This window comes from Apodemus sylvaticus, chromosome 8, assembly GCF_947179515.1.
Source record: "Apodemus sylvaticus chromosome 8, mApoSyl1.1, whole genome shotgun sequence".
Taxonomy (NCBI): Eukaryota; Metazoa; Chordata; class Mammalia; order Rodentia; family Muridae; genus Apodemus; species Apodemus sylvaticus.
In genome coordinates, this window is record NC_067479.1 from 61725873 (window position 1) to 61981339 (window position 255467).

Here is a 255467-nt window from a genome sequence, read left to right on the forward strand (position 1 = left end):
GTTGTCTATTGTTTTGTTTGGCTGAATGATTGGTTGTTTTTTATGTTTTATGTAAAAAAAAAAAAAATGGTAAAAGGCGTTATCTTGCTGGCAGTCCTGCCAATTGTGGTTTACACAGAGGAGGCTAATTTGAGGTGCCTCACATTCTAAGATAGGAGTCAAAGACAACTGGAAAAAAAGCTGCTTCTTAAAGGGCCAGGTGCCGGACAAGTGGAAATGGTTAATTCTCCTAGAAAAATTTCTATCATGATGATGATTGGGTTCAAAGTGCTTTATTCCTCTGAAGTTACAGCTAGAAAAAAAATATGTATTTGGTTTAAATTTATGAGATTTGTATGGTTGCTTCAGTTGGTCTTAAAGGTATAAATGTTTTACATATCTTGACTATAGAGTTATAAATTAATTGGTTATAATTTAAAAGGTATAGTGTTTTTAAGAAAAGGTTAGTTTAAAACTGGTGATTCAGTGTCAGAATCATCTTAACTAGCTACATGTGGCATGACGCATCCCAGGAAATACAGGCCTCTAAGATGCTTTTAAATTGACATGGTATTTTGTGTGAATCTTGGCCTGGAGATTGGATTTATAAGAAATACGATTTAAAATAATGTCTCTTCAATAAGTTGTTACAAAGTCATACATTCAAACCCAAGATGATGGACAAACTTTACAATGTAAAAATGTGTTTACCATTAATTTTAAGGAGAAAAGATTGTTTAAAACTGGGTTTTGCTTTCAACAAATTGTAGTTATGCTTTGATATTACAGGTTCCTTTTGTTATTTGACTTCTATACAATAGGGTCTGATTACTGGTTACTCTTTACAGGACCGGTGGGTGTAGGTCTGACCTTAGAGATAACAAACTCAGATCAGGAGATTTACATTTGAGTTAATACAAAGCTCAGAGCTGCCTCAAAGCTGCTCAAAGCTGCAGAGGATTGAGAGATGCAGTTTTGTCTTGCAGGCCTCACTTAGAGAGTTTCTGGCCAAAAGAACATTTTTAACAGATTCATACAGATGTGGTTCAAAATAAAGTTCAAACTTAGATCTATAAAAGAATTTCATTAGAAAGTTATTCCTCAAGAAATGGCTTGCTCTTAACATGGGCTTTTAAAGTTTTTAAGAAAATGATTTTCAAAAGGTGTTAAGATAAATATTTTGCCTAAGACACTGCTTTAAGTTTGTCATTTAAGTCTCTGATGTTCTCAAGATAGATGCAAAACAAATACTGAGAGACATAACTTGGAGAAAGCTACCATAAGTATTTGTCAACAGTTTATGATATATGCTCACTTCCATTCCTTAACAAAGAGAACATTAATGTAAAATCTCTCCAAATACGATTTTGACATCCTCCAATAAAGATTTGATATAATAATAAAATGTTACAAAATAAAATCATAAAAATATTTTTAAAAGAATGTTTTAAGAGCATGATAAAATGTTTGTTCCTTATTTTAAACAACAATCAAATTGATTATTAATTGTTAATCTATTACATGACAAGCCTTTTTGACAAAATTAATAATTGTTATCTAAAAGATAAATTGTAAAAAATTTGCCTCAATACATGTTTTTATATTGTTATAGATTTATACATGCATCCTATAAAAATGCATCTACTATGGGAGTAAAGCTCATATAATTAGATCACATGTTTATTCTTTTGAGTGTCCTCTTGCTTCAGCACAGATAATTGAATTGGGTGCTGTAGCTGTTCTTTTAAAAGGTTAAAAATCAAACTTTTGATTTTTATATTAATAATATACATATATAGCTCATGGCTTGCAATTGCTTAAAGTTGTTTCTTTTTAATGATACTAATTCTTAACTTTTACAATTGTTTGTACAAATACAATTCAAAAAATTAATCAAAAATATACATACGACTATTGACAGCTTTTCAGGCTTTCTAGTTATAACTGTTTTAACATAAGAAACAAAAATAAAATTAGTCATTACATATGTTATTTTTTATACTAAATGTTCCAAATCAGATTAAGACAAATATTATAACTGATTATTATAATCAGTCATTTGAGATGTCTTATTAACAATTTAATATTAGTCATATTACTGAGATTCCTCATAATTCGCAAAGATAAGATATTATAGAACAAGTCCATAGAACTTTACAATATTTTTATAATAAAAAAGGGGAGAATAACATCTCTATATACCATAAAAAAATTTTAAATTTTAATGCCAGGGAACTCTAAGTGTAGAGAAGAGGTATGTTTGTGTTCTTTCTACAGGATGCTGAAGGAACATGCTAGCTGCCAGAGTATGCTGATGCTAAGATTTCGCCCTGGCTTTCCACCTTGCTCTCCAGCCTTTTGGGGCCCCTCCTGGGTCTTTTGTTTCTTTTGTCATTTGTCCCCTGGTCCTTTAACAGATTAACCAGTTTTGTTAAATCACAGATTGATTCTGCCTTGACAGACATGGAGGTAGCAACCATCGGCCTTCAGTTCTCTACCCTTGCTGCAGGCACAGAGCTTTCTTGGTTCCATAAGCGGTAGAAACGTCAATGCCAGGGAGGGTGACCTCCGGCTCCTAATAGTGGCTGAGGGCCATAAGCTGTGGAGTAGCCAATGACGGGAAATATTGTGGTGCCACGAGCCAGATGCACACCGCCTCTTGGCTGCAGGGTGACTCCATGACGGGATTATTGTGAGTCTGCTACCTGGATGCCCGTCACACCCACCAAGGGCCTGATTAAGCCATTGGAGTGGGATGTGATGCCAGGAGTGGATGCAACTTACATAGCCTAAGACAGAGGCCCTGCCCTACTAGGATCTAAAAAGGCCTAGTTACTGCGGTGCTGGACGTGGGGGCAAAACCACATAGCCTAAAACAGGCTCTCCACCGACCCTCTTTCCATAGCCACCCCGTTTCTTTGTGCAGGCCTTGTCTGCCAGAAACTCCTGGAACACCTGGGCCTCCTCCCAGCAAAACACTCTCCTCTCAACAGAATAGACAACAATACTATTTACTTAGTGCTGCCATTGATAAGGACCTGGCCGAACTCAGAGTTGGTTTAGCTAATTTAAAAGATTCTGTTGCCTCCTTATCAGAAGTAGTATTAGAGAACAGGAGAGGCCTCGATCTGCTTCTCCTAAAGGAGGGAGGTCTCTGTGCAGCCCTAAGGGAAGAATGCTGTGTTTATGTAGACAAGACAGGCGTGGTAGATGATAGCCTGAGGAGAGTGAAAGAGAGTTTGGAGAAACGCAATAAAGAACGAGAACAACAAGAGTCTTGGTATAAAAATTGGTTCTCCACATCCCCATGGCTTTCCACCCTACTACCTTCTATCCTAGGACCCTTCATAGGGTTATTACTGTTAATCTCCTTTGGTCCCTGGGCTTTTTAACGATTAACCCGCTTTGTTAAATCACAAATAGACTCCACCCTACCCAAGAATTATATCTCGGTACAGTATCATCGTTTGGATGCAGCAGAAGCGGTAGGACCCGGTAAACAAGACGGCTCAGCAGAAACAACTGCAATACCTGCCCCGGAGAGGCTCGATTTCAATAAGCTCCTTTGATGAGGCTCTGCCTGGCTCCCACCCATTCATCCCTGGGCTTAGCTGAAGGGGGAGCTGACCCAAGGTAGCCGTTTTAAAGACGGGCAACTTCCTCCATCCCCTGACCAACCTAAGACATGGAGCCTTGAGGATGACAAGGTAATCCAACGACGGGTAAGGCTGCGGGATTAGAGAGGTCGATCCTAAGACAGAAACGGCTACACATTATCGGTCTGGCCCCCTTGCCCAGTATTTTCCCCGAACCTTTCCACTTCTAAAATAAGGAATAAAAGGAGGAGATGTGGGAAGCCATTAGAGAGACCCTCACTTTGGCTGACAGGGCTAAAGCCCTGAGAAAAGCAAACAAGAGCCTCTCCAATGGGTATTTGTTTAGCCATTGTCTCGAGATTACTGCAGAATGATCCTGCCTGCGTCAACATCACCGACTCCGGGTATCTTCATCAGATAACCTCCTCACCTCCTGCTGTAAATGCCAGGAATACCTCTGCCCCTCTTTGTCCTTGCCTTGGGGTACTCCCCTTCTGGAAGCCTTATAACGTGGGTACCCCAGAACATTAAACGAGGCTTTGACACAATTCAGAGTGACTCTGTCCTTCTTCGTGCTTGGCCTCCGTCTCTCTCCCCCCCTTTTGACCCGCAGGTAGCACCCCTTCGGAACCCTGGAATAACTGACCCGCGGGACGGGTTAGACATTAAAATGAAACAATAGTAAAAAGCTGTCCTAAACCAATTTTTCCCCACAAGCTTATGGTACTGGTCACCTGCATCCCCTGTCCATCACCACCACCACCGTGAGGTGACAGGATGCACGGTGAAGGGTTAATTAGGTTTTGCCCATAGCTAAATCTGTGAAATGAAGGAGAGTGGACTGTGAGTGTTTAATATGAAGATACTGGTTTTGCATAATTGAGAGCTCTCCATGGCAACCTCACCAGTTCTGTGTTCCTGGTGATGAGCCACGACAGACCATAAAGTGGCGATTGAGGGCTTCCTGTTTTCCTCGCATTACGTCTGTCTTGTGTGTGTGCTATTCCAGCACATGGTCCAGAAACGGGCCCAGAGGAAGTAGAAAGTCAACACTTGCTGGACTTCACAAGCAGCGCCCTCAGTAGAGCCCTGTGAGGAGAAGAGTGGGTCTCCAGCCAGGCAGCCTCTCCAGCTCTGCGGTTGTGGGTAAAGTCATGAAACTTCTTTGAACCCAACTTTCCTAGTCTGTGAAACCAAGCTCCTAGTTTTGGCTTTCCTGTCTCAGGGGTATTTAGGAGAGAGAGCCTCTTTAAAAACATGCTCGGGATTCCCAAAGGCAGCCGTAGCTATTACTTCTCAAAGTTGACAGCTCTTGACAAATGAGATAGTAATTGTCATGTGGGTCTCCACAGAGTCCAGCTGCTGACAGCTGGTGCTGACTCCAGGGCCCTCTGTCTTGTAGCTCTCCCTGCTCTTTACCCGTCATGAAATCTACCCAACCACCTGCTTTGTTCACTACATAGAAGGTGTTTGGATGATGAATTGCAGGAGACAGTCCATGTTTCCTGACACTGGCCCAGGGTCGTAGGCAGGGAGCATCCACCCTGGACCACCTCTGGGGACTTACGAGGTGCTCCTTGTATTGTCAAACTGAGAGATGCAGGGTACTTTCTAAGGAGCGTATCTCAGAATCAAGATGATTTAAATTTTGCTTAAGAATCAAATAATGAAATGATCATAATGCAAGCAATTTGCAGTTTGTAGCCAAACATTCAATCATAATAAACTAGTCAAAGCAGAGTGAGACACTGGGCCAAACCCTTAAGAAGAGAGAAATGGGATAAATGTAAAACAGACACCAGTGCTGGGAAGATGTACCTTCCCATGGACAGGATGTGGGATACCAGGCTTCCCAGAGCACATAAAAAAAAATTTTTTTTTAAAAAGTGTTACTTTACACGACTCTGAGTTAATGTAAGTCATTATGAGTTAAAGGTTGGTAGATGAATGGGGAGGGTCACAGAGCCCTGGAACTCTGCACTGACAAATGCATACAGGATAGCATTTGTTTACTTCTAGATTCATCTACTAGGAACTGGAAACAGGAAGCTGAAAGGTCCAGAAGTGGGCAGGAAAGAGGCAGGTGCTGCTCGAGAAGCCATTCAGAGGAGGCACTGTAATCCCAGCACTTGGGAGGCAAAGGCAGGCAGATCTCTGAGTTCAAGGCCAGCCTGGCCTACAGAGCCAGTTTCAGGACAGCCAGAGCTACACAGAGAAACCCTGTCTTGAAAAACAAAATATTTTAAAGAAAGAGAAAGCAAGTGTGATGAATTATTGTCTTTCTCTTCTTTTCTGAAGTACAAGTTAGAGTTGGCACTAATATCTAATGGAAATTTTACTTTTTTATTTAGACTGTATATTTATCAAAGGAAGGCATGCAAACATTGTACTATTTAAAAATTAAATCAGATAGTTCTTCAAGGCTTACATAATAAGCAAGAGCTCCCTAAATTCTCAACTCTTACACCAAATACAACCTATTTCCCATTAGCATTCATTCCGACCCCTTAACTGTTACTGTTTATATTTATCTCCTGTATTTCTAAAGAACAACAGCAAAAACTTCAGACAGGGCTATGATATGGGTCTTTTGGACTCTCTACATTCACAGAAATTCTTTTCAAATAAATCAGTAGAGAGACTAGAGATATGGCTCAGTAGTTAAGAGCGCATGCTGCTCTTGCAGAGGACCTGGGTTCTGATACTATCTAGTACCCACATGGTGACTCACAACTGTCTACAACCCCATGCCCAGGGAACCCATACCCAAGGGATACAACACCCTGGCTTCTGGCTCCTAGCTTCTGCAGGTGCCAGGCACACAAACAGTACATCTACACACATGCTGGCTAATTAGTTACTCCTGTACTGATGTGGCTTTATACAAGAATGTGTTTGATTGGGTTTACAGTTTCAGAGCATTAGAGTTCATGATGATAAAGCAAAGACGTGGTAGCAGGAACAACTGGGAGTTCACATGTCGATCTGCAAGCAGAGGACAGAGAGACATTGGGAATGGTGGCCTCAAAGTCTGTCACCATGGACATACCTTACCAAGTCCATACCTCCAAATCTTTCGCAAATAATTCTACCATCTAGGGAATCAAGCATTTAATATATTAGCCTATAGGGACTATTCTTAATTAAGTTCACCACAAATGCAAAAACAGTCATACACATAAAAATAAATAAATAAATAAATAAATAGGAATACAGAATCTATCAGTAGAATATTTAAGGAGCCAAGAATCCTGAGAAGACAGTACACGATTCTTAGTTCTGGAAAGAGAGGGCATGTTGCCTACAGGAGATTCTTGGCACAGATTCTTCCCTGGGGAGTCCTCTCCCTGCTACATCTCCTAAAGTTGGGCACAGATCCAGCTCCACTGCATGACTGGTCTCCAAGCTGATGTCAACATCCCAGCAAGCTATTGGTATGTTGCAGAGTTGAAACCCAAGCATCTGGGCTAACATTCCAAGCCTACAGGGATGGCCATCCTACAGGCTTCCAGGGCTAACATTCCAAGTCTCAGCTCAACCCAGGCAATCACCCAGTCTCATATTACTGTAGGAGCCTGATATTTGCTCAAAGACCACAGAGTGACTCCCAAGCTCTCCTTCCAGCCTTTATGCCCAATCCTTTATGATGAAGAGGAGACAGCACTGCCCAGGGACTGGGGTGGGGCTTTCATTAGCAAGATGCTGCAGGTCACCAAGCTCACGAGTGGAAATAAAAACAGGGCTAGAAAGGTCTGCCAGGCAGCTCTGGGCTGTTCAGCTATCAGAGTCCACAGTGGCACTGTCTTAGCATTGTCTGGGAACTGCTGGTGCAGTGTCTCTCTCTGATCTTTCCACCCCATGTTCTCATCCAGTCCCATGTTCTTTCCCAAAGAAAGTTTCTTGCCTTCAGCACATTGCAGTTGTCTCTTAGAGTGTGAAGCTGTAGGTCGAAGAGGTGGTCTGTGCAGGGGGCCAAGCAAAGGTGGGAGCTTGGTCTGGGACTCCTCCCTCTTTCCCTTTGCTGCCTGCAGTTGTGGTCATTGTTGTACTAGTTGTTGTAATTGTGGTTGTTGTTGTTGTTGTGATCAAATACCTGACAAAGAGTTTCTTTTGCTCAAGTTTTCAAGGTATAGTCCACAAAAGTGGGGAGTCATGGTGGCAGGAAAGGAGGCAGCTGGTCACTGTATCCGCAGCCAGGAAGCAGAGAGACGAATGCTAACACCCAGCTCCCTTTATCTTCTTCCTCTGTTCAGATCCCCAGCCCCTGGAACGGTGCCACCACATTTATAATGGATCCTCTTTCTTCAATTAACTCGCTCCAGAAGCTCCTTCAAGGACACAGGTTTTCTCCGGCATGTCTCTAGAGTCTGTCAAACTGACAATTAACATTTATAATTATCACACTACCCAAAGACCCAGACTGGAGACCTCAGACCAGCAGCAGGGCTGCACCTCCATGTCCTCTCAGACCTGCTGGGGTAGAGCCTGTCCTCAAGCGAGACTCCCTGACAATGTAAAGGACTGGTTAGAGGTTGATACATTAGTGATTTTCTCTTCTCTGTGACCAAGTAACTGATAAGAAACAGTTAAGGGAGAATATATTTATTTTGACTCACAGTTTGAGAGGATACAGTTCATCATATTGAGAGGGCATGAGGGCAGCTGACTGTGGGGGCCAGAGCTGGTGGCAGCTGTCTGCTCATATCTCAACCGAACAAGAAGCTGAGAAAGATCAACCAGATGTAGAGTCGGGCAATCTTCCCCAAGGGCCTGCCCCTCCCCAAGAACTTATTTCTCTCAGATAGACCCAACATCTCAAAGGTTCCATAACCTCCCCCAAAACAAACACCCCAAACTCCCCTCAAACACCAAAAGGTGTTCAATCATGTGTGCATGTGGGGGACATTTTACATCCAAACCATAACAGGGGATATCTTCACCATTACCCAAGAGTAATTGATAAAGAGCCCCTGTGTGCTTTTGTATCCAAAACAGCTCAAATTTCCTACAGTGTAGAAAATGATGAGAGAGAGAGAGAGAGAGGTACATTCACTCTCCAAAGCTAGAGCCCACCATTCCAGATAGAGGGTGAGTGGGTGGTAGGAGGTATGACAGGCATTGTTCTCTGTCTCTTCTTTTTAATTTTATTTATGTATGTGTAAGTGTTCTGTGTGCACACATGGTTCATGTCAGAAGAGGGCATCAGATCTATTCTGAATGGTTGCGAACCACCATATGGTTGCTAAGACTTGAACTCAGGACCTCTGGAAGAGCAGACAATACTCTTAACCACTGAGCTATCTCTCCAGCCCTTTTCTCTCTCTCTTACCAATGCAAACATTTGTTTTGACTCTTGATAATCACAACCTCTTCACCTCTTGACACTGAGAACATGACTGTTGCAGAGAAGAGAGACCTGAGAGGCTTCGCTTACGTACTCACCAGTGCTGAAGACAAAGTCACCCCAGCTTTCCTTCTCCAGGGATGGGATGTGGCGTCGCAGGAAAGAGGCCACAGTTCAGTTGCTCCCCGCATGTCCTCATTCCCTGCTATTCATAGATGTCATTTGGGTATGCAGACATCACCCATCTTTCCTGAAGCATTGTTTTCTCTGGCTTACCTCTGCCCATCTCATAGAGCCATCTCTTGGCCTCCATGAAAACTGAGATGCTTTCTGGACCCCAGTCTTGTGCCCTGGCTCTGCTAGCCAGCCACCCTTTACCAGAGGTTTTAGGCTAAGAAATATATTAACCTTTGAAACCAGCCACCCATATTCTGACTCCTCTGTTCCTATTTCAAAATCATCTTGATCCACTTGGCTTTAAAGGCTTTCTTTCCTTTGTCAGATCAGTCTGAAATTCTCTTAGATTTATGTCTGTAGTTTTTTGACAGGACTTGAAACTCATACCATATCTTCCTGTTTGTTCCACCCTGCTAGAGGATACAACCTTGTAGCTGATAGCTCCTTATTACATTTTTTAGGTAGATAACAGCCCCCAATGCCAGTGCCCTGTTACAATTTGAAAGTTTTGGCTAGAGTTACCCTTGACTTCTGATACTATGAGGTCATTTTAATTGAGTAGAATTAAGGTATGGAGAAGAAAGAGATAAACATAAGATTATTACACAAGCTTTACTTGACCTGTGGATTCTTGAGAAGTATATTATTTAGTTTCTAAAACATTTGGAAATTTTCCAGATTTCTGTTACTGATTTCTAATTTTTTACTGGGGTCAAAGAGTATATTGTACACACCTTCCACTCTTTACATTTTCCTGAGATGTATATATATTATCACTCCACAGATGGTCTGTCTTAGCAATGATCCATGTCTACTAGAAGGGGATGTGCTCTTTGGTGTGGAACGTGATGTTTTATGTCCTCTTTGAGCATAGCTGAGTGACGAGTTGGTCAAGCCTTATGTGTTCTTGTTGTGTTTCTCCATTTGTTCTGCCAGTTATCAAGAGGGGGTGTTGAGATTTCCAACTATAACTGTGGGTTTGTCCATTTCTCCTTTTAGTTCTATTAAGTTTTGCTTTCTGTATTTTAAAGATTTATTAGCTACATAACTGGGATTTTTATGTCCTCTTGACAGGTTACCCATTTCATCACTATGCAATAAACTTTATATGCTTAATAATATTCATGTTCTTAAATTCACTGGTTTGATATTAATAACAACCTTAATAGCAACCAGAGCAGTGACCCCAAACTACACTTAAGACAGTGACCACAAGCTAATCTCATATTGCTGTGCCTTTTACTACTATGAACTTGCAATTAAAAAAAAAAATCTCGAAATTTTATCTTTTAACTTATTTACGTCTTTACATTAAAGTGGAATTCTTGTAGACATTTTTAATTTTATCTAAAAGTCTCTGATTTTGAATAAATGTTTTATGCCATTTACATTTAATGTGAATATATAATTAGGTTTTATTGTAACTCTACCATTTGGTTACTATGATTTTACCTGTGACATTTGTTCTTTTATTTGAACATCTTATAATTTCAGCTTATTTCCTTTAATAGCTTACTAGATATATTGCTCATTTCCCCCTCATGGTTGCTTTAGGGTTTATATGCTATAAGTCTTTAACTTATCATACTCTGCCTTCAAATAATATTATATAATTGTAGTATTATGTTACTGCATATAATATAATCTGACTATACTTACAACATGCAGAAGTAAAACCATGGTCATTTTTACTATAGTAATCCTGCCAATCCATGAGTATGGGAGAGTATTCCATCTTCTTAGATCTTCTTTGATTTCTTTCTTCAGGAACTTGAATTTCTTGTCATACAGATCTTTACTTGCTTGGTTAGAGTCATACAAAGGTATTTTATATTATTTCTGACTAATGTGAAGGGTGTTGTTTCCCTAATTTCTTTCTCAGTCTATTTATCCTTTGAGTAGAGAAAGGTTAGTTTTTATTGTTTGGAATTAATTTTATATCCAGCCATATTGCTGAAGTTGTTTCTCAGCTGTAGGAGTTCTCTGGTGGAATGTTTGGGGTCACTTATGTATACTATCATATAATCTGCAAATAGTGATATTTTGACTTCTTCCTTTCCAATTTGTATCCCTTTCAACCTCCTTTTGTTGTCTAATTGCTCTGGCTAGGACATAGAGTAATATATTAAATAGGTACAGAGAGAGTGGGCAGTCTTCTTTAGTCCCTGATTGCTTCAAGTTTCTCTCCGTTTAGTTTGATGTTGGCTACTAGTTTGCTGCATATTGCTTTTACTATGTTTAGGTATGGGCCTTGAATTCCTGATCTTTCTAAGACTTTTAACATGAAGGGGTGTTGAATTTTGCCAAATGCTTTCTGAGCATCTAACTAAGTTGCAGGAAGAAAAAGGGACACCATGAAAAATGATTTTAATCTTTATTTTATTTCTAGGTTCTTCTAGGTTTCCCAATTTCTAAAAAGTTTTCTCTCCCTACTCTTTGACCTCAGCACTTATATATCTTTTAGAATACATGATCACATGGTAAAAATTCACCATGAGTTTATACATAAATTCAAATCATAAAGTGAATAAAAAGTTTGCAACAGAGATGTTTACATATGTGTCCACTAAGACTAGACATTCATTATCTGTCACTAGCTCTACAGGTTCATGGAGAATAAATGACTATAACTAAATGATCACTGAAGTTTTATATAGATAAACCCAGTCAATATTTTATCTTCTGTCCTTGTACCTACAATAAATCATTAGTTCTCTTTTTATGACCTTGGGTTAATTGTTTTATAACATCTTGATGTGTTCTAATTTGTAAATGTCTGCTTTCTATCTTAGAAAAAATTAACTCTTGACACTTGAAGACTGGCAGAGTTCTCAATGCAGTTTTAATATCAGAGAGGACTTAATAGCAGTCCTATTATAAAGGACTTACTAATTACTAGTATAATTTTAGGAAATTTTTATAAAATCACCATTAAGAATTAAAAAATCATTCATTTATCTATATAGCATCACTACAAAACAGTACATCTTCATTGTTCTACAGAAATCTGCTCAAATTCTGCAGAAATCTGCTCAAAAGGGTGGACCAATACCTAGCAATTGTTATATATATTTAATAACAACAGGAAAAGCATATTAATAGCAGGAATCTTTCCTCAAATGTAGCCTCTTCAGCCTTGCCTAGAAGAGAAAATCCACCATGGCTCTACAGCCCATGGAGAAGCCATCGTAGGAAGATCACCTAGCTTCCCCAAGATGGTTCCTGGCATTTTGCTGTAACAGAATTTGAAAACAAAGTTTAATGATTCAGTTTCAGCTCCTACACAGCAATCAGCTTTTAAGAAAGCACCATTCTTGGGTGCTGGGGATAGGGTTAAGAGGACTGGCTACTCTTGAACAGGACCCAGGTTTGATCCCCACCCTCAAATGATGGCTCACAGTCATCTGTGATTCTGACTCTAGCCTCCATAGACACCAGGCACACACATAGTGCACATAAATACATGCAGACAGAACACCCATATACATAAAAAATAGAACATGGGTTCTTATTTTTTTCAAATAAACTACCGTTCTTTGAAACCACAGAATTGAAGGATTAACACACTAGTATAAAATAGCTGTTAAAAACACTTACCTGTACTCTAGCTGTGTAGCTGTCTATGTGAAGTGGCAGTTTCTTTAAAATACCAACCAGATAGCACACATAGGTCCAACTGACTTCTGTTTAGAGGGGAACTGAGCTCCGCTGTTCACCTCTTTGACTACAGATGGTGTGAGCAGGGCTTTGCACCCCTTTGGCATGTGCTTCCTGCCGTGATGGACTGGACCCTCTAACTCTGAACCAACATAAGCCCTTCCTCCCTTCAGTTACTTGCTCCAGTGTATTGTATTGCAGCCACAGTACAGTAACTAATACCTTGGTCCTGCTTTTATTTTCGGGGGGGGGGGGGGGAGGGAGGGGGTGGGGGGGTGGGGGGGTGGGGGGGGGCAACACTGTCTATTTCTCAAAAGTAAACATTGTCTCTTTCATCACTAGTAAAATGGGATAGTTCACTAGTAAAGTTCACTCAGGATAACAGGGTTTTATTTGTTTGTTTGTTTTTGTTTATTTTTGCTTTTGGCTATAAAAAAATTATACCAGAAGTAATGATGTAGCAGTTTTGTGTTATATAGGAAGTCCAAATGATGAGGAATGTTTTTTATTCTGTTTCAAAAAATAGCAATAATTCTGGTTATTTGGCTCCAGGCCTGTTTTCATCTCTTTAGATGTAAGTCCTTCCTCCTCAAACTAAAGTTTTGTTCCATGGGGGCCTGCTTTGCTGGGGGACATTCGCAGAAGGAACTCTTGCATGCCTCTCCGCAGTTGTGCATTCTCAGCAACCTCCCTGAGGCTTCTGTGGAGTTTTTCCATCTCCTTCTGTTCATTCCGGACATCTACAGAGAATCAGACGTAAATGTGCAGTCAATGCCTTCTCAAGAATCCCTCAGGATGAAACCCTCAGCAACCCTGCTGTTTATAGAGCCTAGTCCTTTAAAAGCTCTAGGAGGCTGGAGAGCTGGCTTAGTGGTTAAAAGGGCTTACTGCTCTTACAGAAGATCCAAGTTCCACTTCTAGCATCCACACTGCTCAGGACAGAACCTCCAGGGGAATCCCATCCCTCTGGTCTCCCAGGACACCTGTACCTATGCACACACACACACACACACACACACACACACACACACACTTAAAATAAATCTTTAAAGTAAAACTCCTAGGAGCTTTCGGGGTGTTCACTTAGTCCTCTCCAGAGTCTAGTGAAAGGAGACAGAAAGCAGAACCAGGAGGACCCGCCCACATCGCCCCAGGCAGCGCTCCATCCCTCAGACCCCCTTCCTAGGCCAACCTCCATTCCCCACAAACTTGCTTTGCTCTCTTTTGGTATCTCAGATTTTCATTTCCCAACTGTATCTGGATTAAATCCTCACTGCAGTCAACTTGGTGCTTGTTTTATAGTTTTGGTTTGGTTTTAATTTGTTTGGTTAGTTTTTGTTTTGAGACAGTCCAGGAAATCCTCCAGCCTCAGCCTCCCCAGTGCAGGGATTGCCAGCAGACCACCACACTCAGCTCTGTCAGTTCATCCAGGCCTTATATCAATCAGACTTAGTCTGACTGCATCTGTGAGCCTTGAGCAGAGCCACTTCCTCCCCTTAATGTGTCGTGCCAGCAGTTGAAAGCTGCCCTCCCTCAGAGTAAGACAAGATCCTCTGGTCTCCTGGCCTTCACAGGCACTGTCAGTCCAAGGTTCTGCAGAGAGCAACTCTGGACTCCAACTGAAGCTCTTCCCAGAGTCACCAGCCTGCCATCCTCTCCCATTAAATGCTCAATACACATGACTTCCACAACAGAGGAGACCAGTTCTCCAAACACAGCCCTTTCCATATCCACGTATATCCTCTGAGTTCTGTTTTTCTGGAGAACTCTGACCAACATAGTTCTTGGAGTAGACGCTTTGGATTACTAGATCTGGCTCCAGCCATCGGTAGCTCGCCGTGTCCCAGATGGTGGCCTGGATGACCCTGCTCGGGCCTGGTCTGCTGTGGAACCCATGACCCAGAAGTGAGTTGGAACCCAAGGTTTCTGCCTTGATGGTGTTTGCAAGGCCTTTCCCCTGATTCCCTTTAGTGATGAAAAACAATGTAACACAAGCTGAATAAGCCCTTTCCTCCCCAACTTGCTTCTTGGTCATGGTGTTTGTGCAGGAATAAAAATCCTGACTAAGACAGTGACCATATAAATCAAGTCCCCACGGAGACTTCTTTCACAAATGGCTGTATGCCACACATACTCTCCCAGGCTGCTTTCTTTCCAACACAAGCTGGAGAGTGCTTCACACTGCTGTGTCCTGGGCTGGGGTGCTCCGTCGCATGCCTACGAACCACATGCCTACCATAACCTGTGCTGTGCTCCCAGAGGCTTGCTCTGTGATACTACAAACGGTGCTGCTCTCCTGGCTTTGTCTGCATCATTTTGTGCACACATGAGATGCTGAAGTGCCAAATTTCTAGATTCCCAGGATGCTGAGCCTAAGAACAGGTACTTTTTTGCTAGAAATTTCTCCATTATCCTCCCGCCGCCCCCACATGTATGCCATCGTCACAATCTCCAGTTTATACAAAGTAGCTCAGTGCAGCTGTGGGCAAGGAATGAGGATAAAGCCACATCTCCAGGGCTCTGGTGTATGAGGAGAATCTTTTCCCTCTATCACCAGGAGATGGGATCCTTTCTAAAGAGATAGTAACTTGGAGACAGGATGGGTGGGTTACCAGTTGCAAGTTGCGAGCTATGGAAACCTGGCAGTGAGCATGACCTAAGCTGAGCCTCTTTTTCTGCATCTAAGAGATGGAGCACCAGTTAGGATCTCAGAGGACTTGGGGGAGAATTACACAAGATGGCGCCCACCAACTCGGAGTACTTGCCTTTGCTGGGTGGAGTGCAACAGTTACAACCACCATCTGCATAACTTGTCCTAAACATTCTCATCTTGGTGTCTGTGTTTTTAAATTTGTATTATGCATTTTTATGTATATGTGTGTTTTGCCTGTGTGTGTGTGTGTGTGTGTGTGTGTGTGTGTGTGTGTGTGCACATGCCATGCATGGGGGTCAAAAAGAAGATATCAGATCTCCTGAGACTAGAGATACTGGTGAATATGAGGCACCATGCAGGTGCTGGGAGTTGTACCCAGAACCTCTGGAAAGCAGCGGTGCTCTTAACTGCTGAACTGCTTCTCCAGCCCCACTTTGATATCTTTAAATTCAACCAGAGGTTACCACAGGAGTTGCCCTTCATTTAACTGTTCAGTAAAACTGTTTACCTGCAAGCTCCTTGTAGAGTCCATCTCCCTGGGGTGCAGCAAGGGTTAGCATGGTAGTGATGCTGCCCCTGACCTTCTCGGTGATTCCATGCTAAGTGACAAAAACATCAGATCAGGTAGGAAGAAGAACCTTAGGGAAGGCAAGTTATATATAATGGAGCTCACTCAGTCCCTCAGCTGGAGATGATCCTGTTGCCCAAGAATAAAGTAAGGTCCAAAGAGAAAGCACTTGGAGTATGCTGTGCTTTGACCCCAGAGGGTTTGTCAGCAGGACAGCAGGACAGAAGGACAGCATTTCCACTGGCTCCCACCTGCCTCTGCAGCTCTTTTCCTACCTGTGAGAATGCATGGCAGGCCAACTGAAGGTTGGCCAACTGAATCTGAGCTAAGGAAGAGTTGTAGCATCATTACCCAATCCTCTACTGCATGAGTTGGTGTCTATTGGCAGTGCTCCCAGCAGCATCCCTTGTTTGATAGGACAGATTCTTCTTCCCTAAGGCCTGAGAAATGTCTTCCTGCCACTCTCAACCCTTTGAGCATATAGGACAAGTTTCTTCTCTCCTCTGCTTCTTGTCTCCCATAGCAAACACCAAGACTCTTTCCCCGCCGTGGTGTACTCTAGTTCTGCGCAGAGATCTCCTCGCTACCTGACCTTATGCCTCTTTTTCAATGCTGGAGCAGTAAATGAAGCTCAGCTGGCCTCAGCATCCTTGTCTGTAAGATGACAGATGGGGAGAGCTGTAGCTCCTAAAGCCACATGCAGTTACCTCACTACAGACTGGAAGCAAAGCTGCAAGCTGCCCAACTGATCAGTTTAACGGAGATTCATCCATTCAGTCAGTAGAATAGTATTTTGCTCTTCAGCTCGTAAGAACATTGTAAAGGAATCCACTTACTTTTATTTTTAGTTAGTTAACTGGTTAGTTAGTTAGTTAATGGGTGAGTTAGTGAGTTATCTAACTTACTGATGATGATCTTACTCATTATTATCAACCTGCATTTCGTGATTTAAGATGCAGGCTGTCGGGTTTCAGACCCTGGACAAATGGCTGAAGTGTCTATGTAACATACCACAGTGGACCTGGATGCCGGATTCTCCCTGAATCCCGCAGTCCTCTACTGCCTGAGTCCTGAATTGGTATCCACTGGCAATGCTCCAAGGGCCCTCCTGGCTGGTGTACTTCTCCCCTACCCTAAATTCTTCAGCCCAGGGGCCAGGTTGCCCTTCCCCAAGCTGCCCTTCCCTATATAACCCAATTATTTTACTTACCTGATCATTTGGTCTACTCTCCTTTGGGCCGCCTTGTTGTTGTACCTGGTTCCCCTCTTTCTGCTCTCCCTAACCCCCCACCCCACGGCTCAGGGTCATGCCCACTCTGGACTCTCCCAGATGTCCCTGCCTCTAGCTATGCTCTCCCACATATCTGTAATATCCTTCCTTCTAAACCATACCTAGGAGCAGTTATGTTCTTTCCTTTCTGTTTTTTTTCTTCATTCACATGTGAACATGGCTAGTGTATTAGTCCCTTTTGGCGGCACTGTTTCTTTGAGCACCTTATGATCCAATTCCGACATACTCAGTGGAGATTGGTTCTATGGAGTTCGGTACATTTCCCACATGTATTTCTGGACTGTGATACCATGTTAACTGACTGGACTCAAACAGCTGCTAATAAGCAATATAGCTCTCACCTAGTTCAAGGGAAGGAAGCTCTGTGCTTCATACAACAGAGACTGGGGGTTCTAAACCTGAGGTGGGTGGAGTCAGGAAGAAACAAGATCCAATCTCACTCAGGGAGTTCAGTAGAGGGTTAGCCTGATGCTTCCTCTGGTGGGGGGGCAGAGATCAGCCAAGCCTGAACAAAGCCAAACCTTGGGAGCCTCATATGGCCAGGGAGAGGCTAATTAGACTAAGATGAAGGTTTTCTATCACTTGGTAGGGAGAAGGTAGTAAACTAAGAGACCTAAAGCCAAGATGAAATTGCCCAAATGCACTTAGGTCCAAGAGGACTTTTAGGAACCACTGCAGAAACAAGTAGATTAAAACTTAAATCTGTGCCAGGTCCTGCTACCCACTGACCTATGGTCATACTCGACATTTGCTTATCAAAACTGTAAGCAGCCGAGCCATCTTCCTTATTAAGAAAATAATATAGCTTCAGATTATGATACTGTTGGGGATACTGGCACCACAACTCTATCCTCTCAGCTCTGCCTCTCAGTAGCTGTGCGACCTCTTGACTCATCTCTTCTGCCTGGGTTTGTTTATTCACAGAAAGGATACAACAATAGCACACACCTCACAGACTTGCTGGGGATTCGGAGTAAATGCACGCAAAGAGGAGAGCACCCACCCAGCTCTTACAGCCCCTGCTCGATGGATGGCTTTGCAAAGAGGACAGGCACAGGAGACAGCAGAAGGGGTTGCTTCTGAAGTCGCCGTCCTGTGACACAGCCAACACCAGTGCTTGGTGGTGGGGAAGAGGGGATGTTGAACCATGTGGCCATGTGCTAGGCCTGGTGCAGTGGGCGTCAGGCTCTACGTGGCCCAGCTGTCTGCCATCTGTCCTGCCCCAGCTCCCCACTTCTCTCCCCCAGGGCTGGACCTCCCCGGGCAGATGTAGAATACCTTCAGCTGTCGAAACTGGTGCCACATCCTCTCTTGAGCCCTCTCAAACATGCCTTCGGCCACCTGGCGCTCCACCCCTCTCCTGATGGCATCTTTCATTCTCTCGCATGCCTTCCTGCCAGTGATCTGAGCTGCCTCTGACCAGACAAAAATGGGGGAGGGGAGGAGCAAGCCACGATCACATGACAGCCGGGACTTGGTAAGAAATCTGTGGTATCAGAAGAAAAACCAGGCAGGCAGCAAGCAGAAAAGCACATGTGCATACGTATACACCCATCATGTAAAATAACGAAACCCAGGATTTAGATTAACTATCATTCAGAAAACCTAAGGACTGACTGAATCAAGCAGGTTGCAAAAACCACTCCCTAATTCAAGAAGGGTCCTGGGGGTTGATCCCCAAGCAGTTAAAGAAAGTGCAGGTAAAACCTTCGTCCTAAGCTGCAGCCCAGGGGCTCAGGCAACATGTAGATAATGAAGTCCCTTGATTCCTTCCACTGTGCAACTGTTTCAACATGTAGGTTGAGAATGTCACCAGAAGTTGATTGGAGAGGTGGATTCTTATAAAGAAGCCAGCAGAGCAGGAAGCTAATAGAAAATGGGAGTGTTCCAGGAACCCAAGGAGAGGAGGTGCCCCGGGAGCCACCTTCATAGCAGGGCTTCAGGTCGTTTTGGATGGAGCTGGTGACAGACTCGTAGATCTTCCTCTTTCTTCGGAGGATGTGGCTCTCCAGACCTCCCAGGATGGCACTTATCTGAGAAAGCATGTTAACACAGGGATTTGATATGGATCCTCTGACAAAGCACTCATGTGTGCCTGGCTGTGCCCCACCCCATCCCCGCCTCACATTAGGCTTGGCCATTGTCACTTGACCAGCTCTAGAATAACCAAGGAAACAAGCCTCTGGGCATATCTGTGAGGGATCATTCTGATCAGACTAGCTGATCTATATAAATCATATATCAAATGTGGGTACTGCCACTCCATTGAGTAGAGTCCCAGACTATATCAAAAAAAAGTGAGGTTAGCACCCATATTCAGCACTTACTGCTTCCTGAATGTGAGTGTAATGTGAGTAACCACCTCCACGACTTCCCCTCAGTGATGACTGGACCCTCAAACTGTGAGCCAAGCTAAGCCTTCCCTCCCTCCTTCCTTCCTTCCCTCCTTCTTCCCTCCCTCCCTCCCTTCCTCCTTCCCTCCCTTCCTCCCTTCCTCCCTCCTTCCTTCCCTCCCTCCCTCCTTCCCTCCCTTCCTCCCTCCCTCCCTTCCTCCCTCCTTCCTTCCCTCCCTCCCTCCTTCCCTCTCTTCCTCCTTCCCTCCCTTCCTCCCTCCCTCCCTCCCTTCCTTCCTTTAATTGCCTCTGTCAGAATTTGATGGGGAGAGTTAACTCACACAGCCACCCACATGTCACAGCCCAGCTGCGAGCTCGCTGTGGGCAAGGACTCTATCCAGAGGATCCCTACTCCCCAGAGGAGCCCCACAGCACCCACACCCTACAAACCAGTAGGGTGTGGCACATCTTAAGTAGAGCATAGACCCAGGAAGCCTCCTTGAGAGACCAGGGACACCAGTGTAATTCCTAGCATAGCCATGTGACGCCAGTTAGGGCTGGAAGAAAGTGAGTCACAGACGAGAGCCTGGAGTTGTTGACACTAGCAAATGCCCTAAGATAATAAAGATGATAATAGGAATAACAACGTGGTGGTGGCGGTAATAATAATAATAATAATAATTAATACTAATGGCTGACTTCTTTAAGCTTGACTCCTTTGGCTCCTTCATTAAATTGGCAGAAATGATGGAGAGATGAATGACCATCTTGTTATGGGATGCACATTTTTATACATTTAAGTCTTCTGTGAATATTCTGGGGTCTGAGTCCACTTCACTGCCTCGGGTGCTTCTGTTCATTGCTTGTCTGTGGAACAAAGCTCGCCTCCGTGTCCTCTGCCTCCACGGTGGCTTTAGGACCTCTCCCTCCATCCCTGTGCTGTCATGGCTCATCCCCTCTGTCCCTCTGAGGAACACACCTCCTGCATCAGGAAGCTTCTCTTGTATCCATCGTGTTTCCAGCCACCTCTCACCCCAATTTCTGCCATTCTCTCCTCCAGGCAATGCTTGAAAGCATCTATGTGCTGCGTGAGAGCAGGGGCAGCAGGCCTCCCGTCCCTACGGAAGACAGCAGTATAGCATGTTGAGTGACCACGGCGGTGACTGTGCAGACAGGGCAAGCATGAAGCAGGCTGATTATCCTCCAGTGCTTTAAAAAGAAAAGCCGATGCAAGGAAGCCATCGTTGGATCCCCATAGTGTGCCAGACACTGGGCTGTTCAAGGCCTTTGGCCTCAAGGCCTGTGTAGTTGGTGTGATGGTGTCTATGTTATAGATGAGAAAATTGGGGTGCAGAGGGGATGGTTGGAATGCAAGAAATCACTAGTAAGAGGCAAAGGCCAGGCTCACCTCAAAACTCGCTGTCTGCCAATTGCCAATGCCTGCATCAGGGAGGGAGATGCTTGAGCCTTCAGGGTGGGAGGGATGAAAGGGAGTGAAAAGAAGATGTTAACCCCTTCAGGATCTCTGAGGAGAGAGAAGCAGCGGCTACAGAGAAGAGAGCCTGGGCTTTGAAGCCTCAAGTTTTTCCATGATCTGGGATCCTGGAAAAGTCTCTCATAGTTCTTCACGGTCTGCTTGTGTGTGTGTGTGTGTGTGTGTGTGTGTGTGTGTGTGTGTGTGTGTGTGTGTAAAGGACCAAAGCCGTTCTGTAGAGCTCAGGAAGCATTTGACAAGCAAACACATGCCTATTAGCACAGCAGAGGTAGGTTGTATCGGATGCTGTTCTAAGTCTCTGTGATGAGGTAGGAGATGGCATGGCAAGGACTGAGCATTTACAGACTGGTAGGGACAGAGACAGAATGCTTGGGGACAGGCTGATCTGGAGAACATCTATCTGTTGATGGAGGGAAGAGTTAAAGGTCAGGGGATGAACGGGCATGGGGAAGGGGCCCTGCCCACAAATCGTCCATGAGCATGCACACACCAGAATCACACAGCATCCTCCTGGGACTGCTTTTTTATTTTCACACTCGGGGAAAGTTCTAAAAGTCTCTTGCTTGTTTTATTCCACACTCTCCAATCAAAATAGCCTACCTCGGGGCTCAGGTCCCTAAGAAAACGAATCCCCTGCTGCCCGTAGGAGATATTTGAAAAATAACGGCAATCATAATATTAGTCTGGAAGAAACCTCTCCATCTGTATGCCGGGTCACCCTGGGAAATGTTTAAGTAAACCAAACCAAGATGGCTTTTGTGTTTTGCCAGAAGCTAAGCTTTCTGTCTCAAATAACCAGCTACTCTTTACACTTCCAGAGCCAAAAAAATAAATTCCTAAATCTGAGACTCTAGCTTGATGTCCCACAGATGTGTATTAATGAGAGAGCAAGATCAAAGATTCTTTACCTAAAAATACCTCCGAATACAGGGTCGATCTGGTCATAGATAGGCTGAGACAGGGCCTCATTCAGGTCAATTCTGGCCAGAGTCCTGGAGGCATAGACACCATTTTTCAGGCAAACGGCTTTCAGAGTCTGGTGAAAACCTTGGTTTCCTCTGCTCCTCTAGATGATTAAACAAAGAATTAGCAAGTCAGTGGGGATTAACTAGAAAGTCATAGGGTCAAATTCTCATTGTCATGGGTCAAAAGTTATGCCTTACTAAGAATTATGGGGTGGAAATAGAGACAATCTGATCTTTAAACATGTCCTTAAGCCATTGTTCAATCATGATCACATCTCTAGGTTGACTGGAAGCTCTTGCTTAGGATTCCAAAGGGTCTCAGGCTCATCTCAGTCACAAATTCTGTGATGATTATTAATACTGGCCATCGATTTGATAGAATCTAGAAGTGCTAAGGATACAAAACTCTGAGCATGCTTAATATAACTCTAGATTGAGTTAACTGAGGTGGGAAGACCAGCACTAAATACAGATGACATCATGCTATCAACTGTGGTCCCAGAACGAACAAAGAGGGGAAGGCAAGCAAGGTGCCAGCATCCATCTCCCTCAGCTTGGCTGCAGACTCAATGTGACAGTGGCCTCACACTCCTGCAGCCGCGCCTTCCTACCATGATGGGCTGCTCCCTCAAACTGTGAGCCAAACGAAGCCCTTCCTTCCTTAGGTTCTTTTATTACCAGGTATTTTGTCACTAATTCACCTTTCCAGACAAATTTCGATTAGCAGTCTCCTCCCTTGCCAGTCTCAAATATTATCCTCTTATTTGCTTGTTGAGTTCAGTCCTAGCATCTCACCCATCTTTATGTCTGCATCTTATAGTGACTCAAATAGTAGTTGACAGTTATTTGTTAAATGGACAATCATGGCACAAATTGAAAAGAAAATGAACTGCCAACTAACAGTAAGTATATACCTTGACATTCCTAAGGAAGAGCACAAACTTTGTTGAATATTTAATGAAATACAATTAAATTTGCATATCTTGGGTATTTTACCCAGGATAATAAATGTTCAGACATCAGAGGGAGAAATATTTAGCATATGATTAGAACTGTAAGAAATATTAACCAATTGTACCTAGATAGTGATCAATAACAGACAATAAAAGTGTGTTTGCTAAGAGTTCAGTAGAGGACTACACGAGCTTTACGCAGTGATTTATTTGAAGAGACGAACTACACAGTATGACACAGTACACGGTATTATATTATATTAATATATTAATACCGAATATAATATTAATATCAAACTACACAGTATGACACAGTACACAGTATTATATGGTATAATATCAAATACATTCCAAAAGTGTTTTAGTCCCCATGTGTCATTCTTCGCATGTGCAACAGCCCTAACACACTCACTTGTTTGAACACTCCAGAAGGTGCTGTTGTCTGAGGAGGTTGTTCAGCCTCTCGGACATGTAGCCAAGCTAACAAAAGTGGATCACTCCAGAGGGATATCTGTTTCTGGTTCCTGATCCATCAAGGTGGGAAAAAGCCATGCTGTAAGTTCCCACCACCATCATCAAAAGAGAAGAGCTAGCTTCACGCCCTCCTTCCCACGATGAAGGACTGTGCCCTCTAAACCGTGAGCCAAGACAAGCCGCTCCTCCATTAACTTGCTCCACAGGAAAAAATAACGTATGAAGTACTACATACCATTTCAGAATAGTTTACTTTAGTAACTCCCTTAGTTTTAGACCTTTAGGTGATTTCACCGTGTTACATAAGAGACAGTGATGGAGTGTGTCTGCCCTTATTTCTGACCACAGAGGAACATTGTTTATCAGCTTGGTGCACCTCACAGAGAAGTGAGTCACAGAAGGGATAATGGAGGGGCTGCTGCTGCGGCCTACAGACGGCTGGCTACCTTTCTGTCACAAGCACTCTGTCTCAAGGAGGTGCCGCTCCGGCATGACTTTATCTGCTAGCACTACTTGGTCACTCACCATTTATGTTCTGCCTTATTCTACAAAGAAATAGAAACCCTTGCTAGGAAACAGAATGCCTGACTGTAGGGAGACAGAGGAGTTCAAACAAGAATAAGCACCCATCATCTCTCCTTTAGGGTGGTTTGGCTACCACTTCTGGTCCAGGGCTTTTCCTGGAGCTAGGTAGGTCCGATTGATGTTAGAGTTCTCCGAGTGAGGCAGGTGGCTATGTTTGCAAGGGTCCCAGCTGGCACACTATGCTGGCTTTTCACCAGAGCTGGGTGATGGAAGTTCATGGTCACATGTTGGCAGTGTTTGCTGAGGCCTCTTCACATAGGAGGCTCACAGTCCTGCCACACGTGTTCCATTGTTAATGTCCCAACATTCAAAGTCATTTTAAAAACATATACAACATGTTACCTGAGCCTTCCATCTCATCCTCCTGTGTGGATAAGTCACCACCACTCCCTCAGCTAATGGCCTGAATCATTAGTTATATCATGGCCCTTCCAGAGCCGTGCTGTTAAAGTCCTAGTAACCAATGTTACTGCATTTAGAGATGAGTTATTTAAGGAAGCCATTAAGGCTAAGTGAGGTCACAAAAGTGGAGCCCAAATTCAATAGGATGGGTACCCTTATGAGAGAGACACTAGGAGTCCATCACACACACACACACACACACACACACACACACACACACACACAGAGAGAGAGAGAGAGAGAGAGAGAGAGAGAGAGAGAGAGAGAGAGAGATTATATGTAAGGTCACCATGAGCAAGTCACTGTCTCCAGGACAAGGAAAGAGGCCTCTCAGCAAACACTGCAACATTTGACCCTGAACTTCCAGCTTTCTGAGCTGTGCCTGTGACAGCCTGTCATGGCTCCCTGAGCGATATGATAGAACCCTCAGTCTTACAGAAGTCCACCTGTACTTACAGCTCCATCTTTGAGAAGCCCCATACACCTGGTTGATATGTATAACTATTTATGCTGAGCAAGGAGCCTGCAAGGTGCTTCTCCTTCTTTCTAACATGACAATGGCATCAATGCCAGGAGATGTTTAGGCCAGACAGGTAGCATCACCAATTCTACAAAAGAGACTATCAAGAAATCTCTAAAGAGGCTTGAAGTACTGAATGCTTTGGGTCCTGCTCAGGGTGTGTAGTGGAACTGACTCTCACACTGTGAGACTAAAACCCTGAAGCCCAGCTGCCTCTGCTGAACTGCAGACCTTACTTGCCCCAAAAGCCACAGGTGAACACTCCTCACATAGAGGACTTCCTACACAGAAGTTTCACTCTTCCCTACTATCTTTTGCTTGCTTGCTTGCTTGTGTGGTTGGTTGGTTGATTGATTGATTGATTGATTGACTGACTGATTGACTTTGATTTGGGGTTTTAGAGATAGAGGCTCATTCTATAGTCCCCCAGATTAGTTAGCAATTTACTACATAGCCCAGGCTAGTCTGAAACTCACAGCCAATCCCAGAGTTATGGTAAGATTAGAGATGTAAGCAACCATGCCTAGCTTTCTTCAAGCTCTCTCTAGAAAGTGAGGAAATAGTGTGAGAGGCATTTGGAGATAATGCTGCAGAGTGCAGGCATTCCCTGGCAAAGGCTACTCACCACAAGGCATGCCCCGAGGTTGCGGCGATAGGATGTCCTGGCCACCTGGACCCCTGTCTTCAGGGGCTGTTCCATTCGAGCAAAGCACTGCTCAATGGCCTTCTCCAACAGATCCATCTTCTCCTCCACAAAATGCCGCAGGCCACCCATGTTCAGCTGTTCAGTCTAGGGACAAAGTCATAGGAGCATCAGATTCTTAAACTCTGCTCCTATGGAAACCCTTCCCCAGCACAAGCTTCAGCCCGCAATTCACCCAGAGTAGATTAACCCTTATTGTCCCCAGAAGGCACCCTTAGTGCACTGACCTCCTTAGGTTTCTTAGTATGGAAAACAGAACAAAAAAAAATGCCAGTTGCAACTTATTTGGGGTATAAGATCCAAAAGGCTATTTGAGGAAGTAAGTCTGAATAATTGTCTATACTCTGGTTTCTCTTCATACCGCAGAAATCTTTCATCTTTTATCAAACAATGATTCAGTTATTATGAGAACAAAGTTTCCAGGGCACGGGAGTAGTATAGAGACAAGACAGGGCATGGGGGTGAATATGACCATGATACATGTGTGAAAACTCATAATGAGACCATCTATAGTTAATGCATTCTAATATAAATGTAACTGTGTTTTAAAAGAAAACACGTTTTCTCAATGACATCTGAACTGACAAACATTTAATGGCCTTTGATGTCACACAAAGCAGTTTTTGAGGATAGTGTTTCTCAGACTTCAATGTGCCTTAAATCTTAAGATCTGAAGGGCTAAGATTCTGCATTCCTACTTAGCCTCCCAGTGACCTGATCCTCTGGACCGTCAGCTAACCTTTGGACCGCAGAGCTGTAAGATCACACAACGAAGGCCAGGGTCCTGTTTTCTCAGAAGAATGCTGCAGAGTGAGGAGGATGAACATGCCCACGTGTCCACTGCATGGCAATGGACTGCATAGGCAGTGCTAGGCACCTCCTAACAGGATGATAATGACAGGGCCGAGGTGTGTGGGAGCTGTCCATGTGTGTTTGTGAAGAGACACACTGCAAGGTTCATATAACAACAAGGTCGGTAAGGATGAATTTTCTGAGAACAAATCCCCGCTGTCAGGTATTAGATGTAAAGATGTAAAGAGAGCTGGGACTTTGCATGGGAGTCCAGGGCCATTCGACATTGAAATGTCATGACTAACTTCCTATTGATCCAAAAATTAATTACTTCACTTAAAATCATCAACCACCCCCACAAAATCCAGACTTTTGGTTAGAAACACAATCTTGAAAAGAATGACGGTTGGTTTTTTCTTTCTTATTCAGGAATCCAAAGGCACAGACAGAATTCTTGTCTTCCAACTTTCCATCAAAGAACTAAGACCAATATTGGAGGCCAAGGAATTTTGAGGAAAGCTGCTGTGACTCCTTTAGACCTCCCTCAGGGACAGTCTCCGCAGCCTCTGCTCCTGGGTTTTGCATGGCTTAGGTCTGGAGGTAAGAATGAGCCAAGGGGACTGTACCTCAGAGTGGGCAAAGAACAGCAAACAGGGATGGGGCGTCTCCCAAAATACCTTGTCCTTGTGCTTGTAAAACAAACCACCCACCCACAGCATTACGTTTGATTCATTTTCCACGAGCACTTCCAAAAGCAATCTTGTGTTGGGCAAAAAAGGCAGATTTCACCCCGCAGAACTTTAGCAGGAAATTGGAAGGTCAAACCCTTCCCCAGTTGTTTCAGAGGACACCAGTCAAATCAGAAGAGAAAAAGAAAAACAGTCTCAGATGCCAGGAGTTTTGCTATATTTTGTCTCATGCAGCTAAACTAAAACAAAATCTAAGAAATGTGACAAAAAACCCCACAAAAACCAAATGCAGCCGTGTTCAATACCTTTTTAGAGGGCCTTTCAAATCAGTCATTGGCCGACTTGCTGCTGTTTATCCACATATTGATGTTGGCTTTCCTCTCTCTGCCCTCTTGCCACCTGTCAGGCTCATCCCTGCCTTACTTTCTCCAGGCCGGACCAGCTCCAGAGCCTTTTCCAAAAGCCTGCTTAGGCCCTGTCTTTCCCAGTACACTAAGAAGGCAGATGCTCTGCTCCTGTAGATCTGATGGACAAAGTGTGGCAATAGACAAAAGGTCAACTGCGTGAGAAAAGTAAACACTGTCTACTCAGAACTACTATTGATTGACTGTGGGGGCGAACCCCTCTCCCCGTGTGCTTAGTTAAAGATCCATCATTAGCTTTCTCTGGCTGGTTAAGGTGAAGGAAGCTAGTCGTCAAGCCCTGGCCACTTGGAACTGCTGCAGAAGTTATTGTCCAGCTTTCCCGGATTGTTACTAGAGATAGCAGTCTGACCTCCTTGTGAGTCTTCAGACTTGGAGACAGAAGACTGGTTTCCTGGGCTGGGTATGGCAGTAAGGGGCTGCTTCAGTAGGGTGTGAGTCTGGGTTCTATTTTTCACAGTTTTTCTGATGTCTGTATACTCAATCTCTTAGGAAGAAACAGTGCAGTTAGTGACTGGGTGAAGGGACTTATTTTTCTCTCTGTGCCTCCAGTCTCTATTTTGGCCGTTAGCACTCCAGTGTTGGGGTGAGGAGAGTCATCTTATCAAAGAGAAACCTGTCCATTTCTGTGACAAAACATAATTTTAAACAGACATTCCAAAGGTCTGCATTCTAGACTGGGAACACAAATGTTTAAAATTTGCCAAAATGCCTCCTCTCCAGTCCCCTTCCCTTCATGGAGTTACTAGACTTCCTGTTATGTTCAAATGTGAAATGTTCCCTCATAGGCTCGTGTGTGTGTGTGTGTGTGTGTGTGTGTGTGTGTGTGTGTGTGTGAACCACTCATCCCCACCTGGTGGCGCTGTTTGGGAAGGCTGTGGAACCCTTTGGACATGGGGCCTAGGTGAGTCACAGAGGACCATGGGTCAGAAGTGGACCTGAAGAGTTATAGGACAGCCTCCCATCTCCTCAGAGCTCCCTGTCACCTATTTGTCCCCAAAAATGTGAGCAAGCTGAGCTGCAAGTGGCCCACCACTATGACAGACTGCACACCCTGGACCGTGAGCCAGAATAAACCTTCCTGTGTTAAGTTTTTGCTTGTTGGTTGGTTTGTTTTCCCCTGCTGGGTATTTTGTAACAACAAACAAGGAAAGTAATTAATACAGACTGAGATTCTGAGAGCAAGTTGAGGAAAGAAGCTGAGGGCCAATTAAGGTTTACACAACGTGGCACTAACGTGGATATCCTGTGCGGATTCACTAGAACCACGGACATACAGTGGGCAGAGTCAGCACAAAATGGCTGACAACCGGAGGTCCGGAGACCCTAAAACATATATAATCTGCTATATAATTATTTGGGGCCGAATTTCTCTTCTGTGTGACTCTATATGACTATGACCTTGAAGTCAGAAGCCCACAGCTTTGCCTTTGTCAGCCTGTGTTTATCAGTCGGCTGTGCCTGTGCCCTTATGTGCCTGTGTGTGACAGGGTACCTGCCTACCAGCCTTTATCTGCAGTGAATCAGTAGTTGTTATCTGCCTGTGCGTCCTCACAATCTTTCCAACCTCCGAAGCCTCCTTCCTTTTCTTGCATTGGAACGTGGACTTCACAGTGTAGCAGGACACAGAGGAAATCCATGGACACATGAAGGCATCTTTAGACTATACGGATCATCTCTGAGACAACAAAGGCTTCTCTGTAGCCCAATAGATTATCAATAAGCCAAGCCACCCAGTCATTCAAATACATCTCCTCTTGTTCAAGACTCGGGAGAAATGCCAAATATCCAAGCATTGTCATGTTTTCCGTTCAATTCATCTGACCAGGTAAAGTAATCTCTCTTTTACCTAAATATTAGGTTTTTCATCTTTTATTTATTTATTTATTTATTTATTTATTTATTTATTTATTTATTTTTGGTCATTCTCTCCTCCTAGACACTAACGGCTTTATATCTTCTCTTTGACAGAAGAAAAAAAGTATCCTAACTTAATATCCTTGTGTGGCAAGGTGATGCTCTACTGTTCAGATTTGTCATCATCTTCTGTGATAAACATCAGGACCAATTAGGGAGAGGAAAGTTTGTTTGTGTTAATAGTTACGGCCCATCGCGAGGGGCCGCCAAGGTAGGCCCTTGGAGGAATGTGGCTTCCACTGCTACCTTTCATAAACAGCCTAAGCTCACCTGCCCAGGGACAGAGATGCCCATGGTAGGCGGGTGCTCCGCTACACAACAAAATGGCCCCCCACAACATGCCGGCCAGACAATCTGATTAAGGCGCCTCCACCGCTGCGGTTTCCTCTTCCCAGGTTTCTAAAAACAGAGCTAATTATAACACAGGAAGAATATAAGCCAGGGGCCTTCCTAAAGCACACCTGTGAAGGCAGAGCGTGAGACAACCCTGGGCCCTTCCTATCTCACACCTGCGCAGGCAGAGTTTTAGACAACCCGGGGCCTTCCTAACTCACACCTGCGCAGGCAGAGTTTTAGACAACCCGGGGCCTTCCTAACTCACACCTGCGCAGGCAGAGTGTTAGACACCCCTGGGGCCTTCCTAACTCACACCTGCGCAGGCAGAGTGTTAGACACCCCTGGGCCCTTCCTAACTCACATCTGTGAAGGCAAAGTGTTAGACAACCCTGGGCCCTTCCAAACTCACACCTGCACAGGCAAAGTGTTAGACAACCCGGGGCCTTCCTAATTCACACCTGCACCTTCAAAGTGTTAGACAACCCGGGGCCTTCCTAACTCACACCTGCGAAGGCAGAGTTTTAGACAACCCAGGGCCTTCCTAACTCACACCTGCACAGGCAAAGTGTTAGACAACCCCGAGGCCTTCCTAACTCACACCTGCGCAGGCAGAGTGTTAGACAACCCGGGGCTTTCCTAACTCACACCTGTTCAGGCAAAGTGTTAGACAACCCGGGGCCTTCCTAACTCAAACCTACGCAGGCAGAGTGTTAGACAACCCGGGGCCTTCCTAACTCACACCTGCACAGGCAGAGTTTTAGACAACCCGGGGCCTTCTTAACTCAAACCTGCGAGGCAGAGTATTAGACACCCTGGGGCCTTCTTAACTCACACCTGTTCAGGCAAAGTGTTAGAAAACCCGGGGCCTTCCTAACTCACACCTGAGCAGGCAAAGTTTTAGACAACCCGGGGCCTTCCTAACTCACACCTGTTCAGGCAAAGTGTTAGACAACCCGGGGGCCTTCCTAACTCACACCTGAACAGGCAAAGTGTTAGACAACCCGGGGCCTTCCTAACTCACACCTGCGCAGGCAGAGTTTTAGACAACCCGGGGCCTTCCTAACTCACACCTGTTCAGGCAAAGTGTTAGTTAACCCGGGGCCTTCCTAACTCACACCTGCGCATTCAAAGTGTTAGACAACCCGGGGCCTTCCTAACTCACACCTGCTCATTCAAAGTGTTAGAAAACCCGGGGCCTTCCTAACTCACACCTGTGCAGGCAAAGTGTTAGACAACCGGGGCCTTCCTAACTCACACCTGTGCAGGCAAAGTGTTAGACAACCGGGGCCTCCCTAACTCACACCTGTGCAGGCAAAGTATTAGACAACCCGGGGCCTTCCTAACTCACACCTGAGCAGGCAAAGTATTAGACAACCCGGGGCCTTCCTAACTCACACCTGTTCAGGCAAAGTATTAGACAACCCGGGGCCTTCCTAACTCACACCTGTTCAGGCAAAGTTTTAGACAACCCAGGGCCTTCCTAACTCACACCTGTTCAGGCAAAGTTTTAGACAACCCGGGACCTTCCTAACTCATACCTGCGAATTCAAAGTGTTAGAAAACCCGGGGCCTTCCTAACTCACACCTGAGCAGGCAAAGTATTAGACAACCCGGGGCCTTCCTAACTCACACCTGTTCAGGCAAAGTGTTAGTTAACCCGGGGCCTTCCTAACTCACACCTGCGCATTCAAAGTGTTAGACAACCCGGGGCCTTCCTAACTCACACCTGCGAATTCAAAGTGTTAGAAAACCCGGGGCCTTCTTAACTCACACCTGTGCAGGCAAAGTGTTAGACAACCGGAGCCTTCCTAACTCACACCTGTGCAGGCAAAGTGTTAGACAACCGGGGCCTTCCTAACTCACACCTGCGAATTCAAAGTGTTAGAAAACCCGGGGCCTTCCTAACTCACACCTGAGCAGGCAAAGTATTAGACAACCCGGGGCCTTCCTAACTCACACCTGTTCAGGCAAAGTGTTAGTTAACCCGGGGCCTTCCTAACTCACACCTGCGCATTCAAAGTGTTAGACAACCCGGGGCCTTCCTAACTCACACCTGCTCATTCAAAGTGTTAGAAAACCCGGGGCCTTCCTAACTCACACCTGTGCAGGCAAAGTGTTAGACAACCGGGGCCTTCCTAACTCACACCTGTGCAGGCAAAGTGTTAGACAACCGGGGCCTTCCTAACTCACACCTGTGCAGGCAAAGTATTAGACAACCCGGGGCCTTCCTAACTCACACCTGTTCAGGCAAAGTTTTAGACAACCCGGGGCCTTCCTAACTCACACCTGTTCAGGCAAAGTATTAGACAACCCGGGGCCTTCCTAACTCACACCTGTTCAGGCAAAGTTTTAGACAACCCGGGACCTTCCTAACTCACACCTGTTCAGGCAAAGTTTTAGACAACCCGGGACCTTCCTAACTCACACCTGTTCAGGCAAAGTTTTAGACAAGCCGGGGCCTTCCTAACTCACACCTGTTCAGGCAAAGTTTTAGACAACCTGGGGCCTTCCTAACTCATACCTGCGAATTCAAAGTGTTAGAAAACCCGGGGCCTTCCTAACTCACACCTGAGCAGGCAAAGTTTTAGACAACCCGGGGCCTTCCTAACTCATACCTGCGAATTCAAAGTGTTAGAAAACCCGGGGCCTTCCTAACTCACACCTGAGCAGGCAAAGTTTTAGACAACCCGGGGCCTTCCTAACTCACACCTGTGCAGGCAAAGTGTTAGACAACCGGGGCCTTCCTAACTCACACCTGTGCAGGCAAAGTGTTAGACAACCGGGACCTTCCAAACTCACACCTGTGCAGGCAAAGTTTTAGACAACCCGGGGCCTTCCTAACTCACACCTGTTCAGGCAAAGTATTAGACAACCCGGGGCCTTCCTAACTCACACCTGTTCAGTCAAAGTGTTAGACAACGTGAGGCCTTCCTAACTCACAACTGCACAGGCAAAGTTTTAGACAACCCGGGGCCTTCCTAACTCACACCTGTGCAGGCAGAATGTTAGAGACCCCTGGGCCCTTCCTAACTCACAACTGTTCAAGCAAAGTGTTAGACAACCCGGGGCCTTCCTAACTCACACCTGTTCAGGCAGATTGTTAGACAACCCCGGGCCCTTCCAAACTCACACCTGCGCAGGCAGAATGTTAGACACCCTGGGGCTTTCCTAACTCACACCTGAACAGGCAAAGTGTTAGACAGCCTGGGGCCTTCCTAACTCACACCTGCGCAGGCAAAGTGTTAGACAACCTGGGGCCTTCCTAACTCACACCTGTGCAGGCAAAGTGTTAGACAACCCGGGGCCTTCCTAACTCACACCTGTTCAGGCAAAGTATTAGACAACCCGGGGCCTTCCTAACTCACACCTGTTCAGGCAAAGTATTAGACAACCCGGGTCGTTCCTAACTCACACCTGTGCATTCAAAGTGTTAGACAACCCAGGGCCTTCCTAACTCACACCTGTTCAGTCAAAGTGTTAGACAACGTGAGGCCTTCCTAACTCACAACTGCACAGGCAAAGTTTTAGACAACCCGGGGCCTCCCTAACTCACACCTGTGCAGGCAGAATGTTAGAGACCCCTGGGCCCTTCCTAACTCACAACTGTTCAAGCAAAGTGTTAGAACCCGGGGCCTTCCTAACTCACACCTGTTCAGGCAGATTGTTAGACAACCCCGGGCCCTTCCAAACTCACACCTGCGCAGGCAGAATGTTAGACACCCTGGGGCTTTCCTAACTCACACCTGAACAGGCAAAGTGTTAGACAGCCTGGGGCCTTCCTAACTCACACCTGCGCAGGCAAAGTGTTAGACAACCCGGGGCCTTCCTAACTCACACCTGTTCAGGCAAAGTATTAGACAACCCGGGGCCTTCCTAACTCACACCTGTTCAGGCAAAGTATTAGACAACCCGGGTCGTTCCTAACTCACACCTGCGCATTCAAAGTGTTAGACAACCCGGGCCTTCCTAACTCACACCTGCGTATTCAAAGTGTTAGACAACCCAGGGCCTTCCTAACTCACACCTGAGCAGGCAAAGTTTTAGGCAACCCGGGGCCTTCCTAACTCACACCTGTGCAGGCAAAGTGTTAGACAACCCGGGGCCTTCCTAACTCACACCTGCGCAGGCAGAGTGTTAGACACCCTGGGGCCTTCCTAACTCACACCTGAACAGGCAAAGTGTTAGACAACCCGGGGGCCTTCCTAACTCACAACTGCACAGGCAAAGTTTTAGACAACCCGGGGGCTTCCTAACTCACACCTGCGCAGGCAGAGCGTGAGACAACCCCGGGGCCTTCCTAACTCACAACTGCACAGGCAAAGTTTTAGACAACCCGGGGGCTTCCTAACTCACACCTGCGCAGGCAGAGCGTGAGACAACCCCGGGGCCTTCCTAACTCACACCTGTTCAGGCAAAGTGTTAGACAACCCGGGGCCTTCCTAACTCACACCTGAGCAGGCAAAGTTTTAGACAACCTGGGGCCTTCCTAACTCACACCTGCGCAGGCAGAGTGTTAGACACCCTGGGGCCTTCCTAACTCACACCTGCTCAGGCAAAGTGTTAGACAACCCGGGGGCCTTCCTAACTCACAACTGCACAGGCAAAGTTTTAGACAACCCGGGGGCTTCCTAACTCACACTTGCGCAGGCAGAGCGTGAGACAACCCCGGGGCCTTCCTAACTCACAACTGCACAGGCAAAGTTTTAGACAACCCGGGGGCTTCCTAACTCACACCTGCGCAGGCAGAGCGTGAGACAACCCCGGGGCCTTCCTAACTCACACCTGTTCAGGCAAAGTTTTAGACAACCCGGGGGCTTCCTAACTCACACTTGCGCAGGCAGAGCGTGAGACAACCCCGGGGCCTTCCTAACTCACACCTGTTCAGGCAAAGTTTTAGACAACCCGGGACCTTCCTAACTCATACCTGGTAAGGCAAAGTGTTAGACAACCCGGGGCCTTCCTAACTCACACCTGCGCAGGCAGAATGTTAGACACCCTGGGGCCTTCCTAACTCACACCTGAACAGGCAAAGTGTTAGACAGCCTGGGGCCTTCCTAACTCATACCTGCGCAGGCAAAGTTTTAGACAACCCGGGGCCTTCCTAACTCACACCTGTTCAGGCAAAGTGTTAGACAACCGGGGCCTTCCTAACTCACACCTGTGCAGGCAAAGTGTTAGACAACCCGGGGCCTTCCTAACTCACACCTGCGCAGGCAGAGCGTGAGACAACCCCGGGGCCTTCCTAACTCACACCTGTTCAGGCAAAGTTTTAGACAACCCGGGGCCTTCCTAACTCACACCTGCGCAGACAGAGCGTGAGACAATCCTGGGCCCTTCCTAACTCACACCTGAACAGGCAAAGTTTTAGACAACCCGGGGGCTTCCTAACTCACACCTGCGCAGGCAGAGCGTGAGACAACCCCGGGGCCTTCCTAACTCACACCTGTTCAGGCAAAGTTTTAGACAACCCGGGGCCTTCCTAACTCACACCTGCGCAGACAGAGCGTGAGACAATCCTGGGCCCTTCCTAACTCACACCTGAACAGGCAAAGTTTTAGACAACCTGGGGCCTTCCTAACTCACACCTGTTCAGGCAGATTGTTAGACAACCCCGGGCCCTTCCAAACTCACACCTCCGCAGGCAGAATGTTAGACACCCTGGGGCTTTCCTAACTCACACCTGAACAGGCAAAGTGTTAGACAGCCTGGGGCCTTCCTAACTCACACCTGCGCAGGCAAAGTGTTAGACAACCTGGGGCCTTCCTAACTCACACCTGTTCAGGCAAAGTGTTAGACAGCCCGGGGCCTTCCTAACTCACACCTGTGCAGGCAGAGTTTTAGACAACCCCGGGGCCTTCCTAACTCATACCTGCGCAGACAGAGCGTGAGACAATCCTGGGCCTTCGTAGCTCACACCTGCGCAGGCAAAGTGTTAGACAACCCGGGGCCTTCCTAACTCACACCTGCGCATTCAAAGTGTTAGACAACCCGGGGCCTTCCTAACTCACACCTGCGCAGGCAGAGTTTTAGACAACCCTGGGGCCTTCCTAAATCATACCTGCGCAGGCAGAATGTTAGACACCCTGGGGCCTTCCTAACTCACACCTGTTCAGGCAAAGTGTTAGACAACCTGGGGCCTTCCTAACTCATACCTGCGAATTCAAAGTGTTAGAAAACCCGGGGCCTTCCTAACTCACACCTGTGCAGGCAAAGTGTTAGACAACCCGGGGCCTTCCTAACTCACACCTGTGCAGGCAAAGTGTTAGAAAACCCGGGGGCCTTCCTAACTCACAACTGCACAGGCAAAGTTTTAGACAACCCGGGGGCTTCCTAACTCACACCTGTGCAGGCAGAGCGTGAGACAACCCCGGGGCCTTCCTAACTCACACCTGTTCAGGCAAAGTTTTAGACAACCCGGGACCTTCCTAACTCATACCTGGTAAGGCAAAGTGTTAGACAACCCGGGGCCTTCCTAACTCACACCTGTTCAGGCAGAGTGTTAGACACCCTGGGGCCTTCCTAACTCACACCTGTTCAGGCAAAGTGTTAGACAACCCGGGGGCCTTCCTAACTCACAACTGCACAGGCAAAGTTTTAGACAACCCGAGGACTTCCTAACTCACACCTGTGCAGGCAGAGCGTGAGACAACCCCGGGGCCTTCCTAACTCACACCTGTTCAGGCAAAGTGTTAGACAACCCGGGGCCTTCCTAACTCACACCTGTTCAGGCAAAGTATTAGACAACCCGGGGCCTTCCTAACTCACACCTGAGCAGGCAAAGTTTTAGACAGCCTGGGGCCTTCCTAACTCACACCTGCGCAGGCAGAGTGTTAGACACCCTGGGGCCTTCCTAACTCACACCTGTTCAGGCAAAGTGTTAGAAAACCCGGGGGCCTTCCTAACTCACAACTGCACAGGCAAAGTTTTAGACAACCCGGGGGCTTCCTAACTCACACCTGTGCAGGCAGAGCGTGAGACAACCCCGGGGCCTTCCTAACTCACACCTGTTCAGGCAAAGTTTTAGACAACCCGGGACCTTCCTAACTCATACCTGGTAAGGCAAAGTGTTAGACAACCCGGGGCCTTCCTAACTCACACCTGAGCAGGCAAAGTTTTAGACAGCCTGTGGCCTTCCTAACTCATACCTGCGCAGGCAAAGTTTTAGACAACCCGGGGCCTTCCTAACTCACAACTGCACAGGCAAAGTTTTAGACAACCCGAGGACTTCCTAACTCACACCTGAACAGGCAAAGTGTTAGACAGCCTGGGGCCTTCCTAACTCACACCTGTGCAGGCAAAGTGTTAGACAACCTGGGGCCTTCCTAACTCACACCTGTTCAGGCAAAGTGTTAGACAGCCCGGGGCCTTCCTAACTCACACCTGTGCAGGCAAAGTGTTAGACAACCCGGGGCCTTCCTAACTCACACCTGCGCATTCAAAGTGTTAGACAACCCGGGGCCTTCCTAACTCACACCTGCGCAGGCAGAGTTTTAGACAACCCTGGGGCCTTCCTAAATCATACCTGCGCAGGCAGAATGTTAGACACCCTGGGGCCTTCCTAACTCACACCTGTTCAGGCAAAGTTTTAGACAACCTGGGGCCTTCCTAACTCATACCTGCGAATTCAAAGTGTTAGAAAACCCGGGGCCTTCCTAACTCACACCTGTGCAGGCAAAGTGTTAGACAACCCGGGGCCTTCCTAACTCACACCTGTGCAGGCAAAGTGTTAGACAACCCGGGGCCTTCCTAACTCACACCTGCGCAGGCAGAGCGTGAGACAACCCCGGGGCCTTCCTAACTCACACCTGTTCAGGCAAAGTTTTAGACAACCCGGGGCCTTCCTAACTCACACCTGCGCAGACAGAGCGTGAGACAATCCTGGGCCCTTCCTAACTCACACCTGAACAGGCAAAGTTTTAGACAACCCGGGGGCTTCCTAACTCACACCTGCGCAGGCAGAGCGTGAGACAACCCTGGGGCCTTCCTAACTCACACCTGTTCAGGCAAAGTTTTAGACAACCCGGGGCCTTCCTAACTCACACCTGCGCAGACAGAGCGTGAGACAATCCTGGGCCCTTCCTAACTCACACCTGAACAGGCAAAGTTTTAGACAACCTGGGGCCTTCCTAACTCACACCTGTTCAGGCAGATTGTTAGACAACCCCGGGCCCTTCCAAACTCACACCTCCGCAGGCAGAATGTTAGACACCCTGGGGCTTTCCTAACTCACACCTGAACAGGCAAAGTGTTAGACAGCCTGGGGCCTTCCTAACTCACACCTGCGCAGGCAAAGTGTTAGACAACCTGGGGCCTTCCTAACTCACACCTGTTCAGGCAAAGTGTTAGACAGCCCGGGGCCTTCCTAACTCACACCTGTGCAGGCAGAGTTTTAGACAACCCCGGGGCCTTCCTAACTCATACCTGCGCAGACAGAGCGTGAGACAATCCTGGGCCTTCGTAGCTCACACCTGCGCAGGCAAAGTGTTAGACAACCCGGGGCCTTCCTAACTCACACCTGCGCATTCAAAGTGTTAGACAACCCGGGGCCTTCCTAACTCACACCTGCGCAGGCAGAGTTTTAGACAACCCTGGGGCCTTCCTAAATCATACCTGCGCAGGCAGAATGTTAGACACCCTGGGGCCTTCCTAACTCACACCTGTTCAGGCAAAGTGTTAGACAACCTGGGGCCTTCCTAACTCATACCTGCGAATTCAAAGTGTTAGAAAACCCGGGGCCTTCCTAACTCACACCTGTGCAGGCAAAGTGTTAGACAACCCGGGGCCTTCCTAACTCACACCTGTGCAGGCAAAGTGTTAGACAACCGGGGCCTTCCTAACTCACACCTGTTCAGGCAAAGTGTTAGAAAACCCGGGGGCCTTCCTAACTCACAACTGCACAGGCAAAGTTTTAGACAACCCGGGGGCTTCCTAACTCACACCTGTGCAGGCAGAGCGTGAGACAACCCCGGGGCCTTCCTAACTCACACCTGTTCAGGCAAAGTTTTAGACAACCCGGGACCTTCCTAACTCATACCTGGTAAGGCAAAGTGTTAGACAACCCGGGGCCTTCCTAACTCACACCTGTTCAGGCAGAGTGTTAGACACCCTGGGGCCTTCCTAACTCACACCTGTTCAGGCAAAGTGTTAGACAACCCGGGGGCCTTCCTAACTCACAACTGCACAGGCAAAGTTTTAGACAACCCGAGGACTTCCTAACTCACACCTGCGCAGGCAGAGCGTGAGACAACCCCGGGGCCTTCCTAACTCACACCTGTTCAGGCAAAGTGTTAGACAACCCGGGGCCTTCCTAACTCACACCTGTTCAGGCAAAGTATTAGACAACCCGGGGGCCTTCCTAACTCACAACTGCACAGGCAAAGTTTTAGACAACCCGGGGGCTTCCTAACTCACACCTGTGCAGGCAGAGCGTGAGACAACCCCGGGGCCTTCCTAACTCACACCTGTTCAGGCAAAGTTTTAGACAACCCGGGACCTTCCTAACTCATACCTGGTAAGGCAAAGTGTTAGACAACCCGGGGCCTTCCTAACTCACACCTGAGCAGGCAAAGTTTTAGACAGCCTGTGGCCTTCCTAACTCATACCTGCGCAGGCAAAGTTTTAGACAACCCGGGGCCTTCCTAACTCACAACTGCACAGGCAAAGTTTTAGACAACCCGAGGACTTCCTAACTCACACCTGAACAGGCAAAGTGTTAGACAGCCTGGGGCCTTCCTAACTCACACCTGCGCAGGCAAAGTGTTAGACAACCTGGGGCCTTCCTAACTCACACCTGTTCAGGCAAAGTGTTAGACAGCCCGGGGCCTTCCTAACTCACACCTGTGCAGGCAGAGTTTTAGACAACCCCGGGGCCTTCCTAACTCATACCTGCGCAGACAGAGCGTGAGACAATCCTGGGCCTTCGTAGCTCACACCTGCGCAGGCAAAGTGTTAGACAACCCGGGGCCTTCCTAACTCACACCTGCGCATTCAAAGTGTTAGACAACCCGGGGCCTTCCTAACTCACACCTGCGCAGGCAGAGTTTTAGACAACCCTGGGGCCTTCCTAAATCATACCTGCGCAGGCAGAATGTTAGACACCCTGGGGCCTTCCTAACTCACACCTGTTCAGGCAAAGTGTTAGACAACCCGGGGCCTTCCTAACTCACACCTGTTCAGGCAAAGTATTAGACAACCCGGGGCCTTCCTAACTCACACCTGAGCAGGCAAAGTTTTAGACAGCCTGGGGCCTTCCTAACTCACACCTGCGCAGTCAGAGTGTTAGACACCCTGGGGCCTTCCTAACTCACACCTGTTCAGGCAAAGTGTTAGAAAACCCGGGGGCCTTCCTAACTCACAACTGCACAGGCAAAGTTTTAGACAACCCGGGGGCTTCCTAACTCACACCTGTGCAGGCAGAGCGTGAGACAACCCCGGGGCCTTCCTAACTCACACCTGTTCAGGCAAAGTTTTAGACAACCCGGGACCTTCCTAACTCACACCTGAGCAGGCAAAGTTTTAGACAGCCTGTGGCCTTCCTAACTCATACCTGCGCAGGCAAAGTTTTAGACAACCCGGGGCCTTCCTAACTCACACCTGTTCAGGCAAAGTGTTAGACAACCGGGGCCTTCCTAACTCACACCTGCACAGGCAGTGCGTGAGACAACCCCGGGGCCTTCCTAACTCACACCTGTTCAGGCAAAGTGTTAGACAACCGGGGCCTTCCTAACTCACACCTGCACAGGCAGTGCGTGAGACAACCCCGGGGCCTTCCTAACTCACACCTGTTCAGGCAAAGTTTTAGACAACCCGGGGCCTTCCTAACTCACACCTGCGCAGGCAGAGTTTTAGACAACCCTGGGGCCTTCCTAAATCATACCTGCGCAGGCAGAATGTTAGACACCCTGGGGCCTTCCTAACTCACACCTGTTCAGGCAAAGTGTTAGACAACCCGGGGCCTTCCTAACTCACACCTGTTCAGGCAAAGTATTAGACAACCCGGGGCCTTCCTAACTCACACCTGAGCAGGCAAAGTTTTAGACAGCCTGGGGCCTTCCTAACTCACACCTGCGCAGTCAGAGTGTTAGACACCCTGGGGCCTTCCTAACTCACACCTGTTCAGGCAAAGTGTTAGAAAACCCGGGGGCCTTCCTAACTCACAACTGCACAGGCAAAGTTTTAGACAACCCGGGGGCTTCCTAACTCACACCTGTGCAGGCAGAGCGTGAGACAACCCCGGGGCCTTCCTAACTCACACCTGTTCAGGCAAAGTTTTAGACAACCCGGGACCTTCCTAACTCACACCTGAGCAGGCAAAGTTTTAGACAGCCTGTGGCCTTCCTAACTCATACCTGCGCAGGCAAAGTTTTAGACAACCCGGGGCCTTCCTAACTCACACCTGTTCAGGCAAAGTGTTAGACAACCGGGGCCTTCCTAACTCACACCTGCACAGGCAGTGCGTGAGACAACCCCGGGGCCTTCCTAACTCACACCTGTTCAGGCAAAGTGTTAGACAACCGGGGCCTTCCTAACTCACACCTGCACAGGCAGTGCGTGAGACAACCCCGGGGCCTTCCTAACTCACACCTGTTCAGGCAAAGTGTTAGACAACCGGGGCCTTCCTAACTCACACCTGCACAGGCAGTGCGTGAGACAACCCCGGGGCCTTCCTAACTCACACCTGTTCAGGCAAAGTTTTAGACAACCCGGGGCCTTCATAACTCACACCTTCGCAGGCAAAGTTTTAGACAACCCGGGGCCTTCCTAACTCACAACTGCACAGGCAAAGTTTTAGACAACCCGGGGCCTTCCTAACTCACACCTGTGCAGGCAAAGTGTTAGACAACCCGGGGCCTTCCTAACTCACACCTGTGCAGGCAGAATGTTAGAGATCCGTGGGCCCTTCCTAACTCACAACTGCACAGGCAAAGTTTTAGACAACCCGGGGCCTTCCTAACTCACATCTGTGAAGGCAAAGTGTTAGACAACCCTGGGCCCTTCCTAACTAACACCTGCGCAGGCAGAGTTTTAGACAACCCGGGGCCTTCCTAACTCAAACCTGCGCAGGCAGAGTTTTAGACAACCCGGGGCCTTCCTAACTCACACCTGCACAGGCAAAGTGTTAGACAACCCCGGGGCCTTCCTAACTCACACCTGTGCAGGCAAAGTGTTAGACAACTCGGGGCCTTCCTAACTCACACATGCACAGGTAGAGTGTGAGACAACCCCAGGGCCTTCATAACTCACACCTGAGCAGGCAAAATTTTAGACAACCTGGGGCCTTCCTAACTCACACCTGTTCAGGCAAAGTGTTAGACAACCCGGGCCTTCCTAACTAACACCTGTTCAGGCAAAGTGTTAGATAGCCCGGGGCCTTCCTAACTAACACCTGTGCAGGCAGAGTTTTAGACAACCCCGGGGCCTTCCTAACTCATACCTGCGCAGACAGAGCGTGAGACAATCCTGGGCCTTCCTAGCTCACACCTGAACAGGCAAAGTGTTAGACAGCCTGGGGCCTTCCTAACTCACACCTGTGCAGGCAGAATGTTAGACACCCTGGGGCCTTCCTAACTCACACCTGAACAGGCAAAGTTTTAGACAACCCGGGGCCTTCCTAACTCACACCTGTGCAGGCAAAGTGTTAGACAGCCCGGGGCCTTCCTAACTCACACCTGCGCAGGCAGAGTTTTAGACAACCCCAGGGCCTTCCTAACTCACACCTGCGCAGGCAGAATTTTAGACAACCCCGGGGCCTTCCTAACTCACACCTGCGCAGGCAAAGTGTTAGACACCCTGGGGCCTTCCTAACTCATACCTGCGCAGGCAAAGTGTTAGACAGCCTGGGGCCTTCCTAACTCACACCTGAACAGGCAAAGTGTTAGACAGCCCGGGGCCTTCCTAACTAACACCTGTGCAGGCAGAGTTTTAGACAACCCCAGGGCCTTCCTAACTCACATCTGCGCAGGCAGAGTTTTAGACAACCCTGGCGCCTTCCTAAATCATACCTGCGCAGGCAAAGTGTTAGACAACCCGGGGCCTTCCTAACTCACACCTGCACAGGTAGAGTGTGAGACAACCCCAGGGCCTTCATAACTCACACCTGAACAGGCAAAGTTGTAGACAACCCCGTGGTCTTCCTAACTCACACCTTTGCAGACAGAGCGTGAGACAATCCTGGGCCTTCCTAACTCATACCTGCGCAGGCAAAGTGTTAGACAGCCTGGGGCCTTCCTAAATCATACCTGCGCAGGCAAAGTGTTAGACACCCTGGGGCCTTCCTAACTCACACCTGAACAGGCAAAGTGTTAGACAGCCTGGGGCCTTCCTAAATCATACCTGCGCAGGCAAAGTGTTAGACACCCTGGGGCCTTCCTAACTCACACCTGTACAGGCAAAGTGTTAGACAGCCTGGGGCCTTCCTAACTCATACCTGCGCAGGCAAAGTCTTAGACAGCCCGGGGCCTTCCTATCTCACACCTGCGCAGACAGAGCGTGAGACAATCCTGGGCCCTTCCAAACTCAGACCTGTGCATTCAAAGTATTAGACAACCCCGGGCCTTCCTAACTCACACCTGCACAGGCAAAGTGTTAGACAACCCGGGGGTCTTCCTAACTCACACCTGAACAGGCAAAGCGTTAGACAACCCAGGGATCTTCCTAACTCACACCTGCGCAGGCAAAGCGTTAGACAATCTGGGGCCTTCCTAACTCACACCTGCGCAGGCAGAGTGTTAGACACCCTGGGGCCTTCCTAACTCACACCTGCACAGGCAAAGTTTTAGACAACCCGGGGCCTTCCTAACTCACACCTGCGCAGGCAGCATGTGAGACAACCCCGGGGCCTTCACAACTCACACCTGCGCAGGCAAAGTGTTAGACAACCCGGGGCCTTCCTAACTCACACCTGTTCAGGCAAAGTTTTAGACAACCCAGGGCCTTCCTAACTCACACCTGCGCAGGCAAAGTTTTAGACAACCCAGGGCCTTCCTAACTCACACCTGAACAGGCAGAGTGTGAGACAACCCCAGGGCCTTCCTAACTCACACCTGCACAGGCAAAGTGTTAGACAACCCCGGGGCTTTCCTAACTCACACCTGAACAGGCAAAGCGTTAGACAACCCGGGGCCTTCCTAACTCACACCTGCGCAGGCAGAGCATTAGACAACCCCGGGGCCTTCCTTACCAGCAGGCTTTCCTTGGAGTTGAAAGTGTCTGTGAGAAGCAACAGGCCAAAGGCTTCCATGACGTACTTGGTCACCAGCCTCCTCTTCTTGTCCAGGACCCTTTTCCTAATATATTCTCTTAACTTGGGGATCTCTGGAATTCAAAACCAGCACAAATAATATTGAAACACTTGTGCCAATAGAACTCGCGAAGGGAGTTGGTGAAGCAGGGCCTGGCTTGGGAACTTGTCGTACTTCTGCTCCTTAACACCATTCATTCACCCATGTGCACATGTGTGCAGGCACAGTCCCTGTTAGGCTTAGGCTAAAACCCACTTTAAACCTCATCTCGTTACCAAGAATCCTCAGATACACGCGGGCCTCGGGATTCTCAGCTTTCCTTTGTGCTCGGGGCCAAGACACTCTAAATCTGGTTTTCTCTTTCATCTTTGCACATGGGGGATTATTGGCTCCTCATTTAGACTCAAAATTATGCAGGGAAAGGAACCACGGCCTTCCCTTTTCTCCGCCTCACAATCATGCGATACACATTTGTTAACTATGTCTGATGCCTGTAGCTGGGTGAATGAAGAGCTGCAAGCCATACACCAAGGAACTGGCAACCCAATGCCTGGATTCTTACTAACTGGTAAAATCTGGATGAGGGTAAATGTTGGTCTCAGACACACAACGATGCAAGGAGAGAAAAAAGGATTATATATGCACACACACATACATGCACACACAGCACATAATACATGCTCATAGGTTTAGAAACTGTAGTTTAGTGGGAATGAAACTTTGCTATGGATAGAAATTTTCTAGAGAAAGGTTTTAGAGTGCCAAGCTTATTCTTTCAAATCTTAGTGGTTAAGGTTAAAAAATAGAAATTACCACTTTCTTCCTCAGTAAGGATGGCCTGCTGCCAGTACTCATGGGCGCTGACCGTGTACACCAGAGCCGAGGCTTCCAGAACCTTGGAGTCAGCTGGTAGTTTTCTCTGGAGCAAGAGAGACCATAGAGAGCAGAATAGGTCAAGTGTGGGGAAAGAAGCAACACAGAAGCCCCAAGGGAACGCTCAGCAAACTCACTGAGTGCCTCAGGAAACAGTTATGAAATTGTGTGTGTGTGTGTGTGTGTGTGTGTGTGTGTGTACACTCATGCATGGGCAAACACATGCATGTTGAGGTCAGGGGTCTACGTTAAATATTTTCCTTAATTACTCTCTACATTGTTATGATTAAGATGAGGATTATGGTTACTCTCAGTGGAGTCACAGTCTCACACTGAACCTGGAGTACACAGATTTGGGCACAGAGGTTGCCAGCAGGCCGCAGGCCACCTCCTATCTCTGCCTTCCAGCACCAGGATTTCAGGCACCCACTCCCACTCTCAGCTATTTATGTGGGTGCTGGGGGATCTGAAGCCAGGACCCCCTATTTGCAAAGTAAGGACTTTACCAAGTAAGACACCTCCCCAGCCAATATTATTCCTATGGTTAAATATTGCCAGCTGTCCACTACTGGCAAGGTCACAAGGAAACTGATATCTGGACAATATTCTCTTAACTGTGAAATTAAAATTTCAATTATAGCAGGAAATGCATAGCAAAAATTACTCAAATGTAAGCACGCAGAAGGGAATCCTGTTTAGGAAAATGAACGTTCATAAGTAATGTGGGACTGGGGGTGGGCTCAGCTGCTGGGTGTGGATTAGCATGTGTGAGGCCCTGGGCAAAGTCCCAGAACCAAACGCTGAAAGCACAAAAATATGCATTGTTGGCAGTGGTAACTGGAACCACCGGATTCCTGCTCCTGAGTGCTGGCTGTCTGTGGCTTCCCCTCTCTGCCTGAGTAGCATAGGTAGATAGACTGGCAGTGCTGGGGGTGTCCACAGCACCCCCATTAAACACATAGTGCGAATCAGAAGGGTGAGGTGCTGTTTTGTTTTGTTTTAAACAGCTGATTTTAAAACATTTCCCAGCACAAAGCCAGGCAAAGCAATGTCCCATAAAAACAAAACTTTACTCACATCCTATAAAAGTTAAAATTTCTTTTTAAAATAATTTTTTACAAATTCTTTGAGAATTTCACTCAGTGTGTTATGATCATATATACCCACAACTCCTAACTTCTCCCAGACCCACAAAAGTTTCTTACTGAATAATTGTACTCATTTTAACATGGAGTAATTTAGTTTTAATGCTGAGATATGTCCCTATCATGCTAGATTCTCTAGGATTTTATCATGAAGAGATGTTAGATTTTGTTAAAGAATGTTTCTGTGTCTGATGAGATGACCATGAGGTTTCTGTCCTTGAATCTCTTATGTGATAAATTACAATATTGATTTACATATGTGAAACCATCCCTGAGTCTCAGGGATGAAGTGACTTTGTTTGGTGGCTGATTTTTTTTTCAATGTGTTTTTGAAGAAGGTTTGTAAGAATTTTACTGGTACAGCTCTAATTAAAGTCATTTTGAATGTCTTTAAGAAGATTATGTTCTCACTTAGCACTAAAAAGACTTTTTTTGTTTACAAAAGAGTCTATAGACTTAAAACTGAAGTATAAATTTAATATTAATGAAAAAATCCATAAGTTGAAGTCAGACTCCCTGAAGTGATGGTTTTAGGAGGTAGGATTATTGTGATGTGATTAAGCCCACACTGAGGGTGGAACCCTTATGAATAGGATTAGTACCTTTACGAAACATATTCCAGACAGCCCACGTGTGGACACAGGGAGAAAATGGCCATCACACTGTGAACCAGGAAGTGAACATTCCCCAGACACTGCATATCCATCCCTGTGCCTTGGTCTTCCCAACTTTGAGACCTGTGTCTGTTGTTTCTAAAGGTGCTTCCACCATAGCATCCCAGTTAGACCAAGATGTAGGTCTCACAAAGTACCCAGTCTCCCCTTTCCCTCTAGCATTCAAAGAAAGTGAGGATCCCAGCACTTAGAAGACAGAGGCAGGCAGATCTCCATGAGTTTGAGGCCAGTCTGGTCTACAAATCAAATTCCAGGACAGCCAGAGCTACACAGAGGAACCCCCCTGTCTCAAAACAAAAGCAAACAACAAAACAGGAGGGAAATTATGCACAATCACAATAGTGTGTGTTTGTGTGTGTGTGTGTGTGTGTGTGTGAGAGAGAGAGAGAGAGAGAGAGAGAATCCAGAATCCCTCCTCTCTTCTCTTGACAGCCCAGTTTGAACAAAGAGCTGGTGTGCTGCATCATAGTCTTGCTTCTCATACTGTCTTCCCACTGAGGAAAGCTCACGGGGACCCTCTAGCCTGCCCCCTAGCACCTTCTTTTCCCTTCCTTCCTTCCGTCCTTCCTTCCTTCCTTCCTCTTTCCTTCCTTCCTTTCTTTTTCTTCATTCCTCCCTCTTTTCGTTCCCTTCTCCTTTAAATCCTTCGGTGCCATGTTGAAACTGCTCTCCTTCCCCAGCTCACTCTTCCAACCTCTCTCACACTCCCACTTCCGATGCACTCATTCCTAAGTCCTTCATCCCATTTTCTCTAGAGATTTTGGCCTAACCCTTTTCTAATTCTTGTTTCAATAACAAAATCTATTGACCTATAGCTATAACAACAACTGTCTATTAGACTTCAGCCTCATATGTTTAAAGAGTAAAATGAAATTTGCTCCAAAGACATGTAGTACAAATGAAGATTTTTACCAATGAAGGTTCAAAGTGGCTAACGCATTGGTCCAACACTTAGTCCTCATGGGGAGCTGCACGGGTTGCAGAATCAAAAGTGCTTGCATTCCAAGAACTGCAGCAAAACTGCACACCAGCGCACTGCTGCCCAGATCCCAACTCATGCAAATCAATTTGTCACATTTATTAGCAATAAACATAGTGAACTGAACACTGAAGTACTATGCCTTCCCAGTTCCCAAGATAATCTGATTAGAACCTCATAAAATGCGCGATTCTCTCTGCCAGCAAGAACAATTCGAGAAATTAACAACAGCTTTGCTGAGTTGTCACCTCATGGAAACTGGCATCCAACCCCTCAGCAGAAGACTTCCCCTCATGCAGGAGGCCTGATCACCCAGAGCTTTGGCATCTCTGGTTCTACATGGTACAACATGCATTTTCAGCTTCTATGTAATGGAAGTCAAGATATGCAAAGCTATTGGCTAAACTGGACAGAGGCCAAATGTTGCCATTGAGACTGGAATTGAAGAATTCATTTGGGCAAACCCATAACATGTGCGGGAGTATAGGTCCTCTAGCACGTCATTTATGCCTTCATGGTTAGATCTCATCTCTAAATAGGTGTCTATTTTACAACCACATGAGATTATTAGGGTAAGATTATGCTTGGACTGTTTTATTGATAAAGTAGTAAAAATAACTGAAGACAACACTGAGGTTCCCACAGGATAATTAGTGTCCCTCCAGCCCTACTTTGTCATTTGTCAGGCATGCCACCTGTAGCCATGTGCTCCATGGACTCCTCCCTGCCCTAAAGACTTTTGGTTCATGTGTGTGTGTGTGTGTGTGTGTGTGTGAGTGTGTGTGTGTGTGTGTGTGTGTGTGTGTGTGAGAGAGAGAGAGAGAGAGAGAGAGAGAGAGAGAGAGAGAGAGAGTGTGTGTTCCTGGCACACGTGTGTGTATGTAGCATACACATGTATATGGGAAGTGTGCTAGCCAGTTCATACACATATTGAGCCAGAGGGCTAGAGGTCAACATGACTTTCTCCTCTGTTGTTCTCCACCTTATTTCTTGAGACAGTCTCTCTCTGAACCTGAGATTATTGTCTCTGCTAGACTCGTTGACCAGCGTGCCCCTGAGACCTGCCAGTCTTGGCTCACATAGCTCTGTTTACAGCCTGCAGCTGTGTACAGCCACATACGCTTTTATATGGATGTCAGGGACCCAAACTCAGGCCCTTCCTCATGCGTGCAGAGTGATCATTTTATAGCTAACCCATCTTCTAGCCTAACACTATTGTTTTGTTTTCAATTATTCCCAAGAAGCTGGGAGTTTCCCCCAAACCTTTCCCTAGTATCATCTCTCCCACAAAGGTCCAAATATACATCTGTTTCTTTGTATCTGGGGACTGAGAAGCAAAAGAACACACAGCAAAACTGCAAACTCACCTTCAATTTCTCCTTGAGAGTTCTATTCCTTTGTAGTTTGATTATTTCATTTCTTTGCAAAACAGCCTCTCTCTGACTTTGAATAGCTTGCTAGATTAAGAAAGAAAACAAAGCAGCCAAAGGCTCGGGTCATCAGCGGTGGTGCAAGCACAAGTGTACCCAGAAACTCAAGTCTTTGCTCATAGGACTATGTACCGCCAGGCACAAAAGATATTATTTAAAGTTACTGATCCAGATGCTGGAGAGATGGCTCAGTGGTGGAAGGCACCTGTTGCTATTTCAGATGAACTAAACTTGGTTCCCAGCATCCACTTCTGCGGACCACATCTGCCTGTAATCCCAGCTCCAGGGATCCAATGCCTTCTCCTGGCATCCACACTTGCACACACACACACACACACACACACACACACACGCAACACACACACACATGTAAAAATGAATCTGTTTTAAAATGATTGGTCCATACTTACATTTCCCATCTTTCTTTCTCTGAAATGAAATAATAAAATATCACAATGACTAAACTTTTATTTCATGTTCTAGCAAATTTACAACTCTGCCTGAAAGCAGCATAAACAGAGGAGACGTGCCCCTTGGTTGTATAAACTCTTCTGACTCAACTCTCTCCCCTCCCTTCCTCCCCCTCCCGATCCTTTCCTAGTATCTTGGATAGGGAGACTTTATCTCGAGGTGGTAACCCATATTTTGCATTCAGAAATGTTCTGTAACGTCACTCCCTGTCCCAGGCAGAGGGTGACCCTCTCAGTCTGAGTTCATGTGGCATTGGGCTTGTCCCTCTCTAGCCTTTAGCTCTTCTTGACATGACACGGTGCTGTCAGAAACGAGGCGATCCTCAGTGCCCAGCAGATCTCATGATGTCTGGGTTTGTGTTGGTATTGGGAAAAGGTGAACTTCAGATATTCTGTGGTAGGGAGTGGGGCAGGACAGATTGTCACGGGAGAGCGATGAAGCTAGAATTCTGACCTAGACCACGGGAGAAAAAGAAGTCCTAGAGAAAGTAGCCAGGCTTGGGTTTTGGTGCAGGGGAACAGGTGAAAAAGCTCCCGGGATGATGGCTTGATGGCAGAGAGTCATCAATGACCCAATGACATTGACATGGTATCATGCGACCTCATGCTGTGTGCTCAGTACTGCCTGTTTGCCATTTGCCTCTCCCTAGTTATTGGGGGGGGGAGGGGCAGAGCTACGTGGAAACAAAGATTAATTTCCACCAAGCTCTCCAACCCAAGCTCTCTAATATACACCTCTCATCCTTAGACATTAAACAGGCACTCTAAAACCTTCCCCCTATTTATTTCAAATTTTGAGCTAAAAAATCTTTAAAGTAAATAATACTGAAGTAAAACCTGGCATTTGAAAGCTATGCCAGGCTTTTATGGTGTGGACATCCAGGTATGGCCTGTGTGATAGGTTTATGGTATGTTCCTCCTGGTGGCTGGAAACCTTCATTTCCATGTCTCTGGGGACAGGAAGCATTCCGTATTGTACATTCGAGTGGTACCTCAGAGTTGCATAGAAGATAGTGGCTTAGCACCGAACTGTCCTCAGAATGTCAGTCACATGGTTCTGACTCTTGAGCCAACCCACCCAGGCATCTTGTCACCTCAACAAGTTGTGAGGACTTCTCTTTCATCCCTAACAGTCACTTGGCAAAGCCTGTGTCACTTTCACAGCCAGAACCCAGGAAAGAAAGTCCCCAGGCTGGGTGCCCCAACGCACGCCTTGCAAGCTCATCGCCATACCTGAGATATTCCTGCAGGCAGAGTTTGTCAGTTTTGGTGACCACCAGGGCGATGTCCCTGCAGAGGCCGCGCTGGCAGGCTTTGATGCTCTCACTCAGAAGGTCTTCATGGGCCCGTCCTCCGGAAACTCGCTCTATGTCGCTGATCACCCAGAGCACGGCACACTTATCAATGGTCTGCGGGACACGCCCACAGCAAGGGTCAGAATGTGGTGGCATCTCAGTCATGGAAACTGCGGTTCAGTGACAGGTCTTCCACTTTACTTCCCCACTCCAGCCTCCACTCAGCTCCCACTCCGCTGTCTGCACCAGCCAACGTAGTGCTCGTGGGCCCTCGTGTACACCGGCCTCATAGTTAGCTTGGTCTCCATTTGTCTTTCAAGGCTCTTTACAGAATTACCACAGATGAGCAGACCATGTCTCCTGGACATCCGACACAGAGCAACTCCCCACTACAGCTCCTCTCTGACTGCTCAGGGCAGTTCTCTGTTACCTAGAGGGAAGGGCTCTCTGGGCTTTGTACTTAGAGTTCACAGAATCTCTTGACCCACCAGGACTCCTGGCTTCCTCCAGGCCCAGACCCATCAGTCATGTGGGTCACCTCGGTTACCCTCTAGGAGAGGGTTCTTCAAAGCAAGAAGCTAAATAACCTATAATTTATGCTTCCAAGGCCATTTATCATGACATTAATAGCATCAACACTACTTTATTAAATGTCTGTCTTCCCTGTGACAATTACCATGGCCCTGTGACAAGCTTCTCACTGCATTGTCTGTCTTATCTCTGAACTTGAGAAATGCTGATCTGATTCAAAAGACAAGCTGATTTTCAGTTTTCAACACAGTATGTCGCACATAAAGGAATGGCTGATTTGTCACCTGAAAATACTCTCATTATTCTGATCAAGACCAATTGTGTTAACTAGTGAAGATTCCGTACCCCAGAGGATACTTGGAAACATATGAAGATATTTTTTTAAGGATGTTGTTTAGTTGTGTACATATGCGTATGTGTGTGTGTGTGTGTGTGTGTGTGTGTGATGTGTGTATGGGTACCTACAGAGGCAAGAAGAGAGTGTCCAATGCTCTGGAGCTGCACATACAGACAGCTGTGAGCACAGTGACCATGGATGCTGACAACTGAATTCAAGTCCTTTGCAAGAGCAGCAGCAGGTGCTGAGTCATCTCTCCAACCCCTCTCAAGACATTTTTACTTGTTACAACTTGAGATACTGACCAAGGCTAAACAGTTTACAATGCCCAGAAGGCCTTCCTATAACAAAGAATGATCTGGTCTCAAATGTTACAAAGTTGAAGCACCTTGAGTTAAAGGCTTTGAGTTTCAAATTAGTTTTCCCCAAGGCTAAACAGCTGAGCGGCAGAACTTGTGGCTCGGCCAATTTCCAAACGCGCCTGCTGCAGTCCCTATGCGCTGCTCCTCACTGCTCCAAGGCGTTCCTCTATCAGCTGCCTCTGAGAAAAGGTAGCGCTGAGGACCTTCTCTTTACTCAGACTCTAGCTCATGGCAAATGGCTTGGACCGGGTCCAATGTGCTTATTTCTAAACCCAGAAGTGCTCTGACTGCATCGGGAGGGGAAGAGCTGGTGACATCCTTTGCTTGTGCCTCCCCCTCTCTCCGATCCCATGCGGTTTGTTCCACAGACTGTGGTTAGAGCGTGGTTTAAAGAATATGAACCTCGAAAGAGAAGAAGCCAGGCCCTGAGAAGAAAAGGAGCCGCCCAGAGCCGCACGTGCCAGGACTCTGACCCTTATCTGCGTGGAATGGACCAACATTTAGACAGCAACATAAAATTGCTAGCCCTCTCTCCCTCCCATTCCCAAATTAGAGTCAGCTTAGACACTTGGGACGCTTCAGTGTCCCTGGTGGGTAATGTACATTCTTTGGGGTTGGAAGCTGTAGGCCATCAGTCTGGGAGCTGCTTGAGAAGAGGCCTCTTTCACCCTTCTCTCTCCATGTCTAAGCAAGCTACAAGTGCTCATTAAACATGCAGTAAGAGGGGAAATGATATCAGACCTAAACAGTTGCTGTGCTTATATGTCAAACTCCATACTAAGGCCCTGACTGCCAGGATCTTGTTGTAGTTCCAGTCATAGAAGTCACAGAGGGGAAAAAAGCTTTTGTTAAACAAAACAAAACAAAGTCAACTAGACCTCGGAGGAGGGATGAGGTCTCACCCCTCCCAGAGATGACAATGAACATCCAAGGGTTAGGTAACAACATCTAGATGCCCAACATCTAGGTGGCAGAGCCAGGACATCTAAATTTATTGTCATCTTTTTAGGGACAGCAGAGTTGGTGGCAAGGTGCCTTGTCCTTACAGACTGATTTTCCTGTGAATAGGGTGCCTTTGGTTACTTCCTGTGAGAGGCTGTCAAAAAAAAAAAAAAAAAAAAAAAACCCTCAGGAATGCAGGGAATCAAGGCTAGGCAAAGCACTCTGGGAACCAGTTTGTCCCTGTAGACAACCTCCTCAACCTCCTCAACCTCCTCCGAGCACGATCCTGGCCAGATGGGCTGGCTTTGATAAGCTGCCCAGTACATCCACATGAGCTGCAGCCTTGGTCCACCCAGGGGAGAAGCGGCCCCTCCCGCTGTCACTCTGCTTGGCCTGAACCTGACCGAGGTTGGGCTGAAGGCCTGAGAGAAACTCAAGTTCACATGGCCAGTCCTGAGCCACTGACTGACGTGAACGGCCCAAAGGAGGAGAAAATGGGTGAGGGCAGGGGCAGGGGCAGGGAGCACCCCGCGGATCAGTTAAGAAACCTGATTATCACTGAATCTCTGTGACTTGCTGGCCTTGGACAGGTGGCTTTCCTTCTGTCAGCATTCACTGTTTCTGTTGTCAAGTCGGGCTGCAGTTTCTCCCTTAGTATGAAAGACTATATAGGCGGAGTTGCAAGAGTTCTTTATAAAGGTTGCTATGCTACTAGTAATCAGTGAGGACACTGGTCGTCCATCCCTGTCCCTGTCCTGCTGGGGGCCTGTGCTCCCACCACACCTGCCCTTTGTTCAGAGAACAGCCTAGTCCTTCTTTTCCTTCCCACTTCTCAGAAGCAGCAGGAGGAAGGCAGAAAGCCCCAGGCTTCCCTTGGCTCTTCCCTCCTGCACACGTCCGTCCGGCAACAAGGAATGTCATCCTTCCCCGCCTTGCCAGCACTGGGGCAGAGCTCTGGCTCTTCAGTGACCGACTCTGGTGCCTTGCACCCTCGGCCTCTGCTATGGTGTGAATGGGAAATGCTCTGCTCAGGCTCAGGTGTGAACACTTGGTTCCCAGCTGCTGGTGTTGATGGGGAAGCTATGGGGACCTTTCTGAGAGTCCAGCCCTCTCTCTCTCTCTCTCTCTCTCTGTGTGTGTGTGTGTGTGTGTGTGTGTATGTGTGTGTGTGATATCTCTGTGTGTGTTTGTCTCTCATATGTGTGTGTATCTGTCTGTCTGTCTGTCTGTCTGTCTCTCTCTCTCTCTCTCTCTCTCTTTCTCTCTCTCATAAACATGTAGATATATCTGTTTGTCCCTGTCTCTCTTTCCCATGTGAGGATGAATTGTGATCACTGTGCTGACTGCTAGGCAGGCCCTCATGCTCCTGACACCATGCTTTCTCCATTACTGTGGATGTATCCCCTGCCTCCGGAACTATAAGCCAAAATGAATCCTTCCTCCCCTAAACTGCTTTCTGCCAGGACACTCTATTCCAGCAACAGAGAACTCACTAATCCAGCCTCCTGGTGCTCACGGCCATGCTAGCCCTTTCCTGTTTCCCTCTGTCCTCTCTGTGGCTGCTCTTCTCATACACCATATATACTTGTCCCAGCTACACAACCTCCCCCTGCCAATTCCTCTTCCCCAGTTTCTGTGGGCATCAGTGTACAGCCCCTGCCCTGTTCAACACCAGAACACAGAACACGAAAGAGTTAAATGCCATCAAGCTCACGAAATCCCAAGTTGCTTATTTGAAGGGGTGGAGGAGTAGAGGGATGAGGGATGAGCCCCGTGAAGAAGAATCACCTTTTTCCACATCTCATCCCTCTTGCTGTTGAAGTCACCTGTGCCTGGAATGTCTACCAGGACAACCCCTTCTGGGATCAGTGCAGATCTGGGAAGAATCACTTCCACATATTTGATCAAGGGCCAGATTTGTGTCTCTGCTGATTCTCCATCCCAGTCTCTCCTCTGAGTCCTGATGTAGGGGTCCAGCTTGACAGAGAGCTCTCCTGCCTGCAGAGGAAGGACAGGTTGTGCATACCAACCATGCTGCCAGGCTCTTTATCCTGGGCTGGCTATGGTGCAGAGTCCCTGACGGAATGCTGAGGGATGGTGGGACGTCCTTAGACAATAGACATTGAGTAGCCTGGAGTGCTCTCTGCAAGGACCTAGACATTGAGAGCCTAGAAAGAGATCAGCAAGTTCAAGCTCCTTAACTTAGTCGAGGCTGGAGAGGTGTCTGAGTGGATAAAAGCACTTGCTGCTCAGTCACGAGGCCCAGAGTTCAGATCCAGCACGCACACTGGGCAGTTCTCAGCCTCCTATAACTCCTGCTCAAAGGAATCCCTCCTCCAGACTCCGTGGTTGTGCATACCCACACATAGACACACTCACACTAAAAAGTAAATATCACACACACACACACAGACAAATTAATAAATACTTAGAGCTCAGGGGCACTAGGAATGTAGCTCAGCTGATAGAGTGCTTCCCTACCATGCATGAAGCCCTGGCTTTGGTCACAGTAGTGCATAAACTGGAACCTGCTTGCAATCCTACCACTCAGGAGATGGAGACAGTAGAATCCAGAGTTCAAGACCTTCTTTGGCTATACAGTGAGTATAAGACAGTTTGGAATATTAGAAAGCTCCCTAACTTTCAGATGGTGCATTCCAACTCAGCTTGGAAGAGGACTCCAGAAAACTTATAGGATACTAAATTTATCTCCTAAATTCCATTTGCTTCTAAAATTAATTCAATTTTCTAAATTTTGCCTGGAGCATATTTTTTCCACATGGCAAAATGCAACTGTGAAGAATTTAATTACTGGAAATCTCATGGATAATTATAGAAAGGCAATCACGACATAACAATCATATTTTCCAAATTAAAAATTGATCAGAAAAATTGATCTTTTAAAAGTTTTTTTAAAAAATTTCCAAGTATATAGTATATGTGCTGCCGAAGTGAGCACCCAAGTATGTATGTATGTATGTGTATATATATATATATATATATATATATATATAGCATTTGATATATAGGCTCTTCCAGAACATTTCAACAGTAAGTGGGAGAGGGGGTAGTTTCCATCCTCCTGTTCATGCTTAGACACACTGGGAACAATGACATATTCATGCTGACAGTAAGGGCAGTAATTCGGGACACTTCAGAGAACAGAAAGGCTGGAGTGTATGGTGTCAATGCAGAATGTCCCAGAAAGAAAGCAAGGAAGAATAAAATTTTGTTTTAAAAAAATTGCTTAAAATTGTGTGTGTACGTGTACACAGGAGTATGCACACATACACACATGTAAGTTCATGCACATGCATGTCACAGGGCACCTGTAGAAGTCAGAGGACAACTTGCAGGAGTCAGTTCCCTTCTTCCACTTTGTGGGACTCAGGGATCAAAGTTAGGTTGTGGGGTTGTTGGTGACCTTAACTCCTGGGCCACTTGGCTGGCCCTAGGCCGGGGAGGGAAGCCTAGGATTTTAATGTGCAGTGTTTATAAACTGAGTGTTGGTTTCACAGATATTTTGTCTTAACACAGATTCTGAATTTCAGCTTAATGAAATGTATGCCAATTCTAAAAGTAGGATGAGCATCCCAGTCTTCATAGCAGCTGGACGTCCATCTGTTGGAACGTAAGGGAGTGAGGATGATCTAAATCACTCAGGACAAGTCAGGTTCCTGTCCTGTCTAGAGCAGCTGAGAAGAGCCACTCAGCCTGATTCTGGACAATGACACACACACACACACACACACACGCACACGCACACGCACACGCACACGCACACACACATTTATCAAGGGTGTTTCTGGGAATGTTTTCATTTCCGGAAATGGGAGTTGTTTGGTGCCAGCATTCATCGACTTCCTTCCATGAGACTAGCTGCAATGTCTGGCACTTCGGCAGAAATCACATGACTAAGAGGCAACAAGCACCATGGGAAGCCAAGGACACCACAAAGATGGTGAATTTTACATAGCAGAGTCACAAAATCAATCTAAGACCCTATTGTCTCCGAATGTCTTTTATGAGAAAATGAGTAAATTTCACTTGCTGAAGTCTTTACATATGTAACATATAATGTAATGCATAATATATAATGAAGTAATATATAATGGATATGTATAATATAATAAATATACATATATTCATTTTCAGTCAAAGCCATCCCAAATTCATTCTCAACTGTAGTCTTTTTAAGCATAAAATATCCATTTGGAAATCCAAGGTTACCGTTTATAGGCATAAATGATGAAAGATACCTTGGATGGTGGATGATGATGGATTTGGGTACCAGCTTATTTCCAATTAAAAAACAATCACTCATTGTACCTTGGACAATTCCCCTGGGTGGATTCAATTGTTATACTAAAGATGTATTTAAAAAAGAAAAATAAATCTTGACACTACCTCCTCTGCCTTCAGAGTGATGATTCTCGAGGTGGGAATCCTCCCTCTGGGCTTCACCCTTAGCAAATCCTCAAAGTGCCTCTTTTCTGCCCCGTGGCCATAGAGCATCTGTAGCTTCCGGGCAGCTTCTTCCGCTGCTTCGTCCCTGCCCCACACGTCTGCCTCTTCTTCCCCGGACCGCTCTGCTCTGTGCAGGAGTTTAGTCAAGTCCTTCAGTTCTGCTTTCCACTCCTGCCAAGGCAGAGCAAGGAGGGTCGCATCGCTTGTGGTGGAGTGAGAGAGGGAACAGTAACAAGAGAGTGGAGCACAGGCCCCAAGGAAGGTCAGAGGTTACAAGCAGAAACGCAGACCAGCTACCCCCAAATCTCTTGTCCTATAAATGAGTGTCCTAGTTGGCTTTGTCAACAGCCTGGAGTCACCCAAGACGAGGAGCTTCACCTGAGGAAGTGTGGTCTGTGAGGGACTGTCTTGATTTTCTGAACTGGCGGTAGAGGGCTAAGCCCACTGTGTGTGCTGCCATCTAGGGGCAAGTGGTCCTGAGCTGCAATAAAGGATGAGCCTGTGAGCCAGCCAGGGAGTGAGCCGACAGGCAGCAGTCCCCCATGGTTTCTGCCTTGGAGTTCCTGCCCTCACGTCCCTCAGTGACAGACTGTGACCCGGAAGTGCAAGGAAATAAACCCTTTCTGCCCCTCAGTTAGCCGTCATGATGTTTGTCACAGCAGCAGAAAGGAACCTAGAGTAACAGGAAAGCAGAGCCTTAAAAAGAGGAACTGCTGGCCCAGGGGTCTCATTAGGACTTGCCTCAGGACCCGAGCCAGAAGCCCCATCCCCTTCTGCAGAATACTCCCATTTCATTGTGTTTCATTCGATAAGCACGCTATAGTTACTTGTGCATATGTGCACATGTGTACCGCATGTGTGTTAAGGCAGGAGTTGATATCAGATGTTTTCCTCCATCATGTTTCCACACTTACTGATTGATTGATGATTGATTTATTGATTGACTGAAACAGGGTCTCTCACTGAAGCTCACCAGTTCAGCTGGGCTGGGCTGTTAGTGAGTATCTCTGTCTCCTCGTGATGGGTTACAGACACACATCCATGGATGTTGGATGTCCGCACTTGAGCCTCATGCAAGCATTTTACCAACCGAGCCATCTCTCCAACCTCTGTGCTGTACTTACAGTGTACGTGAGTGCAATCTATGGTGGCTCAAAGAGGAAAAATTCATGGAGGAAAGGAAAAGAGGGAAGAACAAGCGAAAGGAGAAGATGGAAAAGATAGGAAGGGAGAACAGGCGGGAAGGCCAGCATACCTGATCGGACAGAAGGTGGATTCTGGCCTCGTACTGCTCACAGCAGCCAGAGCTCACTTGTACGATGCATGATGTGCAAACACTCTCTCCAGACACTGGCAGAAACATCGCTTGCTGGATGAGGGCATTGATCAGAGAGCTCTTGCCAGCTCCAGTGATCCCCAAGAACCCCACATAGACCGGCTCCAGTGGGGGTTTTTCAATCAAGGCAAGAAGTCGGTTTCTGCATCCATTCCAAAAGACACATTAAGTATGAAACCGAGCACACGGGAAGAGAATGCAAAGAACCAAGCTCCAGTCCTGGGCAACTTCCGTACCCTTCCTTTATCCAAACACGGGGGAATATTACTCCCTGGGCTGGGGAGCGAATGGAACTAGACTGAAAATGCTTGGTAAAGATAGTTCTCCATAAACAGTGTATTCTCCACACAGACATGGTTGTGTCTCACAGAAGCTGCATATTCTTGTCTCTAACAACACTCATGCAGAAGTCTGAGGAGCGCTCCACAGTGCCGTGAGTGAGGTCAACAACATCCTTGACTTTCCCAGGGGCTTCCGGGCCAGCTCTGCATGAGCAGTTCATGAACTCAGAAATCATGGTTTGGCTGGGTTCGGAGCCTTTCCACTTAGCCACAGTGTGACTTGGCTGACGACTTGGCCTCCCTGAGCATCAGTTTCAGCAGAAATGGGACAATCGCATTAGCTCCTACTTTATAGGGGCATTAAGGGGATGAAATGAAACTGTGGGTTTGTAAAGTGCACAATAGAGAAGCTGTCAACAGTGACCACACAACAAATGGCTACTATCAATGTTTTAAAAAGAAAGCCTGCAGCTGTCAGGATGTTCCCCCTAGCATTCTCTGCTACTTCTAAGCACTTTCTGTTTTTCTTGGAAGAGGAAAGTAGCATCAGATTGGAAGGTGCAGATTCCAGACTCACGTGAGATATTTGAGTCCGCTGGGAATGCTGTCATCCAGGAAGACAGACTGAATCAGCTTCTGATAAGTGTTGCTCAAAACCCTCCTGGTCCGACACTCTAGTTTTTCATCTGGAATCAACAGAAATGGATTGTCTGGGACATACCTGACAGAGCAAAAGTACCAAGTCTCCAAAGGAAGCTGCTGAATACTGCACGGAAGGGAGAAAGTTCAGCGAAATGAGAAGCCTCACACCAAAAAACAAGCTGTCCGCCACTGTTGTGTCAGTTCTGACCACCTCTAGCTAACCATCTGTGGATTGTCTTAAAGGCTATTTTAATAATACCCCTTCTTCTCAGAGCAGCCTGGCGATAACCCGCCAAATTACGGAACTCTGTAGAGAGACTCTACAGAGCAAATGCATGCAGAGATGTCTCCTGGCCTTCCACAGTGAACATCTTTCCCTCTGAGCATCTGCGTGTGTCTGTAAGAGACAGGGTCATGCTGCCATGGCCACACCAGCATTTCACAACACTCACATTCCTTGAGAGCACTTTGCTCTGCAGAAGGAAACGCTTGGAATTGCCAGTCTCGATGCGACCTGCGTCTTTTCTTCACAGGTTCCTTAAACAGATGGCAGTCAACTAGGCATAAACAGAGAATATACAGAATTACAGGTTGAGGGTGGGCCAAGGATCTTTGCCTCAGATCTGCCAATGCACACAATCAAAATGCCTCAGAGCACTCCAGCCATCTCCACCTGCCTATTTGCATGTTTGGAAAGCAGCTCTGAGGCTTTGTCCCAATTTAGGACCTAATTCTCAGGTCCTTGTACTGGTTGCACTTAATTTAGTGACTTTTGTATATCTGTGCAAGGCACATGGTCTCGTTGTATCTGCGGTCAGAAAGCAAGGAGTAACTTATGCCAGGGACAGCTCACTTTTGTCATTGTATCCAGTCTGGGACCCCAGCCTAGGGAATGGTGCCACCCACATTCAGGGTGGACTTCACACCCCAATTAGCTCAGTGCAGGAGCTCCCTCAGAGCTGTGCTCATAAGTTGGTCTCCTAGGTGAATCTGGGTCTTGTCAAGTTTAGAATCAATATTAACCATCATGCATCTTGTTTCAACATTACTCTCCAGGTGCAAACTTCTATTTGCATGTTCTCAGAAACCAACGTAGCTGTTTCTGTTCACTCTGTTCATACTGTTCACCAAATGTAAGTTTTAGGAGATCCACTAACTGAGGAGGGGAAATCTCAAAGGAGGGTCTATGGGGAAACAGACAGGCCTTGCTGGTGAGGAAAGACCTTCACCAGAAACAGAACTAAGGTAAAAGCAAGCGTGCAACCAGGGCAAATGCTGCTGACCCTCAGAGCCCTCTCTTAAACTGCAAGGGTGATAACTGGAAGCACTGAAAACAGTTCCAGGATTCCCCTTCCAATGGATGCCTTCCAGCTGGGCCTGGTGGTAGCCTGACTATACTCTTAGCTACTCAAGGGGCTGAGGCAGGGGGACTGAGATTTCTAAACCAGCCTGAGATACTCGGTAAGAGCTTATCTCAAAATAAAAGGTTAAGATAGAGATTAGGGAAATGGCTCTGTCAGTAAAATGCTTGTGACACAGGATGAGGACCAGAGTTCAATCGCCAACACCTATATAAAAATTATAGTGGGCTAGCTTTAATCTCAGCACCGTGCAGACAGAGATAGGCAGATCTCTGGAGCTTCCTGGCCAGCCAGTCTGACATAATTGATAAGCTCCAGACTAGTGAGAGACCCTGTCTCAAAAAAATAAGGTGGACTGTAATCGCAGCACATTACAGGCACCTCCAAAACAATGCTCTAGAGTAGAAAGCGGTAATGGTGCCACAGGCCTCTGGGGATGCTGAACTAAAATCTGTCAAACTGCACAAACAGGCAAATTGTATATTATGTGGATTATTTATCAATTAAGATTTATAAAATCTTAAGAATAAAAAGAAGGTGGACAGCAACTGAGGAAAGCAGCCTATGTTTACATCTAACTTCCATATGTATATGCCCACATGTGCACATGTATGCATGTGCATGTGTGCACACATACAAATACATACACATGAGCACATTCAAATGCATACATCATAGATGCATACACAAGTTAAAAATAAAGGAATGAGGGTATAGCTCAGTGGTACAGTACTTTAACTAGCATGCATGAATGCATGAGGTCCTGGGCTCAGTACCTAATACCACAAAAAAATTAATAAAGATTGCAGGATCCAGAGGGGTCAAGGATACCACATGAAAACTAATCTGGACTTAAAGGGGCTCACAGAGACTGAACCACCCACCAACCAGGGACATGCATGGGGCTGGCCTAGGCCCTCTGCACATATGTTACAGTTGTGTATCTTGATCTTCTTGTGGGACTCCTAACAGCAAGCAGGGCAGGGGCTGTCTCTGACTGTTGCCTGCCTTTCCTCCTCCTGGATTGCCTCATCTATCATTAACAGGAGAGGAGATGCCTAATCTTACTGCAAGTTGATATGCCATGAGTGGCTGATATCCACGGGAGGCCTGTCTCTTTCTATAGAGGAACAGAAGAGGAGTGGGTAGGGTGGGCGTTAGAGGGGGATGGGGGAGGAGTTGGGAAGAGAAACTGCCTGTGGTTGGGATGTAGATAGATGGATGGGTGGGTGGTTGGGTGGGTGGGTGGATGGATGGAGATAGACATATAGATAGATAGACAGACAGACAGACAGACAGACAGATAGATAGATAGATAGATAGAATGGATTTTGGAGATTAAATTGGTGAAACCACCCCTGCCCCATGCTTCTTCATCCACATACATTAGCAGTTACTACTTTAAGCAGGGAAAAAAATCAAAATCAGGAGCAGTAGATCTTTGAAGTCTGCAGCAGTCATTTGCTTACTTGATGACTTGATTATGAAATGAAAGGCTGGTCAGAGCCACAAACTTACGGAAAGCTGTGCTTTAGATTTATAAACACACCATATTGGCGCTGCCTGGCTAGAAGGAGGTAATGGGTTGGTTTCTGGGGCAAAAGTGCTGGAAATTATCCTAACCCAGTGCTTGCTTGCTGTTTACCAGGGGAAAAGCCTTGGAGTGGACTGGAAAAACCAGTCCCAAGAGGTGCTCCCGAGCTCATGTAAAGGGGGTATAAGGCCCCAAAGCTTAGTGTAGCCCATGAAGGTCACATTCCTTGATGAATTAATGAGGCTTTTCAGTAGGAACCCAGGGTAGCAACCTACATCCCTGGGCTCCAGATGTGGGTCTCTTACATCTCATGCACACACAAACACCCCCCTCCTGTCACCTCTTCAATCTTGCTTCTTTTAGCATAGATTGTGCTGCCTTCTGGAGTCAGTTCATACACCTAGAAGATTCCAGTGCAGAGCCACATATGTGCCAAAGCTTGAATAGCTGACACCTCATGTTTCTGCTGTCACAGATGAAAAAGCTTGTTCACTAGATCTTTCCATCCCAGAAAATGATTGATCTCAACTGGAGAAATCCATCCTGGCTCAACTTCAGAACCGAATTAGAACTAAATACAAAGTGTTTGCTGGCTCTGTGGCTGCAGCCGGAGGGGGAGAGGCAGAGAAGAAAAGAGAATGCTACTCGAAGGCCTGGGCCAGCTGTATGCCAAACGTTGAAGACCCTGTTCCAGGAAGCAGCTCAAAATGACAGGATGCATGCACGATCATCTGTGAAATAGCATAAATGGGTGCCTACTTTGTAGCTTGGGGGACTCTTGTGTGAGAAGTGTTCGCACAGTCTCTTGGTCAGATGCATAAAACAAGGAACAAGCCCATCTTTCCAGAGCTCTTATTCAACTTTGTGTCATTCAGCAATTAATCTGATGTGAGCGGGAGCTTGGGGCAAGAATTTAGACAAAATAACAGGTTTACAATTCTTTTCTCAGTCCCCCCAAATGAAAATCCCCCCTGGAAAGAATAAAATATGCCATCTTGGATTTATACCATGATTGGGTATCATTAAACTGTAGCTGGAATGAACTGGCCTGAACTTATCAAGAGGAATGGATAGAAGCAGGAGGTGTCACTTTTGAAAACTGATTACCAGCAGATGTAACTCTATGGTCAATGGACCATGGTTAAATCAAAGTGTCTCTTTCTTAGTTCTGAGCTCAGCCCAAGGACCTGGAAGTTGTAGCTCCTTTTGTGTGTGCAGGCAGGCTTTGGGTGATGGGTGCTACCCACATAGTCCCAGAAGTGTTGATTTCATTTCCCCTAAGGGAGTTGTTTCTATAGTGATGAGGAACATTTTCTTCCTCAGTTCTGAAAACAAGGATGATTTGATACACCCCTATTCCTCTACCTGGGAGCTACCTCCCTGAGGCTTCCTCAAAGAGGCATTTGCTGTGGCCCAAGAGACCTTCCACCAGGCCCCTGAGGGAGGAGCTTTGCCTGCACTGACTCCAAAGGAACTCATCCTTCAAAGAGACACTTTTTAGGCCTGTCTCTCCACTTCTAAGAAAAGCCACCTGCTACTATTCTGACGGTCTCACGGCAGCTCCTTGGATTTCAGAGTCCAAACCCATGTTCTAGAAACTTTATTTTTAAGGTAGGAACCCTCCCATACATAACTGATAGTTAATAGGCCACTTCCTTATGAATAGACTGCTTTGTTGTTTTTGAAGATTGGCATACAGTTCTCACTAACTTGTAAGAACTAAAAGACCCAGGGATGGTAGCTGTGGATGGAGTCTTGGCCTTTGACCAGACAACAGTAGCCAGGTCCTACTTAAGGTCATTTCAGGGGTGTTACCTGAGTGTGGTATCACACCCACCAAAGCCTCCGTTTCTTCCATTTCCGGTTACCTCAGTTGCTCCTTCTGACAGCTTAGGAAAACCAGCCTGGAAAAAAAAAAAAGAACAAAGAGGAAATATATATACATTTAAAGTACAAAAGGCAGCCAGGAGTAGTATCAATTCCACTACTTGAAAGACTGAAGCAATAGAATCTCAAGTTCGAGGCCAGCCTGGCCTACACAGCAGGCCCTAGTGTCTCATTCAAAAACAAATATACAAACCTCCTAAAGTGAGAATACATAAAAATGCTTGTTTTTTTTGCATCTGCCACTAGATCTCAATGTTCTAAAGATGAGGGAGCAGTCTTGCTTCTCATCGAAACCTGCACAATGTGTCATTACATGTGCCAAAACTCACTATGTGACCATTGGGTCTCCACGCACATGTACCTAGGGAGATTTACTCTGATATCGCCTGAGATCTTTAACTCATTTGGAAATGAGAATAAGTCTCTGGTGACCTGAGCTGTGGCTGTCAAGTTCTACATGTTGGTCGTTGTGGGCAAGATCAGTGCCCTGGTCAGGTGGCCTTGAACCTATGCCAGTGACATTTATTTGCCGCAAGTATCTACATGCCATTTCTCGGGGCTGGAGTTTTGTTGCTGGATCCTGAGCAGGGAAGGATTGATGCAGCAGTTTAGTCAACAACCTTCCTCACCACACTTCAACAGGAAGGCGCCTTCCTGGGGGTTGGCTGTGTGCAGCCCAGAGGCATGGGGCATCTGCAAGGGGGACATTAGTATGTCACATCCAAAGGAAGTGTAGAAGCTGGCCTGCATCCAGGTCACTGGTAGGCAAGGCAGGGCATGCAAATGAAGAAGACCCAGGATGCTATGGAGGTTCAGACTAGAAGACACTATACAGCAGATGGACATATGCTGCCTTGAAGCCTCATTCTCTACCCACATAGATAGCAGTACGGGGAACACAAGAGGGTTACCCAGGACCCTGGGTACTGTCCATAGCCACTACTTCTGTTGGGGAGCACTCAGCTGTGCACTTCAAAAACAGAGCCACCAGCCCTTCTGAAATATGCAAAACCTTCCTGATGTGTCAACCTGCACTAGTCTCGTAGGCCTTAGAGAGACTCTGAATAAGACAGACTGTGGCTTATTTATACCTGACCCCCCCTCCCACCTAAAACCACAGCTCATCAGTTGAAATGATCTATTCTTAGTTCAGCTTGTAGCTATGACCCAACTAAATGGCTTTTGTGCCTGGTACATACTAGCCCAATGTGGCGGGGTGTTGATTGTGTGCAAGGTCAGAAGCACTTTGGCCCTCTAGTCATCTCCTGCAGTCCACTCTCAGGCCACCCACATCCTCCCTGGTTCTCCAGGGAAGGTGAGTTTCCATGAACCTGGCACATTGAGAAGCCCTGCTGCCCCTTTTCTTGCCTGGAAACAACTCTTTATTCAAGATTTTGTTCTTGGAATTTTTTCTTCAATAAGGTTCCTGTATTGCTAATCATTCCTTTCTCTGGCGCCTACTGTTCTGTAAATGGTCTGGTTATGTTGATCTTTCTTTTCTCTCTGCACTTCCCTCCCTCCTCCTCCTCTTCTTTCCACAGAATATTTCTATGCATCTTCAGCCCAGATTGGCCTCCAACTCATGACTCTCTTGCCTTGACAATCTCTGGAATGCTGAGATTATAGGTATATATGTAGCACTATGCCCAGCTCACTAGCCATGGTTTATGTATGTTTTCTCCTCCTTATTGAACTAGGAGATCTTCAAGGTTTTCTGATACTAGAGAAGTCTGGGAAATGGCACCTGTAGGTATGACCATCTGGTAATGGACTAGATAAACGGCAAGGCGCATCTGCAAATGTGAAGATTCTAGGTTCTTATTTGAAGTGCTTTGCAGAAATGCTGGAAGGGGACATGCACAAAATCACATTTCACAAGAGACATGGTGACTCCTGACTTGAAATACTTGGGGTCGGAGAGATGGCTCAGCAGTTAAGAACACTGGGTATTCTTGCAGAGGATCCAGGCAAAATTCCCAGCACCCACATAGTGGCTCACGACTACTACCTATAATTCTGGTCCTACAGGATCCAATGCCCTCTTCTGGCCTTTGTGCATAACAATCATACAGACAATGCAAAGGAATATACACAGGTAAAATACCAATTAATAATTAATTAATTAACTAAAAACCACCATTACAAACACTAAACCACATATGGCCATTCTACAGCAAGGCTTGTCAGTGACTTCAGGTATAAAATGAGGAAATCACAGAGAACTTAGTTATTTGTTGTAGAATAGTGGCCGGGTGAGTAATCATCACACAGAACATTAGCCATCTCGTCCCCACTGTGGATACTGGAGACCAAAGAAAATGTATGGTCCCACTGTTAGACAAAAGTCTGTAGTTCGCCAGGACAATCTGTATTTTAGAATTTAAATTCCAGGGGCAGAAGGAATAATGAGTCCAAGCAAAACCCAAAGAACAAATTGACCATTGAGCAAAAGCACCATTGCCTTACTGAGATTGGGCTACACAAACACTTCACAGACTCTTGGATTTGAAGGCCCTTTGGCTTCAGAGGGAGGCAGATAAAAGCACATTTTAAAAAGCACACATGGTTTAGGGAAGACAAGCAAGGACGCTCACTAGAGCCTGGAACAGTGGTTTGGGCTTCATTCAGGGTCAGGGAAAAGTTCGACTCACTTCGTTTACTACATCAACAGTACATGATGTCCAGATAGATCTGTTGGCACATATCTATGCACGGTTAGGCTGAGTTTAGCTGCATCAAAGCAGACACCAAATAGTGAGCCTCTCACCAAAACATCACAGTACCAGTACACAAGGAACTTGTGACCTCTAACTGACACGTGAGCCTCTCACCAAAACATCACAGTACAGGAACACAAGGAACTTGTGACCTCTAACTGACACGTGTAAATAAATAGGAATTCCTTGGAGTTATAGGAATTTAGGTTTCAGATTTTTTATACCAAATTCAAGGATGGTGTGGAAGGGGTGATTTGGTTGGCAAACTAAGATGCTATAAAGTGGGCAGGAATTCTGAGAGCCAACAACCTCCAAGGGCAAGATGGTCAGCTCTTGCTGTCAACCGAGCGCTGTAGTGGCAAAGGCCATTTTGCTTCTCATTCTGCTACCAACCATGGAGCTGTGGAGCTGCGGGCCGTCCCACAAGTCACCTTGCCACTCTGGGCCTTGGGCTTCCCATCTGCAAGTGTGTTCCCTGGTGTAGCAGACGCTGAAGGGATGAGCATCCTCACCTTGAAATGCCACCAGCAGCTCAACAGTGACCAGGGCTCCCAAGGAGTGGAGCAGCGTGGCTAAGAGAGCCCCAGGGCCAAGTTCATGGTCTTAAAGAGAAAACAACCTTCCTCAGCCCACACCAGAATCCGCTTACCTTCAAAGGGAGGAAATAATGGTGGAGTATGGTGGGAAAAAGAACCCAAAGCAGTCCAAAGGTAGACTGCGCAGAGCTTCTTCACGCTCGGGTTATTTCGATTGTGTTTCGGTTGCATGGTCAGCCCTCTAGTTTTGCTCTTAGGACTTATTTACATTTGCATGCCCTAAACCCAAGAATAGCATCCTTACGTGATGTTCTCAGGTTATGCTAGACATGGGATGAGTGCCCAGTGCTGACTTCCTGTTAAGTAACTGACTTCTGACAGTTACTCTTGCCTCTTTCAGCCTCCCTATCTTTCCCTTGTCTTTGCTTATGATCTTATAAATGAACAGTAAGGAAGGTGATACGAACGCTTCATCCCTCCCAGAGAACAGCTGTGGAGAGTTGAATTAAAGAAGAAACACCAGGGCCCTTATTTTATGGATATGGACTCTGAAGCACAGAGAAGGCAAGGAACTTGTCCACAGTCACACAGTAAGGTAATTGTCACTTGACATCGAGGTCAAAAGCAACTATCCTACAGAAGCTCTCAAGCCAAGTCTTCAAATTCCTGAAGGAAAAGAGGCGGTTATCATTTAACCGTCAGCCAGTATGTCCAATGTTAGGTGCCCTCCAGAGGCAGAGAGGGCATGTGGTAATGTGTTTTTCTGCCAACTTTCCACTCAGGTGAATAAGTGAGTAAGATATTATAAGTAAGATATTATAAGTAAGTAGATATTATCCAGTTCTGACAAAACAAAATTTAACCTTTTTGTTTTCTTCTCCCAAGCTTGTCACAGCAATGAGATGCAACATTTTTCCTTTCACGTGTCCGTGTGAATACAACACTTCCTGCACTAGCTGTTTTTATTTTGGGAGGAATGGCTCTGGTTTGCCTAAAATGGTGTTTCATTTTTTAAAAAAATCAAAATAATATTTATTCTTCCAATTTCTAGTATGTTGGTACTTACAGTGCCTCAAAACCCACTCACAGAAGCAGAAAGGGGAAATTCGTCTTCTCTTAAGTACTAACTCCTCTTGGGCTAAGGGCTCAGTAGGTAAAAGTGCTCTTCTGCACACAGCTGACAACAGTTCCACCCTCAGGACACATGTAAAATGTGAGCAGGAGGATGTCTCTCTTTCTGGCATGCTTGCGGAGAGGCAGGAGGCTGAGGCAGGAGAATCAACTGGAAGTTCCCAGGCTGCCCTCAGCGTGCTGAGCAAGACAACAAAGACACAACACGCCTGCCTCAACAAGGTGGGAAACAAGACACCTGTAACTCACTCTTCAAGAGTCAGTCCATAGAGAAGAGGAGGCTCCCATACAGAATTCTACTGTTTACGTGGCTACCCCATCCTCGTGGGCAGAAGCACAGTTCCCCACTCCGTGGGCACTTTTTTGTGTTCCAACTTCCTCCTGAGGAATACAATGTGGAAGCCAGAGGGAACAGAGTCATTTTCCCAATACCAGCGCAGTCAGGAGATCCAGGTCAGCCCCAACAGCACCAGCTCAAGGAGAGGCTGTTTATTCTCCCTGAGGTGTGACAAGAATCACTTTAGCTCTGTGGTCTTCTTCTCCCAACCCCTAATTCTAAGTATGAGAAAAACACCAGAAAATGCCAGTAGCTGAGAATCCTAGGAAGTGCCTGTCCAACACCCTTCCAGATTGTCAATAAGATCAAACACAAGAAACATCTCAGGTGACAGTCAAGAAGAACCACCTACAGAGTCAGAACAGCTAAGTATAATACGGTATCTTGGATAGAATCCTATACCAGATCCTGGACCCTGAATAGACACTCAGAACCACCATTCACTAAGATGCAGATATTACTTAGCACAGATGCAGCAACATGGATTCATTCATAACTAATATACACTCCAGTATAACCAAGGTAATTGAGCACAGGTTACAGGAACTATTTTCTCAAGTTTGCTGTATATCTAAAACTATTCATTTATGCCTCTATTATTTAAAAAAATCCACAAATCATAGCACGAAATACACAAGAGAAACAACTTACCAAATGTTGTTGAATGGAACATGAAAAGCAAAAGGTTGGCCCCCCAAAATCCTAGTTTTTGCTTCAGTTCCAGGAGCGAGCAGAGCCACATCTACACGGGCGGTGTAGATGCCAAGGACTAGCGGGACAGGGCCCTTGGGGGTCACATTCACAAAGCCACACTTAGAAACGCGCAGAAGTGAAACTAACCACAGTAGGTTATTCACCCCAGCCTCCTCCACCAATATGCAGATATTCTGCGTTTTATTTTCATTTAAACTCCAGTCACACATGAACTGGGGATTATGCATCCCTCCCTGCTGTCTTCCCACAATCGGGCAGGACTGGGCCATTTTTCCTTCCCAAACAGACTTCAGCATCTTTCCACAGCATGTTTCCTCTGAGGATAACTGCTATGCAGATAGATGCAGGGCAGAAGAAACAAAGGGCTGGTTCCCAGATACCCAAATGTGCATGAGGGAGGTAGAGGACTTAGAATGGCCAATATAAACCAACTTGACACAGACTCAATGCTACCCCCAAATACATTCCACTTGGATTTGGATTTTGATACAAAAAAGAAAAAAGAAAAAAGAAAAAAGAAAAATAGAAATCCAGGTTCAAATAACTTTTGGGGGAAATTAAACTTTATATTTTTAAAAAGACTTTTAAATGATTTGTTTATTTTATGTATATGTGTGCTCTATCTGCATGTATACCTGCATGCCAGAAGAGGGCATTAGAACTCATTACAGATGGTTGTGAGCCACCACGTGGTTGCTGAGAATTGAACTCAGAACCTCTGGAAGAACAGCTGCTGGTCCTAATTGCTGAGTCATCTCTCCAGCCTGATTTTTTTTTATGTTTATTTTTTTAAAATATATTTTCTTTTCTTTTAAGACAGGGTCTCAGTATGTAGCCAAGACTGGTGATGAACTTACAAAAATCCTTACATTTAAAAATAAACAAACAAACAAACAAAAAACCAAATGTTTTTAGAGTGCACCCAGTAGCAGAGAGCAGAAAATAAAACCTTCTTCCTTGCATAGGTTGGCTACCTTGTCAATCAGACTGAGCACAGAGGAAAACTGGATTCTTTCAACCTCCAGTTTCAGATTGTTATCTCTGGACATCAATTGATCATTACCAGCACAAAGCTCAGGTTCTCTCTCTCTCTCTCTCTCTCTCTCTCTCTCTCTCTCTCTCTTTCTCTCTCTCTCTCTGTGTGTGTGTGTGTGTGTGTGTGTGTGTGTGTGCGTGCGTGTAATCAGAAAGTAGCAGAATCAAAATGTGGGCAGAATTAAAGATAAATATTTACAGTACCTCAAAAACTGCTTTGAATTTTTAACAGAACGGGTCCTCCCTACATAAGCAAGATACTGAAATAGCAATATGAATTTCAGAGACCTTCCCCTTTACATGTTTTGCATTTCTTTTTATACTTTTGCCAATATACATTTCAAAAGCAAAAAACTCAACATGAATATCACAAGAGCACCACATACAGTCATACAACGCATGCTCAGCCTGCCCTCTCCTGGCGATTTTCAAGCCTCAGTGGCTAACTATATTCAGAAGTGCTGTTACACCACGTTAAAATAGGCTGGGAGCTGTTAAAGATACCTGGGTTCTTTACGGCAGTCCTTAGCACCTGAACCTCTATATGGACACTAATGCCAGGTTGGTTAAAAGTCTGGTCACTCTGCCAGGATGGATTCCCATGGAACTCAATGAACACATCAAAGCCAGTGAGAGAAATTGCATGCAGTGCCACCACACTCTACCCCGTCACTGCTCCACACTCCAGCATTCAAGTGTCCATCAAAAGATAACATGTCTTCTCTTCTGCATCAGATCCCATGAGTCTCTCCAACCATATAATTAAACAGAACACTTCCTCCTCTTAATCCATTACACTCCTATCCCCCTTGCCCACATGCAGAGCCCCTGCCATTTTGTATCACCTCCTTGTCCTCGGATCCTTTACCAGCTACCGTCCCATTGACCTGTACCTCTTTATGACAAATCTCCTCAAAATTATCTGAACTCATCCACCCCTCTCTTATGTACCTTTTATAAATTGTCCTAGTTTGCATTCTGTTGCTGTAATAAATATCCTATCCATAAAACAACTTCAGGAGAAAGGGGCTTGTTTGGCTTACACTTCTGGATCACAGTCCAGAATTGAGAAAAGTCAGGGCAGGAGTCTGCGCAGGAAGTAAAGCAGAAACTACGGAGGGATGCTGCTTATTGGCTTGCTCCCAGGTTCATGCTCAGCTAACTTTCTTATACGGCCCAGACCCATCTGCTCACGGGTGATACCTTGCAAGTGAGCTAAGCCCTTATCCATCAATGAGCAATCAAGAAAATGCCCCTCAGGCCAATATGATAGAGACAATTCTTCAGTTGAAGTTCCCTCTTCCAACTGTGTTGCTAATAACCAAGATCGGCTATTACATAAACCTGCTCCAATGAGCTGGGCCCCTTCTTGGCCCAAAACTGTTCTCATCAAGGTCTCCTAATGCTCCTGATCAATTCAATCTTCCCCTTCCTTGACTCGTCCTCAGTATATGACCCAGGTGCTTCTTGACATTGTTCCCTTGGCTTCTAGGTCTCCCACTCTCTGCTGGTTTTCCTCCCACCTCCCTAGATGTCTGGCCGGTCTTCTTGCTAGTTACTAGTCTTGTCTCAGATCTGTTAATAATGGGATATCCTGAGGCTTAGACTTCTATCACTTCTTTTACTCCATTTCACAATTTTTAAACTCCGCCATTCACCTGAAGTTCTCGACTGGGATCTCTCATGGTTTGCCACTCAACAGGCATCTCAAATACATCAGATCCAAAGCCAGCCCCTCTGAAACACTTCATACCAGATAACAGTAACTACGGGTCTACCACGACCCCTGAATGACACTTCCTACAGTGGACTTTATGGATGTCTTTTCTCAATTGTGGTTCCCTCCTTTTAGACAACTCTAGTCTGTGTGTCAAGTTGACGCAAGACTAGCTAGCACAGAGTCATACGGGACTTCTGTTTTATGTGTTGATTTTGAGATACATATTAGACATCAAATCTACCAAGATGTCAAATAGGTAAGAGGTTGGGGTTGAACTATAAATCTGAGAGCAGAAAGATGACATTAAAGACCATGGCCTCAAGAAGACCAATAGCTTGAAGTGAGACAGATATCTGTAAGAGACTGAAATGATAATGACAGTTCTAGAGTGGGGACATTTATCCAAAAATATTTTCAGGGAAGTTAACTTAGTTTTGTGGACAGCAGGGTGATATGATACTTTGGCACACTGAAAAAAGTCTCAGTCTTGACCAGGATAGTTTCAGTGTACTGGTGACACCCAAGTCAAAGCTACCTCAACTCTACTGGGTAGCTCTGGACGGTAGAAACATCACACCTTCCATCCTTTATTAGCCAAGGATTCTTAGTCTTTGGTCTGTGGACAAAGGAGATCACAGAAGGGTTTCAAGAAAAAGTTATTCCAAGTCCCATCTTCAGATGTTAAAAAGTTTTGTACATGTCGTCTCACTCAGTGTTTTCAAGATTGTCATCAAGAAAAATCAGAGACCCTGGAAACCTCTAGGGCACAAAGCCTGAAAGATCAAGTTGGTACTTGCTTCCTTTTAAGCAAATCAGAGCTCAGCTTTATCACACTGACGGTTTAATGTTCACGGTCTGTGGGATTTCTACCCAATCTCTATGTGTAGTGTATCTGAGCTCCCAAGTCCCGACATGAGGACTGCTCACTTCCAAGATTCTCGAAATAGGCATTTAGACAACTAAATGCAAGATAAAGGTCTGGTATCTGTCTTCATTTTGTGTCTATTTGTCTCCTTTATTTTGGCTGAAGGTACAAAGATAAATCATCCTAAACCTGCAGTCACCGTGAATCCAGAGAAAACAAAGTCTCAAAGACCAGGCTCCTGCCTATATAAGGACTATTATTAGTCAGGTCTGTACCTTGGAGCACTGAATGATCACCTTGTAAGAGCCAGATGGATCTCCTGAAAGGATGGCAGCGATAAAGACTCTGACCACCTTGAAAAACAGAACGGAGACAATGATCAACTAGACCACATCTTAAGCCAGGACTGCTTAAACATACCTCTTGTCTTCTGCCCTTAAATTCATCCATAACTTAAAAAACAAACACAAACAATCAAGTTTATATCAACACCCTGGGTGTCAGGGGGAGGAGGGATCTGGTCTCCTTTATCTCAACATTGTTGGCTATACTAGTGACAAGTGGTCCAGCCTCTTTTGCAGAAGCTGTGAAAGCCCAGGCTTTTGCTTAAAGAATTCTGGTTACATCCCTCTCTCGTCCCGGCTTCTCGGAGCAGCGTCTTTAGATAAACTGTCCTGTCACTACTAGCCAGACCCAGCTTTTTGGTCCCCAAGAAGTCTCCAGCTTCCCACAAAATCAAAGTGCATATCCTTTCCCAGTCTAGGAGAGCTGGGAGCCACCACCTAGGCAGGGCGGGGCTCCGCGCGCAGCCTTCTGGGAAGAGCTTTATGGTACAGTCGCTGCGTTTTCACGACAGTCCCGGGCTGCTTTACGGCTGCCAAGTTTCTCCGCCGTCTGAACCACGGTAACGTGTTGGCATCTTGCTACGCCAGCGCAGAGATGAAGCAAAAGAGGAAAGGTGCAAAAAAACGTGGGACAAGGGTGCAAGGGAGGAGGTGGATGCTCTGAGATCACGGGTTGAAGCTCACTTTTCCGTGGGAATCTGCTGCCTGGTCCGGGCCCGCGCGGCCGGGGTCGGCAGGCCTCCCTTCTTTATCTATGTGCTTTGTAAAACAGCCCCTTTCTCTCTTCCCCTTTGGAAGAGACTACTTGGTGTCTTTTGTGTAGATGGGTAAACGGCCGTTATTCCAGGATAAGTCTCAGAGGAGATAAGATGGTGAATTGCAGTTTAATTTGTGGTAATTTATTGGACGTGTTTATTTACGTTGTTTTTAAATCTTAACATAGGAAAGGCGTTGGTACCTCCTTAAAGTAGGAATTATCCGTGCAGTTTGTCCAACGGCTCTACGTGAACTTACTCCCATTTATTTCACCTCTGGAGTAGCATGGAGCAATTCTGTGCAGGTTTTATTTTTCAACACAATGAGGTCATTTTTAAAAAAAAAAATTAGTAATTTGCAATAGATTCCATCTTAACTCTGTACTGACCTTGAGCAGTTGGTCTGATAATAATACTGTTGGTTGTCAGAAAAATAGCTTGGTATTGAGCCTTTCCTGGTCATTTTGAAGACGTGTTGTCATTTCATGCTTGAAAAAGCCGAGGTTTGGTTAATTTTTTCAGCCTAAGTTTATATTTAGTGTGTGGAGCTGACTGGTCATGGTCTGCCTGTGACACCTGAAGCATCAAGTGAAAATTCAGTGTGGGGTTGGTCACTATTCTTGGCAATAACTGGAATTGCCCTTCTAGACATGTTCTATGTTGTCACATCAAACACAACGTGCGTTAGATTCATTTGATCTTACTGTAACGAGTTCCTTCTTAGGCTGGCAATCCACAAGCCCCAGCAATCCCATCATAGTCCCATGCCCTGTTCTCCATGGCCTCCGCTTTACAGGCATAAATGTGGCCATGCATAGCTCTGAACATGGTGGACAGGGATTCAAACTGAAGTCTTCATGTGTGTAGGTCTGGCTTTTGTTAGCATCTAAAATGATTTGTATCTTTCTGACATTATATTGATAATCTCACTTTCTTTTTAAAAAAAAAACCTACTTTCATTTTTTTTTAAGTTACAGAGCTGAGAATGTATAACTCTCTAGTGTTGCCTTTTTTTTTTTTTTTTGTTTTTTTTTTTTTTTTTTTTTTTTTCAAGACAGGGTTTCTCTGTGTAGCCCTTGGCTGTCCTGGAAATTACTCTGTAGGCCAGGCTGGCCTTGAACTCAGAAATCTGCCTGCCTCTGCCTCCCAAGTGCTGGGATTAAAGGCGTGCACCACCACCACCCAGCTCTACTGTTGTTTTTAATGCCTTTGCCTAGTAGCCAGTGTTACCGTCTACTTTTGGAACCCTGCTCTGTGGTTAAGTTAGACAGATCTCCTTTCACCAGAATAGGTAGTTCTTATGCCTAGCCTTGTCCCATCCTGTTGCCCCCTGGTTCACACCCTGCCCTTTCTTTAATGATACTTATTCTATTTCTTCCATAAAGCATTTCTTACCAGTTTGCTCCCCTATAACCCAAGTAGTATTGCAAATCTTTATTTTTTTGTCAGCCCAGCCTATTATTCTCTACCTGGAGTCTTATGCAGAAGTCTTTAATGTAGAAAGATGAAAGCAGAGCTATGGTGGTTTTAACACACACACACACACACACACACACACACATGTACAGATAGATGGAGATGTACGAATATGCAAATTGACAGGGTGCTATCGAATCTCCTGTGCTCACCCCATACTCCAAGCCCATCTCTGTCCAATGGCCTCTGAGGCACCGTTGTAGAACTGAGAATACTGGGAAAGCATTTAGTCTTTGACTATCCGTAGACTTCTCTCTCATTGTTTGGTGTGTATTAGTTTTGCCTCATTAAGTCAATGGGGTACACAGTGCATTGTATGGTGAAAAGACCTAGCCCTGAGGTCCAACCCTGCCCTTTACAACGACATCTGAACTTGCTTTCATCCAGTCTTACATGTATAAAATAGGATGACAATTCCAACTTTACAGTGTAATTGTGAGTTTCGAATGGGACTAAATGAAAGGTCCCTGTGACTTCATGGCTTTCTTATCCGCACTTCTGTGATGACTTTTTTTTCACACCAGCAAGCAGGAGGCGTGTTTGTTGCCATCACCCAAGTTAGCACGGCACACCACTGTTGTCAGCTGGTAAAAGATGTGCTCTCCTGACCCTTGACAAAAAGAGCTGACATTTTTCTGGCTTGGATGGGTGCCCATGCTTGGATGAGGCATTTGTGATTGACAGTGGGATGATGTAGCAATCATGTCAGCATCTCCTGTGCCTGTGGATGAAAGGAGGCTGCCAAGACAGGGTCATGCAGGTCAGCAGACGGTCTCTTCGAAATGCAGCTAGATCCTTAGATAGGCCAGGGCAGATAGGCCATTCTGAAATCTCAACACTCAAGAAGCTCCTGACTGACACACTTACAATTGTGTGTGTGTGTATGTGTCACACACACATCCAGATAAATAAATGTTAAAAAGCTGACTGGTGAGACTCTGGTTGGAATGTATCTCTGCAGGGGATCTCAGCCCGGCAGAGCTGATGATGCTGACCATAGGGGATGTTATCAAGCAACTGGTTGAAGCTCACGAGCAGGGAAAAGACGTCGATCTAAACAAGTAAGTGGATCTATAAAAGGGCAATCTTGCAGTCATGTCCTTAAGTAAGGGTCGGTCTGTCTGTCTGATATGTGGTCTCATTTTGTGTTCCAAGCTGGCCTCAGACTCAAGGCTCTTCTCTTGCCTAAGTCTCCCAAGTACTGGACTTCCTGGCATGCCCCACTGTGCCTGGCAGTAGAGCTGTTCTGTGAACTGACCTAAAGCTACCTGTTTCCTGTTGTCTTAGTGAGGGTTTCTATTCCTGCACAAACATCATGAGCAAGAAGCAAGTTGGGGAGGAAAGGGTTTATTGAGCTTATTCCAGCCTGTGTCAAGTTGACACACAAAACCAGCCTGTACAATTGACCTCTTGTCAACTTGACACACAAACACATCACTATTAAGCCTCAACCCTTACTTTCTTATTCATCCCCAAGATCTAAATAACTTTAAAAGTCCCACAGTCTTTACATATTAAAAGTTTAATCCCTTTAAAATGTCCAATATCTTTTAAAACTCAAAGTCTTTTAAAAAATTCAGAGTCTCTTAACTCTGGGCTCCACTAAAATACTTTCTTCCTTCAAGAGGGAAAAATATCAGGGCACAGTCACAATCAAAAGCAAAACTCAAACTCCAATGGTTCAATGTCTGGAATCTAACTTACGATCTTCCCTGTTCCTCCATGGGCGTGGGTCACTTCTCCAGCTTTGCCCTTTGTAGCACACAGCTTGTCTTCTAGGGTATAGCCACCTATACTCCACTGCTGCTGCTGTTCTTGGTGGTCATCGAATGGCACTGGCAATTCCAAAACACTGCTGTCTTCCTCTGTAACTAGACGTCACCAAAAGCCTCTCATAGGCTCTCTCATGATGCCAAGCCTCAACTCCTTTGCATGACCCCTCCAGTCCTGGGCCATCAATTGCAACTGAGGCTGCACCTTCACCAGTGGCCTTCCATGGCCTCTCACAGTATCGAGCCTCAGCTGCTCTTCATGACCCCTTCATGCCTTTAAAACAAGTACTGCCTGCGTGACTCTTACATATTACCAAGTCCAGCCACAGCACAAAATACAACCATGGCTATCTCTGGAACACAGCCTCTGTGCTCTCAGAAAACACTTCCCAGAAGATTTCACCTCAGTGATGCTGGTCTCTTCATAATCACCGCTAATTTCTTAGCTCCAGCTAACCAGCATCAATAGTCCCAGTAAACACAAAGGTTTGCTTTAGTGGTTCTGGTATCTTGTTAATCACAGCTGATTCTTCAGCCCCAGCTAACCAAAACCACAGTTAAAACATGGCCCTTCCCTCTGAAATTTCACAAGCCAGGCCTCCATCTTCTGCACTGTTCTTAACATTATCCTCCAAGCTCCTACAGAACTTTCCACAGAGCTCTTAACATCTTAATGGAATCCTAACATTCTAGTTCAAAGTTCCAAAGTCCTTCCACAGTCCTCCCCAAAACATGGTCAGGTTGTCACAGGAATACCCCAATATGCTGGTACCAATTTGTCTTAGTCAGGGTTTTTATTCCTGTACAAAGATCATGACCAAGAAGCAAGTTGCGGAGGAAAGAGTATATTGAGCTTACACTTCCATGTTGCAGTTCATCACTAAAGGAAGTCAGGACTGGAACTCAAGCAGGTCAGGAAGCAGGAGCTGATGCAGAGGTCATGGAGGGATGTTTCTTACTGACTTGCTTCCCCTGGCTTGCTCAGCCTGCTCTCTTATAGAACTCAAGATAGCCAGCCCAAGATGGCACCACCCACAGGGAGCCCTCCCACCTTGATCACTAATTGAGAAAATGCCCACATCTGGATCTCATGGAGGTACTTCCCCAACTGAAGCTCCTCTCTCTGATAACTCCAGCTTGTGTCAAGTTGACACACAACACCAGCCAGTACCTGTGTAGTGGTTAACAATTGTAGTTCTCCGCCTCGTCCTGTCATGTACTTCTCGATGATACAGTTGTGCTGGAGCCTCTAATTGCATCTGGCCTTAATTGGCACTTTCAGTATCCCGGGTGCTGTCAAGAGTACACTGCAGGTAGCAGAAACTGAATGAAGGGTGTCCTAGTTAGGGTTACTACTCTGATGAAACACTAAAGCAGCTTGGGGAGGAAAAGGTTTATTTCAATTTATACTTCCGGGTAACAACAATCCATCATAGAGGGAAGTCAGGGCAGGAATTCAAGCAGAAGGAACCTAGAGGCAGGAGCTGATGCAGAGGCCATGGAAGAGCGTTGCTTGCTCCATATAGCTTGCTCATCCTGCTTTCTGTTAGAACCCAAGATCACCAGCCCAGGAATGGCACCACCCACAGTGGACTAGGCCCTCCCCTCAGTCACTGATTAAGAAGATGTCCTACAGGCTTGCCTACAGCTTGATGTCATGGAGACGTTTTGTCTATTGGGGCCTCCTCTGCTCCAATTCTTACAGTTGTGTCAAATTGACGTAAAACTAACCTGCATGACTGACCCCTTGTCAACTTGACACACAAACACAGCACTTTTCAGTTAGAACCTTTCTTTTCTCATTTATTCCCCAACACGGCATATTAATATTAACATCACAGAATAAAACATAAATAACTCTAAAGTCTTTTCAACTCAAACAGATTAATAAGGTCTGTTAATAAAATATCCAGTCTCTTAAAACTCCAAAATCCCCTTTAAAAGTTCAAAGTCTCTCAACTGTGGGCTCTGGTTAAAATCAAAATTGAGTTAAATACTTTCTTATTTCAAAAGGGAAGAACCAGGGCATAGTCACAATCTGAACAAAACAAAACCAAACCCCTACAGTTTAAATAATTGAATGTTCAATGATGTGATTATGAAAAGATAAAGAGAAGGGAGATATGTCCTATGGGGGTGTGGTGAGATATGGGGGAGGGGGATGCCTCAGTGGGCCCACGAAGAGACATCCCTTCCCCCTGAGGGACCTGCCACACACCTGTATAGCGTAGAATAGAGTTTATTTAGGGCAGGGTAGTAGAGGCAGAGAAAGGTAGAGAGGAGAAAGTAGAGAAGTAGAGGCCGTCCATGACCGCGTGGAGAGGGGGGAGGGAGAAGAATGAAGAGAGAAGCAAGCAGGAAATAGGAGTAGGAGAGAGGGAGGGGCAAGCAGCCGCTTTATAGTGGGCCGGGCCTACCTGGCTGTTGCCAGGTGACTGTGGGGTGGAGCTTAGACAGAATCCTAACCTCCAGTGTTTGGGATTCATTCACAATCATCTGGGCTCCTCCAAGGTGCTTGCACCTCTTCTCCAGCTCTGCCCTCTCCAGTACACACAGGTCTTCTGGGTTCCTACTAGCCATACTCCACAGCTTCTGGGGTTTTTTGTGGTCATCCCTGGTACTGGCATCTCCAAAATGTTGGAGCTAGGCTGGACTTCTTCAGCTTCTCTGCATGACCTCTTCAATCATGGGATTTCCATTGCTCCTCTGGGTGCACATTGTCCAATGGCCTTTCTTGACCTCTCTTGACCTCACACAGTGCCACGCCTCAGTTCTCCATGACACCTCCATGGCTTCAAAACCAGTTCTACTTTGGAGACAGATGACTAGGTTTGGCTGCCAGCACAAGGCACAACCTTGACCACCTCAGAAGACAGTTTTCATGTGCTAACTCTGAGGCATTTATCCCCAGAATATTTCACCTCAGTAATGCTGGCCTCATCCTAATCACAGCCAATTCTCCAGCTGACCAGACCTCACAGATTCGTCACACAAATGGACCCAGTAGGGTTTTTGCTTTCCTCTGAAACTTCACAAACCAGGCCTCCTTCATCAGCGCTGCTGCAACACTCTTCTTAAGCTCCCACAGAACATCCCGTTCCCTCAGTGGCTTGTTTTGGCCAGAGTTCCAGAGCCCTTCCACAGTCCTCCCCAAAACACGGACAGATCTGTCACAGCAGTGCTCTACTATCCTGGTACCAACTCCTCTTAGTTTGGTTTTCTGTAGCTATGATGAAACACCATGACCAAAAACAATTATGGAGGAAAGGGTTTACTTTGTCTTACAACTCTCAGGTTACACTCATCACCCAAGGAAGTTAGGGCAGAAGCATAATGCAGGACCCTGGCGGCAGGAGCTGATGCAGATGTAGGAGGGGTGTGGCTTACTAACTTGCTCCCCATGGCTTGCTCAGCCTGCTTTCTTGTAGAACCCCGGACCATCAGCCTAGGGGTGACCCAGCTCACACTGAGCTGGGCCCTCTTACTTCAGTCACTAAGAAAATGCCCTATAGGCTTGCCTTCAGCCCCAGCATACGGAGGCAGTTTCTCAGCTGGGATTCCTCTTCCCGAAGGACTCTAGCGTGTGTCAAATTGACATAAAACTAGTCAGCACAAGGGACTGACAAGGTGGACTAGTACATAAGAGAGTAGTGGATGGAGAAAACCAACTTCCAAAGCTGTCCTCTGACCTCTATTCTACACTGCTGCAGTGGCACACGCCTACATATTTAACAAGAAACAGTGCGGGGCAGGTACTGATGTCACCCTCTTCTAACACATGGGTGGTTTGAGAAGTAGAGAGGCTAAGTAAGTCATTGGGGTTGGTAACCATTGGCACAGTGGGGGTTTGATCCTTGGCAGCACCTCTCTGCCAGGAGCACTCTGGTGCTCATATCTAATCACAGCCTCTACTGCAGGGCCTCTTCTACGTCCACGTTCACCCGTCTTTGTTACAGCCTGAATGAGTGGTCATTCATCTCTGCTTACTGCTTAACTGTATTTGCTCTTCATGTGTATTCTCTCTCTCTCTCTCTCTCTCTCTCTCTCACACACACACACACACACACACACACACACAGAGAGAGAGAGAGAGAGAGAGAGAGAGAGAGATCTCCTCACTATGTCATGTTGTCTCCACATGTGTGACCTCTTATAGACCAAGTTCTGTTTCCTAAGATGCCTGTACTCAGCCTTCCTTGAATACCGTGTTGAGAAAGCATGTGTAAAGGAGTGAGTGAGTCAGCAGTTGGTCTTTTTGGCTATGAAAGTATTGTATCGCTTTTCCTACGATGTCTTACAGTGTCATCCCTGTGACTACACTGTTTGTCTGAGACCTAAGCACTCTTCTGGGTCTGCCTTCCCTAACTATTTCCCTAGCATGTGTTCACAAAAGTACTTTCTGCATTCTGGAAGCAACTCTTGCATGTGATGTGTGTTCGGGGGGAGGAGGAGGGCGTAGCACATGTGTGGATAGTCACCTGTGCATGCTGGCTATCCAGTTAGCAGTTGAGAACCATGCAAGCAAATCATGGATGCTTCTGGGTGGGTTAATTATTAAACAGTGTGACCAGTAGGATTTGGCTAGTGGGCACAGAGAAAGATAAGACTGTTCAAATCATAGAGAAAATTAAAGGAATAATGTAGGTATGGTGGTGCATACCTGTAATATCAACATTCAGGGTTGGAGATGGGAGGCTTTTGAGTTCAAAGCTAATCTGTGTACAGTAAGATAGAAATGGGAGTGAGTGGGGTTTAGGATCAAAGTCATTATTCAAGTGAAGGGCACTCCTGGGGCTACAGATAGTATTAAAGTTGGGAGGCCACATGAAGTTTTCCTAAGGTAGATTCTACGATTTGTATTCTGACTTTTGATTTGTTGTTGTTGCTTTTGTATAGAATTTTTTATAAGAAAGTAGTTTTCGGTCAGGGTTAGTCCTTCCCAGGAGACAGATGGTAATGTCTAGTCAGCCTTCTACGCACAGTCCACACACAGTCCCAAAGGTCAGTAATGAGGCTGAGAAGTGGGAGGGGCAGAGTAGTTCCTTAGGATGGAAGCTCGCTGCAGTTTGGAATGAGACCTCCACTGTGCTTAGATCAGTCTAAGGGGTGCTGGGAGCAGGATAGGAATAGGAAAGAGGGTACAGAGGTGGGGGCGGGAGGCAGGGGGCGGCACACGAAGGGCACCACCTGTGCAAACAGAACATTCTGGGCTGGTTTACTTCCTGGTGTTTAGAGTTAAGAACAACAAGATGCTTTCTTTCCTAGTATTCACAGAGCGTTAGGCCACTCTTGTCACCTAGTGAAGTGGGAAAGGAGATCTTAGAGATAGCGCTAAATGCTTTGCTTTCAGGATGAAAACCAAGACGGCTGCCAAGTATGGCCTTTCATCCCAGCCCCGCCTGGTGGATATCATCGCCGCAGTCCCTCCTCACTATCGAAAGATCTTGGTTCCCAAGCTAAAGGCGAAGCCCGTCAGGACTGCCAGTGGGGTGAGTGAACTGGTGAGATACTGGCTCAGGTAGTGAGGCAGCGGTGGAGGACTCAGACTCAGCTAGGAAGCTTAAAGGAGTACATGGTTTTCTAGAGTCTTTAAAGATGGAGGCTTGCTCACTTACAATATGGCAAATGCCGTTGACCCTCTTAAATGGTAGCTTCCACTTGGTACCTCTGAAAGACATACAACGATGCAGGGTAGTTTTATATGTGATGATGGTGGAGCAAATCTTCTCATAGGGAGCACGGTGGGTGTTCAGAGACTGGGGCTCCTCAGCAAAAGGGAAAAGGAAAGTCCCACCAGGAAGCTTGACACTTTTCTGACCTGTGAGTAGACTCATATGCTCAGGGAGGATCTGCTTAGAGGGAGCCAGGAGCAAGAAGGGCGTAAGAAAGGGCACAGGTGGGGGGCGGGAGGGCATGAAGGGCACGGCCTGTGCAGACACAAAGTGCAACAGACTGTGATAGTTATTTTGACTAATGATTTTTTTGAGACAGACTCATTGTATCGACCACACTGGCCTTGAACTGGCACTGCCTCAGCTTCCTGCATGCTGAGTTCATTTGAGAAAACTAGGGATTAGCTTATAAACAACCGTGTGCAATTGGCAGAAAAACAAAATAGCAGGAAACTATTTCAGGTACCTGCAGAGTAGTGATATGAGCAGAATAGATTTTCCAAAAGTTATGCTAGATACAGCATGTTCGCTAGTTTAGAAACACAGAGTCCATGTTGTACACTCTTGTTCTGAACTCTGTGAAGCATTGGGTGCAGAATTGGAGTTTAGGCTCTGAGAACCAAAGGCTGAGTGAGAGGCCAAGGGAATGGACAGGCTTGGGGTCAGGATCCGATGGAAAGGGGGCTCCGGAGTTGAAGTCCATGTTCCTGATATGACGTAGCATGTTTACTCTGCTCTCTGGATCAGGATGTGATATTCCCAGGGCTTGGTTGGCTATGTTCTGATACACATGGACAGCTGAACTTCATGATTTTTATACACAATGTGCGCTAGGTCTGATATACATGCATTACTAACAGGTACTTACACCACATTAAAACTTAAACAAAAATAGGAATCTAACATGTGCAACTGCTGTCACCTAGTCACCACCTGCTATTGCAGTAAAGTCACAGTTCAGAATCACTGCTCACCTGGTTGCCGCAGTGCCTCAGACCACACCTGTCCTGGCTTTCCTTGATTTCTTTACTTCACACTGAAGAGTACCCATTGGTTTTCAGTTTGGTTTAACAAATGCATCTGTATAGCTAGAGCTGGGTCCTGTCTCTTTGGTACTCTACACACATGTGTATTTAACACATTCCCATCTGTTTTGAGGTGTCTCCATTTATCTGTTGGCAACTATTTGGAAAACAGTAGCTCAGTTTCTTTAGCCCTGGCTTCATCTGGTTTTCTCTGTCTACAACTTCCTCTCTGTCCATAAGAATCCAACTTCTGTTAGGCTTGGTGCGGATCTGTCACCTACCTCCCACGTCAGTAGCTTATATCTTTGATCTCTTTGCTACCAGCCCTTTTCTCAAGCAGGCACATTCCCTGCCCAGCCTGGACTCTGTCAGTACTCTGAGATTTTGCACATAAACTCTGAATCTGACTTCTCTTCCCACTTTGGATGTTTAAATCTAGGGTGTCTGCACAATTTGAAAAATTATATATATGATATATAATATCATATAAAGTGGGCTATTTTAGCAAAATATTTTAGAGAATGAGAATTACGATGACCTTAAAAGCTAATTCCCAGGGCTGGGCTTGTAGCTCAGGTAGAGTGCTCAAGCCCCTGGGTGCAAGGTCTACGATCATAAATTAATAGTAATAGGTCCTTATTTCATACTTACTATAAAACTAAGTACAAAACTCATATGCAATTCAGAGAAACACTTTAAGTATTAGCAGTAAAAAAAGAACATGACTTCATGATGCAGCATCATCGGTGTCTTGAGGGAGACACTCAGGTTTCTTTTCAGATCACATCAGCTCAGTACCTTGAAGACCTTTATGTGCCTTTATGTGCCCTTCAGTACCCTATATCCTTCTGATTGCATTCCTCTCCTTAACTCTTAGGGGTAACCACTCTGTAAAATTTTTGTTAATTTTTCAATGTTAGCTTTTTAATTGATCTTTCTTTTATAGATTGCTGTTGTGGCTGTGATGTGCAAACCCCACAGATGTCCACACATCAGTTTTACAGGGAATATATGTGTGTAAGTATGGTTTTGATAAGTCAGTGTATGTGTGTTTCAGTTAAACTAGTAAGTGAATTCCAACTTGGGCAGTACAGACTGATGATAATTAAGACTCTGAAAGATCCAAAGCTCAGCCTCTAATCAGCAGCCTTGGTAAGCTATTTCATCTTGGTGAAACTGATCAGATAGTGCTGCGGTGCTGAAATGCTCATAGGTTATGAATGTGTGACAGTGGACACCTGATACCTCAGAAAATTAAATTTGGAAACCTGAGCTCCTTGAGTATCAGCCTTAAATTCAGGATAGATTTGGACAAGAGAGATATTTGACATTTTGCAGCTCTTCCTATAAGCTGTTAGGGTTCTGTAACTGAGGAACTGGGAAGCGCTCGGATGCAAATGTTTGACGGGGGCAGGAGGATTAAATAGGAGGGAAACTTCCTGGGTGAAGCATGGTTCCAGGGAAGCATGGTGTCACCCACGCTGGGCAACTGGGCTCCCAGATCAGGCCTGTATGAGCCGTGGCTGCAGTGTTGTAGACCTGAGTGTTGTTCATTCCCTCACTGAGCTGTCTTGTTTGCTTGTTGGTGAACAATGCCGAGAGGTCGACTGCGGTTTGACTTGAAGGTGGCCGAAGCTGGTTTGACGGCAGGATGTCCTGTTGACCTGAACTTTCATCTGCCCTTCCTGTTCTGTCGTTGTGTCCAGATACTGCCCCGGAGGACCTGACTCAGACTTTGAGTACTCAACCCAGTCTTACACGGGCTATGAGGTAAAGCCTTGACTTGGGCCAGAGTGTGGAGTGACAAGTACTGACATTCTTATAACTTTGGGCGTTTTTTCATAACTAGAGAAGCTTTTTATCAAATAGCTGCACTGAGTCTTCAAGTGCCATCTACGTGCCAAGTCACTGGAGAAATGCTGACTCGAGCATTTCTTAGCCGTTATTTCCAATCACTGTCCCGCATGTTTGCCACTAAGCCTTTCAGCAGTATTTGGAAGGTAGATACTTTGATTCTCTCTGTATTAGGGTGAAGAAGTTGAGGCATAGAGCCTTAAACAGCTGTCAGGGAGATAAAATTATTGAGCAGCCTCTCTGACCTGTGTATCCCATGGTTCAGATTTTTTTTTTACTCTTGTTTTTCGTTTTTACATATTAAATAATGTGGTAAAATACTGTTTTGCTACACACACACACACACACACACACACACACACACACACACACGTATTTTTTTTCCAGACAGGTCTCATTGTAACTGAGATTGGCGCCAACCTTTTGATAGTCTTCCTGTCTCACCTGGGAAGCACAAGGATTAGAGGTGCTTAGGTCTGACCACTGGGGGCTCATCCCTGGTTAAACTGATCCTCCCTGTCTCAGCACCCTTGATTGCCTGTAGTTCATGATCTAGGTTTCTTAGGAAATGCCCATCCAGGTTGGCATATCAGCAGGTATTGTCATTGTGCAGAGTTTGTTTATACAGTCATTTGTTGAGATCTTGTGAGTGTCCTCTCCCTGTCATGTCTATTAGACACTGCCTGGTCCTCTGCCCCCTTTCCCTGAGCCTTAGGTGCAGTGGCTCTGCTGTAGCTGTATCAGTTAGGCATTCCATTGTCACTTAATCTCTGTGTTCTGACCAGCTGCGGATCACCATAATAGTCTCCACCTACCGGAAAAAGACAAAGAACCTTTTATGCTAGGGAACTGCGCCGCTATCTCTGTATAGTGTTCACTGTATGACAGTGGCATCAAGACCAATCACTGAGTGTTAGCAAACATGCATAGTTAAGGGCCTTGTGCAAGAGCATTGTGCTACATGACTCTTGCGTGTGCCCATCTCTGTGTGTGTACTATATTTTGTGTGCCATCATATTCCCACAGAAGGTGTTTGGGCTGCTCTGCTATGAAGGTGAGCCCAACAGCATGGGGGGCACTAGCCAGATGCTCTGTACCTTGCTAAGACTGAGACTAGAAGGTGGGACGGGAGATGTGGTTTTAGTCTTCAGAACCCTGGAGTAGTTCATTTAACAGCCCTTTGCTACTTCATACTCTTTTAAAATTTTATGTCTGGTACATAATTTTTTCTCTTTGTTTACTTAGCCAACTTCCATGCGAGCTATCCGTGCTAGATACGACCCTTATCTGCAGACAAGACACCGGATAGAGCAGGTAAAGAGGCTTTTTAAATTTTGTTTTGTTTTGTTTTTGTTTTTGTGCTTCAAAGATGTTGCAGTTGCTTGATTTGGAGTCATCATGTAGTACGATGAAAAGAGCGAGGTTTATGCTCCTCTGGAGAGACTTAGAGCAGCGTGCTGTGCGTGGGCAGACTTATGCTATGTAGAGAATGTTGTGTCCTTTCATTTTGACAGAAGTCACTTCTGAAAGTGTGTAAAAGTTCTTTAACAGTCAGCAAGGGGCTGAACTTCCAGAGCCAGACCAAGAAGTGCTGTGGCAGCGTGCTCTGTGAGAGCAGGGGATTACAGCGGTGTAAGCAGCTGACTGGGGATTGGGGACTTGTTCTGGGTCATGACTGCGGAGGGGCATAACTCCATCAAAACTCCCCAGATGTACCTTAAAGCAGGTAGATTTTATGGTACAGAAATTATGTATTAATATAGCTGGTTAAAAACCAGTACTGTACAGGTGACCTTGGACTTCTCCAGGAGTCTAGACATGACATTGCAAGTGCTGAAATGTAAGCGTTAGAAGTTGTTGCAGTAAAATATCTACAACAGAAAGGAGCGTGTAGTAAATAAGTTGCTTCTGGTCTGTGTGGTAGTTGATTGTTGAACACCACCCAGGTCTAATGATGGACGCACAAGTGGGCACAAGAGTCAGCAGTCAGAGGACCCCACATAGAGAGCCCACATAGCTTAGGAAAACATGTTCTGTGATGGTTTGTATGTGCTTGGTCCAGGGAGTGGCACTATTAGGAGGTGTGGTCTTGTTGGAGTGGGTCACTGTGGGTGTGGGCTTTAAGACCCTCATCCTAGCTGCCTGGAAGCCAGCATTCTGCTAGCAGCCTTCAGGTGAAGATGTAGAATGCTCAGCTCCTTCTGCACCATGCCTACCTGGATGCTGCCATGTTCTCACCTTGATGATAATGGACTGAACCTCTGAACCTGTAAGCCAGCCCCAATTAAAAGTTGTCCTTTATAAGACTTGCCTTGGTCAGGCCTATCACAGCCATACCCCAGTCCCTGCTACCAAGCAAATTCAAACCATCACATGTTCTAAACTGATTTTGACTTCAATTTTGTTTTTCAGGCATGGTACTCTACTCATTTAAGATGTGTATTAGTCAGGGTTCTTTAGAGAAACAGAACTTATAGAATGAGAGAAAGAGAGGGGTGTGTCCAGCCATTTGGATTTTAATTTTAGTTGTCATCAGGTTGACAACCAAGAATAGTCATCACAAAATGAAAAACTGTTTTAACAGAGTGTGAAATATTTTATTTACTAAAAAATTTTAGGTATTAGGATAGTCACATATAACAATTCTTTTCTAAGTAAGTGCAGTAAAGTTATCTGGGGAACTTAGTGATATAGTGACATAGGGGTCTCCACCTCTGCAGGTGGGGGTGGAGTTGGCTTGGAGTCCTAGCAGTTTTCATAGATGCTGCCAGAATGATTCTGATGTTCCCCTTTGTATGCAACCACGGACAGAGACATAATCCTCTAGTGTTGATGGTTTAGACATACACATGCTCACTCAGACACACAGACATACAGTATATTTTCAAAGATCTATATGGATATTCATTACATAGTATATTCTAGTTCATATTTGATCCTAGCTTCCACACGCTTAGAATACAGCAAGAAATTTAAAATTTAGATCCTGGCTTATTGTAGTTGGCACAGTGCCATTCTGCCTGTGGTAGAAGAGAAGGGATATTCCAGTTTGAGATAGTCAGTTACATACTTGGGTCTTCTAGAAGGAGTTTGAGGGCCTGTGGCCACAAACAGCTTTAAATTCCATCTTGAAGGTTCAGTCTAATCTGGTATTTTTCCTTCTCCCTGTATGTATATGAAGTCCAGGTTATGTTTCAGTCAGAATTGGGTCTTTTTACCATGAAGTCTGACATAAAATATATGTGTAATGAATATTCGCAGTATTTGATCTTATATGATGATTTTTTTAATTTATTATATTCTATGTTACCTGTTATATATGTCTTAAGTTCTTCCTGTTAAATTGCTACTTGTCAGCATTAAAGTATGGCATCTGGATTAGTTTTAATTCTGTCTCCCATCTTATTTGAGCAGGCATTGTTTTTCTTTCAGACATTTCTTTTTTAAACACATAGATTAGCAAGGTGTGTTTTACTGCTTTTCATTTATAAACTGCACTTGAGAGATTATGAAATGAAATGGAAGTTGTGCAGCACTGGACCAGTGCCCTGATGGATGTGTGCTTCTTTCAGCTAAAGCAGCTTGGTCACAGTGTGGATAAGGTGGAGTTCATCGTGATGGGTGGAACGTTCATGGCCCTTCCGGAAGAATACCGAGATTATTTTATCCGAAACTTACACGATGCTTTATCAGGCCACACTTCAAACAATATTCATGAGGCAATCAAGTAAGAAGCTCTATTTCTCACTCTGGGGAGCCATTGCCAGTTTGTGCATCCTCCTAGCAACCGCCTGTGGGGATGGGATCTGTTCTGTGTATATATTCTGAATTTCTCATACTCTTTCTTTTTCTTTTTTTTTTAAACGGGAAAGAATTCTTTTCATTGAGCTAATCCTTTAAAAAGAAACAAGTATGTTCCATTGGCATAGTCATGTTTTCTTAGTTGACTTGTCCACAGACCTTTTCAGACCCAGACTGATTAAGCTATCCAGACTCAAACTAGTTTAGATTGGCCTATTTGAGTTTCAGTTCACCTACAAAGAGGACAGGCTCTGCATTAATCCATCCATCCTTCCTTCCTTCCTTCCTTCTGTTTTTAATTTATTAGTATAGGAGAGAGACAGAAAGGGAGAGGGAGAGAGGACAGCACGTGCCATGTGTTCCCATGGAGACCAGAGGACACATTTCGGGAAGCAGTTGTCTCCTTCCACTGTGGGTTACAGGGACCGAACCCAGCCCAGCACTAGGTGTTCTTTGTCAGAGCACCTCACTGCTGTAAGAAACATTGGGGCAAATGACTATTGCATAAGCACTCACTTATTAGTGACTGATGCTTAACTATCAAGTACTTGCTGTTCAAGAATGGTCCCTGTCTTAGTCTGTTTGTACTGCAAGACAATGCCCAAGCCTGGGTAATTCGAAATGAACAGCTGTCCCGTGTTTCTGCAGGTTGGGAAGTGCAGTATCATGGGTGCAGCATTTGGCAAGAGCCTTCTGTCATCCCCTCATGGGGTGTGACCAGAGGGCGGGAAGCACAGGGGGCCTCATTTTCATAAGAACACTGTTCCACTCCTGAGGGCAGAGACCTCACCTACCCACCTCTCAGAATGACTACTCGGCACCATCCCTTGTCAGCTGTAACATGGGGCTTGAAGGAGCAGACAGCCACACCATACCACCATCCTGTTCTCAGTCGGAATTCTGATTAATAAAAAAGAAGAAAACTGTGAGCTTTGTTAGCTAGTATGTCATACTTTTTAGCAGGAGAGTGCTAAGGCTTCATATAAAGGTCAGTCGTTATAGAAAGTCTTAAAATATGCTTGTTTTCGGAAATTTGGGGATACCTGGGCAGCTACTTATGCACATTTTTAATTATTATTTACAGTCTCACTGGATCATATTTGCCTTAGTCACTGTTATATTGCTGTGAAGAAACACCAGGAGCAAGGCAACTCTTACAAAAGAAAACATTTAATTGGGGGCTTGCTTACAGTTTCGGAGGCTTAGTACGTTATTGACTCTGCAGAGAGCATAGCAGCATGTAGGAGTGCTATTGGAGAAGTAGCAGAGAGCTACATCCTGATCCACAGGCACAGAGAGGCTGGCCTTGGCATGGGCTTTTCAGACCTCAAAGCCCACCCCCAGTGATGCATTTCCTCCACTAAGGCCACATGACCTCAATCTTTATAATCCTTTAAAGAAGTTTTACAACCTGTTGACTAAGCATTCAGATCTATAAACCCACAGGAGCTATTCTTATTCAGACCACCATGCCATCTATGCAGTTACAGGTCCTGAGCACAACATGTTGAAAAGATAGAACTGTCTGTGTCTTTGTGGTACTGTCCTTTTGTAGTTCAGTGTGGTACACAGTAAAAGCTATAATTTGAAGGGACTGCTGTGATAGAGACCTGCTGTAGGAAGAGGAGTCTGAGACTTGTGCAGAGAGGGCAGAGTAAGGGCACAGAAGGGAAACAGCTCATGGCTTTCCACAGACCACTGGGTTATACTCCAGTGACCAAGAGTATGTCCTCAGGTGACGTTGAAAGGCGGAACGTGGGCCAGATGGAGTACCCTTTCAAGGAGCTGAATTCATGTGACATGCTGAAGTAGATTGTTTCAAGCCAAGGGGGTGATCATATGGTCTCATTAACAGGTGAAATCATTTGACTGCCTCAGACTAACAGGTTAGAGTCTTACAAAAGGGAGTGTGAGAGGCCCGCTATTGTCCTTATCACTGTGGCTCAGACAAGGGTGCTGCAGAGGTGATGCAGAACAGGCTGCTTAGGGAGGCAAGAGCAAGCGTGGCGCCTGCGGAGTGGGGAGGAATGACATATGCTAAGACGGAGAAGCCATGGGAAGAATAGGGCTGAGGGAGGAAGTTTGGATTTGTTGTGTTTCAAGTATCCATGATGTATGTAGACATGACTGGAAGGGTCCAGAACTGGACGTTTTGGCTGCAGGTACACAATGGTGATTTTCAATAGCCCCCGGGAGGGATGATGTTATCTAGTGGGAGAATTTTGCATCTCCAAGGTACGCTAAGACAAAAAGCAATGTTCAGAATTGTACCTTAGGTTCCATTATGTATGTGTCCATCCAAGTCTGTGTGTGTGCTGTGGTCATCACAGGCCAAGGTTAGCACTGAGGGAGAAGAGCTGGGAGGGAGGCTTACATTTGCTGTGTGTACAGTGTGCGTTGTGATTCACTCCATACAGTAAGCCTTTGATTGAACTCGTCAGAGTTCCTGTTTTACATTTGAGGAATCTGAGGCCCAGAGAACCAAAGCGGCCTGCCTAGACTTAACACAGGGCATTGATGGCAGAGTGGGAATAGAAACTCCAGACAATGTCTTTGCTATAATGCTAGCAATTGCTAGGTGTAAAGTCTGTGTGTGTGTGTGTGTGTGTGTGTGTGTGTGTGTGTGCGTGCGCGTGCACGCGCGCATGTGTATATACAGGCTCTGAACCATCAGAATGTTGAAAGGCATCTAGTCTCCTTCTGACCCCCTTAGAACTGTCAGGCTTTGGCTTCTCTTTTGGAAAGAGAAGGAGAATGTCATGCGTCTGATTACAGGGTGGGCGAGAGTGCCTTTTAGATGCCTGTGTGGTGATAAGTAGGTCAGGTCTGGAATGAGCCTGAGGGCAGCTTTGCCACCTGTAGCTAAAGCCTGAAGAACGACAGAATGGACTTTGAGTGGTCAGTCTGTGTCATCAAAGATGACCAGGGATGACCAGGAACTCCATTACCTCCTGGAGTTGAGGCCATGCCTCTATGTATGTCTCTTCCCCTGTTGCTTTACTTTGGATTTGTGAAATTAAAGACATTACATAAATTGAAATAAACGCCAAGCATAGCTTGAGGAGCTGCATAAAGGATTTATCCTCTGGAACAGGGTGTGGGGAGCAACTAATTTTGACTAATTAATGACAGGTAAATTTTCTGTTCCTGAATCTAGACTTAGGGTATGTGACTTGTTCCCACAGGGACCTCAGTAACTAGAGGAGGTGGCATCTATTTTTGCTATTCATTCAAAACCCTGATCATTCATGAGTATGAGTCATGCTTAGTAAAGCTCTGAAGTTTCCAAACTCTGAGAGGAGAAATGATGTAACCTCTTCGTACTCACAGGTCAAATTATATCTTAAATAAAGTATGATTTGGGGGAAGTAACCTTCATTACAGCTCCGAGATGTAATGGCAGCAGCAACTTAGGGTTCCCAGATGACCTCCTTCACCCCTAATATCCGAGCAGTATTATTTTCAATACCATTGAATCCCTCTTAAGAATGAGCCTGAGGTTGTCCTCTGGCTTCCTTACATATGTGCACACTCACCTGCACACACACACACACACACACACACACACACACACGTGCATGGCATGCATGCACACAGCATTGTAAACGTAGCTGGTTTATCCATGCCATGTGCCTATAACCCCAGCCCTTCTGCTGGAGACAGGTAAGAGTCATTCGGAAGCTCAAGGGCCAGCTAGCCTAGAGTGTGCGGCCCAGCAGCAGATTGGAGGGCCATTGCCTCAGTACAGTGGAAAGAGCACTGAAAGCTGTCTCCTGACTCCACACAGGTGCCATAGCATGTACACGCTCATATGCACACAATAACAAATTTAAAGTCAGTAAAGGATTTTAAAATAATTTAGGTAAATAAATCTTCCCAAGCTTATATATACATATAAGACCGCTTTTCTCAGCACAGGTTTCATATGTCATATATTGAAGGAGTGTGTGTGTGTTTATGCATATGGAGTTCAGCTATAGCTATCTTCAGTTACCTCCCCGTAAGTTTGCCCTGAGCTTTTTCTATGTGTGGTTTGACCCTGGGCATCTGTGGAGCAGGCCGACTGAGCAGATGTATAGTTTCTGTGGAGCAGCTTTCACACTGCCATCAATTCAAATGTCAACAGTCTTGCTGCAGTGCTGGTGCCCCATAGAATTTGACCGTAAATCATCTATTTTTGTTAGAACTTACTCAATTCGGATCACGATGTGTTTGTCCAAAAAGTCCCTGAGGGAAGAAAGCACCTTCTGCAGTTGTCCAGCCAGGGCCAGTGTGGGCTTATTTCTGTTCTTTGCCGCAAGAGGGCACTCTGCTTTTAGTTTAAGAAATGTTTCCCAGGCTTGCGCCTTCATTGCAGCAAATCTCATGCATGCCTCCTTAGGAAGTAATAAAAGTGCAAGCCACTGCACCGTGGTGCTCCGTTCTGCAGCCCACTGACTGCTGTCCTGCTCTCTCCTGTTCTCTGTACTTGTGAGGCAATATGAAAAATGTCGATTTGTGAGCTTTTGTTTGCTTTGTTGAGGTAAATTCTTTGTATGACTCCCTATAATAAAATGTTCAGGGGAAATTTTGTGTTGTTTGAAGTAGTAGTTTCTGAACTAAACTAGAAACAAAATTATTTTCAAATGTTAGCATGATTGTGAATTAAAAAACAGCCCAGGAAAACTGGTTTTGGTCTGATGTGCTCTTTTCAGAATGTGTAGGCAGCCTTCCTGTCTGTTATTTTGTGAGACGATGTTTTCCAGAAGAGCCACCTCCCTCTGATGGAAGCTGGTTCACGGCAGAGCCCTGACAGGTGTCTCTTTCTCCCACACAGCTGTGGCACTGACACATTTGCTCAGGACAATAGGATGTTTTTCAAGGGACCATTTTAAACTGGGCTAACAGCTTCTTGAGGTGGCAGGTGAGCCACCAGAGTTGAAGGGTAAGCGTCCTTAGGGCACGCTTTCAGTAGCTCCCTCCTTGGTCTTCCTGTGTCTAACCCAAGTGATTAAAGGTTGTTTTGTTTTGTTCTTTTTACTTAAAAGTTTAGGATTAGATTTTAAACCAGCGTGAGCCTGTTGGTTATTTGTGGCCTGTTGATACAGGAAGTCTGTGAAATCATTGCAGGCAGAAAGTGAAGGGACACAAGCCCACTCAAGGACAATGCAGGCCCGGCCACTTGGAAGGCTGTTGGGTGAAGCCAGTGCTGATCACGCAGCTCATCATCCAGACTGAGCCTTTCCAGTCTCTGGAGACTACCAATTACTGATGACTGTCATCCCATAAAAACCATCACTTTGGAGAAAGACCACAGTGGGATCTGAGTCACCCATTCACCAGAGTGCGACTGTTGCCAGACAACTCAGAGCGAGCTCTTAATGGAGTTTTATTCCTTTTTAATCAGCTCTGCGCAGAGGCAGTTTTGTATTCACTGCTCTTTGGCTGTTTTCACAAGGTGAATTTAAAAGGGTAGTTACCCAACTCGAGGCGTGAGTCACACTTTTCCCTGTGGAATTTAAACTCATTTCCGTTCCCTCCCTCCCCCCCCCCCCCCCCGCCCCCAGCCTCATCAGTGGCTTTAAATGTCCTTACACATCTTGGGAAAGCTAGAATGCTAGGTAATGCTGGGTACCAAACAGCAAAGCTAATTCTATGCTCTTGCCTGGACTGTGAAAGAAGCAAAAAGCAGCCTCCAGAGATCTGGAAGCAACAGGCAACTTCCGCGGTTTTCCCCGTGTGCATTGCCATGCGTTGTATAAACTAGCATTCAGCTTGGTGTTCTTTCCTTGATTCGTTTGGACAGACCTGTGTAACAAAAACACTTAACATTCAGAACATGGGCAGTTGTAGTGTAATTCCAACAACCGAGAGGCAGAAGCAGAAGGATCTCAAATTTGAGGCCAGCCTGGACTTAGCAAGACCCTGTGAAAGCAGATAAATAATGAAAAGGATTTCTGTCCCCAGAGTTACTTTCTTTTCCTTCAGAAAATCCTCATTCTCGCTTCTCAGAATCAACAGTTCTGGTAGTTTTTGTTTTTTTCACCCACCGCACATGAATTAATAAACCCATTAGAGAACTTCACGTAATGTTAATCATCTGATCTCCTGTGGAAGGGTTCTTTCACTGACCATTGCTTGAGGTTCACCAGGGTTGTTAGGTGAGTCCATGGTTGCGCATTTTTAATGCTAAGCAGTATCTGCTGGGTAAGACAGACCACATTGTGTATGGACCAGTTTGTGTATCCATCCTTCTGTCTGTGGACATGGGCTGCTTGCAGCTTGATTAATACAACTCTGACCAATTTTTATACAAGTCTTCTTATGCCTAAATGTATGTATTGCTCTTGGGTAGTAACGACAGTTGCTAGGCTTATGAGTGCTTCGTGAGAAACAGCCAGCCATTTTTCTGTACTCCTAGCACTCATGGGCGAGTTTCTGCATTCTTACCAGTGCATGCTTTTAATTTTAGCCATTCTGGTGGGTGTGTAATGGCATCTATTGTGGTTTTAATTTGCATTTTCCTGATGACTAATGTCATTGAATACTTGAGTGTATCCGTGTGCTGTCTGATTGTATTTCCTTTGTGAAGTGTTCAATCTTTTTCTATTTTTTCTTGGGCTATTACATGTCCTAGATTGGAGAACCCGGTCTGTACCTTGACTATTTATTCTGTTGATGATCTCTGAGGGCAGAATTAAGATGACCAGTCTTTTTCTTTCTTACCATTGCTTTCTGTATTGTAACTAATAAACCACATATTCTCAGGGCACAAGGTTAGTCACCTGTGTTGTCTTCTAATTAAAATTTCTGTTTTTACATTTAGCTTTCTGATCCCCTTTGAATTAATGTTTCTGTACCCTGTGAGTTAGGAGTCAAGGCTTATTTTTTCTAGTATGGAGAATGAATTGTTTTCAGATGATTTCTTTTAAAACTCACCTTTCCCACTTGGAGTTTATGAATCTTCTGTTAAAATTCAAAGGGTTCTATACATGGGCCACATAGTGCAATGCTGTTGTCTGTTTTGGTTTGTAGACCAGTAAGTATCATATCATTTTGAGCACTGTAGCTTTTTAGTGTGTCTTACAGACAAATGATATACATCTTCCAACTTTGTAATTGATTTGCAGGACTGCTATAGGTAGTCTGAGCCCTCTGCACATCTTTGTAAAATTGAGAATTAGCTGCTGCAGGCCGACTTATCTTACAAAGTGTGAAAGAGTTAGGATATTTGTAAATGGCAGATAGGACACAGACTCTAGGGAGAGTTGACTGGTCGTCGTGAGCACAGCCTGGCTCCTTGTTTGTTTAGACTCCCTTTACTTGTCATCAGTCTTCAGTAGAGGTGGTTATTGGTTTTACTTTTTATGACTTATTCTTTTCTTTGTATGTCTGTGTGCCTGTATATGCATGCGTGTGCTTATATGTGCATGTTTGTACCTGTATATGCATGTGTGTGCAGGTGCCTACAGAAGTCAGAAGAATATGTCAGATCTTCTGAAACTGGATTAAGGGGTGTTGGGAACTGAACTCAGGGCCTCTGGGAGAGCAGTATGTGCTTTTAACTGTTGACACATATTTCTATCTCCTGGGTTATGCTTTTCTGATGACTTAAGTTGTAAAATCTTGGCCATCATTTTTCTTTTCTTTTTATATTCAAAGTGATAAGTTTCTCTTTAGGCTCTTTTTTCTTTCTTTCTTTTTTGAGATAGAGTCTCACTATTTAGACCAGCCTGGCCTCAAACTCAGATCTACCTGCCCAGATTATGGACATTTCTTTATGCAAATGCTGTACAATTTCATGTTTTACATTTTAAATTATTATTGTATTATATTTTAATTATTCCATGTCAAGTTTTTCCTATTACCTTTTCTATTTCTTTTTCAATTCCAGGGATTGTATAAAAATTGTTTAATTTCTGCATTTCAGAACAGTGAGTTTTTGATATCTTAATGATTTCAGATCTTATTTCATTTCGTTCAGTTCAACTTCAATTTTGGTTGTTGTCTTTGTTTAATTAGTAGAGACTTGTTTATGACCAAGGTATGTGCTGTTGATGAGTATGGTGTGTGTATTGGAAAGGAAGTAGATTGTGCTGTGTCTGATGCGTCTACAACTCAGCTGAGTGTTAGCATGGCTCAGATGGTGTATTAGTGAGCTCTCCAACACTATAGCACCTGACGTAGTCAGCTTAGCCAGAAAAGGTCTTCTGTCCTTCCTCAAAGTTTTGGAGGCTCAAGACTATATTTTTAGAACTTTTTAGAATACTATGGGAGAGCAAACCTACTACCTCATGGTGGACTGAAAGAAAAAGGGAGAGAGAGAGGTCACACAGCCCTTCATGGGCAGCCCTTGGTGACCTAACAGCCTCCACTAGTCCCTATTTGATGTTAGTTCTACCATGGAGCCTCGTGTGCTTCCTGCCAACCCTGTGTGCCTTTCCATTCACTTACTTTCCAGTGTATTTGCCTTTATAGAGCAAGTGGATTCCTTGTAGGCAGAAACCTACAATACTTGTCGAGGAGGGAGTGGGCACAGTTGCCCATCTTGATAATGTGTGCCTTTTAATTGCAGTATTTAGTGCTGTTAACATTTGGTATAAGTAGTGGTAATTAGTTTATATTGGTTGAATTTATGTCTACTAGTTTAGTCACCCACCTACATTAGTTTTCACAAACCAAGAATAATTTCACTGAACTCCATTCCTTTATGATACTGTATAGCTGGTTTTCTCTGCATCCCTTGATAGAGGTCTTAGGAGGAAGTAGTAAGTATCTGATGGAATATAGTGTGTACCTGAAGGCTGTGAGGTGGGGGCAGTGTCTTCATGTGGTAAATAAAATGATAGGACACCTCTCTGTTGATAGTCAGTGACCCAGTGTCAGTCACAATGTCTTCCATCACTGAGTTTCTGCCACCCACCTCACCACCCCAGACATGATATAACCTCAGGCCAGCAGTAAGACTAATATCTCAGAGAACTTAAATCCAAGGTGGTCCTTACTATCCTGTGTCTTGACTGAGTGACTGACCGAAAAATGCTCTTTAATTTTACACATTCTTAGAAGCTAGGCATCTGGGTGCATAGAAGACGTTTCACCTGAGTGATCCCAGCATTGCTCCCCTTACCTCCCCCACCCCTTGTTGTTGTATTTAAAATGACTCTGTGATGCAGTGAGAAATAAGTAATGCAGATGGTTTTTGCTTATGTGAAATCGGTTGCTAGGTATTGGGAAATAGCTTTTCACAGTTGAAATCACTGTTTTCAAGAAGATTGTGGCTGCAGCCAACTGTGTGAATGATAATGATAATGGGACTGCGATGAGAGCGCCGCTGCAGTTGTGGCTGCTCTTTGAAGTGCAGGTACCGTTGTTACTGACGTTTGGTAGATGAAGATGCCAAGACCAGAGAGGTTAATAGAATTACTTTCTGCCTGGTGAGGGTAGTAGGAGAGCTGGGATTTGAACTTACACTATCTGGCTCTAGAGCCCACGCACTTAATTAACTGTCTCATCCTGGGAAAACTAAGAGAAGGCAGGCTAGGAAGAAGTGACCCCAGGTGTGTAATTTTACTTCTGCTCTGCAGGTATTCTGAGAGAAGCTTCACAAAATGTATTGGAATTACGATTGAGACCAGACCTGATTATTGCATGAAGCGGCACCTAAGTGACATGTTGACTTATGGCTGCACAAGGCTGGAGATTGGAGTGCAGAGTGTCTATGAAGATGTGGCCAGAGATACCAACAGGTGAGATGGTGGCGGGAGGCCTCCTCTGTCCCTACTGGCTCTTCTTTCTTCCTTGAGCCCAGTCTCAGAGAAAGGTGTGCAATCTTAGCTGTTTAACTCTCTTCTTCTGTCCTTGCTCTCGGGTCATCCACCCGTGCCTTCCATTTTCAGTATAGTCAACTGACAGTCTCTTCCACCTAGAAATGTGCCACTGAGTCATACAGGGAAGGTCAGTCTGTGAGGAAACTTGTAAATAAGAGCAAAGAAGTGAGGATTTAATTAGCAGCTGACACCGCTGACCTAGAGTGGCCCAGATTGTAAGGGGGAGCTAAGAAAACACACTCCATAGTCCATACTCAAAAGCATCTTAGAAGAATGGCAGGCCCAAAACTTTGTCCTTTGAGTGACGGAGATCTGTTAACTATTTTTAAGCACAGGGAGAAATCTGATAAGTATTGTACCTTCAAAAGAGGAATCTCAGAGCAAAGCAAAGTCTCACCCAAGGAGGCTGCTTGGAGAGTGTAGTGATCACAAGCTGTGCTGGGAGATCCCTGTGAGGATGTTCAGGGTCACTTCCTGAAAAAATAACAGCAAAGCTAAGGCTGAAAGGAGACTCCAAGTTACTTGTGTGCACTGAGGAAAGCTGTTTGAGGATGGGAACACATGACAGGCAGGCAGAAGGTTGGATTACGTCAGCTACAAGGTCCTGGGCTTTAATCAAGAGGCAGTCTGGGAGCTAAGATAGGAGCACGCCTGCATATAATAAGTCAGAGCCTCTTTGTTCCAGTATGGGAGACGGTTTAAAGGGGGGTAAGGAGACAGCTTCGACCCACAGCTATTGGAGCAATTTAAGCAGGAAACCTTGAGTCCTAGAAAGCAGTGAGTGTTGTTTGCTGACTGCTGGGAAGCAAGGCCCCGAGAGAATGGGAAGTGGGAGCCTTGGAAGGAAGAGAGACTTCACTCTGTAGACACTAAATGTTATATATTTGTGGAACTAAGGTATAGTTTAGAGCAGGGCTAGCCAGTAGAATGTTCCAGATCTGCACTGTCCATGTGACAGTACAGCTAAGGAAATGAATATTTCTTTGTAATTTAATTTATATAGCTGCATATGCATAGTTGTGGCCATATTGTACAGTAACTTTGAAGTAGAATAATTGAGTGCAGAATTCAGAACAAAGACCAAGCCTCAACCCGAACATTAGATGTCACTGGGACCATGGGAGTAAGTGGGGCATCCATGGGAAATATGACGAAACCCATAGCTTCTGAGAGCTTCTTGTGCTACGTGGGAGCATCTTAGTGGTAGAAGGAATTGTCACAAGGCTTCAAGGTTTAGTTGTCCCAGTTGTGATCAAGGCCTGTTTTCTGCTTGGATGTGGCAGGACAGCATATTATGAGGCCTGATCAGACCCCTGTGCCAGCCAAGCCTTCCTCTTGATGGACCCTTTGTCATACTAGTGACATCTGCTTGTGTAGTAGTTGCTTCCCTCTCTCTACCTGCATGTCATAGTTCTGAAAAAAGTGATCCTCAGACCAGAGCTCCTTCATGATTTAGTGTTGTTGTTGCTGTTGCTGTTGCCGTTGCCGTTGCCGTTGCCACCGCCGCCCAGTTTAGCCCCAGACCTGGTAAGGACCAAAGGATGATCTTCAATTCTTAATCTTCCTGCCTCCACTTCCTAAGTGCTCAGACTATACGTAGCTGTCAGCATGCCTGGCTTCTGCATGGTCCTTGTTTAAGAGGTTCTACAGTGATCAGCTGCATTTGCTGATGGTGCCGAGCCCTGTCGGCTGGGTACACAGTGCTCCTTATTACTTCCAGCCCTTTGAGCAGGTTCATAAGAGATGTCTGAACACTGTCTTTGAAGCTGTGATTTTCCCCCAGGCCTCCCTAGAGCTGTGTGAACGGGACTTCTGTTCCCAGCCAAGTAGCTTTTGTTCTCCTAGATTGTTTTCTTCTTCCTCCTCCTCTTGCTCCCATATGTAGTTGGTTGTTCATTTATCTGTCTAACAGGTAATGCATTTCCTCCCCAGGGGCCACACTGTGAAGGCAGTGTGTGAATCATTCCACCTGGCCAAAGATTCTGGCTTCAAAGTGGTGGCACATATGATGCCTGACCTGCCGAATGTGGGACTAGAGAGAGACATCGAGCAGTTTATAGTAAGTGTGGCCTTGAGCCTGTGGACCCCGAACACCTCCACACACTTCCGCACCTCCCTGCGCTTCGTGTTCACTGTTGTGTCTTCCATTCTTAAAGCTGTAAAGCCTTGTTCCAAAATACTCAACACACAGTAAAGAGTAGTCACCCACCTCCTCATTGTCAGACAAAAACTATATTTTAATTCATTCTTTTCAGGCTTTAAAATGCCTAGGCTTGGGGCTGGAGGAGTAGGTCAGTGTTTAAGAGTACCAGCTACTCTTCCCAAGGACCTATTATCATCACCCACATGGTGGCTCATAACTCTACTTCCAGGGGATCCACCACCTTCTAGCCTTGCTGGACACTAAGCACACATGTGGTACACAGCCATACATGTAGGCAGACATTTATATACGTACATATAAATAAATTTTAAATTATGAAATGCTTAGTGTCTTAGTTAGGGTTTCCTTTGCTGTGAAGAAACACCATGATCATTTAATTGGGGCTGGCTTACAGATTCAGAGGTTCAGTCCATCATCATCATGGCAGGAAGCAAAGCACGTCCAGGCAGGCGTGGTGCTGGGGGAGCTGAGACTTCTACATCTTGTTCTTTCCCTGGAAAACTGTCTCTTCCAGGCAGCTAGGAAAAGGGTCTGAAAGCCCACCCCACAGTGACACACTTCCTTCAGCAAGACCACACCTAATTGAACAAGGACATACCTCCCTGGGCCAAGCATATTCAAACTACCACACTTAGGCATTGAGGAACTGAGGCTGTTTTTTTTGCGCATGTAATGCAGTGAGTGATGTAGGCTTTTCTTGATGTAGTTTTTTTGTTTTTTTTGTTTTTTTGTTTTTTTTTTTTTACTAAATATTATACAAGCATTATAATATAACAAGATAATATTTCCACATGGTAGCAGGCGGCATAAATAAGGCACAGGACCCATCAATTGTGGCTTTTCCTGTTCCCAACCTTTGTGGCCAAAATCCTATAGTCCAATGTCCCCAGAGAAAGGCCAGTGCAGGGAGTACAGTCGAGTTCCTCCACGTGCAGGCTTGGATCTGCTGTCTGTTTTGCTCCATGTCTGTTCCACTCTGCCTGGCTCCTGGGCCTTTTGATGTGTGGGTTTCGTGAGACTATGGTGTGATGGTCTGGCCTTCATCAGCCCCTTAATGTGCAGCTTTCTTCCCTCTCAAAGCTGGGTACCAGTCTTCATCTGATTTCTGTTTTCCAGTCATAGTTGCCATCCCATCCCACACCCCACACCCCCCACCCCACCCCTGCATCTCCTTTCTTGTTCTTTGTTCTAAGTTTATACTGCTTTGAAAATGTCCTCTTGCCTTCTGATATTAGGGGAAAAGGAGAGAAACCCATGTTTTAGTTCTCCATATGTAATCATGGGTCCAGGATCAGTTCTCTAACTCCACCCTTACAAAGGCATGTGTCAGCCCTGTGTGTCTCCTGCAGCCAGAACTTGGCTGACATTGGGCACTCAGTGTAGATTCAGGCAAGCAGAGAAGGGCTTGCCTGCATGCTCTTTGTGGGCGTCTAGAATATTTATTAAAGACTTAATAACTCTATAAATACTACAATGGAAATCACAATTACAAAAGAATGTCTTTAAGACCACGTGGTGCAACAAGAATACAGCATTCAAGAAGGTGACAGTCAGTGAAATCTAAAACCTACAGTTACATTTGTTTGAAAAGCAAGTTAAACAATGGAAAGTTTGTGAGGATAATGTAGTCCAAGATCTTAAAGCATAATTTGCAATTTCCAGAGCTAGAGCACTGCTGGCTGGCTAGACTCTGATGAGGGTGCAGGGGTGGGAAGGACAGCACTGTGTGAGCCCACCTCATAATCAAGATTAGAGTCAGCACCATGCAAAGTCTTAGAAAGGACAAAGCCTGGTATCTGTCTGCTGCCTTCCAGATAAGAAGCAGACACTGGGAGTGTAGGATAGAAGAGGTCCGTGCCAAAATAGATGAGCTGGGTGAATCCCTCAGTGTCCAGATAACAAATGGGATTGTGTAGCCCATGTCAGGAGTGGTGCCAGTTGGCTGGAGGGTGATGGTGACATCCTGAGCACGCATTCCCTGTAAAGGACGCTATTAAAAGTGCTGTAGGAATCTGTTTGTTTGTTGTCCCTTTGTTTACATTATTCGTTTTGATGGGACTTATTTAAATGGTTTTTTTCCCTCACAGTTTTTCAGAAGTTTAAACAATAATGTCTATTATTAAAAGATGTTGTATTCTGGAAGAAAGGGTAGAATTTCTAAAAAATAATGCTCAGTGTGAGACTGACAGCCACAGACAGGGCTGTACAGGAGAGCTGTGTAGTGCAGGATAGGCTGGGGCTACTGAACACTGAGTGACATCTTGTTCCCATGTACACTTCTTGATACAAGGGACAGACAACTCCAGGCCTGCTGCAGGTGGAGAGAAGCTGGCATAGGAGTCCCCTGTAAGGACAGAACCAATGGAGTGGTAATTTTTTGCTTTCTGTCTGTAGGAATTTTTTGAGAACCCTGCTTTTCGTCCTGATGGGTTGAAGCTCTACCCTACCTTGGTGATCCGTGGAACTGGTCTGTATGAGCTGTGGAAATCAGGAAGATACAGGAGCTATTCTCCCAGTGACCTGATTGAGCTGGTGGCTCGGATTCTAGCCCTTGTACCCCCGTGGACTCGTGTGTACCGGGTACAGAGGTATGTGCTACCTCTCAGTCCCCCAGATACCTCTCTAAAGGTTTCATAGCAAACATTTTGAACTCTGTTTTTAATTTTAAAAATAGAATATCAGGAATGCCATGTATAGGAAATGGACATGAAGGATAGTGTGCCCATGCCTCCTTACCATTATCTTATATTTATTCATTGTCCATTTATTCATGAACCAGGAAAGTAAGAACAACTCCAAGGATCTCTTGGGCAAAATCTAGGACAATTTGAACATCAACATACTGAGGGGCTGGAGAGATAGTCAGTACAGTGCAAGCATGAGGGCCTGACCATGAGCCCAGTGTGGTCACATGCTGTCATCGCAGTGCTGTGGGGAGGAATGGCTAAGCCCCTGGGCTCAGGGATCAGCTAGCCTAGCCTGCTTGATGAGTTCCAGACCAGTGCGAGTCTCTGCCTCAAACAGAGGTGGACACCATAAAGAAGAACCACATCAGAGGTTGTTCTCTGCCCTTCATGTGCATGCGCATACATGCATGTACATATATGTATACACCTACACTGTAGACAGGCGTGTGTGTAAATATATGTATGTTAACAAATTATAACCAAATGAATAAAGCAGGAGTCCTTCAGTCCATATTGCTGCTCTTAATTAGATCAGTAATTTGTATGCGTCAGAAGCGTGAAGCATGGTAACGGCTGTCTTTATTAGACACACGTTCTGTATTTGCAAATTTACCTACTAGAAAAATCCTGTGACTCAAAATCTATCCTGGTAGCACATTTGCCATAAATCATTCTCGGAATGGTGAACAATTTGGGTCGTTCATGCACATGCTCTTAGCTGAGGTCAGAACAGTGCCTCTTTCCATTCCTCACGCTGTAAACAAGTGTTCTCTTTGCACTCTACTTAATGCTGCATTTTTCAGATTTTTGTGAGCTGGTTAGGAATTGGCTCTTTAAAATGACCTCCAGACACAGTGCTTAAGTGCTATCTTATTGCTCCTAAGTGCTGCAAGGCCATGAAGTGGCTTATGGAGGGGGATTAGTGTGTGGTGGGAAGCCTTTATTGAGAAGGCCCAAGAGGGAACTGCTGGCCATGAGTTCAGGGTGAATCAGTCTATTATATATGTTAAATAAGGTATCTTTAAACAGAATCGCAGAGTACAAGGTATTTACTTATTGATGGTTGGCAAACAATCTGGCCAAGAGTGGCTCACAGGAAGCCAACCCTGTGGGTTCTTCTGTAATAGCAGTGGGTCTGGCTTGGTGCCTCATTGTCAGCTGTGACCTGAAAGAATCTAATTACCTGCTGACTGCTTACCTACCAAAGATCTAGAACTGACTAGATGTAGTTGAAGCTTTCCCCACAATATACTTATTACAGCGTAGGAAAGAGTCATGCGGTGTAGAAGAAGCCTGGCCACCAGCTGGAGTGAACATTGTCAGAAGCCAATGAAATGGTTGTGGCCACCTGCGGGGGCCGACTGACACCACGGGGGTACCTCTGCCTTCAGCCAACATCTGTAACTAAGTTTAATCATGAGCCTACATTAGGCAACCCCAAGTAGATGCACATTCTAGAACATGACAGCTAAATAGAAGATTGGAACCAGGTCCTTTTCCTTGAAGTGTCTTAACAAAGACACTGGTGCAACTCAGTTGGGCCCAGAGAGCAACATCAGAGTGTCTGCTGGGTGGCAGTTCTGTGCTTGTGATAGTCTGCCCATTTGGGTGCTCCAAATGTCCCGAGCCCTGCCACATCTTACTCACTTTTTACCTTCCATTGGTCAAGAACCACAGTTGTCTGAACTTTTTCCCTGTGGCTTAGAGATTGTTTCCCAAAATGTGAATGAGTACAAGAAGAATGAAGAAAGCTACAAGAGCATTAGCAGAGGCAAGGGGCTCCGTGTGTCTGACTTGGACCACCCAATCACAAGAGAGGCCGGTCCCTCCCCCAGGAACCACGGGCTTCTCATGTGAAGGCGCTCATAAGGAAGCAGCTCTGTTTTCTTACTCCTGTAGATAAAAGTCAGGCAGCAGAGACACTTGCAAGCTTCATGTCAGGGGTCCAGGAACTAGTGTTGTGGGCCATTATCCTTCCTATACCAATAAAGCAATAAGGACTTGAGAGGTGACAGCAACCCCATCTGAGGGAGGGGACCCTGAGCATGCAGACTGCAGGCTTTGAAGGCTGCCCTCTGCTTCCCAAATCCAGGAGATGGCAAGGTTTTCAGAAGCTGTGGAGTCATGATGCCCTGGTGCGTCCAAGGACAGCGGTTTGAAGAGAGCAAGGGTCAAGGCAGAAGATGCCTGGTCTCACCTCAGTACCATTGTGGGTTCAGGTTTCCATGCTTTGAGGCTGATAACCTGCCTGGCTTTGAAAACAACCTTTTGATACGTTTAATTCAAAGACTGTTTTCTATAATGCTTTCCAATTTTCCTTTTAAAAATATTCCTTTATATTGAAGGTTTTAAAATGTAACTATAATAATTATACAAGTTTTTATTAATAGAGGTTTGAGATTGTATAGCTTACCATGGTTTGGGGAAATATGGAGTAAATATTGAATTTCTTCAAGATTTTTTTTTTTTTGAAAAGCGTGTTCTTTTATTGAAAAAGGAAGTAAAAACAGTTTATGATAAAATTGAAGATTTACATGGAAAATATTTCTGATAAAATAGAAGAGATATATAGAAAAACACTAAAATTGACAATTTTCATGGAAAATTGAAGAGTAAAGTGATAGACATAAAAAATATTACTAAATTAATTAAAAAAGGAAGTAGGAACATTTTATGATAGAATTGAAGATTTATGTAGAAAATATTTCTGATAAAATTGTAGAAAATGTAGAAAAACATGTTAAAATTGAAGATTATCATGGGAAATTTTATATAGATATAATAATGGTAGGCATAAAAGTATTACTGAGTTGATTGACAGTTGATTGGAATTATAAACATTTTCTGATAGAGTTGAAGATTTACATGGAAAGTATTTCTGATAAAATTCAAGAACTATGTAGAAAAACATGTTAAAATTGAAGATTATCATAGAAAATTATACAGATAAAATGGTAGGCATAAAAATAATTCTAAGTTGATAGAAAATGGAATTATAAACATTTTCAGGTAAAATTGAAGATTTACATGGAAAATATTTCTGATAAAATTCAAGAAATATATAGAAAGACATGTTAAAATTGACTATTTCATGGAAAATTATACAGATAAAATGGTAGACATAAAAAACTTTCTAAATTAATTGAACGTGGAATTAAAAACATTTTTGTGAGAAAATCAGAAATTTATGTGGAAAACATTTCTGATAAAATAGAAGAAATATATAGAAAAACATATTAAAATTGAATATTATCATGAAAAAATAATGCAAATAAAATGGTAGGCATAAAAAGCATTACTAAATTAACTGAAAGAGGAATTACAAACATTTTCTGATAAAATTGAAGATTTACATGAAAAATATTTCTCTTAGTCTATGCCTTTTTATTGGAGAATTGAGACCATTGATGTTAAGAGATATTAAGGAATAGTGATTGTGGCTTCCTGTTATTTTTGATGTTATTTTTATGTTTGTGTCGTTATCTTCTTTTGGATTTGTTGAAAGAACATTGCTTTCTTGCTTTTTCTAGGGTGTAGTTTCCCTCCTTGTGTTGGCATTTTCTATCTGTTATCCTTTGTAGGGCTTGATTTGTGGGAAGATATGTGTAAATTTGGTTTTATCATGGAATATCTTGGTTTCTCCATCTGTGGTGATTGAGAGTTTTGCTGGGTATAGTAGTCTGGGCTGGCATTTGTGTTCTTTTAGGATCTGTATGAGATCTTCCCAGGATCTTCTAGCTTTCATCGTCTCTGGTGAGAAGTCTGGTGTAATTCTGATCGGTCTGCCTTTATAAGTTACTTGCCCTTTTTACCTTACTGCTTTCAATATTCTTTCTTTGTTTAGTGCATTTGGTGTTTTGATTATTATGTGCTGGGAGGACTTTCTGTTCTGGTCCAGTCTGCTTGGAGTTCTGTAGGCTTCTTGTATGTTCATGGGCATCTTTTTCTTTAGGTTAGGGAAGTTTTCTTCTATAATTTTGTTAAAGATATTTATTAGCCCTTTAAGTTGCAAATCTTCGCTCTCTTCTATACCTATAATCCTTAGGTTTGGTCTTCTCATTATGTCCTGGATTTCCTGGATGTTTTGGGTTACAAGCTTTATGCATTTTGCATTTTCTTTGACTGTTGAGTCAGTGTTTTCTATGGTATCTTCAGCACCTGAGATTCTTTCTTCTATTTCGTGTATTCTGTTGTTGATGCTTGCATCTATGACTCCTGAATTCTTTCCAGGGGTTTTCTGTCTCCAGGGATGTCTCACTTTGTGATTTCTTTATTGTTTCTACTTTCACTTTTAGATCCTGGATGGTTTTGTTTAGTTCCTTCACTTGATTGTTTTGTGTTTTCCTGTAATTCTTTAAGGGATTTTTGTGTTTCCTCTTTGAGGGCTTTTACCGTTGACCCATGTTCTCCTGTATTTCTTTAAGGGAATTATTTTAAGTCCTTCTTGAAGCTCTCTATCAGCATCATGAGATATGATTTTAAGTCCAACTCTTGCTTTTCTAGTGTGTTGGGGTATTTGCTGTGTCGGGACTTGCTGAGGTGGGAGAACTGGGTTCTAATGTTGTCAAGTAGCCTTGGTTTCTGTTGGTAGGGTTCCTGTGCTTTCTTTTTGCCATCTGGTTATCTCTGGTGCTGGTTGGTCTTGCTGTCTCTGGCTGGAGCTTGTCCCTCCTGTGGGCTTGTTAAGCCTGTGTCCATACTCCTGGGAGACCAACTCTCTTCTAACAGGGTCTGTGCACAGAAGACTGTGGAGCTGCCTAGCTCCCTGATGCAAATGGCAGCCTGAAGACCTCTGTCCCAGCTGCTCCACTGATCTTATGCCCCGTGTGCTCCTATCTGTTCCCCTCCAGAGAGAAGGTGGAGATCTCACCTCCGAGTTCAGATGTGAAAGTGCTACTGGGAGATCACTCTCTCCTGGCGAGTCATGCACAGAAGGCTGTGGAGCTCCCCAGCTCCCCGGTGCAAATGAGTTCTTTAAGATATTTTTGTTTTATGTTTTTAGTTAAGTATTATTACTGAAATGTTAGTGTGATTATTTGCATTGAAATTTTTATTTTTCATATTTTGCTGTGTGTGTGTGTGTGTGTGTGTGTTGTCTATACACATATACCTCTGTATGAATATGTGGAGGTCAGAAGACAGCTTTTAGAAGTCAGTTCTCTTTTCAGAAATCCAACCCAAGTCATCAAGTGCTCTACCATTGAGCCGTTGTCTCACCATCCTACTATTTGGTTTGTGCCTGTTTTTATTTTCAGATCCTGTGTGCACATTTGGCTTTCTATGTCTCTGAGTTCTACATTCATGGCCTCAACCAACCCCAGATAAGAACTCCCCAGGTGGAAGCTACACTGAGCACAGACTTTGCTCCTTGCTGTTATTCTGTAATCATGGTGTACAGCATTGACTCCCTAGCATTTACCTTATCCCAGGATGATGGCCCATCTGGGCATGATTTAAAGCATATGTATGTGGCATTATATTCATGGAAACAGCATTTTGTGGTTCCTGCAGGTAATTCTGGAACTAACCTCTATCAGATACTCAGGAATGCTATGTACTGCATTTAAAAATGACTCACACTTCATATAGACTATAAACTACAACTTGTCCTCAGTAATCACAGGAAATTTAGTCTCCATTTGTACAATACTGAGGTAGTGTGTAAGATTGTATGTGCTGGTTTGTGTTTACATGCTGTGGTTTTTACTTCATACATTGCTCTGCAACCATGTAATGATATGCTTTGGCCACAGCAAGGTATATTTTAATTTTCAGGACATATAATCCCTTTATATCTAGCTAATAGTGCTCTGTTCACATGAAAGCAATAATGTTTTAGAATTTACTTAAAATCCCCTTTGCGTGTATGTTAACAAGGACTGTATACAAAATGTCATTGTTTGCTGGCAATTCATCTTTACAGAACTGGTAAATATGACAGTGTTTACATGAAATAAGCCAGATACAGAGAACAAGATGCCACACTATCTCATTAGTATGTGGAATCTAAACAGACTGGCCTACACGAGTGTGAGGTAGAACCAGCTATGGTTCAGTTAAAACCAAATGCCAGTAAGGAGTGATGCTGCAGTAAAGTCACACACGTCAAGGAAGTGAGGTGAAGCACTTACCCAGCAAGTGGGGACCTGGGTCCAATTCTAGCCCTGCTGCGCCCCCCCCCCCCCCAAAGACAGCAATGATGAGAAGCAAGGATTTTGAGTGTTCCTGTCACTCAGGTCAGATAGCTTTGACCATAGCAGGAAATCTGTATCCAAATAATTGTGCCTACAATTCATTTCTTGGCTCAGCAGAACTATCAACTCTTAGCTTAGCTACTATGGAGGTAAGATCTTTTGGTGATATGAGGGACATTGAAGTACAGCCTTATCACAATGAACTACAGTGTCTAAAAATTGTTCTTATTTTGGGTTTGTACCACAGTAAGAGCCAAGATTCTAAGCTCTACTAAAAACAAACAAGACTTTATCTTTTTATGTTTATTTAATAACATGTCCATCATTTTTATGATTGGTATAAAAATATATTGTGTTGAATATAATAAAAAATTAAAATTAAAAAACATATATAACAATTAAAATATTTTAGATACAAAAAATAATTAGGATCATTTTTAGAGCTATACTTTAAAGGCAGCATAACAGCCTCATTTCTATTTATCTTACACAGTAAGTGTTCCCATTGTTAAGTAGACATTTAGGTTGCTTCCAGGTTGTCTTATTTACTTTTCTGTCACTTTGATAAAATACCCCGAGGTGGGGGGACTTACAGGAGAAGGTGGTTTGAGCTCACAGTTGCAAGCTCTAGTCTGTCATTTAAGGAACCCATAACTGTGGAAGTTTGGGGCTGCAAGCAGAAAGTGACAAAGGCTCAGCTCTTCCTCCTTTGCCTGTGGTGGGAGAGTATTCCAACCTCAGTGTTCCTAAAGAGGGCCATCCCCCACTCCCCCCACCGGCATCCCCAGAGGTCTGTCTGCCGCGGTGCTCAGCTAGATCTCTTCAGGTTGACAGTTGAGATTAACCGTCACTCAGGTCTCTTTTCATCCTCATCCCCACCCCTTCCCACTCCCACCACCCTTTTTTTTTTTTAAGATGGGGTCTCTAATTAGCCCTGGCTGCCTTGGAACTCACAGAGATCCCCCTGTCTCTGCTTCTCAAGGGCTATGCTTAAAGGGATGTCCACCATGCCCAGCTCCCTTTATTATCCTAGTCTCTATTATAGCTAAAATCTATTTATATTGAAATTTTTACTTTTATTATAGTAGTATAACCTGTGGAAAGAATCGCCTATGGCAATGAATGGGTCTAGGTATCTTTTATCATTATCTTTATGTTTAAAAGTTCTTTTTGAAGAAAGAGAGCTATGTGGTGGGATTTGCAGTGCATGTGGATAAATTAATAAGGTTTTCTAAAGAGATGATGCCAGCTGATGCACATCATTGCTGCTTTCATCACATGCTCCATAACACCGAACGCTGTAGCTGACTCTGTGTACGAGGCTGTGATTTGCATGTCTCATTAGTGGAGATCGCTCGTGCTTTGTACCTGAGCATTACCTACATTCTGTGACTTGTTTGTATTGAGTTTACAAATCATGGAATCCTCTTACCTGGGCAGACAGGAAACCAGGGAACTGATAGTTCCTGCAGAGTGGGACACTCAGTACTAGAACATCCTGACAGAATCATTCCTGGTGTGAAATGGTATGAAGTGTGTTTAAAACCCTGAAGTTACATTTTGAGGTGTATTAAAATCTATATTCAGATCGAGGTAGAATTTGTTATGTCTGAACCTCAAGAACTCGTATCAAGAGCTGGATGATAAAACTGTAAATGAAAATGTAAATGAGCAACATAAACCTTATTACAGAGAATGGGCTGGAGAGATGGCTCAGCCACTAAGCAAAAGCACTGCTACTGTGGAGGACCAGAGTTCTGATACCAGCAACTACATTAGGTGCCTCACAGCCAACACTCCAATTCCAAGGAACATGACACCCTATTCTGGCCTCCATGGGCTACTCAGGGATACACAGAAATACACACAGATATATAATTTAAAATAAACTAAATCTTTTTCAAATGTATAAAGCCAGAGAGGGAAAACTAGGTGTTCGACAGTACTTGGTAACCGAGACAAGTGGTATTTCACTCAGGGAGTGTCTTCTAGCTTCAGTCTTAAAGCTTTAGGCTAGTTCTGCATGTCAGAAGACTACTGCTGGCCCAGGCATGTCTTAAGCACCTCACTCTAATGTGGAGGCTGAGGATAGGGCTGATAGAAGGACGCCCTAGTGATGAAGAAAGGCCTCCTCCTGGCTCATCCCGGACCTAAATTGTTTCTGTTTGAACTCATGGTCAAAGGAAGTCACTGGTGACCTTCTGTCCTGGTCTACTAGGAGCTCTGCCTGTTTCTATATCGTCCACCTCTTAACATCTTCCACCAGCCACAGTTGGCTAACAAAGGTGAACTTACTGGCTTTACCCAGTGAAAAAGACTTAGACACTGTGTTTTAGACACGTCTCTAAGAGGGACCATGTCAGAGGAAATAATGCAAGTGAAAGCTTCATATTTTGGGTTTTCCTTCTGCTCTTCTGCCTTTCTAAGAGAATACTGAGGTTTCCATTGGTATTTCCTATGCCCTGCCCCTCCCTGCTTCTAAACTATTGTATACTTTTTTAGCCTTCTTACCATTGAGTCAGGAGAATCTTCCTGGGTGTTTTTATGAGGCACATCCTGCTAGAAGGTTCTATATTCTAGCCCCGAGGAGTGTATTCAGTGATTAAATGTAAAATTCTGTCCAGGCACATGATGGGCTCCGCATTAGAGCGCTGCTGCCCTCGGGCTATTTGACAGCTGTCTGCCTTGATATGATATTAAATCACTGTGAGGCGGCAGACTAGGAATGCCAATTTGCAACCAAAGCATGCTTCTGACGCATGAGAAACTTCAGACAGAAACTGCTCTAAACAGCTTAGAAAGGTTTTTGATGAGCAAATTGTAAATATTAGTACCTCTAATCTTGAAATATTACCCGTTGAGCTACTACTCACATATATAGTCTCTCTTCATGCCAGGAAAGAGACTAGGTTGAATGACTTAGAGAACCCTAATAGGAATTTTAACTCCTGTCTCCATGAGGCAGCAAAGTCAACCTTAGTGGCCTGGCCCAAGTTCTGAACATGCAGAGAGGTGTAACCCATCTGAGTGGGGTTGAGCTCTGTCATGCAGTAGATCTCTGGTGGAAGAGGCCTAGCCAGTGCAGAAATCAGGGAAGGAGACGATCTCTGAGAGTTGCAGTTGCCACATTTTCTGTTCCTTAATGACCAAGAGCTTCCATCTGCTGTGCTCCCAGGCATGTCACTACCAAAGACCATTAAAGCCGGGTTTCATTTTTATAGTGACAGAAATAAATTTGGGACATTTATGAACTGGTGGCATCCTTGTAAGATCCTGTGTAGCCAGGGCCTCTCTGGTAATGAGAGCATCTGTGAGAACATACAAGCCTAGCTCCTGTCTTGCTACCCCACTGTCTCAAATCTTGAAATTGTTTGTAATTTTATGAGGCTATGTGTTCTTCCTTTGCTATAGTTCCCACCAATTACATAGCAGCCTCCTGGTAAATTATCACATAGTTATTTTAACACAAACATGAACAAAGTAAATTATCACATAGTTATTTTAACACAAACATGAACAAAGCAAGGCCAGGACCTGAGCAGTTGAAGCCTTGCCCTGCTTTTCCTGGGAGCGATTACTCTAGCTTTGTCTAGCTCACGGTTCCTAGCAACCTTATAGGACTTAACTCCCAGGAATTGCAAAGCAGGACATGCATTTGTTAGGTGTTAGGTGTTAGCATGGCCACCACTGGCCATCGCAGGTCAGTTTCAGGCCATGGAGAACAGTGTTTGGAAAATGTATTTTAAGTTCTAAAACAGTATGTTCATGAGGATAGTCATATATCATATTACTATCAGATTACTGTAAAATATTTCAACATTTAAAAGGGACACTTAGAAGACATTATATTTGGCTTATAGAAGCAGAAAGATTTAAGCAATATGTATATTTCATGCTAAATAATTTTTACTTTAATAACTATTGTGTGGGGCTGGAGAGATGGCTCAGAGGTTAAGAGCACTGACTGTTCTTCTGAAGGTCCTGAGTTCAAATCCCAGCAACCACATGGTGGCTCACAACCATCTGTAATGGGATCTAATGCTCTCTTCTGGAGTGTCTGAAGACAGCTACAGTATACTAACAAATAATAATAAATAAATCTTTTAACAAAAAATAATAACCATTATGTGATTTTATCTGATTATTAACTTTGAAGCAGGACTAAAATCCGAAAGTTAGGAATCATTGTACTAAAAAAATATATGTTAGCCATTTATGCTTACACATTAAAACATAGTCACAAGGTGAAACAAATTTCTTAGGTCACTCTCACTTTAAGCCTCCTAGTGTGCTTCTCATTATAGTATCGCCATGGAAACCATTGGGTTCCAGACCTTGGTAGATTTGTGAAATGGTCTTTGTGCTCACTGATCAGCCTTCTGGAGCCAGGACAGTACAACCCCTGGCTTCAGCTTTTTTCTGGCATCTCCTTGATGTCGAGCACTGTGCACTACACCAGTGCAGAAGATAAATCTCATTTCCTCATCCTTCGGCAAGCTGTTCTTCTCCTAAAGCAGAGCCCCTTCTTTGGGGAAACAGGGAAGGGTCTGTGGAAGCAATTAAACAGGCTTTTGACCTTCCTTGTGGTAACTTTCAGCTCCTGTGTAGAAGGGACCGTGTTTGCAAAGTGGATTCTGATTCACAATTGGCTTTTTCTCTCCACTGAGTTGAGGTTTATTTCTTTACGTTCTTGTTTCATTTAGTGCAGTGTCTCAGGAACCCCAGATTCTTCCCGATGGCGCCCAGTATTTGGGCAGATTCTGTGCTTTGTTCTCTCCGTGATGTCCATTGTATGTGCTTCACCACCCCGAGAGATGTGTAGACGTTTGCTTTACAGATGGGAGATCTGGGGTACAGGGCTGTTCTCAGCATCATCACCTCGTCTCATCCTTAGCATGCTCTGCCTCTGCCTTCTGCTCCACAGCTTTGTGGTTTCTCATTACTATACTGCTGTGGAGAATAGCGTACATTTTTCCACAGTTGATATTTTTCTCCTACAGAGACATTCCAATGCCTCTCGTCAGCTCTGGAGTGGAGCATGGCAACCTGCGGGAGCTGGCATTTGCAAGAATGAAGGATCTTGGAATACAGGTATGAGGGAATGTGGCCGCCAGCCAGGTATGCTATGAAGGAAAAAGGAATCTCCCTGCACTCATCCCCAGGGCTGTCACTCTTAGGCATTGCTGGCACCAGCTAGGTCAGAAAGCTTGTGTGTGTTAGAGCTTGCAGAATCTGTATGAGTGGTGACAAACACTGCTGCTGTCCCCTTGTCCCTTGGCCTTCGGACTTCTAAAACCTGTTGCTTTATATTAACTGAGCAGCTTCTCTCTCTTGACCGTAGTAGAATGAGGGAAGCTATTAATTTAAGTCTTTGGAGGTAGTAGTGAGTCTGAAATGAAGTATTCTAGAAACTTCTTGGGACTTCTGAAGAGAGAAGCTGGAAGCAGTGTCTGGCCAGGGCACCAGGGGTTAGACGCTGCCTTTAGAAAACCAGCGCAGTCGATCAGGAGAGGGCAGGGATCTGCTGGCTGTTTTCAGGTGTGGACTAATGACTTACTTTACACTTCCTCAAATTTAGAACATTGTCCAAAATGAAATGTTTGAATATTATTGAATTATTTGAATATTCAAGAAAAACTACTATAATAGGTATAATGAGAGCATTTAGAAGTGAGCAAGCGCGTGTGGCTGATCACCAGCACACCCAAGACTCTGCCCACCCTGCTCTCTGCTTTCCACCTGGCCTCCATCTCTGGCCTCCTAAGGACCCGCGTCTCGGGTCCAGCAGCCCTGGTTAGGTTATGGCAGTCTCCCTGTCTGTTGATCATCTTTAAACCTGCCCCCATCTAACCCTGGCTAGCCTCTGCTAAGGGGCCCAGGAATCAATCCAAAGAGCAAAATCCCATAGGCTTTCCTTACCAGAAAGTAAGTAGTTAACTCTGCCTTTAAAAAAATATCATGCTCTAGGAAAGAACAAAGAGGAAGCAGCAGGTAGGTCCCTGTTGACTGAGAGCAGGTAATCTGTAGCCACACGCACTAGTCTCCTATATAGAACTGGGCTAGAAGATAGCATCTGCTCTTAGCAGGTAAGTGTAGAAACCCGTGCCCCTTGTTTGCAGTACAGGCCACATCAGTAGAGTACCTTGCTGGGTAGGTTTCCTGAAACATGGAAATAACTTTGATTTTTGCAAAACTGAATAATGAATTCTTGTAGATAAATTGTTAGTGAAATTGCTTGCATGATACTGTTGATTTGTTTAGCATGATCCTGTCTCGCTGGTAGAAAGTGTTAGAATCCTGAAAATACATTTGTGGTTTATTCTGTAGAGGAGAACTGTGGCGAGGGTATATCATTAGATAATGCAAGGATCCTGTAATGATACGTGTCAGGCTGTATGGGATGCGCACTGGGCTGAGTGAAGGGCAGAAACATGTGCTGCTAAGATCCTGGCCGTGCATTGCATTGGCACTGTCTCCCGGCAGCTGTGCACAGGCCGGGGATGCCCAAGAGCCATCTGGAGTTGAAGTTCAACTTGTGTCATATATGAGTCTAGGTTCCTTTTACATCTTCCTTCCCTTCCTTCTTTCCTCCACAGTGCCTTTCTTTTGAAAAGGAAACATATCTTTGATATGTGCCTTTTGACATATTTAAAATGATATAACACTAAAAAGAGTAATGTCATATATATTTTAAAAACTTAATTTGCTTTTACTCTTCCTGTGATTATATTTTGGGACTATATTTACAATTATATTTTGGAGTTGTGTTTTTCATTGTTAAGTCTCTTGGGCAAAACTATTTTCTAACTTAATATTGTTTATTTTCCAAGATTATATATGATCTCTTTGAGTTCTAAATTCATTTTGAAAGGGAAACTGTACACCTTCACAAATTCCCATCATCAAATTTCATAAAGATGGCTTTTTAAAGTTTTCATTTTTCTGTTTCAGTGTAAGTTATGTTCAGACTTTATTTTGAGCCCAGGATTTGTTTTAAATGAACAATGAATGAGTCACTACTTTGATTTTTTTTTTTTTTTTTTTTTTGGCAGTGCCGAGATGTGAGAACCAGGGAGGTTGGAATCCAAGAAATTCATCACAGAGTGCGGCCATACCAGGTCAGTCTCCTTTAACTCTGCCCACGCCTAGACCCAGCCTACTTACCCCTAACTGACTGAGCAGCTCAGGCAGAACCAGCAAGTCAGGAGAGCGACCCATGAGAGAGAGGCACTGGGTTACAGAAAGCCAAGGCTGCAGTGTGGGGATGTTCTGAGGAGAAGCTGCCCCATGCTACCCCTGGTCTGTCCACAGTAACTCTGGAGGACACAGTAGGGACTCTAGAGTTCCAGTCATTTGATTTGCATACATTCAAGTGTAAGTAGCTGCTTGTGACTAGTGACTGCTTCCTTGGGACAGCCTTGCTGCTCTCTTCTGTGTAACCTGCAAGCTCTTGTCCTGACTGGCTTTCCCATATCTTTAACACAGTGCCCTAAGGCATTCTGAGTAGCTTCACTTCCATACATCTTTCCCCTCTAACTCCATGCAGCATTTTCTGTGAAGCACAATTCTTGGGAATCCCATGTGAGAAAGGCTGGATTCTGTTCTTAGCATGAACTGTTGTTAAAGGGTCTTTCAAGGGAAAAAGTAGACCTGACACATCATTTTGGCAAATTTTTAATCTAGTTACATAGATTAAACATCAAGCTGAAGGGTTGTTTATTTTGCTTTGAGTATAATAAACCCATATACAGGTTGCGTCTGTTACAGCCTTTCTAAATATGTAGAATTCTGAGTGTCCACCCTTGCTCCATACTGTTCATAGAATCATCTGTACAGCAGGCTGGAGATTCAGAATCTGTAGATTTCTACCACTGACGTCCCATCCCCCCTCTGTTGTAAACTGTGCTCTAACAATTGACCTTAACCTATCCCTGCCTCACTGGGCCTATTTCACCAGCCCTCCCAACATTACACTTTCTTACTGAGAAACACCGGAGGAGGATTACATGTGCTCGTGTGTGTGTGTGTGTGTGTGTGTGTGTGTGTGTGTGTGTGTACGTGCGCGCGTTTTAGTGGAAGAAGTAAGAACTAGACAAGGAAACCATTAACTGTCTGACACTTTGAAGGTAAAGTGGGGGAGGGGATCCTAAAAGCCACATGGGTGATTTAATCTGTAGTTTTATCTTGAGACAGTTTGTGGGACATTGTAAATTTACATAAAAGCATTCAATGCGCTGGATATCTGTAAGAATCTCAAGGTTAATTAAGTTCAAATATTTGTAAAATTGTTCTCCATTTAGAATAGTCCATGAACAAGCTGTGAACTTTTTTAATCCTGTGCTGCTTGAGAGGAGGCAAATAAAAACCATAATTACTGATGATTCATGCTTTGTTCCTGGTTGAACATTAGCCTAAACACATCCATGCAGTTATAAAAATGAACTTGGTTCTGGAGTTCACACTGAGATTTATCATGGCTCCTTATCCAACAGGTTGAGTTGGTGCGGAGAGATTATGTTGCCAATGGTGGCTGGGAAACCTTCCTGTCCTACGAAGATCCTGACCAGGACATTCTGATTGGCCTCCTAAGGCTACGGAAATGCTCCGAAGAAACCTTCCGGTTTGAATTGGGTGGAGGTGTTTCCATAGTCCGAGAGCTACACGTGTATGGAAGTGTGGTCCCTGTGAGCAGCCGGGATCCCACCAAATTTCAGCATCAGGTAGCCTGCATCCTGCTTGAATTGGGTTATATTTAAGAAATTGCCTGAAATAGGAAAAGTTAAAAGCAGCTGGTGAGGAGGGAAGGGAGAGATGGCATGGGAAAGAGGGTTAAGAGGAAAGTGGGCATGGGGAAAAATTCTTTTCCGTTGTTTTGGGGCAGTCCTTCTCCATGTTGCTCCCTTGTGGTCCCAAGGGATAACAGATACACTCTATGAATCAGGTTCAAACAAAACTGGTTCACTTCCTGTGGAGTCCAATGACAGGAAAGTGGTTCACAGGTGTAAGTTGTGCTATACAAGTGCTATATAAGTAACACCCAGCAACCTAAAGTTAGAAATCTGTATTTTTAAGTTTCAGGAAAATTTGTTAAAAGCAGTAATAACAGGTTTAGGGTAAACACCAAATGCGATGCTACAACAATTTTGCCACATTCCAAACCCTTTTAAAAGTGGAAGGTGAGTCAAATAAATAAGACTGTTACCCCAGACTCCTGTTGGCTGGGACTCCCTAGACTTCAGGCACATCACCCAAGAAGGCCACGCTGGCTCTCGCTGGAGTGGGCGTGTGCTCTGGGCGGGATGCGTGCGCTCTTCCTGACTCATCAGTCGATTTTATCCCTTTTTAGAAGGTTTGTGGACCTTTCCTAAGGGGATCCCTTCTCTTCTGCATGAACTCCTCCTTTATGCTCCTTCTAGGGCTTCGGCATGCTGCTGATGGAAGAAGCAGAACGAATCGCTCTGCAGGAGCATGGATCTGGGAAAATCGCAGTTATATCAGGTGACTGGAGGGACAGGGTTCTGACTCGTTGGTTCACACTGGGCACCACACTGAGATTCGATCTCTTGCCTCTCTGTGATTACTGTGTTCAAATTGGTCCAGGCTGACAAGTGAGAGGGACTTATGTCCAAACGTTGGGGAATGTCACAGGGCAGTTAGCTGGGGGAGTACTTCTAGAAGCACTCTGTTCCTCAGAGCAGCAGGCCAGTGAGCGGCCTGTGTGCCTTCTCCACTTATCTGACCTCGGGTCACTGTGGTCAGCCACTGTTGTGCTTTGTGGCAGCTGCTGTGTGAGGACGTGAATGGTAGAGACCGAGCTGCTGGTTTAGGATGACTGAAGGCAGAATGTAGTTCATGCTGCTGCTCTTGCATTGTCCTGAATGTCAGCATCTTCATTTGGGATGAGATGGGAGGAAGAAGGTTTCCTCTGCCCTCTTAGGGACTATGATAGATCCAAAAATTAAATATGCAAAACAAAATTTGCAGGAGGAAGATTAATATAAGATGAGTAAGACATAGGAGTATTCATGAGGAAATAGAGACTGGGAGATGCATGTAAACCTGAGAGCTTTAGAACTGAGAGTAGAGAGCCATGGGAAAATGTGCCAGGGGGGCGAGTGTGGGCCCAGAGAGATAACGTGGGGACTGAACAGGCCTGTCAGTTCGCCCTGGCTCTACTCTATCATTAGAGGTAAGGATGTTCTTCCCTCTAGCGTGGGCTCATAGCTTCTCACAGAGGAGTCTTCCACAGAGTAGTGGGGGTGGGAGGTGAGGTTCGAGCCCTTCCTGAACCTGCTGTGTTCTCAATTCCTCCAGTGTTTGCTAAGCCCAACTTCTTGGACTTGTGTTTTCTGAATCCCATAGAGGCTTCCCCTTGCTGACCAAGGACATCTAATGGTTGGGGGAGGAAACATAAAAGGGTGCCACTTTCATTCACATTCTTTGTGTGCTGCCCCCATAAGAAAATTGCTAATTACTGTAAGGAACCTAAATGGCAGAACACAGAATCAAGATTTAGGATATAATTGACCCCAGAATTTATTTTGTTTTCCTATTTGACTACCACATCCCAAAAGCTAACCTGTGACCTAAGAAAATATTTTTTTTCTGAAAATTAAAGCTGAAATAAGGGTTTTTTTAAAAAATAAACAAACAAGCAAAAAACAATAAGAAATTGCCAGTCAATAAATCAATATCAGTGGCCAGGTCTTCATGATTACCATTACAGAGATATAGTCACACCGCTCACTTAATCTTTCAGTCTGGCTTGGATGTTTAATGTTACCCAGATTAATGTTATTTCCTAGCATGGCTGCCTTTTCTTATTTTTCTCCATTACTTGAATCCCACAACAAAGTGCCTGGCTGAGACTGCCTGGCCGGCTCTGATGAGCAAGAAGGAAGGTTTCCCTCTTCAGCTTACCCTGTAGTGGGCCAGAGTACCAGGAAAGGGCAGCCTGCTTCAGAATGCCTTCTCCTGTACATCTGGGTGGGGCTGATGACTGTGCCTAGGGATCACCCGCAGAGCTGGCCACGATCATTTTAGTACATTCTAGCTCTTTAGGTCTAGTTGGGGGCGGAGAGCCCACAGTTGCTAACTAGCCAGTGTGCTGCCTCTGACTGCCCTCAGACCATATATGAGAAGCTAGACTTTAGGATTCTCTAGATGCCATCCTTTCTTCCCAGCCATTAAGGTAGTAGTAACTCTGTGGCCCATAGCCCTACACCCCCAGATGGCATTGAGTCATGTGACATTCTAGTGTCTTTGAGCGCCTAATCAGGTTTCCATTTTCCCTCACTGCCTTCCTGACATCTGCCTTCCTCAAGGCCCACCCAAGGCTCCTGACTTGTCTGAGGTCAAATCTAATTGCACATTAGAGCCTCGGTCTGTTTTTTTCTAAGCAGGGTGTCTTTCTGAGTGGGAGTCAGCATCTGTCCTCACCAGCTTTTTATCATAATCTAAATGATAGCTCAATTTCATGTCATCTGCATGGTGAATTTCTAAAATAACAAGGAGTGATTTACTTAGAGAAGCAGGCAAAAGGACCTTTCTCTGAGCTGCAATGCTGGGTCTCCTCCCCTGGCACTCCACAGAGGGTTCTCCAGCCAGAGTGCATTTCTATAGGAACAGCCTCCAGAAAGGCTTCTTGGACCTACAGTGAGTTAGTTCTTTAGGAGAAAAGTTGATGAGCATTGTTTCCTGCCCTCTGGTCTGGAGGCCCCACCATTGTCTTAAGGAAAGCTGCACATAGATTCCTTGACTTCCTGTTTGGCCCTGACCGGCCTCCATAAGGAAGCACTGAGCACATTTGCTATGTGGCAGGTGCATCTTTCTCTCAGTCCTGTATCCCTGGGCTGAGAAATCTGTGCTTCAGAACTTGGGAAATAGCAAGTGTTTGGTGCTGTGCTGTGTTGTTGATGTTGCTTTCTCCTTCCATGTGTTCACCTGGGCTTTGATTTTCTAAATTTGCTGCTGCTGCTGCTGGTGTGTGTGTGATTCCATAGATGATCCTTTAATTTCTTCAGTACTTTCTTCCATTCTCGTTCTCAGCAAGGCATTTGGTGATGAAATTGGTGATGCTGAAGCTTTCGTAGGCAGTTGACCCCAGTCATTGATGACGGATGCATAACTTTGTTCACAGCTGACAGTTTTCTCTGACGTTGTTCTCATATCATAACTCTGTTCTCTATGAGTTGTGGCTTTTTTTCTAAGTTACACGCTGTGGTGGCATGGCTTTCTGTCTCAGCATGATTTGTGAGGAGAGGAGAGACCAGGACCATTTATCATTTTGTTGGTCTGGCTGTAAGAATAATGCATTTATGTAGAACTTTGACAATCTGCTCTGATTCATTCCGACTTCTCTTCATCCTGGCAGCAGGTTTTCCCTACTACTTAGATGTATGGTCTGGGGCTCTGCCTCTAGACAGTGTTACTGACTTCACCGTAGATCAGAGACGTCCTCTATAGTCTCATTTTCCCTATTTAAAAACATTGCTTTCATCTGTTACCTCAAATATTTATTGAAAAGTACACGTGTGCCTGATAAACTAGCCTGCAGCTATAGCTGGAGGAGAAAAACTAAAACTACTTTAAGCAGTCCGTCAGGTGGAGTATTGTAAGAGGCATTCAAGCTCACTCACTTTTTAAAGTGCGTAATTGACTTAGTAAACAATCTTAAAGTTATCTGTCATCTTTAAGTGTGAAAATTATTTAAAAGCCAAAATTAAATATTGTTTCATTGCCATCAAAATCACTAGGTGTGTTGAGGGAAACAATAAAAATATAATCTCAGTACTTGGGAGCCTGAACCAGGAGGATGGCTGTGAGTTCAAGGCCAACATGGGCTACGAGTGAGACTCCTATCTCAAGAAGAGGGGTGATGTTGAGCTGCCTCCTGGAAACGAACGCTCCGATGGGCAGGAAACTGGGTCTCTACCACTGACCCCATCTGCAAGGGAGGATGAGTCTCAGGGGAGTCAAAGCTTCCTTCCTAGATCCAGGTCACTTCTCTACCAGGATTAATTGCTTCTTTCCACATACAAAAATGGGCAAATCAATGTTCTAAAACCAGCTAGTTTATAAAATAGTAGATAGGTAGGAAGTAGCTGTTAGCTGTTGCTGAATTACAAAGCAGTTAGTCCCAGCTGTGTTTGAGGGCTTTACCATCTTAGTGGTTCACCTGAACAGTTTCTGTGGATGCCCAGCTACGTAAGATGAACAAATTGTATTTACTTTTAAAATGTGATGTTTTGCCTACATATAGTGATCAGCAGTCTGTCCATCAAGAAGCAGTTTGTCTCATTCATTCATGTAATGCTGTAAGGTGCAAGGACCTCTACTGTGGAAGCTAACTAAATCTTCATCACTAATAATCACCATGGAAACCAGAATTCTGATGTCACAATGTCCATACAATTTCTACAAGGGCAAATATAACTATCAATAGCCACTGTTTAAAAAGCCACTTAGCACCTTCAACAGGATGAGGGATTTTCCCCCACTCTGGCTGTTTTGGCTGGGTATCAGATTTAATCATGTTACTGTTTCAGTTTGCCAAGCTCATTGCTGTGTGGTAAGATAGACAGCAGTCCCCAAGCTCCCGGACTACCTTCGTCATAAGCAGTATTCTATTTGTGATCTTTCAAGTAGAAAATTAATATGGCCATTGGCCAAGAGCTGTACAAGCTTGATAGATCACACAGTGATGGTGAGAGGCGAGAAAAGAAAGATCTGAGTGGCTGATGTCAGAAGTCTTCCATGTCAGAGCCTGATAGCCATTCTGTTTAAATCTTACAATGCCAGTGGGGAGGGGAGGAGAGAGGAAATGTAAAATACAGGGTGAGTAAGACAGGCAGTATGGATATGAGGTCACTCTTAATCATGTTACCTAAAGCATGTGCCCTGAAGCTGTGACTACAGTCCCCAGTAGTGAAAAATCAATGTGTCTGTGCCTTATATAATCTAATATGGCTTCCTAGGACAGAAATTAATGGTCTTGTGCCCCAGAACCCCTGATTAATAATGCCCTGTGTAGACAGAAAATAGCAGTTGTTTCTTAGGCCTTGACCAGCTGAGATTTACTTCCTGGACCTGAGAAACTTCACCTGTATCCCAGGCTCCTGCACAGCTCCCTCCATTTTGGGTGAAAGTTATTTTATTCTTTGCATTATAATCTAGTTGAAAAGCAGGGTCTATTTGTAGCCAGTTCTGCCTGATAATGGACTCATAATCCTACCAGAGTCCCCAGAAGAGCTGCTCTTCATTATGGCGGACTATTTGCTAATGGGTCAGGAAGCCTGCCAAATGCAAACCAGTTTGTGTCACGTGTACATTTGTGTTAATACAGGACTTAGCAGAAAGGAAGAGAAAGGGCTTCCTCTTTTGTGCTCTCTCCTTCACCCTTCATGTAATTTTCTTGTAAGTAAATTACTCCTCAGCATCCCCTAATTAAATGCACGTTTTCTGGTGTCCATGCGTCTTCTACTTTGGTATTCTGTGATCATACATGTTGCTTTTTTTATGTGTGCTCCAATGGGATTGTTCTTATTACTATCATCTTGCTTTTAAAGACAATAGATACAGCATAAAATCTTGTACCATCACAAGTCCTCTATTAAATTCAGCATCATTATTAATCAGACTGGTATTGATGGCATAGAATACTATTCAGCTAGATAACAAATTGACTTCATGTTTTCTAATTGATGTCTGTCATGGCTCAGCTGTGGAGGCATTATTGCCTAGCTCGTCTCGGGCACGTGTTTATTTCTTGGTTTGACACATTTCCGTTATAGATGAATCAGGTACCAGTTTGCAGCATTTTGCATTAAACCATCCCAAAGTAAGCATCACATGACCATCCTTAGTGTTCGTGGTTGCAGTGTTTCTCAGTAGGCAACCATTTTGATCTTGGGGACATTTCCTCAGCAGAAGCAGTAGCACTGGCTGTAATGGCCTTTCAGCAGTGAAGAACCACACTTTGGCATTGTGTTTGAGAAATGTCTACTTCACCATCCAAAGGCAATCCTTGCTCCCATGGCCGCACTGCAGGCTTCTTTCTCCCCAGGCCTGTACCTCCCGCTTTGTGGATTTGGGCAGTGATGGTTATATATTCTCAGCTTAGAATAAAGAATGGGTTGTACCATGTAGTCTGTGCTAACATCCCTAAAAGGTCTAGGAGCTTTGAGATCACAGGCTGCCTGCCTTCATTATAAAGACGAGCGCTTCTCCGGCTTCTTGTTGGCGAAGCAAGCCTTCTCTGAGAGACAGCCTTACTTTGGTCTTTTTTTTTTTTATTAGATATTTTATGTATTTACATTTCTACTTTAGTCTTTTTTAATGCTTTATTGCAATCTTAACTCATCTACTCTCCTGGGAAGACTGTTGGGTTTTTTCTCTATAAACATTTGATATTGTCTTAACTTATTTAATTTAATAAGGCCTTATTTTTATATCTATTACAGGCAGGTTTCTTCCCCTTACGGTGAATAGATTTTGCTGCAGCCCTGCAAGCCAAGAGTTCTTAGAGCTTTTGGTTGGGGGATCTTTGCCTCCATCATGTCTCAGAGCACAAGTTGTGGGGCTCTTCTGGCATCCTGCCTGAGCTCTGCGCTCTGACGGCCGCTCTCCTCTCTTGGAGAGGAGAGTTGGGGTTTAGGATTTGAGGTGGTAGTTGTGGAATAGTTTATGCCCACCCCTATTCTGCCTCCCTGAGCTTTGAAATGGGTGTGTAGTGTTTGCACACCACCTTAGGAATGGTTGGCATATCCATCCAGGGCCCTAGATCTGCACCTGTGAGGGCCACCCCTTCCTCCTGTGACTGGTTTGAATTATTTGACTAACACAACCCTCCCCTTGCTTCAAATCTAATGGTTTAAAACAGAAATAAATCATGTGCTTCATGATGTTTTGTGAGAACTTCAGCAGAACATAGAGATGGTTTTTCTCTGGTCTGACAGACATTAGGTGGAATGGCTTCAGAGCCTGGGTACCCTGGACAAGACTGTCAACGTGAGTGCCTTCGTTCTGACACGAAAGAGAAGAGAGTCTGTCTCTGGTGTTCCTTGGGAAGAAATGATTCTAATTCTTTTTCAGTCTGTTTGATAGAATTTACCTAAGCCATTTGACCCTGCCTTCCCGCCATGTTCTTAGCTAAGGAGGAGAGGGAAGTGTTACGTGCTCCTGAGCCTCATCCTCCTCACCGTAGTCTGGACTTTGTTCTGCATCCGCTTCTGTGTTTCTATTCCTGAAGAGTTTGTCCATTTGCTCTGGGTGGCCCAGTGTGCTTGTTTGCAGTTTTTCATAATATTCTCTTATAGTTACAAGCTGACTAATTGAACCAAATGTGTCTAAAACACGGTTTCTTTTCATTTGTCTGTTGCACTGTTTTGTTTTGTTTTTTTATTAAGTGGATGTAATAAATCATCACCTCGGACTTTTATATCTATTCTTCAAATCTCTGATTTCAGCTTCAAGGGAAGGATGAGCATGTTTTGTCTTTCTCATTTCAAGTTTGGCTGTGGGAGTGTGGTGATGTGGGATCAGTTTTCATTCAGTCCAGCTAACATTGCTAACGATAAAGGGCAGCTGTGTACCCCCAGAAAAGAAATGTCAGTGAGCAGGGGGACAGCTCAGGTTTCTGTTCCTTCCCTTGTCGGCTTGAAAATGTCCGCGTCCTGGACGAGCCGTGTGAGCACACGTCCGTTTGAGATCCCAGCATTAGTTCTACCTCTCCCATGTCTTTTTCTAGTTGAAATCCCAGCCTGGGTTTGTGTGTTTCCATCCATGTGAAGGGTTGATTGATTGACTTTCCAGTTGGAGTAATATTCATGGAGTTGAAACTGTCCCCTTTTAAATTTCATTTTAAAAGGCTTAGCTGTTAACTGTGCCAGACAGAGAGGGAGGCCTGTTCTTACAGGACTAAGTTGTCTGTCCTTGCCTGTGGACCTCGGTCTGTCTGGCTGCTGTGACAGATACTCACAGGAGCAGTTTACTTACTGCAGGTCTGGAAGTGCAAAGTCCAGGACCAAGATCTATTGATAACAGAAGGCCCATGGCGGCAGCAGGCTTGGTGACTCATGCAGGTCATTCATCTGAGTCTTCACATGACTGAAGGAAAAAGACAAAACAGGCTTCCTCTCCATCCTCTGTAAGGACCCAGGTTCCATTTATGGGACTTCCACCCCATAACTTAATAACCTTTGATTGCTCAGCTCCTATGCTGTTGCTGTGGGGAGGGCATGAGCATCTGGGTGAGGGAGCTGCATAGGACCCCTTGCAGATGAAGATTAGCGGCATGCAACAAGGAGCGCCTGCTGGCCCTTCCCATCACAGGTCCTGACTATCACACTCTTCTTTTCTCGATGGAATTAAGGTCACAGGAGTTTCTAGCTCTTGATTTATCTTGCTTTTCAAAGGAAAAGTATAGTTATTTCAGTGTTCTCAGCTGTGTAATTGATCCCCTTAGAAACAAAGAGATGTCTTGCAGTGGGTTGAAGCATCACACCAACAGGACCCTCCACTGCCTGCTCCCTCCCTCCAAAGAAAAAGATAGAACTACTGTGGGCAGTAGGTGCTCATGTACAAGCAAGCAGCGGCCGGAGGAGCACAGTCTTAGGAGCTATCCCTCAACTAGAGCAAGGCTGCCAGCCAGTCTAGCCCTTCTCCATCCCAGCCTTTAACTCGGTTACTGAGCACCTGAACCCATGTCGCTGTAGTAAGTGTAGAACTCAAACAAGTGGCTTTGTTCCATCTTTGTCTTAGCTAATTGTTTTAATTTTCCTGCATGCATGCACGTGTTCATTCTCTCTCTCTCTCTCTCTCTCTCTCTCTCTCTCTCTCTCTCTCTCACTCTCTCTCTCTCTCTCTCTCACACACACACACACACACACACAGAGAGAGAGAGAGAGAGAGAGAGAGAGAGAGAGAGAGAGCATTTCCTAAACCTCATGCAATCTGTAATTAACCTCCCATAGGCAGTGGTTGGGGCATTTAGCAAGGAATCTTGAGTCCATTCTTAGAGTAGGCAGAACTATGACTTAAGCTATGTGGTATCACACCTAGCCAGGGAGAGTGGATCAGAAAGCTGGGGTCTTCTCTCTACAGCAGGGGCTTGGAGACTATGCACATTTAGCAGAGAGGAGGGATTTAAGATGCAGTCACTGCTGATGTCCAGCTTGCAGGTGTCCTAGGAGGCTGGTGGCCCTTGGCAGCCAGATTAGAGATCCTCTGGGGACGGGCTTCCCCACTGCATGCTGAGTGGCCCCTTATCTTATGGAACGAGTCACACCTTCTCCCTTTAATTTCCACTTTGTCTGGGTCAGCATTCCCTTGAAAGAAGACTGCTGAAGCCATTTTGATAACTGCTTGTAGTATACACAGTTCAGTCTATGCAAATGTTTTTTCTTCTCCCAAAAGATGTAGGGCAGGAATGGAGGCCAAGGAGATACCATGAGGCTGGTCACGAGAGTGATGTCTGAGTGTATTGCTGTAGACAGTTTTGTAGTGGTCTTTTTCCTCTTGCCTCATTTGGCATTGTCATAGCTGGCAAAGTAGTGAACATAAACATTTTTACAGTGCCTATAATAAAAATAAAGTACTTGTGACGTGGACAAGTTCTGATGGTGGACTAAGTAACTCCGAAGATAAACAAAGCTAGACTTTAGGCTGTGTCCTTCCCCACCTTTGATACTATTCTGATACCTGGAGCTCTGCCGTGAGCACCCCAGTGACCACAGCCGAGAGCACTTGAGTCCTGCTCATTCCCAGCCTGTGGATTCGGCAGCAGCCCACAGGAGCGCTGGAGTAGAGAGCTCCTACTGGCACAGCTGTGTGGTTCTTCTGCAGGGGAGAGGCAGCAACAGTCAGGCTCATCTGCCACCAAGACAGCCTCGCACGTCAGCATGGTCCAGGAGGCTACTGACGTCAGCTCTAAAGGGTAATTGCTTTCTCCTGGCTGACTAACACAAGGAAAGTTACCGTGACGGAGGACTTTGCCTGAGATGGAGCCCCACAGAGGAGGACTTTGCCTGAGATGGAGCCCCACAGAGGCAGAAGGGAAACAGATAGGACCTTCACCCAGCCAGGTGACAGACACCACATTCTCTTTCCAGCTGGCCAAGAGCAGGCACAATACTGTGCCAGTTTGTCCTTCAGATTGGAGAAGTAGTCATGTCTCAACTACAGGAATCAGGATGCATAAGAAATGCAGGAGGAAGATGGAGTTTGGACCAGACAGAAGCTAGGCTTTCCATAGGACTTGAAGCCTCTCAGAGTCCCAGGAGCTGTCTGGGAGTATTCCTGAGAACAAAAGCTAAGCTGACCAGAGATGGCCCCAGTGTAGCCAATGCATCTCCCAACCTGGTCTCAAGAACCCAGTTCTATATGAAGGAGTAGAATTCTCAGGAGCAAGAGACTCACTTGGAATCCTTGCCGAGAAATGTTCCTGTGAGCTCCAGGAGAGCCCGTGTCTTAGCCACACACCTGGGACCCCACAGCTCTCCCCACCACTCACCTTCCTGGTTGGCCAGGCTTCTCTAGGCCTAGACTGGATGAAAACACTGGCCAGCTGCAGACCTTAAAACTAGGCCACTGTCTTGCTTTGATGGGGAACATACAAACAAGTAGGATTATGTGTGTCTGGGCCTGAACATAAGTAGATCTGGTGGATCATTTGAGACACCCCCAAGCAGAAAGTAAGGAGCCAAGCTTCAGGGTGAGTCAGCCGCTGTGGGAGCTGCATGGCTGCTTGTGGGGTCAGTAGACCTGTGCCTCCACTTCTGGATGTTTAAGACCCTTACAGCATAAACAAGTCCATGAGAAATGGCTCCTCTCAGCCAGCAAAGTGGGGGTATGTGAGGTTCCAAAGAGTTGTTGCCCTTTCTACTTTCTGTGTGTCGTCCTCCCACTCTCTGCCTCACAGTGCCAACCAGTTCTTGTTTTCTACAGTGTGTCTTGCAGGAACACACTGCTCTGTATGTACACAACATGAAAATAATGAGTGTATATGAGTCCCCAGATGTTTACTGCATTCTGATTGTGGGCTAGCCACTGTAATAACCCCAGTGACAGAGGCTTAAAGACCTGACACTCCAGGAGGGGAGGCAGAGACAGTGGAATAGAGCATTTAGTACTGAAACAATGTCACTGTGGTTAAAGTCTGTCTTTCTAGCCAGTGGGGAGCATTAATCCTGATAACTGGTGGAAGCCTCTGCCTAGAGGAGAGAAACCCCCAGGGTGGGTCTCCAGTGCCTGAGCAGGGGCTGCAGAGGCAGGGTCAGTGGGGGCAGCCTGACCAGCCAGTTCTGTCTTTTAGTATAAGGACCATAGAGACAGGTTAAAGCCAAAGTGTTGGGGTGTAAGAGACTTTGTATGACGTTTCAGACAGGAATTCAGTCTTTAGAACCTGCCTGCCATTAGTGATCCTAGGCTCTGAGTCCAGATTTCTTTCTGATGGCTTGACACGTGGAATTATCTCTCCTTGTCCTCACACACACACGTGGGTCACAAGGAAGAACACTGACTTCCTACGTAGGTCTTACCCGCTCTGGCTCTCACCGAAAGTGGTGCTGCCTTTAAAAAGCTCTTGTCTAGTGAGAGTGAGTCAGGCATAGAATTTGATGTTCAGTTTCTGGTGAATGGTGTTCTAGAAGGAACTGGGCACAGGTGACAATGTCTGTACCTGGAACACACTGAGTTGTCCTGGTCCCAACTTCTTAGCTGCCTCCTCTCTGGACCCACTGGGTCTTAGTTTCCTGAATCCTTCAGGCTGAGCTCTTGAAACACTTGAGGTTTTGTAATGAGGAAGTGTAGCCACTGGTTGGTCAGTGACAGCATCCTCAGCACTATGCGACCCTGCACCCTTAGCATCTTTCAAATGTGACCATTATCTAACCAAATTTTGGAGTCTCCTAGGCCTAAACTTGGTGTAAATGGAATGTTTTAGATCTGGCTCCATGTGCATAGTTCTGAGAGAAGTGTCTCCACTTGGATACATATACCATAGTTGCTTTTTAACTGCTGTGTTATATTCCCAAGTGAGTTTATCCACCTATAGGTGATAGATACTTGAGCTCTCATAACTAGAATATTATGTCACCTGTTGGACATAGCATTGCTCTTTTCACTAAGGTAGATAGTTGCTGGTTCTTGGAGTATGTCTACAATCCGGAACTTGGGGGAAACTGTTTCTTTGGAGGTTTGAGCCCCGTCCGTGCCTGTTAGTCATATGTTCTTCATCTCCTTGTACTGCACCTGCTCATGTCAGACAGAAGGCGTCATAATAACACGACTAGTAGAGATGTGCAAGGTGCCGGGCGGTGGTGGCGTACGCCTGTAATCCCAGCACTCTGGGAGGCAGAGGCAGGCGGATTTCTGAGTTTGAGGCCAGCCTGGTCTACAGAGTGAGTTCCAGGACTGCCAGGGCTACACAGAGAAACCCTGTCTGGGGGGGGGGGGGGGGGTAAGAAATGTGCAAGGCTCTGTGTCCCTGGTCAGACTCAGTCCTAGTGAGCTGCCTCCATCTCCCTGTCCTGATGGTCAGAGCATTCTGAAGTGGGGAGAAAACGGTGTTCCTGAGGGTGGGGTTGGAGATGGCGTACTTACAACTGATGTCTGAGGTCGAGGCAGCCTTGGGGAGCTGGCCCTCACCCTGCATCATGCAGTACCTCTCAGTGCCAGAACTGTTAAGCTGAAGGATGCCAAGTTGGCATCCACGGAGAACTGGAGAGTTGTTTGGTGGGGTTCCCTGCCAAACCTTTCTCTTCACACAGCATGTGTCCCCCCCAGGACCATTCCATCTCTTCCGTGGCTACATCTAATGAAAGCCTTCTCCTAGCACTCCCATGTACCCCCAGCACCTCAGACCACAGCCATGTGTTGCTTTACAAGCTGTGGGAGATCCCATTTCCCATCTGCCCTCTTTCACCTCCAGAAAACCAGTTGGAATACAGGCCTCCTGGATGTGAAGTCACCTCTTCTGGTCCTGTGTTCCCTGCTGCACTGCTGGACAGTATGGGTACCTGTGCTGTGCCTGCACATATACTGCATGTATATGAATGTGGGCCACATGCCCTGGCCCTGTGTTAGCTGCTAGGAAGGGCGTTTTTCCCGCAGCGGAGTCTGTTCCTAGAAGCCGGCAGAATAGACATGGGGCAAGTTTCTATGTGAGACTCAGTTGGAAATCAGTGCAGTCTCAATCAGAGACAAGGCAGGAGGCTGGGGGCTTCATGGCTGACTTCTGAGGGCTACGAAAATTGGGCTGATAGAGCTCTGGTACTTTGTTTCCCTGCAGGGGTCGGCACAAGAAATTATTACCGAAAGATTGGCTACCGACTACAAGGCCCGTACATGGTAAAGCTGCTAAAGTAATGACCACGCCCATCTCCCTTCCTGCAGCGCACTCTCTGGCAGAAGATTCCAGTGCGCTTTCCTGAATGCCCAGCAGAGGCTGAGGAGGAATGGCCGCACACTCCAGGACAGGGCTCTGCCCCCCCACCCCACCCCACCATCCTCCTCACTCCCGTGGCGGCTGCCACTCACAACTCTGACCCTGTGACAGAGACCAAACCCACCCTTTATGTGCCCAAGGAGCCGCTTCTGGCTTTAAGGCTCAAATGATTTTCCAGTTTCTAAATTCTGCATGAAGGCTGCAGGTGACCAATTTTGGCTCAGATGCTGTGACCAGAGCAAATAAGCTCCTTTAGCCGTCATCACTCCCGATTGTCATCTGAGGGGTAGCCTCGGGAGAAGATTATGTATATAGCCAAAAAACAAAAGCCAGACTGCAGCCCAGACAAGCTGTCAGACGTTGACTCTACCCTTTAACTACCTGCACATCACCCTGAAATTTAGAAAATGAGCTTTGCACTGGAAATCTCAGTGGCTGTGCCGTGTCTTGAAATGTGCTGTGTTTGGGGAAAGAAAAGCTGAGGTGGTGGGTCGTGTTAGTAAGCTTGACACCAGCTGTCCCCAGCCCATCCTGTCAGAACCCTGCCTGACCCGGGCCATCTCAGAAACCTTTCCTTTGCCTCATGTCTGTGAAAGTCTACACATCCATACCCCGACACCTTCAAGGCAGTGTGAACTACCCCCAGCATGCTGAGCTAGCTTGTGCCAGCCAGTTCACCTGTCCTGAGCAGACGTGGTCCGTCCTCAGAGGTGTCTCTGCATGTTAACTCTGTAAGGTAGGTGGTGTCCCAGTGCTGCATGAAGAAGGTAGGAGTTAGGCTAGAGTGTGAAAGCAGGCCTGTCCGACCTGCACGGACGGACAGTGGGCTTTCGAAAGCCTTCTGCACCATCCAGCGTGCCCACTGAGGAGGCCAGGCTCTGAGACAGCCTGCCTCACCTGGGCATCCGTCCTCTCCAGCAGTGTTTAGTGAAAGCTGTTCTCTAAAAGGTCTGAAGAATAAAGTCTTTAGAATAAAAGAAGAGTCGTTGTGCGGTGCTTTTTCCCTCATCCTGTAAATGTGATGGCATTTGTCAGGGATTTACAGGCTCTGCTCCCGGCCTGTGACACTGGCTGTCTCCCCCAGGTGCCATTTCCCATCTCATTACTGCTGAAGGCGAGTGGCAGCAGCTTGGAGGGCGCTGGGGCACTCCAGCCACACTCCAGAAACGTACTTCAAGGGATTCAGCTATTTCTTAATTATAGATTTCCCCATAAAATATAAAAGTATTAAGCTAATGGCGCGCACACCCCAGCCTTCACACTCCTTCCTGGAGTCGGTGCGTGCTGGGCCAGCAGAGGCCTGGACTCCCCTCCTGCAGCGTGCCTAGCACGTGTTCCTGGGTCTCCCTGGCCCATCTCTCACCCAGAGAAGGAATCATCTCACCCAAATGAATCAAAACACAAAGAAGCTCTCAGAAAGGCAAACGTGTACCTTTGTTTTTAAAGGTGGCCACTTAGAGCGAGAATTTAAAACAAGACTGCGAGGGCCTGTGACACCCCACCCTTCCCTTTTATGGGCCTCAGTGCCCAGCCTGGATGCTCAGCCCCACCATCCAAGGTTCCCCTCCTCAGCTCTCCCTCAGCCCACCTGGGCGCAAGTCCACAAAAGGTGCAGGCCTCACCAGGTGTCAGCTCCCAACCCGGCTTCTCGTGACCTCCAGGGTGCATGGCCTGTGTAGCACTCGGCATAGCTGCCATTGTGACTTGCCACTGTGACTTTCAGGGGCCTCTCTTGTCAGGCCAAGGCCACCTCCTGAGGAAGATGAGCTGGCTTGCTCCTGCCACCTTGGTGCAGGCCTGCCCAATCTGTGACTCGTTTCTCATCTGTACTGGACAGCTCGCCAACGGCTCGAGCACTCAGGTGGCTCTCCTGACTTCAACGTTGGGGTTGAAGCAAGCGGTGGACTAGGGAGATAGCCAGAGGGTAAAACATGCAAGCCTGGCATCTCTGAATAGTAAAAAAAGGTATGTCAGAAGTCAGCTGTGGAATCCTCCAGCTGTAATTCCATACTCCACTGTGTTGGGAGACAGAGATGGGAATCACCCAGAAGCTCAGGTTAGCCAGCCTGGCTTACACAGCCCAGCCGGAACCAGAGACCCTACCTCAACAAAGCGGAAGGGGAGAAACAACAACTTCAAGATATCCTCCGACCCCCACACATGTGCACGCGTGCACACACTGCACAACACACATGCTCTCATACTTTTTTAAAAAACCAAGCTGTACCAAAAGCATAAAAACACATTAAAGCTTATTGTCACAAGCCTGGTCATTGTTTCTTTATTTTGGGAAAAAGTGAATCCCTTTTCTATTTTCCATCCCCGATGAGCAAAATTACTTTTAAAAAATGCATTTTAATCAAAGGTATTCAGCCTGGCAGGACCCATCCCACTTTTCTGGGCTTTTAATAATAGATGGCCTTGCTCCATGGAAGAGGTCTGCCCACCAGCAATGTGCATGTGTGGCTATCTGCAGGGACTCTTATTGGAAACAGGGTTCCCAGAACATCAGTGTTAAGAGACATGGGCCCTGAGAGGGCTGACTGTATTGTGGGCTGTCTTTCTGATGGATTCATGTTCTGTGGCAAGAGCGGGTTAGTTCTCATACAAAAGATTCCTAATAAAACAGGCCAGTTGGTTCCCTCTCACACAGGTACTCCCCACAAGAACGCCCTCGGTGCCAGCCTTCTAACCTCAGACATATGTCTACAGAAGCAGAAGATATCTCTAGGCATGGGAGTATGACCCAGTGCTAGAGCACAGAAGTGAGGCCCTGGGTTAGATGCCTACCACCGCCCCAGAGAAGCAGACTTACAGCAGTGGTTCTCAACCTCCCTAATGCTGGAACCTTCAATGCAGTTGTAATGATTCCCACCCCGCCATCCCTCTACCCCCCAACCCCCACCTCCAGCATAAAATTATTTTGTTGCTACTTCGTAACTGTAACTTTGCTGGTATGAGTCATAATGTGAATATCTGTGTTTTCTGGTGGTCTTGCCACCACCCCACCCCGGTGAAAGGGTCATTTGACCCCCAAAGGGGTCGTGCATGGCCCACGATTGAGAATCACTGACTCATAAATTTCCCAGCCTCAGGTTCTCTTACAGAACAGAGAACAAACTGGGACGAGGTGCAGTGTTATGTAAGCAGGACTTGTGCACCTTAACTCCTTTGGATTCACACTGATACCTAGAATTGGACTTTAAAAATGGGGCTGGATGGTTCCCCCCCACCCCCAGAGGCTCTGCCACCACACTTTGCAACTGATGAGCCAGCCCATGAAGGTTACAGGGGCGGGGGAGACCTGTCTAGAGTTTGGCCTTTTTCATTCCACGGTAGCAGTATTGTGAACAATCTCATCATACAAAATGTCAGGCGGCCTGTTCGCTGGAGGCGCTGGAGCGTGAACACCCGTTATTGAGGTCGGAGGTGACCCTACCTTGTCTTTGCCACCTGACGTAAGGTGCTGCATGGAAGCAGAGTCCACACCAGCCGAGGCCCTGAAGAGACGGTCCTCCTCCTATCACAAGGCCCCCCCCCTTCTCTTGTCTGCATGATTGGAAACTGGGCTCCAAAGGACTTGACAGTACTAGCAGCCACCACTAGGGCAAGCAGGACATGGCTCTTGTCACCTGGACCCCCTCCCCAATACCTGGAAGAGCCACCTGGTGTGCAACATGGTGCCTACCCATGCCTACCTGAAAAGAGAAAATGAGACGGAGGAGGGGCCTAAGGAAGTGTGTTGGGCCGCTGACTCTGCTCAACAGGAATTGTCTCCTTACATACGGGAGCCTGCCCTTCATAACAGGAAGCAAATCACCTGAGACCCCAAAATTAGTCACTAAGGAGTTGGATATGGGGTCGACACCCACCCCTGTGAGCCATGACGGGTTTAGAATTGACAAGAGCAAGAGCTGGGGCTAGCAGCTGGGTTAGAAAGGCGCTGGTCTGGACTTTACACCGGCCTACCAGATGGCCCCCATACCCCTGGCCAAGCCGCACTCTCACACTCTGTTCTGTGAGTCCTTTGACAAACTCCTGCATAATAATTTGCACCAAGAAAGGCAGCTGAATGCAGAAGGTGGGAGGGAGGGGTGCAGAGGCCAGGCTGTGAGGAAGAGGCCTAGTCAGAGAACTGACTTAAGGCTGCCGTCTCAGGCAGTGAGGGACACTTCCGGGAATTGAACACATCTCCCTTTACTCCCTCCCAGAGCACAGCAGGTGATGGAGTCAAGAGCTTAGCCTGGGCTGAGTTTCTTTAAATAGCCGTGGCATGTTGTGGCCTCCCATCCCCTCAGCCTGCCCAGAGGATAGCACCCACGTGACTGATACCAGATTCTACTTTAAGTTGAAAAGAAATGGCACCATACTGAATTTTTGTTGTTCTAGCAATGTGTATCCCCACTTGAAGGCACACGTGTTGTTCTAGAATCAGGTTTGCATGCAGACAGAATTTAAGATTTCTTTCTCTGGAAACTAGAGGGGATGAGACCTCCAATCTTTCTTCACCTGGGATTGTGCAGTAGGTGAGGTTCTCAACCTAGGAAAGTTTGGGGAAAATGAAGAAAAATTCCCAGCAGAGCCCCACAGTACAGAGAAGGTCTGTGTCTTGGCACTGAAAGTGTCCCCCGGAGGCTGGGAAACAGCTCAGTCTGGTACGTGCCTGTCGTGCAAGCATAAGGATCCGAGTTCAAGCCTCAGGATCTACATTAAAGATGAAGAGCGGGATGGGGGGAGGGGACGTGCGTCTATCACACAGCGTGGGAAGCAGAGGGCGGGCACATGGACCCGTAAGGTGGCCAGCACACCGGCCTCCCTGGCATGCTGCAGGCCACAGTGGATCCCTGACCGAATAAGCAAGGTAGACAGCTTCTGAAGATACCAAAGGTTGACCTATGGCTTCCGCATGTATCTCACACACACACACACACACACACACACACACACACACACACACAGCTACAGCCCCACACTCGCAAACACATGCCACTAACAGAGCCCCTGGCATTTGACATGTTGGATATTCATTTGTGGGAGGTAGGCACGTGCCCCCTTCACCCGAGGAGGTCAGCTCGCATAAGCAGGAAGAGCAGACCCCCAGACTGAGGACGGCGTTCACACTTAGACCTGATGGAGGATGAACAACCATGTAGAGATGTAATCAGACTAGAGGCAGGATGTTCTGGAAGGCGTCTGGTGGGCCCCAGAAAGACTGTCCACAGATTTTTCTTGGCCTCAGTGTGGTGATCCTACTTCCTGCCTATAGCCAAGGTTCCTCTAAAACAAAAGTCTTCATGTGGTAGGAGAGACAGGCCTTAGGTTTGCTCTGGGGAAGGAAGGGTGCTGGTGCCTACGGTCTGCCTTTGGAGGCAATGCTGGCGTCTGTAATGTCTGAGTAGAGAGAGGGCTAGATGGAGAAGGCTGACTCAGAGGCCTTCAGTCTGCCAGAGCAATGTGCTTTGGGTATGGAGTTTTGAGCTCCGCCATCCCACAAATCCACCATGATTCCAATTTAAAATGCAGTCAATGCACATGCTCCACTATGTTCATAGCAGCCTTATTTATAATAATAGCCAGAAGCTAGAAAGAACCCAAATGTCCCTCAATGGAGGAATGGATGCAGAAAATGTGGTACATTTATACAATGGAGTACTACTCAGCAATTAAAAACAATGAATTCATGAACTTCTTAGGCAAATGGATGGAGCTAGAAAATATCATCCTGTGAGAGGTAACCCAATCACAAAAGAACACACACACAGTATGCACTTGCTGATAAGTGGACATTAGCCCCAAAGCTCAGAATACCCAAGATAAAACTCACAGGCCACATGAAGCTCACGATGAAGTGTGGCTACTTTGATCCTTATTGGAAAGTGGATCATAGCACCCATGGCTCACAGCCAACCAATAGAATGAGCATAGGGTCCCCAATGGAGCAGCTAGAGAAAGGATCCAAGGAGCTGAAGAGGTTTGCAGCCCTGCAGGAGGAACAATAATATGTACCAACCAATATTCCCCAGAGCTCCCAGGGACTAAATCACCAACCAAAGAGGGACCCACGGCTCCAGCTACATATGCAGCAGAAGATGATTATTTCAGACATTAACGAGAGGAGAGGCCATTGGTCCTGTGAAAACTTGATTCCCCAGAATAGAGGAATTCAAGTCAGGACTTTGGGGGGGGGGGTGAGCAGGGGGACAGGGGATGGGATGGGGGGTTTCAGATAGGGGATACCATTTGACATGTAAATAAAGCAAAATAAATAAATAAAATAAAATGCAGTCAAAAAATAAAATGCAGCCAAAAAATAAAATGCAGTCAATGTGATGGCAGATTGGACTTTTACACTGAAAAAAATCTATAAGATTTTCATATCTGTAAACAATGACTAGGTGTTAAAGAAAGGAGATTTTTGTCATATTTAGAATGCCGATATATTGATTTATAAGACTTAACTACTGAGAAACAGTTTGCTTACTGAAGTCATAAAGGCCCAGCCAAGCGTCTCAAGTGCTTGAAAACAAAACCATGTGTATAGATGGAAAGGAAACCATTAGTGTGCTTTGAAGCAGTCAAGGAAATGTGTTAACCACATTGAAAATGGGCCTGCTTTTTAACTCATGCTTAATCCCATGGCAAACCTAAGGTCTGGGAGCCGCGGCACTGTAGGTTCTGGTGATGTGTGTGCCTCGAGGGCTTTGGGAGGCAACCAGCAAGGCTAGCCGCCACCGGGTAAAGCCACAGGACATATCTGCTCCGTGAAGGCTCAGACTCCATCCTGTGTTACCAGAATTGACCTCAGCAAGAGAACGTACAGAACGGAAGTGGTACCCTCGGTGAAGGAACCCGAAGACCTCTGTGGGGAGGGCCGAGGTTGTGGGTTCCACACCCCAAAGACATGTGGCTAGATGCTTTGCATGGCCATGTGAGAGGTGACGGAGCCTCCAAGAGATGTAAAACAGGGACACGGACGGGCGAAGGGGAGGTGGGGAGAGGGGAACCCCGCAGTGGACAATGTCTTGAAGCCTGGTTTACTAGACCTCAGCACCAGAGTGTGCCATGGTGTGGCACACACACAACAGACAATGGGCCTTTTGTGGCCACTGCCCCAGCCTGGCGCTCACCTGTTCCCCTTGGTTCTGGATTCCTGAGGCACTCTTGAGAAAGCTGGAAGGAAGACCGGAAGGATCTAGAGAAACCCGGATCCCGCTGTGTTCAGATGCAGAAACACAGCGGCAGAAGCAGCACAAATGTCTGTGGACCGCGGCGCCTCCCGCCCTGCTCCGCAGTGCTAGCTTGCCTTTAATGTCCTTACCTTAAATGTCAAAACAAGAAAGTTTTCTGTACTTTAAAACTCCATTGCAACCTGATGCTTAAAAGCCCGGGGTGGGTCTCCTGGCTTTGGTTTTTGGTGGGCATCTGAGCCCAAGTATCCCAGCTTCTTCTGCCTTCCGGTTTCTGTGACATTACTCACGAGCGCCCTGCCGCCGCCTCCCCTCATCTTCTCCCTCCTCTCTTCCCTTTTCTATTCTTCCTCTCCCTCCTCCCCCTTCTCCTCCTGCCCCCCGGCTTCCTTTTTCTCCCCCCTCCATCTCCTCCTCTTCTCTTCCCTCCTCTCCCCTCTCTTCCTCTGCCTCTGTCTCCTCCTCCCCCTCCTTCCTGTTCCTCCATTTCCTCTACCCTGCTTCCTTATCATCAGGAGGTTGCCTTCCTTGCTACCTGGGTGATGCCACCCTGATGAGTCGCCCATCTGTCAGTGACAACTCTGTCCCCTCTGCATGAGTGCCAGTCACCCATTTCCAATTGCACACTTGACATTTCTACTGGAATGTCCCACTGTCACCTCAAAGTCATCTAAAATTAAGCTCTGCCCCCTCCACCCCCACAAACTCTCTGCCCTTCGTGACTCCCATCGCTGCTAATGGTTCTAACGGCCTCTTACCACCCAGTGCCCAATTCCAAGACATCTCAGATCTGCTCCCGCTTCGCCCTGCCCGAGTGGGTGGCCAGTTCCTGAACTCACATTTTCTCTGGGTTCCCTCTGGCTTCTCACTTTAGCTTTTCATTCCATTAGCTCTGCTCCTCCGCGCTGCTGATCAATTTCCTGTTTCCGCTTGCCTTTAATTGGACCTATAGGATCCATCTTCGGGTAAGGGTGGTGAATGCGGCCTCTGATATCTTTGCACGCAGCCTCACACTCAGTCCTCACTAACCCTCCCCAGCTCTCCCAGTCTCCTGTCCTGCTCTGTAAGGACAACTGAATCAACCCCGCCCAGGCCTCTTGGGGTCCCAGCTGAGCCCACCTGGACCTCTGCCTCCCTTGACTGTACAGTTGTTCTTCTTTGCAGGTGAAACTCATAGAGAAGGAAACGGGTGTAGGGCATCACTGCTGTCTGGAGCTATGGATTGCCACTATGTCAAACATGGAAATCTCAGCTTGGTTCCACACTTCATTTGGTCCCTGAGCTGCAGACAACAGCCTCCCATCTCTCATTGGTTTTCATCTTTAACACTAGTCCTTCCATGTCCTGTCCCCTCTTGGCAAGCACAGCCCAAAGCCCAAATCTCACTGGAGTGGACATAAAACCAAGTTCGGGATCATGGGAGGAATCTATGGGGATGGGATGGACTCCTATTTGCTCAACTTGATTCATAGCATCAATTTAGAGATGGTGGGCTCGATTCCTGTTTAATGCATTTGTCAGGCCCCTTTCCTGTTAGCTGACATGATGGCTACACTTGGGGTGTTCCTTTAGTGCAACCACCCAGAGGCACGTTCTTCAGCTGAATATATGTGGGTGACACCAACAGCTGCCACACCCTCAGTGCTGCCCAGGATCTCGGAGGTAACATTCAGGCATGGCTTTCTGATACAGTCATCATGGCTGTCAATACAGAAACACAGTTCTCACCTCAAAGGGGAAAAGAGAGTTATTTAGAAATTAAATATTCCAATAACATGTTCTACTCCAGAAGTGGCTACACGAGATTTTCATCAGTTATGGAACAAGATGTCATAAATCAAACTATTTTCCAAATACATGGGTAGAGGCCATAGGTAGGTGGGTTACAGCAAGGCAGGGAAACTCTGCTACAGGTCAGTGCACGGCAACAACCAGCGATCTGCTAGGAATACATCATAAGGTCTTAACAGTCATGAGGACGTTATGTCAGACACAGGTATGCAAAGTGGGGAGTGACCTGAGGTAACGCACTCTTATGTTGTGCTCTATCAACGAATCTCTAAGTTCAGTCATTTGTCCTTTAGAATCTTTGGCATGTGCTGCTTCCCTCCTCCCTCTTCCCTCCCTCCCTCTTCCCTCCCTCCCTCCTCCCTCTTCCCTCCCTTTCTCTTCCCTCCCTCCCTCTTCCCTCCCTCCCTCCCTCCCTTCCTCCTCCCTCCCTCTCTCCTCCCTCCCTTCCTCCCACCTCCCTCCTCCCTCCTCCCTCCCTCCCTCCTCCCTCCTTCCTTTCTTCCATTCACATGGCGCTGTGACACACTAGGGTGTCAGCCTGCAGTCATAGCAAAATGTAGTGCGCGCATCTTTCTTATGATTTATCTTCTTCTTAGTGGCCAAGAACTGTCCCTGCCCCTTCCTTTTCTGTGAAGGCGACTGATGCTCAGGGCGGAGCAGGTCCATGGCCCCTAGGACTTGATTTCTTTATTTCCTGGGTGATTTCTTTTACTTAGATACTGCAATTGTGTATGTCATTTGTCAACTTGGCAAGATCTAGAGTCACCTTGGACACAAATCTCTGGGCATGTCTGTGAGGAATAGTCTAGATTAGAGTAACTGAGGGAGGGAGGGAACTCACCCTAACTGTGGGCTTCCTGGCTGACGATGCGATGTGGCGATCAGCCGCCCCCACCGGTGGCCACGCCTTGCCCAGCAGGGTGGGCTTTTCTGCAAACCATAAGCCGAGACACTTTTCTTGCCTCAGCTGCTTCGGGTGGGTACTTTGTCTCCACAATCAAAAAGCGGTTAATGCCAACATACACGGTACAAAATCCCAAAGACACAACAGCTTTATCGTGGAGTGTGCCCTTATGCTCGCCCGTGTACCCTGCAGCCCCACCTGCTCATCTTCTCAGAACGGCTCAGTTGATGGGAAAACACAATCACACGCATGCTTGGCCTTGTACTGATCGACACATAAATGCTGAGGCGCGTCCTGATAGCTAAGTGGGGTGCTGCACACCTTAAAGTACAGCGCTCAGGAGGCTGAGGCTGGGGGATCTCAAGTTGGAGGCCAACCTGGGCTACATATCCAAATGCTGTGTCAACCACGTACCTAATCCTGACTAAAAGTGGCGGAGTGAATAAATGTCCCATTTGTACCCCCAAAATAATAAAAAACAAAGATCCATATCTTCTCTCTCTTCTCTCTCTCTCTCTCTCTCTCTCTCTCTCTCCCTCCTCTTTCTCTCTTTCCTCTACTCTCTCTCCCTAGGGTCCAGCCAATAGTCTAGGGTCCCAGAATCAGCACAGGTCTCCAGTTGTCTGGTCTAAGGACTGGTAAAACCTCCATCAAGATGGACTGGGGTAAAGAGGGAAAGACGAGAAAGGAGCCTACAGAGAAAAGTGGGTGTGGTGAAATAAATCAAGCTGCTTTGCTAGCCAAGGATAACCCACCATGGGACAGCCTCACGCTCTGTTCTAGGTGCCTACTCATCCAAGCCCAAGGAAGGGGCTCTACCCTGGCCCAGCTGCTCTGGGTGGCACTAGCTCTGCAGAAGTAGGCTCCTCCTGACCTTCCGGGTCCTGTTCTCTCCTGAGTCCTCTCCATCTCCTGGAGAACATTACCTCTGCTGATGACTCACAGGGAAGGAATCGTAAACTACCTGCTCACCCGCTCACCTGCTCACCCGCTCACCCGCTCACCTGCTCACCCAGCCCCGCTCCTGCAGCTGGGTGCCTCTACTTTGTAGCTGCTTTCCAGGGGACAGTTTGGGTTCTGTTTGGCCACTTACCTGGAAAGCAGCACTAATCTTTTCTCTAACCCATTGTTTACCTCCTGTGGACTGTCACTGATAAATACCATTCCTCCCCTGGCTACTAACCAAGATAAAAAGAAGAAAATTAGATTAAAAAAAAAAAAGAAACAAGAAAAACAAGAAGAAAAAAAAAAAGAAAATGAGATCTGGAGACTTGGGCGGGCTCAGCCCCTTGCTGTTTCTGCAGATAAGTGAGTGGCTCATGTCCAACAACAGATGCCAGGCAAAGAAACAGAGCCTTTCTCTGAAAACTGCTTAAGAGTTATGTCTGAACCCAGGGACTCAGAAAGGACCCACACAGGAGAAGCACAAGTCTCCTTGAAGATCTGAGTTGTTAAGAATGCCCAGCAATCTACGTGCAAACAAATCCAGACCTTCCACCCTTCACACAAAATAAAATAAGCTTTAAATGACTCACAGAACTAAACTCAAGACATGAAAGGAAGACTCCAAGGAGATAATGCAGATAACCTTCACCACGACTCTGGCTTTCCAAGTACGTCAGCAAAAACACAGTCCACACAGGAAATAATTGATAAGTTGGCCGTCGCTAAAATTAAAAACTTCTGGTCTGCAAAAGATAATGTCCAGATGATAATTCAAGACGGGAAGGAAACATTCTTGCAGAAAGCTACCAGATAAAGGACTTAGGTCCAAACTCTACAAGCAACAAGAAAAGGGAGAACCTCATTAAAATACAGGCAAAGTCCTGAACAGATACCGCACCAAACAGGATGCACGGAGGGCAGATAAGCACACGAGAGGATGCTTAGCGTCGCGGGGCCTCTGGGAGCTGCAAATTAGAGCAGCAGTGGCTGCCACCACATACCTGCGAGCATGGCCAGAATCCAAAACACGGGCAGCAGCCGAGGGGGGTGGGAATCAACAGGAGGCTTATTTAGGGCTGGTGGGAAAGAGGAGGGTACAGATCTGTGTTAGAACGTCACAACATGGACCTGGGGAGACTGCACAAGGTGGGAGTCCAACTCCATGACACTGACAAACACACACAGGTCAAGGGAGACCCTAAAAGTTACCGGCCATGAGGGTTGAAAAGAATGACCAGGGGCATTAAGGAGGGCTGGCTGTTTTTATTGATGATGATGAAGAGGAGGAGGAAGGAGGCAAGGAGGAGGGGGAGGAGGAAGAGGAGGAGGAGTGTATGATGTGTGGAGGAGGGGGACATGTACATCTGTGTGTGGCTTTGTGTGTATGTGTGTGTGCACACACGTGTGCATGTGTATTTTCAGAGAACAACTTAAAGGAGCTGCTTCCCTCATTCCACCAGGTGGGTCCTGGGAATGAAACTCAGATCGTCAGGTTTTGCAGCAGACATCTTTACCAGCTGAGTCATCTCACCTCTCCTGTTTGTCTTTCCAACAAAGATCCCAAGCGTCCACTCCTGGGGCAGGTGGCCATACAGAACTTTCCAATAGCAAGATGTTACCACACACCTGTGACTGTGGCCCAAATCCAAAACCTCAACAGTAACAATTGCTGATAGGCACGAGCAACAACAGGAAAGTAGGGGGACGATTCAGTGGTACGAAAGCTACTGAACAAGTGTTCCCGAGCAAGTGTGCAGACCTGAGTTCAAGTCCCTAACACCCATGTCAGAAATTAGCCATAGCTGTGCATGCTTGTGAGCCCAGCACTGGGGTGGAGACAAATGGGTCTCAGGGACAATGCAGCTGTTCACTACAGCTGTTCACCACACACTTAGGGCATCCTCACTATTTGGTCCCATGAGTGTGTGTGTGTGTGTGTGTGTGTGTGTGCTCTACCCTAGTCTTTCAATGCAAACCTTCAATGTGGGGCACAATCTTTGTTTCTGAAAAGCTGGTCCCTGCTCTTTGGCCAGGCTCATGAGCCCCATTCTTGGTCTCAGGGTATAAGCTTTTAACCCCAGGTTTTTTGTGGAATTAGCAAGTATATTGGTCAGACTAAGGAAACCATGTAGAAGCAGAAAATGAAGGCCAGAGGTCACAATATGCTGTGTCACAATATGCTGTGTGCATGAAGCAGGTAGGAGCCACTCCATGTTCTGGGTTATAAGAACACAGTGGTACTGCCCTTTGTGAAAAAGCACTTGCACGCACACAGTTAAGTAACCCAACACGTGTATATACCACTATTTGCCTATCCTAGGTTAACCTTTGGTTTTAATGCAATCTAAGCAGGAACTCATGAGGAATTCAGGAGGTAGCAACTGTGGTGTATGCCAAACCCCTGTACACAGAGACAGGTGACAATAATAATAATAATAATAAGCATCACTCCATGAATCTCAGAGACAAGGCCAACCACCCGACCAGAGGGGCTAAACAAGACTGCCGTGATTGACAGCCTTTGGAGCCCCTCCCAAGATAATCAGTTGGCTAAGGACAACAGACAGAGCTAGAGCAAATGAACTCCCTGACGGCTCACTGATAAAGTACAGCTTTGAGATTCATCTCGTCTCTGCTGGCCGGCTTCTGCCACAGGTAACAAGGACTGGATTCTGGTTCCAAGGCCACACGTCTTGTCTTCTTGGACACCTGGGGCCGAGGACTCCAACGCTGGAAGCTGCGTGTTTCCCTAAGGTCAGCGATCACTCACACAGCCAAGGCGAGCGATGAGAGCGAGGGCGTCCACGAGAGAGACAGAGCCCTTGGCAGCAGAGACATGCATGTGAATAAAATGCACACAGGGTCGCACGTCCTTGTGCACATCGGTATGAGTCTCAGGCTATACATGTGCACAGCACAGGTAGAAACACGCTCATAGGCACACAGGGATAGAGAAGTACAGAGATCACCCCCACCCTGGGTGTGTACCATCAGCCAGAATGCAAATACCTTACATCTCCCCATAGCTCTCAGCATATGAATATTTATGAACAGAGAGAAGCAGCACAGTGTCAGCTGCTGTTTCTTGGGTGACGGTTGCGTGCGCACCGATGCAGAGGTTTTTATTGTTCTGTTCTCTTAAAGAATTGGTTGCTTCATGTAAAATCAGACCAAGTGCTGTGCGACTAATTAGCCTGAACCTACAAATCACTCAGATTCTGGAATGTAACCTAGGACTGCATCTACATTAATTTTTAATTTTCTTTTGTAAAAAACAGTTTCATTGGGATATCACTTAGCTACAGTTCCATCACTGACTCGCACAGTCCAGTGGCTTTTAGTATATTCCAGGTGAGTGGCCTTCAGCATCATCCACTTCGGAAACCCCGTAGCCTTTAGCTCTTGTCCTAGTTTGCTTTATGTTGCTATGATAAAGACCATGACAAAAAGCAACTTGAGGAGGAGAGGGTTTATTTCACCTCACATTTCCAGGTCACAATCCATCACTGAGAGAAGTCAGCGCAGGCACCTGTAGGCAGTAATGTGGAGTAGCAACTCTATAAGGAAAGAAAACCATGGAGGAGGATGCTTACCAGCTCGCTCATTGGATCATATTCAGCTGACTTTCACATAAAGCCCAGGCCCACCTGCCTAAGGATAGTGCTACCCACAGTGGCCTGGGCCCTCTCAGATCAATCACAAGTCAAGACAACTCACAGGCGCAGGCACAGGCACACACAGACACAAACACAGGCACAGGCACAGACACAGATAAAGACACAGACACAGGCACACACAGACACAGGCACACACAGACACAGGCAAACCAAGTTGACCGAGACAACCCTCAGTTGAGGGTCCCTCTTCCCATGTAGACTCTAGGTTGTTGGAGTTAACAATAAAAACTAACGTGGAAAGTTAGTGACACACATCTCCCACATCCCCTCTGGTCCAAAGCAGACACAGATCTACTTTCTGCCTCTATAGGCTTAACTAGTCTGGACATTTCATTTGTGTGGAATATGCAGCACATGGTCTTTTGTAACTGAGGTTTATACACAGAGGGTCATGCATAGGGTACATAGGGTTAAATAATATTCCATTACATATATCGTATTGTTTATTCATTTACCCATCCGTGAGCATTTGGGTTTTGCCACCATTTAGCTATTATAAACAATGTTGCCATGAACAGAGGCATACAAGTATGTGTTTAGATCTGTGTGTTTCATTTATTCTGGGTTGCATCTAGGAGTGGAATTGCCTTACATGGAGATTCTGTAGTTGGCCTTTTGAAGAATCATCAAGCTGTTTTCCATTACGGCACATCCCCACTGGTGGCAAATTCACACTCTCCAGGTCCTCACCGTCGTTCGTTCCTTCCCTTCTTTGGAAGGATAGCTACAGCCATCTTCCTGATAGAGAGTCATATCTCCCTTTATTTTCCGTCTGGATCTCCCTATGTCTAAGACAGAGCGTCTCTTACACGCTCCTTGGCTTCTTTGGGGAAATATTTATACAAATCCTTCGCCCATTTTCAGCCAAGCCCTTTGTCTTTCTTTGGCAGAGCTCATTTTGTTTTCCTTAGTGAGCATTTTCAGCCCAATGGTCTTACACCTGTTAGTAAGGTTCGTCCATACTGGATTTTCCCGGTTAGGGTTACTACTGCCGAGATGAAACACCATGACCAAACAACTGGGGGAAGAAAGAATTTATTTGGCATACACTTCCACATTACTGCTCATCATCGGAGGAATTCAGGAACAGGACAGGAAGCTGGATGCAGGAACTGAGGCAGATGCCATTGAGAAACGCTGCTTACTGGCTTGCTCCCCATGGCCTGCTCCTCATGGCTTGCTCAGCCTGCTTTCTTATAGAACCCCAAACCACAGCCCAGGGATGGCCCCACCCACAAAGGACTGGCACCTCCCCCATCAATCATTAATTAAGAAAATGCCCTATAGGCTAGCCTGCAGCCATGTCATGGAGGCATTTTCTTAATCTAGGTTCTCTCCTCTCAGATGACTTTATCTTGTTGATATAAAACCAGCACGCACAAAGTTAAACTTCATATCCCCAATGTCATAGCTGAGTGACATGGAGTCATCGAGTTTGGACCAGTGTGCCGCACAGCTGTCCCTGACTACTCAGTGAGCATGTGTCACCTGTCATTCTTATGTCATTTGGAAACAGCATAAAGATAAATAATCACCCTGTGTGCCAGAGATAGCTGGATCTAGTCAATGCATAATCACTCCATGAATAGAGTCTGATGCAAGGGATAGTAGCATTAATTTTGCAAAATAAAAGGTCTTAAACCTCCTCTTTCAATAGAGCAAACATTGTAAAAAAAAAAAAAAAGAAAGAAAGAAAGAAAAAGAAAGAAAGAAATTAAAAACTTGCACCTACCAGAGGTGGCTAGTAATTTTTAATGTCATGTGCACTGTAATTTTGATAGAAAGTATGGGCTCCTGTGAAGTGTGTTTCTGTGGGGAAAGGTTGGATTGATTCACTCCTGGATGCTAAGGCATCAGGAGAGAACAGAATTGACCTGCCAAGTCCACACCCACTCATATGCCCCGTGTATGCAGATCACATACTCACTGGAGGCAGGTCACCGTGCATCAGTGCATCAGGCACACCTGCATGTGGACCTGGGAATGGGGATAATGACACTCACTGGTCACTCACTCCATTGACCAAATAGAGCAGGAAGGCTTTTGGAGCCTCTGAATGATTAGGCAAATTTAGCATACAGAAAGAATGACCATTCTGAAAGCCTGTGAGAAAGAAAATATAGGTGTATTGGGACTCTCGCCTTCAGACAGTCCTGGAGATATTTAGGATTGCTCTCAGGTTAGAATCATCCTGATCATTTTATTTCTGGGTGTTACCTGCTATTCCACTAAAGTGAAGCTTACCCTAACAATATCCACCAGCCCTGAAATACTATTTCCCCGAATACATCATATGCCCACAGAGAAAAACTCTTTCTGGGCCTATCTTTGCCTAAGAGGAGCAAAGAGTGTCACTGAGTAAGGACCACATTCATCTAGAATTTTCCCCTACAATTTTCACTTGTAGGAAGTGTGGCTTGCTGCAGGGCAATGGCTTTAGCGATAGCGGAGTAATAGGGCGATTCTCAGCTGTCAGGTTAACATGATGACTTATTACACATTTTCAAAATGACACGTATGAAAACTACAATAACTCATGTGCTGTTGTTGATAATGTAGTGTTGAGGGGATCATTGTGTAGAGAACTTCGTCAAGACTTTGTAATACAGGAACTAGAAATAGAAAACGCAGGACAGAAAGTCCCAAGAGCACATAGTGACTGCCCGTGCTCAGCACAGCTGTTTGAAATATTTGGCTTTAAAGATTATTTTTTATTTTCATATTGGGTTGTTCGTGGATTTTTCTAAAGAGGTGTAGGGATCTGTTTGGCTGACTAGTGCCAATGCACACCTTTAATCCCAGCATTTGGGAGGCAGAGGCAGGTGGATCTCTGAGTTTAAGACAAGCTTGGTCTACAGAATGAGTTCCAGGACAGCCAGGGGTACACAGAAACCTTGTCCTAAAAAACAAGCAAACAAAATACACACACACACACACACACACACACAAGAAGAAGAAAAGGAGGAGGACGACGAGGAGGAGGACGACGAGGAGGAGGACGACGAGGAGGAGGACGACGAGGAGGAGGACGACGAGGAGGAGGACGACGAGGAGGAGGACGACGAGGAGGAGGACGAGGAGGACGAGGACGACGAGGAGGAGGACGAGGAGGACGAGGACGACGAGGAGGAGGACGACGAGGACGAGGACGACGAGGAAGAGAAAGAGGAGGAGGAAGAAGAGGAGGAGGAGGAAAGAAAGAAGGAGGGAAAAAGAAAAAAGAAGGGGGAAAACGTTTATTTACTCTAGAGAGAGAAAGCATGGACAGACCACAGAGAGGATCCCACCCAAGCCCAGCAGCTCACGGGGTCTACTTACAGGGGCGTGAGTGACGCTTGCGTGAGTGACGCTTGCGTGAGTGACACTTGCGTGAGTGACACTTGCATGGCTGCATTACTGAAAAGTCCCTTGGGTGACTTATGGGGCCAGTTAGCATGGAGAAGTTATACCTGATCAATCCTGGGCTCTCCAGAAGGCTTCATGGGTATCTACACCTCCTCCCCTCCCCCCAATTCCTCCTCCCTCCTCCCCCTTCCTTCTTCCCCTCTCCCCTCCCTCTTCCCCCACCCCTTCCCCTTCTCCTCCCCTCTTTCCCTTCCCCCTCTCTCCTTTTTTCTCCCTCCATCTTCTCTTTTTCCTCCTCCTTCCTCCTCTCTCGGTGAAGGAATGCTAAAAGTCTCCTGAGGTCTCCAGCAGGCAATCATAGCTGCTTTGATTTAAGGTGGCAATGGTCAGGTCCAGCCTGGAAGAAATGGCTGCAAAATGTATTACCAAATCTTTGCTCCAAATAAAATGTCATGTTATTGCTGTTAGTAACCACCACTGCTACTCAGTTCATGGCTTAAATGACAACCGTCTCTCCTACATGTATGATAGTTCTTCATGTCCAAAAGTCAAGCACACACAAAACCACTGAAGTCTCCAAGTTTTGTCCTTTGTGTGTGGCAGAGTCAGCCTTCGAAGGTAAAATGCTGGGGGAGGGGTCATTGAAAAGATGTTGAATGTTAACTTTGACAAGCTGAAAGATATGGCCTGGATAAAAATGTAGAACTTGGCAGAAAAAAGATCAGCATGGAGCCAGTAGATTCCATGCATCTGAAAGCACAGACTGGAAAATTGGGTGCTGAGCCTTTCCCTTCTATCAGCTGACTGTGTTATGTTAGAACAATCAGCTCCCCTCTGGTACCTTCTGTTTATCTATAAAGAGAGGAAATTCAACAAAGCCCTAAAGGTCTTTCTACTATTCGCAAGCCGTGAACCTCATTCAAAGAGGTTGACAGCCTCAGAAGTAATTATTCTGTAGAAAGCATGTGCATGCAGTACCTGCAGGATCCAGAAGAGGGCAGTGAACTGAACTTGCAGGTGGTTGTAAGACGCCTAATGTGGGTGCTGGGAACTGAACCCAGGTCCCTCTGCAAGTGCAGCAAAGTGCTCTCAAGTGCTGAGCTATCTCTCCAACCCTGAAGGCATCCTCATCCAACTGTGAGACTGGAAGAGGGGTGCAGGAGAATGTGTCCTCAATAAATAGCAGGCATACTCACAAGGTAGTGCAAGTGAAGATGATCTACAGTGTTGTTTGTAGAAGCAAAACCACAACAATGGAGTCTTCCAAGGGGGAGGATTAAAGAAACCATGAGATTGCCCTCAAAGAAATATTCAACAGTCATTATGCAGATCTATACCTATTGATATAGCTATTCATAACATAGGTGGACCATCTGTAAAATTTTAGTGTCTGCCTCTGAGATGAGAATGAAGTTGCTCTAAGATTTTACGTTTGCTTCATTTGTGATTTTTTAAAAATAAACACTTGTTTCTTGAGAGGAGTGTGTATACACACACACACACACACACACACACACACACACACGCACACCCTGTGCATGCACACACAAAGAGAATAAACCAGATATACTAATATATGTGTTTGCATGTATATAAATATATGGCTGAGATTTATTTTAAGGAATTGGCTCTTTTGATTGTGTGGCTGATAAGTTCAAACTCCAGAAGCCAGCCCCAGTCTTCCTCCTCTTCTTCCTCTTCTTCCTCCTCCTCCTCCTCTTCCTCCTTCTCCTCCTCCTCTTCCTCCTCTTCTTCCTCTTTCTCTTCCTCCTCCTCCTCTTCTTCTTCTTCTTCCATTTTTTTTAAGATTTTACCTATTTCTATTTTGTGTGTATTAGTAGTTGGCTGCATGTATGCACATGGGTGGTTGCACATGCCCAAGACAGGACGGGAAAGTAGGATGGATGGTGGAAGACAGCTCTGCAGCCCTGGCTATGGACAGGAGTTTAGATTAGATTCAGATAGCTTTTAAGGGGTATAGGGGAGGACCCCCATGACATCTGGTCTTTAGAAGCCTGGCTTGAGATGGCCTGGCAGCCACCCTTCCCCCGGCACACTGCAGGCTGTGGAGCAGCACTAGCTGGCCCAGCATCAGTGCGGCATACTTTCCCCACGGATCCGTAGGTCATTAACGGTTTCAAATTAAACAGCTGAATGATCTCACTGCATGAAGAAGCAGCACACAGTGGGTCCCAGGTGACTGCTGGGATGTTCAGTGGAAAACATGAGGGTGGGCAAGATGGTCCAGAAGATGAGATGATAAGTGTGCCAGGGAGGACAAGCACAGCCTTGTAAAAGCCTTGTGGCTCCATTGGAGAAAAACCTCACAGCAAACCCGATCCTTGTCTCCCAAACAGTGAACAGGAGAAACACATTTTCTTTGTTTTTCATTTCCTGGTTCTGGCTGATCGGGCACTGAAAGAAATGTAGCCAGTGTTTTCAACCCTCCCCAAATCTGACAGCCGCTACACATTTTCTGTGCTTCAGACTGTTTCTGCAAGGAGTGTGCATTATTCTCATAACCAAGGAGGAAATCACAATCTAAAATCTATCCAAAGGGGCTGGAGAGATGGCTCAGTAGTGAAGATCATTGGCTTCTCTTGCAGAGGAGCGGGGTGTGTGTGTGTGGGGGGGGGGGGTCAATTCCCTCAGCAACATGGAGGCTTGCAATCATCTATAACTCCAGTCCAAAGGGTCCTTCTTGGGCACCACGCATTAAAACATTTAGGCAAAACACTCATATACACAAAATTAAAAATAAAAGCATCTATCAGGAGACCCTTGGTCTCAAGATGATATTTTTTAGAAAAAGAATTAATTATACATGTGTGTGTACATCTGAGTACAGGTGTTTGAAGATGCCAGAACAGGGTGTCAGATCCCTTGGATAGTTAGGGTTGTGGGTGCTGGAGACTAAATTTAGGTCTTCTGCAAGAGAAGAATGTGCTCTTAACCACTGAACCATCTCTTCCAGTCCCTTAAGAGGGTAACTGGAGGCCAGGTGCTTTCTTCCTCCAGTGCAAAAGGTTTTGAAATGATCTGTAAACAGTAATGCAGAGGAAATATCAGCAGCTGAGCCAGACATGGGAGAAGGACATTGTAAGTGGTAAGAAGCTCAAGAACTTCTGGGGAGCTGAAGCAGATGGGAGTGGGGAACCGGACTGGCGGGGTTTAAACAGATGTCATTTCCCCAGGGGCAATATGACATGTTATTAATTTTAAGTGTGCACACACGGATTGGCAGCCACCCATTAACAGGGATTTATCCTAAAGGAAGGAGGGACATATGGACAGAGATGCGTGCTATCACTTGCTGTATTCCTACTTGTTTATATTCCCAGTCTTAGTAAGCCTCACCCCTGTCCTTCAGCCTTTTCTAAGGCATATGATCCCTCTACAAATTGAAACTCACGAAAAAAATTTTATTACTATTTTATGCAAATTGTGTCCCATGTAGGGCCACATGTATGTTCAAGTGACATTTATTTCTCCCTGGGTCCAGTTCATTACTCCAAGGCACTTGACAGAGGGCATCTCTAAAAGGACAGACAGGTCCTTAAAAAATACATCACACTTTATGTTAACTTACACATTTCATTTCCTAGCCAAATTTTCTGTTCTAATTTCTAATGTCCTTTCCTTTTTTATTTCACCATCCATCATTCGATTTTCTGGTTTTCCAAACTTCTAGTTCTCTCTGTATTCTGTGGTCCCATCCTCCCCACCTGTCTTAGTTAGGGTTTTACTGCGGTGAACAGATACCATGACCAAGACAACTCTTATAAGGATCCATTTGGTTGGGGCTGGCTTACAGGTTCAGAGGTTCAGTAAAGGCAGGAGCATGGCAGCATCCAGGCAGGCATGGTGCAGGAGGAGCTGAGAGTTCTACATCTTCATCTGAAGGCTGCTAGCAGAATACTGGCTCCCAGGCAGCTAGGACTAGAGTATTAAAGCCCACACCCACAGTGACACAACTACTCTAACAGGGCCACACCTTCTAATAGTGCCACTCCATGAGCTGAGCATATACAAACCATCACACCATCCCTTTCTTTTTTCTGGAGAAGACATCTACTTCTCTTCTCCCTTGTGACAGGAATTTTCAGCGTTTTTAAAAGTTTTCATTATTGTTATTATTATTATTAATTTGTGTGTGTGAATTGTAGGTGTCGTGTTTGCCATGTCACAAGCATAGAGGCCACAGGACAGCTTTCAAGACAGACGTCTCCTTCAACATGTGGCTTTCAGTAATCCAACTCAGGTTGTTCATTTTTGGACGGCAAGTATTTCCTCACCCACTAAACTGGCTCAAGAAGGCCTCATAGCCATCCTGGAACTCTCCCACCCTATCACCTAGGGTTAGAATTTGTTGTTTGCATGTTTCTTTTCCTGGTTTACCCTTTCATTTTGCTGGAACATACACTGGAGCAACTTCAGGGAAAACAAAGGTAAAGGTATCATTAGAAGCAGAAAGAACACAATACAAAGGCCAGCTCAATGGCAACAAAATAACAGGGTGAACAATGTATTGTTAAACCCTCTAGTTTAAAAGCTTCATTGAAACAGATTCCTTAAAGAGAATGGGGCCCACCAAATTGATAAAAAGGAAACTGGAAGCCTCCCATGACTAGTAACCAAATCAAGAGGAATACAAAGCTTTTCCAGAAAGGTCAGATAGAATCAATTTTTAAAAAATCCACCCATAATTTTAAAAATAGATAAATTTGGGATGGAGAGATGGCTCAGTGGTTAAGAGCACTGACTGCTCTTCCTAAAGGTCCTGAGTTCAAATCCCAGCAACCACACGGTGGCTCACAACCATCTGTAAAGGAATCTGATGCCCTTTTCTGGTGTGTCTGGAAACAGCTACAGTGTACTCATATAAATAAAATATATCTTTAAAAAATAGATAAATTTTATCTTATTCAAACACCTTGAAAATGGAAAAAGGAGAAGCACACCTGAATTTATATACCTTTATCTATGATGTGATCTGGTCTAAGCTGAACATCAAATCCCAGGGAAGGAACACAGGAAGAGCAAAGCCAAAGCCTGGCTCTCATAAACACTGTGCTGGGAACGTGTGTGGCGCAGTTTACTGACTCTCCTTCTGACCAGTCGCGTTCACGTGGCTGGGGGACTGTGCTCTGACCAGTGTGGTCACAGTCTGGGGCCAGGGACCCTGGGGAGGATGTCTGTGCCTCCCTTTGGGTGTGTGGAGACCAGCGGCCGGTGCAGATGTCTTCCTCTTGCTCTCTACCTTATATTTTAACACAGGATCTCTCTCTGAATCCAGCATTCACTTGCATTTTTAAAGTGGCCAGCAAGTCTTAGGGGTCCTCCTTGACTCCGAACTCCGACCCCCGACCTCTGACCTCCGACCTCCGACACCAGGGTCATCAGCACCTGCCTAGGTTTTCACCCAGGTGCTGGGGATCCAAACTCAGCTCCTCATGCTGGTGCCTTCACCCCAACTCTCAGATCAAGGCTTTTATGAGCTTTTATTTCCTCTCCATTCTCCATCTCTGTCCATTGAACAGAATGAGGAAAGTCAAAGGCTCTGGGAAACGTGTGTGTGTGTGTGTGTGTGTGTGTGTGTGTGTGTGTAGAGCGGTGTGTGCCCCAGATGCATAAGACAGAAAGTACCTGATCACCATAAACTAGATTGTTACAGAGCAAAAACCTGAAGATATAACCGATTATGGGTGTATCTATCTCAGCAACCAGCATCATCCTTAATCCAAAACTGCAGGTTTGAAGTAGGACCTTCAATAATAAAACCAAGAATCCATGATGGCTATTCGACAGTTGAAGGGCAAACCATGAGAAAATAGATATTGTAGGCCAAGCCAATCTTTGGCAAATCATTTGGTAAAACTGTCACTTGCAGTAACTTGGAAGGTAAGGCTGTGTGCCCACTCCAGTCTGGAAAACATTGCGTGAGCCAGAGTGTCGATTCCTATTTGTTGCCTTTGGCAGGTGTGGCAGATAATTAAGCACAAGACAGAAGCGCTGGGCTGGAGCAGACACACAGAGATAAAGCACGAGGATGAGGGGTGAGAGTTCACACGGTTCACCAGCGCGTCTTAATTACTCGGGGGATCTCGAGCATCCTATTTGCCAGGCGTCTCTCAGTAAATTAAAGCAGAAGCCTTGCGGGTTAGGGCGATGGGGAAGGCAGCCTGGAAAACTGTGTATGCAGCCACGAGACCCTGTTCACCGATGACAAAGTACCAGCACTGTGGCTCCCGGGAGTTAAGATGCACACTTAGGGAAATATAAACACCAGACTTCAGAGACCTGGCTGGAAAGTGTACCCTTGAGGATTTGATAGTGGCTATCATCATTGTTGTTAATATGACAATGTTTTGGAATTGAATTGCCACTAGAAAAATAATATGGGCCTAACCTTTCTTCCTTTCTTGTTTTTATGTGCATGTGCGTGGCCCTGTGAGTTTATGTGTACAACATTCATGGAGACCAGAAGAGATATACTAACATTCACACACACACAGACAGGCACACACATAAACAAATAAATAATGTAATGACTATGGCTGGCCTGGAATTCTAAATGTAGACCAGGCTGGCTTTCAACTAAAAGACGTGCCTGCCTCTTCCTCCTAAGTATTGTGATTAAAGGCATGCACCACCATACTGGACTAAAATTTTTAATTTGAAAAAGAAATAATGTAAATTTCAGAAATCATATACTACTGTATCTGTGACAAGTGACAAATATTTTTAGGATTTATTTTTATGTATGTCTGATTGTGAGTATGTGTGCAAAAGAGGGTATTGGATAACTTGGAGTTGGAGTTACAGGTGGGTTGTGAACCGTCTGACACAACTACGGGAGTCACACCGAGGTCCGAGTTCATGTTGCTAACCACTGAGCCATCTCTCCAGCCTATCGACCATATTGTCAAAAGTATCGATGAGTCACTGATCTGGCAAGTCAGTAATGTAGCAATGTGAAAATTAAAGGGACAGCGTACCTGCGTGTGTGCTGAGCTCTTACTATTCCTGCATCCGTGCAGTCATGTTTGCCAAATCTCCACTCTAACTTTTCAACCGTAAAACTTATGATAGTAGACCAAGTGTGGAGGTTCAGCACTCTAGTCATACCTGTTCGGGAGGCTTGCGAAGACAGACTCCTGGAGCCCAGGAATCCAAGCGCAGTGTGTGTTCAGTTAGGTAAGACTCTATGGACCGGGGAGACAGCCCAGCAGGAAGGAGCACCTGAGGCTGGGCCCCAGCACTCGGGTGTGACTATCACCCAGGTGTGTCTGTGAGCACCGAGATCCCCAGAACTAGTGGGGATGGAAACTGCAGGCTCGCTGAAGCTTGCTGGCCAAGGCTTAAGGGGAAAGGGAAGGTTCAGGTCCAGTCTCCAGGGAGTAAAGTGGAGAGCTGTCGGAGACACTGGACATACTCTGGAGGCATGCTCAGAAGAAACTCTGCCTCGGAACAAATAAAAAACAAACGAACAAACAACAAAAACAGCTAACTTGCTGTCTGGCTGCAGCTCCAGTGCAGACATTTCTGAAGTCCTGCTAGGACCCTCTCTGCAACAGTTAAGCCACAGGACGCTGTTCACCTTCTTCTGGTCCAGGAGGTAGGAACACTGTGAGGTAGACCATTAGTACCATTCAACTCCGCATTCTTAAACCTATTGCCCAGAAACTGAGATATTTTGAGCATTTAATATCATTTTCTGGGCAGTTTTGAAAGCCCACGTTAAACATTTGATGATCAGGGGTGGGTGATCTCTTTGAGACCCAAGTTTGATTCCCCAGCATTGCAACAAATACATTTTTAAAAAGAGCAAGCAAATAAATGGTTTTCTGATGAACTCAGAACCCTGAAATTACAGCGCCTTCACCAGTGAAAAAAATGAGTCATGGGGGTAATTGTTGGGTTGATTAGAAAAACTATTTATATATTTCACTAAATATTTTATTTTCCAATGATTTCTAGATTTACAAAAAGATTTTAAAGAAAGAGTTTGCAGAGCCCTTGTATCCACTCGGCCTGCTCTCTCCCAGTGGTAACACTGTACTGTGCACTGAGGCACATTTATCAAAAGCAAGAAATCAGCACTGGCGCACTACAGTTAATTAAACTATAGACCCTCTGTGGATTGTGCTAATTTCTCCATCAATGTTGCTTTACAGTCTAGGGCTGTGCTTTGAATCACTCACCATCTCTCCCTGGATTCTTCCGGTGAGTACAATTATTTAACCTGTTTTTATGTTCATGACCCTGAGAGTTCTGAAGAGCAGTAAGGGATCTGTCCTGGAGAGTGTCCCTCAAGTCATGTTCAGCTGAGTTCTTTGGTGAACTGGGGTGAGCTTTACAAGAGGACCATAGAGCAAGATATGCACCCCCTGGTCATCTCCCATCAAGAGATTCGCCATATTGGCATGATTATTCCCTGATGAGGTCAACCTGAACCTTGGGGAAGCCTGTGTCTGCCAGCTTTGTCCACTGTAAAGCTATCACTCCCCAACTCTTGTTTATATTCTGATTTTAGAAACATGTCACTCAAACCAGAGAATTGGGCTGCAAACATGGATCAGCAGTAAAGGGCACTTGCTATTCCCGCAGACGACCAGGTTCAGTATCTGGCATCTCCAGGAGCAGCTCGCATCCCCAGCTCTTATTGTCTATAACTTGATTGTTGAGAGAGGTGTGCGTATCCAAGGTGGAGCTGTGGGAGTGGCCTCCATGCCATTCCTAAGAAAGATTTAAAGGCGCAGTCAAACAAAGTCTCTTTCTGAGATTGTTTTTCTTACTGTTCTATTGCTGTGAAGAGACACCATGACGAAGGCAACTCCTTTTTTTTTTTTTTTTAAAGCATTTAATTAGGGGCTTGCTTGCCATTTTAGAGGGTCAGTCCATGATCATTACAGCATGGTGGCAGGAAGGTACAGTGCTAGAGAAGTAGCTGAGAGCTTTATATCCTGATCTGCAAGCAACAGAAGGAGGGATAGACGGAAACAGAGGAGAGCCCACAATTGTGCCTAATGTGGGCTTATGAAACCTCTCAGCCCATGCCAAGTGACCCACCTGATCCAACAAAGCCCACCTCCTAGTCCTTCCCAAACAGTTCCACTGCCTCGGGGGCCAAGCATTCAAACATAAGAGCTTATGAGGGCATTCTCATTCAAACCGCCACAGGGGGGAGCCATACTGAAAATGTATTTGAGACCATGCAGTAGAGTTACCTATAAGACCTAGATCATATACATGAGCTTAGTACATAGATCATGGTGCTATGAATACCCACGGCCTCAGCCAGCCCCCACCACAATGAAACATCTCCTACAGTCACTAAATTGGAAGTTCTGTTTGTTTGACAACTTGCTGAAATTGTTATCAGGGAGAAAAAACAAAGTAATTAAGTATTTTTCCTCCTAAGAGTCTCACAAAGGAACATATCGTTAGCAGATGTCTTTCTGTTTGTTGGTTCCGAGGCAAGCACTGTCTGTGTCAGAGCAGTTTTGAGCATCAGTAGCCTTACAGCGACTGCTTTGGTACATAATGGTACTATGTGTCAGATCCAGAAGCTAGATGGTTGTTTACCTCTTAGACTTCAGCACCATCGGGGTTGTCATCAAAGTGGAAGACAAAAGATCAAGGTTTTACTGCTACCTCTGATTAAAGTACATCTTGGGTGTAGCCGCCAGCAGCCACATGTAAACCGGGTTACCTGTTGAGAGAATTTTGGGGTTATAGGGAAGAGGGGCGAAAAGAAAGTGCGGCTAAGACAATGTTCACTGATCAAAGCCGGAAACTTTAATGGCGCCAGACCTTTTAACAGTTTGGGCAAACCCTTCCCCCCCAGACTCCAGGCTGAGTTCCGGTGGAAGTTGTCTAGCTTCTCTTGGAGGTCCTCGTCTTGACTGCTCCAGCAGCTGGGTGGGTCACCTGTTTAATTCAGGAATTCCTAGACCTGGAGGAACAATGAACTTAACCTTTACTACGAGCACTCCACCCTAGGTGGAGCAGGATCCTGGCTAACTGGGAGAAGTTAACCTTGACCAAAGTCAAACTCTGACCAAGTGCAAGACTGCCCCAATATGGCTCTGTACATGTCCTCCCTTTTTTTATTAATTTGAAAATGAGGAGGTAGAAAACAAGTGGATAAATATCCTTCATAAGAAGGCGGGCCTTAACCAGGAGGGGAAGCATTGACCATAATTCCTCTTAAATATTGTATAACGTCTTTTTCAGAGGAGGGGTAATAGGCTCCCTTATTATTTTAAGGACAGCCTCTCGACGTTAACCCCTATGCAATTAGGTGTACTTCCTGGGGATTCAGAAGCAGAAATTCACCTCCCCATGCAGTGCTTCGCCTCGCACGTCTCGCTGGTACCCATGTTTGTTCATAAACAAACACACATAGATCTGAGTTCTATGTGGCTCCCTCTTTGGAGATCCACTTGTGTAAGTTTTGAAGCCAGGGGGGTCTGCAAGTGTCTTTAACAGACATGCAATCTCTCCATCCAGGTGAGCCTGGGTGGAGACAGCCAGTCTGCTTAACAGACAAGGTCAAGAGTTAAAGGTGGAATAGGATTAACTTGTCCCAGAAGTATCCAATTCAGTTGTAAATTAACAACTTTAAGGACCCAAAGCTTGACCTCTGAGGTGGGAGAGGTAGCCTTGTGTATCAAGAAATAAGCTGTTACTTCTCAGGAAAAGTGGAGACTATATGTTAAATTAACACAGCTGGCTGAAGATTGTTAGCCATCTTCAAAATTGGAATCTTCAATATTGGAATTATTTCTAGACCAGTCTATGGTTGAGTCAACTGAGCACAATAAGGAGAAGAGTCATTTTAACTCTTCTTTAGATTAATTTTTCCTAAGCTAGCTTAACAGTCTTCATGTTCTGTCCCACAAAGTCTAAAAGCTTGAAGCTAGGCAATTTATCTAACCTGGGACATTTGACAATTAAGGTAAGTCAAGAACATATACCCAATATAGCTCTTATGTTACCATGGTCTGGGCATTCAGCAAGCACAGTCAGCATATCTTCTGCAGCATTCTGTGGAAAAAACAGAGAACATGCCTTCTCCCCCAATATTAAATCAGGATCATGGCATATGTTAGTAAGTGAATTCCTTCATTTCACCTAGACATCAATATGCCTAATTACAAGATGTCATATACATTTAGCAAGGAGTTTCTAGGCATCTAAATTTTAAAATTTTTTTAAAAACATGTAAGCATAATTTAAATTATATGCACAGGGACACAATTTCCCCTCTCTTCTTTCTTCCAAGAAGATATTGTTTTATTAATTTAAGTTGGAACACAAAGTATAAACTATAACATAGGCAATAACTATGTAATTATATAAAATAAACATAGCATTTTTAGTTGTTTTTTCTGTTAGAGCAGTTGTAACTAGACAGCCTAAAAATGAATCATTAGTCACATGCACATATTTTTTTAATCTTCTAAATTAGAAATATGAATATCATTTATCTGTAATAACTAAGTCCTCTAGGATTAACACCATTACATGGTAGAGGTAGAAATTGAGGACATCAAGAACAAATCTTTACAATTTGATGTGTACAAAATATAAAATTATTTCAAATACCTAAAGGACAGTCATTTAGAGAACATATCTTTTGTTCTTAGAAATTTGAATCACATTTGTATAAACTGTAGAAATTAAGAATTAGCAGTATTAAAAATGGACCAAATTTAAGCAATTATAAACCATGAGCTATGTATATCTACTATTATTAAAAGCTTGACCTTTAACATCTTAAAAATAGCTGCTATAGCACCCAATTCAGGTATCTGTGTTGAAGCAGGGAGAAACTTAAAGGAATAAACATGTGATCTGATAGTACAAATTTTCTTTTGGATAACAATTATTAATTTTGCCTAAAAATGCTTGCCATGTAATAGACCAACCATTAATAATAAATTTGATTGTTGCTTGAAGCAAGGAACAAATGTTTCCTACCTTGAAAACAGAGGTTTAAGACCTTCTGTGGCAAGCTTAAAATGAGGTAAATAAGATAAAGCCAATTAATATATCCTAACAACTTTTGAAAGCCATTTACCTAAAAATTCTAAAAGTCCATAGGAGCAAGGGCCTGTAACAAACATTCTATGAACATTATACACTGAAAATTTTAAGATCTTAACTTCTAGTATTGAAACAGAGACAAAACACATTTTTTTTTATCTGCCCTAGGATCCACCTTTAGTCCTTGGCAAGGACTAGATCTGAGCCTTTTAACGAAGACCAGACCCAAACCTGCTAGGACGTTTTCAGGATTAAACAAAAGAAACCTGTAATTCCATGGTCAAAGGAACCTACTTGATATCAAATACATTTCCACAGAGATCTCCTTTTTAATCTTGGAGGGTTAAATTTTGCTCCTACCATTGTAGCCTATAAACTTGTGGAAAAGTGGCAATGGGCCTCTAAAACCCATAGCTGCATCACTCTCAAAATTATCATAATTACAAAATGTTAACAATTATGAGCCTGCAAACTGAAAACTGCAGCCAATGACACACTGATTTTTATTGTAACTCAATGTTTTCTTGTAATATTAGAGCACAATTGTAATTTTGGAAGCAAATCCCAATTTTAAACAATCTATTTTCTTTAAAATCAATGGCAAACACATATTTACAGCACAAGGTTTGTCTGCCAGTTCTTATGTTCAAGTGTATGACAGTGTAACTTATTAAAGAGACAATATTTTAAATCTTAATCTTCATTAAGTCCAATCTCCAGGCCAAGATTTACATGAAACACCATGCCAATTTAGGAGCGTCCCAAAGGCCTGTATTTCCTGGATTGCGTCATGCCACGTGTTGTTTAAAATGGCGACTACCCTAAACTACCAGTTTTAACCGTCATGCCACGTGTTGTTTAAAAATGGCGACTACCCTAAACTACCAGCTTTAACCATCATGCCACGTGTTGTTTAAAAATGGCGACTACCCTAAACTACCAGCTTTAACCTAACTTTTGTTAATAACATTATACCTTTTAAATCATGTCCAGTGACTTAAGCCAATACTCTATAGTCAAGACATGCAAAATATACCTTTAAATCCAATTATAAACAAGAACAAAGCATGAGTGGCATTAGGCCACGTGTAGTTAAGATGGCTCTAACACTGAATCACCCGTTTTAAACTAACCTTTTCTTAATAACACTATACCTATTACATAATACCCAATTAATTTATAACTCTTAAGTCAAGAAATGTAAAGCCTTATACCATTAAAACCAATTAGAAACAAGTATAAAGCGACTACATGAATTTCACAAGCCAAACCAAAGTCTTCCCAAATCTTGAGGTTTCTGGGCTTTTAAGAGCGGCTTTTTCCCCAGCCATGCTTGCCTCTTGGGTGAGTGAGCTACGCTGCTGCGGCACGCCTTTAAATCAATCTCCACACAAACTGTGGCTGGCTCAAGAGGTTGCCAGCAGATGAAATCCTTACCAATTTTTCTTTTTAACATGAAACAGTCATTCACACAAAGACACAGAGAGGACATAAACATACACATAGACAGTCGGTGCACCGGGACAAACACGGAAAGATACACAGAAAGTTAAGCGCACTTGTTAAGCAATTACATCCATTTTTCTCTTCAAACAGCTCTTAGAAGCTGTGGACATATGCCTATTTTTAAAAACCCCTTTCTTTTCGCCGAAATCAGCTCTTACGAGCTTTGGGCAAATGCCTACCAAATTCCTTCCCCATATTTCCCTATCTTTTCAAGCCAAGCAGTCACTGTGCCGGGCCCGCACAGTTTGCTTGAAAAACCGTATCCTTCCTACACTCACAACAATAGACACGAATTCACTAGCGCTAGTTTTGACCTCTATGTTGCTTACCGTGCGGATACTACTTCTTACCACCTTTTCTGCGAAGCTTCGCTGGATAGGGCTACCTCAGGAAATTCTCTCGTACCAGGTCGTCCCACGTTCAGGCGCCAATTATGTAGCCGCCAGCAGCCACATGTAAACCGGGTTACCTGTTGAGAGAATTTTGGGGTTATAGGGAAGAGGGGCGAAAAGAAAGTGCGGCTAAGACAATGTTCACTGATCAAAGCCGGAAACTTTAATGGCGCCAGACCTTTTAACAGTTTGGGCAAACCCTTCCCCCCCAGACTCCAGGCTGAGTTCCGGTGGAAGTTGTCTAGCTTCTCTTGGAGGTCCTCGTCTTGACTGCTCCAGCAGCTGGGTGGGTCACCTGTTTAATTCAGGAATTCCTAGACCTGGAGGAACAATGAACTTAACCTTTACTACGAGCACTCCACCCTAGGTGGAGCAGGATCCTGGCTAACTGGGAGAAGTTAACCTTGACCAAAGTCAAACTCTGACCAAGTGCAAGACTGCCCCAATATGGCTCTGTACACTTGGGGTCATCAGCTCACAGTGTCCACAGGGAACTTGTATTTAAACATCAAATTTGGAAGTAGTTACTTGGGTTAAAAGAACTCATGAGGTGTCTATGGGATATCTCACCCCAAATCACAAACTACTATCTCCTTGGGGACACAGTGCGCATAGGAAGTCACCCTGAGATGGTCAGTGCAGGACTCCCTAGTAAATCCCTGGACATCACATCTTAAATGGAAATGGATGCTAACAGATGTGGATTAGAACAGGTTGGTTCTTACCCGGTGGTTAGTTGCAGGTCACTTAGGATATTAACCAAGAGTGGTTATAATCAATATTACTGTACTCAATATTACAGAAATCATTCAGTGACTCTAGACATTTGTAAGGCTTCCCCAAATAGTACCTTTGGCCCCTAAAGTGTTATATGCAATTGAGCTGGTGCAGGCCAGAGGACAAGAGGACAGTTCACGGTGGTTGGTTCATACCTTCCACCATTGGTTCCTAGGATCAAACTTAGGTCATCAGGCTTGACAATAAACACCCTTCAGTCATCTTGCCAGGCCAGAATTTATAGCTTTATATTTTACTTTTATGCTTAATTTATATTTATATACATATATATTTCAATCATATTAATTTATATTTACATAAATATAAATTTATAACATAAATTTATACTTATGTAGTTTATATACATAAATGTGGTTTTTATATTTATATTGTATTTATTTTATTATATCTATGTCTATATCTTTTATTACATTTTCATTTTAATATATTTTTAAATATAGTTTAATATATGTAATATATGAATATAATATATATATACTTTTAGTTAAGATAGTTACAGTATCCTTACATCATCTACGCGTGTACTCAATGTGTGAACATTTTACAACTGAATATTACATTTCCTTTTGGGAATTCCAGTTGACTGTTCTCAGAAGCTCTAGATTCACCTACCTATATGTGGCCAGACAGCACGAGCACAGTTCCCAGGAAAAATCCTTCCCCTAATGAGGAAAACCACTTTCAAGTACTGTGACAACCTCTCTGTATTAGTTACTTTTGTCAAAGCTGTGACAAACGCAGGACAACAGAGACGTTTATTTCAGTTGAGGATTTTGGAGGAAACAGTTCATCATGGTGGGGCCCCAAGTTAGAGCAGCTCCAGGTCAGCAGTGTAAGGTGGCCTCTGTTTACATCTCAGAAGATCAGGAACTGAGGAACAGGAAGAGACAGGACTGGAAGCAAAGTGGACATAAAACCTCCACCATCCACCCCTAGTGGCCTAATCTACCAGCCCCGCCTCCCAAAGGCCATAACCTGTCTGTGGCGTTAATCTTGAAACTTGACATAATGAATAACCCAGGAGGGGAGCCTCTCTGAGAAAGGTTAACTGAAGTGCAAAGGCCCACCCTGAATGTGTGTGGTGTCATGCCACAGACTAGAGTCCCAGACTGAAGGAGACAAGGAACTGGGTCCAGATATTCACAGCTCTCTGCGACTATCTGCTTCTCCGGCGGCCACCATGACCTCCCCCACAACTGTGATCCTAAATAAACCTTCTCTCCCTTAAGTTGCTTTTGTCAGGGTGTTTCATCACAGCAACTAAAGGAAGGAATACTCTCCAAACAATGCTACTCGGTCAGGGATGCTTCACCTGCAATCTCTTAACACTGCCCAAGGCAATCCTAGATAAGAGCACTGCGCATGCGCTGTGGTGCAGCGACGAAAGATGCAGCAAGGCCTTCTGGGAGAAGGAAGAAGTGTCTGCAAGGGGAGGTGCATGGGCTTGGTAGCACAAGCGTCCCATCCCAGCTCTTGGGAGGGCTGATGCAGGAAATGGCAAGTTTGAGACCTTGGGGAGTGGGAAGGGGGTGGATAGATAGACTTGGAGTAAATACCGCCAAAGGAATTCCCCATCCGAAGCCTTAAAAAGCTGATAAAGTAGAATTTTCAAATTATTCATCTAAGACCTGTGATGATCAGAAACCGTGCTGGCGCAGCTTCCTAGCAGACCCTCAGTGGCACTGAGGCACACACCTGACTGTCTGCAGTTGTCCTCGCTGAGGACCTTTGACCTGCATCTGTCGCTATACAAGCTCACTACTCGGGAGTAGGATTTCACGAGTCTGGGTGTATTGTTTGCAATCTAACATTCCACTTCATCAAAACAGGTAAGAAAAAAGGCAATTAGCCACAATAAATAGTGTTTCCCATTTTTAATAATTTATTCTATTATAGCACAGAATGTGGTCGCTTAGGTACTAAAGTGGGTTTGGTTTTAAATTTCACACACACACACACACACACAGAGAGAGAGAGAGAGAGAGAGAGAGAGAGAGAGAGAGAGAGAGGGAGAGAGAGAGGGAGAGAGAGAGAGAGAGAGAGAGAGAGGCCAGGGAGGAGAGTTACTATAATGCAAAAGCTGAACTATGAACATTTTTCGCTGTGGGCTGAATTATTCATTTATGGTTTAGACTGTGGAGCAGGAGGCCTCAATCAGACCCTAATAAACCCACTGCAAGCTGATTCATAAATGAAGTACTTATTGAATTTTTAAAAATGTATTCTCCAAAACTCAATCACGTTACACACAATTGTATCTAGGTAGGAAGTATATGCATGTTTAAAGGAGGTGCCTAGCATTTTTATCTGGCCGTGCTGGAGGCAAACATAATAATACCTGTTTACTGCCATTTATAAGAGCCCAAAACTTAAATATTCAATACAATGTCAGACCTGTTCTTATAACTGGTAAACTCCTTTAATGGTGGCAGTGGGGGCTGAGGATATTGCTCGGTCGGCAGAGGAATGTTCACCCAGCCTACACAAAGTTCAATCCTAGAACTGCATAAAGCAGGCATGATGGAGCACCCCTGTAATTCCAGCATTTCAGAGCTGGGGGTAGGAGGATCAGCAATTCACAGCCATTCTTGACTACCTAGGGAATCTGAGGCTACCCTAGACTACAGGAGAGCCTGTCTCAAACAAAACAAAACAAAACAAAACACACACACACACACACACACACACACACAATCACAGGATGCTGCTGCTGGCTGGCTTTGGCTTCAGCTTGGGAAGAAGTGGGATTTTTCTCACTTTAAGCAGCATGGGCATTCGGCAGCCCCAAGGAGATCCACGCCACCAGAGCAGCCCAGAAGACAGTGAAAAGTGAAGGAAGGCAGCTGAGATTTTTACCTCTAAATAGGAGTGACACTCCAGAGCAGTCACGGACACAAGAACAGACCTAAATGCCTAATTCCCCTGAGAAGCCACAGGATTTATGGGGAGCCAGTCTGAGCATCTCCCTTCTACACCACTACAAAGATTCCTGCCTGGCTGCGTAGACCCGGAAACCCAGGCAGAACAGAACCAAGCATGGGGAATGCATTTCTGGAGAGGAAAGAGCCATTGGAGTGCTGGGTCCCCCCAGGCTGTTTTTAAAGTTGTTGAAATTGAGCAGTTCTCTTTCTCCAAAGAGCGTGTGTGTGTGTGTGTGTGTGTGTGTGTGTGTGTGGACAACTTCCTCCACCAAATAAAGCCAAGATAAATGGATTTGACCCTAACACAACCTTCTGTGTCTCTGCCTCCGTGAAGACAATAAACCTGCCCAAGATGAGAGACACTGTGTGCGTACCATGCTGGGCAGACAGGGAGGTGTAGAGCAATATTAGGCTTGAGTAATATCCCTGCTGACCTTTTCAGAGTTTGCTTTTCAGGCAAAGAAATCCCCCAGCTGGCACTAAAAAAAAAGGGTTCTGAAGAAACTAGAGAAGAATGTTCTTTTTGCAGTTGAAGTTTAGGAAACCTGAGTCAAATTCTGATTCTAAGATTTACTTTTTGTGCTAAGATTATAAGGGAAAAAAACCCAAAAACTGGACAAGGCCTAGTGAGATGACCCAGTCAGTAAAGTGCTTGTCACGCACAGCAAACACAAGACCTGAGTCTAGGAGCAGTAGCTCGCACCGCTAATCCTAGCACTGAGAAGGGAGAAATGTCAGGACCCCTAGACTGTCAGTGAGCTCCGAAAGACAAACAAGTGGATAGTTCCCGGGCAATGACCTCTGATCTCCCTGTGCCCATGAACATGTGCACCTCTGGACATGTGTGCACTGAACACACACACACACACACATGAACCGGAAGCCAAGGTCGCACAGTTACCTTGAGTGGCTGGACCGTTTGCGGGGATGGTGCAGGGCATGATGGGAAACGGGGATCTCCAGGCTCAAATTCAATGGCACACTTAATGCCGTGGGGCCAGACAATTCCACCATGATATTCCACCCCTTGTCAACTTTGACACACAAAAATATCACTTTAAGCTCTATCCTTTCCCTTTCTTGTTTCTAATATCACAGAATAAAAGACTATCTAACTTGTAAGAGTCCTACAGTCTAAGTTTTTCAACACCATAGTCCAAGATCTATTTAAAAACCCAAGCTGTAGGCTCTTATAAAATAAAAAAAAAATTTTATATGCCTTCTTACTCCAAAAGGGAAGAACCAGAGTACAGTTACATTCAGATCACAGTCAAAGCGACATCCAGCTGTGCAAATCAAAACACAACTCAACATTTGGCATCTGAGACTCATGTATGATCTTCCAGGCTCCAAAGAGCTTAGCGTACCACTTCTTTGGCTCTGCCATCCACAGCATGCCCAGTTTATCTCATAAGTCCATGTCAGCTCCACCCCACACCTACTGCTGCCTGTGACTGTCAAACCATTCTCTTGTCATCTCTAATATGTAGGAATCCTCCATGCTACAGAGGCTCCACCTTTACCAATGTCCTCCCCTGGCTCTTTGGGGACTCTGATTCTGCCACATGACACCAAACTTCAGATTCTCTCCATGACCCCTTCAATGCTGAGGTCAGTAACTGAGGCTGCACCTTCACCAGTGGCCTCACCCAGCCTGTCTTCTGGGAATCCAACACTTCCGCACAGTGCCAGGCTTCTACTGTTCTCCGATCCTTTTGTGCCTTCAAAACTGGTACCATATGGGAGATATTCACATATCAAGTTCAGCTGTAAACTTGAGATGAAGTCTTGGCCCTCTATGTGTGCTGACCCTAAGTAAATACTTCTCAAAAATTTGCCTCAATGATGCTGCTGCCTTATTAATGACAACTGATTCTTCAGCCCCATTGTTCCAGTACAGAACAAAGGGCCGTACTTCCACAGCCTTTTAATAGAAAAATCACACTGTTCCAGCAGAATCTTTGCTTCCCTCTGAAGCTTTCAAGACAGGCCTTGACTATCTGCATTGCTTTCAGTACTATTCTAAGAAATCACAGAACATCCTATTGTGCTCTGAGCACTCAGCAGATTTTCCAGCCCAAAGTTCCAAAATCCTTCGACAAGTACCACAGTCAGGCCTATCACACAAGCTCTCACTCTCTGGTACCAGTTTATATTTGACTTTTCTGTTGCTGTGATAAACACTGACCAAGACCCTCTTGGGGAGGAAAAGTTTTTATTTCAGCTTATAGGTTCCAGCCTGTCATCGAGAGAAGCCAAGGCAGAAACTCAAGGAAGGAACCGAGAAGCAGGAACTGAAACAGACCGCTCAGGGATGCTACTTACTGCCTTGCTCACGCTGGCTTGCCCAGTCACCTTTCTTATACAGCCCAGGCCCAGCTGCCTGGAGAAGGTACCACTTACCGTGGTCTGGGCCCTCCTACATCAGTTAGCAGTAAAGATAGCATCTCGCAGCTGTGCCCACACAGGTGTGATGGAAACAATGCTCCAACTGAGACTCCTTCTTCTCAGGTGTGTCTAGGTTTGAGAATGCTGTCCATCTGCTGAAAATTAGAATCAGCACAGGGGAAAGTTGAGAAGGAGAGGGAACCCTCCGCTGACCTCAAACCCAGAAGGACTGGGGAATCACTGAATAATGTGAGCCTTAAAAAAAAAAAGCAGAACAAAGCAACAACAACAAAAAACTTGACTCAGTGCTTACTTTTGGGTAAATGAAGCTTGTTACAGTTAGTACAAGGTGACAACTGGTGGTTTCTCTTTGCCCAGTTGAATGTTCGAAGTCACCCCCATTAGAAAATATTTAGAATCAGTGAGACTCCTAGGCCGACAGCAGTGATCAGAGTTAAAGCACACACAAAGCCCTGGAGGCATCTCTGCATTTCCCCAGAAACTACCTAACGTCTACAAAGATAAAGAGAAATAGCTACAAGTCACCACCCAGCACCTGCTGTCATCCTCCATGCTAGTAGGACACAGTGTCCCTGCCCAGATGTATTTACATCAACTCTCTGGAACTGTGACTGTCTTTATTTAGGGACAGATCTTTGCCGATGATGTGATTAAGATGTGAGAGGAGGATTATCCAGGTGGGCCCTGAATCCCAGGGCAAGTGTCCTTGCAAGACAGAGGCAGAGGGGGTGTGACCCAGAAAGGAGGAAGGCAGACAGAGAAGTTGGGGCAGAGGCTGAAGTGGTTACCAAAGCCCAGTCTGTAGCCCAGCCACCACAAGCCAGGAGAGGCTGGAACAGGTTGTGGAGCCCTGCTACATTTCAGATTTCCAGTTTCCAGAAAAAAATATGTGTATGTGTGTATACATACATATATAACATGTATATACATACATACATAGATACATTAAAGCTGAGTGATTTTAGAGCATTTAAGTTCACAATATTTGGCTGTAGCAGACACAGGACACTTACCCATCCTCCTGCCTTCAGCAGGAAAAGATGATTATCTTGTTGGAGGTAGTGATGCACACCTTTAATCCAGCACTTGGGGAGGCAGAGCAGGTGAATTGAAGATTAGCCTGTTCTTCACGTTGCATTCTAGGCCAGGTAGGGCTATGTAATAAGATGCCACCTGAAAAAATAAATACATAAAAATGTTTATTAAAGGATGCTTATTTATAGGGTGCATAGCCTCATCTGCCCCAACTGACCAAGGGCATAGTGGGACCAGCAGGCCCCAAGAATAAAGAGAGGCCATGTCTCCCACAGTAACGTTGCTACAGGCTGACACGAGGGAGTATTGATCTAGCCATGGGTGTGAATTACCCTGGGGAATGGGAATGCATGGATTTTTACATCTCAAGCCTGTTTCAACTGGAGCTCTGCTCAATGTCAAACAACTTTAAACCCCACAGACAGTCTTAGATTCAAAGAATTGAACTTAGTAGCACTGTGACAATAAAAATAAAACGAAAACTATTTCTTATCCCATGATATTGCACCCAGTTCTCACCGGGCTGGGCAAATCAGACCTTTTCTCAATTCCTGTTCTTCTGTAAAAGTGTTGATATCCTGGAAGGCGGAGCTCAGAATAGGAAGGGAACACTTAGAGAGTCAAGGAGACATTGTCCTCTCCACAGGAGGGAGAGATTTTGTTTCGCAATATAGCATTCTGACAGTGACATTGTGTGTGGAGCCTGTTGTCCTCCGTCTCCTCTGGGAGCAAGCAGGAAGTCTCAGCCTTATCTGTGGATGCTCAGGCTCTTCTCGGGAGGTTGTAGGAGCATCTTCTCTCCTGGGTGTTTAGGGGACAAGTAAGGTGGGAGTAAGGAAATGAATGAAGAATGGATTTTAAAATGCCTTAGAGAAATTTCCCACGTGGTGGGTAAATTACCCACTGCAAAAGCTGGAACATAAGTAGAAGCATGTAACTATGTTATTTACCCCACTTGTCCTGAGGGTCAAGTGTTATTGTCCCTATTTATGGATGGGTCACATGGGTTTCTAAGAGGTCACATGACTTAAGTCACAATAAAACATGAAGCCTAGATTAGAACCCAAACTTAGAACCCTCCTAGAGGACTGTGCCCTTCCCCAAAGTCATAGACAGAGAAGAGACATGGACATAGACAGAGAAGAGAGAAAGGGTGTGGATCTCCTCCCTTGGGAGGGGAGAGGTCAGGCGATGGGGAGTACTGTGGTTGGACATCATTTCATTACCTAATTTGAGCATCCCACAAGGGTCCATTGGAATTGAAAGCTTGGTCTACAAGATGGTATTATTTGGAGATAGAAGAAATTTACAATTGGTCTCTTGTGAAGCAGATCTTTGAATAGCTCTAGAAGCACTACTGGAAAATTATTCCATAGTCTAAAGCCTTCTAACAAAGAAGTCTCCAGGCCCAAATACTTTGTGGAGAAAAAACATGTCTAAAACATGTTTTATAAGTTTATCAATTTTCTACAAACCCTTCCAATAAATAGAAAACTTACTTTCTTATGTTGTTTTTTGTCACCATTTTTAATTAAGATAGTACAAAAGAGGAAAGTGACAAACCAGTATCCATATTGCTCAATTGTAGGTTCAAACATTTCTACCAAAGTATTCACAAATGGAGCTTGGTATGATGTAATTCCAGCACTTGGAAGACTAAGACAAGTGGACCACGTGTTTGCAATTAGCAGAGGCTACATAGTTAGCTCAAGGCTAGCCTGGACTACCCAGCAGAATCCTGCTTCCTCCCCCCACTCCACCCCACCCCCCAAAAAAATAAAGAAAAGAAGGAAGGAGAAGGTAAAAAAAAGAAATAAGAGAAGAAGAAATAGAATTTATCAATATAAAAGAAAATTCAACACTGTGACATTGTGGTTTATTCAGGGCTGACGTAAGGCTGGCTCAGTATTCAAAACTAAGTCAATATAAGTCATCTTAATTAACAGACTGGTGAAGAAAATCTGTGAGGTCAAGTCCATTTAGAAAGGACATTTGGCAAAGTACAGTACCTACTCACAAATTTGGAAGTGCTTAGAAAAACAGGAATGGGGGAGTTTCCTTAATTAATCAATCTACAGAAGAGACCCCTCCCCACCCCCATCCCCCAGCAAACATTGCCCTCAAGGATAAAAACATTCCTTTAAACTTAATGATCAATGTTGCTACCCGAGGATCCATCCAGGGAAGGGCCACAGTGCCTACCCTCTCCACTCTTATTCAGAGCGGTTCTAGAAACTCTTGCCAACACATTGAGGTAAGAAAAGGAAATAAGTCACACATATCAGAAAGGAAGAGAAGAAACCAGATGGAATGACTGTCTACAGTGTAGACCACAAAGAATATATTTAAAGAAAGAAACAGAGAAGAAATGAGTGAGTTGGGTCAGGTTATAGATCACACCATAAACAAAATAAAGATAGATTACATCTTTGCACCATGGAAATGCACACATTAAGATTAAAGATGCAGTGCTATTTACAGTCACTCAAAAATGAGATGCTAGGCTAGAGTCATGGCTCAGTGGTCAAGAGTGCTTGCTGCTCTTTCGGAGTTCTTGAGCCTAGCTCCCAGTAGGTATGTGGTATAGGCTCATTCAGACACACATGCACATGCACAAACTCACGAACACACAAACACACATTAAAAAAATGAAAGTTTACAATCCAATAAAATGTATAAAATGGTATGCTAAAGTTTTCTTCTAAATGCTGAGAAAAGATGATGCAAACAGAATGAGATGCAGGCCATGTTCCAACACCGAGGACAGCAAGAAAGTGTCAGCTCTCCCGAAACTGATGTAATTGCCACAAAAATTCCAGAAAGCCATCTCACCAATAGCGTTGTAAAGTCCACATGGAAAAGCAAAGTACAACACATGGAAAAACAACAGTAGAGTGAAGTAAGAGTAAACTGAGAAAGGGTCAGGCTGTTCTGTAGTTACCAATCAGTGCTGTGCAGTACTCGATGAAGGGGAGACACATAAATGAATGGACACACAGCATAGCCAACTTAGAAACAAACTAGCCCTGTGGATCACACTGCAGCATTGGGGGCGGGGCTGAAGCAGGACACTGGCTGTACAAGTGGGGCCAGCCTGGTTTATGGAGTCTGTCTCAAAAAGTCAAAATCAACCAGCCAACCAGAATCCAGAAGCAAACTCATATAAATGTGCACAGCTGGTTTTCAACAAGACCGTGAGTGGAATCTGACAGATGTGGAGAGCATCTTCAGCATATGGGGCTGGAGCTATTGATATCCATGGGTCTAAAAACTGAGCCCTGGCCTCAGCCTCATAGCTTACAATACAAAAATATAAAATTCCCAATGAGCCGGATGGTGGTGGCCCATGCCTGTAATCCCAGCGCTCTGGGAGGCAGAGGCAGGTGGATTTCTGAGTTCGAGGCCAGCCTGGTCTACAGAGTGAGTTCCAGGACAGCCAGGGCTACACAGAGAAACCTTGTCTCAGAAAAAAAAACAACAAAACAACAACAAAATAAAATAAAATAAAATTCCCAATGGATCACAAACTTCAGTGTGTGGCAGAAAGTATAAAACTCTTCAAAAACCTGGGAGAATATTTAGGCTCCAGACAAGGAGATCTTGGATGACACTGGAACTCACAAAAGAAAAATTATAAGTTGTATGTGACTGAAGTTAAGAATGTTTCCTTTGCCAAAGACTCAACTGAAAGGATAAATAGTTGGTAGAAAAAATGTCTGTAAGCAAACAACTGTCAAAGGGTTAATCTAAAACATATAAGTAATAGCAAACTCAAAAGTAGACGATACCCAAATGATCCAATAATTCATAGAAAAAAGATACTTCCTAGACATATATACCTACATATGCACATATATCCATGTATAATACATATGCACATACATGCACACATATACATATTTATGCCATGTATACATGTCTATGTGTGTATTTGTATATATTAATGTATGTGTTTATATATATATTCATATGTATATGCATACACTTTATGCATATGTGTACATATATATAATATATATCATATATATGCATTTGCCATATGTATTTGCATACACTATGGATATATGTACATATTTATATAATACATGTCATATATATGCATTTGCCATATGTATATGCATACACTTTATGCATATGTGTACATATTTACATAATACATATCATGTACATGCATTTGCCATATATAGAAATTGAAAAGATAATCAAAATTGTAAGCTACTAGGAAAATGCTCAGTAAAAATCACAATGAGATTATTGTTTTGAACTTAACTAAAATGACCAAAATTTTTCAATGTTATAGGGCTGGAGAGATGGCTCAGGGGATAAAAGCACTTATACCAGGCTGTGGCTCCCAGCTCCCACATGATAGCTCACAACCATCTGTAACTCCAGATCTAGGGGATCTGACAGCCTCTTCTGACCTCTGCAGGTACTGCATGCATGTGGCACATAGACTTATGTGTAGGCAAACACCATATATATATAAAATAAATAATTTCTTTAAAATAGTTACGATAAGTTTGATGATTTAAGCACAAAATGTCCCCCACAATCTCATGTGTTGAAGGTTTGGCCCCTATCTAGTGGTGCCATTTTGGGAGGTGATAGATGTCCCTCCCATCCCGTTCTCTCCCCTCTACTCCACCCTATCTTATCCTTCCTGGGTGCCATGAGTTGGGCCCACCACATGCTTCCATTGCTATGATAGTTCCAACTCAGACCCACAACATTGGACCTAGACGACCTTGGATTGAAACCAGGAACCCAAATACATCATTTCTCTCAGGTGTTTATCTCAGCCATAAAACCGAACCAGCACACCACGTGCTGGCAGCAGTGCACAGAAGCTGGATCACATGGACATTGCTGTTGTGAGTAGAGACCAACTCTAGAAGACGATTTAGCAGTTTCTAAAAGCATTAAATACCTGGGCTGGAGAGAGGACTCAGGAGTTATGAGTAGTTTTACTCGGCAGTGAACATAACAAGTTTGGTAATTGTGGATGAGTATTATTAGAGAATTATGTTGTGTGAAAAAAAAACTAAACTCAAAGTGTTTCATGATACATGATCCATTTATACAATGTTCTTAACATGATAAAATTATGGAAGAGAAGATAGACTAGTCCCCACCAGGTTAGCTCCACAAGTGCTACATAGAGGGTATTTACAGAGCTCATGAGACAGCTCAGCGTGTTAAGGCTTGACAACTTGAGTGCATGGTGGGAGGAGAAGACAGACTTCTGCAAGTTGTCCTCTACGTTCCTCATGCCCTACACACATACATACATGCACACAGACACAGAAACACACACACACACTAGATGACTATATGTAAAATTTTAAAGTGTTTTACATTATACATGACATTCTCAAAGAATTGATAAAATACATTTTAAACTTTTTTCTTTTTGAGACAGGCTTCCTCCACGTCGTTCTTGCTGTCCTGGAACTCACTCTGTAGACCAGACTGGCCTCGAACTCACGAGATCTGTTTGCCTCTGCAGCCTAAGTGCTAGGATTAAAGGCATACACCACCAAACCACGCCTGTCTAAAAATATTACTAAAACAGAGATCTTTATAGAGTGGCTGAGGAGATGGCTTTGCAGGTAAAGTGCTTGCCATGCAAGTGTGAAGGCCTGAGTTTGGAGCCCTTCTGGCCTCTGAGGGTACCAGGCAGCTGCATGGCACCCGCACATACATGCAAGCACTAACGTATATACTGTGTGTGTGTGTGTGTGTGTGTGTGTGTGTGTGTGTGTGTAGACAGACAGACAGACAGATGCCCTACGCCATGACTATGTTAATGACCATATCCTTGTTGCATTGTAGAACAATTTTATACATGGACCATGGTATTTCTTTGTATATTTTACAACTGCATATGAATCTAAAATTATATCAAAATGATAAGTAAAAAAAAAAAACCCACAGCAGAAACACATAATACAAAGAATCAAACCAACAATAAGAGCTATGCAAAAATACAAGCAAAGACCTCGAAGGAAAGCATCTCTATTTCGAGTTGACTTGTAGAGACTTATTTTTTGTAAAATGTAAAACTGTTATCAGCTCTTTGTATTCAACAGTCTTTCTGCAGTATTGGAGCAGCATTGTGCTAATGGGTCAATATTTCTTGCCATTCCACGCAAACACTGGGATTTAGTCCTTTTTGGAAGGACAGCAACAATGACACCCAAGATAATCTGTCTGTCAGTGAGTCATTTAAAGCTGTCAGGCCCCGCTTCTCCCTGAGCTCTGTGACACACCTCCCCTCTGCCTCACCACATTGTTAAATGAGGTTTAAAATGGCATGATGCCTCAAATCTACAAATCCTCCATAAAGCCAATGTCACATGTGATTGCAAGTAGTCTCTGTTTCATGTCATCAATTCACAGGACTTTATTGGCATAGACTGGCAGAGTAGGGAATTACTCAGCTGTGGTTCTGGGCTGAGTTATGGCTCCCTCACACTCATACATTCAAGTCATATCCTCCAGACTTTGGAGTGGGACTTTCATTAGAGAAGGCGTCTTTACAGAAGTAACTAATGTACGATGATGTCATGGGAATGTCTGCTAATCCAATAGGTCCCAATTCTACTTAAGAAGAGACTAGGAAAGACATTCAAAGGAAACCAGGTAAGGACATAGGAGGTGAAGGTCACCCACAAGGCAAGGACTCAAGGGGAGCCACTCCTCTGACACCTTAGCTCAGGCCCCTTTCAGGCCATAATAGGGAGAAAACAAATGCTTGCCACCTAAGCCACCCATGCTGTGGTACTAACAAACTAATTCAATTCGTTGTGTCTTCCCAGTATAAAGTCTTCATGTTAGATTGCTGGTGTCTGGAAGTCAACAAAGGTTATCCCGGGAACCTGAAGTTGGGCATAACCTGGACTGGGAGTCCAACCACATGGGCTTACAAACTGGTGCCTGCCAGACCAGGTCTAGCTATGCCTTGGAAACCGACTTCTGCTTCTAAACCATAGGTTCTTCCAGTATCAGAGGAAGACCCTGCCCCTCAGGGTGAACTAAGGCTTGCACAAGGCAGGATTAAATGAGGTAGAATTCGTGGCAAATCTGATGTGCACAAAGCAACGTGGAGTTTAGCTTCCTATCCCTTATCATAATAACATGCTATTAATAATCATAATAACTGTGTTCCCAGGCAGACTGATATCTTCATTTGTAGAGTCCTAAGTACTCTTGTATAATCTTCACATTTTTATGGGTCTTTATTATTTTCATATGAATTGTGTGTGCCTGTTTGTCTGTATTCATACTACATGTGTGCAGCATCTTCTGAGGCCAGAAGGGGCATATGGTCCCTTAGAACTGAAGTTACAGACCACTGTCAGCTGACTGATATGGGATCTGGGATCTCAGCCCAGGTCTTCTGCAAGAACAGAAAATGCTCTTAACTACTGAGCACCCCCTCTGCCTTTTCATCAAGGTTTCACTTAAGTGATGTTCAGTAGTTCTAAGAAGGGTAATCATGACCTCACTTTACAAAGGGCCTGGGATCCAAATGGTCTGGATGACATACAGAGCCCATAAGGAGGAAAGAATCTAGGTTTCTCCCTTTCTTTCTAACTATAAAGATACATGTTACCAGTGTGGAACAAGGCTGCCCCATTATAGGACAAGAAAGGGGCAAGGAAGAAAAGAGAGTGTGACAAAATCCTAGATGCTACAAAGAGCTGTGCAAATGTTTGTACATGACCTAGTAATTCCTCTTTGGGGAAGAACTTCCAAGGAAATCCAAAGAAGGAAACTGATTTGTACAGAAAGCTTCACACAGAGAAGAAGTCAAATGCTGTCCTGCACGTGTGCCATCCCTGCCCCCCAAAACTAGGGTAATGGCAAAGGAACTGAAAATAAATCAATATACTAGGTGTCGTAGTCAATGTTCTATTGCTGTGAAGAGACACCGTGACCACAGCAACTCTTACAAAGGGAAGCATGGGCTTTCGTTGGGGCTGGCTTACAGGTTCAGAAGTTTAGTCCATTGTCATCAGGGTGGGAAGCATGGCGGCGCACAGGCAGACCTGGTGCTGGAGAAATAGCTTGGGAGCTCTGCATCTGAATCCAAATGCAGTAGGAAGAGAAAAACATCGGGTCTTGAGCATTTGAAATCTCAAAGCCCACCTCTAGAGACACACTTCCTCCAACCAGGCCACACCTCCTAATAGTGTTCCCCAGTGACCAAGCATTCAAATCTATGAGCCTGTGTGGTCATTCTTATTCAGACTTTCACATTCTACTCCCTGATCCCTCCCCCCATTAGCTTTTAACTATATTATATCAAAAAAGTGCATTCAGTCCAACTTTTAAATTCTCCATAGCCTTCAACAGCCTCAACACCATTTAACGGTCCAGAGTTCAAAGTTTCTTCTAAGACTCGTGTCAACCTCTTAACTGTAACCCCCTGTAAGATCAAAATTAAAAGGAAGATCACTTATTTCCAACATGGCAAGGGAAGGGAAGGGAAGGGAAGGGGAAAGGAAGGGGACGGGGAGGGAAGGGGAAGGGAAGGGAAGGGAGGGGAGGGGAGGGGAGGGGAGGGAAAGGAAGGGAAGGGAGAAACTGGATATACATTCCTCCCTTCCAAAATGGAGGAAAGGAAACACAGTGAGGAAATACTGGACCAAAGTCCAAAATCCAGCTGTGCAAACTCCGCATCTCCATCGCTGATGCCAAAGTGCTCTTCAGATCTTCAAGTGCTTTCACCTTTGTTGACTGCAGCCCACTTGGGCTGGTATCGCTTCCTGTTAGCAGTTCTGCTTGGCAGGTATCCTATGACTCTGACATCTCTAACATCTTGGGACCAGCAAGGCAATCCAGGCTTCACTTTCGCAGCTTTACACAATGGCCTCCATGTGGGGACAAGCCACCACACCAGATCTCTCCAAGACACACAGAAATGTGTTGGAAATAACAAATCTAAAGGCTGGACCCACAACAGTGGCTACATCTATCCAAACACTGGTATCTTTTCCTGTTGATGCTTTCAGGCCCTGTCCTTTCAGTCTATTTTATTTTCCTCCCCTCCCCACCACCAACGTATGTGCAGATAGAGGTGCCCACTGAGAATCGGATCCCATGAATCTGGAGTCACAGACAGTTGTGAGCTGTTCAGCACACATGCTAGGAACCGAACTCGGGTCCTCTGGAAGTGCAGCAGGCACTCTTAAAAGGCCGAGCCATCTCTTCAGCCACAATTCCCAACACCTAAAGTTCTAGACTGAGCATCTCACTCTTTCAAAAAACATCTGAAGAGGATACATTTACACAGAGTGACTAAGTTAAGAGTGAGAATTTTCTAAAATTTGCCCCTTATGCAGACATAACTGACCATGAGAATCTGCATTCTGAATCTACATTCTCTCGGCTTGAGGCTTAGCCAGGTTTTCCTCAGTTAGCTAAGACCCAGGTGGTGAAAATTTCATTTCTTCACATGCAAAACGAGGACAGCCTTGCAGCTGATGGGTTAGGTGAATGGAAAAAAGTATTAGCACCATGGAGAAGAATATACAGTTCCCAGCCTGGTCCTGCCTCTCCCCTCCCTACTTCAACCTCCATCCTCCCTCATCCGGTTTTCAACTCCTCACTCCTCAGTTGTCTTCACTCAAATGATACTTTTCCTTTAGAAAGGGAAAGAAACCCTGGGATGAGCGGGATAGCTACCAGATTTTGCCTCTAATTCTATGAGAACTCCTCTTGAAGGGAACCATAGTCTAGAGCTAAGAGAACAATGCTCCCTCTCCACACTACCTTGCTTAGAGCAGAACTCTCTGTGTACCACGTGGGTATGCCCTTTCTAACCTTCCTACCCCTTAGAACAGAGTCCTTTGTCACACATCTGGAAAACCAGACCAGGAAAACAAGGATAGTAATATTCTAGCTTGGACAGGCCTTGGGCTTGTCACCAGAAAGGCTGGCAACTATTGTCATAGTGGCCCAACTTGGACTCCTAGAGTCTACGACAGGGAGAAAGCAAATAACTGTGTTCTGAACCTAAGCCACCCTCTCTGTGGCAGTGAAACTCACAGAATATGTAACTTCCCCGCCCTCCATAAGACTCAGCAGACCCTCTTCTTCAGCCTTCATTCTGCCTCATGGTCTCAGAACCTCCTCTTCCTCTCCTGACCCACCTTCCCCTAACCTCCAGCTTTGGTTCTGGCCCCCCTCGCTTTCTCCTCCACAGCTGGTGCACCTGCCCTGCCTGCCTCCTCTCGTCCTGCATGCCCTTGTTCTCAAGTTTCCTGATGCCACGACCATTAGGAAGTGCCTCATAAAGTTATTTTTGTTGCTGCTTCATAACTGTAGTTTTGTTACTGCCTTGAGTCATAATATAAATATTTTTGGAGATAGAGGTTTCCTAGACTGGGTCAAGACCCACAGGTTGAGAAGCATGGCCTATGCAAAACAAACTAAGTTCCCTATTCAAGACTACATTTGTTCCTCTCTGAGGCACAGAAGTACCAAGCTTCCGTACGCCTGTATGCCCCCATTTCATTGCCCAACTGGCCTTCCCCCTCTCCTCAAGTCTCTGACCCATTCCCTACCCTCCTCCCCCAGGACTGAGAAGGTTCAAGAAAGCAGAAAGGCTTGGGAAGGCCAGGTAAAGAATACCTCCCGCATGGAAAGCTTCTTTCAAAACACATTAGAAATAAGGACCCACGGGGCTTTTTAGAAAGACGGATTAGAGGATTTGTGCCAAAACTCATTTTCATTTAAAAATGTGTACCCTGTTAGCTTGAGGCTCCTTCAGAACACAGAGCAAACATAAACCTCTTCTTATGAGACAAGTGCCCCATCTGTACAGGTTTGACCTGCTCCTTGGGCTCAACACTTAATGAAAGATCTCTGTACATCTCTCTCTTTATATCAGAGGTGACTGGGTACTGGCCTCCAGCAGTACCAAAGCCCTCAGGGACAGTGACAAAAGATGGACAGGTAAATAGACTTGTCTGAGGGAGGCAGAGAATGACCTGCCTGTCCTACTGAGTGTCCCTCTGGGACCCCTAACTCAGCCTCACCTCTGGCACTGACACGTCTGAGGAGGGGAGCTACACTCAGAGGAGTCTGGAGAGCAAAGAAGCGGCAGCAAATCAGAGCTGCGACTGAGGGCATCCTCCCACCCGCCTACTCACTCCTCTAGCATCCAAAGGATGGCTCCACAGCCCGGGACACCACTCCGCCTAGACCATCAATCAACGCTTCCCTATTGACACTGTAGGAAAGAATGGGAGCACACCTGAGCAGGGTCCAGCTGCAGCCCTCTCTGATTGTGAGAAAAGACAAGAAAAGCCTTTGTTCTCCACTGTACAATGGAGGTAATGCCAACGCTAGGCTGACAGTGCTTCAAGCCCCTCCCCCAGGGACTATGCTGCATGAGTCAAATGCATGGAATGTGCATCAGCCAAATGCATGGCCGCTGCAGCCAGACACTTGCCATAACTTAGTTTTTTGGGGGTGAGGGGCTTTGTTTTGTTTTTTTTTTCAGAACATTACCTATGTCATGTCACACGGAGGAAATCATCTCCTTTAGCTATGACAACATAGGACCAATGTAGGTGCGCCCCCAAATTATGAAGATGTGGAAATCAGGTTCCCAGTGGGTAAAGCTGACTCACAAACAGTCACCATCAGTAAGGGCCCTTGGATAAAGAACAAGAAGGTCCCCACAATGCCCTCAAAACAAGGAGACCCAAAGGCCTTAGCTGCGGGAGATAGGGGACTCAGTGGGCTGCAAGAAAAGAGCAGTAACAATCTACCTCACACATACAACCCATTTGAGTCTCACAGAGACCCCCCTAGTGCATTGTTAAACGACCTTTATTATTATTTTCCATCTATACATAAAGAAATACAGAGGATTCTTCAGCATGCAGTAAGGACACATGCTCCACTATGTTCATAGCAGCCCTATTTGTAATAGCCAGAAGCTGGAAAGAACCTAGATGTCCTTCAACAGAGGAATGGATGCAAAAAATGTGGTATATTTACACAATGGAGTACTATTCAGCCATTAGGAACAATGAATTCATGAAATTCTTAGACAAATGGATGGAGCTGGAGAACATCATACTAAGTGAGGTAACCCAGTCTCAAAAGATCAATCATGGTATGCACTCACTGATAAGTGGATATTAGCCTAGAAAATTTGAATACCCAGGACATAATCTACACATTAAATGATGTCCAAAAAGAATGGAGGAGTGGGCCCTGGTTCTGGAAAGACTCAGTGCAAGAGTATAGGGGCATTCCAGAACAGGGAAGTGGGAAAGGGTAGATGGAAGAATAGGGGGACGGAAGAGGGCTTATGGGACTTGCGGGGAGTGGGGACCCAGAAAAGGGGAAATCATTTGCAATGTAAATAAAAAAATTAAATAAATAAAAATAAAAAATGAAAAAAAAAAAAAAAGAAACCAAGACTCCTAAGGTTGAAGCTTGACCCAAATACCATTGCTGGAAAGGTGCTGGGGGTCCAGCTGAGGTGACCGCCCCCCCTCACTCTTCTGGGTCTCTTGTTCACAGCATCAGAAAGTAACTGCTCCTCTCTGGGCCTGGGTTAGGTGCCAGGGGCCTGAGACCAGGGCCTAAGTAAAGAGGACAGCGAGCAGGCAATTTAACTTTGTAAAAGGATAGTTTTAAGGAATGTTCAAGAGGAATGTTCAAAATGTAATAAAACACAGTTTGGCCCTGATACCTCACAGCGTGTGAAAAATCTGCATCCATTTTGAGTTCAGTGTGAGACCCTCAAAGAAAAAGGGGTATATGTCTGCATGCGTGTGTGTGCGTGTGTGTGTGTGTGTGTGTGTGTGTGTGTGTGTGTGTGTGTGTGTGAGAATGAATGACAGCTAGACCCTGTGATGAAGTGTCCAGCCTCATATTCCCTCCCCCAAATCCTGTGAACTCAATCTAAACCAGGCCTTCAGAACAAACACGTGTCTGCTAGCTTTCAAAGCACCACACTTTTGGGCTTCATTCCTGTTGGAGACAGCCTAGAGATAGGTGCTTTCAAATATGTCCATGGGCTCAAAGGCTGACCTGCCCCTCCTCCCTATCTTAACAGAGTGTGCAGCCCCACCCTGGGGTCTGGAGCCTCAGTGAACCCAATAAGATAAGCTCCCATGAGCACCCGACATGAGGACAGAAAAGAGATAAGGGAAAACCCATACAGCGGCAGACGTCGGCGATCCAACTTCAAAGTCGGTTTTAATTCTGAGGCTGCAGAAGCCAAAGTGCATTGGATGTCAGATTGAGCTGATAGATTAAGGGTTCAATCAGAAAAGGCAAGGATTTGTCGCTGATTAAAGAAGCCCCCTACAATCACTGGAGGCAGCAATCACCAGGGAACTAGAAAAATGCAAATCAGGAGCTCCCCCCAGCTAAGCCCTCCAAGGTATACCTGTGGTAACAAGGCTCACAGCCTCCCTCCTTCTCCACAGCTGACTGTTCTCCAGACCTAAAGACCTCTCCTCACACACTGCACAATCTGCAATGTTTCCATCCTCCTGTAGAGTGCTTCTCACAACCCATAGCCTTTGCCTGCCAGCTTAGCTGACCCCTCCTCAGAGAGGGCTCCCCAGACCAGACCAGACCAGACCAGAGCAGAGCAGCCCATGCAGGCCACCTCTTCATCCACTCAGTCTTCACTGCCCCGCTGTGTGTCTCTTGTACATAGTCTGCTCAGTGTCCTTATGCTGGTCCTGTCACGCAAGCTTAAAACTGCCAGTCACCAAGACCCGGCCATCTAGTCTGCTGATACATACCTGTTAGGGACACTAGCCCCTGGACCACACTCTTTCCTGATTGTACATTTTTGGAGAGAGACACTGACAGCCCTGAACTCCAGACCTTCTTGTTGAGGCTATCCAAAGACAAAAAGTACTACCCCCAGAATAAAGTCAAAATGAAGTCATGTGTGTGTATTGGTAAGTATCAGGAAATAGGCGACACACAAGGAGAGACTCCTGCCCATCACCGATTGTACAGGCTGGTTTTGTGTGAACTTGACACAAGCTGGAGTTATCACAGAGAAAGGAGCTTCAGTTGGGGAAGTGCCTCCATGAGATCCAGATGTGGGGCATTTTCTCAATTAGTGATCAAGGTGGGAGGGCCCCTTGTAGGTGGGGCCATCCCTGAGCTGGTGGTCTTAGGTTCTATAAGAGAGCAAGCTGAGCAAGCCAGGGGAAGCAAGCTAGTAAGAAGCATCCCTCCATGGCCTCTGACTCAGCTCCTGCTTCCTGACCTGCTTGAGTTCCAGTCCTGACTTCCTTTGGTGATGAACATCAGTGTGGAAGTGTGAGCTCAATAAACCTTTTCCTCCCCAACTTGCTTCTTGGTCATGATGTTTGTGCAGGAATAGAAACCCTGACTAAGACACCGATTAAGCTCAAAACAAGCAAATCCAATCAGAAACAGTAGGTGGTATCTGGGATGCAGGTTCCATTTCACGAAGGATCAAACTATTTTTTAAAGCCAGGAGACAGCAAACACTAAAGCCATAGTGACCAATCTAAGTCATCTGACCAGAGTGACTTGGGCAGAGGGTGGGGTCCCAAGTAAGTTAGTTTGTGACTTTGATATTGTCACCAACATCTTCTGACCAGCCTTTCTGCCCCAGCTCAAACGCCATCTTCTTAAACCCCTCTTCCGTGCTCCATCCCATATTTCAGCTGCCACCAGCTTCTGTGTTGAGTGACAGCTCTGTCAAGCTTCCATCTTGATCTACACAGGTCTGACCCATCGCTGGTTTGCAGCCTTCTCTAGTCAAGGGCTGTGTCTTCTTAATCTTTGTAACCACGGCTCACGCTAGCTGAGCACCACGCACACGGTAGACTTTCAACAGGTAATTTTCAAGCTGAGTGTAATTTAAACCAGCTCATTATTCAAGTCTGTTGTTGGAGGGAAATGTGACATTTGCTTAAATAAGCTAGGGGTTATTTGCATTTTTAGCCTATCCAAACTAGAACTACCATCAGAAAATAAATCCTTTTATATTAGAGAGAAAAAGTAATGGATTTTGTTTGGAAATAAGAATAGGCATGATCATTTCTTCCCTCCTACCTCTTAATGTTTCCTTAATTGTTATAAACAAGTGTCTGATTACTTACAATAAAGTTAACTTTTAGATGCTTAGGTCAGAAAGCAGAAATAATATGCTCATCAATGGAATTCTCCTCAGCAAGTTCCTAAGGCTCACAGGCTGGTGTCTTTGACCTGAAAGAATCAGTCACTTGTTTCCTGGCACTATCAGCTAAGTATTTTATCCAAAAGAAAAGAATAATGTATTTTCTAACTCTCTGTCAGACAGAAGTCAGTGTCTAACTGTCAATCAAGGGCTGGATGAGAAGCTCAGAGGTAGAGCACTCTCTAGCATGCATCAAGTCCCAGATTCTAACCTCTCTCTCTCTCTCTCTCTCTCTCTCTCTCTCTCTCTCTCACTCACTCACACACACACACACACACACACACACAGAGGGGGGGGCAGAGAGAGACAGAGACAGAGACAGAGAGACAGAGAGACAGAGAAAGACAAAGACAGAGAGACAGAGAGACAGAGAAAGACAGAGAGACAGAGACAGAGAGGGAAAGGGAGGGAGCTAACCAGCTCACATGCCTGGCTAGTCGGCTTCCTTTTCTATAAATTTGTCTTCTAGGTTTTATCTTGGTCCCAGATTTATGCAGGAAATACTCTCATCTCGCCATTTGAATTGTCAACAGGGCTCTATTGTCATTCAAAGTTATACTTTCCCCAAATCCCTCTACTTTATTCTTGGAAGGCTTAATCTTTTCTTAAGAGAGTCTAAATTTATGTTCAGATTAAAATAAGATATTAAGTTAAGTCAGTGGAACATAAAAATCCTTCCCCTAGTTGAGTGGCCCCTGGAGTTGTTTCTCGGGAGTTTCAGTGATGTGCCCACACTTGTGTGAGCCTAGGCTCCTAGGACCATGTGCTGCTCTGGAATTGAATATGCATCTCCTGGTGACCGCGGAGCCTGGGCCTCTGCACCTCCCAGGTCACACATATGGCTCATCGTTTTACATACTATTCCCAGAATTCTCTTCTTTCCTCTTTTTTGATGGCTGTTTTGTTTGTTTGTTGTTTTTGTTTTGATTTGGGGTTTTTTGCTTGTTTGTTTGTTTTCTAGGTTTGTCACATACAAACGCCTGTCCTCTGCAGTCTTGCCCAGACTCCTCCCTAGCAGGATAAATTAATTCCTTGAGCAGCTCCAACAGTTATCACTTGAAATCATCACAGGTTGCATGTCTGTTTGCTCCTGAACTCATGTTGAGATTTAAAGCTATTGTAGCCACATTAAGGGGTGGGCCTAATGGGACCTGTTTGAAGATTGCTGCCCCTGTCACAGGTGCTGGTCAGTCATAGTAGGGATGCTATATATGAAAGACGGCATTAAGCATCCATTTCTCTCCTGCCTGTGGGATCCTCCACATGGAACTAAAGGCCTAAGACACTTAGCATCACCCATCTGGCCAGCGCGGGATAGGAGCCTCTAGAGAATGAGACCAGGAACTTTGACTTCATGGTTCAGACGATGCATGTTCCTCTTAGCAGGAGGACCCAACTCCCCCTCTCCCTCCCTTCCTCTGAAGACTGGGGATGGGTCTACCCTCTTCCAAGGTAGATAACCAGAGAGAATGCAGGCTGCGTAGTTTACGTTTTCATCCAGGCAATGCCATATTTGGAACACATTTTGAAAATTCTACTATTTATTATGAAACTCAAATGTAACTGGGCATGTTATGACTTTTCCCTAAGCCTGGCAACCATATATATTCAGGAGTGTTACAAAGGTGAAAGAAAATGAAGACAAGGTTCTGTGAATGACATGCACACAGTAGGCGCTCAGTGGTGGCACTTAACAAAACAACAGGAAATCATTAGCATGATTTCACCAAGCGTATGACAGAACCATCCATCTCCGAGGTGCTAAATTTAGCTACGGCCAAAAACAATTACTTGAGATTTCTTAACATTCCCGGAAGAAGTAGAAAGTCAAACTCATTGAAAATATATCACGTAAGTAGCTTTCAATTATAACTTTATCTTTCCCAGGTTCTGCCCCAGCAACTCTGTAATCTAGCATTTTTCAACTGTCTGGAGAATCTGAGCATAATGAATGAGGATAATCATTCTTTCCCAGAATGCTTTAGCTATGATGATACAGTGTGTCAGACATAAGGTCTGACTCGAATGGCAATTGACTAACCCATTGTTTCCGTTCAATTAACTTACAGCCCTCAGTAGCTGAGCCAGGATTCTGAGCTCAGATCTCCCGGAAAGCCCCCCTCTCATCAAGAAATCTTACAGTCATGGGTGATGTGTAAGGCAAGTTAATATTTAAAAGTATATTAACAGAGAAGTCATGAAAAAACAAAAGTATGTTTTCTTTAGCCTAATGATAAAATATTAATATGAGGTTCTGCCAGGTAAGTGCCTTCCCCAAAAACTTTCTCCCTTCTTGCCTAGATATTTGGTTGGATAACTAGGGATGGATTCCTCCAGGGGAATAGAGGATAAAGGACATACAGCTCTCAGGTGACTTTTTGAGAGTGGCACTGACAACTTAGACATCCTCAGTGAGGCCAGGATGCGGTAAACACTTCTCTACCCCAAACTAAAGCATAAGAGAATAAGCTTCTGGGCTGGTGAGATGGCTCAGCGGGTAAGAGCACTGACTGCTTTCCCAAAGGTTCTGAGTTCAAATCCCAGCAACCACATGGTGGCTCACAACCATCTGTAATGAGATCCGACTCCCTCTTCTGGTGTGTTTAAAGACAGCTACAGTGTACTTACATATGATAATAAATACATCTTTAAAAAAAAAAAGAGAGAGAGAATAAGCTTCCATGTTCTTGAAGCCATAAACGTCAGTGAATCTCTTCCATCACCCCAGCCCTGGTCTGCACAACCCAGTTTTATCAGATCAGCTGTACACAGAATGAAATCCAAACAGTTCCTGTGTGAGGTCTGTAGGACCATTGGGAATTGAATGCTCCTCTTCCAAGTCCCTATGTTGAAGTCTTCACCCCTGGTATCTTAGAGACAATAGTTAGAGATGGGGTTTTAAATTCAGGCTCAGTATTTTAGAATGAGGCTGTAGGAGTGAGTCCTAATCCAAAATGACTCTATCATCATCAGAAGAGCATAATACACATATTAGAACATAATAAGTATACTAGAACATAATATATATTTGGTATAAATGTGGAAGACAGCCAACCACCCAGAAGCCAAGGGCTCTCAGCAAAGATCCACCTGCCTATATGTGGATCTAGGATGTTCAGCTGTGAGAAAGTAATGTCAGTTACTCGAGCCACCAGATCTGTGGCGCCATGGTAGACACACGTGTGCCTCATATGATCTGCTGCCTCCCCTGCTGGGATGCTTCCTGTCACTGTTCCTTAACTGTTTCCCCAGAGGGCCTCACTCTCCAGACATTCTCATTCCTACAGCCCTCTTTACCTGCTTATCAATCTCCTTGGTACTGAGGACATTCTGTACTTAAGTGTCTTATTCCTGTCCCCATCTCCCTGGAAGCCTCCTGATGGCAGTGATCCTGTCTCTCCTACTCTTGTCTTGTCCCAAGCACCTTGCTTGACACCTGCAGCGTTGAAGTCCCCAGAGATGAAACCAATGCATTCTGAGTGACTGCGATTCAATATGTGTCAGAAGATCAGGGCAGACCTGACAGAAGGTCATCTTCAGGAAAGTGGGAAGGTCTCAGGGCCTGGAGGAGGAGAGGTTTGCATGACCAAATTTATGTTTGTTTGATGGGACCACAAGGTGCCCATATATTTGGTAAATTGCCATGCCATTTGTTTGTGGAGATTGCTGCCTTAGAGTTTTACTGCTGTGAAGAGACACCGTGACTAAGGCAACTCTTATAAGGACAACATTTAATTGGGGCTGGCTTACAAGTTTGGAGGTTCAGCCCATTATCATCAAAGAGAAAGCACGGCAGCATCCAGGCAGACATGGTGCAGGAGGAGCTGAGAGTTCTATGTCTCTATCTGAAGGCTGCTAGAAGACTGGCTTCTAGGAAGCTAAGACTAGGGTCTTAAAACCCATGCCGACCGTGACACACTTCCCCCAACAAGGTCACATGTGGTGGTTTGTATATGCTTGGTCCAGAGAGTAGCACTGTTGGGAGGTGTGGCCTTGTGAGTGTGGGCTTCAATACCTTTGTCCTAGCTGCCTGGGAGCCAGTGTTCTGCTAGCAGCCTTCAGATGAAGATGCGGAACTCTCAGCTCTTCCTGCCTAGATGCTGCCATGCTCCCACCTTGATGATAATGGACTGAACCTCTGAACCTGTAAACCAGCCCCAATTAAATGTTATTCTTATAAAACTTGCCTTGGTCATGGTGTCTGTTCACAGCAATAAAACCCTAACTAAGACACCACACATACTCCAACAAGGACACACTTCCAATTAGTGGCACTCCTTGGGACAAGCATATTCGTACCACCACAATTGCTGTGGTTTAAATTCATGTATTCCTTCAAAATTCAGTTCCCCAAGATGAGAGGTAGGTTCACTTAGGATGGAGCAATTGACTTTGTTTTGTTTGTTTGTTTGGCTGGTTGGTAGCATGACTGGCTGGCTGGCTGGTTGGTTGGTTGATTGATTGGTTGGTTGGTTGGTGGGATGGCTGGTTAGTTTGTTGGTTGGTTGGTTGGTTGGTTAGTTAGTTGACTGGTTTGTTGACTGGTTTGTTGGTTGGTTGGTTGGTTGGTTGGCTGGCTGACTGGTTTGTTGGTTGGTTGGCTGGCTGACTGGCTGGTTGCCTGGCTGGCTAGTTGGTTGGTTGGCTAGCTGGCTGGTTGGGTGAGTAGCTGACTGATTGGTTAGTTGGATGGATGGCCAGATAGTTGGCTAGCTGGCTGGTTTGTTGGTTGTCTGGCTGATTGACTGATTGGCTATTTAGCTGAATGGCTGGATGAATGGTTGGTTGATTGGTTTGTTGGTTGGTTGGTTGGTTTGGTTTTTTATTTTGTCTTCAGCCTTCCACTGTGTAGGATGGAGCAGGAATGGCCTTCACTGAACAGTGAACATCCCTCCCCAGACACTGACCCCACCAGCACCTTGACTCGAGTTTCACAACCTTCAATGGTGTGACAGCAGCACAAAGGGACTTAGACACAGATTTTTCTGAGACAGAGTAACATTTCAGTTGGTGAAGTGAATAAAGCAGTTTGTTTTCCCAGTATGGTTGGACATCATGCAATCCTTTAAGAGCCTAAATAGAACAAAAGTTAGTGCAGGGGGAGAATTCATGCTCTCCCATATTCTCATGTCTGCTTCCCTCTCTTTCTGCCTATTAATCCCCTCAATCATTTGTCAAGACCTACACCATTGGCTTTCCTGGGCCTCAGCTCCTCAGATTTAGAGTAGGATAAAACGATTGCTGTTGGTTCTCCTGGGTCTCAATCTTGCTTCTCCTTAGCTTCTATAACCACATGAGCTAATTCCAATAAATACCATATTGGTTATGTTTCTCTAGTGTTACTTTACTAATACAGAGTAGAAAGATGGGCTGAACCCAGACTAGGTTCAGGTTTGACTGGTAGAAAGGAGAGGTTGTGGTTTGTCCTCCAAGCCTCCTGAGCCCAGGCATCTTAGTATCACTTGCATCTCCTAAGAGGGTCTGTGATGAACTAAGATGGATGCATGATGAGGGAGTGGTCAGCAGTCACTCTGAGACCCTTCCACTAGCCTTCCTTTGCACTCAAAACAAGGTCTTCATAAGACAGAGGCATGAGAGCAGTATCACCTCCTCGTAAGATGGGACAGGGAGCAGCCATCTCTGGCAGAACTCAGAGTAGCATGACTAGAATCCAACAAGAAGCTACAGTGCAGTGAGCCACAATTCCACATGGTGAAACACCTCTCTGTGCACATGACAGCTTCTTATATTCTGTGGGGACACCTGAAGGGAAGAGGCCTCTGCAGAGCAAGCCAACCTGTCAAGGTTAATGAATTATATGCATTTACTCTCCTGGAGACTCAAGCCTGGTGAAAGCCCACAGGTACCTGTGAGGGAAGCTGCCAATGTAAACCCAACCACCATTTCACACAAAGCAGGAAAAATGAAACAAGTTTGCATCACAGAACATTAACCAAAATCCTGTAGAAGAGCTGGGCGGTGGTGGCACACGCCTTTAATCCCAGCGCTTGGGAGGCAGAGGCAGTATTTCTGAGTTCGAGGCCAGCCTGGTCTACAGAGTGAGTTCCAGGACAGCCAGGGCTACACAGAGAAACCCTGTCTCGAAAAACCAAAAAACCAAAAAAAAAAAAAAAAAAATCCTGTGGAAGAAAGAAAGGGAGGCAGGAAACATTGTTGGGAATCACATTCAGAGTATCCTGATAGAAAAATGTATAAATGTATATGGCATTCTAGGTGCTAATGATGCATATCAGCTGTCAGACCATGGTGCCACCAAACTATCTCCTTTAGGCGATGAAGACAAGCATTCATTAACATCATTACCCTGTACAGTCAAAATACTTCTTACTGCTATAGTGAGTGCATCTACATCATACTATAATAGTATTGAGAACATCTGTGAGGCTCAAGAAATTTCACACTTTGTTGAATCTTCAGTTGTTGGTTCCAGTTTAAAGGCAGATCAACCAAACTTTGGGAAGAGTTATTAACCCAAGCCACCGACAGTCAGATAAGAGTGAGGGTAAAATCAAGGGCTGCCTGACTCCAGAGTCCGCGCCACCCTCCTGTACACTGCCTGGGATCTTACATCCCCCCACCTCATCTCACAGATGAGAACGCTAATATCCTTGGCAGTAGATGGCTCACTCTGCTGAGTCAGTTGGCCAATAGATGCCCAAACCCACTTCCGAGCTCAAACTGTCAGCTCGACACTTTGTCCCAGGCCCTGAACTACCCACCTTAAGCTGGTTGCCTTAGTTAGGGTTTTACTGCTGTGAACAGACCCCATGACCAAGGCAACTCTTATGAAAACAACATTTAATTGGAACTGGCTTATAGGTTCAGAGGTTCAGTCCATTGTCACCAAGGCAGGAATATTGCAGCATCCAGGCAGACATGGTGCAGCAGGAGCTGAGAGTTCTGCATCTTCATCCCAAGACAATCAGGAAAAGACTAGCTTCCAGGCAGCTAGGAAGAGGGTCTTAAAGCTCATGCCCACAATGACACACCTACTCCAAGGCTACACCTCCAAACAGTGCCATTCCATGGACCAAACATATTCACACCACTACACTGGGTGTTCGTGTCCTACAGTCAGAGACCACTAGGACACACCTGTGGCTGAACAATATGAATTTGTCACATGTTACAGAGAGGAAGCACACACGCAGGGAGAATTGGGGTCATGTTGGTGTGAGGCTTTGAAAAGGACTTTGCATACAACAAGGTGGTCTGGGGAAGGTTTAAGCCAATAGGGCTTTCCTAGTTTGCTAGTAATGCATAATGTCAGGGCACCGACTCTGGTGGGGAGAATATCAATAAAGAACTAGATGAGGCTAAAGCTGTAAGCAAACCAGAAATTGATCCTTCTATGACTTTATAACTATTTGGTTTCAGACCTGGGACAAGTGACTGAGGTGTATATTTTATGTACCAAAGCAGACCTAGCCTCCAGGTTCTCCCAGCATCCCTCAGTCCCTACATGGCATACCCTGCCCCCACCCTTAAAGTTTCCAGCCCAGGGGCTGAGCTGTTCTTCTCCCAGAGGTTCCTCCCTGTATATAATCCAGACTTCTTCCTCTTTCTCTTCTTCTTTTTCTCCTCCTCCTCTCCCTCCTCCTCTTCTTCTTTGCATGCATGCACCCCTTTCTCTCTTTTTTTTCTACCCCTCTCCCCATGGTGACTTCCCTGGCCTCAGTCCTTGGGGCCAGTGAACTCAACCCAATAAACCTGCCTTTAATATAATGTAAACTGGCTTAAATTGGCTCAATTCACTGGTGGCAGAGAAACAATCTGCCAATAACAAGTTAACAAACTTAACTGTAAAATGGTCACAAACATATTATCTCTCCATCCTATAGGCCAGCAGCCCAGTACAACATGACTGACACTCTTGGGAGGGGGTCTCTCAAGCTGTTCTGGAATACTCTTCTGAGACCCTGAGACTCTTTCTAAGCACACTGACAATTGGTGGGATCATTTCAATGTAGCCAAGAGAGACTGTCATCTCCAAGAGATTCCTACCATGAGGATCACCTGGCCCATGTGGACATTTCTCAATATGTAGCTTCCTTTCTTCCAGGGTAGCCAGAGTCTGTTGTGATGGGTGACTGGATAGTCACCTAGGAAGCTAAGGTACATCACTGGGTTGGTTGGTGACAGTGTCCTCAGAAAGACTCACCCTGAATGAGTACAGCACCATCCTATGAACTGGGGGAGCTGAACAGAAGAGTGAGGAAAGGAGGAAGCTAATGGGACATCGGCATTCCCATCTCTACTCCCAGCCTGCTGGGACAGACACTGCTCTATTCCACCATGCCCTAATGCTCACAATGGAGCAAATCCTCTGAAATCATAAGCCAGGAGAATTCTCCTTCCCCTTGATGTGTTATGTCAGGTATTCTGCCACAGTCACAAGAGTCACTAATTCAGTGTCCCTCCTCCATGACTATCCAGAGAAAGCTCTGCTTCTAAAGGGCTCATGGGGTAAAACTGAGCCCACCTGGATAGTTATCCTGTGATGATGTCTCTTCATTGCCAACTTGACTGGGTTTTAAATCACCCCTTGCAGGTCCGTGAAGAAGGTTCTAGAAAAGTTCAACTGAGAAGATCCACCCTGAATGGGAGTGGAGGCATCAGGGTGGGCAGCAGGGGTCCAAGACTGAGTGAAAAGGGGGAAAGAGAGAGAAAGCAAGCTGAGCACCAATGCTCATCTTGCTCTATTCCTGACTGTAGGTACAACACCATCTCATGCTCATGCGCTGTCCCCTCCTGCTCCTGCCACCATGCCTTCTCCATGGTGATGGACCATATCCCCTCAAACTTCAACCCCCCAAATCCTTCCTTCCTTTCATCGGGTATGTTGTTATAAAATGAGAAAACTAACACACATAAATTCCTCATGGTCATAGAGTATTCCTGTCTGAAGCTGATACTCTATGGCATGCAAAGAATTTCAAAGACCAGACCTCCCTAGCAGTGTTACACCAGTTCCTGAGTGCCAAGAGCTGTTTATCTTCCTCATGGGGATGATTCCAGGGGCATAAATGGGGGGTGGGGTGGGATGGTGAGCAGATATGAAGAATATTCTCAGGAGAGAAAATTCAAGTAGCCAAGAGACACATGAAAGATGTACTGTCTCCAGGAGTGAGGAAAATACAAAGGAAATCAACACTGAGTTGTCTTCACACTCACCTGACTGACAAATACTGAAAACTGGAACAAGGAAAGCTTGGAGAGGCTGAAGCAAAACAAGAAACCACCCAGTGCAGAGGAGTGACTATTAGCTTATCAACTTGACACAACCTTGAATCAACTGGGAAGAGAGTCTCAATCTCAATGAGGGCTTGTGGGCATAGTTGTGGGGTTGTCTTTACTAATCCACTGTGGGCGGCACCATTCCCTTGTCATGGGATCCCGAACTTCATAAAGGTGGAGAAATGGAGAAGAGCACAAGCAAGAAAGTGAACCTCCACGCTCTCTTCTCTCTGCCCTTGACTGTGGCTGTTTCAAGATCCCATTGCCTTGACATCTCTGCTGTCATGTAATATGACATAAAATTGTAAGCTAAAATAAACCTTTCTCCCTGCTTCTTGTCAGATTATTTTTATCATAACAACAGAAATGAAACAGAACTAGAACATGGGTGTAAAGGGTTATGACTAGAGGGTGTTGGGGCAACCTCCCTCCAGTTCAGCTGAAAATGTGCCTTCTCTATATGCCAGTTCAAAATTTATATACCATAAGGAAATAGAGATGAAGAAATGTATCAGTCACTAAACTGTTTACCACACAAGCACAAGGACCTGAACTTGACCTTCAGGACTGTGATGGTTTGTTTATGCTTGGCCCAGAGAGTGGCACTAATAGAAGATGTGGCCCTTTTGGAGTAGGTGTGACTTTGTTGGAGTAAGTGTGTCACTGGGGGGTGTAGGCTTTAAGACCCTCATCCTAGGTGCCTGGAAGCCAGTATTCTGCTAGCAGCCTTCAGATGAAGATGTAGAACTCTCAGCTCCTACTGCACCATGCCTGCCTGGATGCTGCCATGTTGGACTGACCTATAAGCCCGCCCCAATTGAATGTTGTCCTTTGTAAGACTTGCCTTGGTCATGGGATCTGTTCACAACACAGCAGTAAAACCCTAACTGAAACAAGGCTACACATAAAAAGCTGGGCCTGGTACCATGTGAATGTAATTTCAGCCTCAGGGAGGTAGAGACAGGTGGATCTGTGGGGGCTCAGTGGTCTAATCAGCAAACTCTACTCGAATTAAAGACTTTGTTTCAACAACAACAAAAAAGATGGATGGAGCTAGGCAGTGGTGGCACACGCCTGTAATCCCAGCACACTGGGAAGCAGAAGCAGGCGAATTTCTGAGTTCAAGGCCAGCCTGGTCTACAGAGTAAGTTCCAGGACAGTCAGGGCTGTACAGAGAAACCCTGTCTCGAAAAAACCAAACCCAAAAACCCAAAAAAATAAAAAAATAAAAAAAAAGATGGCTGGCTCTTGGGGAACAATACCCAACGTCCTGTCACCTCTGCATTCCTGTGCATGTGCACCTACACATATGTGTATGAACACAAATACATATAGACACAAAAACCTCTTATACTTGAGCACAAAAAAGACATGGCCAGAATGTTGATTGTACTGTAATAAAAACAAAATTCACGTTCCCTCCTCGTGCCATAGAAGTAGCCCAATGCACATCCACAGGAGGATGGATGAGAACATTGTACCATAATCCAATGCTGGAACACCCTATGGCGTTTAAAAATAAAAGCGCAAAAGCTGCATCCATCAGCTTTACATAAATCCCCAAAACAATGATGACTGAAAGAGTGGGACATTTACAGCAAAATGCTGTTTAAACGAACATTTGAGAGAGGAAAAATAATGCTTTAGAATTTTTATGGATACATAGCATATGTAACAAGAAAACCGTACTAAAATGTGGATGGAACTGATAAGCTCTGAATGCATGAACATACTCCGCCCCGGGGAGGGAGGGACTTGGAGAGCAGGACCCATGAAGAGCACACAGGAGGCTTAGATGGTGCATCTGCAATGTGTTGCTTCTTTTAAAGAATGCTAAGCCAAGAATGCCCTAACATTGAGGTGACGAAGGCTGGTAATGTGTCTGCGGGTGGTTTTCCTTATATTATTCTTCCTTTCACAGCTGTATTCTTTGAATCAATAAAGTTTCTCTTTGGCCAAAGGGGATGAAGCAAGTTCATTTTTTCTAAGCAGGAATGATAGAAACAGCAGGGAAGGGCGAGGGGAGCTAGGTTAGATGTGGCACTGGGGGGTGGGAGGTGGGGAGGGCTGGAGGAGGGGCTAGGAGTAGATCTATTATGCTTCAGGACAACAGCCCCCACAAAGAAGTCATTTGTGACCCTAACTCAACATCTGGTCTTAGTAGCAGCTCTGTTACCTCCATTTCTCTTCAATGTGGAAGAGTCCCTTACATAAACAACTCCAAGAAGTAAGAATTTCAGAGGCTTAGTTTATTATGTAGGAGACGGTTGGGAAAAGCAGGGTGCTCAACCTATGGTGGGCAGGAAGAAAAGAAAAGGAACCCAACAAGATCGCAGGTAAAATAGAGCATCCAGGATATACCTCCTCCACGTAAGTCCCACCTCCCACCTTCCACTGCCTCCCAATATAGGCCATTGTACCATGAACCTATCACAGGTGTGGTGCAACCATTAATCAGAGCCCTCACAACCTAATCATCTCTGAAGATGCCACTGAAGATCCACTCAGAGGGGTGCTTTACAAACCTCCTAGGAGACTCTCAGTCATCCCATCTGTACACATAAGAGAGGCATGACGTGGTTATCCCACAGGGACAGAGCTTCAGGTGATTCCTACATGCTTTTTCTTTCGTCGACTTGTAAATACACTTGTAACACCGGAAGGGCTGCTGGATAGAAACGTTGTGTTGGCACTGTCCTCGGCTTCTGATGTAGTAGTTTTGTGTGGACGCTGACTGCTTGCCTCTCTCTTTTGCATCCATCCCCATATGTGCATGGATACACATGGATACATATGTGTACCCATGGTATACATAAGGAGGTCACAGGACAACGATTCTTTCCTGCCGCATCTGTGATCTGGGCTCCAAGCTTCAGTCATCAGACTCGGCAGTGAGCCCCTTCACTGGCTGAGTCACCTCGATGCCCACAGTCAGTATCTCTGATATGACATTGATACAGCTGGTCTTGCCACCCTATTTTCCGCCTGGATGCTTAGATGTGACCTAAAAAGACCCTTTATTGCTTTCTTTGCTTCTTTCTCAGAACCAGTCTCACCACATTCTCCAATGCAGATGTGAAAACACTGCAGTTTCATACATTGCCACACAGGAGCCTGTGCTTCTTCATTCCAGAACATTCTTCGCCACAGCCCCCATCTCTCTTCGACCTTCACAGCCAATTCACTGATGATCACATTCAAGACTCATCGCAAAGGTACTTTCTGTCTCCATCTTCACTATTCTATGCTTTTGATCTTGTTTGAATAGTTTACAAGCTAAAAAAATACAATATTCAGACCAAAAGGAAAAGAATTTTTAAGATGGGGGTTTCATGATGTAACCCAGGCAGGCTTCTAACTCAGACAGGAGAGCAGGAACACACAGGAACAGCAGAACTGTGGGCCAGGATCACCAGAGTACAATCTGGCAGAACCTGCCAGGACCAGCCAGGAATAGCCAGGGTCAGACTGAGTGCACACGAGATAAGCATAAGGCCATTTTCAAAGGGAAGGGAATCTGTCTACACTCTGCATAGAACACATATGTGCGTGAGATAAGGGAAAAGAGAGACTTCCTATACAATTGGATCAAAGTAAAGGTTAACATACCATAGACACAACTCTGGTGTTATACAACCAGGGAGGCTAGAGAGATGGCTCAGTTGGTAAACTGTTTTGACTTGTGATCACAAGGTCTGAGTTCAACTCCCCAGAACTCATGCTTTGTTTTGTTTTTCTTTAAAAGACATAGCAACACACACCTGTAATCCTAGCCTTGGTGAGGTAAAGATAGGTGGATCCTTTGGGCTTAGTGAGACGTGGACCAGTGAGAGATCTTCACTCCAAAAACCCCAACGAGGACAGCTTCTGAAGGACAACACCTAGGGCTGTCCTTCAGCCTACACACACACACACACACACACACACATACACACACACAGCCTACCCAGAGACTCGCACCCTGTAAGCCAGTCCCTGACGCTTCTAATGTCCTGAGTCCACAGAGAAGCACCAGCTCTTCCTGATACCTTGATTGGCCCTCAGGACAGCTGCACCAAAACACCTCTATTTCACTCTTCAGCATCTTGGCCTACACCTCTGTCCTGTGGGAGTGCTGATAGTTCCACCAGCTTAAGTAAACCCAGGGCTCACTTCCCAATCCAGCAGAGGGAGCTCAGCCTCGGAAAGTGACCACAGAGACCTTTTGGAAAAAGTCAAGCTATTTTTTCCCCTGATGTTTATTTTTCGTTTTGATACCATTGGCAAAGACATGCTACAGTAAAAAGTTATGACTGTCTGAAATGAGGATTTTTCTCTCTACTGAACTGCTGCTCGCTAGCTTTCCGAGAATAGAATCATATCTGAGCTGCAAGGTCAGAGAGCTTACCTAGTGACCCCATTTTTGAATCTGCTTCCCTGAAAGAAGCTCTCTTAGCTGTGCCTCAGCACGATCAGCTATGGTCTCTCTAGCATCTTGTAGAAGTTGGAGTAGCTGAGCTTCCCAGAAAAAAAAAAAAAGGCAGAATCTCTTATCATACACCACTCAGGACAGAATCTGTTCTATCAGAAAGACAGGGAGGAAGCATTAATTAGATGAGCAGCTCTTTCGCCAGAGATGTTTCCTGTTGGCCCCAGCCCATACACATCATTAGGAAAGAATAAAAAGAGAAGAGGGGGGAAGTCTGTGCAGACAGCAGCAGCAGCAGCAGAGTGTGGATGGAGAAAGAGGGGAAAGAAGTCAGGACAGATAAAACATGGCAGGGTGGGCTGGAGAGATTGCTAAGAGCATGTTGTGCCCTGGTCCTGCAGAGACCGCAGAGAGGCCACATCTAACTCTGTTTATAACTCTATGGCTGCCTCAACCACACCTACAAAGTTCAACCATGTCTACCCCAAAAGATCTTCTGTAGTACTACCATATTAAATAAAGCTTACACATTGTCTACTCAAAGGAATCTCTCATTGGGAGAATTCCCAACACGATCAAGTATTCGTTCATTCACAGAAAATAAAGGATTTTTGGAGGAACCCTCCAGAAGCAGAAGAGATAAGTCAGATCTTCTCTGTTCTATGGAGGCAAGTCCGGGAGAGGTCAGTGAGAGTTATCCAGGGTCCCTATAATCAGCTACAGTGCAGGAAGCCCTCAGACAAGGTCCCTATAATCAGCAGGTAGCCCTCAGAAGGCTCTCTACCAGCCCATTTCTTTCCATTCTAAGACCTTGACTGTGTCTGTTGAGAATCATCAGCACTTCTCTCAGTATAAGTGTCCTCCTTCATTACAGTTCAACACTGCAATAGTTAAGTCCCTCAACCCGAACCATCCTTTTCCCTACCCTGAATTCAGAATTCTTCGTGTAAGAGCATATTTAGCAATGTGAGTACTTGAGTGTAGCACATATAAATACCATACAGAGTTATTTTGCAGATTTTAAAATCTGGTCCAAGAGTTAGCTTTTTGTTGTTTCGATTGTGATGCTGAGTTTTGTCACACCCAGCCCATCAGCCCCACCCTCAGTTGGATGTTTAGTCTACGGTCTACTCTTCTTTCCAACTGCCAGAAACTGGCTCCTTCCTTCCATTTCCCTGCTCGACCCCCCCCCCCCACCCCGGGAACTGAGGATCAGCATCTGAAGCCAGATGGACCCAGCAGTCCCTCCGGTCCCTCTGGTGCTCCAGTGGACCCATCCCCTGCAACATTACAGCCTTGACTCATCTCCACCAGGGTTTGTACCGAGTGGCTGGATTAATGAGACTACCGATATAGTCATTTCACGGCCATCTTCATAATTAGTTCTCAGTGGAAGCTGTGTTAGTCACGATCCTTCTCAGTAGGAAGAAGGGGAGAAAAGTGAGAGCTTTTGAAACAACCTGGAGCAGGAAATTTCAAACGGGACCTAAGTAACTGAACTGGAAAGACCACTGCGAAGAGGTGAATGGAAGAAAGCTGTGACTTGGGCATATCTGGAACTATGTGTAGGCAATGCTCGTTTCCTCAAAATATTCTATTCAGATAAGTAAGTGATCATTACCTGAACATTCATTTGTTAAGAAAGCCTTAGGAACTCGACAGTGGCAGATGTTCCACTCTTGGGACAGACAGCAGGAGAGACGCTTATCCGCCCTCAGCCATTGGGTTTCCTGGGTGAGTGACAAGTCTCTTCCAACAGCCAGCAGCAGCCAGCACTGCGGCAGTGGGATCCATGTCAGCCACCCTGATGCCGAGCTCACATCTGATATTCCATTTGTCCAACAAATTGCTTCATGAGTGGAAAACTAATGACTGTGAAGTCCAACTGGCGTGTAAAAGTCTCCTACGGGCTGGCTGTGAACAAGGATGGCACCAAGCTGGCAGAATTGCCAATAAGCAGGCTGGACCAATTTGATGTCTTCAGACAACAGGGTGAATCCAAGCACAAACACGACAAGTGCCTTCTGAGCCCAGAACTGGCGAGTAGGAGCTTCCAGAGAGGGGGGAGGGGAGGAGATGGCTGCCGATGACTGCTGGACACTTCAGCTCTAATTTCAAATTTGCAGAGATGTGACTGTAGGCACCTGGCATGGCCACTGGCAGTTGTTCTGGCCAGGCTGGATTTGCAACTGAATAATGACAAAGCACATGCCGGGAAAGTTGAAGGTCCTAGTTCAACCCTCAGCACACCACAAGCAGACAGATACAACACATCAGTGAGCTGCTGCAACAGACCCAGGGTTAAAGCTCTGTTCCTTCTGGACTTTTCTAAAGGACATGGCATCTTTTCAAGAGAAGAATGGTTCTCCCACTTTGAGAAGACTATGGTTCAATAAAAGAGGTCTTTTCAGTTTAATAAAACATTGTAATAAATAATCAGGAAATCATTGCAAACACAACAGTATTTCTTGTGTCCAGTTTGATTTTCCCCAGTCTCACCCATTCTCTCTCTCAAAAAACAAACAAACAAACAAACAAACAAACAAAATACCTCACTTTGATGTGTTCACATCTTTTAATTCTTCTACATCAAACACCTATTTTGTTACACCTGACCACGAGCAGTTAAGGTTTGCCTTAGATCATTCTCATTGTTCAGGGACCTTTGGCCAACATCTGAGTTGCTTCCAGCCTTCTGAATTTTAGTAGGGAGAGTCACCTCCCCCTACATAAACTGAAAGTGTAGCCAGTTGTCTCTCAGTCCCCCAGAGCTGTGCCACGACCCAGCAGTGGGAACTCTGCTGGCCCAGCACCCGCATCCCTCCCTTTGAAACAGGAACAAACGGGCAGAGGCACAAGCCCAGGTGGTGCTGCCAGCAAGATTAAACGCAACCGAGCAAGGCTGTGGAAGAAGGGAAGGGGTCAGTGCTGGGGCCACAGAGCCAGGCATCCCCGTATGTCACAGACAATCCAGTAACCAGAAGGGTGATAGCAATGGTGCTGTCATCCCAACGCCCACTCTGGACTGGGACATGCTGGCGTTCGGTCCCTTGGTCCCGATGAGGAGGAACTCCAGGGGAAGGTCAGCATGTCTCTGGTGGGCAATATCACTTTCTAAAGCTTGGATTTACTGAGCAAAAGTTAAGGCACAGAGAACTCACAGAAAAGCTTCAAAGTCGATGAGTGACAAATCAGTTAAATTCCCAGAGTGGCAACACTTGGCTGTGTATCTTTAATGTTCCACTTCATATGCACGGTCCCCTAAGCGATGGTAATCATCTGCCTACAAATGGTAGCACAGCGCACATATCCTATGCCTTTCCTCGCTCAGCACTAGGATTATGAGATTTCTTTGGAATGATATATGTGGCTATCTGTTCACTTGTCTGTTTTGCGTTGTTGGTTCTCTCTCTCTCTCTCTCTCATCTCTATCTCTCTCTCTCTTTAGTTTTTGCTATTTTGCTGCCTAATGTTATAGAATACTACTAAGTAGAGGCAGTACAGTTTGTATATCCCCCTGTGGGCATATGTATGAGTTATCTCTATATCACAGTTATCTCTGTTATATTAACGTAACATAATGTTATGTTAATATAAGTAATGTTGATATACATGCCTTTGTGTGTCTCCAGGTTCCCCAGTACAAGATTTTCCGAGAAGTAGAATTGTAGACTCCTGTCAGTGAACATTTCCAAGTGGATTCAACACCTCCCTGTATCTCGTTCTTGACAGTAGTTCTGTCTGGCCAGCACCAGTGGCCTTTGTGCTCTCTCAAGACATTTCCACGAAGACTCAGGATCTCCATTATGATTCATTTTTTGCTTCAGGGAAAATTCTCTCCATCTCAACAAAAACATGTGTATCTGTTATTTCTCTGTTGCTGTGATAGTATACACCGACAAAAAGCAAATTAGGGAAGAAAAGGGTTTATTTGCTTACTGTTCCAGAGTGAAGAATTCATAAAGACAGAAAAGGCATGATGGCAGAGCAGGAAGTAGGGCGATCACATTTCATCCATACCCAAGAAGTAGAGAAAACAGGAAGTTGGGGCAAGGCTGTAGCCCTCAAAGCCTGCCCACAATGATGTGCTGTCTCTAGCAAGACTCTACCTCCCAAATGTTTCATAATTTCTCCAAAGAGTGCCAGCAGCTGGTGACTAAGTGGTCAAATGTATGAGTCAGTGGGGACATTTCTTTTTATTATTTTATTTTTATTTTATATTATATATGTGAATACCTTTACTTGAACATATGTCTGTGTACCATGTGAGTGCCTGGTGCCTGTGAAGGTCAAAAGAGGATGTCAGATCCTCTGAGAGTGGAGTTACAGACAGTTGTGAGCTGTTATGTAGGTACTAGTAATTGAACCTGGGTTCTTTGGAAGAGTAGCCAATACTCTTAACCACTGAGCCATCTTTCCAGTTGCTGGGGGCCATTTTTCTTTCAAACCACCACAACAAGTTTTTGTAACCAATAGAAACAGAAATTTTTACCAAGGACCCAGCAAAGTCTGTTACAGTCCATCTATGACATCAGCTGTCCCCAGTTCTCTAGGTGAGTTATTATACCCATCTCAAAGTCCACACTGCTAGGTCCAAATGTGTCTTCTCAGGTCTGCTGACCTATCAGACAAAACAATACATGATCAAATTCACCCAATAAATGATGAGAAAGTAGGACCAATGTAAGTAAATCAACACTCAGAAATAAGAGGGATGGAAACATGACAGTCACCAGCCCACAACACACACCAGGTCCCACCAGAGTCAAATACACAGGAGTATGCCAGGTGACCAACCTGGAAGTCTCTGGTTCTGTTCTTGGAATGACCTTCTCCCCTTTGATCTACATGACCCCTTATCTTACCTCCTGGGGAGAGCTTCCCTGCCCACCATTTCTCAATAGCTCCTCTGAGGTAGTCATGAAACAAGATGCCTGCAGGGAACTAATATCAACCGCAGCTGTTTTTTATAGACACAACAATGATTAAGGTTACTGTGACTCTTCTTGGACAAGTGAATGCTAGACTCTTAACTCACCATCAGATTAGAAAGAGTCAAAAGCTTGATCTTGAATTTGTTTGTAAGGTTGCATGGGTAGGCTCTCTATGTATTGCTGATGGGAGCATAAACTTGAATTACTTCAATGGAGACCAATTTGGCTAAATATATTACTCATGGATATATGAGCAATTTTGAGATATATATTTAGATATCTATCTATATACATTTGGCTATTTGCATACACATTACTCATGTGATATCTTTGACTAACTTCATTTCTAGGAATGTATCATACAAATGTTTTCAGATATAAAAATGACATTTCTACAAGATTATTCATTCATTATTGCAGCTGTGATTCCAAAGCTCAGAACTGGAAACTCTAAGTGTCTGTTGATCAATAAGGAATGGTTAAATAAAGCATGATACATCTATACAATGCTATCTGATAAGCTTAGGCAAAGAAGAATGTTGTTCATGGAGGTGGAGAGAGATGACTCAGCTATTAAAAGCATTTAATTATCTTATAGAGACCTTGGCTATGATTCCAGGCATCCACATCAGGCAGATCCCAGACATCTAGAACTCCAATTCCTGAGGATATTATATCAATTTCTGGCATCTTCAGGCACTTGCATGTACAAGGTGCATATAATTTCATGTAGGCCCGGACACATAGGCATACATTTAGATAAGTAAATTAAAAACTGAAATAAAAGTCTCTTAATTTAGATGTCCAAGGAGCATTGTTAAATTAAAAAGATCCAAGCAGATGGATACTAGTGTACATATAACATGGTGTCATCATGCCAAAAAGGAAGTGAAGCCACGTGTTCTCTGAGAGAATATAGAAGAAACATAACAGAATCATGAGTGCAGACAGGAACAGAAACTGGGAATCAGTAGGAGGGAGATTTTTCACAGGTATCCAATTATTTTATTAAAGTCAGTGAATATACTCATATCAGCTATTTAACATTTTAAGTGGAAGATTTGGTAGCTCAGTGTTGATGGCTACATTTTTCACAGTAGCCAATGGGAGGAACCCACCCAGTGTCCTAAACAGGTGAGCGAGGACACAGAGCACGGTGGATCACACACAGCAAGCATCTTCATGTATTTTCATGGACATGCTCTAAGACTACGATTTTAAATGACATAAGCCATCCACAAGAGCACATGCTACATGACTTTACTTAGACGAGGTGGCTGGAGCGGTCAGAATCAAGGCAGAAGGTAGAGTAAGGGACCAGGCGGGGGAGGGACAGACATTAGAGTTCAATGGCTCTCAAGTTTAGTGGGGAAAATGAAATGTCCTGGAAATAGACAGTGACGATACTGTGCATCAATCTGAATGCTAATGACTTGTACATCAATTTTATGCATATTTTACTGCAGTAAAAAAAAATTAGCTCAGCGGCCCACACAAAAATCCATTTAATTGTACACATTAAGTGGATGAGCTGTATCTCAGGGAAGGAATTAAAATAAGTATCCAGGAATGAAAAATTATTAAAGTGTATTAAATGCATGTATGAAAACGTTGTAACAAAACCCATTATTTTATATAATTAATGTATGCTAATTAATAAAACCTTGGGAGGCTTCTAATCAATTCTACTACAGTCAAGTAACAACAGAGAATTCTTAGACAATTAACCACTATAATTCTTTATATTGCGATGAGGAAAAAACATTATGGTGTTGTGGAAAGACATAACTCCCTTAGATTAGGGCCTCACCTGACAGCATTGTGAACACAATTGACTTCAACTGGCTCCAGAAGGCCTTAACTATAGATAAAATCACACCAGTGGTCGGAGCTTCAACGTGGGAATTTTGAGGGGACACAACTCAGTCCATATTGCACAGTTACTTTCCTAGTTGCTTTAACCATATACCTGACAAGAAGCAACTTAACAGAGAAAGGGTTTGTTTTGGCTTATAGTTCAATAAGAGTACACCCTGTCCTTGTGGGGGACGGTGTTGTGGCAAGAGAATGAGGTAGTTGGTCACATCACTTCAGAAACTAGAAAGCATAGAATTGACAAGAAGGTGAGATAGACTATCAAACACCAAGGCCCACCCACATGATTCACTTCTTCCAGATGGTTCCACCTCCAAAAGGTTCCACAACCTTCTAAAGCCATGAAGTGTGGAGGTCTGAATAAAAATGGCCATAGGGAGTGGCACTATTAGGAGGTGTGTCCTGGTTGGACTAGATGTCTCTTTGTTGGAGGAAGTGCATCACTAGGAGGTGGGCTTTTACGTCTCAGAAACTCAAGCCAGGCCTAGAGGCTCAAAGTCCTTTCCTGCTGCCTGTGGAGCCAGATATAGGCCTCTCGGCTGCCTCTCTAGCACCGTGTCTGCCTGCATGCTGCCATGCTTCCCGAGACGACCAATATGAACTAAACCTCTGAAGCTGTAAGCCAGCCCCAGTTAAATGTTTTCCTTTATAAGAGTTGCTGTGGTCATGGTGTCTCTTCACAGCAATAGAAACCCTAACTAAGACACATAGTGGTGAGAGCTAGATTTCTCAGTGTTACAGAGGGACATTATAATAAGTAAAAGGAAAAGACTAGAATGATCCTGTGGTGTTGCATTAGAATCAGGATGGACACAGAAATAATTACCAATACATGTGTGCACATGGATGGAGATGAATAGATATTTTTCTAGCTCTGCATACTGGAGGGAGGCTACAAAAAATGACTCCTACTAACATCACCATCCTCAGATCCAGAATCTTATGATATTTACGTGCTGAGTACCATTCTACAGTGCCTGAAGCCAGTGCTCTTTGGAGAACCAGCTGATTCCAGGGCTGGGGCAAATACAGGTGAGTCTGATGATCTCGAAGCTCCAGGTAGAAGGGACATGCTCAGAAAAATAGAGGGATGGGTGCATCTGAGGAACATAGGAGCTGGTTCCTAAAACAGAATAGCCAATCTACGCTCAAAGCTGGAACAATTTGAGCAACAACCTGAATAAGACAGAACTAGATCATAACCCGAGTTAATGATCCGATAACAAAATAAAGAGAAAAGAAGAACCAGAACTAGTTTTCTTATAGACAGATTCCATAATTTATGTATCTGATCCTCTCTGTCTGCTATCTACAGTTGTCTGACCTTACTAGGTATACTGTACCCCAAGCATAGACTTGTTTTAAGACCTGCTTAAGAAGGTCACAGGAGGCCATGACAGTGTCTGCAATCCTGCTGCAGCTGGAGGCCCAGGTTGATATCTGTGGCCTGCATTACCACTGAAAGCCATTCAGTTGTCTGTGGTCTGTGCTGCTGCCTGAAGCCATGTTAGTGCCCATACAGCCACCAGAGACCATGCTGAGATTTGTGGCCCGTGCTGAAGCCAGAGGCCAAGTGGATGTCTGCAGCCCATTCTGTGACTAGACACCTTGTGGATGTGCCTGATCTGTGTTTCTGATGACTATAAAGGACAAGGGAGCTTCTTCTGCTGTGGTATCAATAACGGTAGACTCACAGTTAAGTGTGAGAGTCATGGAGGGCTTCTGTGACAATTCCTAATCCACCCACCGAAAGTAACAACCTAGACAGGAAGCCATCAAAAACAGCTCTTTAAAATTGTGATAAGCGTGCTGAAGTGTAGCTCTCCACAATGGATGGCCACTGGCAGGGCTCGGGGTGGGGAAGGACTCCCTTTTCTCTAAGGGACTGACCACTGTGAGTTTGACCATGCTCCAGTGAGTATATGAACAACACAAATTGGACTTGGGATTTTTTTTTGTCCTTGGTTTTTTGGGGAGAGAGGTTGGGGAGAAGGGTAGGGTGGGCCTGGGAGGACTGGGACGTAAGGGGAACCAAGATGCACTATGTAGAATTCCCAAATAATCAATAAAAATGTTATGTTTTTAAAACCTGCTTACAAGAACAAAATGTGGGGTGTACTGCAGGATGAAATGCCACTTTAAATGAACCTGGTAAATACTCACCTGTACCAGTCTGTGCCCACAAATCACTTAATGAGCATTTAGAGCACAAATTGTAGGTCATTTCTAAAGAGGTTCATCATGGCTTTAACAATAAAAATGAAGTGGGTTTGTTCTGACTCACCACTTTAAAGGCTTCTGCCCCTGGTCACTTGGCTTCCTGCTTCTGGGTTTGTGGTGAAGAATGTTACCGCAGAGGAAAGATGCTCAGTTGGTTACAGCCAGGAAGGGGGTGGGGGAGAAAGGAACCCAGTAAGGGACCAACCTTTCAAAGGCCTGCTCCTGGGGCCTCCTCCAAGAAGGCGCATCTCCTGGTCATCCACTCAGCTATGAATTTCTCAACGGGCTAAGCTACTGATCAAGCTTCAAACAGCATTATCCACTCATCTCAAAAAAAAGACTAACAGTTGATACTCTTAACCCACGATGCTTCGGGGGAAACGTGTGTGTGTGTGTGTGTGTGTGTGTGTGTGTGTGTGTGTGTGTGTGAGTGTGTGATGTCTGTCTGTGTGTCCCTGTGTCTGTGTGTGTGTCTATGTCTTGGGGGTGTATGCTGTGTGGAGTGGTATGTTGTGGTGTGTTTATGTGTGTAGACATGTGTTGTTTATGCTATGTGTGCTGGTGGTGGTGGCGGTGGTGGTGGTGGTGGTGGTGGTGGTGGTGTGTGTGTGTGTGTTGCGAATGCTGTGTGGGGTAGGGTAGAGTGGAGTGTGTGTGAGTGTATATGTATATTAATGTGTGTGTGTGTGTGTGTGTGTGTGTGTGTTGGTGTATCTGTATCTATGTGTGTGTCTCTATGTCTTGGGGTGTATGCTATGTGGGGTGGTATGTTGTGGTGTGTTTGTGTGTGTGTGTGTGTTGTGTATGCTGTGTGAGGTGGTGTGTGTATGTGTTGTATATGCTATGTGGGGTAGGGTGGGGAGGAGTATGTGTATATTAGTGTGTGTGTGAGTGTGTATGTATATTAGTGTGTGTGTGTGTATAAGTATGGGCACACACGTGTGTGTGGAAGTCGTATGACAACCTCAGGTATGGAGGTCACCTTCTACCTTTTTAAAGACGGGGTCTTTCTTCACTGTCATGTGTGCCAGGCTAGCTGACCAGTGAGCTTTGGGTGATTCTTCTGTCTCTGCCTCCCATCTTGTCACAGGAGAGGTGGAATTGCAAATATAAACTTTCATGTCTGGCTTCATGTAGATTCCCGGCATCTGAACTTAGGGCCTCACGCTTTCCCAGCAAGCTCTTTACCCACTGAGCCATCTCCCTCCTGCAGCCCATCAGGAAACTGTTTCAAATGAAAGCAGGGGATTATCTGAACTCTTTTTGATTGGCTTTTTTTTTTCTATTCAAGTATAAATTTGAAAATATTAAGTCAGCAAGAGTCAGGCTCTCCTGAATAGTGATGGATACATGGGTTTTCTAGGGACAGGGGACTCATGGAGACTGTGTGACTCACTAAAAACACTCTGCATTCTATCAGATGCTAAGTCCATAAGTGTATCACACTCAGGAGCTGAAGGATGTCTCTCAGCCCAAGAATCAGTGCTGAGTGGATTTCTAATCTACTCTTTAGAAAGCAGCTTCCCCTGCTCCCTCGATGCTCTTTGGGGTAATTCTAAGATATGGCCAATCATCGTTGATTTCTTTCTTCCCAAGAAGAACAATAATCAAACGTTGGAGGAAAGAACCAACTTTCTGCAACTGAGCTATTTTACACCCCAATGAGATTCTGTTGTTTTGTCTTCAGTATTAAAATTCATGATCACTCAGCCCCGAGGCAGTAGGTTATAAAGACAAGGAACTATAAAGACAAGAGCACATCACTGGGTGCATGAGTTAGGGGAAACGCATAGTCTCAAATGCAGAGTTACGACACTCCCGGTGGTGTCAGGAGAAATACCAGTGTTGCAACCCCGACTCAAATCCCCTTGATTGCTGCTTGCTCTTTTGCCTTTTGCTGGATTGCCTCCATGACCTGGGGAAGTCCTGGAAAGAGACAGCCAGCCATTTCTTGACTTAGCTTGTTAAAATGATAGGTCGACCACGGATACCATTGGTGTGGCTTTAGTTTTTACCGGTTGCACCCTGAACTTGAGTCTAAATCAAGATGCCTGGTTGCTCTCAGCATACACAGAGCAGACTGCTACCAGTCAAAGTGATCCTGCAATGCTTTATTTTCTCACCTTTTCATCCGGAAACTCCTAGGGTGCTCACTAGACTCACCTTTGGGTATGCTAATGAGAGCATTTCCAAAGAGTGAGACTTGACCCTGGTGGTACATAGGGCCATCTTGAAGACTGGATCCTGGGGCTAATTAATTTAGGAAAGGGAGAAAAGGAGGAAGTCAATTGAGTATAGACATCTTCCTCTCTACTTCCTGCTCCATGGAAATCTTAGGAAACCAAAAGGCCAGTTCTCTATGCCTCCAACCAATCCAATCCCAGCTTCTGTCCCTTCTCTGCCATGAGGCACTGTGCCCTCCTTAAACCGTGAGCCAGTATAAACTCTCTTTCCCTTGAGCTGTTTCTGTCGGTTACTCTCAGCACTGAGAAGAGTGACTGATGGAGCCCTCACATCTCTCCATACACATAGAAAGGGCAAAGTCTAAAGCCCTCCTATGTAACACACATATCCCAACCGTGTTTCAACATCATTTTTAGTGACTCAATACCCTTTTCCCTCTTCCTTCAGTGCATTTATCTTTTGTGCTTGGCTGATTCTCTAAGCATCCTCTCTGCAGTGGAACTAGAGCCTATTTTTCCCTACAGCACCTGCAACCCTGGATGGTGCCTCTGGTGTGTCTTTGACCTATAGCATCAAAATCACCATGCTGGGAATTTACTAAGTAGGCTGCTGGTCTAGATGCAGAAATAACATGAGAACTTGGGAGAATCCACGCGGGACTTTGAATACAGCATATCAGTAACCGGAGAGAGTTGATTGCCTGGAAACCCAATTTCTAATTCATTGTCGGGCTCACTCGTATTGCGCTTTTGACAAAACTGCATGCTTGTTCTTGTCCCACGCGGTCACATTCTACATGTGCGCATTCTGCGTTCCAGTCACAGCATCTGTCTTTCTGTTTATATCTACTTCCAAGCCATCCAACCCTCTTTGTAAACTGGGAGAATTCGACAATACATTTTTTTTCAGTCACGAATAGTACCATAAATGTTGCTTTCAAGCTTCCAAATGGGTTTTGATTGAAAGTATTCTCTTCTCAGTGAGGCTGGTTTTCCAGCTCTCATAATACAAAGGTGCCAGGAATGGATGCAGATTTACACCCACACAAATGGCATGTAAATGACATATAAATGCATTCACCTGAAGAACTGAATTTGTATCACCCAAATGTTACAGATGGCTGCATTATAAAAACACACTCATGCACAACACAGTCTTTCTTGCCGAACAGACTCAACCACTGAGAACAGTACAGCTTGAATCACAACTGGGGGCCAGGGAGTTGGCTCAGGGAATAATGGAGTCTCTGGCCAAGCCTGAAGACTTTAGTTCTTGAAGTCTTTAGACTTGAGGAACCCACATGGAAGGACAGAATTCATTTCTGAACTTTGTCCTCTGACCTCCACACACACAATGGCACATGCTAAATGATAAGTAATGGGAAAATAAGTCGCAATCAGACTTGCAAATGTGCACTGCACACAAAGGCTGTGGTTCCCTGGGCTTGTTTATTCTCATGAGGGCAGGGACTCACTGATAGGAGAGTTGGGAGCCTCGAGCAATCAGACGTCTACTAAGTCCTTTGACCTCCAGGCCACTAAATCAACAATGTTTGTTTTCACTTTGTGCCTTAGTCTATTTCCGCTTTTGTGATTGGGAATGCTTCTTGGGACTGGAAAGTGGCTCAGTAGGTAAGAGTGCTTGCTGTGGGGACTTGGGACCTGAGTTCAGATTTCAGCGTGTGCTTGCAACCCCTGCACAGTGAGGAGGCCAAGGCAGGAAAGATCGCTGGGTTTGGACATCAGCCTAGCTGCAGGCTTAGTGAGAGTCCCTGTCTCAAGGGAATCAGGCAAAGAACAATGGAGTGGGGGACCCTACACCTCATCAGGTCTCCCCCTCATATGCAGCACACATGTGTGCACATGTGCTCTCTCTCTCTCTCTCTCTCTCTCTCTCTCTCTCTCACACACACACACACACACACATACACACACACATACAGATACACAAAATGATTTGTTTTTGTTCCTGGGAACTAGTTTTTGTTCCATAACCATCCCTTAAAATAATATTCTAATAGTCTATGTAAGAGCTGAAGATTTGCATACTATTGTTTTTTGTAAATCTAAATCAGAACTCCCAAATCTGCTTTTAATTAGGGTTCACGTCACGCTGCACAGGCCAGCCATTTGCCTTCGTGTAGACCTGTACGGGCCCTGGGCACTGTGGTTCCTGTGAGCCAGAGAGACCCAGCTGTCAATCAGGAGACTCCTGGGCTTCTTGACCTGATCAGGCTTGAGTTTCTTGAGGACCATTGGAGGTCCTCCCTTCTCCAGCCTCATGGAAAGAAAGCAGGTCAACCAAACAGAAGATGTCAATGGAGGCAGAAGCCTACACCTTTAGGAACAGTGAGCGCTGGTTGGCAGGAAACATGGCTCCTCCCAGGTCTGCAGACTTAGTGTTTTGTTTGTTTGTTTATTTGTTTGTATTTTTGTTTTTTGAGACAGAGTTTCTCTGTGTAGCCCTCGCTGTCCTGGAACTCACTCTGTAGACCAGGCTGGCCTCAAACTCAGAAATCCACCTGCCTCTGCCTCCCAAGTGCTAGGATTAAAGGCGTGTGCCACCGCTGCCAGGCTAGATTTATTTATTTATTTTATGTATATGAGTACACTGTAGCTGTTTTCAGACACACCAGAAGAGGGCATTGGATCTCATTACAGATGGTTGTGAGCCACCATGTGGTTGCTGGGAATTGAACTCAGGACCTCTGGAAGAGCAGTCAGTGTTCTTAACCACTGAGCCATCTCTCCAGCTCATCTTAGTTCTCCTCATTGTTACAGAGAAAAGGGTTTCTGCCAGCCCACACCTGTGTGCTTGGTCTTGCACTGAATGACCCAAGCCCTCACAGAGGACCACACTATCACACTGGCTCATTAACCAAGCAGACCAAGCCCACAAGGGACCGGGAGGGCACAATGAAATAGTTCACCCAGCATCTTCTCAGAGCACCCGGCATCCCTGCTGGCCCATGGAAAGCATCCCTTAAGTTTGTCTAAAGCAGGAAAATGTCACATCCCATGAGAAGCCTGTGCTTCTCCCCAGCAGAAGAGAAAGCCTGAGCCCTGTAGCAGGGCTGCCTGGCTCTTCACTCCAATCCTCCAGACACACTACACCTACATAGACAGACTGGGGTCCAGCAAAAGCCTTACACGTGAGTACGCCTTTACCCTTACACCTATGCCTCTCTTCCAGTGTCTTATTATTTAGCTCTGGTTGATGCTTCCTGTAGAAAGCTGTCCCTGAGCCCAGCTATATGCCCTCTTCAGAGTTCTCACAGCACGGTATATGTACCTGTCACAACCTCTACCATACTTGATACTGACCTTCTGTGTGCTGTCCCCTACCAAGCTGTCAGTACTCATGGCTGGGGGCTTGGACTTGTTGTGAGCCCTTGGTGCCCACCACGATGCCAGCCACAGGGCATGATCACAAAATGTTACCTGTGGAATTAAATCAAGCTTGTGCCATGGTTTCTAACTCCGCTGAAATTCCACTCAGAAAAGCATTCTAAGAACGCTTAATGGTTCAATAAAAATGTGTTATTTGCATGAAGACTTTTGCATTACTTGACATTGCATTTCAGAGGCATTTAAGAAACATTCATCCCAGCACTAGGCAGGTTGAGACAGATGGCTTTGAGACAGAAGGTTAGCCTGGGCTACATGGTGAGACCTGTCACACACATACACACACACACACACACACACAGATACACAGACACACACACATGCACACAGAGGCACACACACATAGACACACATATATACACACATGCACAGATACACACACACACACACACCATTTTAGAAAATGGCTTTGGCAAGTGATCAGAAACTCTTTTTCATCTAGGCCAGAAGAACTTACTTGCTCCCATCAAGTTCTTCAAGCCAGTCCTCGGGGTTACAAAGTCACATAAACTGTGAAGTAGGCCACTGCACCGCCGTCAGCAGAGGATGCTCGTCCTGGCAGAGGACCCGGCAGCCTTGCCAGCGGGATCCACTCAAGCAGACTGATGCCACTCCGTCTCTGAGTAATGCCCACGTTCCAGCCCATTGCTATGCAGTCCTCCCTAAATCCCGTCTTACCTGGCCTGATTAACAGCTGTCGCCTCGTGCTGTGTGATTGCCACCTCGCACTTGGCCCCAATTGTCATGGTTCACAGACTCTGGGGTGGAAACAACTTGAAAGGGGGAAAGAAGGAAACTAACAGCCTTGAAGTGTCCAGACAACTAAGTCTGAAGGAGAGGAGAAAAGGGGAGGGGGGGAGAGGCTTGCTCAGAGTAAATTATCACACTTATCAGAGTGCATATTTCATTAATGTGACAAAGAGCCTTCAAGATCACTGTCTCCCAGGAGATGAGGGCTGAACCTTTGTGGGTGTCCATTCGTCCATACAGATAATGCCACTTCAGGCCATGGTCGGAGATGCAGCTTGACCTTCCCACTCCAGGTTCTCTTAGAAAGACCCTCTGATGCAAGTGATGTTCAGCTATGAGGGCTAATGCCCACTACTTCTGACTCCCCGCCTCCAACCCCACGGGCTGCATCCTCCACTCTCATTCACCTGCTTTACGATAGGTAACCTTGTCAAGAGAACTTGCCAGAATTTTCATCATCAATTGTCACTGAGCTTGCAAATAGTTCCAAGAGATGTCAGTAAAAAGCAATCCTGCTTCAGATACAAATCTCATTATTTAGATGACACGATGGCAGAGGACCTGCCTAGCATGGACAAGTCCCTGGGTTCAATCCCCATTATGACATAAAAATTTACAACAACAACAACAACAATAATATATGAGAGACCAATTTCACAAACCAGATGAAATTAGTGTGATTGGGACCCAAATTCAACAGGGATCTTGGGACAAAGAGAGATATTAATGAAAAAAAAACAGTGAAATCCAAATAAAGTTTGGGATTTAGTCAATAAATACCAGTGTTGATTTCTTAGTATGGGAAAAGGTTATGCAATACATATGCAGCATCGGGGAGTTGGAAAGGAGCATAGACCTGTCTATGACTATTGCAAAGTTTCTGTAAATCTGAAATTATGACAGGATAAAACATTTATTTCCATTTAAAAATGCATAAGAAGCGTGAAGTCCAAAAATAAAAATAAAATAAAATAAAATAAAACCAAAGCCTCCCCTGAGCGTCTCTTATGCATTCATTCTCCTTTTTAACAACCAGCACCCACAGCCCACCATCAGCACCCACAGCCCACCATCAGCACCCACAGCCCACCATCAGCACCCACAGCCCACCATCAGCACCCACAGCCTACCATCAGCACCCACAGCCCACCATCAGCACCCACAGCCCACCATCAGCACCCACAGCCCACCATCAGCACCCACAGCCCACCATCAGCACCCACAGCCTACCATCAGCACCCACAGCCCACCATCAGCACCCACAGCCTACCATCAGCACCCACAGCCCACCGTCAACACCCACAGCCCACCGTCAGCACCCACAGCCCAGCGTCGTTCTTTTTGCACTCTTGCTTCTCAGAGCCAGGAGCAGCAAGAAGGCTCGGCACATGCAACCCTGGCAACTGGAGTCCAATCCCCAGCACCCACATAAAGGTGTGAGGGGAAAACAGTCTGCAAAGTTGCCCTCTGTCCTCTCCAACGTGCCCCGTAGCATGTGCGCGACACGCCACCCCGTACATGCATATCATGCACACCATAATAATCATTTTTGAATTATTGTTAAAAACAAACAAAAAGAATGCTCAGAGCCCAATTCCATGCTGGAGGATATCGGTTTCCTTATCCCCTAGTCTTATCGTGTTTTCTTCCTTGTTTTTCTCGATCACTATTTCCCATTTGCCTCAGAAACAAAACCTTATCTTGCTACATTTCTACTGTTGTCATAAACCAAGTCTAATCCTTTTAGGAGGGAGACTCTGCATTAATCATAGACCTGAAAATTGTCCAAAGGAAGGAAGCAAGATCGTGAAGACTCAGGAAACTGTGGGTCACGATGTGCGGCTGGAGGAGTCAGGCTCCTTTAGGCAGAGAGATGACTCAGGGAAGGAGCGATAGTTATCTTTGAAAGGTTGAGCACTGCCCTTGAGCAAGCTGGAGCAGCTTTGATCCACGCTGCACCAAAATGCCGATTCTCAAGTCTGCCTGTGCAGCAAGGGCAGGAAGACCACCCCGAGGGAAGAGAAGAATCTTGCAAACCCAAGACCCCTGAAGATGCCTGAGGGAGTCACATGAGTGAGATCCCAGGTGTGCACACCGTGCAGTCACCGCTAGTCAAATGCCTGTACCAACGGCAAACCTCGAGTTCAGACCCTCTGACAGAAAGTCCTCCTTGAAGAGTTTAAAGTATAAAATCTCTGGGCTCTGCCGGCTGCAAATTCTGAGAGAGGGAAGGTAGCTAGCCTGACGTTTTGAGTGATAGCCATTAATTGCAGTGCTTACTCTAGTCAGGGTGCCCTTTGTAGCCGTGACCTCCTTAATTCTCTAACAACTTCTCAAGTTGATCCCACAGGAAAGTTCCTGTGCCTTCCCTCTGCTCCTGTCTACTGCAGAAGCTTGTCAGCTGGCTGCAGCATGACATCCCAAAGGGAGAGCCTAGAGCACTTACTGATGTTGACTCAGAAAGAGTGATGGGTGACTGAGCCAGGTGACCCATTTAATCAGCAGTCACAGCCCTTGTAATTCACTTCAATGTGTTCCGAAGGTAACAGAAGTAAATCACCTTGCCTGAGTACCCTAGCTTCAAGAACTTCCTCTCCTCTGAATTTGGGTCAGTGCCGTGCCCTATACCAGTGCTGCAGTGTGATCCCCACTCGTTACATGTCCTGACCTTTAAGCAATCACGCTGTCTATACTCTATGTTATCCAGGGAGGTTCACGGGTACTTCTAAGGACTCTTAGTTAAGTCTGTTATAAATAAAGTTAAACCCATATTCAAAAATCAACATCTTAAACTCAGTAATGAGCCAAGGATCATTAAAATGCCTCTGAAGGGGAAAAGAGAAATAATGGGGGCGTGAGGGTTAAGTGGGGAGGGGCATGTGAAGGTAAGGAAGAGGAGGGATGACTACCACTAAGAATGTGTGAGAAGACCACGTGGGAACCTACTATTGTATAAACTTCCTAAGGTATGTGTGTATGAAGCTACCTGAGTTAACTTATGTGAGAGATAATGCTCCTCCCAGAAGCCATAACCGATGCCCCAGTGACAGGTCAAGGGGATCTGAGAAATCCCCAAAACCATGCAGGTTACTGCATTTGCTCTAGAGCTTCATGCTAAGACCTTACTGCTGAAGAACTTCATACTTTGATTACTGGACTTACAGAAATCAAGCTTCCTCCATGCTAGTAAGCCTTCATGGTATTAGAAGATACTATCGTGGGTCACTAGGGGAGAAAGGTCATCAGTGGTTTTATCCAGCAATGAACCCTTTGATCTATTCTGCAAACTGCCCTGGGAAGATATGCCAATGGATGCAAAAGTTGTATGAATGTTATGGGAATAACCAAGTAATTTCTGATTGGATTTAAGACACACTCCACGGGAGGAAACTCATGCCCAGCACTGTAAATTTGGCCAAGAACCCAATCCTGGGAAGCCATGGGCCTAGGGGTGAACCTACTAGTATGATTTTGCTAAGTGGATATTTTATTATGAGATTTAAGCTCTCCTTTATAAAGTCTTTTGTCATCAGAGATTTTATTTTGTCTTTGATATCCCCTGAGAAGCAATTCTTGATTCCCGTTGTTAACATGTGCAAATGGTTGTGTGGAATTCATCCAGTGATTCACTCTTGGGATGCTAGTGGGTCATCTAGTTGGGATGCACAGGTTCAACAGCCTTATGTGGTCACAAACTTCTGCAGCAGAAAAGAACTCGTGCCATTGACTGTAGGGCAGTGGACCATGCCACCAGACAGAAGAACTGGTAAGCAAGTTCAGAACCCTGGTAAATCTTATAATTAAGAACAGCAAGAGTTCAGAACTAGCGCCTGATCAGGTTCCTGACCTGGAGTACATGACCATATCACCTCACTAAGAGGACCATGACAACTGGTCACATAACATAGAACCTAGAGTTCTCTATGCTAATGAGGTATCTGAATAGGCCCCAAGTGTTTAGCCAATAAGCATCCCTTCCTGGGCATCCCTTCCTGCAAAAAATATTTAATCTCTGATTTATTCTTAGTAAGACATATGCATCTTCATCCACCATGAATGAAACAGTTTGGACAAGCAAGGACTGTCTCCTTCACCAAGGACCACAGTCTTTAGCCATGCCTAAGTTTCCTGTAGAAGCCTCTCCTTACTTCTGGAACTCACTTGGAGCTAAGATGGATTCCCCCAGGTCTGGGCTCATCTCAAGTCCACAGACTCTCTTTCCCAACTCCTTGAGGTCCCTGGCCATGTCAGGAGAATGGGAATCACAGTTCTCAACATGTGGAGGAAGAGAGGCAGAGGTCCAACAAAGAATCACAATCAGAGTGTCAGAGAAAGGGATGTCAGTCACCAAGAGGAACATACACAGAAGGAACAGCCACATTTCAGCCAAGTGAGTGATAAGAGTTTTTGACAATCTGCCCCAGAATGCTCAAGTACTATGTACAAGCTGTTGATGGAGAAGACAAAGAAAAGCAATAGACGAAGCACAGGATTGTGTGTAATAACAGCATTACAAAGAAATGCATCCTGCTTATAGAAGCGTGGGTACGTTTATTAGACTAGACCTTCAAGACAGCAAGTGTTTTATCAGGGAGGCCACGGGGGAAGAAGGGGAAAGGAAGGAGATCTGAATCAGAATGGGGAGTTATAAACAAAGACACAGAAGCAGCAAAATTAGAAGTGACTTTCTGTAGGATTAGATGCAGAGACCAGAATGAAAAGGAGGGCTGCAGGGTACAGCTCTTTCTGCTAAGGGATTTCTGCCTTGCTTGGAGGCACAGAGGAGTGGGAGGTGGTCCTTCATCCTGAGCAGAAGGCTCCAGAAGCTCAGCGGAGGCTGTAAGCACCAGAGGCACAGAAAGGAAGCACTTTCCAACCATTTAAGTTCACAGTGTTAAGGGTTCAATGGTCATGGGGCAGGGACACTGGAAAGGGCCCAACATGGAGCCGTCAAAACACCACCAGGGTCTAAGGTCCTGGTTCTTGAAAGCTGTGATGGTGACCCTAAGAATGATCAGGTTGGCTGTGCTGCTGCTGAGCGTAGCCCTTGCTACAGCAGAGAGCTGTGTTGATGCCCATGGTCTGTTCAACCACTAGAGACCATGCCGTGGTCTGTAGCACATGCTGATGCCAGAGGCGTTGTCTGTGGATCTATTCTGTTACCAAAAACCATGTGGAAGTCCATGATCCATGCTCCCACTGACTGTAAAGGACAAGAAAGCTACTTATGCAGTGGTGTCTATGGCTATAGATTCCTAAGAAAGAGAATCATAGAAGGCTCCTGTGACAACTCCCACCTCAATCCCATCCCATCCCAACCTCCTCCCAAAAAAGTAACAGCCTAGACAGGAAGCCATCAAAGAGAACTCTTTAAAGTTGTGATAAGGGTAAAGTGTAGCTCCCCACAACTGATGGCTCCTGTCAGGGGATGCAGGTGGGGAAGGGCTCAGTTCTCTTCAAGGAGCTGGCTGCTGGGAGTGTGTCCATGCTCCAGTGAGCATATGAGCAACTCAAATTGGACTTGTGTCTTCCTTTTCCTTTGGGGAGAGTCACAAGGGTGGGGCCAGACCTGGGGTGGATTGGGAAGTGAGTTTGATGAGGGGACACTGTGTGAAAATTCCCAAAGAATCAACAAAAAAATATTGTGTTGGGAAAATCAAAAGAATGGCCACCTTTGGTGCAGCACCATCAAGACCCATACCGCCTTCCTTCATTGCCTCACACCTGGGCTACAACAGTCTTCCTGGAGTGTAACTACCATCCAGTCTCTTCCCCCCTGTCAGCCACCCCAAGATTCCATTTTCTTCCCAGGCACAAGGTCTTCATGTGGCTCCTGGTTCAGTTCTTCAGGCACCAGGCAGACAATAGAGAGGAACGTCATCTCATTGGTGGGCTGCCTTGCAACCGTGTTCTGGTCTCTCCAGTACAGATGAGCCCGGGCTGAATGCTGGCCCTGGTGTTTCCTCGGCTTACCTGCCCGGTTCCTCTGCAGCCTTTCTGCACCCTCCCATTCCTCAAAATGCTCAGCTATGATTTGAAAATAACCTCATGCTTTAACTTTTGTTCTTTGACTGGTATCACTCTTTCAGGAGGCCATGGGGACCTTTAGAAGAGAAGTATGACCCTAAAGGTAGGATTTAAAGGTTCTGGGCTGAGGACTGGAGAGATATCTCAGTAGTTAAGAGCTTATTCTGCTGCGGTAAATGACCCAAGTTCAATTCCGTTCCAGCACCCACATCTGACTCTCATCTAGGCTGATGGTGTCCGTGGCCCCTGCTGCAGCAGAGGGCTGTGTTGATGCATTGATAACACTGCACGAGTAGCTTTCTTGTTCTTTACTATCAGTGGGAGCATGAATCATGGACTTCCACATGGTTTTTGGTACCAGAATGGACCATGGACATCCACATAGACCTCGGCATAGTCTCTGGGGGCAGAGCAAACCACAGAACATCAGTTCTGACACCACTGGCCTCTGTGGGGACCTTGCATTAAAGTATGCATACCCCCACACGGACACAGACACACACAGACACACACACACACACACGCACACACACATCTGTGAATAGAAATGAATCCTAAAGGTTGTATTCTGATCTACCACCCCATAATAGTTTTGCCTACCACCCACTAAGCCACTTAACCATTGCATCCTTGCCGTGATGAACTGCAAGACCCTGAAACCATGAGCCAACCTAAACCTTTCCTTCATTTGTTATCTGCATCAAGTATTATGTCACAGCAACAAAAAAAGCAACTATAGAGCCATCTTGAAACTTGCCTCTGGAAGCAGCTTGTGGAGGGTGCGTCCAGTTTGGACTCTCTAGTCCTCTCTGAAAACTCACAACCCTGGAGTTGTTCCTACTTCCCAGGAGGCTCTCTTCTAGTTGGTGTGATTATGGCTCTGTAAATCATTCCCCTGCAGGTGGGGAAGACAGAACTGTGCCTGTTGCAGAGGTTTCTACCTCCCCAAATCTCTGGCTCCGTCCTCCTATCCATCCTCCAAGGAGCTAGCAGAGTGATCTGAGACGCCAGCCTGACTTCCCAAGGGTGACAGAGTAATCCTGCTATCGTTGATATCTACAGATAGGCAGGAACAGAGAAAGTCAAGATTTCACCAGCATTGCAGAACAAGATAAATCCTTCTGATAAGTAAAGCCTTGAAACTCCTCAATGTCAGCCACCTGTTAATGACCTTGGGAGCAGGAGATAAGAGGAATCAAAGCTACAGATAACCCCTTAGTTTAATTATTTTTTAAAAGACTTTTCGCCTCCAATCTGCCTCTCCAAACTCACAAGACACAAAGAAAGCCAGCAAAAGGTTTTCAGGAAGAAAATAAAATCCAAAGAATGGGAGAAGACACAATAGACTCTTGGCAAATGCTAAGGCTGGCCCCAGGCAGTTACTAGCCACAATTCTGTACACACTTGATCCCATTAGTGGTAAGGTTCAACTCACATCCCATAACTCCCCAGACAGCCTCTGTTCTTTAGCCACTTAACAGTCACAATAAATTTTTCTGCAGTTCCATTTAAAACATTGTCCCCTAGGGTGTATTCTAGTTTACTTTGAGCACACTGTGACAAATATTCCCAGCCAAGAGCTGAAAAGGCAGACAGAAGAGTTTGCTCGGCCTGAGGAACTCGATACCCGATGGCGGGGTGGGGCGGGGAGCCATCAGCTCCAGCTCTAACTCAGGATGCTTGCACTTAGAGATGAGCAGAGTTCCAAGGCCCAGGTTCTCACACCCACTCACTAGGGGTGAATCTACGCCAGTCTGGTACCTTAGACATCCACCACCCTTATCAAAGAAGGGTTTCTACTCATCTGTAGGCAATATAGCTGGTTTTGGCTGACGGTTCTCAGCTACTTTGTGTTCTGTCTGAACGAGTCCCTGCCATTAAGGCCACACCTTTCCCACATACTCCACAGCCAAGGGCAGTGAAGTGGGGGAGGGGGAAGGGACGGGGTAGGGGGTATAGGGTGAATCCAGTTTCACGAAGGGCTACAGCCCTCTCTCTCTCTGCCCCATCTCTAGGGAGAAGCTTCCTGTCTCTTTGACCCGTGATGCAATCCATCATGAAAGTAGGATGGGATGCTTAGGACCATAGGGCATCTTCTCATTTTTCATTTTGCAGGCTCTGCCACCTCTGGGGATAATGGTTCTACAAGCTTCCTTCCTACAAAAGTCCTCCCAGAATTTGAAAAATAAATGTGCATCCTCTTCCGCCCCTGCACTTACCACCTCAGACACTAGGATCACAGTCATCATTCAGCGTTGCAGCCCAAGGCATCTTGCCCCTAATGGCAAGCCATCATGGTATCCTAAACCATCAGGCCCTGCTCAGTCACTGCCATGTGACATAGCTTAACCAAGTCACTTATGTAGGAGTACGGGCAGGGTTTAATCAGCCTAGAAGACAGAATGTGAGTTTTAATTTGTGTTACTGAGTGTAGGACCCACTGAAGTGCTTATTACAGCTGATTTCTCTCTTACACGTTCTGAATTAACTTTTCACCTGTGGGATTAAATGTCACAACTGCAGGTGAAAGGTTCAGGAGAATGTTCTCACACATCAACGTACCGTGCCACCCCTGCTTAAAACCCTTTGGAGTACCTGCAGAGTAGAATTTATGGTAGATGGATTGACACGTGACCTTCCTTAGACCTCTGACCTGTCCCTACCTCCCTGAAAAGCATCAACTGTGAGGACTCTGAGTCACCTGCTGACACCCATCCGAGCACGCCATGGTGTCTCTCCTCGCTGCACCCATTTGCCAGTCCTATCCTCCATGCTCGGCTGTCTACTCAAGCAAGACCCCTAGTGTGTCTCTTTGAGTTCTAACTCTTCATAAGGACTGGTATTGATGACTCTTTGGTGGGAAATCTTCCAAAGAAAACAGTATCTACACACATTTTAGTGAATCAAATGTATTTCATCTTGCAGTGACCCTAAAATTCCACTGGAACCCATTTCACCCAAGGACAATATATCTAAGAAATGGTAGAATCACACTGATTCTCTCTCTTCTCCTAGGGCTCAAAACCTAATTTGTTACCAATTTGTTATCCCTGAGATCATTGTCCTTCACCGTTACAGCTGTGCCAGATGTGACTTCTTAATGGACAAATAAGGCATTGCCCGAATGATGATACAGAGAAGAACCCTTTCTGTGTGTGTGTGTGTGTGTGTGTGTGTGCACATGCGTGCGCTCAAATACGTACAAATATATATCTGTGCACCTGTGTGAAGGCCAGAGGACAACCTCAGGTGTCTTTCCTTGGGTGCCTGATTTTCTTTAGGGTCCAAGTCTCCGTGGCCTGGGTGCACCCAATAGGCTAAGTATGCTGGCTAGTGAACACCACGGCTCTGCCCATCTCCACCTCTCCAGTGCTAGGATCAGATTCAGAATCTCACACTTGCTGAAGTAAAAACTTCAGCAGCTGGGCTACCTCCCCAGCTCCCCCTCCTGCTTCCCCATTGCTAAAAGAATGACGTCATCTTCCACGGAGCTGTGAAAGAAGGCTGGAGATACTATCTCTGTGGTCTACTTTTAGCCTTCATGGAACACAATTAACAATTCAGAATTTTTCATTTTCTACTTTTAAAGGCAAAGAAAAGAAAATGGATGGAGAAAGACTTTTCAAATTATTAGATGAGCCAGAAGATAAGAGAGTCAGCACTCTCGGTCCTAATAATGGGGGTAAAATGTACTTCATAAGTGAAATCCAAGACTATGAGTCCTCAGGTGGCTCTACCCTGAGCGAATTTTCTCAAACAAAAGCATTAGTGCATGAATAATACATGTTTGTGGAGGAAGCAGGGCTATAGGGTGCTTTACCCTCCTAGACAATAGCAAAGACCACATCATCCCATCATGCTGTAATTTGGGGTAAGAACATGGACCATCTTATCTTGCTGAAAGTCCACGAGACCACGATATTTCATTCTGGATGCTTTTTTTGCACATGAAAGTTCACTTGATGCGAAGAGGCCTAGACACTTGATTTCCTACCAAAATTTCTTATGTTGTAATATTAAAAATAAGTAAATTATCCCATGCACTCCAAAGACAGAATGGCAGAGCTCTGGGGTTTAAAGTCCTGATTAAATGCTATCTACCTTCTGGAACTTTCTGTTGCTGTTCCGCCTAGAACTTTTTCTCTTCCAAGAACCTTCCAAAACAAAGCCTTGAGATGAACTATATTCTCTCTCCCTCTCCTGTTCCATCCCTCCCTCTCTCTCCTTCTCTCTCCCTTCCCCCTCTCCCTTGTATACATGAGAGCTCTCTCTCCCTTGTGTTACCCCCCTGCCCCGTGTGTGTGTGTGTGTGTGTGTGTGTGTGTATGTGTGTGTGTCTGTTGCACATGCAGAGACTACAGGAGAATACTTGGTTTCCTTTTCTATTATTTTCTATTGTACTCTTGAGGCAGAGTCTCAGAATGGCATCTCCTGGCTTGTCTCAATTCTACTCTTACATCGGTGTTGAAAGCCTGTGTGGAACCATGACATGGGTTCTGAAGATTTGAACTCAAGTCCTCATGTTTGTATCGTAAGTGCTCTTATCCAGTGAGCCATCTTCCCAGACCTTATCATCTTGGTTCTTACCTAAGCCAAATCATAAGGCTCTCTAGGACAAGGGTATTTATTCAACAAACATTTAAGTACTGTAGCTAGGACTGGGACCATCCATGGAGACACAATGGTGAAAAAATTAAATATCATCTCCACCCTTGAACTTTTTTAAAATTAAAAACAAACAAATAAAAATACCTCAGCCCTTCAGTGTGACAGACCTATTTCTGCACTCTGACATCCCCGGGGAAATTTTCTTCAGCTCCCTGAACCTGTATTCTCATCTCTGACCAGTGGAGGTCCTGCTTGATTTTTTTTTATTAGATATTTGCTTTATTTTCATTTCAAGTGGTATCCCCTTTCTGAGTTACCCCTCCGAAAAATCCCCTAGCCCATTCCCCCTCCTCCTGCTCACCCCCCCAACCAATTTCCTGACTTGCATTCCCCTATTCTGGGGAATTGAGCCTTCACAGAACCCATGGTCTCTCCTCTCTTTGATGTTTGAAATGGTCATCTTCTGCTACATACGTCGCTGGAGTCATGGGTGCCTCCATGTGTATTGTTTGGTTGGTGGTTTAGTCCCTGGGAGCTCTGGGGGTATTGATTGGTACATATTATTATTCCTCCTGCAGGGCTGCAAACCTCTTCAGCTTCTTGGGTCAGTTCTCTAGCTCCTCCATTTGGGACCCTATGTTCATCCTATTGGTTGGCTGTGAGCCATGGGTATTTTGATCCACTTTCCAATAAGGATCAAAGTATTGACACTTTGGTCTTCCTTCTTCTTGAGCTTCATGTGGTCTGTGAGTTGTATTTTGGGTGATTTTTTTTTTTGGATGGTTGTGTTTGAAAGATCCACCATAGCAGAGCACTACAGGCTCAGGGAGTAAAACAACAGACCTTCATTCTCACTGTTCCAGGGTCTGGAAGTCCAACAGCAAGGTGTGAGCAGAGCCTCTTCTGGGCATGTGGACACTCCTGGTGTGTATTTGTGGCCATTTTTTTGGTGTGTGTCCCTTCAACTTTGTATAAACATGCTGGTTGCATTGAATGCACTAGGGCACGCATACATGACCTTTCAAAATGGACTATCTCTGATTACAGCCATCACACTTAGCCAGGGGGTAAGACTTCAGTGTGTGTGAATTGGCATACAAAGAAGAAGGAGGACACACTGTGCACACTCAGTGCACAGTGGGGTGGCATAAAGGTTACAGCATGTATGTGCTTCACATGGTGTACTTAGTATAGTCCAGATGCTCAGGTTGAAAGTATCGAATCATCCCCTTACTGAGGTCCAAGTCAGCATCCCCTTTTGCAAATGAAAAAATGAAGCGAACAGAATGGATTGACTGCCACACTCCTGAAACCTTCTCCCATCCTCCAGGTGAATCTCAGAGGTCTCTCCCCTGAGTCTTCTCCTCTTTCCCCTCGCTCACTAATGAGATCAGAAAGATTGGCTAGATTAGCAAATCTGTCATTATCTTGGCACACAGTCAGTGCTTGGAAACTGAATCCTTGAATTCCTCCCATAGCAGTGAACACATAGGAGGCACTTAGGTGTTTCTAGAGATAGACTCTATCACTATCTGCCAATATTATTTTCACACCCAAGCTTTCAAGAAATAGGAGAGACACTACCAGGTTTGGGGTCTGACAAGTTGGGTCTAAGCAAGAGCTCAGCTGCTTGCCTGCCTGTGGCTGAGTACGTTAGCTACCCTGTCTGAACCGCCTCTCTAGATGCTTGCAGCGCCTGCTTTATACAGTGTGCTGAAGCCTTTATCTGTGAAATACACTATTCTGTCACCAAGTAGAAGATCCATTTTGGCCATATGTGTGGAGTTTATCCAAATATGCTCAGGAGGCAAAGGGCCAAAATAAATAGCCCAATGCTGTGTGTCGACTGGGTTCAAATGAACAGACAAAAATTTGAAATGGAAAAATGAACTGCCCTAAAGGAACGACATGGCAGAAGTTTGGACTAAAGACTTGGTCCTTGTCTTGGTGTTCTGGATTCCAAACCAAAGCAGCCATCCAGGCTTCTCTAGCATCTGTGGAGCACACACACACGGAGAGAGAGAGACAGAGAGACAGAGAGACAGAGAGAGAAACACACAGAGAGAGAAACACACAGAGAGAGACAGACAGAGAGAGACAGAGAGAAACAAAGAGAAACAAAGAGAGAGAAACACACACGCAGAGAGACAGAGAGAGAAACACACACACACAGAGAGAAACACACACACACACACACACACACACACACAGAGAGAGAGAGAGAGAGAGAGAGAGAGAGAGAGAGAGGCAGGACTATTTATACTGTGAAACTTCTCCTGACCCATCAATCACCACATCCATCGGAATAATAGGGGTGAGGGAGGACTAGAACCATGTTGAACCATTCAGGAGCTCTCCTGGGGTTTCTCTCTGATCTGCAGCACTAAAGGCTATGGTAATTCTGGGATTTCTTGTGCCAGAGAACACAATATTCCATCTAAACCTGATGGGTGATTGTCAAATTTGGGGCACTTTGAACATCAAAAAATCATATTGCACTAAGTGTGTATAACCCACGGAAATCTGGGGTGGGGTTCACCCCTAGAAATCCCCCCAGCAGGGCTTCAGGCACCCTTCCAACTGAGCTGCTTCCCTAGACCACTGTTGTAAGATCTATAAATCTACAGTGAGCCCATAAAGGTCTGGAGAGGGGAGTAGCTTGCCTATTGTGCTTGTAGGCTTGGGCTAGATCCATAGCACTGTATTGAACTAATTAAAACAAACAAATGTGCTTACAAAGAGAGAAGAAAAACAAGAAAGAAATGAGAGAACAGAGGGAAAACCATTAAGGAGCAAGGAAGGAGTTAGAGAAACCATTATGCTCCCAAGAAAACCTCTGATTCAAGTAAAGACAACCCCGCCCCCTTTAATGCTGAATAAAATGTTGTATAACCAGAGATGGTTTCTGGCATTAAGGCCACACACTGCTCTTGAAAGGAATCAGCTCAGTTCCCAGCAGCCAGGTCAGGTGGCTCCCAACAGGCCTGAATCCTTCTTCTGAAAAAGGAGCGCTTGTAAGTTATATAGAAGCAAACAAATGCACAGAATCTCCAAGTTATCCCTCATGGGCTTCTCAATGATTAGAACGACAGCACGTTCCATCACACTGATCTGTTCTATCACACAGAGAGCTGTTGCCTCTGCTAAGGAATTCTAACATCGGTCGTTTACTGTATGATGATGCAAGAAATATGCAGTGCCATAATTGCTTTACAAAGGAAAGGTTTAATAGGAATCCAATCAAAATGAAAAATCACCGGTAAAATCCCTCGCGACAAGCATTCAATAATACAGTTGAGCAGGAAATCTCAAAAGGTGTCTGTGAAGCACAAAGCATGTGGACTGTTCTAGATTTTGATGATCTGAAAAGTAGGCCCAAAATACAATATATAATTATTGGATCCTGGATATTTTTAAGTCACAAAAGAAATATTGGGGACTCTTAAGAAGCTTTGGAGATATATTAGATCTTAGATGATGTTGAATTGTGATTGATGAGAGGATTGGAAAGAGAATGTGTTCATTTTAGTTGGTACCCAAGAAGGAAAAGCCCATAAAAAGTGTGGTAATTTGTAATTCAACTTTCAGATGATTCTACCAGCAATGAGTAGAGGGGGAGGGAAAGCTGGGAGCAGCTATAATCAAGTTACATTGTATGTGTATGAATTGCCGAAGAATAATTTTTAAATATTAATAATGATATGCTGCTACCATAGGTTTTAAAGATATATGCATTTTTAAGGTTTCAAATTGATACTACCAAATAGTATTATTAATGGCCTATAAGGAAGTCCATATGATTTTTTTCATTTTATAATTTGTTTATACTTTGAACTTTTTCTCACAATAAGTATGTATTGGTTGTGTATTTGTGGAGGGGGAGAAATTCTCATTTGTGAAGGAAATACCATTTCCTGTCCCATAAGTGATCTTTTCAGCTGAGGATGCTCCTGGGCAGTTGTTCTGTGGTGGAATGCTGGTTTGCTCTGCAGATATTTCAGCACAAGGGACCACCATATTGCTTGCAAAGACCGGCTATATTTTTTAAACTCCTCACTTCCCCTGAGCATGTTCCAGCTCCACCGCATAAGTGTTACTGTAATCATGTGTAACAAAATTCTTGCAAAGAAAGACGTCCACAGCCATGCTTGCATGCTCGTCTCCTGGCAGTCCACATGTGGAAGTCTCTTCAGCCCTCTTCTGCCTATGCTTTGGTAATTTAAAAGCGTCTGGATGCTGCTCACATTGAGATGTGTTCTGCTTTCTGTTCCTACAAACCACATTTGACAAGCTCAGCTCAGAGGGGTCCAGAGCGTCGTTGAATGGCTCGTGTCTCCTTTTGTGTGCACGGCCCTGGGCACAGTGCCTGGCACCAGGAAGCTTTGCGGCATATGTGTCAAGGAACGAATAAGAACACACAGAATATTGCTGCCAAGGGAAGCTTGCTTGTGTGTTGTTGAAAGTACACACATGCAAGAAGCTATGGAATACAAATCAGAACCTTCCCACCCCACCCTGAGCCCCACACAGAGCCCTCTAGTGCCTTCTGTCTCCAGGCAGCAAGGAATCCAAGCAGAAAATTCACTATTAATGGTTCCATAAAACATTCAGGTCCCAGATGCAGCCCCGTGGAGGCCCTGTGACAGCCTGGAATACAGATGTGTTTCCTCAGTGGGGAGCCCGTTTTCAGTCAGTCCTCGGTGTATTAGGGCATGAGTTCGGCCTCCCAGAGCTGGGTCCAGGGAACTCTGACCTTTTTCGTGGGCAATAGATACAAAGAGATGGAGCCAATAGGCTCTGGCGGGTGTGGGGTGTGGGGGTGTGGGGTGTGGGGGTGTGGGGTGTGGGGGTGTGGAGTGTGGGGTGTGGGGGTGTGGGGGGTGTGAGGTGTGGGTTGTGGGTGTGTGGGGGTGTGGGGGTGTGGGGGGTGTGGGGGTGTGGGGGTGTGGGTGTGGGGGTATGGGGTGTGGGGTGTGGGGTATGGGGGTGTGGGGTGTGGGGGTGTGGGGGTGTGGGGTATGGGGGTGTGGGGTGTGGGGTGTGGGGGTGTGGGGGTGTGGGGGTGTGGGTGGGGAGGGGGCAGTTCTTGTCCTGGCGCAGGTGCTAGGCTATGACATTCCACGCAAGAGATTAATTACCTTCCTCCCCTTTGAGAAACAAGCCCATCATCTTAACCAATCATTTGGCTCTGCGTGGATCTTTGGCACTGTGTTTGTGTCTCCACAAGTAAATTTCCAAAGATGTCAGTTCCCGTGGGTGAGCAGCAAAGGCCCTGGAACGATGTGACCACGTGCCCATTTGTGCGAGTCTACCTATAGCCTTGGGGGCCCACAGTGGGAAAAGACCAGATGCTTGCTTAAATCACTGACTTTTCATTGATATGGAAAAATAATGGACTTTGAAATGTGTTAGTTTGTATTACAAAGGACTGAAAGTACTTTGTCTCTCCTTCACCCCACCCCACCCCCCAAACTGTATTTTGTATTTTCCTCTTCAGAACGATGAAATAGCTTGGGGAAGATAGTCATCTCGCCTGAAGAACACAATTTTGTGAGATGGCACCATCCCAGCTGTAAGTCAGGCATGCTTCTGATTCGAGGCAGGGGAAGGGGAAGAGGGCTCCTTCCCCACTAAAGTGCACATGGGCACTGTAACCAGTCACACCTCTTAATGGGGAATAAGGGAGTTTGGAGAGCAGAAATTTCCTGATCCCGAAAAAGGAAATGTCAAGAGATTTAAGAGATTTTGTTAATGCAATGCTACTTTTAGGAGGCATTAGAAGCTTTCCATGCTGTTGCTTGACTGTTTGTTAATTCTGGGGAAACTCTAAGGCTGAAGACAGCCCCTCAGAGCCAGCCACAAACACAGGAATATCTCCACACTCTCAATAAGTCTTGTGTGCCTTGCTGAATGCTCTAAAATATTGAGTAAATACTTGCTGTGTCTTTCCGATGGCCCAGGAGAAGCCAGAGTTCCCGAGGCCACGCCTCCTGGCTTCTGCTGCTGTATTCAAAGCTCGCTCTCAGTGCCTCTGAGTCCAAACTTGCCTGTTCACTCTTTCTGCCCACCAGACCTCACTTCCTCTTTAAGATCCACTCACTTCCTTCCCCACTCACTGAGCCTTTCTGCAATCCCTGTAAGGGGAGATCCAAGACTCTTCAGGGCCCAGCAATCTCTGCAGACACTCTAACTGCCCCACCTTCCTGCTACTTTCAATCCATCACTCAAGCCAGACCACGAGCTCTGCACCACAGTTTACTGGGTGTCCCACCTGTCAACCCTTCTGTGTATCCAGAAATATTTGGTGGGGCTGCAGATGTATGTGACTCTGCTGGGAGAGCACTTGCCTAGCATTGGTGAAGCCATATTCAGAATCCCCAGTACTAACTACACAGACTGGGTATGGTAGTTCAGGCTCATCAGCCCAGCACCTGAGTGAAGATGGGAAGATGAGAAATTGAAGAGCATCCTTCAATACATACTAGGAGAGAATGGAATGTTAAAAGCTCTGACAGATGCCAATAAAGATGAATGGATTGCATTAGATAGTATCTTGAGTCAAAGATGCTCTCATTCAGCTCAGCATTGGCGCTCACAATGACGTCATACCGCTATAAACCTCTTTTCTCCACAGTCACATTCTTATAGCCTAAGTTTATGTAGTTTTTAAAATATTTGTTTTTATTTCATGTGTAGAAATATTTCACCTGCATATGGGTATGTGTAACTGTGTGTGAGCCTTATACCCGAGGCCAGAAAAGGGTATCGGATCCCCTGGACCTGGAGTTATGAACAATCGTGACCTGCTGTCTGGGTGCTGGGCATTGAACCCATGTCTTTTGCAAGAGTAGTAAATGCTCTTAAGCACTGAGAAATCTCTCCAGTTCCATATGGTATTTAGAGAAAGTGGAGGGGGAGAGCCATAGGAAAACTCAGAGAAGAAAGCGGCCAATTAACCTGAGGGCCCCTGTGCCAACGAGCTGGCCCCTAGAACAATGGGGTAATAAATGCCAATGGTTGAAGCCATTCAGTCAGCGGACTCTGCTGCAGCAGCCCAAACAAACTGCTACACCCCCTGATCCTGGGCTTTGGCTGTGCTGAAGGCAAGCTGACACTTCTCAGCCCACTCAGAACCTGCTATTTGTCTTTAGTATCTTAACATTTTGTTCAGAAATGATAAACATCATGTCATTTCTCTCCTCACTTGAACCTCTACTTCACTCCCATCCTGAACTGTAATCAGCGTCTATTGTGGACCTTCTGTCTAATCGGCTGAGTCGCAGTGGCACAGGCTGCGTGGATAGCACACTTTAGTACCATTCTTGTGGCCCAGGTGAGCCTCTCCAGGGTTAGGGTCCCTTCTGTCCTCATAGCAGGGAGCACTGCACTCACTCCTAGGTCAAATCCACACCTTTGAAGGCAATCACACGCTCTTTGCGTGAAACTTCTACCCGTGTAAAACCAAGTGCTATTGTCCTCTTATTCCAGTTAAAATGTCACCAAAGGTGGAGGGTGCAGATAAAAGAGAATTCTCCTGACACTGTCGGTGGAAATGTAAATTAGTAAAGTACTTACAGAAAACAGTGTTGTGTTTCCTCCCCAACGTAGTGTGAATATATGATCCGGCTGTCCTTTGCCAGACATACATCCAATGAAGCTAGAATTATGTCAAAGAGGTGAGGGGACTTCTGGATTCAGAGTCCACGATTCACCATAGCTGAGATATAGAATGTATGTAAGTATTGATGGACCATGAACATATGTTTTAAAGTGGTTCATCACTAAAAGAAAGCAGTGAATCCTGTCATATGCAGCAATATGCGTAGGATTGTAAAGCATTATATTAAGTGGAATAAACTAAACCCAGAATGTTCTCCTTCATATAAATGAGCTTTACATGCTAAATTTAAGAGCTCTCAGAAGCTCAGTCAAGAAAAGCACTTATAGTGCAAACCTAACCTCCTAAGCTCGATCCTTGATTTCTGGGTAGAAAGGGGCAGGGGGAGAACAGTTCCCAAAGTCGTCTCATGACATCCACACGCACACACGTGCTAACAATAAATAAATAATTCTAAAATGTTGTTGAACTTAGCCTAATGTGGTGACTGCTTGTGCCTGATATTTGGGAAGCTGATACAGGAGGATCACTTAAGCCTATGAGTTCAAGACCAGACTCAACAGTGTAGCAAGACCCCATCTTAACAAAATTGAAGTCACAGAAATAGGGCATGGAATAACAATTTCCAGAGAGTGAGGGGGGAGAGGAGCAGACATATGGAAGTTGGCTAAAAGGTTCAAGAATGCAGTTAAGTAAGAAGACCAAGTTCTAGTGTGTTGTGGTTCCATTAGCAATGACTTATTGTGTGTTTTAAAATACTTATAGCAAAGGAGTGGGGTGTCCATAACAGAGAAATGGTAGATGTACTGACTGGTTTTATGTGTCAACTTGACACAGGCTGGAGTTATCACAGAGAAAGGAGTTTCACTTGGGGAAGTGCCTCCATGAGATCCAACTGTGAGGCATTTTCTCAATTAGTGATCAAGGGGGAAGGCCTTGTGGGTGGTGCCATCCCTGGGCTGATATTCTTGGGTTCTATAAGAGAGCAGGCTGAGCAAGCCAGGGGAAGCAAGCCAGTAAGAAACATCCCTCCGTGGCCTCTGCGTCAGCTCCTGCTTCCTGACCTGCTTGAGTTCCAGTCCTGACTTACTTTGGTGATGAACTGCAACATGGAAGTGTAAGCTCAATAAACCCTTTCCTCCCCAACTTGCTTCTTGGTCATGATGTTTGTACAGGAATAGAAACCCTGACTAAGACAGTAGATTTTTTTAAAAGATGTATTTATTTATTTTATATATGTGAGCACACTGTCACTCTCTTCAGACACACCAGAAGAGGGCATCAGATCCTATTACAGATGGTTGTGAACCGCCATGTGGTTGCTGAGAATTGAACTCAGGACCTCTGGAAGAGCAGTTAGTGCTCTTAACCACCTAGCCATCAATCCAGCCCCGTAGATGTTTTAAGTAGTAAAAATAACTTCATTCCACATCATAGCCATGAACGGAGGTCACATGATACTGTGATAAGGCTGCTAATTACCTCGACTTGGTTATTCCTCATTATAGACACAGATCTTTATCACTCAGAAACCTTAAATATGGACAATTCATGTGCATCAACTGTAGAAACCCATTTGGGGCTAGAGTTGTGGTTTCATAGTCCAGCACTTCTGTTTCTTGTGCAAGGCCCTGGGTTCCATCCTTAGCACCATGTTAATAAATGAACAAACAAACAAATGAATCCAGTGGGGATGGAAACCTGCATCTCAGGCATCCCTGACCTTCACCTCGCCCTCAGTGCTTCAAAAGCCCATCCTTATTTTGACACAAAGTTGTGGAGGAGAGATGTGTCTATTTTTAATGTTCTCTTATGTTGCAACTTGAAAATGTGAGCCAGGTGCCCTCTTTGGAAAAACAGGAGCAGCTTTTCCAGCCAGGACCCTGCTGCCTTGGTTACTAAGGAGACAAATTAGCCCGAGGAGGTGCCTTAATTCATCAGTAAATCCCAGGCGGCCACTACCTGAGAGGAAGGTGCTCTTGGCCTTCTGAGGGAGTGGGTGGAGGTTAGTGACATCCTTCAGGAGAGTCCGCAAAGGTTCTGAGCACCTTCTTCCCTGGCAGCTCCTCTCCAGTGAGGGGAGATACCTGGTGGGAGAGTTTGCTTCATCTGCCTCAGGACTTCCTGAGGGACCTGCTGGAGCCCTGGGCTTGAGTCCTTCTCCTGTAGGAGGTCAACCAGCTGCAGAAACAGGAGAAATGGAGTGAGGCGACCTCCTGCACAGAGAGCATTCCCACCACTACAGAAAGGCTGGCAGAACCACCTCAAGGGGATGAGGGTTGGCTGTTCAGGGGGGTACTAGTCCAGCATGGTGGAGTTCGTGATACAGCAGCATGGGGTGAGCATTCCTCAGAAGACTGTCCAGAACCAGCCCCCCAAAAGCTCCACAGCCTTTTGAAGAGTGTAAGACAAAGTATTCAAAACAGCCTAGGGGAGACGTTTCAGATTCAAAACCAGAAGTGTGTGTGTGTGTGTGTGTGTGTAGAGCAAAGGACATCCACAGCATCAGCCATCAGTTGCTCTCCACCTTGTCTCAATGAAAGACATAAGCTCTCATTGGCCTAGTATTGGTTTTTGTCATGTAGGCCAAGCTGACTGGTGAGCCAGCCCCAAGATCTACCTGAGATCTACCAAAGCTGGGATTTTAAGTGCATACCGTGGATTTATTTGGGGGGGGGGGGTAGTTTTGGTTGTTTTGTTTTGGTTTGGTTTGGTTTTTTGGTTTGGTTTTTTGGTTTTGTTTTTTGAGACAGGGTTTCTCTGTGTAGCCCTGGCTGACCTGGAACTCACTCTGTAGACCAGGCTGGCCTTGAATTCAGAAATCTGCCTGCTTCTGCCTCCCAAGAGCTGGGATTAAAGGCGTGTGCCACCACCGTGCAACTGGATTTCATTTTTTCTTAAAGTGGGCTCTTTGGTGTCAAACTCAAGTCTTCTTGTTTACAGGGCAAGCACTTTACCACCTGAGTTAGTTTCCTAACTAACAGAGTGAGCATCTGTTCAGTCAGGGAAACAAAGGACAACTCTAACTAGCCACCATACTTGTGCAACAGGAAAGACAAGGGCCTCACAGCGTCAACCCTCCCTGGACTCACTCTCTCCTTCCCCTCTACCTTAGAAATAGCCTGATGTGACACCCCCACCCCCACCCCCACCCCCACCATCACCCCCACCCAGGGAGCCTCCAGATCACTGGCCTCACCTCTCCCATTTGATAAACCAGAAACAACAAATAAGAGTTGGTAACCCTTCACTCTTGCTTTTTCCTTCCTTGGCTGGGAAGGTGGGAGGGTATAGAACTCTCTCTCGTTCTCTCTCTCTCTCTCTCTCTCTCTCTCTCACACACACACACACACACACACACACACTCCATACTAAGAATGAATGGCAGGTGTGTTATTCAAGAAGACTCTCCCCTGATATAACAGAAATTTCAAATCAATGGCTTAAACAAATATGTTGACCTGCTCTGTACAGCCATCCTCTTTTTGACATGTGACTGCAGTGTCTAGCCTACCTGGCCCTGAACAGCCAAGACATACATAGCCGATCCATGGAGTGCCAGCTCCACACTGAGGCCTCAAGAGGACCCACTACTGTGTGTTGCCCTTCCCCAGTTGGGTTTGCTTACACTGGTGCTCCAGCCTCCCCGTGAGATGATGTGAGCTGGGACCCTCACAGGGAACAGTAAAGAAAGAATTCAGGAGGAGAACAGCTTCTGAAAGCCGACCTCAGCTGGGTGCTGATGAGCCCACTGAGACCAGAAGGACCTCCCTGCTGAGCCCAGCCGGAATCTCCAGTCTACAGAATCCTGAGACACGCAAGAGCTCTGTGTGTTAGACCTCTGCCCTTGGCATTAAATGTAACACAGCAACATATAACTGAACCCTTAAGGACAGTGGGAATAAAGGTTTGAGGGTGTTTTGTTTTGTTGTGTTGTGTTTCCCTTCCAAAAACAGTGACCATCAAAAGTCTATATTCAACATGGCAGGTTCACAGCCAAAGGGGACCCAGAACTTTCTGTGTTTATTTTGAATCATCTTTAGCCCATGACTTTTGTGACAGGTAATTTTGATTGTCAGCTTGATTGAGTTTAGAATCACTATGAAAACAAACCTCTGGCTGTGTCAATGGGAGAGGTTTCTCAACTAAGTTAACTAAGGCAGAAAGATTCATCTGAAGTCTGGGTAACAACGTTCCTTTCACCAAGATCCCAGACTGAACATAGAAAAAGGAAGGAAGGAAGGGAGGAAGGAAGGAAGGAGGGAGGGAGGGGAGGGGAGAAGAGAGGAGAAGAGAGGAGAGGAGAGGGGAGGGGAGGGGAGGGTAAGGGAGGAGAGGGGAGGGGAGGGGAGGAGAGGAGAGGGGAGGGGAGGAGAGGAGAGGGGACGGGAGGGGAGGGGAGAGGAGGGGAGGAGAGTGGAAGGGAGGGGAGGGGAGGGGAGAGGAGGGGAGGAGAGGGGAGGAGAGAAATCTGAGTGCCAGCCTCCTTTGCTCTCAGCTTCCAGACAGTGGCTACAATATGGCCAGCTTCATCAAATGCCACCCAGTTACTTCCCACCAAGAGAGAATGTACCCTCAAACCGTGAGCCCACCCATACCCTTCCTCCCTTAGGTTGCTTTTGTTGGGTGTTTGTTTCCCAGCAACGAGAAAAGCAGCTACTGTATAGCGTTCAACCTCAAAGTTGCCTCAAGTTCCAAGAGTACAGCGAGAACTCCAGCCATCGCCTGTGTGTTCCAGGAGAGGAGCACAGGAGAGGGAAAGCCTCTGCCAGCTGAGTTGGAGCCTTAAAAAGAACTTCCTCAAAATTCCACCTAAAAACCAGCGGCGTGGCTCTCGCTGGCTACCTTGAGCTGCACCAAAGGTTAGGAAAATGCAGGATTTTAGCTGAGTACCCTGTCACTTTAAGTAAAATCAAAGGCATGGATCAATAAGGAATAACAAGGGATGGAAAATATTGGGCAGACAGCCAGCAATACCTACCACAGCATGTATGAGATGAGGCTTCGTACCCAGAACCAGAAGGGCGCAAAACTATCTCCCCACACCCCGCGTCATACAGAGAGTTCTTGCTGGCTGCTTTGACCCATAGTGCCCACGTGGACCCCAGAGAGCTCGGTGCCAAGTGGTTCCCTGGGTCTTTTCACTGGGAACACCTGTGAGTGGGAATGTCATTTTCAGGACTCGCTCTTAACCTGGGCAAGTGTTGGCTGCTCACTCTTTGCTGAGATAGAATTCCTACAAGGACAAAATTCACCATAATAAATAACTCTTCCTTCACACTTAAAATAAAATCTGTGTCCATCGGTAGCCAGGGCCGGTGCTTCCCTGAGCCCTCCTCTGCCCAGTCCCCAGTCCACCAAGAACTAGACTTGCTACCTGAATGGGTGCTTCTTCTCCCCGGATGTAGAAAGCCTTGCATCCTGGGGTGTTTCAAATCCTGGGAAATTGAAGAATAGGACCCTGGCGCAGTTCTCCCAGGGGCCAGGAAGGGAGATCCACAGGGGCGGGGTACACTCTGAGCACTAGGGCTCCAGCTGCCTGGAAGCCGCCTGTCTGCAGGCCACTCCCTGCCTGGGCTAAGAAGAAAATTTGGGTTCTGCAACAAGGGCTGGGGTGTCTTCAGCAGCCTGCAATACCCTAAGGTGCAGCGGCAGCTTGGAAACCTCCTGGATGCCAGTGTGAGACTTGAAGTAGCCCCAATGACAGTAAAAAGATGGTGAGATAGGAGAGAACATGGCACTAGCATTTAATAAAGGCCTCCATATCCCAGGCACAGACAGAGTCGCATCGTTCCACTCCTGTCTAGGGAACTGACACACCCATTCTACAGAAGGGAGCCTGAGGCCCACAGGAGACGCACCTGCTGCAAAGGAGAAAACCAAAATGTCAGAGCCCCTGCCGAGCTTGTGCTCTGATCTACATATGCTGTGCCGCACTGTGGGCACCTGTGGAAAATGCTTCCAGAACCACCCTGGTGTGGCCTAGCACTTGTCACCCCAGTGGGGCCAGAACAGTGAGGGGGGGTGCTCAGCTGAGCCAGGGGGAGCTGAGTGTGAGCTCCCCTCCCTCCTGTGTGCTGCCTGATCCTCACTCCTCAGGCAGAGAGGTTACTGGAGAAGACTCCAGGTTTTGGGGTCTGCCTTATCCCTTGTCACCAGGAGTCTGTTTTTCTGAGTGACTTGCCAGCTCTCCCTGGCTGGCCATCCTCACAGTGTGGCTCTGAAAGCAACGGGAGAGGCAGCTGAGGGATCCTAGCTGATCGGGAGTCCAGGTGAAGCAGGCTAGAGGCTGCGCTGATGGGAGGCTGGCATGTCGCAAGTCTAAATGCAGAGAGCAGGGGAGGGGGCCGGCCCGGCAGGATTGGAGCTGGGCTGTTTGGTTGATGAAGGGGGTCAGCGTAGGCATGTGTCATCACCGAGGTAGGCAGGGAAGGGGAGGGCTGTGCGTGGGGGGAGGATATATATGCTGGTGTGGCTGACACAGAGGAACAAGCCTCACATCTGAGAGAACCCTGTGACCGACAGCGCCAGGTAGGCAATGCATGTTGCCCCAGCACCAGCCAGCCGGCACTATCTGCCCAGAGCCTCTCCGGAGAGCAGGGCAGCGGGGCCAGCTCCTCCACCTCTGTCTTTTGTCCACTGGGGCTGCTTGCTGGCCTCTTGTGAGATTGTGGCTTCATTCATCTTCTTCTCGGTGTTCCGATGGTGGAGAACGGGGGAGGGCTGAGGGCTGGCTAATCTCAAAGAGAAAGCTGAACTTGGAAAGGAGGAAAAGTTTTGCTTCCCCAGTTGTGGCCGCTACTGGGTGACGGATCCACAGGGAAGAGGTGGCTACAGGAGAGAGGGCAGACACTGGGAAGGGGCTTGCCGTTCAGAGTAGCCCTAGGAAGCCCCTGGTACACCTTATGGAGGATTTTTGTTCTGTGGCTTCCTGCCCTTTGTGCAAACTGTCGTCTGGTGTCATTGAATCTGATGTCATCCTGGTTCTCTTACAACTTAATGGAAATTGTCAATAATATTGGGGAAAGACAGATCCAAGGGTTAAGCTTCACCTGAGTCCGCTGCTGAGCGCAGTCAGTTGCCGGCTGGGTGATTTTCGTGGTCGTTTCCCAAGGCGTGACCTTGGTCGTCTGGATCCTGGGTTGTTCCAAGGTATCCTTTCTTCCCTGACATCTTTCTCCCCACTGCTCGTCTGTCCCACCTAAAAGGTCTCTGCCCAGATTGCATGGGACTCTCACACGTCAGGGACTCTCACTCACTGCTCTCAGCCTCCTCCTCCTCTCTTTGTGCGTTTCTTCCCCCCTCCCTGCCCATCCCCTCTTCTCCTCCATCTCCCTTTGCACTCAGGGAAGTTCGGGGGTGGGGGGATTTCAAGTAAGGCAGGATGGTTCGGGAAAGGGGGCTATTTAAAGCACGCTGCTTTGGACTTGAATACCCCAAGCCTGGGCTTAAACATCTGTGTTTAGCTTCCTCCAGCAGCCCATAATTGCCCCAATTATAACCAATAACATTGTTCAGCAGACTAACAAAAGCTGAGCTCCACACGGCATTCGCCAGCAAGCCCAAACGAGAGTTTTCATCTCAGAGAGAGAAAAGTAACTGCCCGGCTTCGTATCAAAACCTCCCAAAGAGAACGCTGTGATTTCTCGCTGCCTGTGGGTGGATGCTGCACACACCCCTCCTTTTTCTCATTTGTGAAGCCTAGCAGGGAGATATTCTATAAGCCTCCATCAGTGCCATGATACCTCAACAGAAAGGGTTCCTGTCCCTCAGGCTTGCTGAGTCTTCGGCAGGGAAAACTGCCCCAGACATCACCTGAGTAGAAGAAACAGCCGCGCTTTTCCAGGTGACCCCAGCACTGTCTGTGGAAGGTGCTCTGGTGTAGCTGAGGGTCATCTTCGTCAGGAGCGGCTGCCGCTGTCTTATCAGCTGAAGTCTGAGGGCACTTAGGGCTGCAGAAAACTCAGCAGGTTTTGCTTTGCCGGTGAAGGGAGTAATTGCAGGATTAGACGTTAGCCGAGCCCGAGAATGGAGCTGTCACCAAGCAATTCCATCTTCAATCAATCAGGTATTTATCAGCTACACCCCACCAGGCAAGGGAGGCACGGGGCTCTATAGATTCAGCAGAGATGCTAATAACAGCACTTTATTTGTGCAATGATTTACGCACTTCGCACCCATTATCTCCAGCAACAACCCCGGAAGGCAAAAAAAAAAAAAAAAAAAAAAAAAAAATCATTATCTCAAGAGTTGCAGGAACAGGACCCAGTGCAGCAAGAGCAGCCCGGAGCAGCTGTCCCAGGTCTGGTGTTCTCTCCCCTTAAGATCTGTGGAGCTTGTAAACTAATAGCAGGCACACATCACAGACAGACAGGAAGCAATTCAAGATAATGGGATAATACAAGGCTGGGTGTGATTAGTCCTACACTTAAGGCCGAGAGTCAAGGCTGGAGGAATTTAGGGAAGGGTACTTCCTCTGGTAACTGATGCCAGTGGGAAGAGAGGTAGAATTCAGACAGATTCGGATTTGGGTTTGAAGGCAGCTAGGACAAAAGCCCAAAAGAAAGGCAAAGGAATTAATCTTTCTTGAAACCATGAATGGCAGGCAGGCAGTAAGCTAAACTTGGCTATATACTTATTTACACACACACACACAGTGACACCGAGAGGTTTGATCCGGTATTGTTTGATCCTGTATTGTGTACTTACAATGATACGCTTTGAAGACCCTTCCTTCCCCCAGACTCCTCCATTCACACGGACCATAAGGCAATGTGTAAGTTTCCTGCGCTCTGGGTCGGAACAAAAGAACACATCTCAGAAATGGGCATCATCATAACATCGGCTTTGGGAGGCTTGACTTCCTGAGAACAAAGGGATCTTTGAAACACTTCTGTTTCAATGTCTTCATCTGCTCCCACCGTCTCACATAGACCTTACATTTTAACCACAAACTCTAGCTGTGATATTTGGGGCACACCAATTTGAGGGAGCAGGGGGACACAGGTTGAATTTCTGAGCATCATAACTCTCGAAAGGTTACACCCACTTTGACCCTCAACTTCCCATGGTCCTGGGTCGGTCAAAACCCTGGCGGCTGCCTAGGCACTGCAGCAGCATGGACCAGCCAGGTGGGAAAGCTGGGCTTGCCTCCCTGCCAAGCAGCCAAGGCTCTGCAGCCTGCAGTGTCACCGCCAGCCTCTCTCCTCCCTCATGCTGGTCCTGTGATCTTCCCCACCTCCCGTCACCCCATTCATCCTTTCATTCATCCAGCTGAGAACGTGCATGGGGTTCCTGAGAGGAGCCCAGAAGCAGTGCGTGTGACTGTAGCACAGAGCTGTCAGTCACCAGCTTTCTCCCAACTCATCATCAAAGTCACAAAATGTGAATGAGCCCAGACCAGTGGTCTCCAAAGGGGCTTACCTCCCCAGATACCTACTAGGCTACTAGAAACTGAGACGTTACATTGTTTTCTATTTTAGCACACCACACACACACACACACACACACACACACACACACATGCGCATAAGCCCATTTCCTCTGCAGGCACAGGTCAAAGCTGGAGGTCAGCACCAGGTGTCCCTCCTCCTCTATTGCTCTCCACCGTATTTACTTAAGCAGAATCTCTCACCAAATCTCAGGAGCTCAGCGTTTAGTTAGGGTGACTGACAGCAAGGCAGCAGGATCTACTTGTCTCTGTCCCCAGCCTCAGCACTGGGGTGACAGGCACACAATACCACTCCTGACTTTTTATGTGGCATCTGGGGAATCCAAGCTCAGGCATTCATATTGTATAACAAGCATTTTATATACTGAACCATCTCCTCGTACCCTAAATCTTATCTTTCTTAACTTGTCCACTAGTGGATTTTATAATATATGGAACATGATTTGAAGAGATTAGGAATATATATTCAAAACTAATTGCAAGAGTAACTGTGGTTAATGACAACTTATTCTTTATTTCAGAATAGCTAGGGTAGAGGATTTAGAACATTTGCTACACAAAAGAATGATAAATGATCAAGGCAATGGATGGGCTGACTACCCCAATCTAATTGTTACACAGTGCACATGGTGTGGAAATAACACACTGTACCTCCATAAACGTGTATAATCATGTCAATTAGAACTCTCTTTAAAACTGGTTATTAGAGTTACAAAATTAAAGAAGTTGGAAGATTATATGAGCCTAGATCCATCATTCTTTTCCTATCTGGGTTTTCTGATTTTTTTAAAAGAACATAGAGTGATTTTATGAATGTAAATATAACTTTTAAAGGTCCATTCAAAACTACCTTGATGGCATATGTGGCAGCATTTACCAGACTCAGGAAGGAGAGCACTAAAAGCATTTCCTTCCGATGTGTGACAGCCAAAGGACATGTGCCTGGCTTGCCTCCTGGCCCTTTGTGAAACCCAGTGCTCTTCATGACCTTCATCTGGGGTTGTCTGAAGCCACTGCCTGGTTGTCTCCTCTCTGTCCCTCCTTCTCTCCTGCTTCTCTTACTGGTGGAGGGCAATCCTGTCCATTCCTACAATCAAAGGATGCTAACCATCTCATGTGACTGCCTGTCTTTATAGACAGAGAAATGCAGACCCAGGAAAAGAGACTGTTGTACCCAGGGTCCCACAAGTAACAACAGAACCAGATCTAGAACTCAGGGCCTTGTCTCTGAGCACAGGGCCCTTCTCCTTCCCAGCTCTACCCAGACATCTTTCATCCACATAGGAACCTGGGTGCCTTGTGCCCCGTCTCCTGAGCCCTTGCTCTCCTCTCTGGGTAGAAATGGAGAGCAGGAGAGAAACCTTTGAAGAGTAAATGCAGCACTCAGTCTCTTACTCTCTTGCTCTCTTGTTCTCTCTTGCCCTCTTGGGCTCTTCCCTTCCCCCTTCCCTACCCCCATCTCTCCACATGGTCATAGATGGCCTCTACCTCTCTACTCTCTCCTTCTCTCTGCCTTTCTCTGCCTCTACTACCCCTTTACTCCCCTCCTCATGCCCTAAATAAACTCTATTCTATACTAAAAAGAAAAAAAAAACAGAATAAATGTATAGCTGGGCCTTTAATCCCAGCACCTGGGAGGGACAGGCAGGCAGGTGATCTCTAAATTGGAGGCCAGCCTGGTCTACAAAGTGAGTTCCAAGAGAACCAGAGCTACACAGAGGAACAACAACAACAACAAAGAGTAATTGAGTAATTGTATCCATCAAAGAAAAAAAAGAAAGCTGTCTCCCTGGGTAAGAGACAGCCATGCTCTATATGGAAGTTTTAGTTGCTAGGCTATGAGAAAGCCCATGATTCTTTGGTGCTTCTATTAGAGAATGAGGGTGGGGCTCCTTCCTCCTAGAAGCACATATAGCCATTTTCTTTTCATCAGTGATGTGTATAGAATACTGCTCTTTACAGGTTATAGATGACCTTTATATCCATCTATAACCCTGTAATCTGGAGGCAACTTTATATATCTTTCTGGGGTAAATACAATTCATAGGTGCTAGGCAGCTTGCCTAACTAATAAATAGCAGAATCCTGCTTGTGGTAGATCAGAGAGCCAGGATATGAGGAAAACCCTGTATTCTCCCAGTGATTCATAGCTGGTTGACTGAATATCTCTTGGTGAATCAGGGAGAGGGACTGAGTCTATCCTCCAAATGAATTCACATAAAGACAGATCGTCAGAGGTATCCTCAAAATATAAGCATGGGGTTCAATACCAGCTCTGCCACTGCAGTCCATCTCTTCCAGCCTCAGTATTCTCATCTGTAAAGTGGCAGCACTTAGCACGCAGGATGGAATCTTATAATGCCATCTCAACATATAATGAAATCTCGACAGCTTTCAGTCACAGGGATTCCTTCCCAACAGCGTATCACAGTTTGCTGTCCATTTCAAAGCCATAAACCTTGTATAGAGTTTATGGGAAGTCAGAACACGGGTTAAAATACCTGAGTTTAAGTCCTAACTCTGCTGTTTACCATTTGGATCATCTTAAGCTAATTGCTTAACCTTTGGGATCTGATGTTTATCCCAGAAAGGAGGGTAAAAATACCCCCCAAGTGATAGAGTTTTAGATGAGATTAAATATCATTTTAATTGTTTTTAACTAAATAACAATATTCCTATGTGTCACTGATGGGAAGAGAACCCTCTGCCCTTCTTCACTAAAAGTACCCAAGTCACAGTCTTTCCCCTAGCTCAAGAAACGAAACTCCATTTAGCTCTCACTGCAGATGTCTTCATCCAATAGAAAAGCAGCTAATTACGTTGTCCTCGGAAGGCAAGCGTATACAAAAGTAGATTAAGACTAAATCACAGCGGTGTCTTATCTTTATAAACAGCAAGATACAATCAAATTTATAAGGTGCCATTACCTAAATAAAAAGTAATTAAACCTTTCTTTATTCAATACAAAATGGCCTGATTATAGGATTGCCACGCTGAATGGCTAATTGCTCTGGGCTCATTTATGAAATGGAAGCCATTAAAAACTCAAACATCCTCAGGTACACTGTGCTTCCTGATGGCCAATCACATCTCTGGCTAATAAACAACTGGAGGGAGTCATTTTCAAATGAGAGCGATTCATCATCTTCACCCTACAGTCTAGAAGACTGAGCCTCTGGAAGATGAAATAAGGTGCCCAAGGTCACACAGTTACAAAGTGAATGGTTTAAACACAAGTGTGAGTCCAGAGTCATCTAACCACTCTCTTCCCTTCTCCTGGACACCAGTGTATGGGCACAGCTCCAAACCAGCACACAGATGGAGTTGAAGCTTCTTTTATTTGTTGTTGTTGGAGGAGTGCGATTGCATATTTGTGATTGCATTGTACAATTATGTATGCACATGTGTGTGAGTGTGTATGTGTGTATATATGTGTGTGAGTGTGTGTATGTATATGAGCTTGTGTGTGAGTGTAGGTGTCTATGATTGTATATAGGTGTGTGTACACATGTGTGTAAGTGTGTACATGAGGTATGCACAAGTATGTTCATGTGTGTAGGTGTATGTATAGGTGTATGTGCATGTGAATATGTGTGTCTGTGTATGTGTCTTTGTAGGTATGTGAGAATAGGTGGGTGTGATTGCGTGTATATGTGTGTGTAGGTGTGTGTACATAATGCTTAAGTGTGTGTGTGTATATGTCTGTATAGATATTGGTGTGATTGTGTATATGTGTATAGGTGTGTGTGTTCTCCTGAGTGTGAATGTGTGTAACTGTGTTTATGTGTAAATGTCTGTGTATGTGTGTGCATATGTGTAGGTGTGTGTAGGCATGTGTAGAGGTATATATGCACATATGTATATGTGTATATGTATATGTGTGTATGTGTGTGTGTGTGTGTGTGTGTGTGTGTGTGTGTGTGTGGACTTTTTGACAGAATACAGTCTTACTCTGTAGCCAGACTGACCTCAAATTTGTGGTAATTCTCCTTTTTCAACTTCCCAAGTGCTAGAATGACAGGTACGTACCACCGTGCCGGACATATTGTTAAGTCTTCTTACAAATTAAAAGTCTTTGGAGTCGGGGATGCAGCTCAGTGGGGGGTGCTTTCCTAACAAGCACAAGGCCCTGGGTTCAATCCCCAGGGCTATGTAAACTGGATGCAGTGCCACACGCCGATGGTCCAGCATTTGGAAGCTGGGGGTAGAAGGGCCAAAAGTCCAAGGCCATCCTAATAGAGAGTTCAAGGCCATCCTCATAGAGAGTCCAAGGCCAACTTAAGTGAAATTACTCAGTGTCTCAAAAACAAAATAAATTAATATTTTAAAAAATATAAAACTTCACACTGGGCAGTGGTCGCTCACACCTTTAATCCCAGCACTAGGGAGACAGAGGCAGGCAGATCTCTATGAGTTTGAGGCCAGCCTGATCTACAAAGTGAGTGCCAGGATAGCCAGGGCTATACAGAGAAACCCTGTCTCAGAAAAACAAAACGAAACAAATAAAAAAAAAAAAACCTTAAAAAATCAAACTGTCCTAAGCTTTCTATTTTTAATATAATTTTATATAGCACACAACTGGACTGGGTATCATGAGAGTACAAAAGAACAAGATATATAATTTGTGATGTATTTCCATAGGTTTTTGCACATTTGTTTGTGCTGATGATACTGATCAATAGTGAAGCACCTGTGTGATGAAATCCCATGGTCATGCCTGGCTTGTGGCTTCTTGGACTTGCAGAAGGGAATGAATACTGCCCGTATGGAATGATTTCACTTAGGATCTGGAGCTGTTTGTTAAAGTGGAAGGTGGAGGGGTGGGGCGACATTTGGGATCTGGGGTCTCAGACGGGTGAATATGAGTCGGAAGCCAGCCAGGGTTCTGTGTACTGTGCACATATATACTATTCTTACTAAGTAATAATAGTATGTAATGCTTACTGCGTAAGAAGAGCTATGTACTAATCCTACATAGAATGTCTCAGAAAAGAAGAGGAAGGAGGAGGCATTTGCCTTTGATCCCTACACTTAGAAGGCAGAGGCAGGAGGATCTCTGTGAATTTGAGGCCAGCCTGGTTTACAAAGCAAGCTCCAAGCCAGCCAAAGCTACATAGCAAGACCTTGTCTTAGAGCGAGGGTTGGTAGGGGTGGGGCTGGGGGAGAAAGGAGGGGAAGGAAAAGGAGAATGATGGAGGAGACTGCCAGGAGGAGGAGGAAAAGCGGGGGAGGGGAGAAGCAAGGCCATCAGGTACAGACAGGAGGAGGGCCTGACTAAACCAAGGTCAGTCTGGTAAGTTCTCACTAAAAGCCAACCCCAAAGGGCTCGTGCTTTACCCGTAGCCAGCAGCAGAAGCTAATTGTCCCGGGACCGCACTCCTAAATTCCATTTCCCCCACCTTGAAAATGACAACCATCAGTCAAAAAATGCCAACGCTACGCTCCTCTCGCATCAAGTAGCTGATGAAGTCCTTGAGTGTCCTCAGCAAGAGCTTCCCATTGTGTCAGTCACAGCTTATCAACTGGGCAGAGCTGCCTTAACCATCCTATAGGCAGGAACTACTGGGAATGGCCCTTCCTTCTGTGACATATGGCCACTGCCATCGTGTGGTGATAAAGGGAACCGCCGTGCTGTTCTGGATAGACCCTACGAAAATGTTTCCTAAGTAGAAATACAAACGCTGAACTGCTGCGAGTGAGACACAGAAGATATTATCCAATAACGAGAAAATCATAAAGACCTGTTTAAGAGTGCCTTGTGTCTTATAGCATTTATTTTATATAATATCTATTTGAGCTGCATATTCCCCCTCAGAGAAACATTCCCATTGCTGGTCTAACGACTCCTACTTTACCCTCACAGACTTAGCATGGGACACAACTCCAGCCATGACCAGTTTGTGACCAGTCCTGTCATCCATGGGATGACATAACCTGTCCTCTTCTTCCTGCTCAAACAGGATGATTTGCTAATAAAGCCTTTGTGGGAGGTGGAGGTCCTGAGGCAGTGTGCCGCGAGCACACTGAACCCCCAGTAAGACTCCAGAACATTCCTCAGCCTTGCATTTACAGAGAAAAATGAAGAGGGCTCCTGAGGTCTCCCACTGGCTTTTGTCAATTTTTTATTGAGCAGATCCTAAAGTTTGTGTCCTAACCTGGGTACATGGCAGACAGAGAGAATGATAGAACCAGATCTCTGTCCTCCAGGAAGTCATATGTCAGTGGAAGGACAGACACAGAAGTACATGGTTATAATTGGTTGATTACTAAGGGCAGAGATGAGGCAGAGAGAATACAGGAGCATCACAAAGTGAGTGCTTGCTTTAGCTTTCTTTTATAAAGTGTTTGTTTTATGTTAAGTGCCATTTTAATTGCTTACAAACATGAACCCATTGATGCTGGTGTGATAGTTCCTAAGACAGTCCCCATTTTCACAATGAGGAGCTCAGAGACTCAGCATAGCCAGCAAGTAACAGAATCAATGTTCTGAACCCAGGACTCCTCTCCCAAGATGATCAGATAAGAAAGCTCACATTACACAACTGTCAGGACCACTCTGGTTGACCCACGTGCTAGATGGGATCCCTGAGCCTGATTTGTTTCCTGTGGTAATACATTGCCTTGGGATGCTCAGGAGTAACAAACACTGGTCTAGCTCAAACCAGTCTAGTGATAGCTTTCTGAAGGGGGACATCACTGATGCAGTGATACAGTATTCTGACAGAGGCGACAGTTACCTGGAACTGTTACAGGTGTAACCAGGAACCTGATACAGGTGAGGGCTGTGCTCACTGGAGCCAGAAGCACTACCAAGATGACAGTGAATGAAGCAGGAGACAGTGGCCAGCCAAGTCCTTGGAACATCCGACAGCCACAGGCATCATAGAATTATTTTAAGAATGAAGTGATATCATCCAACGGCTTGGAGGAAGGCCAGATCATTAGGTAGACTAATTAGGAGAGTATTACAATAATAAGGCAATAAATCTCAACTAGACACTGGCTGTTGGGCTAAAGAAGGAAAAATTTGCATTGCAGAGGCATTCATGGACACAGATGTCTGGGCGTTTTATTTATTAGCTCAAGACCCACCCATCTTCTGAAGGATAAAGCATGAGTCTCCTAGAAGAGCAGACAAGACCTGCTCCATCTGGTCTAGCCTGCTTCAGCAGGTTCTAACCTTGAAGAGTGTGGACGGGCTACCTGTCTGCTCACTGCTCTCACAGGTTGTGATCCTAGGTCTCCTGGGATCTCTGTTACCAAACATTCATTTTTATATTCACTTTCAATGGTAACTCACTGAGGGCTGGGGATGTAACTCAGTTAGAATGCTTGCCTAGTGTGAATGAACCCCTGTGTTTGATACCCAACATTATAAACTGGTCTTAGTATTATATAAGTTCTGGGGTACTGTAACCCCAGAACTTGGGGGGGGGGGGGTGTAAATAGAAGGATCAGAAGTTCAAGGTGATTTTTAACTACATAGGGAGGTTAGGACAGCCTGAGCTACATGAGACTCTACTTCAAGCAAACAAACAAAAATCTACTGAACACCCTTCTAATCATAACCCACTGTGTCTGAAACAGTTCTTCATACACAAGAGCCCAGTGGTTTTTCAATATGGCTCCTTGGTAGCTTCTGGTGCATGTCCCCTCTTTGCTCCTGTCGACTAGCTCCATTCACATGTAGTCATACAGACAAGTCACCTAAGAATGCTGCTAATGACACAGATCACACTATGATGGTAGGTAGGGCCCAAGATGATACACTTCTTAGCAGACCCCAGCAGACCTCCCCAAAACCAAACAGTGGATGAAGCTTGGGAACTCTTATAGAGGAATAGGAGGTAGGGGACAGGAACTCCACAGGTAGACCAATGGAGTCAACTAAACTGGACCCTTAGGGCTGTCAGAGTCTGAACCATTAACCAAAGAACATGCACGGCAGGACCTAGGCCTCCCAGAATATATGTAGCAGATGTGTAGCTTGATCTTCATATGGGTCAACTGGAGCAGGGGCTATCCCGAAAGTTGTTGCCTATATGTGGGATGTGTTCTTCTAACTGGGCTGCCTTGTCTGGCCTCAGTGGGAGAGGAAGTGTCTAGTCTCGCAGAAACTTGAAGTGCCAGGGTGGTGGAGCACCCAGGGAGGTCCCCTCCCACTCATAGGAGAAGGGGTAATTGGATGAGGGGAAGAATTCAGGAGGTGGCGACTGGAAAGGGGCAGTGATCAGAATATAAAATGAATAAATAAATAAATAAATTTAAATTTAAAAATAGCAAACCTCAAGATTTCTCAGAATCATCTGTCGAAAAAGCAATGAAAACAGATGTTTGTTGTTCCCTATGCAGAAAAGTTACATACAGTAAAGTGCACAAATTCTAAATCTATAATTTGATGCATATTGGAAAATACATCCATCCCTATGGCCTCATTAAATAAGGTCAATATTTCTAGAAAGTTTCCACTCAACCTTCATTTCTGTTGAAGCAATGAAAATGGTAATTTTTTTTATTCTCTATGAAGAAAAGTTACACACAGTAAAATGCAGAATCTACATCTATAATTTGATGGATTTGGGAAAATATACATACTCCTATGGCCCCAATTTTAAAAAGTCAATATTTCTAGAAAGTTTCTAGATTTCTGTTGCTTCATTTTTGTTGCTATGAGAAAAAATACACACACACACACACTTTAGAGGGCTGGAGAGTTATCACAGTGGTTAAGGTTGCTTGCTATTCTTTGGTTCTCAGCACCCACATCAGAGAGCTCACAAATGCCTCTAATCCCAGCTCCAGGAGACTCACTGCCCCCTTCTTGCCTCTGAGGGCACCACACACAGAGAGACACATACACATAGATTAAAAAAAATAAATTTTATTTTAAAAGCAACTTCTTTGTGCTTACAATTCCAAGCTCGTCTATCATAGCAGCCAAGCACGGTGACAAGGACCTGCACAGCAAGTCACACATCTTATTCACGCCCAGGGCAGAGGGAGACAAACGCTACCTTGCTTACTAGCTGGCTCTCAGCTGATTTCTCATCTCTTACGCTGTTCAAGACCTCCTGCCCGGGGAATGGCGCTGCCCACACTGGGCTGGCTCTTCCTACATCAATCAACAATCAAGGCGATCTCACAGACATGCCCCCCAGACCATCCTGATCTAGACAATCCCTCATTAAGATTCTCCTCCCAAGTGACTTTAGTTAACACTTAACACTAGTTTCCTATTCCTCTCTCCACCGAAGCAAGCAAGATGGCTCAACCCAAAATGACATCATCCAAAGGAAGTCATTTTCTGATTCAAGAGGTTTGACCCCGGGATATTGTTAGTCGGGATTCTCTAGTGGATAAAAAACTGATAGAATAAATGTGTGTGTGTGTGTGTGTGTGTGTGTGTGTGTGTGTGTTATATCATCTGCTTTTCTCTAAATCTTATGCATGGTAAGTCAAGGTGAGCATCCTAACCCTGTATTCAGGAAGCCAGCTTTCATCTTAATTGTTGGCTGCTGTAACAAAATACCCTAGACTGGATAGTTAATAAACAATAGGAATTCATTCCTTATGATTCCAGAAATCAGGAAATCAAATGCCAAGATACAAGCATCTTTATTGCCAGGTGAGGCCCATTTCCTAATTCACAAACAGTACCCCAAGAGCTAATTATCTCCCTAAGGAGCCCACCTTCCTGGGGCTCAGGGCTCTAGGTTCTTCCTGTCCCCATCGCTGCTACCAAACAGCAGACAGAAACAACTTCCAGGAGGAATTGTTTATTCAGTTCATGGTTTCAGTGCAGTTCAATTTTGAGGAGACCATCAAGGCAAGGGAACTTCTTCCTGGCAGATCAAAAGCAGAAAAAAAGGAGGCATATGGGGTAAGAAACAGGGGTTGTATGACCTATTTCTTCTAAGAAGACCCCATCTTCTGTCATTCATTGCCTCCCAACAATGTTACCATCTTATGCATTTGACAGGGAATTATTAGCCAATTCATTATGTCAGCACCCTCGTGATCTCATTGGTACTAGAGATGTCATTATAGATAGATGAACCAGAGGAATAATTGACTAATATTCTACATGGTGTGTGTGTGTGTGTTTATAGCATGTGTGTGTGTGCATAGTGTATGTATGTGTGTATAGTGTGTGAGTGTATATTCATAGTGTGTGTGTGCATGTCTGTATATATTGTAAAAATGTATATGTGTGTGTGCATAGTGCAGCGATGTATTGCATAGTGTGTGGGTGTATGCTGGTCATGTCTATAGAGCCCCAACATTGACTTCAGATATATTCCTCAATCACGAACTAGACAATATACAGAGAAGTAGGTCCTCTCCTTTAGAGCTGGAGTTCACTGATTCAACCAGTTATTTGTCCACCGTGCTCTGTTGATTCCCTATCTCTGCCTCCCACGGCACTGGGATCACCATGGGTCCACTCCGCTTTTGCAGGTGCCAGGGATGTAAACTGCAGTCTCACTTGGATAGCAAGTACTTTACCCCCTGAACCATTTCTCCACCTTCTCTTACGTGTTTTTTAATCTTTTCAGGCTGTCTGCTGAGGTAAGCCATCAAAGATTTCAGCATACACATTCTGAGAAGACACAAACATTCAGACTACAGCAGTAACTCCATTGTGACATGAGTAACAGACAGGGAACACATGGATGCTTCCTAGGAGAGAGAATTGAGGGGCAAGCATTCCCAGCCAGGCCAGGGGGGCTTGAGAGGATGAGAGGACCTCTCTCTCTCTCTCTCTCTCTCTCTCTCTCTCTCTCTCTCTCTCTCTCTCTCCTGAGAAATGGGATGAGACATGGGTACCACCACACTCAGCTACTTGTCTGCACTTTGCAATCCTTACAG

At 45.4% G+C, this 255467-nt stretch overlaps 2 protein-coding genes and 1 long non-coding RNA gene across 8 annotated transcripts; 1 reads left to right on the forward strand and 2 right to left on the reverse strand.

Moving 5' to 3' along the window:
- Window positions 1-13140: 13140 nt before the first annotated feature.
- On the reverse strand, window positions 13141-73986 carry Nuggc (nuclear GTPase, germinal center associated). 4 transcript variants are annotated; one of them, XM_052191168.1, is made up of 19 exons: window positions 73968-73986; window positions 64566-64654; window positions 60308-60412; window positions 59791-59899; window positions 58852-59074; window positions 57537-57767; window positions 54918-55127; window positions 50896-51071; window positions 49603-49621; window positions 49130-49219; window positions 44905-45010; window positions 44031-44164; window positions 25618-25782; window positions 22002-22159; window positions 20578-20716; window positions 19190-19298; window positions 18544-18680; window positions 15915-16005; window positions 13141-13493 (listed from the first exon to the last, which is right to left on the reverse strand). In XM_052191168.1, exons 2-19 carry the CDS (start codon window positions 64606-64608, stop codon window positions 13348-13350), a joined length of 2391 nt encoding a protein of 796 aa, XP_052047128.1. In that variant the 5' UTR covers window positions 64609-64654; window positions 73968-73986; the 3' UTR covers window positions 13141-13347. The 4 variants fall into 4 exon arrangements, with proteins under 4 accessions (XP_052047128.1, XP_052047126.1, XP_052047127.1 ...); XM_052191166.1 differs by lacking the exon at window positions 73968-73986 and adding an exon at window positions 70010-70164; XM_052191167.1 differs by lacking the exon at window positions 73968-73986 and adding an exon at window positions 68004-68118.
- On the reverse strand, window positions 39102-42003 carry LOC127691393 (uncharacterized). Of its 3 annotated transcripts, none has more exons than XR_007979259.1 (3): window positions 41670-42003; window positions 40539-40584; window positions 39102-39122 (listed from the first exon to the last, which is right to left on the reverse strand). It is a non-coding gene; the product is annotated as an uncharacterized LOC127691393 (long non-coding RNA). The 3 variants fall into 3 exon arrangements; XR_007979258.1 differs by lacking the exon at window positions 40539-40584 and adding an exon at window positions 41341-41386; XR_007979257.1 differs by lacking the exon at window positions 40539-40584 and adding an exon at window positions 41435-41480.
- Window positions 73987-74548: 562 nt separating the features above from the next.
- Elp3 (elongator acetyltransferase complex subunit 3) lies at window positions 74549-134669 on the forward strand. Its single transcript, XM_052191171.1, has 15 exons — window positions 74549-74650; window positions 77229-77328; window positions 83390-83528; window positions 85683-85753; window positions 86443-86506; window positions 87836-87904; window positions 90163-90317; window positions 99958-100119; window positions 102133-102259; window positions 104759-104952; window positions 116246-116336; window positions 118298-118363; window positions 119738-119965; window positions 120662-120743; window positions 133534-134669. Exons 1-15 carry the CDS (start codon window positions 74632-74634, stop codon window positions 133608-133610), a joined length of 1644 nt encoding a protein of 547 aa, XP_052047131.1. The 5' UTR covers window positions 74549-74631; the 3' UTR covers window positions 133611-134669.
- The last annotated feature ends 120798 nt before the right edge of the window (window positions 134670-255467 follow it).

Excerpts from the sequence above, each read along its gene's own strand:
- Nuggc (XM_052191168.1), bottom strand. The coding sequence starts at position 64,608 with ATGGAAGAAACGGAGGCTTTGGTGGGTGTGATACCACACTCAG. Across the intron at positions 59,900-60,307 it reads GCAAAGTGCTCTCAAGGAAT|ATGAAAAACTAGAGTGTCGG; the intron begins GTGAGTGTTGTG and ends TGTTGATTCCAG. Across the intron at positions 22,160-25,617 it reads ACCTCGGGGCATGCCTTGTG|AGGAGCAGAGGAAACCAAGG; the intron begins GTGAGTAGCCTT and ends TTAATCATCTAG.
- Elp3 (XM_052191171.1), top strand. Across the intron at positions 86,507-87,835 it reads AGTCTTACACGGGCTATGAG|CCAACTTCCATGCGAGCTAT; the intron begins GTAAAGCCTTGA and ends TTGTTTACTTAG. Across the intron at positions 116,337-118,297 it reads TGAAGGATCTTGGAATACAG|TGCCGAGATGTGAGAACCAG; the intron begins GTATGAGGGAAT and ends TTTTTTTGGCAG.